The 252,945-nt window shown below is 46.6% G+C and overlaps 1 protein-coding gene and 1 pseudogene across 2 annotated transcripts; both read left to right on the forward strand.

The window, feature by feature from the left end:
- Nucleotides 1-123,876: 123,876 nt before the first annotated feature.
- Nucleotides 123,877-171,947, forward strand: LOC144166407 (uncharacterized). Its single transcript, XM_077695931.1, has 7 exons — nucleotides 123,877-124,353; nucleotides 134,785-135,176; nucleotides 140,315-140,416; nucleotides 150,537-150,718; nucleotides 156,552-156,650; nucleotides 161,440-161,535; nucleotides 170,754-171,947. Exons 1-7 carry the CDS (start codon nucleotides 124,163-124,165, stop codon nucleotides 170,916-170,918), a joined length of 1,227 nt encoding a protein of 408 aa, XP_077552057.1. The 5' UTR covers nucleotides 123,877-124,162; the 3' UTR covers nucleotides 170,919-171,947.
- Nucleotides 171,948-191,512: 19,565 nt separating this feature from the next.
- LOC144166435 (uncharacterized) lies at nucleotides 191,513-234,627 on the forward strand (annotated as a pseudogene). Its single transcript, XR_013321676.1, has 4 exons — nucleotides 191,513-191,725; nucleotides 192,268-192,801; nucleotides 222,257-222,352; nucleotides 233,189-234,627. The product of XR_013321676.1 is annotated as an uncharacterized LOC144166435 (transcript).
- Nucleotides 234,628-252,945: the final 18,318 nt, after the last annotated feature.

Raw genomic sequence — 252,945 nt, forward strand, 5'->3', positions numbered from 1 at the left:
TACCTTATTTGAGTAATGTTAGCTTTAAAAGTGCTGCCACTAATATTCTAAAGCAGCAATATTTAAAATTAACCAAATTTTCGATTTGTCTGCATGGCCCCTTGAAAGTGGCTACCGGATGCGTTTATCGCTGCAACTTAAAGGAAGCCGGCCAATGGCCGCTGCACCGCTGTAACGACGCAATTTGAGCGGCGTAATAACAATCCCCTAAAACAGGGAAAAGTATTTCCGGGAAGTTTCTAAGTTATCTGTTTGGCGTAGAGCAGTGCATTTTTACTGTGGTGCTCTGGGACCTTCTAATGTAAAGGCAGGATTTTGTTGGTTGGCTATGTTCTGCAAGCAATTAGGACTCAAAAAAATTGAAAAAGTGTTGCACTGCCAATTTACGCTTTATCCACAACTGCAGGATAGGGAGGATATATATAGTAAAAATTTCTGGAAACTGTAACAAATTTGTAAGAATGTGAAGGAAAAAGCCTAGTTAGAAATTCATTGATATGTTGTAGAACTTAGCAGAGAACTTTGGGACCATTCCCATCACCACCAGACCAGCCACCTTCACAGCACCCTTGGAAGGTTGTTCCTATTTGTCGCCATTGCCAGGAGCTTCCCAAGCAGCCGAGGCCGATTGCCAATGATTGGAAACACCATGGGTCCCCATTGGCTTCCGAGCCGTCGGCCACTCATCGGTAACTTGGCTGAAAGATTCAGTGAGCGCCAAGCAAACGCCGACCGGACGTAACGTCACACGGAAGGCTCATCAGAAGCCGAGCTTCAGCTGACGGATAAAAGCACATTTGACCTTGAGCTTGCCGAACACATGGCGGCGATGGTTAGAGCGGGTGAACAGGCCACAACGCAGCAAAAAGTAGTTACCTAAAGAGCCACAGCACCGGGCCAATAAACAAAGCATACTTGAACTACAGTGCAGCGTATTCAAAAAAGCGTGAGATAGTGTTACACGTTCAGTAGGAATGGGCCATTTGTGTGTCCTAACGCAACTGTGACCATCGAACTACTTCAGCGTTGTGCCTTTGCGCGTTCTTTGAACCCGCGGCGGGGCCGGTGGACGTACGCGTTGCACCGACGGCTCCGTCTCTTTTGTGGCATTGAAACTGCGGTAGTACTCCTGTACGTGTCTGTAAGGTGCAATTTGCTGTCGGTGGCCCTGTGAAGTATACCTGACTGGTGGAATAACATCGTTTGCCTGCTGTGGCCGCCGCTGAAAACGTAAGTCACCATTTGTAAGTCACCGTAAGTGCGGGAGAGCTCGCGCTCGTTCCCGCCAAAACTTCAGCTGTCGTTAATAACAACTGGCGCCCGTGAGTGCTGCTTAGCGTTGTTGGTTCTTGCGAAGAAAAAAGCGGTCACATACATGTGCTTCCATTTGTGTGGCGGCAGTTCTAGCTATCCTCTGTACGGCTTTGTGAGTTTCGAACAAGTGGCCGTGCTCCCACTGCAGGTTTACGACGTTCAGCATGCGTTTAAGCAAGACTCGTGTGCAGTATAAGAGTTGCGGATGTTCTAAGCTTACTTACTTAAACTCTAGCTATAAATGAAGCTTCCGTTTCATTATTTTTTTGAGCAAAGTAAAGATATTGTCGAGTGACAAAGTAATTACACTGCCGCTGGGCTTCTCCGTCGGTTCCGTTCGCATCTGGCGCGTCTGAAAAGGCAGATGTCGAAGCGACTGAAACCTGACTGCAACACCGTACCAATTTAATACTTTATTGGCGGCTTTGTTTTGTTACCCCTCAAAATATAACGCATTCAAAGGTCACAAGGTTTGTATTCAACCTCCAAGTTGGCATAGATGCCTTGCAAAAAAAAAAACCTGGACGTTCGTGCGTTCCGAACTCATTGTGTAGTGCGTTGCCTTGTAGTCTCTGGGTCCCGCATTGTTAGCGAACAAAACTTACGCTAATAAAACGTTGACGGCAGGACATTTCAGTCGCGATTAAATGTTTATGGGGTACAGTAGCCACAACAAAACTTCGCGGAACCGCTGCCGTGTTGCTTTGTGTATTGGACGTTTTAATTACCTTGCGCGACTGCAACAAGAGTGAAGACCATTTTCGGTGAAATTCCGGACTGTTTTCTCAAAAATGAGCCAAGTAACTGCTACCGTAGAACGCAGTATTGAGAAATGAATAGAGCAGTACGTTTTATGTTTCATAGCGAGTTTTAACAAGCTAGAACTTTAGGCACGGACATATTTTTACACGGACATGTGGTAAGGATGGTGCGAAGTGCTGTATTTAGTAAGCAGCGTGCATTTAGCATTGTAGTGAACTATTTTTTTACTTATTACAGACGCTACGACGTAAAGGTGTTCCCGTGGACAAGTGGCGGATGCAGCCGAGACAAGCTTTCCAAGCTAGCCTATTCTACAATAGTGCTGTTGAACAACATATCGTGATCTTGGCAGGTCGGAGAATTGCCGGGGATAATGGTCCTGTTTTCATTTACCTGAAGGCTTCTGTTTTGTAGGCATCTCAAGCAGTTAAACGAAGCATAATCGGTTCGCGCTTCACGAGCAGCGTTTTTTAAAAATTTTTCTCGACTATTGTGTGTGCTTGCTTTCGTGTTTGTGTTCGTATTCTTGCCACTGTTAAGCCAGGTTTCTTGCAAATTTGATATGCATAATAAAAACTACAGAGAGAGACTCGGCGTGTTGTGTTGCTCAATTGTTTTTGACAAGTCACGTAATTGCTTCGCAAAGTTGATGCAGTTTGTTTATTGTGTCTCGCGGTGCCATTTCTGTTCTATACATGTAATTGTACAAAAAAAGGTATTTAACGAGTGCGCTATAAATAAATAATGCGTATCGTTAAATAGTTTCCTGTACAATGGCATGTATAAAGCAGAAATCTGGCCGCGAGGCAACTCATAAAATAGGCATTGGTCATAAGGACTGGCCACAAAGCCAAAAATGTGCATGAAAATAGCCTGGGGTCCACCTATGGGCAATATTCTGGCAATATACTTTGCCAAGCGTTGTTCAATATTGGCCTTCCAGAGCTTGGTCATTTGTTGGCTTGTCACCTTTCCCAAGCGCCAGCCAATGATGGCGGTCGAGCTGTTGCCAAGCTCGGACACATTGGCCACTGATGATTTGCCATGCTTGGTATTGGCAATTTCTGCTGCTTGGGTTGCCGTTCGCCTCCCGCCGATACATTGATCTCTTAAGGCGGCTGTCATCGCCCGTGAGACAGTGGCGTACCCTACCTTTTACGCGCTGTGTCTTCCTTTCTCAGAGCGCCTTCTCCTACAGTAATCTGTTCCTGCTTTTGCTCGTTCCCTGCTCGCATATTTCGACTCGACGCTAGTCGCAATCGACCCACTCGAATCGCGCTCGCTCATACCACGTCAAATTTCGTTGTGACTCCAATTTTCTGTGGCCGACCACGTGCATTGTTCACAGAGTTCTAAGGCCCTCACAGTAAGAAGAAACATCGTGACTTACTGTAGAAAATAGCTACATGGTTTCCAAATCTACCATTGTTACACCCACTGCCATTACAACCAGCACAGAGCAACCTAAGTATTCAACTACAAGGGTTTACCAATGTACAAGCAACATTAACTGTTGTCGGTTTATTTGAAAAAGCGCAAAAACTTTTTTTTACTTTGCTACGAACACTGGTTAAGCAATGGTGTATATAAATATTTTTATTACATTTTTTTTAAAAAACCTGATTTTTTAACGAGATGCACTCTTACATGATGTCGCAAAATACAAGAGATGTTTAGTTGGAATTTTTTTTATGTTTTCGTTTTTGCCTAAATACACGGTGGTACTTATAATTGTATAGTTTTCTTTTTCATGGTACCATAAATAACTACCGCCGACGCGAGAACTATGAAGGACGAGCAGGGGAAAACCCAGTTGGACCTCCTCTATTGATCTGCTGTCAAACGTTCTGTTTACCTTTGCGGCCGCGCCGTTCACTCCATAGCAAACCTCATGGACAGCACCCTCGGAAACCGCTTCCAATACCTAGCTATCACCATTTATCGGAGCGTGCTGCTCCGATCCTGCGCCGACACGGCGAATTCCCTTTCCTGGCAAGCGACCGCTACATCACGCTTCCCGACTAGGCTAACGTCACGTTTTTTAAACCACTTATTTTCTGGACCTCATAAGTTTCGTTCATAAACAAATTCCGGCACTTCAGCCTGCTTCACCAGTTTTAACGTGATCCCGTAGCGACTTTCAGTTTTCTTTACTGCTACATCGTGTGTGAGTCGGGCGTTTTCATTTCGCTCTCGCTTCATTGTAGTTTGACGGGAATTCCTACATCAGGCCCAATTGATGCGGCAGCGTTCCTACAGTCAGAGCAGTACACCGTGCACACTGCTTTTACTCACGTAACGTCACCATCACCTGTCACGGGGCACGCGTCGGGTGAATTCTTGTCCGAATTTAAAGCGTCCTGCTTCACAGTGCAGTTCCCAGGGGGCTGATCTCCTAAGATTGCGACCTGGCTTCGACATCTCACAAACCCCCATGCTCGTTTTATTTATTTATTTATTTAATTATTTATTTATTTATTTATTTCTAGCAGCACCCATATTGGTGTTGCCGACGACAGTCACTACTCGCCTGTGAGGCGACATGTAAGGCTTTCCCCTTGAAGATCTCCACCATAAGAACCACGTAGGTTCTTGACGCTTTGGTCAATGGTTCATTGGTGACAATTTGTATTCTGCCTTGTTTGTATTTGCGGAGAAAAATACCCTGCGGTACAGGGACACAATCATCCACAAACGAAACAATAGAAAATGGACGCGGAAATGTCCCGATGCTACAACAAAAAACGAAACTGACTTCATTGTTAGTGACAGCCCAGGTATTGTGCAGGACGTAGGGGTGCTGAGATAGGTTGGGAGCAGCGATAATGGGATGGTTAGATGCGAGGTAAGCCTGAATCGCATATGAGGAAACATGAAACTCGTGAACGTTACAAACCCATCACGCAGTCAGGCAAAGCCAGGATAGAGGAGTTTAATATACGTCTCCAAAACGAATTCGCGGTTGTGAACACGAATACCGAGGAGAGTAGAGAGGCCCAATGAAAATCTAACCACGGCATTCCTTGAATCTATGCCAGCTGCGGGAGGAGCATCATGTAGGAAAGAAAAAGGTAAACTGACTAATAAAACGAATGAACTCTGTGCGAAACGTAAGAACATGAAGGGGTCAGGTGCGATGGACCAAATTGAGTTAGTAGAGCCGTTTAAATTGATTAACAGAAGTACAACAAACGACCTTCATGCATACAACATGGAAGTGATCCAGCAAAGTCTGCTAATAGAAGTAAGTTTTAAAGCATTTAAAGGAAGCTCGCCATTTGTAGAGACATATTTTACGCACTCAAACACGACCAGGGTAACACTACGCACAACTTCGATGAGACACCTAAGGTAGAAGAACCGTTCTCTAAAAGATTGCACGTCAGAGACGTTACATGAGAGGAATCTACTGAGAGTACAAGCTTATCTTGTGACATCACATTAATTACAAAATATGATGTCGGAAGAATCTTATGACATTAAATAAGAAAAAGCTGCTGGTGACGGCGGCATAGCCGTGGATCTTGTAAAGGAAGGAGGAGATAATAGAGTGAAAAAGCTTGGGATAAACACTTCAGGTATGCTTAAGGAATGAAGAAGTCCATATGGCCTGGAAAAATACCACCAACACACAAAAGACCATCAGAACTGGTGACCCTTCAGGCCACTCTCTGCTGTTTAAAAGTATTTTAACAACGTTATAGTTAACGGCATTCGAGATAATCTGGATTCCCAACTATAAAAGGATCAATTTGGGTTAGGAAAGGGACCATGGAACACATCCATGTTGTCAATGAAGTCATCGAAAAATCCACACAATACACTAACCCCTTTACATCGCATAAAAGACTGTGAGAAAGCGTGACTCTGTAAAGACCGGAGCCGAGTTCAAAGTATTAAAGGACCGTGGAATAGAACAGACCTGCATAGGACTTCCAGACGACATATATAAGAGATGTAGGGGCAGCATGACACTTCACAAGCAAAGCGATGAATTCTCTATCCGAAAGGGAGTGAGACAGGGATTCGCCATCTCGCCAAAAAAAAATGCTCACATCATGTCTCGAGGGGATATTCAGAAAATTTTACAGAGAAAACACCAGTGAAGGATAAGCGCAAAATACGTGAGTTATTTGAGGTTTTCAGAAGATATAGCGTTTCTAAGGGAGACGGTAGAACCCGTGCAGACATGCTCTTGAAGTACAATCAAAGAGCATGTCCGTGGAGCTCAAAATAAATGGGAATAAATCTAATGTAATAAGCAATAAGCATGGCGAAAGTGCCCTCTTCGGCTTTCGAAACGAAGCGCAAGAAGTACAAGAATATAATTACCTCGGAGAAATGGTTAAAGCGGATCCACCCCACCAGAGGAGATTCCGGTGCAGCATAGGTATACGCTAGGGAGCGCTAGGCAAGCTCTCCCAAATAATGAAAGGTAAGCTACCTCTAACCATGCATACTGCCGGTGATGACATACGGAGCTGAAACTTGGCGCCTTACTAAACAACTGGCAAACAGACTCAGGTTAGCTCAATGGGCCAGGGAATGAATAACAATACCAGGGACACTCACGGACAGCAATAGAGCTACTTTGATCAGACAAAAAAACAAAGCAGTTGATGGCATAGTTCAAGTAAAAACAAATTGTTGATCCTATTTGATAGGAATCGGTACAACACGAAAGTGAAATGTGCCTTAAAGGAGCACTTGAATGTATATTGAAAATCGGTGTGAACTTGCACATCGCTATTTATATTTTGTTGTTACGGCACCGTTACACGCATCAGCATTGAACACAAGATAACACGTGCCAGAGCATTTCCCAAATACGACTGAAATATAAGGTGCTCCCATGCCGTGCGAACGAAACAGTACTGGTTGTCAGCGAACCGTTTGGTGAATTCACGGTCTGCTGCTGAGAAAAGAGCATGATTTGCGTGTCGACAGCTGTGTTGGGGGTGTGCCTGGAGACCTAATTCCTCATGGCTGGTCGCTTCGGCAAAGGTGCGACCACGTCGGTCGTACTCCGTGGCGCATAAGGCAGGCGGTTGAGTTCCGAACATCTCGGCTTATGGAACGTGAGAGGCAGAGTTCACGGCCCGCAGCAGTAGCGCCAAGTATCGGCGCTCATTGGCGTCGCAACGCTCTACTTACGCTGTTTGGCGTGTTTGTAGCGCTAAACAGGTTGGAGCCACAGCCCAGTTGGCAGAGCATCACACACCTCCCGTTCCCGCCAAAGTGATAGTGGGCTCAAAACCTAGCGCCGCCGCGTAATTGCAACTTTTTCTGGTGATGTCATTTCCGCGATGGATATGACTTCGATTAGGTGTTCTTATGCCCCGGAATAAAGCACTTTCCTGTTAATAATGGGCCTGGGCTTACCACGTAGTGGCATGAACCGACAACACGTGGACAATTGGGTAAAAGAGTGGGTACCAAGAGATCAGCCTAGAAGAAGGCGAAGGCCAGTAAGCCGATGGAGGGCAGAAATACAGAAATTCTGGGCCTACACTGAACCCGAGCGATGCAGGACAGGAACTATTGAAAGAGAATGCGAGAGCTCTTGCCCGAGACGTGCGTTCCAGGAGGCTGTTGATGATGATGATGAGTACCTCAATCTCGGAAGTGTCTGTAGACATAGTAATACTTCTGCTTTCATTTCAATGTAAGGTAACGATCTCGGTACATCGCGCGAAGTTTTGGTTATACATACTGGCCACCACCTGGACAATTATATCGGCGCCAGCGTCGCTCAAGCCTTCCCCAATGTATGGCTGGCCAATCAACTAGGCCACGCAGTGCCGCCCACTGCTTAGCCAATGATCTGCCGACAGAAAATTTCGCTTTGAGATGGCGTTGAAAATTGTTGCTGCAGTGCAAAAAGCTCACGGGTAGAGTAATGCCAGCTGATCGAAATTGATGTGTTCAAAAATTAAAACAGGAAAGGTAACACCCATGGTAGTATTACCAACACGGCCTTATGCTGTAACGGAAGAGAAAAGCTTTACAAAGAATTGTTTTAAGAGCAACCAATATTTACCGGAAAAGTTCAAATCACCTCTACCTAACGAAGACTATGATTGAAACGCGAAGCTTTCTTGCGCAGCCTAATTCAATTGCGAAGTGCCAGAGTCAAAGCCCGCGTGAAACAAAGTCCGAGGGTTAACTATGGAAATGCAAACTACCTGTAACTCCAAGTGAAAAATTAGACTACGTGAAATGAAACAGTCCTGAGAAAGCTGAGCACCGCCACCTTCACGCCTCCCCCTACATCGTCGTAGTTAGGCTATCGTCGACGTTAGGCGGAGGGCATTTCGACCTTCTTTTATGAGAGAATTCGCGAAAGGGGTAGTGTGCGGTGAACGGGGCATACATCCGCATTAAAAACCTAAATGCTTCCATCGTGTCGGTATGGCACAATCAGATTGACGTCGGCTTCATAACGCGAGGGACCCAGATTTATTCCAGACAAAAAAAAACTTTTTTTCTTGTTTCATCGTCATCGTCTTGAGCCCTCGCAATTTATACAGTTGGTCTTTCCTGCAGTGCATTTTTGTCACGAAAGCGTCACCAGTGAGTCCAAGAAAGATTCGCTTAATAAAAAGGGGTGCGCTGGTAATGCGTGAAGTCACACTGAGGCAGTTTGCACCGTATTTTCGACAGCAGCACCGGTAGTGCTTTGCCTAGCGGGTGACCATCCTACAAGAGATACTGATATGAAGCAGCTCCGCAATAGCTAAAACGTATTTGCACTGTCTACACTTGGAAAGGTTGTAGCGCAAAGTCAACGCTGTCACCTCGAAGTTCTTCGTCGTCAACTTAAATATCCAGCAGTGGTCACATCAGCCTAACCATTTTTACGGAAAGTGTTTGCCCCTCAAGTTTACCAAAGAATTCAAGCCCAAATTTAGACCAATCTGTAGAGATAGTTTGTAACCAAAATATAGCCTTTGCTGTTTTCAACAGCATTCGGCAGTGACCGCGGTGCACAGTAATTCAATTGGAAGTACGAAAATGAATATTTTTAAGAAACTAAGGGTTTTTAGAGATGGTACACGCGGAACTGACAGCAAATGTCTCGGCGCGAAGAGCCGGGGAGGACAAGCTTGCGCGTTTCTGATAACTCATGCCTATAAGAACTGCTTTTGAGCTAGCGCTTGTCGTGTGTGCTGGGGACGGGTGCCTGAGACCCCTATTCAAATATGTCTGGAAACAAAAACCGGAAGGCTTGCTCTTGAGGGCGAAATGCAGGCGTAATCTTCTTCATTGAAACCAATAAGCATTTTACATGCCATAACGAAATCATTTACGTGCCATAATGAAATTATTCCGCTAGCGATATGTAAAGGCTTGAAAAGGCCAGTATGGATGCGCAGTTTCCTGTGTGCAGGGGCTATCGATTTATTTATTCCTCTTATTTATTTACTCCTGTTTTAACAGATAAAGCATCAAATATCAGCGGAAAAAAACACCAAAGGAAAATCAGTAATTATTATACCCGCACACCGGACATAAGTTCGTGTAAAATGACAGAGTTATATTGAGCCTAGCGCTTTGGATCATTATACCAGCTCCTTTGGGCTTTCGAGCCATTACTTGAATACTCACTAGACTAGGAAGGCGGAGCCACTTTCCCCCACCTATTCATTTATTTTAGGTAAAGTACTTCTGAATGCGCAGTGTGATAACGCGTTTGCACACCTACAAGACTGGACTGGTGCTCCTTGGTTTCATTTTTTATGGAAACTCCAGTGACCTGTTATTACGCGACAGTGTTTTACCAAAAAGACTAAGCATAAATAAGCTTCAATCTATTAGAAAGGATGATTGTAGAGGTATTTTATAAATGTAGATAGACAAGTGAAGAACGTGTGACGCTTTAAAATGAAATCTACTGAGCGAACGAATGAAGAAAAGAGGTAGCAAGGGATCCGGAAGTATATTCTTATAAGCTGAGAGCACCAACACCATCCTTTTGCGCAAATTACGAGCATGGTTACGGGTCAGCTACCGACGTCGACGCTAAGAGTATCAAACGTTGACATCCGGCTCACTACAGCTACTTGTTGCAGAATCACTAGTCGTGCGTCTGGTACGCCATCTCTACAGAAGCTGAAACCGGCGCAGGCTGCAAGCATGGTTTCTGATGCCCGCACTTTTCATTGTGTTTTATTGTGCTAGGTTTCTTAGGTATTTTTGGTATGGATTGGGGAGCACTCGCTAAGCACTAGCAAATATTGAGAAGTAACCTACTTCTGTCACTAAAAAGAAAAATCAATGACCAATGCGTACTGTGGAGGATTACATACGGAGCAGACTTGGCCCCTTACTAGAAACTTAGGTAAGCCCACATGGCCATGGCAAGAATAACGTTAGGAATAACACTCGGTGACAGCAAACGGGTCCCTGGCTCATGAACGAACTGGAATAGTTATAACAAGTTTCAAGTAAACAAGAAGAAATCGACTTTGGCTGGCCACGTAGGGAGACGAACCAGCAACCGATGGACAATTAGCGCCACAGAGTGGATACCAGGAGACGGGTTAGAAGAAGGGGAAGGCCATTAAACCGAGGTAGGATGAAATACGTAACATAGGGGGCAAACTGTGGACTTCAGCACCACAGGACAGGAGTGGTTTGAGGTCAATGGGAGAGGCGTTCGTCGTGCGCTGGAAGTAGGCCTGCGATGACAATGATGAGGATGATTTTTTTAGGTACACACACCGCTGCCAACGCCTCTCAGGCAATGGGGAATATAGCTGGGTGAGTGTGTTTTCTGCATTATTTTATCGAAGGTAATTACTTCAGATAAAACCCATTAAAAACCTGGTAATGTCCTTGCTAAACCTGGTAAAAAGCAGGAAACGTAAGGTGTCGCCGAACTATCGGGAGTGACACAGACCATGATTTGGTGTCTGGCAGAGCTGCTTCGCTCTTGCGACGTAAGCGTTACTGGCCGCGCTTCAGTGCAGGCCGATTCAATATTGAAACAGTCCTTGGAAGTGGTCTCTAAACAGCGTTCTGGCCACATATTCGAAGTAAAGGGAGACGAAAATCTTGCTGAGCATTACTAACGCATGCGTCCATCAGAAGGTAATCTCGTGGCCTTGTGAGATCAATGTGCCTGGTTGATCGTCTCAATGAAGGGCTCCAAAAATAACTTCCGGAAAGATGAATTCAGAACGCCGTGAAGCCGCAGCCTCGCTTCAAGTTGATTCTCACCTTTGCGCGCTATTCGTCATTTTGTTTCTCTCATGCACTATATTGAACGCGCCCTGGTTAATGTGCATTAGCGTGGTATGAAAGATTGTTTACAATAAGGCCGCTTACGTGTAGCCTCTATGTTCATCTCGTATTTGAGCTGTGAAATGTCCTCCGAACAGCACACGTTGGCGCCCAGAAATAGAGGCCAGTAGAAACGGCGAAACGCGTCAGCAGTCTCAATGCAGGGGAAGATGGAAAGGCTTGGGCGGTGACGCTGCATTGCAGCTATGGAGATCCCGCGACGTGACACCGGCTGACACCCTGCTGCGGGCAAGATGTGTGGTGTCGAATGCGATACAGCCGCTCCCGGTGCCAGTCATGTCGACAACCACGGCCAGGAAGACGCAAGGTAGCCTCCTAGAGACTGCGCCCTGGTCAATCGTCTTTCGTTTCGGTAATTAGTGCAAACGAACGAAAACAAAGTAGCCGCGCTGGGTAACCCGCCACCGAAGTAAAGGTTTGGTCCCCATTTTCACTTTTATATTTCAGCGTTAGCTTTTTAAGCCCGCACCTACATGCAGTTCTTTACTGAAAAAGGGAATTGAGGGGGTCCCTAGATAGATGACGTCCCCGTTCTTTATTTCGACCTTGCTAGATAACGCTTCGACGTCAAGGCGATCTTGAAAAAATAACGGTGCGTGCGTGTGGGCACGCGAGTTGGAGGGGATGAAGGGTGTGACAGGTGCTATAGATAAATAAATATTGGTCGTTCTTGATTCCACATACGCGTTTAACTAGAATATTGGGCGTATATGTCCCTGCAGCTTTTCAGGAGGATTAAGTCATGTGAATACGAATGCTCTGTGTAGTGCGACGTGGGAGTTCCACGTCAGACTTGGTATCTCTTCTTGTAGCTCATTTGAAATGGTAGGCAACCTTTTTGTACTGGTCCCAAGCGCAGCGGCAGGCGTTGAACATTCCCTACCCATCAGTTCATATTTCGGCATGCTGTAACCCCACTGGTGCCCGTCTCGCCCGCTACTTTATTCCTTCCCCGTGGACTTCTTTTTGAAGGTGATTTTGTCAACCACTCAAGCAATTTGTCCGGACCTTTCCTTATGACAACGTGAGTGAACCAGGTTCTGTCCGCTTCGCGACGTTACATTTTGCATGAGCAGTAATATTATCTCGTATCCGCGTTTATGATAGCAGCAAAACTACACCGGCAAATCCAGGAACCGTATACGTTATATAAAGGAGTTTTTTGTTCTTTTTTGGCTTCGTTGCAGCTGTTAATCCAACAAGATACCTATAGCGGGACATCAGTACAAGAGTTGTGTATGATGCCTGAAGCAGTGCCTCAAAGTTTGTCCTGCGATTTGCCCCACCAGCAATGGGACCTCTACTCACTCTAACCCTACTCCTTTACGATATCTTGACATCCATCTTCTCCTTTCTTCATATAGTACCATTAAAAAAATACGTCCGCCGGGTGACCCCCACGCCGGTCATCTAAGGGAAGAAACCTAGCGTGTACACAATAGCCCACTGCGGGGCGGCGATCCGGGCTTCGGCTGGACACACGGCGCTTGATGCGACTTCCACCACCCACGCCCCTATCAGCTGAAAGGCCGCTTTAATGGCCGGAAGGATGCAGGCGAAGTGACGAAAGCCTCGCGTAACATCTCTGGCTCATTTGGTGGCAAACCCGACGACCCTCTGCACACCATAGTTCTACGAGGAGAAGAACGTTGCAGTACATAGGGGAATCCGAGATGTTTTCGTGAAGCTTCAAAATTTGTGCACTCGGTGTCTCTGGCTTCAGGTACATAGCCTTAGCGAGATCAACCAGATATTTACCTTAGAGTGTGGAAACACGTCCTGTCTATGCTAGTGTGTGCGGTTTAGTTTTCTGCGCTATTGAATTTCATGATTGGTTCGTCACTGACAACCTCGAGGACAGGAAGAAAGGGGACGGGCCCAAACGTGTTTATTAAATCGCGAAGGCGCCGTCAGATTTAAGCAATTACATCATTACGAAAAAATATTTACGTAAAAACAGATCGCATCCATAATGATGTCAATGACTATTAAAATGTTCTTTCTTCCATCAACTTGGTCATTATGGCTGCCCCGGCCAGACACCAACGGCCATCCAATTCGACCACACTCGCAACAACGTACAGGGATGTTGCATGATGAATAACGGCGCAAAAACACGAACAACATGCAAGGAAGGGGAAACACGCACTTGTTTTTGTGTTCTCCCTCTTTACGTTTTTCTGGCGTTAATAATCATGGATCAGTACCAACTTGCCCAGAATACATTTTTCAATGCGCCGGTACGAGGTGAGCGTTTACTTCGACCTCTAAGCACACCCACCCAGCATGACGGGTATGACCTTGTTATTACTTATATTCCCGCACAGAAAACAAGACAAGATAAATTCACATTTTTCGTAAATGATACTCGCTTTTTTAAACCGTGGATCCGGGACGTCATGGTGTGCGCAAAAATAAAACGCTTCATCAATCTTAAGGGATGAATGAATAACCTTCTCAGCATAATCCTGCATAATTTTGTTTCATAAAATTTGTTTCATCTGACTTTATCTTTTCTCCCAGTTTTGGGGATTCTATTCGCCTTTTTATTCGCGAAGCGCATAGCTGCAGTTACGCTCACCGCGGTCTATCGAACGGGGTGACTGTGTAGTTATCACGTCATCGGGACGGGTGTGGGGTTTTCGCTGAGCTCGTGAAGTCGACGTCGGCGTTGAATGGACCAGTCTGGTTGTCATGAAGGGAGCTTCGGAAGAAGATGAAAATAAAGGCCGTGGGGAGTTTGAAATCCAAGCTCCCTTTGCATTATTGCTGCTAACCGCCCACATCAAAACATACTGCAGGAGAGCCAAGTTTATCTGGCGATGATGCTCAACGTGGCTGAAGTAATAGATGGTTGAAACGCGATGCGTTCTCTGGTTGAAAGGGAGCGTATTCCAAGACCAAAGCCACCGTCAAAAATTAAAATTGTTGCGCCCAGAACGAACTACAGGAAAGCCAACTTACAACATGAGTTTCCCGTAAGGCACATCAAGCATGTCAAGTAAAGAAATGGTTCCTGCTTTCATAATCAATTATGGTTCCTCGTGTTATGAAGGCGACGTCTATTCGGTCATTTCATTCTTACATGGTCCAAGAAGCTTGGATTTCAAACTTTGACCTTGACTCAGGTTACATGGATGGAAACATGGCGTTTTTACCACCTTCCTCTCACAAAAGGGCTCTCGTTTTTTTTAATCCGTTGCGAAAGGGCAACCTTTACACACCTGGTACTCTTTGAAGTAAATCGATACAGTATTTGTAAGGTGCGCACACAGGAAGACACTGTATTGGGCTAAATCTTTGCCTTTCACAACCAGCTCTAGAACTCTGCAGAAGCCTATATAGATAAATAAAAATATTCAAATACCTCATGATGACGACAGTTATTGCTCATTGGGCTAATTCGTTCACTAGATAGTTTACATGATATTGCCCATGTGGAAAAAAATGTATTGAAATCCTGCGCTGACACCACTATGCGACTGCCGTGCGAGATTAGCTTCCAGTTGAGCCACATATTCAGCGCGCTTTGCATTCAGTCACAATGACGGAAGCATCATTGAACGACCACTCTAGTATGCGCCATATCGGAAGGCTCGAACACAGCTGTCGTCCAAGCATACTGTCTAAAGAAACACAAAGCTTAAGGAAACTGGGCATATATTCAGAGAGGCAGCTTGGATATCCGCAGAGACACAGATGTGGGAATGTGTGTGTGCATTCTTCTATCACCCCATAGCTTTCAAGCATTCGTGCAACAGTGACAACGGCAAAGATTGCCTACAACAACTGCCCGAGACGTCAGTTAGGTTGCAGACGATTTTTATTTCGAAAAATAAAGCAGTTTGGCGTAATGTGGAAGCTGTCGGGATGTCGGAGGAGTTTTCCGCGAAAGGGACCATGGCGCGGTTCTTCACTGTTTGTTGCGAACACTCACGGTCGTCCATTCTCTCCCTCATTCCTTCCTTGAAGAATAGAACAGAGGTTTGTTCAATGTGTTTCAATTCTCCCGCCTTCACAGGGCTCCGCGCCTTGTCCTTGGACAGCTGGAATCCTTTTCTTTCTCTTTTGTTTCTTGTTTGTCGAAAGATGTTTGTTAATCAGGTAATGCAAGAAATATGTAATAAAGACCGTCAAGTTCTGGGCTTGAGTGAAGTTTTATTCATGACATTCATTTATCTGTCGACAGTGGATCCCACTGTTGGTGCCTTGTTTTACTTTTCGAAACCTTTCCACCGTGTTTCTCGTTACTGGCTCCTCAGAAGTTTCGCGGCTTAACCATACCCTAGTATTTTATTATGTTTAAACGATTTTCCTACTGTTCACGTCTGCTAACACTTCTACCTGTCCTTTGAAACCTGTTACTTCCTGGGTCCCCCAGGGCAGCGTGCTCGGACCTATACTGTTTTTATATATAATTATAGCTCACCAATCTGTGTTTCTAGCAGAATAAGAATGTTTTCGCATGGTAGTGCGATTTAGCGAATAATGTCTTGTGATAATATCCGTAAAGTTTTGCAAACTGATTTTAACGCCATCAATTCATGGTGCTCATGTTGGATAATGACCCTAAACCATCGTTAAACTAAGTATATCTCCTTCACTATACGCGCCACCCGCTTTCCTACTTCCTACCTGCTCCATATTCACATAAAACACACCCTGGCTTCAGCTAATCAATCTTTTGGTCTTCAAAGCGTGATCTTAAGCATGCTCCTTCTGACATTCTTAAACGTGCAGTTACTGCACTAACACGTCCTAAAATGGGATATGCATGACCCATTTGCCATCCCCATCACGCATACATCGTTACAGATATTGAATTACTGCAAAACCGTGCAGCTCGCTTCATGTATTCATACTCTCACCTTATTCTAGCGGCCCATCACGAAGACGCCACGCCGAAATGCCTTTTCTAGCACATCGCCGCCAACTTTCCCATCTATCACTGTTCCAAAAGCTTTATCACCATGCGTCACTTCACGAGGATTGCTGCGCGCCACCTGCCGCCTCACCGAGGCCACTGCTACAAATTTAAACGCATCAATTGCCCCTCATCTGCTTTTTCCCGGCCTTTCATTCCACATAATATAGTCGAATGGAATAATGTACTTTCTGATATCGCCTCTCAAAAGGACATCACAAAATTCCTGGAACTCATTCAAGAACTAACCCAAAACTCTGCACTGCTTTTGGGTTTTTGTTTTCGTCTTTCGAAATTGTGCACTAAACTTTTTTGCTGTTGCTTTGTATTTTCTTTTGTGGTTTGTGGTTCTGACAGGTTGTACATCGTGCCGTGCTCGAATTGGAACAATTTGTATTATAACCCTGCCATTTTCCTTGTTATCATGTATGTAATTTGGCGTCATCACTTTTTTCTGTCGTACAGTGTGTAATTATTTCCGTTTACAGTTTGAGCACTTCTGAATAGTTTTGTTTTATTTTTGGCCTTCCTTTTATTAAGCTAATACAATGCGTGTGCAATGTTACCCGCCTATGTGATGCCTTCTCACTGGGGCCTCTAAGGGTAATGTCAATAAATAAATACATAAATAAATAATAAATAAATAAATTTAAATAACTGAATAAATAAATAAATATGAAAAATAATAAATAAACAAATAAATAAATAAATAAATACATATAAACGCTTATCAGAACAGCACTGTGTTTATATTTTACATTTTGTAGGCAATATAGACGTAATAGAACTTTGTCTGTGTGTACCGCTTCAAAGAAGGAAATATAAGTTAGGGGTGAACCCGGGAAGCGCGCTCGGCGGCGTGAGCTTTGTTCTGCACATTTCTAGGACGTGGTTTCGACCCCGCCAGAGGGACCGTTTTGCAGCGAAGCTGTTAGTGAATAGGTGCCAGGAATTGGCCAGGTTGTTCAGGAACATAGTACGCATTGCGGTTATGCCTAATTAGCAGTAAGATATGTACCTCTCGTTGTGATGCGAATATGTTAAAAAAAGCACATGATCCGCGACCGCTAACACGGGTTTGCAGCTGCGGTGGGTTTCCGTAATTCCTACATAACAGCCAGTTCAATGGGAACTTTGTCAGCTTCTGAGGGGCGGAATCTCCCAGAAAGCAATGGCAACCCGTCTTCTTGAAGTACGTTTTATAACTTATACGACGTTTTACTGCTGAGGCAAGTCTACAATCGTGGGAGTCTTACCTCAGTGGGTAGCATAGATGATGAGCATATACGTTTTATAGAAATTATGTAAAGTGGCCGTTTTCAAAGTCGTCCAAACAGCCTCAAAAGGTTTGGTAAAAGCACTACGACACACCACTAACTGCGGCATGTTTGCCTTGAAAGATAAAACGGCAATACATACTAAATTGTTTTAAAGCAATAAGCTCAAATTTGTTCTCATTTGTGGGCTATGAAGGAATGAAGAAAACTGATATGTTTACCCAAAATTTTAGGTTATTTTCTAATCTTCATTGAAATTAAAAATAGAAAATGTGCCCTAATCTACGGCCCTCGTCATAGCCTGGGTGTAGCGTAAGCATGTAAAACGTACAATTATATATTCTCGTTCGTAAGTCGAAGCAGACTTACATATAAACATGCAAACGGCCCAACTGGATACTGAAAAGATCTTATAAGCACGTGTGGAATATTAAGGTAGCAGTCTAGGTCGAATAATATCACCAAAGCGGTGGAGGAAGAATAAAAGTGCGATATTTGTTGTTTTGAGCGTGTTACTGGTCCGCATGCTTACCGTCATCGGTTTTCCTGCGCTGTTCTGAGAACAAAATTTTGTCAATTTGGAGACGTTCGTTTTCATTACACCCTAGCCCTTTGGAACTGACAAAGGAAATTGTAGCGTGCCCACTCAACAGGTCTAAGTAGCGGTACTACTGCCCAGCCCAAGCGGGAAGTGAGCTCTGAAAAGCGCCCTTGGACTGAGTTTAACTAAAACTTGACGGGCGAAAAATATTCCCACAAAGCATCAGTGATCCTACCTTCTCGAGCAATGCAATCGTCTAGTATAGTGATTAAAGTAGCGACAACGGCACTGCTTGTACTTTTTTTGAGCCGTTGGTGCGGATGCATGTTTTGGCGTGACTGAATTGCGTCACGTCACGCGGGGCTTACTTGACAGAAAAATATGGCGGTATTGTTAGAGACACGTGAGTTTTGCCGGTGATGGCTGGAACCGTTAGGCGGAAAGGTGGCCAGAGATCAACTTCAGTGCGCACCAGTTTGGCGGCCAGAACAGTGGTTTGGCGCTTGGGCGTCGGCGGCGAAGCCGATGTCTCCGTAAGCGAGTGAGCGGACAAAACACCCAAGGAAGAGAAAACAGGCAGGAGGATGTGTGCGAAATGATAAGGGGGAGGATGGCCCCGCTGGAAACCGGAGGCGAAAGTGTGATGGGGGCAGCGGGTGCGGGCACCATAGTTGAGCGTGCCACCCTCCCCCTCACGCGTTTGCACGGCTCTGCTCCTCCTCCGATCTTGGATCATCTAAACAACACGTGACATTTACGCTTGGGGTTCAAACACGATACAAACAGGCTCAAACAGGCTCGGCGTCGACGGCGACATGCTGCGATACAACGCAAGAGCAGCAAGCGCCATGGTACGTACGCTGATTACTCGATCACTTCCTAGGAGGCAGCAGCTACGCGTAGTGGTCGAGAGAACTGCAGTTCGCTCTGCGCACAAATTTCGCCTTACATAATTGTCGGCTCTTTTTAAAGGTTACTAGTCCGGACACTTACCGCGTGCGGGACTTCACTGGATTGCACAATGTATTAGTCAACGCTGATACTTTCCCATAGGCGTACACGCACACGCTTGAAATGATAAATGCCTGGCGCACCAAGGAAGCAATCGCGTGAACACTGGAGGTATGGGCAACTGCTCTAACTACCTCACAAAAGCTTTACGGGAAGGTATCCTAAAAATCACAATTTGTAAGTAACGTTTTCCCTAAAAATAGTGGGGAGCTTGTCCTAATCGTTCAGACCTAATCAAGAGATTAAGCGTTTTATAACATAACACGGGTGGCTATAGTAAACACGGAAATGGTCCCCAGCAATATAGTTGGTTTTCGGTCGCGTATACCGCTCCAACAGATGGCATGAGGATGTCAGCTGAAACAGCCAAAGGAAACGAGGAAACGTCAGTGTCGCTATGTTCTTGGGGGTATTATATGAGACTAAAAGGGAACATCTACTCTTTTAAATACACTATAATATTATAAGAATAATATTATATAATGAGATTCTGCGCTGGCAACGAAGTCTCTTTGGCTTCTCAACCCTCCTCCCAATCATGGCTATTTCACGTGAGTCAGGCACATTAAAAGGTGAGGTCAGGTCAGAAGCACCTTTTTTACAGAGCACATAACGCAATTTCTTACCAATGTAGACAAAAGAAATTTACGTGACAGGGGCTTCAGCCAACATTATTCCTTCCTCGCGAACACTACTTTCAACAAGTAAGCAGGGGTGAAATATCCATCATAAAATATTTCTCTGCCAAAGGACAAGTTCATTTGCAGCTTAACGCAAGATAGGTTATGACGTTTAGCTATTTGAATTTATTACGGACTGATTAACTCATATAAGCAGAGCGTGCACCCCATGGTGGGCGCTAACTCGAGCATTTAAAACGTGGTCGATTTCTTCCCACGAAATATTTTCTTGCTGCTCGCTCTCTCCGTTGTTCTGACCACCAAATTAGCCCAGGAAGGTCGTGAAGTTCATTCCATCCACCTGTTAGTTTTGCGCTTGACATACTATATCTGCCGGTTTGCGGGACGCATTCCGTTTTGCAGTAGAACTTTCAGTCGAAACTATAGCAGCTCAGTTGTTTGACTATGACCCTTTAGTGCAACTATCATCATCTTCATCAGAACCACACTCATCATCATTTTTAACTGACTCTCGGTGAGAACATGATTGGCACATGGCCTGAAGGCATCCCTTCCTATGTCCCTTGTTGTGAACTAGGTACAGCCAGCGCAACCGCAATAAACGGGGGCTCGGGCACACAACCTCCCGTGCTCCCTACAGCATCTATGACGCAGCCGATATTGGCGGATTCCTTCAAAGGCTGCAGCCAATACCGGTTCTTGGTCTGGATGAAGGCTAGGGTGGCACTTTGGCACTGCATATCATAGGGGCGAATGTCAATCGTTGCCATCCCTCACCCGAGCTTAGCTGAGTTTGTTGATAAAGCACGTAGTGTACAAGAGATGAATAACACTGACAAGCACGGATCGCCTTCTGTAGGCAGATCCGCTATGCATGCGGCTGCGGCTACCACCTGCCTTCATGATGTACATGGACTGCGTAGGAATGGGCCAGCCCCACAGCAGCTAAAACTTGTCTCCGCCTGCCCGATCCGCACTGTTGCTGAAAATCAGTTTATAAGCGTGTGAAAGGGGCTGTTAGTGCAACGAAAGATCGGGCTGCGTATCATCGTCGATGATGATGATGATGATGATGACGATGGTTGGATGTTCATGGCTCAAGGCCAATTAGGAGAAAGAGCGCCAAAACAGTGGTTACTTGAGGAATGAAGGTATAAACACTAAAATGTCTCAACAAGAACGCAAGTACAATTATTAAAAGACAAGGACAAATGACTGGTGTAGAAGTCCAGGTTGTGATTATGCGTGGTATAAAATCAGAATAAAAATTTTCCTTCTGTTAAACATTTAAAAACACACTGGACAGAAAATATGGGATCGTCAGAGAGGAAAAGAGCTGGGTGTAACAGGATGTGTAGTATGTATGGTTGTGGGAAGTCTTTGTGTCGCGTGGTGTGAGGAGCTTTGCATTGAATGAGTATGTGAAATACGGATAGGGCGTCTACGCACCTGCCACACAGAGGTCTTGAATATTCCGTGGGAAGATACGTGTGTGTGACATGTGCGTGCCCTATCCGTAACCTAGCAAGGGCAACTTCTGTGAATCTGTTGCGTGTGTCACTGGCGTATTGTCCCAAGCGTGGTTTTATAACGGGTAACATGTTATCTGTCAGTTCACTCTAGTGTGTTTGCCATCTTTTGCGAAGTTGCTGTCTGATGTGTGGCTTCATGTTTGTGTACGCCACTGTTGCTATGTCCAGTGTATTGGAGAGTGTAGAAGCAGTAAACATTCGATCTTCGGTTTCGTTCTTGGCAAGTCCGGAGTGGCCTGGAACCCAACAGGAAGTTATTTGAAAGTTTGATGTATGTGCAGACATGGTAGCCGTAAAAACACGATTTATCACAGTTTTTACAACACTTTCTGGATCCACGTGCACGTACAACGCTAAGAGAGTCTGTGTACACAATGAATTTTAAGATTTGATGTTGGACTATGTGATTTAATACCATTAAAATACCGCATGCTTCCGCTGTGAATATACTGCTAGAATGGTTCAATGTTTTACTGGCATAAACGTTTGGCCCATGCGCTGCAAAAGCCACAGAAGTTGTAGTCTTGGACGTGTCAGTGTAAAACTCTGCATAACGGTAATTATCTTGCACAAACAAGAAATGGTGCCGAATCGCAATTCTTGGTGACCTGTTCATGTAAAATTGCATAAAAGAGAGGTCACATGACACAGGGCGGAGATGCCATGGTGAAATGGACACAATGATAGGTGTTTTGTTCGTGCCTGAGAACGAGACTGCTGCTCAGAAGCTTCTTCTCGCACTCTTAAAGGAAACGGCCGAGACTGATGGACGGTTTAAGGGAGTTACTGTGAATATGCGTCTTGAATGGTAGGAGTAAAGGATGATTTGTCGTATACATGATTTTTAGGCACATAAAACGTCCATATACACCCTCTGGTGATTGAGGGACCATTTATTGCATTCTACATACAGACTTTGGTCTGGGCTAGTGAGAAAAGCGCCTCATGCCAGGTGTAGCCCTAAATGCAGCACCATGTCAAGCATTTTAGTGCCGTTTTTGTTGCGCACCCATGTACGCTACTGCCGTACGCCATGCGAGATCTCCACTAGGGCGCTATCCACGAGATCTCCACTAGGGCGTAGGGACTTTTTTTCCACAGATGTTATGTGTTTCATGAAAGTGTCATGAAAGTTCGGGGCAACTGGAGTGTGTTGATAACGTATCGTCTTTCGTGGCTTGAACTCTCAGAGAATGCTTTTTCGGCCTCTCCACAGGTTTGGACGCCATGACTCGTTCCTGCCGCTGCGACACAAACAGGAATTGTCCCACGTCCATCTGATCATCGGATGTCCTAGTGGTGCCTGATGGACCCGGTCCGTTGGTCGTGGCGCCCTTGGATTTGGCACTTGGTAATATATCGGCTAGGCGTGACAGTGCACACACGGGATTCAAGGTGCGATAATATATTTTTTGTGTCGTCGCCCTCCTAGTCCCACTGGTGTGAGTAACTCACTTATTGGTTCATTGACTGTTTACCAGGCGACACAGAAAGTGTGTCCCAAGACAGGCCCGTCTATGGCCGCTTTCTGGCATGTCCGGCCAGCATCCAGGTTTTGGTAGCCACTGATCATACGATGAACGGCCAACATCCGGCAACCAGCGCTTCGGTATGTCTCCGGCCGCCCGTGTTCAGACGCACAACGGCAGCTGCCCGGCTGCTGATATTCACTTACCTTTCGGCTGCCGATGGTGAGAAAGAAATCGGCCGTATACTACTTTAGGGCATCCGTTTTTCCTTCGGCAAGCGGTGTTCGTCCGAAGCCCGGCAAGTGACTGGTCACAGGATATCCGTGTTGTTGTGGCATTTCGTGTTCGAAAGTAGACCGGCCGTAGCGCGGCTGCCGCGCATCCGCTCTTTCAAAGGTGAACCGCGCGTTCGGTGGCAGAATATTCGTTTTCATCGGGCAGCCCATGTTATAAAGGAGACAGGTCGACGTACGGATTCAGAATGTACGTTTTTCATTTGGTTAGCGGTCCTCGGCCGAATTACGGCAAGCGAACGGCCGCAGAATTTTCGGCAACCGGTGTTCAAGAGGAGACCGGCCTTCCTTAGGTATCAGGTTATACGTCATTATGCGAACCACGGCGCGCGTCTGGGCGCCGAGAATTCATGCACAGACGTGCTTGGAAGAACACCCGCCGATATAGGACCGGTTTTTCCCTGTAGGAAGAAAGTGCTGTTAGGGAGTCGACTGGCGCAGACACGTTTTTCATCCGCTCGGTGTTTATGCGTTTATATGAGCGAACTACGTTTGTCAAACAGTAATGAGTGTTCGAGGTGAACGGGCAAGGTGCAAGGACTCACTCGATATTACCAGGGAAACGTTTAGGCCATTGAACTGTCATTTATTTCAACAAGAAGACTCTGCCACACCGACGGGTGATCGAAGACTCGCCAGTCATAACCGGTACAACGCCTCACCAGTCTGCTTCGTCGACGCATCAGCTCGAGGCTATTCGCCCCCTCAAGAAATGGAGACCATTGGAGACATCGACCCGGCAGCGATGTCCGACCCGAGATGGCGGTGGTTCACCAAAATAAGTGACCTTTAAAGAGTGTCGAGCCAGCGGCCACCACGCAGGAGCTCAACCGGCGCCATATCAAGGAATCCCCACCAAAGAAAGCCAAGGGCGCGCAAAAGCGCAAGTTTCCGGCAATTCTTCTCAGAATAATACTGCGAAAAACAATGTGCACTATATTGTTTGAGATAAAAGTAGAAGAGGCTAAGCTCGTGCATTTTTAGGCCCAACTACGTGCCCTGCACTATGTTACTTCATGGACTTTTATGACTGCCTATTTCGAAACAAGTGTTATTTTGAATTTGCCATAACAACAGAGCCTTGTGAACGACGAAGCCTGGATGTTGGTTTAGTTGCGGTGTTTGAAATTGAGATTAGCTACACTTGGGATATGACTCATTTGGTTAAACATAATCGCCAGAATCCTAGCAAATACAGATTTCATCGCGTTTTTCTTGCTCAACGCAGATTGTTGAGTTCACGCACGATTTGGCTTTAGCCATAGATAAGCTTAAAGTAGCTGACTATTTTCTTGTGCGGCAAAAAAGCATTTGACGGTATTGCATATAACCTTCTTGTTAGTACATTGCGGGCAATAAACTGAATGAATCGGTTATTGCCTGGATAGCCGAGTATATCTCTCTAAGACAGCAGTTGGTCGCTCTCAATGGTTGTTCCTCCGGATATGCTCCCACGACCTGAGGAATTCCCCAAGGCTCAGTTGCGGGCCCTCTTTTGTTAGTGTGGCCTCAAATCTTTGCTAAAAGTGTTCGAGAATGACTGTGTAATTTACAGGAATACAGCGAATGAACGTGATTCCGCATACTTGGTGCATCATTCAAATTAATAACATCCTGGTGTGCTGATTCAGAAAAGTCGTTGACTATTAAAAAGTGTGTTAACGTCAACTTTACAAGAAAACCTTCATTCTAATTTAATGCGTTTACAGTAACTTACACTGCTTCAAGAACGGCCGGGGAATATAAATAACAAGGAGTTCATTTAACGAGTTGTTAGAGAAATAGGCCCGTTCACAACATAAAAGTTTCGGCTGTACGTGTTTTTGTCTTTCCGAGATACAATTTCAGCGAAGCTCCTCCTAACTTAAAAGAACAACCGTATTTCACTCATGTGCGTTCAATGTAGGAGTACGCATGTGTTTTTTGGGATCCCTACAGCAAAGAGCTGGATGATACGCTCGAAAACATACAGAATAATGCAGTGGGATTCGTATTAGGTACTGGCACTGTCAACTTAGGATGAGGGAAAGTAAAAGTAAACTTAAATGGTAAGACGGCAAAGATCATAAACCAAACCTGAGGTTGAAAATTTCTCGTAATATCTATCGTTGGAAACTGGAATAGAAGGGGAGAAGTATATCCGAGCGCCATTCTACATATCCAAAAGTGGGATCGGTAGCTTGAAGCAAATTATTAACTTTTCTTTAAGGTGACGCCCTGCGCGATTCATTTTACTTTACATCAAGAAGACAGTGTAATTATCTTCCACGTAAAATTTTATCCACTGTTTATAATGACGATTTTCAACGAGCTTTGTTGAATTATTTTATTTGGTCTCACAATTCATGATTAGTGTTCTGTATTGCCCTGCTGTATTGCATGCGAGGGCAAGCAGGTATCAAAAAAATAAATAAATAGGTAAATAAATAAATAAATAAATAAATAAATAAATACATAAATACTGGACAAATAAATAAAAAAATATATAATCTTGCAGAGCCGCAAGTTTGCCTCTTACGGGTTGAGAACCCTATCCATTCAAACTTGACGAACGAAATATTTATTGCTTTATTCGTTGTGGTATGCAAGGTTTGCTGTATGAATACTACAATTGCTAAGCTATTTGTTTGAAAGAAAATATGAACCTCTTGTCTTACGCCTTTTCTTGTGTGAACACAGGGATAAAACTGCAGCCATCTGAAGAAGGGCGTCATTCGCAACACGTCTAGAATTTTCTCAACGTAGTAGGACTATAGAGGAAGATTAAGTTCTTTTGGACTTTTAAGGAGTGTACATGTAACTCAGGAAAACAACATAAAAAATATATTGAAACTGAAAGTACTTCTTTGATCTCTTCTAGGATTAGCCCTGTGAAAGAGCATCAGAAAAGTTGATCGAGTAGAAAATTTCTTTGCAAGAAAAATGGGCAAATACTGGATATCCTTTTTGTGCGCAGTAAATTATATTGAATGCTTCTGAGTGTTTTGTGGAGTATCGAACCGGTTCCTAAAGGCATTCGCACCGGTTTTATATACAGAAAAGCGGGTCAAGCAGCTGTTGTAAAAATTTGATTTAGTCAGAGCATGAAAGTATTGTCTTAACAGAAATTGCCTAAAAGCGGCACTTTCATCTTTGTGAAATTGAACCCACTAAAGAACGCGCCTTACGCCTACCCGCATCCTTCCTTGTTTATTACAGGTAAGCCGCCCCACAGAAGATATCAGGACCTGGACAATAAATCTATTCCAGCTCTGCAAAGAAACTAATATTTGCTGTATTCAACAGTAAGAGAGGCACAGCAATTAAAGGAACGACCAGTTGACCATTTGTGAGCACTGTTGAATAAATTAATTTCAGTGTAAACTGTCATCCAAAAATTAACCCAGGCTGCGCTGAAGGATGGATGGCTGGTGGTGTCGCGTGGGCTCACTTTGATGTGGGTGCAATGGACCCAAAATGGTGGGTTTGTGCTGCAGGACAGCGCGATTGAGTCATCTGCTTGCGCTGCATGCAGTGGTCGTCCACCGGCCTCAGGACAGTTAACGTACTGTGGCTGAACGACAATGCCCGTAGCATGGCCGAATTTCCGGCAGCTTTAGTCCGGCTTCAGTCCCACGACCGCATCTCGGCAGTCCTCCAGTGGCCGTACTTCGGCCGCACACGGGTCGCTTTTGGATGGCCGGAGCCCTCCGGCTGGAATATGGCCGTATGAACGTAAGCCGGTCGACTGGCCGACGGACACTGCCCATTGGATAGCCATGGGAGTACGGCCGTATACGGCCAAAAGGCCCACATATAGACACGGGCAGAACATGGTTGCCGGAGAAAGGCCGGGCAGAAAATCACCGCCAAAGTACACCTGCTTGAGTAAGGCCGAACAGTCCTGTGCTGCCTGGGTTCGTACATAGCGCAGCATGCACCGCGGATGACATGTCTAAACATCGTACGCAACATGGCGAATATACGTGAGTGCCGCAGCTCATATCGCAATACAGCTATATGCAACCGTTTTTGTAAAACGATGTCGAATGGACCACTGCGGGGGCGTGCACTACGCTATAGAAACAGGGGAGAGTGTGGGGTTTGACTCTGGGTTAAGGATTTCATGCCAAAAGTTATGCTTCGTGGTATTACCAAGTGCTTGAACTGCAAACTTTCTGTTTTTCAGACAGACAGACATACATACATACAGACAGACAGACAGACATTTCCCGTTTCGGTACCGGAAGAAATATTAACGTCGTTTGAAGTAACCTTTCACTGCAACACCACAAACAGTTTATTGAGGGTGTAGCTCGACGAGAGGATTCTCAAACCCCGCATCCAACCCATGAATATCGCCTTTTCCGGTGGTGGCAACGGCGTCAACAAACTTTGCTCAACGTCACCCGCCAGAGGTCGTGATTCTGGTCGCAAGCACCCTACCATACTCGGTAGCATGGGTACCTCTTGCATTCGGGTCGATAGGGCTGTTTCGTGCGTGCTAATTCATCGCTCACACGCATTAAAAAGACGGGTGCTCGTTTGAAGTGATGCACGTGGGGTACCGAGAACGTTTTGCACGAACGGTTTTCCCAGCTAGACTTTATGATCCACAAATTCTACTATATAAAGTAATGCTGGTTTGTACGACATTGTGTCAACCATGCTGAACCTGTCCTTGCTGTCGATACAGGCAGCCGTGCACGCGCGATTGAATCAGCCAAACAGCGGACATACTCGAGTGACATGACCAGGGGGTCAAACAACCCTCGCTACTTAATATGTGGCTCCATTACATTTATTTATTTACTTTTTGTTTATTTTTTGTTTTTATTTATTTATTTATACTGCAATTCCCTAGAGGCATTTTAACACGGGGGGCTAAAAAGAAATCAAGCATATAACATCACGCAAAAAGATGGAAAAATAGCTCGCAGTTTCAATATTAGACAGCCATTTAACCCAAGGGTAGCAATAAAACATCACTTCAATTTTACAAACGTAAGGAAACGCAACGCAATAATACAGTTGAAACATCACTGGTATTTTACGAAAGGAAAACAAAGCGAATACTCAAGCAAAATTATTTGTCTTTATTCCAGGCCAGCAGCACATGATGCTAGAGATTGTTTTGAGACCTGATTATTTAAACTGTTCTAATCCTGCACGGTTCCAGGGAAACGGGAATATCTGAAGGATTTATTGAGGGCACGGACCGCCGTTATTGTACAATCATGGCATTGTCTGGTGGCGTAAACTGAAGAAAAAGCTGTACTTTTACCAATATACATCTTGTAATGCCCAATAAAGATTTGATATGGAGTATTAATCGTAACGTAGGGTTTCTTTCTGAAAGTAAATGTAAGTTAGCTCTACTCTCAATTCAGGTACTGAGGCTCGTCCATATCGTGTATATGAAGCGAACTCCTCTTATTTGTATCTTTTTCTAATTTATTAGCTTGAATAAGGGGATCCCAGATGACAGCGGCCCAAGATAGCCTAAAAGGTCGTGCAACATTTCGGACGAACGTTTTCACTCTTTCCTTCGCACCTGGGAGCATTATGAAGGGTACAGCTATCATCACCACGCAGCTGCCGAGCGTGATTTGCTTATTGCAGCAGACACGCCTCCTGGTTCTTGCGTTGCTTTTGTGGCTTTTTAAAGTCAGGCTTTAGTGTTCTCACTGGTGTCTGCTGAAGCGCGAACACGGGTTAAGGGAAAGAAATAAGCGCTTACGGCGGCCGGAATCGAAACGGGGTCCCTCGAGTTTGGAAGCCGGTTTCTAGACGATTGCTCCAATTCGACATGCTCTCGGCGGTTTGTATTTGGAGAGGGGGGCATGGATGTGCAAAATAATATAAAAATGGTACACCCCACCGTGCAAAGACGACGATAAACCATCGCCAATGTTAGCTGAGGGGTGTTGTGAAGGGGCCATATTGACAAAATACAAGTTTTTTTTATTCCAAAGACTTGGTGTTTTATCATGCCCCAGCGCTTGCAAGTGAGCAAACGGTGCTCTGTTCACCGAGGGGTTAATGAATTTATGCTACAACTTTGATACTAGAGCCAAATAATTTGTTTCGTGACGTGCGCGACGACGTAAAACCGACAAGTCTTCAAGAGAACCTAAGTGCGCCATTCATTCTGCATCGGACTCCGGGGCGCCTTGGTTAACGTCAGGTCTCCGAGATGGCGCCAACATACCACTCGGGTCCGCTGTCCGCACTCGCTTTTTCCTTACCGTATTTGCACATGACTTGAATTTGTAACAGTTGGAAGTAATCTTTTCGTAATACATTGGGGAGGCTCAAGAAACAGGGTCAAGTAAGACAATGCCGCTTACGCCAATCGGCCCGTGTCCTGCGGGACAACCCAAAAGCGCTGGACTGCTCTGCAGCAATAACAAGCATAGTGCGCGAAATATGAACCGCAGTGCACGCTGGGCTTTTTTGCTTATGTGCGCTTTTGTAACTTCCATAGTTTACTCCACCTTTTTGATTGCTGTAAAATGAATACGCAATACATTTAGACGGGAAAAGTGTTTATCCAAGCTTATAAGTCCTGCCTAACTTGCGTTTACTTTTGCAGGCCTCAGCCAATCGCTGAGCTGTGCACAATAGGGGATAGGTTGTACTGCGGAAATGAGCTTGTGAGTTTTATGGCCATTCCGTTTTTTTCCAATTATATACCTTATTTGAGCAATGTTAGCGTTAAAAGTGGTGCCGGTATTATTCTGAAGCAGCAATATTTCAAATTACCCCATTTTTTTGTTTTATCTTCATGGCCCATTGAAAATTCCTACCGCAAGCATTTATTGCTGCAACTTAAAGGAAGCCGGCCAATGGTCGCTGCACCGTTGTATTGACGCAATTTGAGCGGCGTCCTAACAATCCCATAAAAGAGGGAAAAATATTTCCTGGAAATTTCTAAGTTATCTGTTTGGCGTAGAGCAGTGCATTTTTACTGAGTGCTTTGGGACCCCCTATTTTAAAGGCCGGATTTGTTTGTTGGCAATGTTCTGCAAGCATTCAGGACTTCGAAAAAAATTGAAAAAGTGTTCCTGGGCCCAGTTACGCTTTATCCACAACTGGGGACTGAAGAGTGCATATGTGTATAAAATTTTTGGAAACTAACACATTTGTAAGAATGTGAAGGAAAAAGCCTTGTTCGAACTTCATTCATATGTTGTTGAACTTTCCGAAGAACTCTGGTACCCACGCCCATCACCACCTGACCAGCCACCTTCACAGCACCCTTATACGATTGTTCCTATTTCTCGCAATCGCCAGGAGCTTCCCGTTCACCCCGCCGTTACCTTGAACTCCCAACGCGGCTCTCATTCCCCGTGGTGCAGTGGCGTGCCCTCTCTTTTACGCGCTGTGTCAACATTTCAGAGCGCCTTCTCCTACCATGCTCTCTCCCTGCTTTTGCTCGTTGCCTGCACGCATAACTCGATACGACGCTAGTCGCAATAGCTCGACTCGAGTCGCGCTCGCTCATACCGCGTCAAATTTTGTTGTGACTCCAATTTTCTGTGGCCTACCACATGCATTTTTCACAGAGTTCTAAGGGGCTTACACTAAAAACAAGTATCATGACTCGCTGTAGAAAATAGCTACATGGATCCCATATCTACCTTTGTTACACCCACTACCATTATAACCCGCATAAAATAACCTCAGTTTAACACTTTAGTACGAAAATTTGAGTGGTAGAGTCTTGGCAAACCGTTGACCATTTTGGAGTAAAAGCGGTGAGGTTTTGCTTACTTGCTTATAAACACTGGTTAAATACTAGTAAAAGTAAATATTTTATTTAACACTGTTCTGAAAAACCTGATTTTTTAATTTTTTTCTTAAATTTTGTTGCAAAGTTAATAAAATTGCTAGTTGCGAAATATATTTTTTGAATTTTCTATTTTGCTTAATTACATGATGCTAGCAAAAAATTTTACAGTTTTGAAAAATTGTGTTACTATAAACAACAACTGCGAACTTTAAAACTATCAAGGACGAGCAGGTGAAAGCCTAGTTGGACTTCATCTATTAATCGGCTGTTAAACATTGTTTACCTTTGCGGCCGCGCCATTTACCCAAAAGCAAGCCTCATTGACTGTACCCTGGGAAGCCGCTTCCAATACCTAGCTTTCACCGTTTATCGGCGCGTGCTGCTCCGATCCTGCACTGACACGGCTATTTCCCTTTTCTGGCACGCTACCGCTACATCACGCTTCCCGACTAGGCTAACTTCAAGATTTTTCAACTACTTATTTTCTGGACCTCAGAACGCTCGTTCATAAATTCCGGCACTTCAGCCTGCTTCAGCAGTTTTAACGTGACAGCGTAGCGACTCTCAGTCTTCTTCACTGCGACATCGTGTGTGCGTCGGACGTTTTCATTTACCTCTCGCTTCATTGTAGTTTGACGGGAATTCCTACATCAGGCCCAATTGATGCGGCAGCGTTCCTACAGTCAGAGCAGTACACCGTGTACACTGCTTTTACTCATGTAACGTTACCTTCACCTGTCAGGGGTCAGGTGAATTCTTGTCCGAATTTAGCAGGATTCTGCTTCGCAGTGGAGTTCCCAGGGTGCTGATCTCCTAAGCTTGCGTACTGGCTTCAACACCTCCCAAACCACAATTTTTGTTTTATTTATTTATTTATTTATTTATTTATTTATTTATTTATTTATTTATTTATTTATTTATTTATTTATTTATTTATTTATTTATTTTTAGCGGCGCCAATATTGGTGTTGCCGACAGCAGTCCCAACTCACGTGTGAGGCGACATGTAAGGCTTTCCCCTCACATAGGTTCTTCACGCTTTGCTCAATGGTTCTTTGGCGACACTTTGTATTTTGCCTGATTTGTATTTGCGGAGAGAAATACCCTGCGGTTTATGGACACATTCGTCCACAGACGAAAGAATAGAAACTGGATGCGGAAATGTCCCGATGGACAACAAAAAACGAAATTGTCTTCATTGTTAATGACAGCCCAGGTATTGTGCAGGACGTAGAGGTGCAGAGAAAGGTAGGGATCAGCGGTTATGGGATGGTTAGATGCGAGGTAAGCCTCAATCTCAGAAGAGAAAATATGAAACTCGTGAGAAGTTAGAAACCCACCAAGCAGTCAGGCAAAGCCCGGACTGAGGAGTTTAATATATGTCTCCAAAACGAATTCGCGGTTCGGAACGAGAAAAATGAGGAGCATAAAGAGGCCGAATAACAACCTAACCACGGCATTCCCATTATCTATACCAGCTGCGGGAGGAGCAGCATGTAGAAAAGAAAGAGTAAAACTGACAAAGAAAACACAGGAACTATTTGCGAAACATAAGAACATGTAGGAGTCAGGTGCGATGGACCAAATTGAGTTAGCAGAGCCGTTTAAATTGATTAGAAGAAGTAAAACAAACTACCTTCGTGCATATAACATGGAAGTGATCCAGCAAATGCTCTTAATTGGAGGAAGTTTTAAAGCATCTAACAGGAACTCGCCATTTATAGACAAAATTTACGCACTCAAACACGAGCAGGTTAACATTACGCACAACTTGGATGAGACACCTAAGGTAGCAGAACGGTTCTCTGAAAGGCTGCACGTCAGAGACGTTAGATCAAGGAAGCTACTGAGAGTACAAGCTTATCTCGTGATGTCACATTAGTTACCACGGGGAACTGACCTCCCCAGTGGGCTGTCTCGCTGGGAGGAGGTGCTGCGGCGGATGCTTCGAGTTGGGGTGGCCTTAATCCCAGCAGTGACCCACGCTTGGCCGCCCGCTATCAATCACCGTTTGCGGACACCTGTCCCTTTTGTACGGTCCCTGCGTCCGAAGCCGACACGAGCCACCTTCTATGGGCCTGCCCTGCCCTGCAAACCTCTCGCCTGCAACACCTTCGAGGCACAGGGCTCCATCCTGGGAGCCCCCTGATCTACAGCAGTGGATCTGGGGCCCCCAGTACCAGTTTCTGCTTACGTTTCTGCGTGACACAAATGTGATGTTGTATATATAACTGTTATGCCGTAAGGCAAACTCTCGCCAAAAAAAGTTACAAAAGATGAAGTCGGAAGAATCTGAGGAAATAAAATAATGAAACGGCGCTGGTGGTGATCTTATAAAGGAAGGAGACGAAATTATAGTGAAAAAGCTTGCTACAAAAGCTTCAGGAATGCTTAAAGAATCAAAAAGTCCCTATAGCCTGGAAAAACGCCACCGACATACAAAGGACCATAAGAAATGGAGACCCTTCAGCCCACTCTCTGCTGTTTACATGTTGTTTACCAAAGTTATAGAAAACGGCATTCGATATAATCTAGCTTCCCAACAACCCAAGGATCAATCTAGGTTTAAGAAAGTGACCATGAAACACATCCATGTTGTCAATCAAGTCATCACAAAACACACACAATACACTCAACCCCTTTACATCGCATTAATAGACTGTGAGAAAGCGTGACTCCGTACAAACCGCAGCCAAGTTTAGAGTAATAAAGGACCTTGGAATAGAACAGACATTCACGGGACTTCTAGACGACATATATAGGGATGTACGGACAGCAAAGCACTTCACAAGCAAAGCGATGAATTCTCTAGCCAACATGGAGTGAGACAGGGAGACGCCATCTCGTCAAACATTTATTACAACATATCTCGAGGGGGTATTCCGAACGTTTGATTGGGAAAACACCGGTTAGGGATAACCGCACACAACTTGAGTTATTCGAGGTTTGCAGACGCTATAGCATTGCTAAGGGAGACTGTAGAACCCGTGCAGACATGCTCTGGAAGTACAATCACAAAGCGTGGCCATGGAGCTAAAAATAAGTGAGAATAACTCTAACGTATTAAGGAATAAGCAAGGCGTAAGCACCCTCTTCAGCTTTCGAAATGAAGCGCAAGAAGTACTACAATATAACTACCTCAGGCAAATGGTTACACGGAACCTACTCCACGAGGGAAGCTTCTGGTGTAGCTTAGGTATAGGCTAGGGAGCGCTCGGCAAGCTCTCATAAACAATGAAAACTAAGCTACCTCTAACCATGCTTACTGCCTTTGATGACATACGGAGCTGAAACTTGGCGCCTTACTAAACATCTAGAAAACAAACTTAGGTGGGCTAAACGAACCAGGGAATAAATAACGGTAACAGCAACACTAACGTACAGTAAACGAGATACCTCGATCAAAGAACAAACTAAAGCAGTTGATGTCCTAGTTCAAGTAAACAAAAAAATGTTGTTGATCCTCTTTCATAGGAATTGGTAAACACGAAAGTGAAATGAGCCTTGAAAGGAGCACCAATATGTTTGCTGAGAATCGGTGTAAACTTGCACATTGCTATTTATACTTAGTCAGTACAGCCCCGTTAGACGCATCAACATTCAACACAGGATATCACACGTGGGAGCATTTCCCAAATCCGGCGGAAACCACAGGCGCTCGCATGCCGTGCGAAAGAAACCGTACCGGTTGTCAGCGAACCGTTTGGTAAATTCACGGTCCGCTGCAGCGAAAAGGGCGTGATATGCGCGTCGGCCGCTGTGTTGTGGGTGTTCTTGGAGACCTAATTCCTGCTGGGTGGTCGCTTCCGCAAAGGTGAGACCACTTCGGTCGTACTCGATGGCGCCTAAAGCAGACGATTGAGTGGCGAACAGCTCAGCTTGTGGAACGTGAGACGCAGAGTTCGTGGCCCGCCGCACTAGCCCCAACTATGGGCGCTCATTGGAGTCGCAAAGCACTACTTACTCTTCACGTCTCGTAGACGACAGCACAATCTGAATAGAAATTTATATATGGAAGGATATAAGGCGTGTTCGTAGCGCTAAACGGGCGAGAGCCATAGTCCAGTTGGCAGAGCATCACACACCTCCCATTCCCTCAGAAGTGATAGTGGACTCGATACCTAGCGCGGCCGCGTCATTGCAAGTTTTTATGGCGATGTCATTTCCGCGACGGATCTGACGTCGGTGAGGTCTTCTTATGCCCCGGAATAAAGCATTTTCGTGTTAATAATGGACCTGGGCTGACAACGTAGTGACACAAACCGAGTACACGTGGACAATTAGGGTAAAAAAGTGGATTCCAAGAGATGGTCCGAGCGACGCAGGACAGGAGCTGTTGAAAGAGAATGCGAGATCTTCCCCGAGCCGTGCGCTGCAGGAGGCTGTTGATGTTGATGATGAGTACCGCAACCTCGTAGGTGACTGTAGAAGTTTCCAAAAAGGCAGAGTAATGGGCCTGCTTTCCTTTCAATGTAAGATAACGATAATGCCGGTACATCGCCCGAAGCTTTGGTTATACATACTGGCCATCCGCTCGACAATTAAATCGGCGCCAATGTCGGTCAAGCCTTCACCAATGTATGGCTGGCAAATCGAGTAGGCCACGGAGGGCCGCCCCTTGCTTTGCCAATATTCTGCCGACCGAAAGTTTCGCTTTTAAATGGCGTTGAAAATCGTTAGTGCAGTGCAAAAAGCTCGCGGGTAGAGTGATGTCAGCTGATCGAAATTGATTTGTTTATAAATTAAAACAGGGAATGTAACACCCATGGTAGTATTACCAACATGGCCTTCAGTGTTAACGGAAACGGAAAATTTCGACAAAGAGTTGCTTTAAGACCAACCAATAATTTCCAGAAAAGTTCCAGGATGATGCAATTGCGAAATGCCAGAGTCAAAGCCCGCTTGAAACAAAGTCCGAGAGTAAGCGATGGAAATGCACACTACCTGCAACTCCAAGTGAAAATTGAGACTACGTGAAACGAAACCCTCCTGAGAAATCTGAGCACCGCCTTCTTCCCGCCTCCCCCTACATATTCGTAGTTAGACAATCGTCAACGTTAGGCGAAGGGGATTTCGACCTTCTTTTATGAGAGAATTCGCGAAAAGGGTAGGGGGCGGAGAACGGGGCATACATCCGCTTTAAGATGTAAAGGCTGAAAAGTCCAGTATTGGGTCGCAACTTTTTTGTGCGGGGGCTATTGAAGCGTACTCCAGGTTAGGAGGTGTGAGCAGGACAATTTCTGATAACAATATTAATTATATAGTTAATGATAAAGTTGCTGATATTGATCGTGGTGGTGGTGGTAATGGTGTGTTTTTAACCTTAAGGACGCTGTACTTTATTCCAATTGATCTGCTAGATTTTATTCCATCAACCTATAGTTCATAAAGTGTAGTTTTAAAGTAGAGAAAACGGACAAAGAGGTCGTCGTGATACAAAAAAAAATCAAAATGCGTACCAGAAAAATGGAAATTTCGCGAGGAGCACATGGTTTATGGACTCCTACCACGACGGGTAATGGAAAGCGATTAGTCTATACAGCTTTTTTTTCCGATGAGAGCTTTGGACCTTTACGTTTAAAGCACGCGTGTTGGGAGGTGGCGCAAATAATTCTTGTGTGGTGCATAGATTCGCCGATAAAATTGGAGCGCATGACGTGAAATGGAAGCAACAGAGCCGGAGGTGGGTTTTGAGAAATAAAATCGGATCACCGAAGATACTGTAAGCGCGTTGTAGCCGTCGCCACGTGGTTTGAGATTTTAATTCATTATCGCTATAAGTGTCGACTTACTACGCCCTAGTAGTGGGCAGTGAAGGACGAGAAACTACGCCCCTACGGCAAAGGCTGGAACAGCTCTAAATGACGCTCGTCTTAAACCCCCTCTGTGGGTGAAGCTGCGGCCGTGGCGCCATCAGTCTAATATGGGAAAGCGGAACAGGACGTTCAAGAGCACATCTGCTGCATGTTTGGCTAGTATTTCACGTTTTAATTACGGAACGATGCAAGCACCCCCTTAGAATTTATTTTTCTTGTTGTGTAAACTATAGTGCGTTTTCTATGGAAGAGAGAGAGAGAGAAAGAGGCCCAACAGCGAATTTTTGGCTGAAAATTTTAAAGTACAGTACTACCTTTTGGCAAGAATGTTTGTGAAGTTCGAACACTTTACATAACGTAATACGTCTATTACTTTGGGGCGAGGGACGAGTGATTGTACCTAGTGTAGAGGAGTGGAAATGCCCTAGCATGAACCCCGAGACGCGATACAATAAACATCAAGCTTAAAAGTATAGGAAAAAATATATTTACCCTTCTTTTAATAGATAAAGGAACAATAATCAGAGGATACAACACCAAAGGGAAATAAGTAATTATTAGCCCCGCAGACCGGACAGGAGTTCGTGTAAATAGACAGAGCCTTATTGAGCGTTATACCAGCTCCTTTGTTTGAACAAGATTTATTTGAACAAGATAAGTTCAAATTTTTCGCTAGGTAATACTCGCTTTTTTTAACCATGGCTCCGGGAATTTAGGGTGTGCGCAAAGATAACACGCTTCATCACTCTTAGGGGATGACTGAATAACCTCTCTAAGCATCAAACCAGCATAATTTTATTTCATAAAATTTGTTTTCTTTGACTTTACCTTTTCCGCCAGATTTGGGGATTATTTTAACCTTTTGATTCGCGAAGCGCCTAGCTGCAGTTACGCCCACCGCGGTCTATCAAACGCGGCTACACTATAGTTATCGCGTCATCGGGACGGGTGTGGGGTTTTCCCTAAGCTTCTGAACTGGATGTTTGCGTGTGACATGACCAGTCTGGTTGTCATGAAGGGAGCTTCGGAAAAAGATAAAAATAAAGACGGTGGAGAGTTTGAAAGCCAAACTCCCTAGCCTTATTGCTGTCGACCGCCCATATCAAAACGTACTGCAAAGGAGACAAGTTTATCTGGCGATGATGACGAACGTGGGTGAAGTAAAAGATGTTTCAAACGTGATGCTTTCTCTGGTTCAAAGGCAGCGTCTTCCAAGACCAAAGCCAACGTCATAAGTTCAAATTGTAACGCCCAGAAGGCACTGCAGGAAAGTCAACTTACAACATGAGTTTCCCCTAAGGCACATCAAGCATGTCAAGAAAAGAAATGGCGCCCGTTGCCATAATAAATCCTGGATCCCTCGCGTTATGAAGGCGAGGTCTATTCGGTCGTATCATTCTTACATGGTCTAAGAAGCTTGGATTTCAACCTTTGACATTGACACAGGTTACATGGATGGAAACATGGCGTTTTTACCACCTTCCTCTCGAAAAGGCTCTCGATTTTTTTATTCCGTTGCGAAAGGACAACCATTACACACCTGGTACTTTTAAGAAATCGATACAGTATTTGTATTGTGCGCACACAAGATGACACTGTGTTTTGCTAAACGTTTTCCTTTCACAACCCCCTCTAGAACTTTGGAGAAGCCTAATTAGATAAATAAAAATATTCAAATACCTTATGAAGACGACAGTTATTGCTCCTTGGATTAATCCGTTCACTAGATATTTTACATGACATCGCCCATGTTGAAAAAAGCATTAAAATCCTGCGCTTACACCGTTACGCGACTGCCATGCGAGATTAGCTTCCACTTGAGGCAGATATTCAACGCGCCTTGCATTGAGTCAAAATCACGGAAGCATCATCGAACGAGCACTATAGTATACGCCATATCGGAAGGCTGGAACACAGCTATCGCCCATGCATACTGCCATAAGTCTAAAGTGGAGCAAAGCTTTAGGAAACTGGGCAAGTCTTCAGAGCTGCAGCTTGGATATCCGCAGAGACAGCAGATGAGGGATGGTGTCTGCGCATTCTTTCATCACCCCATAGCTTTCAAGCACTGCTTCAACAGTGATAACGACAAAAATTTCCTACAGCAACCGCCCGAGACGTCAGTATTGTTGCAGACGATTTTGATTTGGGAAAATAAAGCAGTTGCACTCAATGTGAAAGCTGTCGGGAGGTCGGAATAGGGATCCGCGAAAGGGACTGTGGTGCCGTTCTTCGCTGTTATTTACGAACGCTCACGGTCGTCCCTTCTCTGTCGCAATCCTTCCTCGAAGAATCGCACACAGGTTTGTTCAATGTGTTTCAATTCTCCCGCCTTCGCATTGCTCCGCACCTTCTCCTTGCACAGCTCGCATGCTTTCCTTTCTCTTTTGTTTCTTGTTTGTAGACCAACTATACTTCGGACCTGCCCAGCGAGCGCAGCCCCAGCACCGCCGTCGCAGGGATAATTATCGCCGCTGCTAGTGCAGTGGCGCTACTTACGCCCTGTCGTTCCTCGCCACTGCGGCTGCCGCACGCGTGGGCGCAGCCATACAGAACGCGCTATTGCAGACGCGGCGGTGAGGGTAAGTTGCGTCTGCTGTATGTAAAGCACGAAGTTTCAGACTTGTAAAATACAGCTTATTCAGTCCTCTGAGTCCCAAGTACCGCGCGAGTAGCTCAACGTTCTCTGCCCATCACACCCAATTTCGCCGTGCCGGAACTATCGTGCTTCCCGTCTCGCCAGCTACTGCAATCTTTCCTGATATACTTCTTTTTTGGCGGTCCTTTATTGCAAACCATTAAACCGCTTCATGCGCATCTAAGGTCCGCATGGTGAATTTTCCAGGACCTTACAGTACCATCACCGGCATTAGATTGTGCAGGAGCTCCCCCAAGCTCTTGTAAACAAGTTCTAGATAAATGCTAAAGTATAGTAGCGAAACCAGGTTCCGCATACAAAAACCAGAAGGGTCGTTCATTTTTTTTGTCCTTGTTGCGAATTTTCCCGAAACAAGCTAACTATCAGGAGCATCCAGAACATGAGACCAGAGGTTCGTAAGATGCCTGAAGCATAATCTCAGTGTTTGTGCAGTAGATCGCCCCCACCAGTATTTTGAACTGATGTCGCTGGACGTCCACTCATAACGGTGTTAGGACACCCATCTTCGCCATTCTTCATATACTACCACCCAAGGATTTCGTCCACCTGGTGCTCCCCGCCTCATTAAAAGGAAACAACCTAGCGTGTATACAATTCCGCACTGCGTGGCGGTGATCCGTGCTTCTGCTGGACATACGACGCTTACTGCCACTTCCACCACCCATGCCCCCATCGGCCGAATGCGAACCTAATGACCGGAAACGGGAAGTCATCGCGACAAGAGCTTAACACAGCGTCTCCCTCTAATTTGATGGTGCACCCGACAACGCGCTGGACACCGTTGTTCAACAAGCCGCCGAACGTAGGAGTACAAAAAAGCATCCTAGATGTCTTCCCAAGGTTTCGACATTGGAGATTCCAACCACTTTGACCCCAGGCAGGTTGCCTCAGTGAGACCAACCAGACGTTTACCTGTGAGTGAAAAAATATGCCCAGTCTGTGCGAGTGTGTCCACATCCGTTTTCAGCGCTATGGTCTTTCCTGATTGTTGCGTCACAGACAAAAGCCGGGAAAAGGAGAAAGGGAACCGACCCAAAACGGTTTAATTATTCTCGAGGCCGCAGTGCGCTTTCGAGTTTAAAGTATTTATGCCATTATGTTTTTAATGCGAGATACTGCCTTATGACATAAGAGGAAGTTATCAAAGTACAACATTGCACCCGTTTAAAGATAAAATGCAATAAGACACGGTGCTGTGGTCCCCATGTCCAAAACTTAAGGTCTTAATTTCTTCCAGGATGGAGCGCTGCGCCTTGTAGTTGTTGCATTCGGGCGTTTGTAAGACCTGAGCAAGTCCTCAGCAGGTGTTCAAGGTCAGCTTCTGACGCAGGAGTCACACAGAAGGGGCAGGTGTCCGAGCACCGGACGTGATATCGCGCAGGCAAAGCGTGTAACTGCTGCGGATAACGCCCCGCCCCAACTGGAAGCCTGCACAGCAGGACTTCCTTCCAGCGAGCGAACACACTAGAGAGCTCAATTCGAAGCCGTGAAAGTAAAGCACGCGGGCACGGCAGATATTCCCTTTTGCCATTTACATTTATTCAGTTGCGGTTCCTAGAAGAAGTACTGGCTGTAGGACGTGTTTTCGGTGGCAGTCGCGATCTGCCGTATGTGTGCAGGATACCAGTATGGCGAATCTACAAAACACGGCCAGGGCATGGGTGAATGTAGGCAGCCAGGCTTCTACAGCGCACAAGTTGACGTAAATGCCGAAACGCTCCCGTTGAGTATGTGAAAATGTGGAAAATTTCTCTCTTTACCCATTGCTTAGTGTCAATGCAAGCATGCGCGACAATCCCGAAACGCAGTAAGTTCTCCTATCAGGCTATCAGAGCACAGAACATCTCTACACGCAGCTTTTGTTCAAAGCAGGGTTAGTGCGACACTTCAAGGTGGTGGTGATGATGCAATCGCATGCCCCGGCATCCACGAAAGCCTGGACAACCGGTTGTGTTGCAAGCGCCCAGTATGGGGCCTGAAGAATCCGGGGGCTGATGAAGGGCAGAGGTACGGACATGTTGACTTGTGAGAGGCCCGTTTTTGGTCACCTGATGGTAGAAACAGCGGTAGAAAAGGCTGGCATCGTATCCGGCAGATGGTTCATGCAAGCGGCGAGAGCTGCTGCCTCTGAAAAAAGTCCACACTTTAGCAGGCGGACAGAACAATACTGATGAAAAACTACATCGAGCATGTTTATTTGGGCTTCTGCTTGTAGCTCCGGAATTCGGAAAGCATTCAAGTCATAATCAATCGGATCGATAATGGCGTAAATACTTTTATATTGCTTTGTTTGTTCCATCCTTTCGATCTGATGGTTTCCCTACACAACACCAACCTCCGTCCACATCAACCACGGTACCTCTAGTCGAAACAAGGTACACGGATGTTTCATGATGAATAACGGCCCAAAACAGCACGACTAACGGGAGGAGAAAGAAGCACTTGTTTGTATCTTCCTCTTGGGTGTTCTTTTAGTTTTCGTGCAATTTTTAATCATGAATCAGCACTAGCACAGCTTACAACATTCCCGCATATGCTTCCACGAGGTGACCGTTCATCCTACCTTTAACCACACCCGCCCAGTACACTCTACACTTTTTTTCCACCCATATACTCGCTAGAGGTTCTTTTTCGCCTGTCCTCTAGTGGTCCTCCTTGTTTACTACATGGAACAGGGAGGTTTTGTTCACCTCCTCAAAACAGGGCGTTTTTAGGTTATAGAAAGGAGGTATTTAGGGAGTGTTAAGAAATGTTCGGGAGAATTTAAGGAGGTCAAAATGGAGTATTCTTTACTCCCTGAAGGGCGTTTTTAAGTGATGTCTATGGAATTTTTAGGCAGTTGAACAGGAGCCTATTATGGCTCCCTTTGGGAGTACTTACGTTAGTTTAGGGGCGTTTTTAGAAGGTTCAAGGGAAGCATTTACTTCTTTCGAATGGAGTTTGACGAAAGCTTGGGGAGTTTTGTAGGCCTTCCGAGAGGAGGTTTTCAAGGCCACAAGGGAGAATTTCTAGTTCCCCGCGGGAGTACTGATTTCACACGGTTTTTCTCGGTTTCAGGTTTATTTCAAACGAACTTTCGCAGACAAGTTTACATGGTACATGGTGTACACAAGGAGGTTCCGAAATAAATACTTATGGCGACCTCATATTGGAAATCACAAATGGTACATTGCTAAATAACACGCCAGTTAGGAATTGAAGACAGCAATACGATGCTAGTTGAACAAACCGTAGAAACAATATTACTACAAGAACTGGACATACGCGAAAAACAAAGATAGGCACAAACACAACAGCATGGTAAGTGAAATTATTATAGAATACTAGCGGATCGAGAACGCGTCAGTACTTATCAGAACTTATCAGTACGCATCAGCGCTCAGTACACAGTGAAAAAAATGGTTGCAGTGGTTTACAACAACAAAAAAAAATTGAGTAGGTGGGGAAATGAGCGAGAGCTGTGTGCTAGTTGAACAAATTGTAGAAACAATAATAATACAAGAACTGGAAATACTTGAAAAACAGATAGGCACAAACACAACCGCATGGTAAGTGAAATCATTATAGGATCGGGAATGCGTCAGTATTTATCAGAACTTATCAGTACGCATGAGTACTAAGTACACAAAGTGAAGAAAAAATGGTTGCAGTGGTTTACAACAACAAAACAATTTTTAAATTTGTGGTAAAATGAGCGAGAGCTGTGCAACGATTTGATATTGAAAGATAACAAGCATTTTGTAGGTGGTGAAGGTACAAGAGATAAATGATGTAGGAGACAGACTGCAGTGAGATGGCTATGGATAAATGAGTAATATAAAGAACGAAAAATATGCTGCGGAAAATACCAGTGCGTTTTGATAAAGACACAAATGCGCCAAGAAAAGTGACCGAGTCTTACGGGTTAATTGCAATGATATAGAACAGAATGGGTGGTATCGCGACAGCTTCTTTAGAGTGAGAACAAAAAGCCATGAAATTCGTGTTTTCGTATAATTTTTAGTTGATTCATTTCGCACCAGTTGCCAATATTATTTAGATAATTGTTTCAAGTTAAATTAGTTTGTTCATATTATTGCTTCATTGAAAGATAGCTGTGTTATTAGCATACAGAACGGCCCATCAAATATCCCCTTTTCATTAAAAAAAGAAAAAGTCAGAAATATAATACGGAATTCTTTTTGACTACAGGATTGAAAACAAATATTAGTGAGCCATATTGATGCGATAAAAGTTAATTAGTTCTAAATCCTTCACACGTCGTTTGGTGATGGCAAGGTCCAAAAGGCATGTTCCACAAACGTTAGAGCTCTGTGTGCCTTCTTGGGATATTGATTGTTGAAAACCCAGAACGATGCAAACAGACTACACAGTCCTCCCAGTAAAGAAGATGCAGTCAAGACACGCTGGCCATCGATGTGGAGGCTAACTTCCCCGTTCACGGAATGCAGGCAGGGAGTCAGAGGAACATCTGCCTGAAAAAGAAAAAAAAATGCCCCACACGTAAAATTCAAAACAGTCCCTATGGTTAAATGAACTTAATAATTCGGTACAGTAATAAAATTGTAAGGCCAGGTTCCCTGCGAATTCCAGTACCTAAATTAGGAATGCAAAGGCTTCATAAAACCAAGTACCAGTAAATTAACCGTCGTGGCTTTGGCAGCAATAAAAAGATATTACTTCCATACAATATACTCGAGCACAACTTAAAATGACAGTGAAGATAAAATGCAAGTTTCTGTAGGTTGATAGATTAGTTTTTGTTTTTGACTGAGAACACTTTGGTATTGCATGATTTTGTTAACTGCTGTCTCTTGCTTTAAGATGCCAGCTTGCATCTATTCAAGTGAATGGGCGCACAGTTAAAGATGCAAACCCTTACACTGCCTCTTCCTACCATGGTAGCTCACTTTCATAGAAAAAGTGCAGCTTTTTCGAGCTGGACGGCTGTTGCAAGCCGTGGCAATACTAACTTCTGCTGGAGGGGCCAACTTGGTTTCCGAATGCAGCCTTGCCTTGTACAGCACTGCCTATCCTGCCTTAAGATCTATGAAGTCATTCAACTCGATCATGTATCAGGATCTGCAGAAGAAAATCGTGTCAGCAAATAATGAATTCATGCCGGACAGGCACCCACTGTTTCAGTTATACTTGCAGATACCTCCACCTTTCCCTCCTGGTGTTTCATCCAAAGCTAATTTGTTACGGCTTGTCTCATCAAGTATGGTCACCTGTCATAACACAGCTAGTCATACAGGAAAGGCCTTCACTGGGTCAGAAAACACTTTCTTTTTTTACAGTAGTGATAAACTAGGCGACTCAGTCATGCGTATTCTGACAACTTAATATTCTGTGTCACCGAGCTGACAAGCATGATTGGTGCATAAGGTCATTTGTAGCCGCAACCGTCACTACAGCCTTGTTAGCTAACGTAAACCTCGTTCATGGCACCAAATTACTTGTGATTGCATGGCAACCAAAAAACAACAGCTGAAATGGAAACGCTATTCTCGCAAACTTACCAACGCTGCATGCCACACACACCTGCCTTAGTTAATTTACCGTGATTGTAGAAGTTTCCGTCACGCAAAACCACAGTGCACTTTTTGGAGCTGCAAGCTCCGCGTCAAAATCTAGTGTCAGATGAATCGAGTAATTTTTGTGTATGATCTAACTATTGATTATGACAAAGTTATTACCAACAAAAGAAGAGTGTGTGCATTGTTCTTCTAAAAAAATGATATACTTTTTATGCCCGGCAGACTTGTGTCATGCTACGGCAAACTCGGTTCTCTTCCATAAGGGCATGAATTTGTGTTTTTAATTACGTGGCCTTAGCTGGCGACTGACGGGCCCCGATTGTATACAGACCCCTCATTATCATCCGAAAGGGAATAAAAACATTTCCGTTTCGAACCACGTCGTTCGATAGGCTCATAGCATCTTTTCCGCATGTTGAAGTAAAAAACCAACAGCAGGCAACCACACTTCTTGGTCAGACGAAAATGGTCGATCTGGACATCAGGGTCACACCCCACCGCAGCCTGAATAGCTCGCAGGGTGTGATCTCTGAGGCAGATCTTCTTAACGAGACAGATGCCGACATTCTTGAAGGTCTAAAGGATCAGGGTGTCACAGCCGTGCGCCGCATCACGATGCGTAGAGATAATAAGATAATCCCCACGAAACATATTATCCTGGCCTTCAACTGTTCCTCACTTCCTGACCATATCAACGCAGGGTTCATCCGATGCTCCATTCGTCCTTACATTCCAAACCCGCGCCGCTGCTTTAAGTGCCAGCGGTTCGGGCACGGAACCAACTCCTGCCGTGGTCGTCTGACCTGCGCAAAGTGCGCTCAGCATGATCATCCTTCTGATAATTGTCCATCGTCAACCCTCACCTGCGCCAACTGCCAGGTGCCCCATGCCGCCTACTCTCGAACGTGCGAGAAGTTTAAGCAGGAGAAGGCGACCATTAATGTGAAGGTAACTGAGAACATCACCTTCCCAGAGGCGCGGAAGAGGTTCGCCTCTTTCCCTCTGGGGAGGTACGCCGACGCAGCTCGCCGGGGGGCGGAGCGGCGTCTGGTTTCCACAGGGACCCAGTTCAGCGAGTCTGACCTGGTCCCTCCGCCACCCCCCTCTGGGTTGCCTCTGGCAGCCCAACCCGCCACCACGCCGCTTGCTGAGGCAGCAGCGGTTGTGGTGGCAACCTCTTCCGTCGGGACCGGTGCCGCTCCCGCCTCTGTCTCCCCGTCCTCCAGTGCGTTGGAGGGTACCGAGGTGATGGACACCATGGGCCCCGCACCGGTTCCCACCGCCACCGCACCGCCCGTGCCACCTCTGGCGCCCCGGACGCCCTCGGCGGTGGCGGCTCAAACGAAGGGCTCCCGAGGGGGGGCCAAGTCCGGGGGGCCCGGTCCGTCGGGCACCCCTCGGACATCCGACGACGACATGGATGTCGGGCCGTTCCTGCCTGCAACGCAGCGCAAGGAACGCGTCCCGACGCCAAAGCCTCCCGACAAGCCAAAAAAGGCGAGAGTCACAGCCCCGAAAGACGACACATAAACAAACAAACACACACACTCCAGTAGCTCTCACACTAAATAATGGGAAGAGAAAACATAATTCAATGGAACTGTAGAGGTCTTCTTAAAAATCTTGACGATGTATACGAACTACTGCATGCTAATCAGCCAAGAATCATGTGTCTCCAGGAAACCCACCTCAATTCTAAACAAACAAATTTCTTAGATAGGTGCATGGTATTCAGAAAGGACAGGGTTGGCTGCACACACTCTTCAGGAGGTGTGGCAATTGTCGCCCTGAAATCCTTAGCCTGCCACCCTGTCACTCTGAACACTGTCCTTGAGGCTGTAGCAATCCGTACAATAATATTTAATAGGTTGATAACGGTATGCTCCATTTACATTTCTCCTGATCATGCACTTTCGAGCTCTGATTTCGAGGCGCTTGTCGACCAGCTGCCCGAACCATACATCCTAACAGGCGACCTTATGCGCACAACTCTCTTTGGGGCTCCTCTAGAAAGGATGCCCGAGGTCGCCTCATAGAGAAGTTTCTTACATCCTCCGGAGCATGCCTTTTCAACAAAAAACAGCCTACATACCATAACTTAGGACACAATACATACTCGCATCTTGACTTGGCTATTGGTTAGCAGTTCTCTTTCCATGTCTTGAGTGGGGTGTGGGCACGGACCCATATGGTAGTGACCATTTCCCCACTTCATTAACGTATATAGGTATAGGCCCGAGCAGTCCATCTTCCCATGAAAGGTTTAATGAATCAAAAGCAAACTAGAGCACATTCACACAAACATCTCAACTACACCACACATCCATAAAACAACTACACGTGGAGGAAGCCGCCCAACTCGTCACGGCGCACATCCTCGACGCTGCCGAAAAGTCCATTCCCCAGGCCTCCAGTGGGTCCCGCACCCCAAGGAGGCCCTGGTGGAACGAGGACTGCAGGCGGGCGCGAGAGGCCCAGAACAAGGCGTGGGGTGTCCTTCGCCGGTACCCCGTGTCACATAACCTCATTTCTTTTAAACGGGCAAAGGCTTTTGGGAAGCGAGTGCGTCGTGAGGCGAAAAGGGAGAGTTGGCGCACCTTCCTCACTTCCATCAACTCATACACTGACACACACAAAGTCTGGACACGAATACGAAAACTAAAAGGACAACAGACACACAGCCTGCCCCTGGTTAGTACAACAGGGGACACACTGGAAGACCAGGCTAACACACTTGCACAACACTTCGAACACGTGTCCAGTTCAGCACACTACACCAACACTTTCATTAAACACAAAGCATCATGTGAGAAGAAGTCCTTGCGAGACACTAATAAGTAGAACTCATCCTATAACACCCCCTTTTCACTTCATGAGCTGAAGGTCGCACTCGGTACTTGTAAACCTTCAGCTCCAGGTGCAGACAGGATTTCATACACAATGATACAACACTTACATGCAGACACACTTGAAACACTTCTTCACCTCTACAATAAAATATTTCTTTCGGGGCACTTCCCACGCTCTTGGAGGGAGGCCATAGTAGTGGCTTTCCTAAACGAAGGGAAGGACCCTTCCTCTCCCGCCAGTTATCGCCCCATTGCCCTGACAAGCTGCCTGTGTAAGCTCTTCGAGAAGATGATAAACAGGAGACTCGTGTACTTCTTAGAGTACAACGGTCTTCTCGAGAGCTGTCAGGCAGGCTTTAGGGCGGGGCGATCTACGAACGATCAACTCGTTGCGTTAGAGTCATATATTAAAGATGCTTACCTCCATAAGCAGTACTGTATGACAGTATTCTTTGATCTTGAAAAGGCGTACGACACTGCTTGGCGGTACGGCATCCTCAGCGATTTGAAGTCCTTTGGTATGTCGGGTAACATGTGGAACACGCTTGCCAGTTACCTCTCTGAAAGAACGTTTCCCGTGCGAGTTGGAACTGCACTCTCTAGAGTTCATGTGCAGGAAAACGGTGTTCCGCAAGGTGGAGTTTTGAGTTGCACGTTGTTTATAGTAAAAATGAACTCTCTTCGGAAGGCTCTGCCACCAACCATTTCCTGCTCAATCTATGTAGACGACGTGCAATTATCCTTTAAGTCTTGTAACCTGTCTATCTGCGAGCGCCAAGTCCAGCTTGGTGTTAACAAGCTAGCTGGCTGGGCAGATAGCAACGGTTTTAAATTTAATCCAGTGAAGTGTACTTGTGTTTTGTTTTCGAAAAGGCGCGGCATTCGGCCGGATCCAGACATCAAACTCAATGGTGTCTCAATTCCAGTCAGAAATGAACACAAGTTTTTAGGTGCAGTCCTTGATGAAAAGCTCTCGTTCATTCCCCACATAAAACAACTTAAACATAAGTGCTTAAAGGCCATGAATATACTCAAGGTTCTCTCCCACTCTTCATATGGGGCTGACAAACAACTTCTGTTGCGTGTTTTTACCAGCCTGATAGGTTCACGATTAGACTATGGAAGCGTTGTTTATGGGTCAGCAAGTAAGACATCCCTCAAAATGCTGGACCCAGTGCTTCATCTGGGGCTCCGGTTGGCATGTGGCGCCTTCCGGACTAGCCCGGTCGAAAGCCTCTATGTGGAGTGTAATAAGTGGAACCTACAACGTCAGCGAGCATATACAGATCTTCTTTTTGCTTTTAAAATTTCATCTATGCCACACCATCCTTTTAAATCAGCTTTTTATGATACGTCTCAGACTGCACTACTCCTAAACCGACCATCGTTCTCTGCGCCCTTCTCTTACAGAGTTAGAGAGGAAGCGTCAGAGCTTTCTGTCTCCTTTTTAGACACCATACAAAGTTCTCAAACAGATTTTATAGCACCATGGCATCTCCGCCCTGTATCATGCGACACATCCTTCACACATGTAGACAAAAGCCGAGCTCCCACATGTGCAATTCTGCAGCACTTCTTGTATTTGCAGCAGAAGTATCAATTTTCTGAATTTTATACGGACGCCTCTAAAACTGCCACCTCTGTGTCCTGCGCGGCGCATGGGCCCGGCCTTAATGTCACTAGAACTCTTAACAGTAATACCAGTATCTTTACGGCAGAGGCTTATGGTGTACTTCTTGTTGTTAATCATATCCTTCAAAGTCACATCCCACAATCCATTATATATACAGACTCCCTCAGTGTCGTGCGGGCGTTGTCGTCAAAAAAGTCTTCAAAAAATCACGTTGTAAATCTAATAGTCAAGGGTATTATGTCGGTGTATGTACGCAAATTTGAACTGGTACTTTGCTGGGTCCCTGGTCACAGTGGTATAGCCGGGAACGAAGCAGCGGACCGAATGGCTGCTGCTGCTACACTCTTGAATAAAGTAGACATAACCACATTACCCTACACCGACGTGAAACCACACATCAGACAACTTCGCAAAACATGGCAAACACACTGGAGTGAACAAACAGACAACAAGTTACACGTAATAAAACCACACTTGGGACCATACACCACCGACACACGTAATAGATACACTGAAGTCGCCTTGGCTAGATTACGGATAGGGCACACTCATGCAACGCACTCGCACCTTCTCACGGGGTCTCCAAGACCTCTGTGCAGCAGGTGCGGAGAGGCCCTATCCGTGATCCACATCCTCATACAATGTAAGGCACTCGACATTACACGACGAAAACACTTCCCACAACTACACACACGACATATTCCACCACACCCGTCATACTTCTTAGGAGATGAAGGCATGTTCTCTGTTCAGCGAACCTTAAGGTTCCTATCTGAAGTTCATTTCTTACAACTCATCTCTTATCACCCATAGTTTTACCCCTGGTCCTATACACCAGTCACCGTGTTTATCTTTTAACCACTCACGTTCTTCACCCTGGCCCTTTACACCAGACGTGCTCATAGTATTTAACTGATTTTATCCGATTTCCCTCCGTATCAAATAACTTTGTATTTGGCGCTCTTTTCCCATGTCGGCCTTGCGCCAATAAACTTAAACCATCATCATCATCATCTTTTCCGCATGTCACCGTTTCCTTAATAGGGTACGCTGTTAGATGTGAAGAGTCGACTCAAGCGAGCAAACAACCCCACCGAATCTACAGGGCACAGTTTTCGAAGGGGGTGGCCGTCTGATCTGCGGCTTTCGCCGACCAGAGCGCTAAGAATGAGTCCGAGCCTTGAACGAAAACAACACAAAGACTTACATTTGGACAGAAAAGCCATCAGGAGCGCTAACAAATAGATATTACAAAGTAGAGCAGTTAACTAAAAAGAACACGAGCAGTTCGATGCATATGAGAGACAGAGTCCCACAATATTCACCGACCGGGCCAGACGATGCACCGCTGTCGGAGGCGATTCGGCTATGAGTAACCGCCGCGTTGCTTTGAAACGACTCCGAGCGCGACAACCGATTTCATCTCGAATGCCCTGTTACAAACTGGCCTACAAAAGAGTGCGAATGCATACCCCAAAAGCCACAAACAAGTACAATACAAAGATTGTGCGCTTTTTTCTTTGCCCGTGCTTGTACGTGCTGTGTGCGGCACGGGTACTTCGCAGTTAACCCTATCCAAACGTTTGACAAACGCATCGACTGATAACAGACCACTTACCAGCGAGCTGTCCACAGCTGTCGCTGTATCCAAATGCTGTTAGCGGCCGTTCCTCGAGTGACAGGGGCACATAAAAATCTTTCCACCAAATGGCACTACTACTCCTTCTCAAATAAGAAAAAACGATGGCCCAAGGCGAGGCTTGAAGCTCCGGCCGCACCGAGTCACCGGCCGCGCTGCGTTGATTAAACGGAGGTTGTTAACATCCGGGCAGCAAGACGTGCCGCCAGCGCAAGTTGAGTCGCTGCAGTCGGGTGCGTTGGCGCGCTAGCACGAGAATTTCAATCGTCTATATATGCGCAAGCAAGCGAAGCAGATGAGCATTGCAATTGTTTGCAACGGCAAGAACTGTCTCTTTGTTATCAGCTGAGTTTGACACCACCTATCGCCAAAATAAAAAGATTGAAACGACATGGCCGCGCTGTCTGCCTGTGATCGCGCTGGCTGAAGCATCTATACGGGTATACGTACGGTATGGGGTTTGTAGCTGCATGCAACCGTCGTGTAATGCTTACTCGTTCTAATTAGCATTAGGCCACGGTTGAAGTGCTGAAACATGGAAACAACACAAAACTAACATGGCAACCACCCGCTTGAGATGATAATCCCAGATGGGGAGTTTATTTTGGACGTGGTACTGTACAAGGAACCGAACGCCATCTCACAAATGGTGTTAAGTGGTTTTAAATCCTCCCTTTTGCTACACGGATGGGCAACGGTACTACCATGGAGGTTCGTCCACATTTTTAGACCATGCCTAGGGAGTACATTTTTTGCTATAAGTACTTTTCAGGGCACATTACTTGATTAAAACTCCATTTCCGGCGAGTTTGCGTTTACAGTGTATGACCGGATGTATTTTTTTATCTCTGGTCTCGGCGCACGAAACAACAAGATCAGTTCAAATTTCTCGTCTAGTGATACTCGTTTGTTTTCTCTTCAGCTTGGCTAGGGGAAGTTACCAGTATGCGCAGGGATAACAGGCTTCATCTGTCTTAGCAGTGCACAAGAATATCCAAGCTTGCCGTCTGTCATGATTAAGGGGGCAATCCCCACGTGGGAATAAAGATGGCGTGTCATAGCGGAGCAAGAGGCCGACGAAGATGAAGATGAAGAAACAGAATCCAAATTTCCTGTGAAGAGGGCGGACGAATGACAAGGTGACGCCATGGAGGCACGTGGAGAAATAACCTATGTGGTGGTGACCCATGCGGCGGACACGGGCACAGCGAATGCAAGAGTGCCGCGCAGTCCGGGCAAAGGTTATTTAATCCCGGGGCACAGGCCGAGAGAGAGGGAGATCAGAATAGCGCAACAGCAGGAAGGTGAGGTGGCACGAGTCCGAGGAACAAGCCGGGGGTACGAGGCCACGCCATCGACCAGAGGCAGTTCAGCCTGGGCCGGAGTGGACCGACGTGGCATCGGCTCCTACTTCCGCGTCGTACCACCAACATGTGCTTTGGTGGCCCCAGCGGTGACGGTCGGGCGCCTGCGTACAGCGAGCACGCACCGTCCACTAACGCCTTGGCGGTCCCCACGCGGCGACGTTCCCAGACCTTCCTGATACTACCGGCTACCACGGCGACGGCCCCGAGGCCAGGGGTTGCTTCCTGCTACGAGGGCTACCACGAGGGGTAGCTGAAAAGCGGTCCACCATGGGACTACCACGCACATTACGTCGGTACCACCACCACCACCGGCACTGCGGCAGCGGACAACTACGACTACTAGCGTGTCACGGCCACGCTACGGGTACGACACGTCAGCGCCGGAGACAGCGGTAGGCCCATCCGCCAGGGACTTGCTATTATATGGCCATTGTTGTTAGTATTGTTAGCATGGACGTCGCATAGACTGGAACTAGGACGGGTTTCCTTAGTAAGAGACTTCATTTTAGTGACTTTTGGGTTGGTTTTTTTTGTTAGGAATTAGTATTTAGGAATTTCTTTGGTTGAGTTCTTTGTTTGCTTTGTTGTTTATTTTGCTTACGGGTTTGAGTTGTGCTTAATAAATGTGTGCTGTGGCCGACGTGTCAACGATTCTCCGGTGTCCATTCTTCTGAGCTGGTGGATACGTGCCACAAAATGTGACAAATACTTGGCGAGCCTGCCAGGACAGATTTATCCTCACCAAGAATATTTCTGTCGGGCCTAGTCACGTGTCGGACCAGCTGCGAGAATGGTTCTGGAAAAGCTGCTGTTGTTGTGCAGCTCATTAGAATTAAATAAGGAGGAGGCGATGGCGATGTTGGACAAATTCTCGCGTGACGAAAACGAGAGACTGGAGAAGGAGGGAGAATTGATGCCTGAGGAAAACGCGAGTCTGGAAAAGGAAACCGCGAAGCTTGATAAGGAGAAGGAGGTGCTGGAAATGAAGTTACGCATGGCTGAAACAAGTTCCAGCGTATTTGCACTGCTTTGAAAGAATATTCTTAGGGCAGGGATGAAAACGGAGTGAGTGTGCCACAGCTCTGAACATGTGCTTGGTTGGCGAAGCATTGAGTGTGTTTGGTAGGATGTCCACGGATGAGTCTATGGACTATGATAAGTTGAAAGTAGCGTTGCTGCAGAGGTTCCGCCTTACCACGAATGGCTTCCGTGAAAAGTTTCGAGCTTCCAAACCGATAGACGCTGAGACAGCCAAGCAGTTTGTCACCCCTCTGGAATTATTTTGTCCGATGGATAGAGCTGACCGGCACGGCCAAATCGTTCGAGGGACTTAGACAACTCATAAATGCCGACCAATTCTACGAGAGCTTCAGCCCGGATCTGATGGTTTTCTTGAAAGAAAGGAAACAGAGAGGGCTGGCGGAAACCGTGGAGGTTGCGGACAGGTTCGTGGAGGCTCAGGGCCTAAAGAATTTAGCGAAACTGAAGCAAGAACCAGTCAAGGTAGGAGATTATCAGAGACAAACAAACTCGAGGGGCAGTGTCTGGAGCACCCCAGAAGTGGTTTCTGTGTGGTCTGGTAGGGCATAAGGCCACACAGTGCAGGGTGGAAACCCGTCGGGCCTCCGCGACTCCTGTATGTCAAACGTGCAATAACGAAGGACACCGCCCAGAGGACTGCTGGGCGCTATGCCCCAGAGTGAGTCCCCCAAAGTGCACCCAGCGGAAAGGCGAGGAGGGCCAGGTAGATGCTAAGGCAGACGCAGAGAGTCTGGCCGATGATGTTGAACCGAAAATGCCTATCGTATATGGGGAGATGAGCGGCCGTCGAGTGTCAGTGTTAAAAGACAGCGCTTCAAATACACTGCTTGTCAGCAGGGGCTTGGCCAGAGACAAGGATTTAACTGGATATAAGGCCGTCATCATCATGGCGTATAACACTAAGAGGTTGCTGCCAAGAGGCAATAATCGTAGTGCACACCCCATACTACTCGGGAAGAATAAAAGCTAAGTGTATGGAAAACCCACTGTATGATATCATCTTAGGAAATATAACTGGTGTAAGGAGAGTGGATGATCCAGGTTACAGTTGGAGGTACAAGTTAAAGTTGAGCGGAAAGCGAGATGTCCGGGCGGGTACCCAGCCTGTAGATGAAACAGCGGAATCGACAGTGGGAGTAATAGCAGCAGTGCACGCAAGCGTGAAATGCGAAGAGGACAGACAGATGACAACAGTAGGGGCTAAACCCGCCGCGGTGGCTCAGTGGCTAAGGCGTTGCGCTGCTGAGCACGAGGTCGCGGATTCGATTCCCGGCCGCGGCGGCCGCTTTTCTGATGGAGGCGAAAAGCAAAAACGCCCGTGTGTACGAGATTTCGGCGCACGTTAGAGATCCCCAGGTGGTCTAAATTAATCCGGAGCCCTCCACTACGGCGCGCCTCATCGCATGCGTTGCGTCGCCGCGTAAAACCCTACAATCAGAATCAGAACAGTAGGGGCTACAGTGTCGCAAGGTTTGGGGGTAACACTAAGCGAATTAGCGTATCAGCAAAAGAAAGATACCTCACTGAAAGAGTGCGCCCGAAAGGTTGGTGAGGAGTTAAGGCGAACGTGCAAACCCATCGTATACAAGTTTAAGATAGTGGAGGGAGTTTTGGTTCGCCATTCCACCTTTCGTGGGGGTAGACAAGTGAATCAAGTAGTAGTGCCAAAGGGTCTCCGAGGTTTCGTTTTAAGGCGTGGACATGTCAGGACTAGAGATGGATATCTACGAGCCCGGCAGACGGCTGCCAAAATCAATAAAAAATTCTTTTTGGCCGTGTCTACACAGTGTCGTCCGGAGATACGTCAGATCATCGGAGCATGTCGGAGGGGCGTTGATAAAGGGAGAATTGCTGGTGAGATGCAAAGGCAGCCTGTCCTAAACGACCACCAGAATGAGACATCGTACAAAGGCAGTTGGCGTGGGCATAAGGGAAACGGAATGCACCGTCAACCACTAAACAACTGTAAAGGCAATATGGCCGAGGGGTGTGGTTGCGGAAGAGTGAAGAAAAAGTAAAAAAAACATCTGGTCGAAATCATGGAGTTTACGTGGACAGGAATAGTACCCCTAATGAGGACGAAGAAGTTGTGAATTGTGGTGAAACAAATCTTTGAGTAGGGGGCAAAACAAGGGTGGTGTAAATGGATGTAATGAGCGATCAATGAGTTGGTGTGGAGTGAGGTTTGAAAAATTGGTGTCAAATGTTGGATTTATAGAAGTGTTTGATTTTTGTGATGTTAGGGCAGACTGTATGAGTAGGTTGGTGTAAGTGTGTAAACTGTCGATGTAGAAGTAGTGGTTGCAAAGTGCGGATTGGGGAGCAGAAGGAGGAAAAACGTTGATTTGTGTGGATTGGGGAGGAATGTTGTTGAATAAGAGATCATTGATGTGTTATATTTTTTTATGTGTTAGAGCCGAGTGTATGAGTAGATAGGTGGTTGAGAAAGTGATGTACTGGGGATAGAACGGGAACGTGGTGTGCACCAATGTGTGTGTCCTGTAGACATGAGTAAACTATAGATAATGGTTGAGAAAGTGTGGTTTTGACAATGGAAGTGGTGAAATTTGTGTTAACACAAGACAAGTGTAAGGAAATGAAAGTGAAGTGTCTAGTGAAAAGTACGAATAAAGAAGTGAGTAGCGTGGTGAACAGCGGACTGCGTGGGTAGATTTGTGTGAGACATGATTACTTGGGGGTTTGTAAAGGGAAGAAGGTTGTGCGGACGAAATGTATATTATGGTGTGTCGAAAGAAGTGAACTGCAGAGGGATGAACACGTGAACGGTGGTGTGTAATGAGGTGTGTTGAATGTGAGTAGTGAAGAGTGGTGGGGATCAAAAGATACATCGGCGACAAGTGAGCAGTTTTTTGGGAAAAAACTCTTGAAGAGGGGCCCATTGTTCTGATTAGGGGCAATCCCCCCGTAGGAATAAAGATGACGTGTCATAGCGGAGCCAGAGGCCGACGAAGATGAAGACGAAGAAAGAATGCAAATTTCCCGCGGAGAGGGCGGACGAATGACGAGGTGACGCGATGGAGGCACGTGGAGAAATAACCAATGCGGTGGTGACCCATGCGGTGCACATGGGCACAGCGAATGGAAGAGTTGCGCGACGGCCAGGCAAAGGCTATTTAATCCCGGGGCACAGGCCGAGAGACAGGGAGATCAGAAAAACGCCACAGCAGGGAGGTCAGGTGGCACGAGTCCGAGGAACAAGCTGGTGGTACGAGGCCACGCCATCGACCAGAGCCATGCCAGCATGGGCCGGAGTGGACCGACGTGGCATCGGCTCCTATTTCACGTCGTACCGCCAACCTGTGCTTTGGTGGCCCCAGCTTCGAAGGTCGGGCGCCTGCGTACAGCGAGCACGCACCGTCAACTAACGCCTTGGCGGTCCCCACGCGGCGAGGTTCCCGGAGCTTCCCGATGCTACCAGCTACCAGGGCGATTGCCCCGAGGTCAGGGGTTGCTTCCTGCTACGAGGGCTACCACGAGGGGTAGGTACAAAGCGGTCCACCGTGTGACTACCATGCACAACTACGTCGGTACCGTTACCACCGGTTCCGCGGCAGCGGACAATACGACTACCAGCGTGTCACGGCCACGCAACGGGTGCGACATGTCAGCGCCGGAGACAGCAGTAGGCCCGTCCGCTAGAGACTTGGTATTATATGACCACTGATGTTAGGATTGTTAACATGAACGTTGTATAGACTGGAACTAGGACGGGTTGCTTTAGTAAGAGACTTCATTGTTGTGACTTTTCGTTTGTTTTTTTTTTGTTAGGGATTAGTATTTAGAAATTTCTTTGGTTGAGTTCTTTGTTTGCTTTGTTGTTTATTTTGCCTAGGGGTTGGAGTTGCGCATAATAAATGTGTGCTGTGGTAGACGTGCCACCGATTCTCCCGTGTCCATTTTTCTGAGCTTGTCGAAACGTCCCAAAAAACGTGACACCGTCAAACCAGCAGAACAATATTTTATGATATATGTGGTAGTTGATTTTTTATTTTCCACCAGTTTCACGTATCGTTTGTCTTTTGATTCGGGAAGGGCATCGTTGTACGTCCTCGCACCTCGGTCTGTCAAACGGAGCGATATCTAGTTATGTTGTCTTTGCACTGGTGTGATTTTTTCTTTTATCTCTTCAGCTCGAGTTCTGCGCTGTTCATGTGGGAGGTTGTCATGCTGGGAGTTTGCAAATATTTAAAAATATAGGCGGCTGAAATTTTTAAAGCGAATTTTTATTATTGCCGTATGGATGGCGACCATCCACATCAACTCCCACTTTTTCTGACGAAGATGATGAATGTTGGTGAAGTGAAATAAGGTTCAATTCGCGAAGCTTTGTTTGGTCGAAAGCCACTGTCATCAAAGACCAAAGTGTAAGTACGACATCCATATTGCTATGAAATGAGCGCATTGCGGCAGTGCCAACTTAAAAAATGAGTTTCCGCAAAGGCACATCAAGAACGTCAAGAAAAAATCGGTTCTCATTGTCACCATGTAACCTGGATGCCTCGCGTTATGTAGTCGACGTCTTTCCAATCTCGTCATTCTGACGTGGCCTAAGCAGTTTGGATTTCGGACTTTGACTTTATTACGGGTTACATGGAGGGAATCCTCCCGTTTTCACCCCCTTCATCTTCAGAACCGGCCCTTGATTTGTTTACTCTTTCTTGCCAATAGGCAACCTTTGCACATGTGTTGGCCTTTGAACAAATCGATACAGTAATATTAAGGTGTATGTACTAGAGGACACGGTGTTCCTGCTAAACTTTTTCCTTCCACAGTCAGCTCTAGCCCTTATGAGGAGCATACTAAGATAAATGAATCTATTCAGATAGCTGATGATGATGACAGTTATTTCATAATGGAATATTTCGTTCCCCAGAAATTTTACACGATGTCACCCAAGTTAAAAAACACATTAAAATCCTGCGGATACACCTTCTTGCTCACTACCGTGCGAGATTAGCTACATCTTGTGCCGTATATTCAGCACGCCTTGAAATGAACTCTAATCGCGGATGTATCGTCGAATAAAGGCTCTTACATACGCCGCGTGGGAAGATGGAATGCAGCTGTCGTTCATGCATCATGCCGTATATCTGCAGTTGAGCAAATCCTAAAGAAAATGGGCAAGTCTGTGGAGTGTTTGATTGGATAATCGCAGAGCTAGCAGATGTAGGAAGGGGTCTCTACATACCTGACCCCCCTATAGCTTTCGATAAGAACCAAGATTGTCTACAAAAACCGCTGATGGTGAGCGGGGCAACAGTAATGTTGCAGAAGATTTTGAGTGGCAAAAATAAAGCAGGTGCACTCAACGTGAAACATGTCTGAGGGCAGAACGGTAAATCGCCAGAGGGGCTGGGGCACCGTTCTTCGCTCTTTTTAGCACCCCTCACGTTCTTCCCCTCTGTCTCACTCCTACCTTTGTTGAAGTAGCTCAATTCGAACACATTCTCGCGTCTTCGCAGTGCTTACGCCCCTTCTCTTAGGGCAGGTCGCCCCTTTTTCTTTGACTTCTGTTTCGTGTTCTTCCTAGAACAGCCCCAGTTCGAGTTCTTTTCACTTTGTGCTTGCTTTGATGTTGCACGTGCTGGAGCCTTTCTGCGCCACTAAGGCGCGTCATTTAAACAGCTGATCTTTTGCTGCTGGCCGTAATGTGGGAGGAGTTATCAGAAAATTTAGCGTCAACCTTACTCCCGCCAGTTGCCCCCTCGTGACCACGTGCCTTACGGTGAACGTGCGGCATCGTCTCGGCTTGCACATAGCGCTCGCAACAAATGTACCACATATACAGCTCCCACACCGTCTGCACCTCAAGCGGAAGCTCAAGAAAGCTGGCTTCACAGTCGCCCAGATTGCAAACCTGATTGCCACCGGTTCTAGATCGTGCCGACGTGTTCACATTGGGAGAATTGTGAAAGCCCGCTGAAAAAACGATCCTGTCTTGCTAGTCATGCAAGAGGATAACGATGACATAGATGGATATGACGATGACTACAACTACAACAGTGAAAAGCAATGAAGGAACATGTATTTAAACAACTTCACACCTAATGTCATGCGTGGTGGTGCGGTCTTAAAAAGCTTACATTGAAGGAAATCTTCCAACTTCGCTATGGTCAAGGCTTGTGACTTAGTGCAAGTTTCGCCAATTCTTTTTGTTTTTTGAGCCCACTTTTTTGGCTCAAGCAAACAAACCCAATGAGGATTCCTAACTAAATGGACGCGGGGGCTGCCTGTATATAACATCAATTTTGCCGCAAATGTACCGGCAGTTTTGTTTCCGCTCACAATGGGGGTATGGAGGACAAGGGCCACGGGGTCTAGGAGGTTCAAACTGTTCTCGCGATCTAAACCTCTTGTTCAGGTATCCTCTTACCTTGTGGCTGGAGGGTTGAATCGGGGGACAAGCGGGTATATTTTCGAAGCAGATTTTCGGATGCATGACGTCGCGTGACTGCGAAGGTTGTATATTTTGATCGCCAACCAGCTACGACGATAAGCCGAGCTTGTAATGGCTCTGCACATATTAAAATTTACTTCCACCTGTCTGGGAATGACCCTAAGCTCCATACTCCCTGCCTTCACCATCCCATGGGGAGTGGGCGCGTGATCTGGAAAACTCACGCTGCAAGGAGCCGGAGAGCTTCATTACTCGCTCCCAGACTGCTGAACTGGCTCGCGGCTCTCTGGACTAAGAAAGCCAATTCTAATTTAGTGTTATCCATCTTCCCGCTCGATGGATGAACAATAGCTTAGCTGCAGGGTTCTTTTCAATGTGAGCACTAAAGGACAGATTCTTTTCCCAACAATAACTTTATTCCCATTAGTAAATATGGTTACATGTTACATAAAAGCACGATATATTTTCTGCAAAAGCACGAAAGTAAATCCAAGGGTTACTAGTTTAAATATTGACACATGAACATGCTCACACATGAACATACGCTAAACATATCCCGATTTCTGACAAAAAACGTGCAGCATGACGTTATGTCTCTATGAGCATGAGGTAACAAAAAGACAAAAACAAGCGGAGTACAAAGAGATATTCCATTGCAAGAAAACGGCCAGACAAAAAGGACCTATACTAAAGCAAAAACCAAAAGCAAGCAATGGGAAGGTAGCAGGGGAATGTAAACACGCCGTATTCGGCGTTTATACCACCAACGCCAACATCTTCCCTATAGCACGGCTGCTACAGCGGATGGTTTCCTTGGATCTTCGTCAGATTCGGGTCCATCAAGCGCACTTGTGGTCCAGTTGAGTTTGTTAAAAGAGTGACCACAGCAGGTTTTCGTCTCACAGCGCACTCAGCCGTGTCGACGCGTGCCCTCCAGAGGTGATAGGAGCCCAGGAAGAGATCACATTCGCGAAGGAAGGGACATTCCGCATCACCACTTAGCTTCCTCATGCTCGACCAGGTTATTGCCATCGTGTGCCAAGGAAAGTGCATTTCGTTCCAAAAGTTGTGGACAGTATTGCCTCCCAGGAAGATGTGCTCAGGCGTCTGCGTTTTACTGCACAGGATGCATCCAGCACCGTAAGCTATAAATAATCCAAGAGACTCCTGCCGTGCCATCACCGACAGCACTCAGGCGTGACAACGAAAGAAGAAACCTTTAGACCCGGTGGGTACAGGCAGGCTCGCACACGTCTGAATACATTCGTGCCTAGCATGCCCTCCGAAGGTTACTAATATAGAATAGGTGGAAGAACTTTAGCAGGGCGTTCCCAGTAAAGCCTTCGTGGCGTAGCGGTGAGAAAGTACTCCTACAAAAACTGTTCCTCCAAGGTTACCAGTGCAACGGCAACTTCTTTGTGGGAACCGGTGTTACCGACACCGTGGTTAAACTCACTCTGATGTCATCTAGCCACCTGGATAGCTGTAGACAACCACGGCACTTTAAACCCGCGCGAAAGAAAGAGTCCGGCTCGTCGTGAAAGTAGAAGTGCTCTACGATCAGTTTGTGCGGTACGTTCACCAGGCCCACAACTGATTTCTCGAAACTCCAAAATAGGTTGCAACGCGCATGGGTTCATATGTTGCACGCCAGTGGAACACGGCCCCATAACCGGTGAAGTTATGGAAGAATCAGCCAACGGTTCTGTCGTGGCGCGCGGGGCAACAAACTACCAACGTGGTGGAGCCGGCAGAGGGGCGAGAGATGGGCGTCGGAGCGTTTAACTGACGGAGCACACTGCATATGGCATGGCGAATATGCCCAGCGTTGCCCGTGCGGAAGCGCCTGCTCGCTGGTGGCGGCGTCGGCGGTACGGCTTTCTCGTCTGCCTCAGCGGGGGCTGTTTGGGGCTGTTTTGGCGCAGCTTCGCATATGGGTTGATTAATTTGTTCCAAAACACCTGCAGGGTAATCCGAACAAGACGACATCAACGGGTCGTGCGGCGAACATACTTAAAGGATTTGTTTGCATAGCGGGGAAACAAAATGTACATTCCACACACACACACATCTGGCCGATTGAGAAACACTACCTTTTGCGCACAGCTGACACGAATAGGGCTTCACTTTCTACTTCGATGAATCAAATACGGTTGTGTTTTAAGAGGGATTACAAAAGGCGAAACTAGCAACTTGTTCTGAAAAATAGCCTTTATAAAAGTTCCCCAGCTTTTTTGCAGTTCTCACCATACTAAGAAAACTAGTTTAAATCGGTATAAATGGGAATCCCTAAGCCTAAATGCCGAATTGTTTTGATGCCTGCACTTGTGTTGCGCAGTGGTGTAGCCCCAAGCTAGAACATCAAGATGGTTAGGTTCGGGTGTCTTACCCTTCGAAAGACGCTCCTCTCCGCTTTCTTGCTCCCTACTCACGGCCGCCTAAAGCGGTGGCGTCAGCTGCTCTATCCTTGACTTGGGCGACGCTGCTGCTGCGTTCGCGACGCCACCCCCGCTAATTTGAGGTAACGGCTGGCAGAATATTTGTTTAACTCTTTGTAGCGCCAATTGTGTGAATTAAGTGACGTCGCATGGGCAATTGTTGTGGGTTTTATTTAAAGCTTTTCTTACCAACAACCTTCACAGAGTGGATCGGAGCGAATATTTTTAAAGTGGCGTCGATCGTAGTGATGCGGGCTCCGTACAACATGGCAGGTTTCACGTGTGCGTTGCAACCGTGTACCCTCAAACGAGGCGGTGTGCCTCGTCATCTTTAGCTGGAGTTTTCTCTCCGCCGCCGACAGTTTCCCCCGCCATCTTGGCACACCCACCTTCTCGCGGCCAAGATTTATGCTGAGGTAATTCCAGACGCTCTCCTTCCTCCTTCCAATCAATGCCGAACAGGTGCAGGGTTTACGGCATCTCTACTGAGGGAGCTCACAGCCATCTGGGATGACCTAGGGGCACTAACACCAGCCCTACAGCGCACCCCAGTGGGTTCCGTCCTGCATCTTTATACGGACCCTAAGGTCGGCGATACGGGATTTCCGACGAGTGCCTAACACTCGCACTATTTCTACGAACATCCACACTTTACTAGACGTGTACCCCTGCCCTATTCCGCGATTGTAAGTTCGGCGGAATAGACTCCCCGCTCACAGATCAGCAGATAGGGCTTGTCACACTAGGTCTAATCCTTCACAGTTGCCAATGATAACAATCGGGTCATTCAAAGTTTTCTCTATTGGAAGGACGATCTGTACCACGCAGCACCTCCGAACACCTACCACGCAACACCTGGGACCACCCCAGTAAACTTGCTCTCTGAAAAGGGGTTTTGCTACGCAGACTCTGCGTTGGAGTGGCGCTTTCACCGGCTACGACCCGGGCGTGGCCACCACGCTACCATGCCCCGTTCGAAGACACCTGCCCCTTCTGCACGCTCTTGCCAAACTAGGTGATGCGCGTCCCACAATACGGGCTTGTCCTTCGCTGGACTACTACAGCATTTGACAGCTGAGAGGCCCAGGTCTCCATCCTAGAAGACCCCCTGACCGCGAGCTTTGGCTCTTTGGAACCTACCGATCTTTTTCTTACCATTCTGCGAAAGACGTGTGCCCATCCCTATCTGTACATAATCTACTTATACGCGAACGGGTAAAAGAAAAGCTGTCGGGTGTTGCGAACATCATAGCCTGGCCAAGGTCCTTCTGACTTGGTCATGTTTATTTCTTCCCCCAAGAAGCGACAGAAGCGACCGGCCAGCTCAACTATCTCACTTGCCTACGCCAATGATGTGCAAAAGTAGGCCAATTCGTCTGCATAGGCCAGGACTCGCCATTTCGTCCTCCTGAGAACGAGGCCTCTCGTTGTGTGGCACGCGGCCATCAGCCATCAGAGTGGCTCGATGTGCAGGGTGGAAAGCACTGGTTACATCAATTATCCCGTATACACTGATCTGTGTGCTAAAAAGGAGACTCCAGGCCGAAGGTTTAAGACAAGGCTCATGGTAATGTCGTCGTAACAAGTGTCCGTCTGTTCGAGCGTTACGTCCCCAATCCCTAACTGACGCAGAAGCGCAAATCTGTTGGGGTGGCTTATGTGGTCGAATGATTGGCTTAAATCCAGTTTTAGCGCTGCTTACGGAATAAAGCCCAACGCCACTGCCTCGCACGCACTCCCGATCGCGTGTAACTTAATAACGATAGTGCGGTCCTTGAAGCCCTCGGTCTGATAAGTCTCTGCCTTGCCTCCCAGTGCCGTCTCCAGTTGCTTGGCCAGGATCTTTAAGAGTATTTTGTGCTCAGTGGTTAGTACTGTGAAAGGGCGGTCGTCATTCACGTGTGGTGTGGATTGATTTAACATTTTTTGCTTCCTCACATGAATAACGGGAGGCGTTTTTATAGCTGTATGCCTTCAAAGACACTTGCGAAGATGGGGCTAATTTCTTTGCGCGAAGTTGAGTGTAACTCTGCGGCAGTTTTTGCTTTTCAGCTTTCTTTGCAGCCAGGGATTTGCTTTGTAGCTTTCTTGAACCCGGCGGGTTCAAGTTCTTCGATGCTGAATAGCCAGAATAAGTAGTCTGCGAAGGCGGAAGCCTCCTCCTCCCTTTCGGAGGCAAAAACGATGTTGTGTACAATCTCGGTAATTTTTTTTAAGTTACGCTCTCCCTCTCGAAGTCCCGACAGTTATTACGGTTGTGCCTCGTACTCAAACTGCATTTCTCGACTGCAGACGATGGCTCCATTGTAGCGCCGCTCTGTTCTTTAACTATTTCTTGTTTTGCAAATTTCATGTCCTTCTGCAATTCTCCTGGTGGTTCCTCCGCGACCTCGATCAGCCCGAGAGGGGTTTCCGAAAGGTTGCGCTCCCTGTCTCTACTTTCAGCAGCCTCCATTTCGCACTAAAGGACAAATCAGGACGCATTTGTATTATTTTGAAATTGCATTTTCTCGGCACTTTGTTTCGTGGTACTAGGAGTCATCCTCATATCCATCGATATTGTCGTGGTTGTCATGCCAGGCATATGCGTGGTAGCACTTGACGATAGCGCGGGAATTTTTTTGCTAAAGGCACTGCTCGTGCCGTGGATGCTGGGCGATCTCCGCGAGTGTGTTGATACCAGGGATAGACGACGAACAAGTGGACAAACAAGGCCAACCCCGCGAACGCGGGTATTCTCCGTAGAGCAAAAATAGCATGGAGGAGGAAGACGAAGACGGTTGAACAGGGAACGCAAAACCGGCTGGAGTTCGGGTGCCCTGCAAAGGTGATATTCACCCGAGGGCGACGGCCATGCGGCAGCGCTGGGACGTCGCCAGTTCTGCCGGCACAGCGAGGGCCGCGCCGTAGGGCCAGACACCCGTTTATCTCCAGGCACTCGAGTTTTGCGCCAGGTAGCCTGTTCACCGTTCCCTCCTGCTGGGCCCGCCCCGTCTTCGGGCGGACCACCTGCTCTTCCCGCAAATAGCGGCACCCGTGCGTTGGCCGGGGAACTTCGGCTCGCGCCAAGTCTTCGGTGCCACCACAGTTCATGGTGGATCTACCGTTCCTGCCACTCAAGGCAGCGGCGTCAAAGACCCGACCGCTACTCAATGGCCACTGGGCACCCCAGAACGTGAAGACGTCGGGGAAGCCTACCTGTCTGCTAGGGATGCGCCTTACGACGCACCTGACGAAGAACTGTGAGCTCGTTCTTTTACTTGCCCAGCTCGGTAACTGTTATTACTGTTAGAAATATTGTGACTAGGACCTTAGTCCTACGCTTTACTGCCCACAGTTTTCACGTCCTCCATCTGTCTGTTAAACAAGTTGTTCTTCCGTGTTCTGATTTCTCTCGAGGCCCGTGTTGCCTCTCGTTCTTAGCTCGTCACGTGCGCAAGTCTTGTGGTTCCCACCACCAAACACTGAGTTGATCACAGCAAGGCAAACGCTCACGCGCGCTCCGAATATTCTGAGTATTTTTTTCTGCAACCCCGAACTTGCAGATTGTACAACAGCTCCGCTGTTGAAGCGGGGGCGTCGAGCTGGTCGGAAAGTGTTGTCTGGGTGAAGGCGCACCAGGAAAGAGAAATGAACGTGTGGAAAGAGAGTCGCAGACAGGCTTCGAGGAAGGCCGATGCGGCACGGTACGGGAAAAGGTGATAGCTCTAGCTATCGGAACGAGATTCCGAGGGCGCTGTCAAAAGCCTTAACTAAAATGGAGATGGGAGCAGCCACCAGGGTTAACCAAACATCAAGAGTAGCTCAACACGTGGACCAACAAGTCTTTCGCGTACTGATGGTTGATAGTTCCGAGCATCCGCCTTTATTTTTGCGGAACAATGGATCAGCACAATCGCTGAGCACGAGGTCGCGGGTTCGATTCCCGGCCGCGGCGGCCGCTTTTCTGATGGAGGCGAAAAGCAAAAACGCCCGTGTGTACGAGATTTCGGCGCACGTTAAAGATCCCCAGGTGGTCAAAATTAATCCGGAGCCCTCCACTACGGCGCGCCTCATCGCCTGCGTTGCGTCGGCGCGTTAAACCCCCACAATCAATCAATCAATCAGCACAACCTAGCAAGTGGAACGTGCCAGATGCCCCTCACAATGAATTTATTCGTTTTACGGAATTATTTTTTTTTTCTGCCAAAACAAATTGCTATTTTAACACAAAATGTATATATAAACACATTTTGCTTTTTAATAGGCAAGTCAGCGCATGCTCGAAAAATACCGCGCTTTGTTTTTTAAATGCAGATTAGTACATTTGTTTAGACGTTTACGAACATAGCCGGTAGAGCAACCGACTTAATTTAGCCATCGATGTCATGAGTCGTGTATACTTCACCAAGAAATTATGTAGCTGAATTTCAAAGGTGTCATATATATGACTATGTTTCGCGCTAATCCTTCGTCCTATGGTCGATTGGGAAAATGGCGCAGCGATACTTGATTCAAACGTGAACGTCGAGATCCTTGTTTTGGGAACTCGCGTTTTGGGCCGGAGAAACTCGCCGGAGAAAACATTTTACGTTCTGGTACCAGTGAGCGCAAATCCTGTATCGCGTGCTCTGAAACAGAAAGAGAAGGTCCAGGGGTGCTTGTAGAGGGCGCTCTGGAAAAGGATGACACCAGGCGCATCTGGATAGAAACAGCAGGGGATAATGCGGGCTGGATCCAGCCGCCCGTGCAATAGGAGTAGCCTTGAGAGGTGAGGGAACCGGTGGGGGTGAAAAGGAGGATCGTGGCAATGCCGAGCGAGCGATATTAGCTGTCGAGGGTGGTGTCAAAGAGGGTGGTCAATTCGTGACGGGCGTCGTCACAAAGGTCCACAAAGAGTTCAATAGCACATTAGAAGAATGTCCAAGTAGGCCTTCCAGTTCACATTCTTACGAAGTCTCATAGTTGACCGTATTTTTTTCTCCTGTTCTTGTGTCAATATTAATCATGGATGAGTACCAATTGCCCAGCTTTCAATATTTCTGGACACGCATGGGTAAGCCTTTACTTCTACCTCTAAACACGTCCGCCCAGCGTCATAGATTAGAAACTATCTCTTATATCTGCGCACAACAAACAAGATCAGTTCAAATTTTTTGCCTGGTGACACTCCTCTTAAGGCCGAAGCACCTTAGGACCTCGCTCGGTGCGGGGCTTGACGTACGTGTACACAGTTTCGCCCATGGGCGTGGAACTTTGGATTGGATTGGATTGGATTGAATTGAAATGGGTTGGATTGGATTTGGAATGGATTCGAATGAATTGAACTGGATTGGATTGGATAAAAATTGAATTGTACCGGATTCGATTGCACTGGAATTGTATATACTGTTCACACGCGTTCTCACTTATTTCTATGCGCGAGTGGGCAATGGCACGTGAGATTTACGGTAAGAACGACCCTAGTACTTCGCCCACTAGTCATGATTTACTTCGTGGAGATGCGTGATTTTTTGTCTCTTCACCCTGTCGCGAGGAAGTTAGTGCCTGCGCAAGGATAACAAGATTCACCACTCTTAGTGGCGGACTGGAATATCCTACCTTGGTGTCAAACCAGGATACCGTGATTTCTTGAAATTTGTTTTATTGACTTTTTCTTTTCGGCCCGTTTTAAGTGCGGAGTACCTAGGACCGCACAAAGTCCGTCGGCGTCCCTGCGCATAGCATTTACAATCAATGGCAAAAAATCCCACAGGCACCGGCAAAATTCGAGAGCCTGTTTCTGGTAGACCTAACAGAGTTAGTGGCAGTAGCCTTACCTATTGGGCCACGACCGTGAGTTAGTACCTGAGAGTCAAACGGCTTACTCCCTCGCCTGTAACGGTTAGGAGTACCTAAGGACCTCCCAATGTCTGTCCCCATTCATATGCGCGCACACCACCATCGAGCGAAAATGAAACAAAGTTTGATGTGAGCCGTGAGTCGCAGTTTCATTTAGGGAATAATCGAGGTGCCACTCATGGCTGGAATCGAATCATAATCGGGGCGCAAATCGGATGTCACTCGGGGCGCAACTTGGATGTCATTTCGAATCGCCGTTCTCCGCCCCTCGCCATCATCCACGGAGTTGGAATGCTGCCATTTTTAGGAATTATTTCAGCTTTTCGATTCGCAAAGTGCATCGCTGTAATTATGGCACCTCGGCCTTTCAATTGGGGGATGTCGGCGTTACCATTTATTGCCAAGGGTGTGATATTCTGGATAAGCTCCTGAAGTCAATTTACGCATCATCTTTATCTTTTTCCAAAGCTCCCGTGCAGGGCTCCTTTGAAAGCGATGAAAATAATTGGGCTGGAGTTCTTAAAGCCAATCCTTGTTGCATCATTGCTGGCGACCGCCCACATGAAAACGCTCTGCAGGAAACCAACTTGCTCCTGCGATGATGACGAACGTGGGTGAAGTAAAAGAAGGTTGAAACGCGACACTTTTTATGTTTGAAAGCCTGCGTCTTCAAAGACAAAGTCGAAGACCAAAATTCAAATTGTTACGCCCACAATGTACTGCAGGAAAGACAAATTGCAAAATGAGTATTTCATAAGGCACTTCAAGCACGGCAAGAAAAAACAACGGTTCCCGTTTTCACAATCGATCCTTGGTCCCTCGTGTTATGAAGCCGACGTCTATCCGGTCGGGTCATTCCGATATGGTCTACGCAGCTTGACCCGCCGCGGTGGCGTGGTTAAAGTTAATAAGGCATTGTGCTGCTGAGCACGAGGACGCGGGTTCCATTTCAGGCCGCGGCGGCTGCATTTCTGATTGAGACGAAAAGCGGAAAAGCCCGTATGTACGAGATTTCGGCGCACGTTACATACCCCAGCTGGTCAAAATTACTCTAGATCCGGCCACTGCGTCGGCGCGTTAAACCTTACAACCAATCAAATCAATCTAAGCAGTTTGGGTTTTGTTCTTTGACTTTGAAACATGTTACAAGGAAGGAAGCTTCGTGCTTTTACCTCGTTCTTCTTATGAAAAGGCATTTGATTTCTTTTACTCGATTGTAAAAAAAGGCACCGTTTACACACCTGAGGCCACTTGAACAGTTCGCTACAATATTTGTAAGGCATGGGTACTAGGGGACACAGTATTTCTGCACAACCTTTTGCTTTCACAACCAACTCTAACACTTTTGGGAAATGTATGAATATAAATGAATACATGCATAACTGATGATGATAGCACTTATTGCTTTAGAACTCTTCGTGTTCTAGAAATTTCTCATTAGTTCTCCCAAGTTTTAAAAACAAAAGACGTAAAAATCCTTCGCAGACACGATTATGTAGGCTACCATGCAAGATTAGCTACCGGCGATGCCGCATATCCAGCCTAGTTGAAAAATAACCCAATGAGCATTCCTAACTTAATGGATGCGGGGATTGCATGGAAATTACATATATTTTATCCTGAAGGTACCTGCAATTTTAGATGCAGAGCATCTTATAGCGGCGGCCTGTCACGCGTCGTCGGCGCGCGCCGTCCGTCCGCACCCGCCAGCAGTGCGATAACGCGCGCTCGTACCCTCCTCTCCCCTTCTCCTCTCCGCGCCGTCTGTGCGCCGACGCGCTTCTCCCTCCGTGTCTTCACCCCGCCAGCTGTGTGATAGCGCACATGCGCGCCTCTCTCTCCTCCTCCTCTCCACGGCAGCTGCTACCGCGCGCTCGTACCCTCCTCTCCCCTCCTCTCCACGCTGTCTGTGCGCTACGCGCTTTCCCTCCGTGTCTCATCCGCAAGCTGTGTGATAAGCGCGCATGCACGGCTCTCTCTCATCGTCCTCTCCACGGCAGTTGCTTTATATACCCCGTGCGTGCGCCGCTGGATCAGTTGCTTCTTCGGTTGATTTGCGCAGCGCCGTCTCGATGTGCTGAATGGACGCCAACGAATCTGCCAACGAACTGTCTGGCGCACCTTCAAACAGCGCCAGTCAATCCGTTATGCTCTGCATCCTCACAATCCCCCTCGGGGAGGTGCGGGTATTTTTTTTGTTTCCGCGCTTAATGGGGGTATGTAGTACATGGACCAGCGGCTATTGAAGTTTCAAACGGTTCTTCCAATATAAAACTCTTGTATAGGTATCCTCATATTTTTTATCTGGAATGCTGAATGGAAGGAGGAGCAGTTATATTCTTGAAGCCTGTGTCTGAGTGCGTGACCCCGCGTGATTTGGGTAGGTAGATACATGACCGCAGACGAGATACAAGCACAAGCCGGAAACCTAACGTGCTGTTGATGTAATAAAAATATGCTTCCAACAGTCTGGGAACGCTACACGTCACACTTCCTCCATTCCACATTCCCCCAGACATGGGAACTCGAGCTGACCAACCCACGATACGAGTCCCAGGAATGCCACACCGTTTGCGCAAAGGCTGCTGCGAAGGCTAACGGCTATCTGGAATAGGAACGTTTATTACAATTCCATTCCCCCCTTCCCCCTTAGCGAGCAAGGCTTCACACAGTAGCGAAGGTGCACAATTTTTATTCCGCGTGAGCAATGAAAGACACATCACAACAAATTTGCACAAGTTTGAAATCGTTTATTGACACATTCTCTCGTAGCGTTGCGCTGTGCTAGTAGGAGTAATCGTCATATGCATCGATATCGTCGGGTTCCTTATGCCGAGCATTATATGCGCGGGAGCAATTGACGAGAGCACTGGAGTTCTTTTTTAAGGGCTCAGCCCCTTAGGGAGTCGGGCTGTCGGTGTCTCTTGTTGTCGCCGATGTTGCGTTTAGCCATGGTACTAACATAACGGGAGACTTGATTTTCAACGCCTAACGCTAGAACGGTTTATCTCCGTCGGCAAGAGCATCCGTTAAAAAACACACTCGGGCACGTGTTTTTCAATTCCGCGCGATAGATTGGTTCGTGCTTTAAACACACGGTAGTTTTACAGCAAAGCTGTATGCCTGAACCCTTATTTATTTCTTCTCCGTAAGCAAAAAACCCAATTGCGCCAAGAACGCACTAATACGCTGCATGCTTCGCCCCTTCCCATTTTTAGGTTAGTGAAGATGGCCCGGGATTTTTTTAAAAGCATTGAATCTTGTAGTAGTAAATGCATAAAACGTATATACGCATACGTGATTTCGGCTCCGCAAAATATTAACAGCAAACTAGCTTCGGAATTACATTGAATGAATTCACATAAAAATTATTGCTGGTCTTCAATGGAATAAGCAGGTGTAACTTGTCATGCATAATAAAACATTATCACTCGTGAAAACTTTGGGACAAAGAACAGCTTCGTTAGGAATTTTTAAAGCAAAGCTTTTTACCTCTACCCCCAAGGGTTCTCTCGCGACCATTGGTGTCAACAGAAAACTCCCGCGAGCAAATTAAAGAATTTACTGGCACCTCCCGGAATCGAACCTGGAACTAATAGAGTAACAAAGACAAAGCCCGTTATCTTACCTATTTAGCTACAAGCCCATGCGGAGACAGGGAAGACAAGTGGTGCACTACGGGTTTAACCCCTGCATTCTCGCTGAATGCCACGCGATAACGATTCAAGGAAGCTTACACCAACCCATTGCATATCACTTCTAGTACGCCAATGTGCTAAAGCCTCTGGCTTCCTGTGTCCACGTAAAAAAATCTCAGCTCCTTGTCGTCCGCCTTCACGCCAAACAACACCTCAAGGAACACATTCAAATACTCCTTGATGGCCAGTCCATCTGTCCAAGCCCCAGCATCAAGATCCTGGTCCTACATCTTCAAGCCAACACCAAGAGGGACGTATCCTTGCCAAGAAACGAGGCCTCAAGGAACGCGATACCTTTCGATTAGTTCCTTATCCTCTCGAGAATCACTTTTTGTCCTCTCGAGGATCACTTACGTCAATACCCTGTTTTCTTCTCGGCAAGGAGGACATAAAGATGATTTATATAATAATTACAAAGTACAAAGGCGGTTGAACAAACCAATTGTCTTCCTATGAGGGTGTCCACAGAGATGCTGCTTAGCACGGGACTCTACAGCATGGTGGAATAGCTGATAGAGGGCCATCTTTGTATCCAGAAACTTCGAATGAGCAGAACTGCGACGGGTCGCCGCATCCTTCACCAGATGGGCTGGGCAGCACAGAATGTCACTCCGTTTGATGAACTCCAGGACTTTTGGCCACAAGAACTAAAGATGCTGCCTTTGCTTAGAAATGGAAACCCCTCGCACTACGAAATCGCCCTCAAGCATGGGCTCAAGCGCTCAACACCACCCTCGGTGGCGATCATGCAGTTATCTACACAGACGCCTCCCAACATCGGGGGGCAGCAGTACGCCATCATCGTGGCTACCTGCAAAACCAACCTCCTTGCTTGTGCCTTACTCAAGACCGAAGATATGACGGCCGCCGAAGAGGCAGTCGTCGCCTTGGCTCTCACTGAACCACGGGTTCGTAAGGTAGTCACAGATTTTCAACCAGCCTACCGGAATTACCAATCGGGTTTGGTGTCCCGACCTGCACTGCGTGTGCTAAAAAGCACTCCTAAATGCTTCCATTCAGCGTATCTGGACACCCGCTCACGCTTCTATGGAGGGAAACAAATACGCCCACCAAGCCTGCACGTTTACCCCCGTGCTATGGAGCTGCACGAGGACAGTCACCCGCTTGTCTCGTTCAGGGACATACCCCAACATATTCGCCTTGGGAGACAGACCCTACCTTCGCTTTACTCTGACCTTTCCATAGAACAACAAACTACCCTACAGCTCATACAATCCGGCTCTTTCGCACACCCGACGCGTTTGCGCCTAAGGCACCCAAATCGCTACGACGCTGAATGTAAGTTTTTCTTAGAAGTAGGAACACTCTGCCACATAATCGGGGTGTGCGACTTTAGCCCTGAGCACCCTCCTCTCTTTCCGTCAACTACCGAACAAGAGCAACGGGAGATGCTGCTGTCCAGCCCCTTTGTGCCTAACCAGCTTCAGCTGGTGGACAGAGCACAGGCGGCGCGGACTTAATATGGGCTACAGTGAAGAAGGAACTACTCTATTGGGCCGCACTCTGGGCCGTTCAAAAATCTAATTAGAAGTATTTCCTCGTTATCCTCCTTGTCCTCTCATCCTCCTTCTGTGCCGCCGTTCTCGTCGCCTGTGTACGGGACGGCAGAGACGGAGAAGTAAGATCGTCTGACACCCTATTTGAGCTTTAATTTTATAACAAAAGAGTTTCCACTGATATTCTGCACCAATACAACTCAACCAACCACCGTTCCTGCATCATGCATTAATTTAACCTTACCAGGATTATCTTTTTGAAGTAATAGAGGGTGTGGTTAAGGGCATTTCACTTCTCCCTTGTTGCACTATTTGTAGAGTGACGTTAGTAAATATAAGTGACGTCACATGGGTAATTATTGTGGGTGCGTTTACAGCTTTGCTTTGCAACCACATTCACAGGGTGATTGGCGCTATTTTTTTTTTTTTTTTTTGCTAAAGCTACTGCCCGTGCTGGGGAAGCTGGGCGGTTGGCACGAGTCACTCATTCATGAGCCTTCCGCATTTTCTTGGTATTTTTAAATACAAAACCGAACTTAAGGCTTGCACAGCAGCATTCTGTTAAAACGTTTCCGTTGAGCTAGGCGGGAAGCGTGATCAGGGGGATCGCACCTCAGGAATAGGAAATGGTCATGTAGAGGAACGGTCGGAGAACGGCGTTGAGGAATGTCGACGCAGCATGCGCCGTGGAAGTATGATAGCTCTAGATAACGAAACGAGATGCCGACGGCGCTGTCCTTGCCGGCGCTGTCAGTGATGGCTGTCATTTGCTGATCAGGGGGGGGGGGGGGGGGGGGGGGCAGCCCAAAGTGTTTTATAGGGGGTCAGTAGATGGGCCAGCTCGACTTTCGCCTACAAATCCATCACTGTTCTGAGCATCCACCGCTTTTTGTGGTATCACGGATCAGAATAACTTTGCCATTGTAACAAGCCACACGCCAGGTAAATTGCATTTTATGGTAGTACTGGCATCACTTTATTCTTTGAAAGTAAACGCTATTAACAAAAAATTCTGGAATTAAATTGCATTTGCACTTCATTACGACAGGTAAGCGTCAAGCTTTAGAAAATAGATTTTTTTTTTAATTGGTGCGAAACTAATAATGTTGACGTTTACATAGCCAACGTCATAAAGTTTGAAGGGTTCTTACCAATGCGTTAACACTCCCACCTCCCTCTTCTGAAGGTATCACCCTCCACACATTTAAAATGCGGGTGAGTTTGTTTTGTAGTGGGGGTTCATTGGGGGCCTATATAGTTATACGTGTTTTAAGCGACACCAGAAATCGGTGGGACAACAAAATTTCACGCTGTCGTCCGAGCAATCGCGAACCGTGAATCGCGTGCACGGAAAGAAAAACAGCAGGATGAGAAGAGGGTTGCAGAAGGGTCTCCGAGAAACAACAACGCAGCGCGCATCGGGAAGAAAAAAAACACCGGTTATAATGAGTGTTGGCCCCTACCACTGGTGCAATAGTGGTGGCCTTCAGAGGTGAAGGAACCGGCGGGGGTGATCAGGAGCCTCCTGGCGATGGCGGGCGGGCGGAACTAGCTTGAGAGGGTGCTGTCATGGAGTCTGGACAGGTGGTGACAGGCGGGGCCAAAACGTTTTCCACGAAGTTCAGCAGCAGATTAATTGACTCCACAACTAGGCTTTCCCCTTCATATTCGTATGAAACTATAAACGTTTATTGCATACAACAGTATATTCTTAAGCTTGCGGCTGTGCCAAAAAAAGCTAAAGGGACACTGCAATACCTTTTCAACTTGTTTGTCAGTCTAAAATGCTCTAAGAACGTAGTCCACTAATAAATGCAGTGCTTAGTGCACCGGGTCACAAACTACAGAAGCAAAAATTTAGTGCTCTACGCCCACTCTACCACTTAGATAAATGTCACGCCCCAGTTTTCTCTCTGTCCCGGTCTTGGCATAATTCTGCACCTCGAAATCCCTCATAACAGCGGTGTAACGCCTATTGGCCCGCTTTCATTCAGTTTCAGCAATGAACGCAGCCGACCGCTATTACAGAAAAGCAACAAAAGCAGAGCAGAAATAGAAGGTGATAGTTCTGCTGCGACAAGAAAATCACGCAGAGCCGCTACGTGGTCCCAATAACTTTAGCCTTCACAATGCTTCCAGACACGAAGGAAAGATTGAAAGTATGAGTGATGTGAAGTATGAGTGACGTGTAAGTGAAGCGAAGTGTAAGTGTAAGTGTAAGTGTAAGTGAGAGTTATACTGCAAGTGTTGCAAAGTCCCTGCAACGGGACTTTCCAGCTCTTCACAAACCTGTAGCGTCACTGGAGTGAAAGGAAATACCTAAGCGACTCCATTTCGGGCGTAGTTAAGAAATTACTCACAGCAATTGACAGTGAGCTAAAGCCAATTTTTGAAACGCAATTACAGTTTTTATAATGATTCCCCAAGCGAAGGAAGCACACTTCATGATCCATCCAAGGAAAGAGTGATAACGTTGGTTCGAAAATTGCAACCTGCTGCTTTCAGACAAACACTTTCACTCTTTTCTTCGATGAAAGAGTGAAAGTGAACTTTATCTTTGTGACCGGGCTAGGTTCTTACCATTTTTACGAACGGAAAGCCGGTCGGGAAGAGGAACGAAAAGTTCTCTATGTGTTTGGCCAACAAACTGGCCTACTATTGTTTATGCTCATAAATATTTCCGAGCAATACGTTTCCGGTCGATGGAGGGTAAAGAGCTACGTGTATAAGCCCACCTGCTAAATTTCAGCACGGTGCACGCTTCCGCAACAAGATGCACTATGAATAAGCGGTCCAAGGCAGAAGTCTTCTACAACTTGCAGAACAAGAACCGAAGTAATTGCCTATAAGAATTGCCTATTTTTGGAAAAAGCAAACGTTCTCGAGCTGGCAAATTGCCAGGGGTTCAAAATCTTGATAATGCCGACTTTCCTGAACCGCGCTGCATGTATCCAAGCAGTTGTGGTGGTAAGCACAGTAATGTAGCTTACTAAGGCTAAAAAGCATTCGTCTGTACAGTTTTTTTTAAAGCGCAATAAATCAGATACCACGATGCGCCAATACCGCCGTATATGTTGACTAACTAGCCAGCGCTACCGGAAGCACTCACCTTTTCCACGCTTTAAATGAATAAAATAATGCCGTGGCTGTACTCCGCAGGCTTAAGTGCGGCACACTTTTGAAGCATTATTAAATTGTTATATTGTTAAGTGCCGGGAGGACAGACGACATGAACCGTGAGCCACTCGAACGGTGTATTTACAGCTTATTCATATGGAAGCCAAGCTGCGCGCACTCAAATAGCTCTTTCATCGTCGGAGGCTAAGATGAAAAAGCCATGGTGCGTTGTCCTCTTTGCCTTCTTCTCGTAATGTGCCCCCCTCTGTTGAAAGCGAACGTCCCGGTAGACGCAGCGGTAGTAGGTTTTGGGGTGAGGGCAAAAGATGAGATGACAATGTACAGTTATGTACTTGTGCCACATAGCATGATGATGTCGGATGTGATGCCTGGTCCCGCGACACGATCTCGTCAAGGCACCGACGAAACGTCTCAGGTAGACGGAACCATGTCGACTCCGCTGGGGACACGTAATCTTGGGCTGGTCACGCCTCATCTCGTCTGTTCTTAGAAGGTCTGGATGGGCTGGTCAACGGCTGGCGACACGGAGCGGGGGACGTGGTCGATTTCGGGTCGCGTAGGGGCTGCGGCTGTCCGGCGCGGCCCGCTTACCATCGACAAGTGTGCTTGTGCCGAGACGTTGCGAATCGATGACCAGAGTGGCCATGAATTTACCCGCACACTCCACCAAAATGTTACCTGCCGGCAGGACAGACGAAATGAACGATGAGACAGTCGAACGATGTATTTACAGCTTATTTTTATGGCGGCCAAGCCGCGCGCACCCAAAGAGCTTCTTTGTCGTCGGACGCTGGGATGACAAATCCACGCTGCATTGTACTCTTCATAGTCTTCTCGTAACATTATTTTTAAGAGTCTTGCTTGACACTCAGCTTGATTTAACAGAAACTGCGTTCCAGAGAAACAAAGCATTCATAAAGAAAATTTCGGCAGGCAGTCTTTTTATTTAGTCTGACCACTGAGCGAGGGCTGGTAACTGCACGCAGATGGTTAAAGAAGTAACCGCTTTTTGAATTTTTTGAAACAGTGGTTCGAGTTTGCGTTTAACAGATTACCACAAGGGTGAGTCTATCTGCATATATCAAATGTTCCAGGTCACACATGCCCCACTATGCAACCCCCTATTTTGCTCATAAACGTTTTTCACTCCATTCTACCAAATGTCGCTAAGCGCCCATTTTGTAGTCGTTGAGACACCACGCAAAATGCCGTGCACACAGCGATTGTGACCATTACACGACATATTCTGTTGGGTTTCTTCCTTAATTTTAGGTATCAACAGTAACTACAACGGCAATGACCATGATTTGTTTGTTGCTTTGGGTCGAATAGGCAAGGAAGACGACGCAGAGAATTTTTATGACAACAGGTAGGCATCTTGGTCAACTGTTTTTCTCAACAGACACAACAACCATGATGGACACTGACTGCAGTTACGGTGGAGTATATGTGTCTCCTTGTTCCATTACCGGTGCCTAAGTACATGGCTTTGTCAATGCCAGTAACTGTTTTGCGACTGGACTGAACGACTGAGTGTGCGACTCATCTTGCTGCCCCGTAATAACCCGAGAAGCCATTCTAAACAGATGTGCTTGGAAGCTCCTGTTGTAACAAAAGAGCAAACGGGTAATTTCGTCATGTTGAAGCTATAGTCGTAATCCAGAGAAAATACAACTTCGTTCAATTTGAGAGGCCTAGCTTCCGGTACCTCACTCAGGTGCAGAAACGGAAGATGTTGATTAAAAAGAAAATACAGGATATATATATATATATATATATATATATATATATATATATATATATATATATATATATATATATATATATATATATATATATATATATATATATATATATATATATATATGTAAATATATATATATATATATATATAACACAGAAACAAGAGTTCGCAGCCAAAAAAACCTCGGAAAGCAAAGGGAAGGGCGGGGTAGGTCACCGAAACAGATAAATATTTTGGAAAGATAGAAAGAAAGTAGAGAAAAAATGCCCGCCAGGCGGTATCCCAACCCACGGCCTCCAGGTTCGGATTTTTAACGCGATGCCCTTTCTTTGCTTTAGTGGTGGTTACCGGGAACATCAAAACAGCCTGCAGGAAACCAACTTTCTCTGACGATGACGACGATCATGGATGAAGAGAAAGATGGTTGATAGGCGACGCTTTCTCTAGTTAAAAGCCAGCGTCTCCAACGATCAAAGTCGAAGAACAAACGAAGGTAGAAGACCAAAATCGAAGTTTGTACGCCCAAAATGCCCTGCAGGAAAGCCAACCTACAACACGAGTTTTTCCTGAATCACATCAAGCACGTCAAGAAAAAAAATGGTTCCCGCTGTCATAATCGATCCTGGGTCCCTCGTGTTATGAAGCCTACATCTATCTGGTCGAATAATTCTGACATGGTTTAAGCAGTTCGACCCACCCCGGTAGCGCAGTGGTTAAGACGCTGTGCTGATGAGCACGAGGACGCGGGTTAGATTTCAGGGCATGGCTGCCGCTTTCCTAAAGGAGACGAAAACCAGAAACGCCTGTATGTACGAGATTTCGGCGCACGTTCAATATCCCCAGTGGGTCAAAATTAATCTGGAGCTGATACTACGGTGCGCCTTATCGCCGGCCCTGGGTCGGCGCGTTAAACCTTACCATTAAAGATTAAAGATAAAATAATCGACCACATGGAACAGAAACTACACACAATAGGTGTCTTCATTATATTAAGGAAAGCGTTTGACTCCATAAAGCACCACATTTTACTGCATTAGGTAGGTATGAAATTAGAGTGATGATTTGCCTGTATATTATACTACGTATGTAACCGTTTTCAATACACAGAAATTGAGCACGGAAAATCCGAACAAATAAAACTGAATTTTTGACTAAAACGCATCCATACTCGTCCGCTGTTATTCTTGTTATACATAAATGACATCGTACATATTTCTTCCACAGCAGATTTAATCTTATACGCCGACGACACTAATATATTCTTTTCCGGCAATGATCTTGCTCCACTCCAGACATTAAGAAATGCCTGGCTTGAAAAAATTATCGGTATGGCTACAGGCAAACCAGCATTCATTGAACACAAATAAAACTAAGTTTGTCGTTTTTTGTCCTAAGAATAAGGGTGTAAGCCACCAAATTTTCATCATATTTCGGGGTGCGACCATCGAACAAATCCCTTCACACCAAATTCTTGATGGACGTTCAATGAAAATATAAATGGGTAGGCTCACATAAATAGAATTCCATCCGATGTGTCAGGCTTTATTGGCGTCATCTATAAACTGAAGAAGCTTCTGCCCACGTGTTTGAAAAATCAGCTGTATTTCGCGTTAATACACTCTCGGCTCAGTTATTGCTCACGTGTGTATAGACAACTGGCAAAGTAAATTGAGATAATCTACAAGTACATCAAAAGAAAGTAGTACGCTTGGTAGAAAATTAATCACCTAGAACCCATACTGCCCCACTCTTCCTCAAGCATAGCATACTGATTGTTCAAAACAGCATAAACAACAAAATGGCTTTGTTCATTTATTCAACAGTTCAAAAAGTAATTCTGATGCCTTGATGTGTGCAATATGCATCGAAGAACCCTGAATACAATGTACGGCATGCGAGCTGCAACAAAGAAAGAATCTGCACTGAGTATGGGTCACACAAGACAACCGACATAATTCCCGTCATTTTGAACAAACACCCTGTTATTCTAACATTGATACAGTATTCTCTTTCTGTACAATCTTTCAAAAAGAAAGTTGATGTGTTTTTGTTGTAGATATATTAAATGAGCTATGATATAGACATGCGTAATATTACCGTTGAATATCGCTCTGAATTTCTACGTGGTGATCTTGTTTATACTCCCAATGCCATTTCTTAATACAACCACAAGTAATACAACCCACAAATTCTACCTCTACTTCTGTTAATTAAACTTAGTATCAAATGGAGTTGATTTTCGGGATTTTATTTTCTGTGCTCGAAAATTATGTACTTTTCCACGTTGGTGCTCAGTTGTTTGGGAAGGGGGAAGGATAGGGGATGGGTGGCGGGGGAGGTCGCTTTGTCAGGTAATTCGTTCGCCTTTTCCGCATCCACCGAAGATAACCGCTTCCGAGGTGTTTGTTATGTGTTCATTACGATGTTTACTCGGTAATATCTCTGCTGTAATTTTTTTAGATTGTCTGAAATAAACCATCAAATCGATCTAAGCAGTTTGGATTTTGTTCTTTGACTTTGAATCAGGTTAAAAGGAAGCAAACTTCGCGCTTTCACCTTTTTCTTGTTGTCAAAAGGCCTTTGATTTCATTTACTCGGTTGCGGAAAGGGCAACCTTTAATCTGGTGACACTTGAACAGTTCAATACAATATTCGGAAGGCATGGGTCGTAGAGGACGCTGTATTTCTGATCAACCTTTTCCTTTCACAACCAACTGTAACACTTTTGGGCAGTGTATTAAAATAACTGAATCAATGAATAACAGATGATGAGGGCACTTAGTGCTCATTACAACAGTTTGTTTTCTATGAATTTCCCATAATTTCGCCCAAGTTTTAAAAACAAGGGACGTATAATCCTTCACAGACACAATTTTGTAGGCTACCATGCAAGATTACGTACCCCTGTGCCGCGTATTCAGCATAATTGACAAATAACCCTATGAGCATTCCTTAATAAATGGATACGGGGACTGCATGTAAATTACATATATTTTATCTCAAATGCACGTACAGTTAGGTTTCTGCTCATAATGTGGGTATGCAGTACAAGGGCCAGCGGTTAAAGGAGTTTCAAACGGTTCTCCCTATATAAACCTCTTGTTCGGGTATTCTCTTATTTCTTGGCTGGAAGGCTAAATGGAGGAAGAAGCCGGAAGCTTTTCGAAGCAGCTTTTTGGGTGCATGACACCCCGGGAACTTTTTTGGTGCGTCACGCCGCATGACTGCGATGGCTAGATAGCCTGATTGCTGACGAGCTACGACAAAAAGGTGAGCTCCCAAAGTGCTCTGCACGTAAGAAAATTTACTTCTAACTGTCTAAGAACTTCCACATTTGCTCCCTTCTCCATCCCCTGAGCAGTGGCAGCATGATCTGGAAAACTCACGGCGCGAGAACGCACTCGCTCCCGGGCTTACGCATCAGGGGGCGGGTGTTTGGCCTAAGAAGGCCAATTCCAATTCAACGCTCCTCCCCCTCTCCCACGCAAGGGTTGAACAATGCCTAAGCTGCAATGTTCGTTTCCACGTGAGGAGTGAAGGAGACAATTTTTTTCCAAAAATAACTTTATTTGCATAAGGAACTATGGTTACCAGTTACATGAAATGACGATATATGCTCTGGAAAGGCAGGAAAGTACTTCCAAGGTTTACTAACTTACTACAATATATATTCACACATGAACATGCCCACGCATAAATATATAATGACAAATATCCCGATTACCGAGAAAAGAGCTTGTAGCATGATGACATGTCTGCCTGAGCGTCAGGAAAAGAAATCTGAGATCAGTTCACTGAGATAATAAAAGCCTTGAAAACGGTCTAACAAAAAGATCACTAGTAAAGCAGAAGCCAAAAACAAGCAATGGGGATGATATGATTTCCGCAGGCTGTATTTGGCGTTTACGCCTTCAACGGAAACTCCTTTTGTATAGCATGGCTGCTTCCGTGGATGGCCTCCTGTGCAGTTGAAGCAGATCGCCGGTTGACAACCCTGCTGCATTGCCTCGCGCAGTTCTTCGTGTGACTAGGGTCCACCTAGCACACTTGTGGTCGAGTTTAGTTTGTTAACAAAGTTACCACGGACGGGTTTTCCTCTCACAGCGCACTCCACCGCGTCCAAGCGTGCCCTCCAGAGGTACTGCAGGCCCAGGACGTGATCACCGTCGCGAAGGACGGGACATTCCGCATCGACATTTAGCTTCCTGATGCCGACTAGGTTTTTTGCCATGGTGGACCAAAGTCTGTATTTGGTCCCAAAAGTAGTAAGCGGTGTTGCCCGCCAGGAAGATGTGCTCAGGCGTGTCCGTTTTACCACACAGGATGCATCCCACACCGTAAGGTATAAATAACCCAAGAGACTCCTGCCGCGCCATCACTTGCAGCACTCGGGTGTGAAAACGAAACAACAATTCTTTAGACCCCGTAGGCGCAGACAGGCTCGCACACGTCTCAATACAGGCGTGCGCGGCGTGAATTCCCGAGGTTGCAGATATAGAAGCGGTGGAAGACCTTTCGCCAGGAGGTTCGTGTAGAACCTTCGTGGCATAGCGGTGAGGAGGTACTCCTACGAAATCTGCTCCTCCAGGGTTACGAGTGCATCGGCAACGTCTTTGTAGAAACAGATGTGAACGAAGCTGTGGTAAACCCACTCTGATGTGATCAAGCCACGTGGATAGCGGCATGGAACCACGGCACTTTAAAGCGGCGTGAAAGAAATAGTCCGACTGGTGGCAAAAGTACAAGAAGCACTGTACGATCAGCTTACGATCGCACCAGACCGGTATTCTGGAGGTCGTGGGTTCGGATCATTTTTTCTGCGCTTTCTTTCTGTCTTTCTAAATTCTTTATCTGTTTCAATGACCTACCACTACCTCCCCTTTGCATTCCGAGGTTTTCTTGGCTGCCAACCCTTATTTCTGTGTTATTTCTACGAGCCCCTCATTTCCTATTCTGATTCGCTACATGCATAGCGAGGGCCTCTGTTCTGGCAGTCTTGATGCCATAGGGAGCTTAAGAGGGTTTAACGCTGGTTGACCACTCTCGACATGTCGTAGACGCTCGAGTCACGGCGCGGGGATTAAAAAGAAGGTCCCCTTCACCCCGAGAAGTCAGAGTGGCGCTGGCTACCACCCCCAAGCACAGGAAAAAATTACATTGACATAAATACCCCAGAAATCGGGGGGGGGGGGGAATCGCCCTGCCGGAAGCGTAGTGGTTATCGCACCAGCTGGAGGTCGTGGGTTCGGATCCCACCGGGCGGGCATTTTTTCTCCGCTTTCTTTCATTTTTTCCAAATTCTTTATCTGTTTCAATAACCTACCACAACCTCCACTTTGCTTTCCGAGGTTTTCTTGGCTGCCAACCCTTATTTCTGTGTTATTTATATATATATATATATATATATATATATATATATATATATATATATATATATATATATATATATATGTATATATATATATATATATATACATATATATATATATATATATATATATATATATATATATATACATATATATATATATATATATATATATATATATATATATATATATATATATATATATATATATATATATATATATATATATATATATATATATATATATTTATTTATATTATATATATATTATTATATATTTATATATTTATATATATATTTATATATATATATATATATATTTATATACAGTAATACCTCGTTAACTCGAAGTCGTAAAAACCAGAGAAAATTTCGAGATAAACGGATTTTCGAGATAAGCAAAGTTGCGCTAATCGCCGGCAAAAATGAGCGCTCTTCAGAAAAATCACTACTACTTACCGGCTCCTCAGCGGCAGTTTCTAATCTGTCTTCTCATGCAGGTTTAAAAGAGAAAAGAAATAACATACAAGAGACTTTAAGCGGCTGGGTTTTGCCGCACTGCCATTTTATTTAGCAGAGAAAAGCTGCCTAATGCTCGTCTGCTTTGCGGTCGTATTCGGACCTAGGAAGGCGTCCTCCAGCTGCTTGTCACACCTCAGAGAAAATCATGTGCACTGCACAAAACTAACGAGACAAACTACGCCAAGCGTGGGCAGAGGGCCTCCCTGCTCAGCGCATGTGTGACATGACGTGCCACAGGGTTGCTTGACAAAGATGATATGTCGCTGGGCTGAGACTTCGCGCACTTCGCGTTCGCGGAAAGCATCGACGTATGGCAGGCGCGGCTAAATAAGAAAAAAAATCGACGGACTTCAGGCGTGGCAGCATCGCGCGAATCTTGTGAAATGGTCCGGCGGCGGTATTTTCGTTCCACCCCCAGTCAAGATTTCGAGTTATCCGCAATCCGACCCAAAAATACTTCGAGATAAAGGGGGAAATACACATGGGACGTATAGGAAAATGGTCGGTGCCGCAAAAAATTTCGACTTAGCCGATTTTTCGAAATATGCGAGTTCGAGTTAACGAGGTATTACTGTAAATATATACATATATATATATATATATATATATATATATATATCTGTATATATTAGAACCCTGCTCTTACGCTTTTACGTTGTGTGCCATCGGCCGTGGCATAGCTCATATATAGCATATAATGTATTGTGAACCCGTTGTAATGTCGCAACTCTTGGCCAGTTTATGTATAATGCGCCGCAACCTGACACTCAAGAGGGGCTTAGGCACCGCCATTTTGGCTTTTGATGATTATCGGCCAGAAGTTTTTACTGAACTGGCTACAAGAAGCTGCAAGAGAATTGGAGAGGCCGTCACTGAACGGCCATTCGTCAAAAGTGCTGTCATGGTCATCACTTAGCTTACAACAGAAGTTTCACTTCGGAACGCCCGAAATGCGTGACGTTAGCGCCACCGAACTGTTGTAATGGCGCCGTGCAGTGTTTTTAGATTGTCTGTTGGAAAAGAGCGCGCCCTGTGAACTTCATTGTTCCTTTCTTCATCGCTGACTCGACCTCATCGTAGAAGCTATCTATGGCTTCATCATCATAGCTGGTTGTTGGCGCATAGGCCTGCAATATCTTACCTGTATTGCTAGTTTTGCTTGATACGATAGCCGCGACCCTCTTGCTAACGCTAAAAAACTGTTACATGTTTCTGGCGATTTCTCTGTGGAAAAAAAATACCAACCCGTGTACTTTCTTCTCTTGAGGTTTTCAATAGCCCAGCATATGCCCGCTAGTGAGCTCCATGAAGCCTTCTCCAGGCCTTCTAACTTCGCTTAACCCTATGGTATCCCACTTAATGTTTGAGAGCTCCTCTAGTAGTACAGCTAACCTTCCCTCGCTGGACAGGGTGCGTGCGTTGAACGTTGCCAGGGTCGAGTTCCGATGGCGGCCTGTCCGGACCCAGCTATTCTTAGCACCATCTGCTGTATCGCAGTTCTGACTGCCGCCGTGGACAGTTGCTGTGCCGCCAGAACAACAGCTCGAGTTTTTAGTTTGCTTTTTACTAGACCCGGATGCTTTTTACTAAACAGCCCGGATGTTTTAGTTTGCTTTTTACTAGAAACGCGTGGCGGCGTCAGAGCTTGAGCGTGGAGCTCGCGAAAATACCAACAAAAGAGTTCACGTGTGTCTGCACCCCAACGGGGCCGCTCAAGACAGCTCTCGCTGCAGATCGCCCTGTTCGGAAAGCCGGTTGCCGCCGGTTCTAGTGCGTGCCGACGCGTTTCCCGTCGGCAAGCATGAAAGCCTGTGGACAAAATATGAAAGCCTGTGGACAAAACGAAACAGGCCTGCCAGTGATGTATCAGAAAGATGATGACAGAGGTGGATATGACGATGGCTACTAATAGTACAGTGAAAAACGACAACGGAGCATGTAAGTAAAGAATTTTTAACCAATGCAAAGCGTGCTGGTGTGGCCTTCAGTGCTTAGATAGAAATAAATCCTCCAGCTTCACTATGGTTCAAGTATTGCCGACTTACTGCAAGTTTCACCAATTTTGTTTCTTCGGCATCCTCTTTTTTCTTTCTAACGTACACATTAACCCAATGGCCATTCCTAAGTAAATGGACATAGGTATTGCATGTTAAGTTCGTACATTTCGCCTCAAATGTACCTGCAGTTTTGTTTGCCGTTATAATCGGGATATGTATGACAATTGCCAGGGGTTCTGGGAGTTTCAAAGGGTTCTCCCTATATAAACCTCTTCTTCAGGTATCCTTTTAACTTCTGGCCGGTCTGCTGCATCGAAGAAGTGGGTAACTTTTTTGAAGCCTCTGTTTGGATTCGTGACCCCACGTGATTGCGGTGGGTAGATACATGACCGCAGACAAGATACGACCACAAGCCGGAATTAGGTGAACCTAAAGTACTGTTCACCTAATAAAAATATACTTTCAACAGTCTGGAAATGCTCGTACGCGTTACACTCCCTCCCTTCCCCATTCCCCCAGCCGTGGTAACGCGAGCTGGACAGCTCACGGTGCGAGTACCAGCAATTCCTTACCGCTGGCACAAACGCTGCTGCGAAGGCTCACGTCTATCTGGAATAAGAAAGCCAATTCCAATCCCATTTCGCCCCTTCCCTCTTCCCGCGCAAGGCTTGGACTATAGCGAAGGTGCACCATTTTGATTCCACGTGAGCAATGAAGGCGACAACACAACAAATTTGTACAAGTTTTAAATCGTTTATTTACATGTTCCCTCATCGCTTTCAGCTGTGCTGGTAGAAGTAATCGTCATATGCATCGATATCGTCGGGTTCCTCAGGCCGAGCATTATATGCGCGGCTAGCGACTGACGACAGCGCTGGAGTTGTTTTTTAATGGGCCAAGTCTCTCAGGGACTCGGGCTGTCAGTGTCTCCTGTCGTCGTCGATGTTGCATGTAGTCATGGTACTAAAACAACGGGAGAGTTGCTTCCCAACGTCTCGCGCTAGAACGTAAATTGCATTAAAAGAACCGACCGGGATACTTGTTTCCCAGCGCCTAACGCCAGAACGTTTTATCTCTATGGGCAAAAGCGCCCATTAAAAGAACACACTGGGGCATTCGTTTTCCAGCGCCGCGCGATAGAATGCTTCCTGCTTTAAAGACACGTACGTTTTACAGCAAAGCTGTATACCTGAATGCCCATTGATTTCATCTCCGCGGCCAAAATCGCCAATGGGCCAAGAACGCACTTATACACTGCACACCTTCCCATTTTTACGTTAGTGTAGATGTCCGGGATTTTTTTAAAAAGCATTGAATCTTCTAGTTGTAAATGCATAAAACATATTTACGCATACGTGATTTTCTCTCCGCAAAATTTTAACAATAAAATAGCCTTACGAATCACATCGAATGAATTCACATGAAAATAATGCTGTCACTCAAATGAAATAAGCAGATGTAACATGCGCTGATCAAACATTACCACTGGTGACGATTTCTGAAAAAAAAACGACTTCGTTCGCACTTTTTTTGTTTTGCTGCAGCCACTGCCCGTGCTGGGGACGCTGGGCTGTTGGCACAAGTCACTCGTTCACGAGCGCTCCGCGTTTTCTTTGTATTGTTTCATTGTAAAACCGAACTTAGAGCTTGTACAACAGCTCCGCTATTAAAATAGTTTACGTTGAGCTAGGCGGGAAGCGTGATCTGGGGATCGCATGCCAGGAATAGGAAATCGCCATCTAGGAGAACGGTTGTAGAACGGCTCTGACGAAGGCCGATGAAGCACGCACCGTGAAAGTGTGATAGCGCTACATAACGAAACAAGATTCCCACGGCGGCGTCACTGTTGCTGATCAAGCGTTGATGGGAGCAGCCGAAAGTGTTAGATCTTTTTATAGCAGGCAGTCGAAGGGGCAACTAGGCTTGTGCCTACACTTTCTTAATAGTTCTGAGTATCCACCCTCTGTCTTTTTTTCTGTGTGTGGTAACACGGGTCAGCATAACTTCGCATGTGTAACGACCTACGTGCCCGGTAAAACAAATTTTATGGTTTCACCTGCAATATTTCAATCTTTGGAATAAAATTTTATTAACAACCAAGTGTGCAACTAAAATGTCTTTCTACTTTATTACGGCAAGACAGCCTTTAGCATAAAAAATATTTCCTTTTAAACTAGATAAATTTGCAACATTGTCGGCGTTTATGTAGCTAACTTTGTACAGCTTTAAAGGTTTCATGGCGAACTCTGAGAGTGCCTTTGACATTCCCGTGCTGTGCATTGACAATGTGTAATGCGGTTACTTTGCAGTGAGTTTTATAGGTGAAACGTGTATGTACTATCTGTAGCTATTATATGTGTTGTAAGTGACACAGCAAATGGGTGACAAAACGAAATTCCACCATGTCGTCCGAGCGATAGCCAATCGCGTGCGCGGAAAGAAAAACAGCAAGCAGGATGGGAAGGGGGTTGGAGAAGGTGCTCCTAGAAACAACAACGCAGCGCGCATCGGGAAAGAGAAACGCAGGTCACAGTGAGTGTTGGCCCCTGCCGCTCTTGCAATAGGAGTGGCCTCGAGAGGTGAAGGAACGGGCGGGGGTGAAGTGGAGGCTCCGGGCGATTGCGGGCAAGCGCAACTAGCTTGAGAGGGTGCTGCCAAAGAGCCTTTGCGGTCACAAAGTTCTACACGAAGTTGAGCACCAGATTAATGGACTGCAAAACTAGGCTTTCCCCTTTATATTCTTATGCAATTATAAACGTTTAAAAAAAAAGTATATTCTTGAGCTTGTGGCTGTGGCAAAAGCTAAAGTGACACTGCAACACTTTTTCAACTTTTTCTTAATCATAGATGCTCTGAGAACTGAGTCTGCTAACAAGTGCAGTGCTTAAAGTAGCGGGTCACAAAGTACCCAAGCAAAAATTTAGTGCTCTGCGCCTACTTGACAACTTCGAAACTTCCACGACAGAGTTTTATCTCTTTCCCGGTCTTGGCATTCTTCTGCCGTTCGAAATCCGTCATTACAGCTGTATAACAGCTATTGGCCCTCTTTCCTTCAGTTCCAGGAATGAACGCTAATTGCCGATATTAAACAAAAGCAACAAAAGCAAAGTAGAAATGCAAGGCGGAGAGTTCTGCTGCGCCGACAAAATCACGCAGTCGTTAGGTGGTCGCTACAACTTTAGCCTTCACCATGCCTCCAGACGCGAAGGGAATGGTGAAAGCGTTTATCGGAAGTGTTGTAGAGTCCCTGTAGCGGGACTTCGCAACTCTTTTCACCAACCTGTGCCGTCATTGGAGAGGAAGAAAAGACGGAAACGGCTCCATTTCGGTCGCAGTTAGAAATAAGTCACATCCATTGACAGTGACCTAAAATCAATTATAAAAATACAAATATAGCTTTTAGTGTGCTTGTATAAGCAAAAGAAGCACAGGTCATGGTCCATCGAAGGAAAAAGTTATAATGTTTGGTTTAAAAGTTGACCACGCTACTCTTCCGACAAACACTTTCACTCTTTCCTTTGATGAACCATTACGTGTGTAACCGGGCTCGGTTCTTCCAATTTTTACGAACGCAAAGGACGTCGAGAAGACAAACAAAATTTTCTGTGTGCTTGCCTAATAAAATTACATACAGTTGCGCTCAAAAGTAGTTCCGAGCAATAACGTTTCTGGTTGATGAAGGATTAAGAGCTACGAGTATAAGCGGAGCTGCTACTGCACCGCACGGATGCACACTTCCGCAAAAAGATGGGACTATGAAAATAAATCCAGGACAGACGTCTTCTAGAACTTGCAGCACAGAAAGACAAGTAATTGCCTAGAAGAGTTGCTTATTTTTTGAAAGAAAGAAATGTTCTCGAGCTGCAAAATTTCCTGGGCCCAAAATCTTGATAATGCCGCTTTTCCTGAATCGACCTGCATGTATTCAGGCAGTTTAGGTGGTGAGCACAGTAATCTAGCTTACTAACGCTAATAAGCATTCATCGGAACAGTTTTTTTTAAATTGCAATAAATCTGATAACAAGATGCACCAATACAGCCCTATATGTCGACTAACTGGCCAGCGGTACCGGAAGCGATACTTTTTACACGCTTTAAATGAATAAAACAATGCCGTGGCTGTAAATGACTGTACTCCGCAGGCTAAAGTGCCACTCACTTTTTAAGAATTAATAAACGCTTATATTTGTACGAGTATTGCTTGTCCAGCAGATCGATTTAAACCGAAGCTGCGTTAAAGAGAAACAAAGCATTCATACAGAAAACTCAGGCAGGCTGTCATTGTATTTACTCTGAGCACTGGGCGAGGGCTGGTAACAGCACACAGATGGATATAAAGGAAACCTTTTTTTGAATTTGTCTTACAAGATTGATTCTAGTTTGGCTTTAACAGATTACCACAACCGTGAGTCATTATTCTTACATCACAGGTTCAAAGTGACACGGTAGCAGGTCCCACCCGGCCACACACTTGTTTCTCATTAAACATTTTCCAAACCATTTTACAAACTGTCGCTAAGCCCCCGCTTTACAGTAATTGAGACGCCATGACAAATGCCCTGCACAAGCCGATACTGACCAGTACACATCATATCCCGTTGGGCTTCTTTAATTTTATGTATCAACGGAAACAACAGCGGCCATGTCGATGATTTATTTTGTTGCTGTAGGGTGAATAAGCAACAAAGACAACGCAGACAATTGTTATTACAACAGGTAGGCATCTTGGTCAACCATTTTTTTTTTATCAAACACAACAACAACGATGGACATTGACTACAGTTACGTCGGAGTATATTTATCTCCTTGTTCAATTTCCGGTGCCGAAGGACACGGCGGATTAAATGGCAGCGATCATTTTGCGCCTGGACAGAACGACTCAGCGTGCGACCCATCTGGCTGCCCAGTAATAACCAGAGAAGCTTAAACCCATTTTCAAGCCCTTTTTCTTAGTTCGAACACCCTAATTTGTAGCTTTACACCCTTCTGGGAAAAAGGAGGTTGAAATAATGAACACCCTTTTTTGAAGGGTGTTGAGGTTGTGGGGAAGATTTCTTTGGTATTAAATTAATTTTATAAATTATGAACGTGAAAACTTCCTCGTGGTTAAAACGTTTTGGCAAATCCCTGTGTTGATTTGTATATTCTCATAAAAAAAATCCATAGGACCAAAATTAGCGCTAAAATATATCTTTTTTGCGACAAGCCCACCGACTCGATCGGTGGGCTTTCCTCTGCTGGATATAAAAGCAAGAAGAACCCATGTATTTCTAAGTAAGCGTGCACTCCCTGTAGCGCTTGCACCCTCTTGGTTTTCTTGCTCAATTATTTGTGTTCCAATTTAACTTGTGCGTATTGACTGTTTCTGTTGAATGCTGCTGGCTCCGCCGATTCACGTTCCCACGCGTAGCTGCTGCACTGGACACACCCTATTTTAGGGTATTGAGCAACCTTACACCCCTTTTTAGATGCGAAGCATCTCATGCTCGAAGCTGTGTCCCTCCCTCCCTTGTCGTTGTCCGCCTTCCGCACCCCCAATGCGCATGCCTTGCCAGGCACCGCTGATCATGATTGTGGCTGGATGCCCCTAGGGATAGGCCAACCAAAGAATCCATCACGAGAAAGCTTCGCGTTCAACCACCGTCGTCATCTTCCCGTAGGGGATACCTGAGTACCACCCCCCCCCCCTGCACATGCCTGGCCAGACACTGCTGATGATGGTTGTGTCAGGATGCCCCTAGAATCAATCACGAGATAGCTTCGCGTTCAACCACCGTCGTCATCTTCCCGTAGGGGAACCCTGAGTATAGTATGCAAGGCATTCCTCCTCTCCTCTCCGAAGCTCCTCTTCTCTTTGGAATTGCTAAACGAATGACAACACCTGCGTATCCGCGCGCGATAATTAGAAGCAGCTCAGTGTTAGAGACGCGACGGTAGCCGCTGCTTACTCCGCTGGGGGTGCCACTGTAGATCCGCGGTATAAATGACGCGCACGCGTGCTCCGCTCTCTTCATTCTCCTTTCGCAACGCCGCGCTCGAACTGAAAACTAATGGGAACTTGAGCCGACCCCATGGCTGCTTCGCATACTACCCAGGGTTCTCCTAGTGGAAGATGGTGAAATTTTTTTAGGGTGTTCACACAACACTTATTGTAATCCGTTACCCCTTTCTTCGCCAAAACACCGTTTAGAGGTGTTCGCCATGGGCAAGATTCTTACTCCCTTTTCTGCCTAAAAGGGTGTAAGATAGTTTATTGTGTTGGAATTTGCACTTAAAAATACCTCGAAAATGCGGAAATGATCGTGAACGAGTGTCTCGTGCCAACCGCCCAGCGTCCCAAGCACGGGCAGTGGCTTTAGCAAAACAAAAATGTGCTAACGAAGCCGTTTTTTGTTCCAAAATTGTCCCCAGTAATAATGTTCGATCATGCATGGCATGTTACATCTGCTTATTACTTTGAAGGCCAGCGTTAATTTTTATGTGAATTCATTCAATCTTATTCGTAAGCTGATTTATTGTTCAAATTTTGAGTTGAGTAGAACTTTGCGACTTTCCGTCTGGGGCTGAAGATTGGTTTTTGGAAGCTTTCTAATTGTCTGTTCTACCTCAGAAGGTGTGATGAACGTGTTTATTGGTTTTCTAATATTCTCTACCACTTTCGAGATGCGTTGCAGTATTTTCTCTCGGAGAGGTGCGGGCTCTTTGAAGGTGCAGAATAGTCGGGGAAAGTAGTCGGCGAAGGCGGAAGCTACTTCAGCACTGTCGGAGGCAAGAACGCCGTTTTGGTCAACCTCGCTAATGTTGTTTGAGCAATGCGCTCCCTCGCTCGAAGGCCGGAAATAATTTAACGGTTGTGCCTCGTACTCCACCTGCATTCCGCGACTGCGGACGAGTGCTCCCAACTATTGCCCCTTTATTTCTTTCCGTAATTCTTATTTCGCCCATTGGATGGGCCTCTGAATTTCTCCTGGCTGTTCGTCCATGACGACCTCGATGAGCCCCTCAAGGGTTTCCAAAAGGCTGCGCTCCTTGGTTCTACTTTCAGCAGGCTTCATTCTGCACTGGATGACGCATCAGCAGGCATTTGTAGTAGTATCTTTATTTACATATTCCGTCGTTGCTTTGTGGCGTGCTAGTAGGAGTCATCCTCATATACATCGACATCGTCGTGGTCATCTTGTCACGCATTTTATTCGTGGTAGCGCTTGGCCACGCACTGGAGTTATTTTTTGCTAAAGCAACTGCATGTGCCGGGGACGCTTGTCGGTCACCGCGAGGCGCACGCCCATGCGTGCTCCGCCTTTTCTCCGTATTTGTTTCTGCAACACGGAGCTTAGGGCTTGTTCCACAGGTCCGCCTTTAAAACGCGGACATTAAGCTGGGCCTAAGCGTGATCTCGGCGATGGCGCGCCAAGAACGCGAAATGACCGTGTGGAAGCAGGGTTGGATAAATATTTGAGGGCGGCGGACGGAGCGCGCGCTAGGAAAGGTTGATAGCTCTAGCTAGCGGAACAAGATTTCGTGAGTACTGTCAAAAGGGCTGGTCAAAGGAAGGTGGGCGCAGTCTCAATGTTAAACCCAACTTTCAACAGCAGGTCAGTAAGTCTTCCAAGTACGCATCTGCCTACACATCCTTTATAGTTCTGACCGTTGGGTATTATTTTTGCCGTACAATGGGTAAAGCGCAAGTTTAAAATTGTAATGAAACACATGCCACATAAATCAAACTTTTTTTTACGGAGATATTTTTAACCTGGCGAAAATAAAGGTAAAAGAAAAACAGTTGTTCGAAAAAAACTATTTTTGCACTTTTGTAATAATTTACGAATTATGGTAAAACTATATTGTAATTAAAAACACAAAAATACAAAATACAGTATTTCAAACTTTTTTGTTGTCAAAGTAAACCGCTAACTTGGTAAGTTATCCAGTTTACGTTTTTGTACGTGTCCTGTATGTCATAGATGCGTATTAATGTCGCTAATGGATTTGCGCGTTGTTTATATTCAATGAGTTAATGTCTGGTGGTTCTTCCAAGCTCATGACCGGTTTAGGCTTCATGTAGCTATTATCTACAAGGGCCACTGATACTTGTTATAAGCGTGAACGTCTCAAATCTCTGCTTGAAGAACCCGCGTTTGGCGCCACAGAAAATCGGTGGCAAACCAAACTTCCATGTTGTGGGCCGAACGATCGCGAAGCGGGAATCACGTTAGGGGAAAGAGAAGCAGTAGGGTGAGGGGAGGGTTGGGAAGGCGCTGCGAGAAAGAATTACGCAGTGCGCATTGAAAAAAATTAGCAGTGGCTGAGCTCGGCTATGCCAGGATATACGTAGCGTGAGCTGAGGTTCAGCTGGTTATTCTTAGCTTTCCTGGTTGTCTAGGATTAGCTTGATTATCATGCTTACTGCTGCTTTAATGACACACACACGGTATACGCTTTGTGTGACACATATATTTATCAAGCGGATCTAGTGCAGCGTCACCAATCTTCCCAAAGCTAAGCTGGTTCCCCAGGCGCACGCCGGTGTTGCTGCGACGCACGAGCCATCGGTTCCACACCCGGCCACCCCTCGCGTGATCATCAAGTGGACACGGCCGCCGCGTGCGGAACGGAGGTCGGCGAAGACGCTGGGCGCGTGTGGTGGGTGAGATACGTCGGGCAGCGAGCAACGCTCCGTGCGCCATGGGACGTCACTGCTCCTCGCGCGTGCACAGCACGGCTGTCCATGGGAGCCGCGCGAAACTGCTCAAACTCGGCCAGTGTAGCTCACGCTACAAAAGACAAAACGTCCGGTCACAATTAGTGCTGGCCCTTGCTACACGTGCCGTAGGAGTAGCCTTGACAGGTGAAGGATCTGGTAGGGGTGAACAGTTGGCTCGTGGCGATGATGAGCGAGTGCAACAATCTGGCGAGGGAGGCGGAGAAGTGGTGCTGGTCAATTCGTGATGGGCGTCTCCACAACGGTGCACAGAACGTTCAACAGCCCTGCTTGCAAAACCGTGCCGAATTTCCTGCTGCTGGTGTGTGTCACTACGCTATAAAAACAGCGGACAAAGTGCGGTTTGTGCCTGGGTTAAGGAGTGTAGGCCAAAAGTTCGCTTGGAGGTATTACGAAGTGCTTGAAGTGCAATCTCTCCGTTTCTCAGACACACAGACAGCCCAACAGATAGACAGACAGACAGACAGACAGAGAGAAAGATATTTCCCAATTGGGTAGCTCAAAAAATGTTAACGCCGTTAGAAGTAAGCTTCTAGTGCATCCTCATTGAGATCGCCGAGCGGACCACACACCACAAAACAGTTTCGCGATATAGTAGCTCGTCGGGAGGATTCTGAAACCACGAATCCAGCCCATGCCTCTGACGTTTTCTGGTAGTGTCAATGGCATCAACAACCTATGCCCAACGTCGCCAGCCAGAGGCCGTAATTCTGGCGTCAAGCACCTTACCAATCTTCCTAGCATCGGCAACTCTTACATTCGGGTTGAGAAGGCTCAGTTTCGTGCATGATAATGCTTGGCTCACACGCATACCAAAGACGGGCGCTGTGATGGCGAAAGGCCTGTCAACACGCGCATTTGAAGTCATGCACGCGTTGTACCGAGGACGTTTTGCTGGAGCGATTTTCCCAGCTAGTCTTCATGATCTACAAACACCAATACGCGGCACGCTGGACATTGTATCTAGCAGGCTGAGCCTGTCGTTCTTGCGGACTATGCAGGCAGCTAAGCACGCGCGATTGACTCAGCCAAACAGCGCACGTACTCGAAAGACATGACCGAATGGTCAAACAACCCTCGCTACTCAATATGTGATGGTAATGCATTTTTATTAATTTATTTTTATTTATTTATTTATTTATTTATTTATTTATTTATTTATTTATTTATTTATTTATTTATTTATTTATTTATTTATTTATTTATTTATTTATTTATTTATTTATTTTTACTGGAATTCCCTGGAGGCATTTTAATATGTGGGTTCAAAAGAAACGAAAAGCATATAACATCAGGCAAAAGATGCAACAATCGCTAGCATTTCGCATATTAGGCAGCTATATGACCCAAGGGAAGCAATGAAGCATCACTTGAGTGTTACAAACGTAAATAAACGCAACGCAATCAAACAGTTGAAACATTACTCGCATTTTATGAAAAGAAAACAAAGCGAGTACTTAAGCAAGGTTACTGCTCTTTTATTCGCGGCCAGCAGCAAAGGACGCTAAAGAGTGTTTGTTTACGTGTACTTTCGCAACTTAAATTGTTTACCCTACCATTCTTAATGCTGGAAAATGAATACCCAATATATTTAGGCGAAAACAGGTCCTTCTGCATTTCATAAGCGCTGGCTATCTTGCATTCGCTTTTGCCGGCTTCAGCCGATCGCGGATATGAGCATGGTACGTCGTCGGTTCTAGTGCGGGAAATGAGCTGGCTAGCCGCATGACCATTCTCTTTTTCCTAGTTACGTAGCTTACTTGAGCGCAGTTTCTTTTAACAGTGGCATCAGTATGAATGTAACGAATATATTGCGGGAATGAACCGAACGCGTGGTTAATCTGCATGGTCACTTTAAAGTGCCTACCGAATCCGTTTATTGCTGCAACTGAGAGTAAGCCGACCAATGAGCGCTGCACCACTAAATACATGCATGCTGTGGCAGCAGACAAAAGCATTTTAGTCGGTGGACTGGTTTTCAGTAGTCTTCTTCTTCACCATGTTAAAATTGTTCCCCTACAATTATTAAATACGTTTTGAGAGGAATGTAGCCAGTTACAATTTCCAAGTTCTAAGCAGTTCGATTTTGAACTGTGACTTTGACTGGGGTTCATTGGAAGGAAGGTTAGCGTAGTTACCACCTTCCTCATAAGAAAAGGGCCTTGATTGTTTTACTCGGTTACGGAGACGGCAACTTTTACTCACCTGGTGGCATCTGAAGAAATCGACATTTTATTTGGAAGGGGTGGGTACTAGAGAACACTGTATCTCTGCTAAACTTTTTCCGTTCACAACCAACTCTAGCAGTTTACAGCAGAGTATCAGGATAGATAAAAATATTGTAAACTCTGATAATGATGGCTGTTTTTTCTCATTGCGACAATTCGTTTCCTAGAAGTTGATTTCCCCCAAGTTTTTAAATATAAAATGACGTTAACATCCTACGGAGACACCGTTATGGTGACTACAGTATTGATTATTATTAGCTGTGTCCTGTTCTGCATATTCTGTGCGCCCTTGAATTAAGGCCCAATCGCGGAAGTGCCCTTGACTAAGGACTCTTACATACGCCGTATCGGAAAGATGGAACACAGCTATCGTCCACGCGTCATGTCGTGCAGCAAAGCTTGAAGAAACTGGGCAATTCTGCAGAGAGGTAGGTTGGATAATCTCAGAGATTGTACATTTGGGAAGGTGTCTGTGCATTATTTGACCACCCGATAGCTTTCGCATACGCATGCAAGAGTGATAATGACGAAGATTGGCTACAACAACCACTGATGGTGTGCCAGGACCTCAGTAATGTTGCAGACTACGTTAATTTACAACAATTAAAACTGTCCCACTCAACATGAAAGCTGTCCGAAGTGCAGTGCAGTGAAATCGTAACGGAAGTGAACTTCTAGTTAAAGACATTTGCCACGACATGGCAGAAGATGAATTACACATCTACTCTGATCCAGCTGTCCATGAAAACGCAGCGGCTATCGCCTGGAGATGCTCCGATGTGCCTCTACAACTCCTCGCCTCCCACGCCCTCTCAAGTGATGTGCAAGAACACACTAAGAGTTCGGAGTGCCACCACCGCACTTGAAGAAATTGTGTGGTTTTCACTATATAATCGTCTCTATAAGGTTGTCTGATACGTGAACGACGATCCCTTCTTCAGAGTGCCCTTTGGAAGATCTCTAACTATTGTCCAGTTCGTGCACATTCACAGTAGTGCCCTTCAGTGTGTTTTTTTTTTCTTTCAAACTCAATCATCTACGTGAACGGCGGTTCCTTCTTCAGTGCATCCTCTGCAATATCCGCAACTGTTGCCCAGTTTGTGCACATTCACTGTCCTTCAATATGTTTTTGAAACTACCACTTTCTTTAATACTACCACTTTTCAATAATCTGAAAGCCCTCTCCACGCCCCCACTCCTTTATTTCCTTTTTCCCCAGCAGGGCTTCGTGCCTCTTTCTCATTAAAGCATATCAATCAATCAACCGATTCGCCACAGGGTCTGTGTCGCCGTCCCTCACATTTTTCCCTCTCTGTCTCACACCTACACTTGCTGAATTAAACAGAGGTTCGTTCAACTCAAATACATTCTCCCGCCTTCGCAGTGCTTGCGCGCCTTCTCCTGGAACAGCTCCAATCCTTTTTGTTAACATTTGTTTCCTGTTCTGCCTGGAACATAACCAGCGCGAGTTCTGTTCACTTTGCGCTTGCTTTGGTCGCACGCGTGCTGGAGCATTTCTGTGCCTTTCTGAAGCGTTGTTTTAAAAGAGGAGCTCTTGTTGATGGCCGTTATGTGTGGCATCATCAGAAAACCGCGAGTAAAAGTTACTCCTGCCGTATACCGGACTCTTCAGCATGCGTCTTACGAGGAGCGCCCTGCTTCGCCCAGGCTTTCGCGTGGGCCTCGCAAAAAAATTCCAAGGAAACGGTTCGCATGCGTCCGCGCTTCACGAGGGCAGCTCAAGACAGCTTGCTCAACAGTCGCGGTACACATATGAAGGCCAATTTTTTTCCGAATTAGAACTTTATTTATATGAATAAATATCGTTACAAGTTACATGAAAAGACGATATATGATATGCAAAGCTGATTGCCGCCTGTTCTAGCGCGTGCCGACGCGTTCTACAAGAGAGAAATGTGAAGGCCTGCGGACAAAACAATCCACGCTCGCCAGTCATGCATGACGAAAACGAAGACATAGAAGGATATGGGGATGACTACTACTACTATAGTGGAAACGATGGAACATCTAAATAAACAATTTCAAACATAATGCCATGCGTGGTGGTGCTTACAGAGAAATAAATCCTCCATATTCGCTATGGTTCAAGCAGTGCGCGACTTGGTGCAAGCTGCGCCAATATTTTCCTTCAGCGGCCATTTTTTCTCGCTTGCTATCGTACAAACCAACCCAATTATTATTTTTAACTAAGTGGACGCGGGAACTGCCGGTTAATTATTTATATTTTGCCTCAAATGTACCTGCACTTACGTTTCCGCTCATACTGCGGATATGTACAAGTGCCATCGGTTAGAGTTTCAAGCCCTTCTCCATATTTAAACCTCTCATTCAGGTATCCTCTTCATTTTTGGCCGGACGGATGAATCGCCGGACAAGTGGGCATCTTTTCGAAGCAGCTGTTTGGGTGCACGACGCCGGGGGACTCTCTTTTGATGCGTGACGCAGTGGGACTGCAGTGGCTAGATAGCGTGATGGCGAACGAGCTACGACGACAAGGCAGGACCCTAAAGTGCTCTGCACACAATAAAAATTCACGTCCTACTGTCTGGGATTGACCCTACGCGCTACACTACCTGCCTTCCCCATCCCTTCAGGTTTGGGAGCGTGTTCTGGCCAGCTCACGGTGCGAGGACCCGGAGTGCCTCATCGCTCGCGTCCAGGCTGCTTCGCTGGCTCGGGGCTCTCTGAACTAATAAAACCAATTCCGATTCCATGCCCTCCCTTCCCGTGGAAGGGTTGAACCATAGCGAAACCACAGTATTCCTTTCCATGTAAGCACTCAAGGCAAATTTTTTCCGAATGATAACTTCACTTGGATGAAAAAATATCGTTACAAGTTACATGAAAAGACGATATATGATATTCAAGTGCACGACAGGGCACCGAAAGGTTACTGCTCACACGTAAATATACAGTAAAAAATATTTTGATCGACGACGAAAAAACTTGTAGCGGGACGACATATCTCACAGTACATTAGGAAACGAAAATCCAGTAACAACTGGCGGACACTCATATATTCAAAGCCTAGAAAACGGCCTGACAAAAAGGACATCAATAGTAAAGAAGAAGCCAAGAAACAAAAAAAAATGGCGATGGTAGAAACTACCGCATGCGCTATTTGGCGTTTACTCCTGCAATGCCTACTCCTTTCCTATAGCATGGCTGCCTAGGCAGATGGCGATGGCCTCCTTTGTCTTGAAGGAGATCGCCGCCTGACAACACTGCTCCAACGCCTCGCGCAGTTCTTGCTCAGATTACCGTCCCTCTAGCTCACTTGTGGTCCTGTTGAGCTTGTTAACAAGGTGACGCCAGGCAGGTTTCGGGCTCACAGCGCCCTCAACCGCGTCGACGCGTGCCCTACAGAAGGAGTGAAAAAACAGGACGAGATCGAAGTCACGATAGACGGAAATATCCGCATCAGCACTTCGCGTCCTGAGGCTCCATCACGTTACTTGCCAGCGTGTGCCAAGTCTGTATTTCGTCCCAAACGTACTGGGCAGTGTTGCAAGCCAGGAAGACGTGTTCAGGCGTCTCCGTTTCACCGCACAGGGCGCATCCTACGCAGTAAGGCATAAACATTCTCCGAGCGTCCTGCCGCGCCATAACTGGCAGGAGTGCCACGTGAAAACGAAAGAAGAAATGTTTAGACCCGGTGAGCACAGGCAGGGCTCGCACACGTCTCAATTCATGCGTCCCTGGCGTGCTATCGGAAGGTTGCCGATATAGAATCGCTGGAAGGTCTTGCGTAAGGAGCTCCCAGAAAAGCCTTCGTAATTTAGGGGTGAGGAGGTACTGATATAAAAGCTGCAGCTCCAAGGTTACGAGTGCAGCGGCGACCTCTTGTTAGAAACCGGTGTGACTCATACCGTGGTTAAGGCCATCTGACGTGGATACCCAGCTGGTTAGGTGTACGGAACCACGGCACTTTAAAGCCGAGCGATGGACACAGTCTGGCTGGTCGAGGAAGTAAGAGAAGCACTGTACAATCAGTTAGAGCTGTACGTTCACTAGGCCCACACCTCGTTGCTCCAGACTCCAAAATAGGTTGGAGCGACGCATGGCTTCATGTTAAACGTCAAAAGAGGGCGGCCCATAACCGGCGAAGTTTGTTTATTAAGTGTCATCGATTGTAGTGATGCCTGCTATACCACAGGGCAGGGTATGCACATGTGTGCACTTGAAAAATGACGACGTACTTACTTTGTTCTCCATGGCTGGCAGCCGCCAGTTTCCCCCGCCAACTCAGCTCACACGCATTCCCTAGGTCGACATTCACGCCGAGGTAATTGCCGACAGCCTCCTTCCAACCCATGCCGAGAAGGTGGGGGGGTCTCTGCCATCTCTGCAGGTGGAGCTCACAGCTATCCGGGATAGCCTACAGGCACTAACTCCGGCCCTATAGAGCCCCAGTGGGTTCCATCCTGGAACCTTATACGCACTCTGAGGCGGTGGTACGGGATTTACCCCCAGTGTCCAACAATCGCACTATTTCAAGCGACATCCACACCCTACAAGACATATTGAATTACTTTGACATTGAATTACTTTAAAGGCTGAGTTGCTACAGTATGATGTATTTATTGCATGGACCCGCTATTAACTCGAGAAGACCCGACGCCGCGGTACCATTCGCAACACATTCTACTTTAATTTCCCCTTCCGATTCAGCACGAGCGCGCGTACAAACCCCCGCGCTTCTTTCTTCTCTTCTGCTAAGTGACCGCGCACGCGCACTTCGCGCGATCGAGAATCAACATCCTCCCGCGGCCGCGGTTGACTCCAAAGGGCAGAGTCGCTAAATGGCGCGTCGGATTCGCTGTCCGTTAGGTAGGAGAATCTCGTGAGAGCGCTGGACGCCATCTCTTCCCGGAAATGACTGGACCACACGGCCGATCTTCCAGCTCAGTGGGTCCGCGTTGTCATCCTGAACCACGACCAGGTCCATGACCAAGTTTTGGCGGGTACGTTGACGTGCCTTGATGCGCTGATCGAAGCAGCAGCAGATAATTTTTTTAAATGCAGAGCATTTCAGTAACTCACGATGTCACCCGCGTTAACGTCCGTAGTCCGCATCGCTCCCCCTACACTATATAAAAAAATAATACTTACCGGCGCCAGGTTTCGATCCCACGACTCTTCGGGCGGAACGCAAGGTACATGGTGCTGTACCCACTGCGCCACAAAGCCGACACAGAACGGAAGGTTACGAACGCGCCTTATATCCTTGACTCATTCAACCGTCGGCCACAGGTGCGCCCTCTCCCCCGCGTCCTCCTCGCCTTCTCTCCGCTCGCAACACCCTCTCTCGCCGCGTTCGGTTCGGGCGCACAACAGGTGGAGACGTGCGCAACACCCTCTCTCGCCGCGTTGGGTTCGCCCTGAGCAAGTCGGTTCGCGCGCAAGAACAGGTGGGGGCGCTCGCATCGCGCTCTCTCGCCGCGGTCGGTTCGCGCTTAAAGCGCTGGACACATGTACGACTGGTACACGCGATTCGCATGCGACTGATCGTTACGATTGATCGTTAGGACCCGTTTTGGCGTCGATCGCTGGTCGGAGGAGGCTCACGACGTGCGTCTGGCAAGCCAGTTGCAGTCGTGCCATCGTTGCAATCGTCGTGACGCCACAACCAATGAGAGCCCGCTGAGCCCCAACCCCCCGCAACCGGCGTGCGTTGCTCTGGTCGGCTCGGGTGTTGGAAACTTTAGGCTTAGCATCCTGGCGGATATTTGATTGCCGCTATCTGTGTAACTGCGAATGACAATCCGTAACACAACTTTTCACCACACTATCATCCCTTTTCTCGCATAAGCTACTTCTTTTTAGCGATCAGATTGATTCAGAAGAGCAGCGACACGCGCGGTTGCTACCGTGGTCTGCGCCGGTTCGAGCCGCTGAGTGTGCCGAGCTGGCAGGCGCGACCGGCGTGTGCGCGGACTGTTTCCGAAGGCAGAAAACACTTCGCGATTGCCTGCTTTATCAATTTCTTGCGAACAAACGCACGGAATCTACAAATTCAGCTCAGCGATCGTCGTAGTTGAACATCTGCGTAGCCCGTTTCGGTGTTTCCGCGCAGGTATTGCATTCTCTCGACCGGTCGGCGCACCGTCCGCCGCGCGCCGCGGGGGCCGGTCAGCGTATACGCTTGCATCGCGGCAGATATCTGATCGCCGCTTTTAAAATGAGCCCTGACAACAATCCCAACCACAATTTTTCACCACACTAACACCTACTTTCTCGCATGTGGAACTTTTTAGCGATCAGATTGATTCAGAAGAGCAGCGACAAGCGCGGTTGCTACCGTGGTCTGCGCCGGTTCGAGCCGCTGAGTGTGCCGAGCTGGCAGGCGCGACCGGCGTGTGCGCGGACTGTTTCCGGAGGCAGAAAACACTTCGCGATTGCCTGCTTTATCAATTTCTTGCGAACAAACGCGCGGAATCTACAAATTCAGCTCAGCGATCGTCGTAGTTGAACATCTGCGTAGCCTGTTTCGATGTTTCCGCGCAGGTATTGCCATCTCTCGACCGGTCGGCGCACCGCCCGCCGCGCGCCGCGGGGGCCGGTCAGCGTATACGCTTGCATCGCGGCAGATATCTGATCGCCGCTTTTAAAATAAGCCCTGATAACAATCCCAAGCACAATTTTTCACCACACTAACACCTACTTTCTCGCATGTGGAACTTCATTTTAACGATCAGATTGATTCAGAAGAGCAGCGACAAGCGGTTGCTACCGTGGTCTGCGCCGGTTCGAGCCGCTGAGTGTCCGAGCTGGCAGGCGCGGCCGGCGTGTGCGCGAACTGTTTCCGAAGGCAGGAAACGCTTCACGATTGCCTGCTTTATCCATTTTTTGCGATTAAACGCGCGGAATCTACAAATTCAGCTCAGCGATAGTCGTAGTTGACCATGGAGCAAAAACGGTGGGCGGAGCGACGCCGACGACGCATCGCATGCACGCATCGGGTCATGTGTCTCAAATTCACGCGTACGACTAGTCGTGGTGACAGTCGTAACGATCAGTCGCATGCGAATCGCGTGTACAAATCGTACATGTGTCCAGCGCTTAAACCACATATGTCGTTCGCGCGCCCTCCGGTCGCTAACATGTGTGGCGTGATCGTGACGTCAACATCACGCATTCGTGTGGTGGCGCGATTTCGGCGCTATTCGCCGCGAGCTCGACATGTAGGTGGCGACAGCGTCGCGCTGCTAGTGTGGATGCTCCGCTGAGCGGCCCGTAAGAATGCACACTGTGGGCGCGCTTCGTGCCTTTTTCCCGCCGTATCTGCGCACGAAAGGTGCAAACAAGAGTGGTATGCTGTATTTCGGTTCCTCAACGTTCAATGTATGGCATGGAAGCGGCAGTCAGTTTTCATTATTACGCCAAAAAAAGCGACGACTCATCGGGAATCTCAGAATGGCCGTAATTGTGACAATGAACTTGTACGCTGTGGCTCGTAGCAAGCTCGACCTTTCCAGACTACGGCTTTGAGCCTTCAATAAAAGCATAAATAGAAACAAATTAGGAAGCCTCGATCTCTAAAATTCAGTTTACAACGGCAATCTCAATCGGTTTCACTGGTAGCATGACGCATTCTTGCATTTGTGGGATGCCCTAAAATGGTAACACTGCTTAGCTGCCCCGAAATTCTTTCTAAGAGCTTACGATATTTTTTGTGTGTTCAAAAGGCAACATAAAATTGCTGAATTTTGATCAGCGCAGAGATATAAATGTAACCGCTTTAACGGGGTTTTTTTAAATGAAATTTTAGCGACTCTGAAGGAAGGTTTGATGAATAACGGTTTCGGATCACTTATTTACGGCTTTCGTCGCAAGTGAACTTGCGAATTGAATTGTCAACGCACGCAGAACAATCAACATCTCATGTTTAGCCAGGTTTTCGCAAAGTGACAAGCAGGTTTACAGTGTGCAAACCAAGCTTCTGGGACTTCACAGTTAGCACAAATTTTCTGTTACGGCTGCTCTGTTGACCATTTGCGTTCCTTTTAAAATCTAACAGGTGCCTGAAACAGCGAGATGTGTTTGCATTCCTGCGTATAAGGTCGCTTACGAACCCAAGATAGCAATAAATGAAGTTGCGCTGTTGCATATATGTAGTAAAACATTTCCTTTTTATTTCTCTTTGCGAATCAGCGCAACGGGTTCCCGGTAACTACTTTGTTTTGTAAACTGAATATCGCCTTTGTCTTGCCATTTAATTCTTGAGGATTGGTTAAAACAATGAAATTCTGTGCATTTAGTTTTTTTTCCGGGAAGGGGGGGGGGAGGGGGGGAGGGGGGGTCCTGCCAACGTTGCAAGAGCAGCGAGAAGAGAACGCATGTAACGCGAAAAGCCAAACTATGGTTATCAGTATTACTTACAATCGAAACTACACTAGGCGTCGTGTTCTGTAGCGGTGAAAAAGCAGTACGTATTTTCAGAACTGATTAACCCCGCTTTGGTCCGGATTGTCCAGGAATTGTGGATCGCCTTTTTCAAAATTGTATTGAAAGCAAACATTGTTGGAAAAATTAAAAAAAAAAAACAGCGAGTCATGGCACACACCCCTCACACATGTGGGCAACAACGTGCATTATATTACGCGTTTTCTCCTCTTTCTTTAAACTTAGGTCCACCTTAAGAGGTTAAGACATGACAATATTAGGCATTTGGTTATGCTGAGTGAGGCACGTTTCTGGACAAGGTGATTCATGTCCGAATTGAAAATGATATATATGAAAATGACACACGAAATGCCACATGACAGACGCAAACTCACAACTGCTTAATTTTACCGAAATATCCCCCCTAAATACTCTTGCGCATCCATCGAAACGTATTTTAAATAATACGTAAAATTAGCAACTCGATACAGTAGAATAAATGTTTATTCCTCCTCCTCAATATAAACAACGACTGTCCAAAAATGGTATTTATTTTAGAAAATGTACGGGAAGGACACGATCACACAGGCGCTTGCGGGTAAAATACGTGTCCGGTAATGTATGGGCGATAGCGCACGGGTCGTGTGCAGTGTAAATGTTTTTGTTTGTTTCTTCTTTCTATAAGGACACAGCGCAATTTTACAAGGGTGTGGAATTTGCACGCGTATGCACAGGTCTTGTCACTTCTTACCCGTTTCGCGTACTAAACTTTTATCCTTTCAATAATCACCACGCCACCTTCAAAAAGCACCCTTCGACGTTCCCGAAACGGCAGACGACTGCACTCAACAATAAGAAAAGTGCAATGTGTGGAAGCAATGTTTATAACACGTTTCACACTCAAGCGGTGACCACGGCGAAGATGTTTCGTGGAATTAAACCGCCGCATTCACCCGCAACGGCCGCTGATTATTGCGTTTCTAGAGGAAATGCGCAAGCAGAGGTAACTATGTCATTGCTTACTGCCAAACGAGCACACATATTGGTTGTTTTGTCGTGTGCAGCACGCGTCTTGCGCCGCACGCAACGTGAAAAAGCAGACGACGCGAGTGCGCCATCCACACTAGGAGCGGTTCGTCCCGCCGCCGCCAGGGGCCGACTGTGTTCGCGCTCGGGGCGAATAACACTCTCTCGCGAGGGGCATTGGATTGGATTCGATGGGATTGGCTTGGATTGGGTTGGCTTGGCTTGGATTGGATTGGTTTAGATTTGGATTGGATTGGAATAAAGTGGATTGTGTTGGATTGTGTTGCGTCATAGCCGCGCCACGTTGCGTCATAGCCGGGGCAGGGGCTTCACGGTACGTTTCACGTTTCACCATCGACTTCATCGACAATGTCTACGCTGGAAGACAACAATTACAACAACAACAACCAATACGTAATCCATACGACTTGCAGGTGCGCCCCCCGCGGAAATGCTCTGGATTTGATCGTGCCCCTCACGAGAGGGATGTTTTCTTTGCGCCATAACAAGTATGGTATTTTAGATGTTTATACCTTTACACCACATCTACCCCGGCCTTATCCCTGCCTTTGATGCCTGTCTTTATTTCCACCTGCCCCATAGTCGACGTACCGCTTCCTCTCTGTGCTTACTCTTAGCACGTCGGCGTACATCGGGTGCAGCGGACGTTGACATGGTGCACTCTGTCTCCCGTTTGACGACTGTGTGTTCAGGGAGGAAATAAGCTGTGTCCCCGGAAACCGTGGGTTGCAGCACACGCTCTACATGATCTTCCTGGCAGTACTCGCCGATGGCGCCGTCGTACTCTCCCTGAAGATTCGGGTGATGTTCACAGTTTTGTAGCTGCCGTCCAAGTCTTCCCTTCGCTACAACCTGGTTAGTGCTGGACGTAAGGCCTGGTGCTTCGATAATAAGCAGCAATACGTGCTGGCCGTCTTCTTTGTGGAGTCCACTCCGAAACTTCCCAAACGCAGCGTCGTCTTCGACTTCAGTCTTCTCAGGCGTGTCAGTTATCCCTCTGGCTTCCAACCCCAACATTTCTGAGGGATCGCTCGCTACTGGTCCTGGGCAACTTTCGCCTTGTCTTTCAATGCAGGCCAAAAACAGGGCCATTGTGCTGCGGCTCCTGACCAGGGTGTAATCGGTACCTGAGTATTGTCCTTGCAGAACCCAGCCGAATACTGTATCAACGGTGCAAAGGCTGTCACTGAAGCGCTCGATGCGCCCACTCACGAGTTTCCAATAGTTGTCCGAACCCACTAACACGCCTATAGTCGGCGTTTGTGTTCTCTTCTTCGGGTTCATCGGCAACGAGTAAATTGCGGTCGCGAAGCAGATTTCCGAGTTCAGTTTTCAAGGGTGGACCGTCTACCGTGCAGACCTCTGGCACCTCAAGAGCATTGAGGGTGACGGGACATGAATGGAAGCGGCTGCGTAAGGTGATCGCCACCTCCCGGCACTGGTACAATGTCGGGCGGTGCGAGCTGCCAAACGTAAATACGGCGAAGCCTTCCATTTCAGAACCAGGTAGGGCCAGCTGACGACATAGATCACTGCGCACGAAAGTTCGTTGGCTCCCAGTATCGAGGAGTAACCGGACCAACCCCGGCTGACCGCATTCTTCGTATGCCCACACTGTGGCCGTTTGGAGCAGCACCGACGAGGAGAATGCTGCTGGCAGGAGCGGTTGTCACGTTACGATCTCGTTCTGCAAGTTGTTCACGATCGGCGTCTCTATCACGGCGAGAAGCAGACTGGCGGGTGGTCCCCAATCGCTCCCAAAGGTCGCAAAGGACGGTTACGTGCCATCTCGAACAATTCTCACACTTGAGTTTCGCGCTAGTACGGCAGTTGCGCGCCACGTGCCCTTGCCTCCCGCATCTAAAACAGCAGCGGTTTCTTGAAAGGCGGCGTCGCTTTTCCGCCACTGTTAAGACAGCCCGGCAGTCCCTTGCCTTGTGGCCCTGACTGCGGCACAGGTAGCACGTCAGTTTTCCTCCCGGCGACAAATTTGTTGAACCCGATGCAGAGCCTGCTGACAAGGCCAATGCGGACGTCAAGTGAGGAGAGGAGGTTCTCGGCTGCTGTGGAATTGAAGACATCTTCGAGTCAGAGTTCGATCTAAAAGCTCAACTTTCCTCCCTGCTCTCCACTTGAACTTCCAAGAACGCCATAATGGCCTTGACTTGTTCTTCTCGAGACGTTGGCTCTACGTTGTCGTTGGCGGTCTCCTTCATGCGCTGACGGTAGAGAATGGCAAGGTCTTCAGGTAACGAGCGCATGAGGACTCGGTTCAGGATCACCGCGTACTCGGAAGCTAGAACGCCAAGGCTCTCGAGACAGCCAGTCCTGAATTGTACCTGCTCGTACAGGTCTCGGAGGCGGGCCACTTGCGTTGACGATTCAATCGGTGCGATGGCGAGCAGGCTATCTACGTGGTCGTCCACGAGAAGTTCTGTTCGTCCAAACCGGTCGGTGAGGATCTTCACAGCCTGACGATAATTGGCGTCGTTTAGGCGAATCCATTCAACGGCACGTTTTGCGTCACCGACAAGGTAAGACCTTAAATACCAGAATTTCTCAATGTCGGGTAGGTCGGGGTTGTTATGAACGGCCGCTTCAAAATGGTCCCAAAAGCCCTGCCATTCGCGTGGCTCGCCAGAAATGTAGGGGACTTGCAGCGTCGGCAGGACAACCCGCGATGTCAATGGACGAGAGCCGACGTGCGACGGCGGGTTCGGATCTGCTGCAGGGCGAACGCCTTCGAGCACCATGCTGTGTGTTTGAATGGGTTGTGGTTCCCCTTCAGTTCCTCCACCGGAAGCTCTTATGCCAGGTGGCCGCAGCTCATTCAAGGCCGAGCGCAGCCGACTGATCGCATGGCATATGTTTTCTTGGTATTCTATCACGCCGGCAATATCCTGGTCGAACTCATCGCCTTCGAGTGCTTCCCCGATCTTGTCATCAAGTTCTTTAAGTGCGCGTTCTTTACTTGCCAGCTGGTCTATGGCCTCTTGCAGGTCATGCCGAAACGGTGAGGGGCTTTCGTAGAGCTCGGTGGCTGCCTTGAGCAGTCTCGTGATGGCTCCAGGGAGAGCGCCTCGCTTACGGCGGAGCTTGTCCATCGGTCAGGACACGATGCCGGTCTTCTCCCGGGTTTCACGGCACCAGAAATATTAACTCGAGAAGACCCGACGCCGCGCAACCGTTCGCAACACATTATTGTTGTTGTGGTTGTTCCTTGATACTATTGGCGCATACCCAATCAGGGGATCGGCCAAACATTAGTCGTTAATTCGTATGAGATTCAAAGAGAATTAGAAAATTAGAATGATTCAAAGAAAATTATAAAAATTTGGAAGCTTTTTTTTTTCTTGTGTTGGAGGAATTGAGTTTGGAATTTGGTCAATATTGAAACCAAAAAAAAGGAAATAAATAAATAAATAATTAAATAAAGAAAAATAAGAAGAGGAGGAGGATGAGGAAGAAGAAGAAGAAGAAGAAGAAGGGAGAGGAGGAGGAGAATAATTAAAAAATATTCAGAAATGGATGCTTTTGGAGGGCTCAGGTGAGGAGCCAGAACAAGATACGAATTAGGTTGTAAATCTTTTGGAATTTTCTGGGAAGCGCAGAAGAGCAGAACAAACATCCAGGCGGCAATATCCCGTTTCCGAAGCCCCAAATGATAAAAGAGCCGGCACTGATAATACCAACCCCAGGCGATGAAGCGGCACTTCAAGGAGCTGACGTCTGAGGCTTGAAAATCGTCGACATGACAAAAGGAAATGGTCGACAGACTCTTCTTCATTACAATAACTGTACATGGCAGTCTGCGCCAGACGAGACCTGTGGAGGTATCTGTTCAACTGGGGCACACGACATCAAAGGCTCGTTACAATCGCCTCCAGGTCGCGTGAGGGGCACCAATTCGGATTCCAGGAGAATTTTAGATGAGAAAAATCTCGCAATGACAATAAGACTGATTCGTGCTGCCCTTGCAGCTTCAACAGTCTACGGAATCTTACGGCGGCTAATAAAGGCGTTGTCTCAATGACATCGACAACAGGCCCGAAGAGTGCTACCCTTGCCAGTGAATCTGCGGTTTCATTACAGGTGATTCCCGCATGCCCAGGGACCCAAAGAAGGTCAATTTCATTAATATGAGGTGGCAGAAGGGATCGAAACGTCCGTAGAAGAGGTGAGTCCTTAGGAGACGAAAGGGCTAAACCTACGGATAGGGAATCTGTAATTATAAGTGGAGACGACACCGATATGTCAAGCTTTTGTAGTGCCAAGACAATTGCCAAGAATTCCGCATAGAATATAGGGAAAAACTCCACCAGACGAACCGAAAAGTGCCAATTCAGGGAAGGGGAAACTATACCTATTCCGGATTTTTCATCTCGTTGAGAAGCATCTGTATATATGATAGTACCTTGCTGAAGTGAGGTCAAATGATCTTGTAGGATACTATTGAGCAGTCGGGCAGGTAGCATTTTAGCATTTTGGGGAAAGATGTTCCGGAAGTTGACCGTTATCGTATGACCCCTATCAAGAGATGGAAGTACGTTATTGAGCGCAACCCCTAATGGAGACACCAAGCTTTGTGTTAGAGTAACTTGCGGTCGATAGGACCTGGGCCACTGGGCCGCCAAAAACACAACTGGCTCAGCTACAAAGATAAATTGTGCTCTGTTAACCCCCGCGCCATAGGCTCTCAGGAAAGTATCCACAGTTAATATTCTAAATCGGTGTATCAGAGGGGGAACTCGGGCTTCCAAATAAAGTAACGCATTAGATGCATTTTTAGGTAGCCCTAAAAAGCAGCGCAGAGCCTGGCGTTCCAGAAGAACTAGGCGATGGATCTTATACGTAGCAGCACCCGAGAATAGAACACACCCGAACTCTAAAATAGGCCGCACGTACATACGGTATATCATCAGAAGAGATTCACAGCGCATTCCCCTCTTTCTGTGGCTGAGGCGCCTCAACATGCCAACAGCACGTGCTCCTTAGGTAGCTATACGCTCTATATGTGGACTCCAGTCAAGTTGGCTGGTGTATACTACCCCAAGGTATTTTAAAGAATCAACCTGGGCTATGATGTGCTGACGGTAACAGAGAGTGATATTAAAGGAAAAAGTGGACTGAAAACACACTAAAGCGCTGAAAAGCTAGCACAGAGCATTTGCTGGCCTTTATTGTGAGAGAGATGCTGTCTAACCAGGAATCTAAAGAATTCAGATATCACTGCAATAATACATACAGTTCGTGTATGTCAGAAGCTGACGCGAAAAACGCGGTATGTTCCACTTTTATTTCATCTTCCGATTCAGCACGAGCGCGCGTACAAACCCCCGCGCTTCGTTCTTCTCTTCTGCTAAGTGACCGCGCACGCGCACTTCCCGCGATCGAGAATCAATTGGCCCAGATGATGTATTGCAAATCAAAATGTACTCCCTTCTTGGTAAATAAAGTTGAATTGAATATACTCCCCGGCCCTCTCAGGCTGTTTTGGGTTCGCCGGAATAAGCTCCCCGCTCACACTGCAGCGGATAGGGCTTGTCACCCTAAGTCTATTCCTTGGCCGCTGCCAATGCTAACAACCCGTCCACTCGAAAACTTTCTCCAACGGAAGGACGATCTGCGTCGCGGTACACCTGCCCTCATCCCACCGCTTGGAAGGGACCTCCTTAGTAGACTTGCTCGCTACGAAGAGATTTTGCCAAGCAGACTTCACGTTGGAGTGGCGCTTTCACCTGTGGCGACCCGGGCGTGGCCACCATGGTACCATGCCCCGTTCGATGACACCTGCCCTTCTGCACAGCTCCTGCCGAACAAGCTGATGCGGATCGTTTATTATGGGCTTGTCCTTAACTGGACTCAACCAGACGTCGATACCTGAGAGGCACAGACCTCCATCACGGAGCACCCTCCCGAGCTACAGCTGTGGCTCTTGAGATACCACCACCACTCCCTTCTTCCCTTTCTCCCAGACACGGATGCCCGTCTCTGTCTACAGATAGGCCATCTTTATGTCAACGAGCGTTCTATCGCAAAAGAAAATGTGTCGAGCTTTGCAAACAAACTAGCCAAGTCAAGCTCTTTCTGACTTGCCCATGTTTATTTCTGCCCCCGAGAAGTGGCAGAAACGGCCAGCCAGCTCAACTACCTCAATCGCCTGCGCCGATGATGCGCAAAAGAAGGCCACATCGTCCGCAAAGGCCAGGACTTGCAATTCCTCCTCCCCGAGGGCAAGGCCTCTCATTGTATCTGACGCGGCGATCATTCGGCAGACTGACTCGATGTACAGGGCGAAAAGCCCTGGCGACATGCGCCATCCCTGACGTACTGATCTGGGCACTGAAATGAGGACTCTAGGCGGACCGTTTAAGACAAGGCTGGTGGTAATGTCTTTGTAACAAGTCTCCATCTATTCAAGGTTTACGTCCCCAATCCCTAAGTGACGCAGGAGCGTAAGCAGGCAGGGGTGGTTTACTTGGTCCATCTTTAATTAATCCAATTAATCCACGCGATCCTCATCCGGTGTAAGTTATTGATAGAGCGGCTCTTGAAGCCACATGTCTGATGACTCTACGCCTCCCAGTGCCGCCGCAAGTCGCTTGCCCACAATCTTTGCGAGTATTTTGTAGTCAGCTGACAGTAGCGCGATGTATATTATTCCAATTATTCCACGCGATCCTCATCCGGTGTGTTGATGATAGAGCAGCCCTTGAAGCCACAGGTCTGATGATTCCCTATCACGCCTCGCAGTGCCGCCGCAACGCGCTTGCCCATAATATTTGCGGGTATTTTGTAGGGTGGGGGCAGAAGCCATTCACGTCTAGGAAGGTTCTCTTAACGATTTTGTTTGCTAATAGGACCAGATGACCCCCCGCATGTATGGCGGAAGAAATGTTTCCTCCTGCATAACTTCAAAGACACACGCGAGGATGGGGCTAAGTTCTTTGCGAAAAGTCGAGTACGACTCTGCGGCAGTTCCGTCTACTCCCGTGATTTGTTTTCTGCATCTTAGTAATTGTCTGATATACTTCAAAGAGGTTATGGGTGTGTTTATTGCTTTCCGCATATCCTCTGACGTTTTAAGGATGTGTGGCAGTATTTCCTCTGCTAAGAGTTCGGGCTCTTTGTCGGTGCTCAATAGTGTTGAAAAGTAGTTGGCGAAGGCTTAATCTATTTCCCCACTCCCGGAGGAAAGTACGCCATTGTGTTCAACGTCGGTGACGTTTTTTTCTTTCTTTTTTGAGTAACGTGGTCACTCTCGAAGGCCCGCAAACGCTTTGATGGTTGTGTCTCGTACTTAACCTGCATTTCCCGACTGCAGAAAAAGGTTCCCCAGTATGGCCACCCCAGTTCTTTCCTTAATTCTTGTTTTGCGAATTGGATGTCCCTCTGCAATTCTTCCGGCTGTTGGAGTAAGGGTTGGAGAATAATTTGAGAGTGGCACACGCTTCACGCTCCCTGAAAGGGTGATAGCTCTAGCTAGCGGACCAAGATTCCGAGCGTGCTGTGTTGGCGCCTGGTCAACTGGTGATGGGAGCAGCCACAAAGGAAAACACAACTCTCAACTGCAGGTCAAGAGGTGGGTCAACTAGGCTTTCGCCTGCACAGCTTTGGTATTTCTTGTGGTACTGCCTGTATTTTTGTAGCGTAAGCTACACTGGCCAAGGTTGACCAGTTTCGCGTGCACCGTGAAGGTCCGTTCTGCGTAAGCGCGAGGAGCATTGTATTGGTTTGGATCGGATCGCATTGGCTTGGATTGGATTAAATTGGATTGTGTTGGAATTGTAATCCGATCCAATCGGAGTACGGGTGTGTAGAGAATTGGGTCTGCACATTCGCCGGTCTGCGCATTTCAGAGGATTGACGTCATAGCCGCGGCAGACGCACTGGCTCCGGCGCGTGCCTAGCTGTGCGCCTCCGTTGCGCAGTAGCTAAGTCTGACGCTGCGCAGGAGCCGCTTGATAGCCGTTTCGCGTGGCTCCTGTAGGAAGAGGAGGAGCAAACTTTATTAACAGTGAAGTCGAGCGGGATCATGGGCGGGGTCCTCAGTCCAGGTGCGGCCTGCCAGTCAGTCCAGACCTCAGTCCAGGTGCGGCCTCAGTCCAGGTGCGGCCTGCCGTCTTCGCCCTTTCAGCGAGCCAAAGCTGCTTACTCAGCTCTGAGCTGGCAAGCTCACTGTCTCACTGCTCGTGAATTGCATTGGGGATTAAATCAATGTCTGGTTTTAACTGGCAGGCCCAAACCATGTGGTAGACCGTAGCTGGGCTGCCGCAGTGTTTGCACAGGGGGTAGTATAACGTGGGGTGGATGGTTTGTAGCCGCGTGGGATGTGGAAATGTGTTAGTTTGAAGCCATCGAAGGGTGACTTGTTCTTTTGTTAGTTTGTCGGCCGGCAGTGGGAAGGTGCGTCGTGTGAGCGTGCAGTGTTGGGTGATGTCGTTGTGTGTGATGAGTGAGTAACGGGTCCCCTCATCATCCTCTTGCGGTGCCCGGCGAGCAAGTTCTCGGGCGTAAGTGTGCGCCGCTTGATTACCGCGAAGAGACGAGTGAGAAGGTGTACAGGTAATCTTGACGGTTCTCTTGGGGCGGTTTGGGGTTATAATTCGTGCGGCTACCTTTGACATTCTTCCAGCCGTGTACGTTCGACACGCCGCTTGCGAGTCCGTAATGATGGCCATGGCTTGGGTCTGCGTTATGGCTTGTGCAAGGGCCACTTCTTCTGCGTCGAGGATGGTGGACTTGCGAAGGGTGAGACTTGTAATGAGAGCAGGGGGGTGGCGACGACCGCTGTTTTGGTGTTTTCACGCGCGTAGTCCGCCGTGTCCGTGAAGACTGTCGTACTCGAGTCGCTGTATTGTCTTTCGAGGGCCAGCGCCCTGGCTGTTCTTCTGCCTTCGTGATGCTGGGCCTCATGTTTCTTGGCAGTAAGGGAACGTTTAGCTTGGATCTTATATCCCATGGTATTTCTACCGCTGTATCTCTTTCCGTTGGCGACATGAACCCCACGTTCGAGAGTACTTGGCGTCCTGTGGGCGTAGTACTTAGTCACACTTTTTGGGCATTCAGGTGCGCCTTCATAAGTTCGTCTAGGGTGTTATGTACTCCCAAAGCCATCAGGCGAGCGGTAGAAGTGCTGGTGGGAAGGGCGAGGGCTAGTTTGTAGGCCCTGCGTATGATGGTGTCAATCTTCCGTCGTTCTGTTGCCAGGAGGGTGGCGTAGGGAGTGACGTACGTTATTCTCGAAATTATGAAGTCTTGGACCAGACGCAGCATGTCCTGTTCCTTCAGGCCATGATTTTGGCTGGCAATGCGGCTAAGCATCCTGACAATTTAGGCGGTGGACGAGTCGAGTTTTTTAATTAGTTGGGTGTTTTTGCAATCTGCCTGATATATCATGCCGAGTATTTTGATGGTTGGGGTGGGATGGATTTTGGTCCCACCCAAAGTGATATAGATGTCCGTGGTTGTATCTTGGCGGCATTTTTGCACCATGATAAGCTCCGATTTCTCAGGCGCACAGGTGAGACCACAGGCTTTGGCGTAGGCATTCACCACGTCTGCAGCCTGTTGAAGGCGGTCCTGCATGGTTCCTTCCGACCCTCTGCTTACCCAGATAGTGATATCGTCGGCGTAAATTCCGTGCTTAATGTCCGAGATTTTGTTCAACTCTTTTGGCAGGTTTATCATGGCTATATCGAAAAGTATTGGAGACAGAACGGCCCCTTGCGGTGTACCCCTACTTCCGCATGTCAAGGGGTCGGATGGCAGGTCGCCCAGCTTGATGACAGCTTGCCGGTCCGTAAAAACGTTTCGGACGTAACCGTACATTTTTTCGCCGCGGCCGAGGTAGCTGAGGTTCGTTAAGATGGCTGCATGAGCCACGTTGTCAAAGGTCCCTTGAGGTCTAACGTGAGGATGGCCTTCGGCGTGGTCTTCGAAGATGTCGGTTTTCAGTTGCAGTAGGATGTCTTGTGTTGAAAGGTGCGGACGAAACCCGAACACCGTATGTGGAATTTGTTCAGTTCTTTCTAAATATCTTTGCAGCCGGCCTAGAACAACGTGCTCCAGAACCTTCCCGACACGGGAGGTGAAGGAAATCGGGCGCAGGTTGTCGACGCATGGCGTCTTGCCCGGTTTTGGTAGAAATCTCACCTCTGCCTCCTTCCATGAGCCGTGCTGCCCATGCGCGAGGAGCAGTGACTGGACTGGACTGGACTGGACTGGACTGGACTGGACCGGACTGTACTGAATTGCATTGGATTGGATTGGATTGGACTGGACTGGACTGGACTGTATTGAATTGTATTAGATTGGAAATCGTCCTAGCAGCAGTAAGCATAATCAGCTAATGTTAGTCAACCAGGAGGAGCAGGAGGAGGAATAAATTTTATTTATGCGAGCCTGGAAACCTAAGAATAACCAGCTGAACCTTAGCTCACGCTACGTATACCCTGGCATAGCCGAGCTAAGCCACTGCTAATTTTTTGTGGTACTGTACCACGGATCAGCACAACTTTGCAATTGTAACGTGCCACCTTCCTTTTAAAAGAAATTTAATATTTTTCAAATTAAAATTTAAACAAAACCAATTCTTTGAATAAAACTTTATTTCTTGCTTATTAAGACATGTACGTTTCTAATTTAAAAAATCAAGTTATTTTAGCAAAACAAAGCAAACTGCATATATTTTGACTTTTATTTAAGCACCGGTTCACCTAATCCGATAAAGTTTCAACGTTATTTACTTGCTGAGTACAACCGTATGTTTGGGCGTACCGCCAGTTTCTATGCCTAAAGGTGTGTGCACGTGGGTTACTTTTGCGTTGAGATAGTGGTTCGTAGAGTGTTTAGTGAGGGGCTCACGGAGCAAATATCTATAAAAAGTAGGGATACTTTATGTATGCGGGAACGTCTTTGATCTCTATGTTCGAAGGTTCCGCGCTTGGCGACACATAAAATCGGTGCCACAAAAAACTTCCACGTTGCTCGGAAACAAACAGCAGGGTGATGAGATGCTTGTAGAAGGCGTTTTGAGAAAGCATGACAGAGCGCGCATTGAGAAAGAGGAACAGCGGATCATAATGACGGCTGGCCCCTGGAGCACGTGCAATAGGAGTAGCCTTGAGAGATGAAGGAACGGTCGGGGGTGAACAGGTGGCTCAGAAAGCCAGCGAGCATGACTAACTGCCGAGGGTGCTGTCAAGGGGGCTAGTCAATTTGCGATGGGCGTCGCCACAAAGGTACACAGAAGGTTCCACAGCAGATTAATAGAATATGAAACTAGGTATTCCACTTCACATTTTTACTAAGTTACCAGCGTTTCTTGTAGTTTCTTTTTTAAATATGTGTGTTCTTGAGCCTGTAGCTGTGGCGAAAACCTGAAGGGTCAGTGCAGCACTTTTTCAACTTTTTAACACGAAAGTGCTTTATGACCGGATACACCAAGATCACGCTCACGTCATAGCCGTCACGAAGTGACGTCGCCAGAAAAAGTGCTATTGACGCTGCGGGGCCCATGCCCTCTCGAGCCATCTCGCCGCAACGGAAGGTACGTGGCGCTCTACCGACTGCGCTATGAGCAGCAACGTGAGCAGCTCTTTATGATTCATACAGATGTTGCTGCGGTCTAGGAGAGGGGAAGCGAAGTATGACATTATGACGCTAATGAGCGCCGACAGTTGGCGCCCCGATGCTAGCGCCTTCGTGTTCGTGGGACACGCCTGAATTGAGGCAAGGCCCCTCTTTGGCGTTGTTCCCATGGCCGTTATGTTTGAAGCTGTTTCTGTGCATATCATTTTGATTTTGTTGTCCCGATATAAACCGTTTTTTTTTTTTTGTCCAGTGAAGGCACCTTTCACTTTCGTGTTTACTGATTCCTATCAAAGAGGGATCAACCACAGTTTTTTTTTTCTAAACATTTAATGCTTTCAAAACGTAGTGACCTAACAAATATAGTACTTAGAATAGGGGGTCACAGAGTACCCAAGCCAACTTTTACGCGGTTCACTTTGGGAAAGATGTGCGGCGGCGTACAAAACGATGTGGGCCTGCCAGTCATGGAGAACTTTCACCGGATAGTTTGGAGATCCATGTGATGTGCAAAAGCCGGGCCATCCGACCAAGGGAGAGGGGCCGCCAGCTCTCCTGTTTCTCCATCCTCGCACCACTAGGACAGACTGCGGCAGTTTTTTCTTGTTGTTTCTGTTGCAGAGTTTGTTCGGAATTGTCCGGTCCGTTCACGGGGACGATTATCACCCTAGAAAAATCAACATCAACCAATTTTTACTGGCCGCTTCCCCCAGGCCTGTAGACAGTTAGGCGGACTTCTGGGCAAGTCGGTATTGCATTGTAGACGTTAGACGTGTGAAGCGAGCAAAGACGTGTAAATGTAGACGTCCTTCGTCTACATTTTGCACTTTACACGTCTGTGGCGCAGCCAGAAACTATTTGCGGGGGCGGGGTTAAGGAGCATGGGGAGGTAGGAGCTTGGCAAAAAGAAACTCCCGCACTCGCTGACACACTACCTGCCCCCCCCCCCCCCCCTCGCTCACGGAGCGCACTGTAGATGGCGCGGCGAATTTACCCAGCGCTCCTCGCACGGAGGTCCTGCTCGTCGGCGGTACGGCTTTGTCGTCTGCTTTAGCGACGGTTGTTTTGGGCATGTTTTGGCGCAGCTTCGCGTCCATTGCCCGCTTCCTTCGCGCGACTTGATTAACTTGTTCGACAGCAGCTCCCGCGTAACCCGCACCCGACGGAATTAAGAGGTCGTATGGCAAAGATACATTGAGTAATGGTTTGAAGGGCGGGAAAACAAAATGTAGAAATCGCATACAGACATCTGGCCCCTAGAAAAACGCTGCCTTTTGCGCTCTGCTTGCCGCGAATGGGACTCCGTTTTCTAAATTGGCGCTACCATTTCTGTTGTGTTTGAAGAGGTATTACGAAAGGCGGAAGGAGCAACTGGTGCTGATAAATAGCGTTTATAAAAGTTCCCTCAGCTTTCTCGCAATTCTGAAACTTACTTAACTAACTATTTTAAATCGGTATAAATGGGAATCACTAAGCACACATGCCGAATCGTTTCGGTGTCTACGCTTGTGTCGCGCCATGGTTTAGCCCCAACCTAGCACATCAGGATGGCCTGGTTCCTCTCCCTCACCCTTCGAAAGACGCTCCCCTCCGTTTTCTTTCTCCCTATGCATGGCCGGGCACCAGCGGCGGCGTCCAGCGCTCTAGCCTGGCCGTGGCCGACATGCTGCGCTCGGGACGCCTTCACTTCGGGACTTCGGGAGAGGTGAAGGCGTCCCGGGAGAAGTGAAGAAGTGAGAATTCAAGTGACGTCGCATGGGCAATTCTTGTAAGGGTGTAAGGGTCGTTTAAAGCCTTGCTTTCCAACCACCTTCACAACGTGGACTGGAGCCACTTTAATTTTCTCAGTAATGCCAATATTTAAAAACAGATATTCGCTGTCGCTGTATGGGGAAAAGGAACAAAACCCAAGGTTAAACTGGGGCATCAGTTTGGTAAACGACGCACGACTATGTGACATTAAAAACGAGCAATGTATTTTTACTTTTGTTGTATGTAGGTTTTCATTAAAAGATTTTCGCTGAATTACTAGCTGCCACAAGATACGTACGCGACCGGCTATACTTAAGACCACTCTCCTGAGCTAGGCGTTTCATTAGCTGGTAGTGGGGACGTCAGATGTAGATTCAACCCACAGCAGGTTAATTCCGTTTTATGAAAACGGCCGCAACAATTGAATGCGCGGCTGCGCAGGCACTGGTGGCTTGGCACAAAACTGTGCTGCGAGCAAGCGAAACGTATTTAAATGCGACTTGCAGCACTGTAGCTGAACACCGCGTTTGCTTCGGCCTGAGCAGACGACGCCCGCAGTATGGAGCTGATGATGATGATAGTGGTGGTGATGGTGGCTGTTGGTTGCCCCTTTGTAGGGGGGGGGGGAGAATGACGTGTCATCACACCCCAAAAAACCTAATATACTTGTGTTTTATACTCTGCCTTTAATACTACCGCTGCTTTTAGGGCAGGCACAAAAAACTTATTACGCATAAACTACCTATTTTTTATGTTATAGGCGATATTCCCCTCTCTGCTTTTCGTCCGCCAGCATTCTACTCTTCTTTTCATCGCCTCGATGGCCTTGGAGTTAACTCCATCTGTGCTACCCTTAAATATCCGGCTTCTGGAAGTCGGATATTTCTTTCTTGTAGATTTTGATGGATACCCTCGCATTCTAACACTATGTGCCGCATAATTTGTTTCTTTTCCGCACACCACGCATACCCCGTAATTTTGTGAATGCTTCCCCACAAAGCACTTAGTTCGCAAGCAACCTGCTCTAGTCTCAAACGGCAAAGCACTGCCCTGGGAATTATCCTTGCAATTTTCCTTTCTGATGTTCAATTTCTCAGCCCTGTACATCTCTGACGACATTTTAGCTGCCATTTTTTTCTCCATTTATTCGTTTCAATCTGCCTTGCCTCTTTTTTGGTTACCTTTGCTGTTATGGATCTCCCCTGTTCTTTCCGTATTTCACCGTTAACCTTCTAGTCTTCCTTAACCACTGCGTGTCCACGCTTTTTAAGTATAGGTACCTAAAAACCTTAGCTGCCCACCTTTGTTTATCCATTGCCCTCAACCTTCTCTCAAAACACATTTTACTCTGCGTTTCTCGAACTTCAAACGACACCCAGCCCATATCTCTCTGCACTGCTTCGTTAGTTGTTTTTCCATGCGCTGATAAGGCCGAACGGCCTACCGTTCTCTGGTTCACTTCAAGGCCTGCTAGGAACGTCTGATTTTTAAGCACCGCACTGCATTCGCAAATGTGCGACCCGGAACCATTACCATTACAAACTCAATCGTCTACGTGAACGGCGGTCCCTTCTTCAGTGCCTCTGTAAGATCTACAACTTGTTGCCCAGTTTGTGCAGATTCACTGTACCACCCTTCAATGTGTCATTTTTACTCAAGGCCACTACACAAGAACTGTATACTATCACCTTTCAATAATATGTAATCCCTCTTCCCAGCCAGGGCTTCTTGCCTCTTTCTCATTAAACCCTATCAATCAATCAATCTCCGTTCCACATTCCCCTCACTACTTCATATTTGTTATCCCGCCACATATCTCTATGCTCCATTATAGCTGCGTTTCACTTTCCCTTCATCGTGAATTCTTAAGTAGTTATCCCTTTCATTTATCCACACTCCCAAATATTTATTCACTCTCGGTAATTCGCCATGCTAGATTGGCACTGCGTCAGTGCTAGTGTGATTGAAAATCGTTATTCGTGAATTTTGTGCGCTAAAATTTAAACCGAGGTCGGTACGGCTTCGTGACCGCTAATATTTATGAGCCGTTGCATATGGGCCTCGTTATCAGCTAAAAGAACAATGTCGTCTGCGTATAACATTCCCGGAATACGCTGTTGTACCAATATGCGTTAGGTTGAAACCTAATTGAGTTTCTTTTCTAACCCTGCCATGTAAAGTATAAACAGTATTGGGCTCAAAAGACACCCCTGTTTCAGTCCACGATGGGTGTTGATCGACTGGGCAAATTTCTGTCCTTCCCAACTCAGGGGCACTCAATTATCTATTATATTATAAGGAAAGGTATGAACTCGTCATCTAATTCCTGGATCGAGTTTCAGCATTCTAGGCAGCAGTTGTCTTTTTACGTTATCATATGCCCCTTTTAATGTCCAACGACATAATCCATAATGGTCTGAACAAGTGAACTGAAACGGGATAGTCCATAATAAGTATAATATTATACTTATAATATTATGGACTATTTTGAAAGTTCAGAATAGACCATATGGTCTATTCTGCACTTTCGAAATTTCAATGCATTGTGTTATCGCAAACAAATTGTCATCCAAGCGCCTGTCTTGTCTAAATCCATTCTGTTGTTCCACAACGATTTCATTTTCTTCCACCCATGCTTGAATTTCTGATTTTATTGCCTGCAGTACGTACGAATTAGTGGTCTGTATGAATCAATTACTGGCTTTCTTGGCTCTGCCTTTATATCATTAAATTCATCCTACTTTCTAACGAGTCCTCTGATATTTGTTTGGTTTTACCGCCTGATCTATTGCCCTCATAAACGATGCGAATTATTTTCAGGTCCAAGCAAGTTTATCAGTGCATTGGTATTCCATACGGGCCCACTGTTATTTGAGGGGAAACCTTTTGCTCTGTTTTTTCCGATCGAGTTTGCTCAAACATTTCCCTTTCCGCAGTCTTCTGTGGTGCCTATGTTATCGGAGCAGTCTTCCCTACCTCTATTTCCCTTAACTTCTCACTAATCACTCGATGAATAGGCGCCAACGCGTGCTCTCCTTTAAATGTTTATCCCTCCTCATCAATCAAGAATTTTTGATGGATATTGTTTTTTTGAGCTTAGCAATTTTACATGACTCCAAATCTTCTTGGATGCGCTTTTGTCCTTCTTCCGTATTTCGGCCATCCATTGTTCGTTTTTCTGCTTGATCTTTGATTGCACCATTTTCTGCACGTCAAATTTTTCCTTCACTACCTCCAGTTCCATATACCAGTTCTTCTTGCCTCTGTTTTTTCTACGCCTTTCTTCGCTGGTCTATAGCCTGTTTTATTTCCGTAACCCACCAGCTTCTCGGCTTAATTTTTCTTTCCTCTCCATCGGTTTCGTTGCTTTTCTTCATTCAACTTACCCTTAATGAACGCAATCATTTCGCCGCAATCTCAGTTTTTGGCGGGGTATTTATTGATTTCTTCTTCCATCATATAAGCGATAATCTTTACCTGTTAATTGTTCAAATTAGTTCCTCCGGTCGTACCGATTTCTAATTTGTCCGGGTTGCGCTTCCAAAGTGCAAGGTAATCCGATTGTGCTCAGCTGCCAAAGCTTACATGTGTGCGTGTGCGTGTTTGTGTGTGCTTGCATGCTTGTCGGTTCAGTTTTCATCTAAGGCGTGACTACAGCCTTAGAGTTTCTTACAATTTACACTTACTCTATGACTACAGCGCCCCTGGCGCCCGCGACACGCTGTGTGGCCACGGCCTCGCTGGAGTGGTTTGTTCAAACATAGAGTTAACACTGAACCACTCTGTGTTGTAGTTCACTGCAGCCTCGCCGGACAGTGGGCGCCCATAGGGAGCTGTGAAAATTGTGTACTAGAAGCTTGCAACACTACTCAGATCGGTGCCGAAAAACCGAAACCGAATCCTGTTCGAATGAATCGTGCGATAATCTTATAATATGTAAAAATAAGAGCATGTACTTGCTTTTTAAAGCAATATAAAATTATAAAACGTTTGCAACAAGCGGTAAATTTGATGTCGCAAAACTGTTCTTCTTTTGCTCACGACCAAAACCGAAACCGTACTTGTAACTCTCAACTACGAAGATCTATCGTCATCACTCGCAATTCTCAAAGCAAAATGGCGCGCCGCATCGCATATTTTTCTTAGCTCGCATCACTCGCGCCAGGTGCGTCGTAATGATGCGCATCGCCACTTCGAGCCCGAAACATGTGGCTGTCACGGCTAAAACATGTGTTCAACAGTCGCCCACCAAACCGTCAGAGTCACTGGGTCGTTATGACAGGAGCATCAGGGCACTCCGAACGTAGGCCCCTACCGCCAGCACTGAGCAGCTGACGTGGTCAGCCGCTGTCGTGTGAGCAAAAACAATGTTGACCGTCAGCATATTTCAAGTGTCCCCACTACTTGTCGGGGCGATTGTCGCCTTTTCGGCACCTGCCTACCCGGCGTTCGCTGTGAGTCAACCCGATTACAGCGTCTACCACAACCTGTCCGCCGTCTACACCGAAGTCGCCGCTCTGGCAGAAGCGTACCCATCCTATGTTCAAGTCGACCACAGGTACGATGCGTACGTTTTTTGTATTTTGCGAAACAAGAATTTGAATGCATTGCAAACGTGTGGGGGACACTCTAAACGCGCGTTTTCGCCGCTCACGCGATCAAAATGATTCTGCTGAACGGCTCGGTCGCTCGGTAGTTTCAGAGGCAGGCAGCGCTCGTTAAAGATCCCCAGGTGCGGTCAAAGTTAATCCGGAGCCCTCCACTTCTGCAATCCCCATGGCGCAAGTGTAGCTCCGGCGCGTTAAACCAGACAAATTTTGAGAACGGCTCGGCCGCGGCACCCGGCAACGTAGTCATTTTGTGACGGTCATAAGCTCGGTTTTCAGTCCTGAAAGAGAATGAGAGAACGTATTCTTGAACTAGTGGTTGTCCCTGACAGTTATCGAGTTTTAACTGCTCGGTGTTTCTTCGTGGCGTACATACGTTAACATTTTCGTTTGCATCGTGATTGTATTGATTGAACTGACGTCAGGAGTGCATCTAGGGTGATGAACCCGCTGGATGCTACTTTAGAGCCTCTTGGGTCCTTTCTATCAGCGGCCACGCGTGCCTCAGCGAACGGCGCCACATTTTTGCCTTGTAAGTGCATGCCAGAGCTTAGCCAACGTCTACTTCAAAATAAGTTGTCACCTCTTCACTTTTCTCTATCTTTCAATAACATTTCTGTGGGAAAGCTCGCCATTATGCACAGTTTGCAAAAATCTGTTGCCTGTTTGCGTAATCTCTGTAGTAGACTGGTGGAGGAAAGTTGCAGTGATGATCACTAAAGAGTAATGGGCTTTGTTGTCGTTGCTGTTTATGTAATGTACGAATTGAAACTGAACATGACTGATGCCGTAAATGTAAGCAACTGCTGTTCGGGGCACTATTCAAAGAGAGAGCACCCGTAAAAATTCATGGGTTATATGGTTTCAGAGCTTATTTTGTTTGCGAGCTTGTCGATGGAGGCTTTTGTGGTCTTTGAGGGTAACTCGAAAATTTGTGTGTGATGTCCCCAACTTTTTGCAACTCAGTGATATCGTAAAATATACTTGTATGTGTCTCTGGGCACTTGAAGCAACCATGTAGAGTGTTTATTGCGAAAGAGGGCATGGTATCTGCAATTTTAGCTGCCATTTTCGTTGGTATGTTCTGTCACTTCACACTTTAATACGAGCAGCAGATCACGTGCCTTTCAAAACATGTTGTGCGTCCTGGCCACAAGCTACATATGCATGTTTGGAATAAATTATGGGAGTTCATGTCCAGCCTTGGTATTGAAAGACCATTGTCAAGTGTGAGCATCTTGACTTGGCCCATTGCTGCATTTGGCACACATTCATGCTGACACTATCCAGCTTCATCGCAGCATTATGTGAAAACAGTGCAAGTCACTGTTTTTTTTAATGTAATTTCTTCCCCACGACCTGACAAAAAAGTATCTCAGAATGTTCACGAGTTTTCCAGTGCAAGCAATGCTATCGCGTTGTTTTGGTGGTGAAGTTAGATAACTGTACTGTTAATGGGTGCCTAATGCAGTGGTCGACCATACCGAAAGCTCACACACCAAAACATGGTCTTACCGTTCCACGTTTGAACAGGAGCTCTTGTAACTTAATACTACTGTTTGTAAACCCTTGTTGCCAGGATGCACAGCAGTTATAGAAAGCCGTGCTCTGTGCTGTTGATATTTCAATGTATCCTCACAGTACCTTACCAAGCACCATGTTCACTGGGGGAAATAAATTCGTATGCGGAAACTTCAACCATGTCACTGATTTTCTTAAGTTGCAATGTGTTTATGGCTGTACATTACACGTAGCGCACAACTTCATGTTGTAGACAGCCTAGTTAACGAAAGCTAGGAGCAAGAAAAACACAAGCTATTGGCAGGAGAGAAAGTGATCAAATCCTGACTTGCATCATTTGACGTTGTATTTCTGCTTTCGCGTTTCGGTGCGTCCTGCTAAAAGTAAAAATAGCTTTTAATTTGACATCAGCCTTGTGTTTTTGCTACCAGCGATTCCATGTAAACGTCATGCAGTGCTAGGGTAAGCTAAGCTGAGCTCGTTTAGAGTTGAACATGTACGCATCCGGCACCACTTTCTTCTGTACGTTCTTGCCTAATTGAATTGACACTAAATTGTGTGAGCTAGTTGGCTTTAGGGTTGCCACCTTTCTCCAAAGAAAAAATGTGCCCTTCGGGGTGGGGAGGGAGGCGGTTGTGCTATATAGAAGGTTGAATTTGTGGTGAAAAAGAAGCACCAAGTTTTTTTTTTTCATGCAGTGCCATTTATTGTGGCATTTTCCTAGAGAAATCCACATAATGTTTGTACTGCAAGTGATTGAGGTTTTGGTTATTGCTCTGAATGTGCTGCACTGATACACTACCGCACTTGCTGACCGCGCCGGCGGCATTTCGATGCGTTGCTCCTCCCTTTCGTCCCCTTCCATCTCAAGAATCGCTCTCGGCCATGTATTTTCCAGGCTCACGTGTCTTTGCACAGCTTGTCGACACATACTTATCGTTGTAGTTGCTGTATTGACACTTACAAAAGGCCAAAAAGGAAATACCCGCTGTACGATGGCCAAAGAACCGGCCAGTGTCGGCCGGTTTTAGGTACAGGCTGACAACCGGCACGCTGTCTGAAAAACCGGTCGGGCTGGTCCAAAACAGGTCAGGTGGCAACCCTAGTTGGCTTGTATTGGTTGGTGAGAGCGCCGAAAAAAGTTTGCCACCCTGGGTAGCGGAAATTGTTTAATGACAACATTAGACACCATAAGAGTGGGAATGGGTGTTGCTGTTCTGTTGAGTTTTGCGGACTATATCTTGCCAGGGGGGACCATGAAAGGTGCTTAGTGAAGCTTGCAGAAACATTTTTTTCTAGAGGATAATGGGTGATTGCCCTAAATAGTGAAATAAACATATCTTGCAACTATTATTTGGCACATCGTTTTAAACATGACATGACTTAAACGTCATTTGAAACAAGGCTAACGGCAAGCGTTGTCTAAGTTTTGGTTTTCATTGTGTCTTTCGCCTTGGTGTGCGAGTTCTGTCTGTAATATTTATGAGAGCCGATGCATCTTTCTGCCGCAACATGAAATATTTACCTCTTCCTAGAGCCGATGGGTAAAGTTCAAGTTTATTTCTGCAGCCAACCAAGCGGCCAAACCTGCTGTCTTCTTTTCCGCATGGGGTGAAATTCTGGCTGTAATTTTCTCGAAACGACAAAGAGTGGTTTGTTGTTGATCTGAAGCCTGAAGACGTTAAAAGTCCATAAACAGGAAGTTTCTCACCCTTTGGTGTTCCTTTGTGTGCCAGGGTATGAAAAAATGAACCACGCAATGTGGGCAAATATTGCTGCTAGTATGAACAGAAATGAGCTATTATGTCTTTCTTTTGTGATAGTAGTGTATCTTGGGCAAACAGGGTGCAGTCTGAGGCAAGAAGGAAGCACCGGGATTTTGACTACTTTGGAAACTTAAAAAGAAAAGCGTAAAGTGCCTTATTTATTAGAAGAGAATTTACAATGCATGCTGCGGGGAGGGGGGCTGAAAAAAAAAAAAAAAAGCAGGAACCCTTTTTTCTGGGAGTGTCACTGACGCAGCTTAGCTTTTGGCCTGGCATTAAGTTTCCCAAAAACCTAACCCTTTCAGCCCTGAATTTTTTCTTTCTACTGAAAAGGTTTTTTCTATGTGTTTTCTTTAATATCTGTACCCTATTAGTTTACAAACAAAAACTGAGCTTTTGATGCATGTAATTAGCGATCTACAGGCATGACAACTAATTAGGTCATTAGGCAATTAAAATTTTAATGTCGAGCAGAAAAAATATTTTTGCTTGTTTTCCTAAATTTTGGAAAGAACTTAACCCACATACAAAAATTGAAACTGCTAGTGCAAATATTTTTCGATTGACAGCCATGTAATCTAACTATGACTTCAGTTCTTGGAGTCACCCTGACGTCAATCTTGGTCTTCACTGCAATGCCTTCCTCTTTCATGTGTTCAGGTGTAGCAAAAAACGAACAATAGTTATATCAATCGGAAGGGGCATCCTTAAAGAACTATTTCCCAGAAAACTATCTCTTTTCGTTTTGTTCTCAAATTGCTAGAAGACTTTTGGTTAATGTCCTAAATATAGGACACCAGGGTTAATAGGGGCCATTTGTAAACCTCTGTCTGCTGTCTGTAGTTTGGCTTTTGTGACCTCTTATTTCACTGTTGGGCAGAAATATGAATTGTTGGTGTATAAGCAATTCTTCAGCATTGTTGGTGCATCAGCAGGAAAATCAAGAATGCTATCCATCTTAATTGGCTGTCTTGCAAGTTTCTGTATTGGTATTTCACTACTGTCACTTTATCTTGTTCTTTGAACTTTCGATGTTAAATTATTTTTAGGCAAATGTGCTCTGTTTGTTCACACACAGGCTGGATAAGTACATGTGCTCACAACCCGCCAAGTTTTACTCTGCCTTCAAATTAGGGTTGCAAAAAAATGGTGCAGGACAAGCGGCGCTTTTGAATGGCTTTCCCTGAAAAAAAAAAAAAGCGTGTAAATCGGTTGAAATAAGTTTGAAAAAGGTGATAAGGGATGGAGTTGGTGGTAAAAAATGAGAGAAGTTGTTAAAATGCTGCGAGTAAGAGTATTGCTGGCCCAAAGAAATGCAGTTTACTATTTTTCAACTGTCGTGGAAATTCTCACTTGTGTAAAAGTGGAAAAAATTGTCACGTACTTCTCAGCATCATTTCCTTTGTTAAGAGCTTCTTTTACAGGTGTGCATGTCGTGCGCAAGGTTTCTCATCTTGTTATGTGGCTGCTTTTTTTTTTCTTTTTTTGCCTTCCCATCAGTTGGAAACATGAAATTTAGTTTTTGCTGCTAGTCTCTCAGGGTGTAACCGCCCAGTAAGCCCCATTTTTTTCTTCTGCCAGGTCATTCAATGCAATCTTTTAGTCGTATTGAAGAACGCAAAATCAACATTGTTCAATTCCATTCTATTCTATTGTGACAAAAAATTCACCGACAATCATGACACCCCTTAGCGGAAAATTAGGGCACAGCTGTTCAGGCGCTCCAATTTTGCGACACATTAAAGGCGCTATGAAGACAAAAGGCAACTTGGAACGAACTGGGCGTCAGTACCTCACTTAGCTCCATTCAAGCCACGCAAAGGTTTTTTTTTTAATCGAAAAAACACAGGTACAGTCGAATCTCGTTATAACGAAGTTGTAAGGAGGCAGCAAATTAGTTCGTTATATCCTATATTCGTTTTAACTGTAGAGGCAAAAATTAGCTCTAATGAATCGGCAATCCGGTGCGCGTAACAATCCCAGATAAAAAAAGCGCATTGTTCTAAGCTTCGAACCCACTATAAGCGAGGTAGTCCTTATCTGTCTCCTTGTGGTATTTCTGTCTCCTTGTGGTATTTCAAACTAAACGTGAGAACGTGAAATTACAACAGAACAAAGTTCATTCAGGAAAACAGGCTGGCGTTCTTATTTACTTGGAGGAGGATGTGGCCTTCACCTGGTGACTTTTCACAGACTGAGCGGAACGAAGTTTTCCGCAGTGTTCACGCAATAAAGGGCCTTAAGCTACTAAAAAAATGGTTGTTTCGTCTCACATTTTAAAAAATTTGCTTGTAATATTCTAGCTGCCGAGTTTTGAGCCTCGCTGGAACCAAATATTTCTTCGTTATAGCCGATATTGCGCTGCTCTGGAGGTTTTGGATTTGTTATAAAAAGAATAGGTGTTATTGAAATGAAGCGCGACCAAGAAAACTTCATATTTAGTTTGGTATATCCGATGATTCGCTATATCAGTGGTCGCTATGACGAGGTTCGACGGTATTGGAAAACTTTCAAATTTCGCGCTACAGTGGCATGTTATGGGCAGGTGGGACGTCAGGTGGACCAGCACTGAAAACATTTCTGTCAGTGGGTTAACCGCACTATAGCATTCAAGTGATATGGTCAAACAGAGCTACAGGCCTCGCTACAATTGCTCACTCACGAGGACGCGGGTTCGATTCCCGGCCGATTTTCTTGTGGAGGCGAAAAGTAAAGATGCCCGTGTGGTCGAGATTGTGGCGCACGTTAAAGATCCCCAGGTGGTCAAAATTAATCCAGAGCCCTCCACCACAGCACGCCTCATCCCCTGAGTAGTGTTGGCATGTTAAACCCCACAATCAGTCAGTCAGTCGAACAATTGCCCACTCATAATTGCACAAACAAGATTCTTCAAGGTCGGAGAAAAGTTTCTACAAAGTGGCCAGGGAGTTGGCTCTGCTTCGCATGTTTTCTTTAATACCTCCATTATTAGTTTGAAGCTTGCGATAAGAGTAGTACCGTTGTTACCAGCACAGAGCAGCCCTTTTAATAACCCAAGTTGTATCTTGTTTCCATGGCCCCTTCAAAGGAGCCATGAAGATAATATACAAGTTGGGTTTATTGGAAAGACTGCCTAGTCCCGATAACAATGATACCAATATCATCGCAATCTTCGAAAAAATAATGGAGATATGAAAGAAAACGTGTGAAGCAGTCGCGACCCCCTAGCCAATTTCCCGCAACTTTTCTATGACGTCACGGAACCTTGTTTGTGAGATTGGCGGCCGCTTAACTCACCTGTTGCGACGACCCGTGACTGGACGTCTGTAATGGGGCCTCTAGTTCCATTTGACCGCATCACTTGAATGCTAACGTGCAGTTAACGCACTGAAAATTATGTTTCATTGTTGGCCCGTATGACGTCATTCTTACTCTTAACACGTCACTGTGACGGAAACTTTAAAAGTTTTTATATACTTCTTGCTTTTTTTTTTGTTAAAAATAGTACATCTTTTGTGACTGTAATGGAGCTGAGTGAGATACTGAATCCTAGTTCTTTCAAATTAAACGAAGTTGTATTTTCTCTTCATGGCTCCTTTAAGGCAAATTAAGCATGTATGTGTCATACAGGCAACTCTGCTGTCATCTTTTAGCCACTGCGTGCAGACCTTCACTCGTTCAGAGTCCTGTTTCCAGTTAAAGATTTGTGGGTGTGTGCACTGCGCAACTTAACTGTGATGTTGACGGCACCCAATGCACAAATGAGGATGAAAGAGCTGCGTTCTAAACTGTTCTTGCCAAACTCCCCCCTCAAATTTCTTCACTATCGCCAGCATTCATTCTCAGCATATTGTCAGTGTAGCCGCTGGTGAACATGTTTTCTTTAATATTTCGATTATTTGTTTTAAGTTGGAAATAAAATTGCTATCGTTATTATTGGGGAAAAAAAAACAGCCTTTTTAACGAACTGAACTTCTGCTTTGTCTACGTGACCCCTTTAAGGCCTGCACTCTTCAATAAAGAAACAAGGGGCAAAATGTTAAGCCACAGTGAATTTCTAGTCCCAATGCCGCTGAGCATAAGCTGTGTGGTTTTGAACTTTTGCACCAAAGGCCTATTTGTGATGCGGTCAGGCCATAGTGGACTGACGGGCTAGTTCCTCTGCCTAATGGTTCTTTTTGGTGCAGGATGGCATACGGACCAATCATCATCATCAACAGCCTGCTTGTGTCGTCCACTGCTGTATGAATGCCTCTGACAGAGAATTTTGATCATTTAAGAGTTCCTCCTTTTCTGATGAGGGAGTCCCGTTTGCGCTCCAAGGAGCCTTGCTAGTGTATTTGTACAGTCATCCGCCGTCTTAGCTGGAACAACGGTTTACTCACTGATAGTCTTCTCCAGCGTTGGTGTGAGGTAATTTAGTCGCAACTGCTGTATTTTTCAACAGAGCGTGTTGCTGGGTGTGTTGGTTTAGGTCTACAAACGCCTGTCCGTGTCTTCTTTCTTGTGTGTTGTGTATTTGCGCCACTCAGAATGTTTGCTGTATTTTTCTCAAGTTTCAGGGGTCACTTAAGGCTTCCACATTTGTCTGAACGGTTTTTCAGCAGAATTATTGGGATATTCTTGACTAAAGTCAAATCTGATGTTCGAGCTAAGCTCGTGGATGACCATACCTATCTAGTGTAGCCTCACGGCTATTGTTACTGGCCACTTTAGTGAGTGGTTGCGGGGTGCTGCTGCACATCCAGATTGTGCCATGACTGGCTTCAATGAGCCCCGTCACCATTTGAGGGGTGTCAACTTAGAGAAATGGTTTGTTAACTCTGCTGGTTGCTATACTCCATTTTATACATAATGCGCAATGCTACCAAAGTGAGATAGCGCAATAGGGTGCGTCTTGTGAAGAGAAAAGTAGTATGTAAGGCTACTCGGAGCGATTAAACTGCAAATAGTTGGTACTCGATTATTGTACTCAAGATTTCGTTATTGTTATCTCAACCAAGTAATCTTTTGAATGCTCACTGCTGCAATATTCATTCGTATGTTGCTTTCAGTGCATGCTACAACAGCATCTCAGAGATGGCGCCACGGTTCCAAGTGGTGTGTGAAGACAAACGCACCTGAACGTTGAGCAGACAGCTCTTGTTTCACCACCCCCGTTCTGCCTTTCCCTTCAGCCGTGCAGGAGGCATTGTTTTGCCGGCGCCTATTATATTGTCACGAAGCCAAAGACGACGCGGCTGTCTTGAAGGAAAACCAGTTTATTGGAGCGAACTTGTGCTCCCCTAACAGCTCAAAGAATACACCAGCAGCGAAGCAGCTGTCAACAAAGTGACATGCGAAAGCAAGCGTCGACGATTCGAATGCCGTGGTATCTGCTCTGCGGGAATTTATCACTCGGCGCGAGGGCTTCTTGAATAGTCGAATTGCATCCAGAACACTGTAGATCAACGGAAATTATTCTAGGCTGGTGACGCAGTTCGAAGAACTCTCCCTATGAAAGGAGATAACACGTGCGGCGTAAAGAATAGAACATGCGCTTCACTTGACCTACGGATAACACAGACAACATAGCCCGGCGCAGCCGGTCGGCAAAAACAAAACATAAAAAAAAACCCAAAACATGGTTCGTGGTAATATTTTCTTACCTTTTGTTATTGGTTTAAAAGGAATCTCAACATGCAGTTTGAACTTGTGGTGCTTGGAACGTGCTCAATTTTCTGGCGCGCTCCTCGCCACAGTGTGAGACGAAGTGATACAGTTTGTTTATTTTTTGCTGCGGACTATTTCCGCAGCTTCTACAAAGTTGCACGTTATGTATGAAATGGAGTATAGTGAATAGAAAATGTCATCGTTGGAAGTGAGTGCCAACAAAACAAACCTTCCGCTTTGCCAATCATCAGGAAACGGTGGTGGCGGCCTGACACTCAGCTTTTTCCAGCAGTAGCCGAGGGAATGATTCAGAGCCTTGAATTTGAAGACAAAACCGAGAGGTTTATGTAGTGCATCATTTAGTCAGCATTGACCTGTAATGTCCTAGGCCACTTCCCATTAATGAAAAAAGTGCTGTACATGTGAGTTTGAAAAAGTCCTCGAACCTAATAGAGTTTGCCAAATGCTGTATAAATAGTCAAGGGCCATTAGGCTGCTTGCTGAAAGCCTTGCTTTCACTGAGAAATTAAACAGTAAGTGAAATGTAAGCCAAAGAGAACTTAAACAACTCAGAAAAGGTGTTCAAAATCTAAAATGGCAAGCTGTTTTGTGGGTGACTAAATATATATATTCTTTTATACTAGCTGGCTGGACTAGCAGTAGCAGTGTTGCCTGAAATGATATTGTTTAAAGCAGGTTGTGTGAGGATTTGAAGTAGGTAATTTCGCATGATATTGCTCCAAGTCATTACACAAATATGAAGAAAATTTGTCTTACTGTTCTATTTTTACTTTTTATAACTCTCTACTTTTCGTGTTTTCCTTGGAACATGTGCCACATGTTGTGTACAAACTAAGGTTCTTAAAGTGCCCATGTCACATTATGTACCTTCATTGAAATTGCTGCCCTCAGAAAATTGAAGTAATCGTTCCAAATCGCTGTCTGCTAGCAGTATGATTTGCGTCAAAAACGGGATTTACGTCTGATTGACGTATATCATTCTGAGAATTATTTACGTGATGAACGAAATATGATTGAAAACTAAAAACAGACAGTTTCAGGTGGTCTGAAATGGGTCTTTTTTTGGCTTCCTCCATTTACATTTAACTGTCATGTTTATATGCTAAAGCAATGGCTAAATTGGGCTTAATGCGTAGCTTTGTCTTAGTACAACCCTTACAGCCTAGGGGCTCTGGAGCTGTTTCAAATTCAGTTCAAGTTTATTTATATAAATACAAAAGTGAGTTTACATCAGGTAGATTATACAGAAGGAGATGATGTGTTTGCTGGTGTGTTTGTCTACCCATACTTCATGCTTACAAAAAATAACGAGCTACACTGTAATTGCCAGTTAGACCAAGATAGTGTCGAACCGCAATAGAAAAAAAAAAACCCTCTCGCATGCCAGGCCACTAGTCGCTAGCCAACACTGACACCACTCGTACCGGAACTGTTACCATCCAGGTTCAAGTCGCGCAACGGTCTGTCCCAGCTGCTCGTGCGGCTCACCAACTTCTCTGACGGTGCGTCGCACATGCAACCGGAGCTCCAGCGGTCCCTCAAGGTCCGTGCACTACTTGTGTTCGGTCTACGCGGCGGTGAGCTGGTGACTGTGGAGAGCGCGCTGCACTTGCTGCAGCGGCTGCTCGCGGGCCTCACGGCGCCCGTGCACACGGTCGACGGGGCGCTTGGTCGGACCATCCTGGCCAAGACCGACCTGCACTTGGTCGTCCTGGCAAACCCCGACGGCCGGAACCACGCCGAACGGTCGGGCGACTACTGCTTCGAGGGGACCGCGTCCGGCGCCAAGATGGACTCCCTCTTCGCCTGGGACTTGGACCGACGTCAGAGCGCAGGTACGGTCGCGTGTCAGGTTCGGGGGACTATAATAAATTAGAGAAGAAACTCTTGAGACGGGACTATATTTGTGTAACCCGAACCCACATCAAAATGCACACAATGAACAGATACAAACGAAAGAGCAATAGGGGGCTGCGAGGACGCGGTATAGAAAACGGCAATTAGTTCAAATTTCGGAAGAGTCACAGTCGGAGAACTAAGGAATGAGGCACGGTATGTAGTGGCTACCGGCACACTTCGAAGTAGCGTTGAAATGTCCTGGTGGAGTGTCGTGGCTGCGGTGGCCAAGTGCGCTCCCAGCTCCCGTTGCCAAGTAGTGAACGCAGCTGTCTTGGGGCATCGCGTTGTTTCACCATTGCACGGCGGGACGCCTTGTTTGCAGAGATGTCCTGGAAGCTGCAGTTGTGGAGGCCCTTTTGGGGCACGGCAGGGGTCCGGTCGCCTGACCGCCGCGCATCCCTGTCACGCTCCACACTCCTGAGTATCTCTTCTTCCTTGGTCTTCTTCACGGGATCTCTTCCTCCGCAGGCCGCTTTTGCTCGTAGCTTTTGATTGGCCGGCTCGTGTGTGGGGGTGAATGACCCCACAAGATGCTGATGGTGCTCCAGGCGTTGCCCCACCGCGTGCGTCTTGGTTATCGTCGGCGTCCTCTTTTTATTGGCGCTTGTTTTTGTCCTTGCGATTTCTTCGCATGACACGCGACAGCAGTGATCCTACTGGGTGCCTGGAAAGTTCCGGTGGGTTTAATTTCTCGTGCGTTCTCACGTGATTGGGTTGCCGGGGCTGTTTTTTTGTGACCTTTTGGCACGTGCAGCCAATCACGTGAGACCCAGCGAGAAATTCAGAATTGTGAAGAGCTCACTTCATTCACATTCATATAAGAGCCAGAAATTCTTCAGTAAGTCTTCAAAAAGTCTTCAGAAGGATTCGGGCATCCACTTGGATTTCGGAATTCTGAGTTGCGTCCGCTCCAGAAAGTGTCCGTTTCAGTTGTGACGCAGTTTCACCTGCGTGGCCTCTGACCGGTGACGTGCCGAGGAACCGACACTCTGCCTTGCTTGCGCTGCTTCACATTTCAGTCATCTGCTTCCAGCCAATCGGGGCTTACTCGAAATGGACACTTTGAAAAGGGCATGAAATGTACGAAACTGGGATTCTGCCCCATTTCCAAGGTTTTACTGTAAACAACATGGAGGAGGGTGTTGCGCATTGTTTGGTTGGTTACAGTTGTTGGTGTTGCCGCATCATAGAGTGAAGGAGGTGTGTGCGGCGGATTGCCTTTGGTATGTAGGGCCATAGTTTAGGGTGTCTAAATTAGCTAATACCCCTGCTACACTAGTGTCCCAATGTCAGTCGAACCGAATGTCATTTGACTCAAATGAGGGGCTTCAAATGCCATTCAGAATCCACCGTGCTACACAATTTCGATGGCATTTGAAAGCTTTAACAATTTGCTCGTCGTACTGTGTGGCGCTGCCGCCGTGGAGTTGTGTTTTTGCACAATGATGCATCAATCAAGTTTAGCAGAAGTCTTTGACATTCAAATGATATCTAATTATAAATAACATAAGCTTCGACACGGTTTTTGCTTAATTCTGAATCGTAATCAAGGTTTTGTGCTGTCTGGGCACACTGGTTTGTCGCTTGCTTGCTCGGACTGGTGCTGAAAGTATGGAATTATTACATCTTTGTATCATGATTGAAGTGAATAGAAAATAAACACAGTCCCACAATCAAGAATATTTTGTTTGTTTTAAGTACGCCAGTCATGTATTCGTTCTTGCTGACTTGGAACGCTGTGTGCGAGAGTGCAAGAAATGGCATTCGAGAGCCCCAAATGTCTCTCTGGGTGCTCATTTGGCCTCAGTGTCGTTGGAGCCGAATGGCATTTCAAAACCCAGTGGAGCAGCACAACTTCGCATTTGAGTCAAATGACATTTCTTTCAAATGACATTCGGACGCTGGTGCAGCAGGGGTATAAGGCTGTGTGCTCCCAACCAAGTCACATGATTTGCACGTACAGTCTAATTCACTTGTAACAATACTGGTTATAACAATACATTGGATAAAACAATGAGCTGTCATGGCACCGTCAACATTGCTATATGTTATATGGTAAAATAAACTGCTTGTAACAATGGCCATTTTCCTTATTATTGGTTACTATAACAATGGAGGCTGACAGTGTGAACCTGCATAAATTATAGTATCTGGAGATCTGTGAGAGATCATGGGTGCATTTTGTGTGACCAAGCACGACCTTTTAAGCATGAAATAGGTTGCAGCATTTTCTATCTTTCCAACCCTCAGGAAAAGTTGGTGCCTTTTATGTAGCCACATTATCCCTGAAGGAAGAGACGTCCTGAGAGCCCCCCTTATCTCCTGCTGCCAGCTGGCCCAAGAGATAAGAGAGGCAGGGGACAACTCTTCAACAGTGTCCAGATTAAAATAGAGCTACAGGGGGGTAAAGGCTACTGTTGATTACCGACGTTAAAAACGGCAGAAAACGACGCTTTAGTAACATGCAATGTACAATTTGGTAAAAAAGAGACAATCGAGGATTTGATGCGGACACTTCCTCCTATGTTAAATACGGTGGTTTTTCCTAGGGGCCCTGTGGAGTCAGTTGGTACACAATTGGCTAAGCCTGAGTGGTCGGCTGTGCAGTTGTACATTTTCGTTCTGTAAATACTGGGTGAAAACCACCAAATGCTTACAAGAGTAACTTTTTCTGCCTAACCTTGTTATAACAATTACTGGCTATAACACTGGCTTTTTTGTGCTGCATCAATATTGTTATAAGTGGGTTAGACTGTATCATGTTGCTGAACAGAAGGGAAGGCCGTAATGCTTGGTCTATTCGAACCTGGAGGGAGGAGGTGGGAGATGTTAGTCCCGTTGAATCATCCGCCGTGGTGGCGAAGGCGTTGTCCTGCTGAGCATGAGGTCGCGGGTTTGGTTCCCGGCCGCGGTGGCCGCTTTCCTGATGGAGGCTAGAAGCGAAAAAGCCCGTGTGTGCGAGATTTCAGCGCACGTTGAAGATCCCCAGGTGGTCAAAATTAATCCGGAGCCCTCCACTACGGCGCGCCTCATCGCCTGCGTTGCATGGGCACGTTAAACACCACAATCAATCAATCGCCCCGTTGAAACGCAAGGCAGCCATCCACATAAGTTAAATGCACCTGAACGTGTTTTTGGGCTACTGAGTGGTGAAAAGCAGTGCAAGTTGAAGGGTAGGCTGTGGGTCAGCATTACACGAGTATGCGTGCAACATTATTGGGGACTTTGTCTGCTTTAGCACTGAAACCCGAATTCTGTTTTAGGGGCGAAGCTCCTGAAGCCATGGGTCTGTCCATCCCTTGTGTCTCGCGGTACGTGACCGCCGCATGCTTTCGGAGATGTCGCAAAGTGGGCCGCGTTGCACGCGCAAGAACCGGCTGCAACCGGCAGCGCAAACTCGGCACCGGGAGCGCGAGCTTGTCTGTGTTCGCCAACGGAGGTGCGAGCGCACGTGCACTGCGAGGGGGAGATCACGCAAGAGATCACGCCACGAACGCAGGCAGTCGTTCTCGGAGATCGAACGAGACGCAAGGACCTTTGCTCGTTTCCTCTCGTCCTGTTCGGGCACAAGTTCGCCCTAAATAAAAGTTCTTTCTTTACCGTTGTGTCCCATCCTACGTGACAAATTGTGGTGGAGGTGCGGGGTAGTCCTCGATGGCGCGGGGTCTTTCACCAGGTCTGGGCCTGGGAGCATTGACTCCGAAAATAAAAGTTGATTTGTACAATGTACGCACACAGTCTTACGTCTTTCTTAATGACGTAATGGGCGAACTTTCACGGGAGAGTTACGGTTACCGATGATCTCCCCCTCTCGAGCTTCGCCCCACTTATCATCATTCATTCCGTGTGTACGGCGTGATTTTTTTGGACCTCCTTTGGATTTGAATCAGCAGACCAGTCATCTGATGAGCTCTGTTCAGAGACGCTTTATCAACATTCCGCTCGTGGTTAGGTTTTGCCATGTAAAAGTCAAGTGGGTCATTTAGGGTGAGTAGCACAGCGACTCTTTCCTTGTTAAGAGGAGTGGGAGTGATTGCATCGTGGCTAGCACCTAAAATATGGGAGAGGAAGAATGCTTACAAATATTATGCCTCAAAGGGTACTCTGTCTGCCTTTCGATGGGCAAAGAAAAACAAGAAATAGAAACATTATTCGCTCTCACTTTTTGTGGACTACTTTTAAGGTCTGTTTCCCCGAGTTCTCTACCAAATATTGGCTTTTCTCTTTTTTGTTTTTGTAGCGTAGGATTAGAACTACAGTTAGACCTCGTTATAACGAACACTGATATGGCGAATTATCAGCTATAGCAAACTGAATACGAACTTTGGTTGGTCGTACTTCATTTCAGTGACACTTATTCTTTTATAACGAAAGTGAAACTGGGAGAGCCGTGCGCGCTGTCAGGTACTGTAATGAAGAAATATGTGACCAATCGGCTGAGAAGCTACTTGAAAAAACTCCCGGCGTCCGAAACTGCAGATGTCGAAAAGGCCTCTTTCCTTGTAGACACTTTGGAAAACTTCTTCCTGCTCAGTGCTGTGAATAGTCACCAGACAAAGGTCCCATCCTTCCTAAAAAAAAAAAAAAAAAAAGGAATGCAGGCTTGTTTTGCCAAATAAACTTTGTTGCGCTGCAATTTCCTGTTTCATGTTCTGGTTCATTGAGCTTGAAACGCCGCAAGAACGAAGGAAAGGGTTACCTTGTTTGTAGTAGGTTCGAGGATTCAATTAGTGTTTTTTGCTATCAAGGATTTTTGCGGTAGCCAGATTGCAGAGATTACCGATCGGCTTGAACTGATTTTTACCTCTGCTGTTACAACGAATACCGGATATAACAAATAAATTGCTTCCCCATACTACTTCATTGTAATGAGGTTCGACTGTATATGAAAATAGAATGTGGCAGAAGCCCCAGGGCAATAACCCGCATGATTTTTTTCCCTCCAAGCCAGGCATGCTTCAGGTTCTCTGATAAAACAAGTCGGTCATACCAGGCTCCACGGCGAACGGCTCATTAAAAATCTGTTAGGTTTTTGCACCATCCTCAAGTCTGTTTTTTCCCTTTCTGAGCGCAGAGCTGGAGACCCACATCTTGCGGAACCTGAGCCGAGTGCACGCATTCGACGTCTTCGTTGCCTTCCGGTCTGGCATCAGAGAGATTCACCTCCCCTTTGCAGGTAAGTCCTTTTCAAAAAAAGAAAGAAATAGGCAGATACGTTCCTTCTGATAGAGCATATTTCATTACCCCACAGCAATTATGTGCGACTTGATAACTACCGTATTTACACTATTGCAAGTCGACTCGAATGTAGGTCGACTGCTTCTGCATCTCTCTCTCTCTCTCAAAAAAAAAAAAAAAAAACGCGAATGCTGAAAGAACTTTATTTAAACGCTGCGTGAATGAGTGCCGACAGAGTGCTTCGGTCCCAAGGCACTCATGACAGACGGGATAATTCAGCACAACACAGAAGTGACACAAGCACACGGCCGCCTAGAAAGCTCTTCCGTCAGCTACCAATGCCCCCCATATGGCGGCTCTTCCATCAATGATCGATGCTCCTCCAAGAGCCGTACACTCGTGCGCGCAGTAGATGCTAAAAAAAAAAAGCTTTTGTATAAGCACGCGGAATAGCCATGTGCTGTGGGTTGAGCGGGAAACTTTATTTTTAATCATGAGAACACATTCGCTGTGAGATGACAACCATCGAAGCTACCGGCAGTGGCCACTGCCACGCGACATCAAAACAAACAACATGGTGGCTGACAGATGCGGCCGCTCACAATGTCCTTTAGTTCATGAATACGTTATTTGCATTCAAGAAGCATTTTGTTCGTCTCTAATAAACAAAATGAGTATTACCGAATCCCTTGAATCAATGCACGGCGCTGATGTAGGCACAATCGTATCACGTTGGGCAGTGCACTTCCGAACGGGCTGGTGGAAAGTTAGCCACTCTAGGCACGGTGGACAAGAGGCACAGAATGGGAACGCCAACTTTCAAAGTCGCCATCACCTTTATTGACACCAGAATGTATGAAATGGTAAACGCTACGCTTCGACTGTAACCATAGAAACGAGGGTGTTATGCTTTCCCCAGCTCGTAGCACCTCTGATTTCTGATTTCTCTTGCCGTAACAAGTGGCACAGAGTTCGATTTCGAAATGATTCTGAGTCGACCCTCCAACATTGGATTGTCAAACTTAAAAAAAAAAAAAAAACGGCCGACCTACAATTGTGTAAATACGGTACTTGCTGCGGCTGCATTGGAAGTAAGGTGTCCAAGTTTCCTGTGTGCACGTGTTTCTAGGTGGTCTGAACCGCACAGTTATACAGGCAAACCCTGGCATAAAGAAGCTGACTTCTACTGAATTTCCACTTCTATGAGATATTTTTATTCTCCGTCAACGTCCCTAAAATTCCCTCCAAAGCAGACTACCTCACCGGCTATTTTCACTTCAACGAAGTATTTAGGAAGCAATCCTGAGCAAAATCACGTAAATTTCAGGATTTAAATGCCGACAACTTTATCTGGGCAGTTTGGACACACGAACAATTCATAAATCTCCTAAATAATATACAAAATAATATGAAATATGAGCTTTGTGGGCCGGTAAAGCTGCGTAGCAAAAAAGAATAGATGACGCTTTTGCGAGATACTCGCAGCAGTGAAGCACCCTTTAATGAAAGAGCTTTTTAGCTTCGATACACTGTTTCATGCTGCTTCCAACAGATGGCACTTCCATCTGCCCTCTGAACCTTGCAGAGCTCACTTGTTACGAAGGGACATGACTGTAGTATCCATCCAGGAAATGGCCCCGACAATCCAATCCAAAGATGCCACCGAACGAGCTGTTGACTCGCCAGTATCTTCTGAACAAGCGACATGTCACCGTTAGCAAGCAAAAGTTCCTAACGCTTTAGGATAACTAGGGTTGTTCGTTTTTGGGGTAAAATTGGGATTCTTACACCCTGAACATGTTTCAGGAGAATTGGCTTAAACTTGATTTCTCCCCCGAATGCACCTTTTCAAAGCGGCGATCCGCCCAGTTGTGCGCTTACGGGCCGTTGCTCGCAACCAGTACTTGCTGGAAGCAAGCCCCGCAAACACAGATGTGGAACTCGTTGAGTATTGACGTGACTCTACCGCTCCTTACCGCAGGCTGGAAAATTCTGCACTGACGTTGTTGTGCCTAGCTAATGAAAGCTGTGATGTCGAGAGAACTTGCTCCCGGCTGAGATAGGCTCAGTGATGGGACAGTTCCCGAATGAAGACGAGCATGTTGTGGAAGCAGATGATAATGTGTGTAAACAGGGATGAGTGAAAAATGGATCACCAGCTCTTTGTGAATGAAATGTTTCATTTCTTAGAAGTTATCAGCACTCTTCACTTTCATCATTACTGATTCATTTCCAAACAAGCACCACATTTCGGAGAGCGTTTTTTTTTTCGAAAACCCTGATGTCCCCCCCGATTACCAGTTTAAAATAAGTACCAGTTTTAACGCATTAGAGGTAAGAAGCTCGTGATACCGTATAAAATAAACTGCGTGTAGGACTTAACCAAAGAAAAAACCCGAATGTCGGTGTAGTTTTACAAAAACTCGCGATTTCTCCCCGATTATCAGTTTCAAAAATAGCACCCGATTTTTACCCCCCCCCCCCCCCCCCCCGATTTTAAACAAATATAGAACCCGAAAATTAACAACCCTAAGGATAAGTTGTTGGAGAAGGCAAGAAGAAAAACGCGTATCACTGAAGAGTTTAGAAGTGCCGCAAGTTTACTTTCAACAATACTAAATAGAAAATGCGCCAAATACCGTATTTACTCGTAATGAACGAACTCGCATGATGAACGCACCCCCAACTTCAGTCGGCAAAATTAGGTTTCTTTTTTTTCCCGTGTAATAAACGCATCCCGAACTTTTTAACCCTGCAGTTCCACGAATGGCCGTTCTGTAGCTTTCCGTCTTCACTCGCTCCCGCTGATGATGATCGCGCGTGTAACCTAGAGCCATCTCTCGAAGTAAGAGCAAACAAACGCTTCGGCATGTCGTCGTGGGACAGCCACTCACAACGACGCACAGCTGGCTTAGTCCGCTGAGCGTATAGCCCTACTTTTTTTAATGATAGTGTTCTATCTTACTTGCTTTTCTGCTCAGCTTGCACCTTCCCATCGGAGATGGGCCGGAATGGCACTTACACTGCCAGTTTTAACTTATTCTGGAGTACGCAGTTGAGAATGCGAACCATCTTGCCGGTATAGACATTTGGGAATTGACGAAGTGAAGCCTTGACAAATGAAGACGAGTGTAGTTCAATAAAAACGCTGTTTGTTTGCCAATTGTGTACACGTATATTTAATGCGAAAGGTAGGTTATCTAATGCATTATTTTTTTCGTTGCGGCCTTGTTTCGTCACTTCAAAAAAGTTTCCTGAAAATTACTCCGCATAATACACGCACCCCCAACTTAGCTTCTGTTTTACGCCAAAAAAGTGCATTCATTACGCGAGTAAATACGATACAGCCGCACCTGCTTCAGAAGAGCTGGCTGGCGAAGTGTGAGAAGATGATGCAGCGGGTGCACGAAGAATGGGGAAAAAAATCATTCGGCTCTCCATCTACCGACGGGGATGGTTGAAATGCGAAGCGTTTCTGCATGCGAAAATCAAATGGCGAAGTGCCAAAGCCAAAGCAAGAATGTAGCAGAGTACTTAAAGGGGCCGTGCAGACAAAACACAAGTTTGGTTCATTCGAGAGATTGCCTCGTTAGAATCGTGCTGACACCACTTTTAACGTAAACTTCACTCAAATAAGCTTGGTAAGTAGGAAAAAAGGGGATGGCCATGCGACCCACTCTCTCATTTCCCGCAACAGAACCTATGATGTCATACCAGCCAGCTCTGCGATTGGCGGAGGGCGGCAAAAGCAAACGCAAATTAGGCAGAGCTTATAAGCTCGCCGAACAAGCTATTTGCGCTTAAATTTAGGCCACACTCTTTTTAAAGCCGTACAAATGGTGGGACAAACAGTGGAAGTTACGAAAGCACACGTAAACATATAAGTACCGATGTGTACTGCTGTTGGTACTGCACGCACTATGCTTGGTTTAGCTGCACAGGACTGCAAGGCTTTGGGCTTGTCTCAGACGACACTGGCCGATTGACGCAAGCAGCGGTGTCTTACGTGACCATATTTGTCAAGCGAGCACTATATTTCACGAAACGATTGTTTTCTCCGTGAGCAAAAACAAGCCAGGTTTAAATACAGTCAAATACAAACCAAAGGCAGAAAACGGCTTGCCACAGTATGGTGGCGCCATCCAGGTTCACTAACGGTAAACAAGGCCTCCCAATCGGCTGCAGAGCTACGGTCCCTAGAAATAACTTTCTATGGACCATAGCAGAGGAGTCGGTTGCTGTGATGTCATTGCAGACCACGAAAACGCACGATTTAGTGGGAAAATAAAAATTTTAACTTAAAGTAATTAATTTCTCAGCGAATAAAGCATCGTTTGCATTTGGAAAAGTGCTGGGGGCACTATAAAACAAGAAATCTTTCGAATAACACAAACTTGTATTTTGTCTTTATGGCTCCTTTAAGGATGATGATGATGATGTGTCCACACCAGCAGACATATCATCACCAGCAAATCTACGCCCACTGCAGGGCAAAGGCCTCTCCCGTAGATTTCCAATGATCTCGATCCTGTGCTAACTGCAACCAATTCATCCCCGCAAACTTCTTGATCTCATCTGCCCATCTAACTTTCTGCCGCCCCCTGCTATGCTTGCCTTGTCTAGGGACCCACTCTGCTACCCTTAATGACCAACGGTTATCTTGCCTTCGCATTACATGCCCTGCCCACGTCCATTTCTTTTTAATTTCTACTAATATGTCCTTAACACGCGTTTGTTCCCTTTTTCAGTCCGCTCTCTTCATGACCCTTAACGTTACAGCCATCATTTTCCGGTCCATTGCTCGCTGAGTCGTTCTCAATTTAAGTTGAACCCTCTTAGTGAGCCTCCAGGTGTCTGCCCCGTAGGTGAGTACCGGTAAGATGCAGCCGTCATCCACTTTCTTCTTCAGGGAAAATGGTAGGCTGCCATTGATCATCTGAGAATGCCTGCCGTATGCCCATTCTTATCCTTCTAATTGTCTCAGCCTCATGGATTGGGGTTAATTGTCATATTCACAACCTCCCATGAATGCGCCAATTAACCCTGAGCATACATATATCATGCTTACAATACTGGCCTGTTCTACGAAGCACTGCCTGTGTGAACCCCGGGCTTCAAAGGTCTGCCCTGCCAAGGAGGCAGGCAAAGTAAGAAAAGAATAAGGGTCCTGTTGTGCACGAACATGGACAGTTCTGAGAAACAGCCAATTCCGGTCGTTGGAAAAAGTGCGAAACCATGCTGCTTCAAAGGAAAACGGGCCCTCTTTGTCAAGTATGTAGCCAATAGCCGCGCTTGGATGACCCGAGCTATCTTTGGCAAGTGGTTTTGAGGGCCTTCGACCAAGACATGGGCAGGCAAGGCTGCAAGGTTTCTCTCCTTTTGGACAACTGCACCGCCCGCAATGCCTAGGATGTCGAGTTGGAAAATGTGCAGCTGAAGTTTTTCCCTTCAAACTGCCCTTCCATCGTCTAACCCCTCGATCAGTCATCATCATCATCATCAGGTCCACTGCAGGACGAGGGCCTCTCCCATTGACCTCCAACTGGTCCTGTGCTGCGCCGGTCGAGTCCACAGTTTACCCACGAAGTTTTGTATTTCATCTCTCCATCGTGTTATTGGCCTTCCCCTTCTTCTAGACTCGTCTCTTGGTATCTACTCCGTCGCCCTAATCGTGCACCGGTTGTCGGTCCGTCTCACTACATGGCCAGCCCAAGTCCATTCCTTTTTCTTTACTTGAACTATGATATCTTCTACCCTAGTTTTTGTCTCTGATCCAGGTAGCTCGTTTCTTGTCCCTGGGTACTATATTCCTAACGTTATTCGTTCCATGGCCCGTTGAGTCGACCTAAGTTTGCTTTCCATTTATGTAGTAAGGCACCAAGTTTCAGTTGCGTATGTCGTCACTGACAGTATGCACTGGTTGTAGGTTTTTCTTTTGAGCTACAGAGATAGTTTACTTTGCATTATTCGGGAGTGCTTGCCGAGTGCTCCCCAGCCCATACCTATCCTTCGCCGGGTTTCTCTCTCGTGGTTCGGGTCAGCACTAACCATTTGTCCAAGGTAGTTGTATTCTTTTACTTCCTCCAGCGTTTCGTTTCCTAAGCTGAAGAGGACATTTTTTGCATGCTTATTTCTCACTACTTCAGATTTATTCGTATTTATTTTAGCCCCACTGACGTGCTTTCTGCCCTCGATCAAGGGGTCATTGAAAGCGTGAGGTGCGCCCTAAGTGTAACGTTGCAGGTCATGGAAGCCTTTGATAATGGCACGGTGGCCTTGTTAACTGAGTGCGAGATCCACAATGCGCCAGTGCTTGCTGCCAAGTGATAGCAGGGAAGAATCCGATTTTTGGAGACCAGGTGAAAGAGTGAAACAGACATTGTCTCTTTCACCAAGGTGAAAGGGACAATGCCTTAAGCATTGCCTCTTTGATCTTTGAAACGATCAGAGCTCGTTATGAAAGTGTGGTGGCATTGCTGGAAAAGTGCGAGAACTGCATTACTGTAGAGTGGGTGCAGGTAAAAATCAGGTATTTGACATTGGAATTTTATTTTTCGGGAATATGGGTCATGTGTCACGCATTTGTTTTAGTTATTATACACCAAGACGCCTCTAGCTAAGGCATTGTGCTCTTGTGCACACGGATGCGGGTTCAGTCACGGCCATTTCTCTGACTAAGCATAAAACATAGAGTCCGTGAGTGCGCAATTTTGGAGCACGGTAAAAGTTCTTCCTTAGCCGTACTTTACGAAGCATTTCATAGCAAGCTTATTTTTGATGCAAAATCTGCCTTCACCCCCACCCCGCCCTGAAAAAAAATTCACAATGAATTTTTGGAACATCTAAACACCAAAGAAAACATTCAAGGAGCCATGAAGACAAAATACAAGTTTGTGTTATTCGAAAGATTTCATGTTTTGTAGTGCCCCCAGCGCTTTTCCGAATACAAACAATTCTTTATTCACTGAGAAATAATTAACTTATGTTAAAATTTTGATTTTCCCTCTAAATCAAGCGTTTTCATGGTCTGCAATGACATCGCAGGAACCGACCACTCTGCAGCTGGTTGGGAAGCCTTGTTTACCGTTAGTGAACCTAGATGGTGCCACCATACCGTGGCTAGCCGCTTTCTGCTTTTGGTTTGTTTTTGACCGCATTTAAACGTGGCTTGTTTTTGTTCAGGGAGAAAATAATCGTTTCGTGAAACATAGTGCCCGCTCTACAAATAGGGTCACGTAAGACACCGTTGCTTGCGTCAGTTGGTCAGTGTTTTCTGAGACAACCCTAAAGCCCCGCAGTCCTGTGCAGCTAAACCAAGCATAGTGCTCGCAGTACCAACAGCAGTACGCATCGGTACTTCTATGTTTACGTGTGCTTTCGTAACTTCCACTGCTTGTCCCACCATCCTTAGGGCTAAAAAAGAGTGTGCCCTAAATTTAAGTGCAAATAGCTCGTTGGGCAAGCTTATAATAAGCTCTGCCTAATTTGCGTTTGCTTTTGCCGGCCTCCGCCAATCGCAGCGCTGTCACATATGACACCGTAAATTCTGTTGCAGAAAATGAGCTAGTGGGTCGCAGGGCCATTCCCTTTTGTCGTAATTGTGTAGCTTATTTGAGCGAAGTGTTTGCTAAAAGTGGTGTCAGTATGATTCTAACGAGGCAATTTTTTGGATGAACCAAACTTGTGTTTTCTCTTCACGGCTCCTTTAAGTGCCAGCCACTGTAGACCAAAGCCACCATTAAGAATACTGGCTTGGTTACTGTGGTGGGGGCACTAGCTCTATTTGATCACACGTAAAGTGCAGTTAACACATTAGTAACTCTACTTTTTCTGTTCTTCCTATTACATGACTGCCGGCATTGTGTACAGCAGAATATGAAAGTTTCAAACCTCTCATCTTTTTCTTGGTTAGAAAATGCCTTTGGGGCTGTAATTGAGTCAAGTAAATTAACATAAGCTACTTCTTTTCAAATTGCACAACTTTGTATTTTGTTTAATGTCCACCTTTAAACCAGTCTGGCAACGCCTCTTATGGATGCTCTCAGACTTTAGCATATGATACTTCAGATTCCAAAGAGCAGAATCACTTTGTTTTTGTATTTTGGCGTCACCTGTTGTTGCCTTGTTCTTGTTCTTTTTGTTCTGCACTGTAGTTTGACCCTTGCTTGCATTCGAAGCTGCTGACACTGAAGTCGCTGCATCCTCTTGGCCAGTGACATTCCGTTCTGCCAATAAAAATTCTTATTTCTCGATTGAGAAATTCCCTAATTTAAGCCCTCTTCCCTGTGGGTTTGTCAGCACAACGGCGCCTGTATAATCATTGCCTAACGCGTGAGCAAAAAATGGCCAAACAACCACTCTCCTGTTGCTCTCTCCTACCCTTTCCCACTCTGTAGCCTTCCTGCATGCTCTCATGTCCGCGAGCCAACGCCGCTTCTCGCAAACTATGCAAAATAATTGACAGTTTGCCTAGCGTTCCCCAGGCGGCGCTCCTACGCCTTCTTGTTTATCACTATGCCTGTCTGTCTCGGTCTGTCGCTGATAAAACCGCCTGCGCCATGCTGGACGCAAAACCACTTGTGGTGCTATAGGCTGATGCCGGCTTTGCACACTTACCTACTGGGATCATGGGCCCTGAAATTTTCGGAGTGCGGCATCCCCCCTCTGTCCCCTCCACATTTCGGCCTTGTTTTGTCCACGCTGTTCGCACTCTGCATCGGTGCACACAGTTTCAAAATCGAGCGCTGTACTGTACCAGCGCCCTCACAGCGTGGCTGGACGGTCAACTGCTTATACTTTTGTTTTCTATTATCTTCTGATATTTACAAGCACGCGATATTCTTTGGAAAGTAATGGTAGAAGTGCGCGCTTAAACAGAAAATGTGCACGCGCTTTTTTCTTCCCTAATTTCTCCAGGGAGTAATATATCGCTAAAATAATGGCTGTACCGTCCGAAAATATCGTTTCTATGTTTGCTATTTGTCTACCTGACAATTAATATGTTCTTACACTAGTATTTCACTTCGGCCTCCGGCAGTCATCTTTCGAAAAATGCAGCAGGTATGAAGCGAGCGACACGTTGAGCAAGATCCCCAGTACGCCTTCGAACTAGCGCCCCGTCGTGGCTAAGATGTGAGCGAAACGGCTCTTGAAACACAACAGGCAAGCTGACAGACACACGTCGTAAAAGTGGGTGCAGCGTTCGTGACTCGCGAGCAGTGGCGTAAGGCGGGACGTCTGCCGGCGCGCGGCACATAGCGGACGACTGCCTGAACTAAGTGTCCCTGCTATTTCTATTGGAAAGTGGGTGATGTGTTAGACAATGTTTATACTGGCGGTGTTGGTCAGCAAGTCCCTGTACGTTTCCCTGTGCATGCTTTTTTTTTTTGCTGCTGATTGATGTTTTACATGGATTACTGTTCAGTTTAGGGTGTTAGGAAGCGCCACCTGTGTCTACCTTACATAGCCTTTGGAACGCAGACACCAGTTTTAAAGTTTTGGCGTGAACCAAATTTCACTATCTCTGGTGGTTAGCAGCATTTTACGAATTTTTGTGGGGCAGTAATGTGATAACATGCATTAGACTCATCGTTGTTACTCATCTTTCTTCACACATCGTTGTTCCATTCATTGCTTGGATCAAACCAAATAACAGTAACAATGACACATGGTCCTTGTTCTCACTCAAGCTGAAATTAGCAGTCAGTATGAACGAACTCCCCCAGTCCTAAGCAATTCTGTGCTCTGTGTTTTGTAGCAAACAGCATACTCCCTTTGCATGCTAATGCTTCAATTTGAACTGCCTGTAAAGAAAGAGAGAAAGATACTTGAGGGCAATTCAGCCTTTCTGTTCATGTCATGCCCTGATGTGCAGTGTTATTAACAAATCATGCGGGGTCTAGTTTTTGATCTTTTTCGTTTTTACTCCACGACGCTTGAAATTTCTTGCATCTAGCTAAAATTTCCTTCTTCCCTTTTAGACAAAATTACAGCAGAAAATTCTCCCCAAAAAGGAAATTTCCTGCCCGAAACATGACTGCCCTTGTCTTCCTCTGTTCATTATTTTCGTCATTGTTGCCATCAAAGTGTTCTGAAATGTGCGCCTTACGGTGTCCCAGGTGCGGTGCAGTCCTCTTTCGGCTGGTCGGCCAGCCAGCCTGCAAACCTGGATGCCATGACGGCCCTTGCCAAAGAACTGTCGGCGGCCATGAAGCCGCGGCCCTTGTACGGCCAGGCCCGGCACCTTTCCTCGGCTCCGGTCAACGGGACGGCCCTCGACTTCATGGCGGGCGTTCGCAAGGTGAGAGGCATAGCATTCTTCCGTTTTCTCGTCCAGTTTGCTTGTTGCCATTACGGTTGCAACAATATGAGGGGACATGCTGGTTTCATACCAAAAACGTTTATTTTTACCATTATGAATATAAAAATTGGAGGACCTGTGTACTTTTTCATCCTGGTTGTAGGTATAAAATTTGTTTTTGTGTAAAACGACTAGGTACATTCAAATTTGTTGGGATTTTTATATCTGATTTTTCGACGGCATTTGTAAGAAAACTGCTCGAATGATGATGCAGCTGAAAAAGGTGCCAGTGAACTGTGCACAAGTCAAGGGGTGCAATAAGACTGACATCATCATTCTATCTGGTCTGTAGCAGAAGTTACGACCGTTTGAAGTTTGGCTTTGGGTGGCAAAACCGTTTTTTCTGGTTCCCACCTTCTAGCGAGTGTCCCGTTTACTTCTTTCTAGGTCCCTGTCCGTTTTTCGCCGGTAAAATGGTTCTAAGTCAACACCAACTAGCCCAACTTTCAGCCTTAACTCTTAAGCACCTGGTTGTATGAGAAACTGACGTCACCGCCGTTGTTGCAGTCGCCCAATACAGAAAATGGCTGCTGCTGTAAAGACCAGAAACACATTTGAGTTTGCATAGGAACCAAGCCTTTGCATTGGAACCTAGCGTACTGCCACGCTAGCTCGACACATTGCGAGGTGCAGAATGAGAGTGTGCCTAGTACCGTATTCTCGCGCATATAACCCGCACCAAAAATGCAAAAATTCCAGTGGCAAAGCAGGAGTGCGGATAATGCGCGGGGGTGTTCCTTTAGTGCAGCTTCAAGGCAATGCGCGTTCTGCCGTGAAGCTCCTACGCAGTAACACTGACTGAGCATTCCATGGCAGCGATTGCGCAAAACATACGTGAACAAGGAAGAAAAAACAAGGACGAGCGCACTCTAACAACTGAATTTTACTTGTGCATTGTGACTTTCGCCTTGCAGTCAGTGTATTCTACTTGCTGCATATACGCTTATTCTGTCTACATAGTGTGCCATCTGTTGCTGGAGCAGTAGCTTTGGTGTTGCCTTTCCTGCACGAAATGTGCGGGCAATACGCGATAATTTTTTTTTATTTTCCAGCGGGCTGAAAGGGGGTGGCACGGATTATATGCAGGGGCAGGTTATACACACGAAAATACGGTACATGTAGCACTGACGTCACGTTGCGTGACAGGTTAACGTGAAAGCACGTGAGTAGAGCACGTGTGGAGCCAGTAGAGCCAAAAGACAAAGAAACGAAAGCAATGAAAGAGAGGCTGGCACGATGCAGCAGCCAAGGAGTCCTTGGTAAGTATCACGGGGCAAAGCTGTACTGCTGCTGCCTTTAAAGCACGTAAGCAGACTTAAGGGGCGGACACTGCTCTTATAACAGCTTCCTTTCATTTTGAAGTAAACACTGCAAAACTTGTCTTTCTTGCTGCTTTTTTTCCCCACTGATTTCAAATATGCTGTTATTTTTTCAGTTGGTCAATTAGTTCCCAAGATAGTTGGAGATAATTGGTGATTCTTGGAGGAACAATAGACAGAACAGTGTTCGCCATAAAACTGTAATCTTTATATTTTCCAGTACTATGAACCCTGGCGAGTGGAATAAGAGAATCGGTTTTTTGGTGCACCACTTGGAACTCATTTTACAGCTCATTAAGCTTTGGCGGCACCAGTGGCAAGAAACCATTTCGAATGCCAATTTCAAACACAAAAGACAAAACGCAAAACACAAAAAAAAATGAGCTGTAAAATTAGTTCCAAGCGGTGCATCAAAAAACCGATTCTATTATTGCACTCGCCAGGGTTCATAGTATTGGAATATGTAAAGATTACAGTTTTATGGCGAACACTGTTCTGTCTATTGTTCCTCCAAGAATTGTTAATTATCTGTTACTATCTTTGTAGCTAATGGACTTACTCAAAAATAATAGAATATTTCAAATCAGTGGGTAAAAAAGCAGAAACACTGACAAGTTTCGCCGAGTTTACGTCAAAATCAAAAGAATTTTTTTTGCCTCGTTGGCCTCGTAAGCCTCATCTGGTAAGGGGTCAGCTGCGTTAGCGCAACGAATGCAACATCACAGTTCCTGTTTCAGTCGTTCGGTCTCTATTCAAGACGCCGAGGTTACAGGGCTCAGCTCCTGCCGTCTCGTTCGTGCCATCGTGGTGCTATCCATGATTCATTACCACATTGCCGTCTTCTAAATTCAATGGCTCATAAGCACTCGTGAAGTTGAGGCCTTTAGCCTCCGTGAAGGTGCAGCTGCAAGGACTCAAACAGAAATAATTGATGCATTTTGTAGTGCACAGCAACTCATTGTTGCCAAATCAGCTTTGTGAATGCTGTTCCCAAACCTCATGTAGTTCTCTTGCTTTCTGAAAAACTATCAGCTAAATTCACCTCCTAGTGCTTACAGTTCCATGATAGGGTATTAAGAGAGTGTATGCACATAAATTTGCACTTCCATGCATCTATCCCAGTAAACGGAACTCCTGTTAAGGGGGCACGTGGCAAGTGAAACGACTTTTTTATTTATGGACCAAATTGAATCAAATTAGGAGCATTTATGTAGCTAACCATTCTAACAAAAATACCGAAGTTAGATTAGAGATACCTTCTATACTTTTTAAGTTAGAAGACTAATTACCTGAAGCTTGCAATCAGCGTAATTAACTCATTTGGCCAGAAGTCAACGAGATTTTTATGTCAAGTGGGATCAGAAATGTCTGTGGCAAAGCAAGACTTTATTGCTTCCACTACAGAAAACATTCAACAACTGCTCTCCTTTCGGAGCGCGCACAGAATTATCTCTTTAGTTGGCGAGAGTGTTCCTATCTTCGCATGTACCCACGCTCAATTTTCAGAGGCACCGGCGAGGCGTGCAGGCGCAGAAGGGGGCTGTCCTGAGACGCGCGGCAGTGGTGGCGATAACGTTCCACCAAATGTCTATTCTATGCGAGGAAGCTATTAGATTATTGCATTATATCCTCGAGGCATAAAAAAAAAAAAGAAAAGTTTCACCTTCCTTTCGAAATCAGAAATAGTCTCATGTCAAAAAGAAAGTGAAACTTCTCTCTTTCTTTTTGGATACCTTGAGGAAACAAAGCAATAATCAAATAGCTTCCTTGCACAGAATGGACCTTCCGGGTCATGCTGACATAAAAATATTGTTGAGTTCTTGCCTAATTAGTTAATTAATCTTGTGACAGCTCTGTGAAGGTAATTATTAGTCTGGTAACTCCAAAAGTATAGAAGATATCTTTAACCTGATTTAAGTTTTGTTATTAGGCTCAGCACGCGATAATTATTTACATTGAACGGCCTCAAAATCGTTCGTTTCATTTTCTCGCTCTTTCAGCCCGAAAGGCGCATATGACAGAATCCCGGCATGACCTCACCGCTTTGTGCGGATGTCAAAACACTGCGGAGGTCAGTTGGGGCGTTGTTTCGACCGCGCCGCCGCCGGAGCTGAACGGCTGAGCTACCTGAATGTGCTAGGCCTACCATTGCGGCGGGAATTCGATGAACGCTTTCAATAAAAGTCTTTATGGCGACTTCTATTGCAATTCCGGGCTATATTATCGCTTGATTTGCCAAATGTGGAACTTTATTTTTGCCAACAGTGCCTTTCTGGGCACCGGTTATGCCTGTTGCTCTGGCTACGTGCACCCGTTTGTTAATGCGCTGGCGCCCAGTCAAGTCGTTGCTCGTGGGGCCGCGTGCGTGAATTGATGTCACGAGTTTTTGACGAGTGCTGTCCCCGTCACTTCTTTTGACTACCACGGGATGATGTCACGCTGATGTCCATTTGCTGAGTGCCGCTCTGCATGCTGTTCCTTCGGCGGGAAAAATGAGATCCAGAGTATGTTCTTCGTGTTGCAGGCCGCTCATATTTCATCCAGGGTATTCTGTTGATCAAAGGAAGCGAACTGTGCAATACTATTAACGCCGGAAATTGGTGTCAGTACTCCTTTAAGCTTCAATGCCCCTTTTGGGTTGGCTTTTCTGCATGATGCTGAAGCTATGCACAAAAGCATAGCACGTCTAAGCCTTGTGTGAAACAGTGTACTCTAACCCTGGTGCATGTCAAGTGGAATGCCCCTTAAATATAATTTGTAGGCAAAAATTAAGTTTCTTTTCAATACAGTGGCGTGAGTAAGGAATCAAACATTACTGTGTGCTGGTAATGCTTGCAGTAAGTTACTGATTCAAACCATCGTCTCTTTATGCCTGGAGGGACTGCGGCCAGTGAAACCTGCTGCTTTCTTCACAGCTTATTGGGGATCCCGCATTTCTTTATGGGAATGCATGCAAGATTTTTTTGTTCTACTGCTTTTCTATCTTGTCTTAATATATCTTTTATTTTTTTCTACAATTTCTTTATCAAGCACTCAATTTGTTATGTCCTGATTGCCTATTACCTACATTTTAGAAGCTCTATGTGCAGATTGCAGCAATGATATTCATATTCTAAAATATTCGATTTCATCCGCACTCGGTTTTTACTTTTTACGTGGAATTCGCAATCCTTGATATAACATTCGCACATTTCTAACATAAACAGGTTGTGACATTGGCTTGAATAATTTCCGAATAACTAGCATTTTTTTCTGCTCTGAGACCCGCCTCAAAATGTGAAAACGTGCTTCCGTTCCCGAATCGGTTAGTTTTTCTGTAATTTTTTTCTGCCTGTGAGGCCACCATTATGGTCATGAGCGCGAGAGCTGCAAATTTTGTCGAACTTTAAAGGGACAGCCATTTTTTTGTACTGCACATTGTACTTTTGAAATGAAGGTTAAGGTTGCTTTTAGGGATGGGCGAATATTCGGTATTGTCGAATATTCGATCGAATAGCTCTCTATTCGTTATTCGCTTCAATCCGAATGCGGGTATTCGATATTTTCGAATTATTCGATGCTCCCGAATAGGCAGCTAAAAGCCAAGCTTTTTGGTCAAGCTTTCCGAGAGTTACCCCAGGCTTGGCTCAAGACCTACTGACGCGGACATTTCTATTATCAGTGCCGGCACTGCCGAGTTGCTGCCTTGCCTAGAGGTTCGACGAAGCTCTCGGCCGCCAGCACACTTAAGTTAAAAAAAAAAGGCGCAACTGAAACGACACCGCTCCGAACATAGCGGCACCAAGCCAGCAGACTTGTACAGGCCGCCATTTTGAATAGGCATGCCGCCATTTTGTATAGGCTCGCACAGCGCGGCAGTACGCCGCACTAAGCGAGCCTATTCAAAATGGCGGCCAGCCACTTGCGCTTTGCTTGGCTGCGGCCGAGGATACTAGTGGCTACAATACTTCTTTTTTTAGCGGAGCTTCTAGGCGGCGCTTAACTCTGCTAGTTTCTAGGCGGCGCTTAAACTTGTGAATGAGCAGCCGGCAGAAACTGCTGCACCTAGAGCATGTGGCGCAACAGGCATTTCTTCATGAAAACTTGTGAATACAGCAAAGAAAAGCTGTGTGTAAGATTTTGCAATAAATGTTCAACTGGTAATAGTTTTACACAATGCTGTGCCTACGTGAGTTCTAATTATTAGAAAAAATTGTGTACATTAGTCAGGTCACAAGTTGCTCATTTGTCTTTGTGATTTGCAATGTGTACTATTCGAACTATTCGATTAGAAATTATTCGACCAAATCACTATTCGCTTCGAATTCGCTTCGAACCTCGAAATCTATATTCGCCCATCCCTAGTTGCTTTACGTTATTAGTAACTCAGATAAAGGTGGTAAACGCGTGAATGAGTAAATAGTGGTAATTCTGTTATTGCATAAAGGCAACCCTGCCTCCCCATCTCACTGCAGGTCCCCTTCTCGCTGTCCATCGGACTCTTTGACGGCGGCAGCAGTGTCCTTCGGTCCGACTGCTTCCGCCAGCTTAACCCTGACAGCACTCTGCTTCAGGTGAGTATGACTGCATGGACCTAACATTACTCCCACGCACAACGCTAATATTTCATAAATTAAAAGGCCCCGACCTTCGCAATTGCACAAAAGGTACACAGTGCTAGATTGCCGACATGTCTCTTCGTGTATCCAGACACGTCTCACGCGAAACGAGGTTCACAGTTCGGCAAAATGGATGTCTGCGTAGTAGCTGCAGTCTCTTGTACGTTGTGTTGCAAGGTGTGGGGAGGGCCTATTTGTGATACACATCCTCATTCAGTGCAAGGCACTGGACATTACACGACGCAGACACTTCAGAGAACTCTACAGACAACATATCCCGTTACATCCGTCATACTTTTTAGGAGACGATGCCATGTTTTCTGTTCGGCGCACCTTTGAGTTCCTGACAGAGGTTCACTTCTTGCAGCTCATCTCATACCACCGATAGTTTTACCCCTGGTCCTTTACACCAGCCGCCTTATTTATCTCTTAACCACTCCTGGTCTTCATCCTGGCCCTGTACACCAGCCGTCCTCATCGTCTGTAATTGATTTTATTCGTGTCCACTCTAACAAATTTTAGTAGTCACCTATTCATCAAAACACTTTCGTGGCGCTCTTTACCCTAGTTGGCCTCGCACCATTAACATTCAAACATCATCATCATCATCATCTTGTACATTGCAAGCATACGCTGTGAGGACTTGTACATCCATGCAAAGGCAACAACTCCGTCACTTCCCTTCCACCGGTAAGGGGAGAACGGAAATCTGTGAGGTTATGGCTGTGGTGAGACTTCTCTGCCGCAGCTGTAGATCAACCGTATTTACTCGATTTTAACGTGCGCCCTTTTGTTTTGGAAAAGTGGGCTTGAAAATTGCATGCATGTTGGAATCAAATGCAGATTGAAGCTGCACTTAAAAGAGTGCCTCTCATTGAAGACAGTGCAGAGCAACTGTGCCCACAAGTTCAAACAAGCAGAGTGCTGAAATTCCTTGTTCTGCGGCGCAACGCACTCACACAAATAAAAAGAAAAACAAAGTTGTGACGAAGGATGTTTCTGTGGGGAGCAGATGCAGCTACTTCATGAGACGACTACTTTTTCCGTGGTCTGCAACAGCGCAAACACCAAAGTGCAAGAAAGAAGAAAGAAGATGTGCCTAACGGGAGAAACTATCTTTTTGCTCAAAGTGAGGGAAGCAGTTGCACGAAACCCACGGTTCCAGTTTTTTTTTTTTTTTTGCTTCGTGTTATCTTTGGGCTGATTAAAAAGTACTTGCTTGCAGATAGGAAATGCCTCTGCTTTACCTCAGCACGGGATGAAGAGCTGTTAGCATAATGCTGTGCAGTGCGTGCACCTCTACGCAAACGAGAAACAAAAAATGCTGCATAACAGCCACTCACTTCCCTTCACTTTTTTTGTGTGTGTCTGTGTGTGAACTTTTTGGGCACATGTACGCGTGGTGGAACTTGTGAGCGATGAAGAGGCGTTTTTTTTTATCTACTTATTTATTTACCCTCAAGGATGGAGGCATTGTAGAGGAGGGGGGAGGGTGCAAAACATTGCAGTATAGTCTGAACTGTCACAGTAAGGAAACATACAACGATAATCACGTTTTGCCACGATAATCTGTAAAGAGCTTGTCTCGTGCCGGAAAGATTTAATGCGAAAGAGTTTGGCAACTCAGTAGATCGAAAATCCAGCATTCCTGCCACATGAACAACACACAGAATGGGTAGCAGCTCAGACAAAAAACAGGGTAATTGGGTTGAAAAGGAATTATTGCTTACAGTGCGAACAGCAAGATGAAGGACAAAGAGAGTGGCTACACGGACAAACGCTGACTTCCAACCAATAGTTTATTTCGGAAGACACAAATTTAAGTATGCACTTAATTAAGGGCTGTGCGAACAAGCCTGGAAACCAGCGGGCACTGCACATAATAAAGATGACCACCATATCTATAGAAAAACACCCACACCGGACACTTGAGTGCCCATTGCAAAGGGTGTGCCCTTCCTAACGATTGGGCCCCTGTTTACAATGAGTGTGTGGTTGTTTTAGGAGCAACAATCAATCAACGCAAGAGATTCTAGAAGCTGCCGAAATGGCATGTCTTGGCAACGCATGCATCAGCACACCGCCATTGAGCCTTTCAGAAACAGAACTGAGTTATCTGTTCTCTGCAACAGTGCTCCTTACACGATAAATTGCGCCTTTCTTGTGTGCTGTTTTTTTTAATAGATATGGTGCTTATCTTCATTATGTGCAGTGCCCGCTGGTTTCCAGGCTTGTTCGCGCAGCCCTTAATTAAGTGCATGCTTAAATTTGTGTTTTCCGAAATAAACTATTAGTTGGAAGTCAGTGTAGAGGGTGGTGATACTGAGAGGACATGTTTGGCAATTGGACATGCGTGCTCTCACAATCACTGCGTCATAAGGGGTGTCTAGGGTTCGTCGTAGTTTTTGCAAATCTTCCCTTTTCAAATCACGGAAATGAGGTGTATACATTCCAGAATAAGGTAAATACTGTACATCATTACTGCTGGGAGGACTCTTACCTGCAGTTCAGAGTGGCTGTATGCGAAGGAAAGTTTGACGTCCACCTAAATGCAGCCGTACGACTACAAAGGAAGGCTATACAGCTTTCCTCAGAAACTTCGCAGATGAAGAAAAATTCGTCCTGGTCCAGGATTCGAACCCAAAACCACCGCTTAACCGGAGCAGTCGCTCTACCAACTGAGCTAACCAGGAGGCTAGTCGTTTGTAGCGCGAGAGCGAATTGATGAACAACTCGAAGTGAAGTACAGGTGTTAATCGACCAGATTTAGGGGAAAACCCCAAGGTGGAGTAAGTTTCTGCGAAGGAAAGTTTAACATCCACCTAAATGGAGCCATACGGCTACAAAGGAAAGCTGGCTGAGCTTTCCTTTGTAGCCGTATGGCTGCATTGAGGTGGATGTCCAAATTTCCTTTGCAGAAACTTACTCCACCTTGGGGATTTCCCCTAAATCTGGTCAATTAGAGTGGCTGTATCTTAAAGAATTGCCGAGCTCTTCCACGCATATGCGTAGCTGCATTGCCACTGTAGCAAATGCTGCGGAGTATGAGGAATGCAGTGTAACGTCCCATTGATTGAGGCAGGAATTCGGGAAGTGGACAAACAGGCTGTTATCCCCTCTGTGTTGAACACTGTTTATTCTGTCAATTTTTGGCCAGTCTCTCCCACAAGTGTGCGTGGGTGTACTCCTGGGGAGAAATCTAGGCTTCAGTGCAAACGTGCCTTGAGGAATTGTGCCGCTAAGCATGTGATGCTGTAAATATCAAAGTAGGGTTCAAGTTCAGTGTGCTTTTTATTTACTAAATTATATATTTGCATTACTCTCGAGGCCAGAAGCATTGAAGAGTGTGGGTGGTGGATACAAAGTGTACAAAGAAAATGCAAGAATTGATTACATGGTTACAGCCTTGTTACGCACCTGAGTATACAACACAAAAAACTACTTAGTACGGAGTGAAGAGGTTAGTGTTCAGTAATGTTCGCAGTTGGTCCTAAAAGATTGTCACATTCATTTGAAGTGTGTGCGATTAAGGACTGAAGGATGAAGGCTCTCGTTCTCTAGCGCAGAATTCCAAGGTACTCAAAAGAAACCGTAGATTGCTTGAAGTCATCTTATGATTTTTTTTTTTTTTTGCTTGTAACTCATTTGTTTGTTCTCGTGGGAAACAATGCACTAAAGATGGTCCTTTTTGCCGACATGAACAAAACTGTGGGCTTTAGGCAGGCCGTAGATGTTTTCTTTTCTTTTTTTTTTCTGGGGTGTTATTCACGTTGACGGCAATAACGGGAATGCTGTATTGAAAAGTTCAAGCATATTACGCAGCCTTAACGTTAATGAAAAGCCTGTCGTCCTGGTGGTGTAATGACAATTGTTGTATTCAGGAGTGTAGGGTGCTCTCAGTGCCAGTTAGGGGCTTTGTCTTAGTTCAAAACAATGTTTTCAATGGGGACAGTGCACACATTGCTGTTCTTCCCATACGTGGTATACTGGTCAGAGGCTTAAAATTGTTAAGCCAGCCACAATTCAGTCTGGGGCGGCACGGTGAAATTCTGATTGCAGTAGCTGCCTCGACAGACGACGTGCCTAGCCTTATAGGAGTTTTCAGGTATTGCGCAGCTTAGAACTCCACCTTGCCTTACCAAGAGAGTTCATTTTAATTATGAACAGAGTGCAGCTTAGAACTCCACCTTGCGGCATGCCGTTTTCTTGCACGCGAATCGGGGTTGAATTCAGAATGAAATGACCTGCATGCGGAGGCGATTTTTAATGGTGGAGCATGCACCAAATAATTGTAATGAGCAATAGTGTGACCTCGTTAGGCTTTGTGAACAACATACTGATCATAATGAGCCTAATCTTATCCGATTAACCGTTTTTACAGATATATAACTAGCATCAGCATGCATGGCACGTGGTAGGCTAGAATTCCGCACGACTTATTTTAAGAAATTTTGATTAAAAATTTCCTTAAGAGTTTCATAAGAAATGACCTAATTAGGCTTCAGTATTTTCTTTGAGGCTCAGAAATTTAATTTTTGAGCCGCACTCGGGGGGGCTTCAGCGCATGCGCCCAGCCTGGCTTAGCAACCCGAGCGCTATCGTAAGCTGTCGCTCTGTGCACACGCTGGCACGTCGTTCTTTGTTGTTGTTAACAGTTTTGACGACTGTACTCCTCACCTAAAGGAAAAGTGCACGGCGAAATGGGGACTCACTCTGTGCTTTGTCGTGTTCTGCTCCTTTCCAGAAAACCTTGGACGAGCTGCACCCCATGTACCAGGCGCTGTTCCTGCACCTGATCAGGTGGAAAGAGGAGCGGGCTCGCTCGGCCTTCACCATCAAGGTCAGTGGCTGTCACGTGCGCTGTTGGAAGGAAAAGAAAGCAGGCGCCGGCCTGCCGCATTGGCTGAAGTGGCTGATGTGGTGGGCTGCTGAGCTCCGAGGGCGCGCGTTTGAGACCAGCTGTGGTGGCTTTTTTTCTGGTGGAGGTGAAAAGTGAACGCACTCATGTGTAAATGTGCCACATGGGTCTTGGGTCTTTGACCAAAAAACTTTACACTTATGACGATGAAAATTGGGGGACATGTGTAGTTTTTTATTCTGATTGTGGACAGACATTAAATTTGGTTTTTGTGTAAAACGGCTGCGTTAATACTTGTTAGGATTTTTATATGATTTTTTGGCAGCTTTTGTAAAGGAACCACTAGAGTGAAGCAGCTGAACAAGGTACCAGTGAACTGCGCACAAGTCAAGGGGTGCAATAAGACTAATGGCAAATTCCATAGGGAGAGCAGGAGCACTCAAAAGCACTCTGAAAGTGCTCTCTCCTGAGCAGGCGTGTTTCAGTGGTCGAACAGGAGTAGGAGCGCTGTCATCCAGTGGTAGAGCGAGGTCACTTTCGCTGCTCCGAGAGCAGCCGGGAGCCGTTCGATCTACTCCCGCTTGAAAAGCGGAGTAAGCACAGTACGAAGGAGGTCACACGACCTTAAACGCCATATCCTCCCCTTTTTTGTGGGTCTTTTTTTTTTTTTTTTTTTTTTGCTCCTGCGCATTGTCGTGGCTCGGCGAGCGCGGCCTGGAGAGCGCGGCGGTATCGATCATACATTTGCAACTTTGCGGAATGGGCAGCAAGCCTTACGAGCATGCGAGCGCTTCGTTACTGCCACACCTGCTTTGCCTGGCATTGCTCACACATGCTTTTCCGCGGAGATTGCTGGGATGCTTAACTCTTTCAGGACCGCCGGAAAAAGTGATGAAAAATTGAGGTCTTGGCACAAATTTTTTATTACACAAAGCAAAGGCACCATCCTGCCTTAGCATATACCAAAATGCAGCTAATTATATGTTCTTTGACATACAATACCAAGTTTTACTTCAACAGTAACGATAGAACCATGAAAACATCTGAAAGTAAGAACTTCGTAAAAAAACTAAAGACAAATATGGAAAAAAGCGTAAATATAAAAACATTAAAAAAGAATAAAATTCTTTCAGGATATACGAAATCTAACACAATGCTTTGTTTCTTTATAGCAAAAGTTTGATGCGGCTAGGTGTAACTGGTTTTCTGTTTTGTGTGTGATCTCTTTGGCACTAAGGCCATGGCTACGGCGTCGCCCAGGTACACGCCTGGCTCTCGTCTCGGCGAAAACTTGATCTGTTTCTGCGCTGGTGGCAGGAGATCACCACCATAGGTAGTTAACACCCTAGCGAATAAATATAAACCAGCCAGAACATATTTCGAGCGCACAAAGCTACTCCAGAACCAATTGAAACCGAAACCAACACCCACCTTTGAGCGCGATTTGATGTTCCAGGCTGATCGACACCCGAATCCTCACTCGAGCTGAAATCCGTTCTCTAAAGCCGCATTCCGACTTTTCACTGCCACTCTCATCGTTAAAATCAACAGTAGAAGGCGAAGATATGCGAGATGAGACGAGGCGGATTTCTTATCGCGCTCGCGCGAGTATGACGCCATGTTTGTTTACATTCGAAACCACTGCCCGTCAGAATAAAATATCTGATGCGTTGCCACCTGGCGACAAAAAAAGGAACTTCACAGAAGAGAAAACTCCAGTTTTCAAACTATCTCCTCGATGTCGCTAGGTGTGCCATCGAGCGAAAATTTGTATTCTGCAGGCTCGCGAAACCATCGATCATATGTGATCGATAGCCTATGGAGCGGTCCCGAAAGAGTTAAAGGCGAGAATACGTGGAGCGAACTTTCAAAACCAAGTTCGCGTGGTGGGAAATCTCCCGTGGCAGGACACCGTATGTTCGTTGGGCTGAGCTACATGGAGCGATGACACGGCGCGCGCCGCTGCATTGCTCTCAGTGACCTCCATGCGCAGAATCAACGGTGCCATTCAGTAAATAGACCCAGTGAAAGAGGTTACCACTTTGGTTGTACGTCATTTAATGATTCTGCGTGGGGTGAGGGCGTTTCTTCTACTGAAATATTCGTTCTCAGTTCTCACAAACGGCAGAAGTAGAAAAAAAAATGAACGAACGGCGCTGGGGAGATTCGAACCAGTGACTCCAAGAATAAGTAGCCGGCATTCTAACCTCCACTCCACCCCGAGAAATGACGCATACAGTAGAATCTCGATGATACGATTCTGGGTGATACGAATTTCGGGATGATACGAATTTCTGAAAAGTCCCGGCAAAATTGCATTGTTTGCAATGGGAAAAATTTTGGCTGTTACGAACGGACCTGCGCGGCCCGGCGGATGATACGAACGAGCCGGCGAGGCGCCCGAGTGCCGAACAAGCAAGTGACGGCTCTCTCTCCCCATTTGTCACTCTTCTTTCTCCAGAAACGGCCGGGCTGTTGTTTTCTGCTCGCGAAAACGCGCCCCGCACGCCCCATGCGCGCCGCGAAACCTCTCGCACGCTGCGCGCGCCGCGGCCGGCGGCGGCAACATGGCGGCGGCTTCGGCCGTGAAGTGGCACGGCCGCTTGAGCGACTGCTTCTAGCCGCTCTTTAAAATGCCTCTCAAGGCAGACACGAAGTTTCTTGTACAGTAAAGGAGCTAATAACGTTGGCGAAAACGGTACTACAAAACACCATCCGCGCCGCTAGTGAAAGTGCCCATAAAATATCTGCCGGAGTGCTAAGCCTAAACATCTCGGGCGGAGCCAGCGGGCTGTCTCGATCGTATCGCAAGTCGTCAGCGTCTTTTTCTGACCGAGGTAGGAGATACCGCGGGCGCGAAATTGTCAATGCGGCCGTGAAAATACAGCGCGCGCAAAGCCGAGGCGTGCGAATCGCGTGCAAAAACGCACCATGCGGTTCACGCTTGACTGTTGCGGCGTGTAGCGAGCTTGGACACCGGGAGTGAGGAGACAAGCGCGAAGCTAGGCGAAGCGTTACGCGCTCCAGAAAGGACTGCTTTGTGACGTGGGGGTTTAAAAAAAGCAGAAAAAATCACGGATTTGTTCACCCGAAAGTAAGAAAAGAAATAAACAAAAACTTTTTTCAGCGCTCAATTTTTTGGTCTGTGTTGGTTCATACGAATTTCGGATGATACGAATATTTTTCGCGGTCCCGCGAGATTCGTATCATCGAGATTCTACTGTATGTGCAAAATACAGCCTCTTAAACTAAGCACTCAATGCATTTGGCTGGCTGTTACTGGTTTTTTGTCGTATTTAAGAGGCCCTGGTAGCGATACCGCCTGTTCCTCACTTGCCGATCTTGCAGACGGGCCTCATATTACTACTACTACTACTACTACAAGTTATGTGGCTGGATCACCTTTATGTAACCTGATAAATGCTATTGCGCATGCCCATCTCGGCAACACAAGCCACGACAGTCGGGCCGGGACCGTGTTTTTCCCTCATCATTTTTCCCCTCTCTCACCTGCTCTCCGGGTGCGTGCCGCATTCCAATGGCAGGTGCAGTGGCCCTGCTCCCGCATACCCCCAAGTGTTCTGTCCCCTACTCCTCACTGCACGACACCACTGCTCCTGTTCTCTCAATGGAATTCACCGTAACATCATCATTGTATCTGGCGTGTAGCAGAAGTTACACTCGTTAGGTTACCTCGCTTGAAGTTTTGCCTTGGAAGGTGGGACCACACTTCAAACGAGTGTAACTTCTGCTACAGACCAGGTACAATGATGGTGTTAGTCATATTGCGCCCCTTGACTTGTGCTCAGTTCACTGGTTTCTTGTCCAGCTGCATCCCTCCAGTGGTTCCTTTACAAAGGCTGTCAAAAAGGAGCGGATATAAAAATCCAAATAAATTTGAACGTAGTCGTTTTACACAAAAACAAATTTAATGTCCTAGGCCAATTGGAACACTAGGCATGTGTTCCAATTTTCATCATCATAACTGTAAAAATAAGGCTTTTTGGTCTAAAACCCGTGTGGCCCCTTAAGGTTTTAGTGCACATTAACTCTTTCGGGACCGCCGGAAAAAGTGATGAAAAAGGGAGGTCGCGGTACAAATTTTTTATTACATAAAGCAAAGGCACCATCCTGCCTTAGCCTATACCAAAATGCAGCTAATTATATGCTCTTTGACATACAATACCAAGTTTTACTTCAACACTGACGATAGAACCATGAAAAAATCTGAAAGTAAGAACTTCGTAGAAAAACTACAGAAAAAGATAGAAAAAAGCGTAAATATAAAAATATTAAAACATAATAAAATTATTTCAGGATATACAAAATCTAACACAATGCTTTGTTTCTTCATCGCAAAAGTTTGATGCGGCTAGGTGTAACTGGTTTTTTGTTTTGTGTGTGATCTTTTTGGCACTAAGGCCATGGCTACGTCGTCGCCCAGGTACACGGCGGCCTCTCATCTCGGCGAAAACTTCATCCGTTTCTGCACTGGTGGCAGGAGATCACCACCATAGGTAGTTAAGACCCTAGCGAACAAATATAAACCAGCCAGAACATATTTCGAGCGCACATATTTACTCCAGAGCCAATTGAAACCGAAACCAACACCCACCTTTGAGCGCGATTTGATGTTCCAGGCTGATCGACACCCGAATCCTCACTCGAGCTGAAATCCAATCTCTAAAGCCACATTCCGACTCTTCACTGCCTCTCTCATCGTTAAAATCCACAGTAGAAGGCGAAGATATGCGAGACGAGACGAGGCGGATTTCTTATCGCGCTCGCGCGAGTATGACGCCATGTTTGTTTACATTTGAAACCACTGCCCGTCAGAATAAAACATCTGACGCGTTGCCACCTGGCGATAAAAAAAGAAACTTCACAAAAGAGAAAACTCCAGTTTTCAAACTATCTCCTAGATGTCACTAGGTGTTCCATCGAGCGAAAATTTGTATTCTGCAGGCTCGCGAAACCATCGATCATATGTGATCGAAGGCCTATGGAGCGGTCCCGAAAGAGTTAATGCATCCCCAGGTGGTCAAAGTTAGCCCAAGGGCCTCCACTATGGCACAGCTCACAGCACAGGTGTGGCTTCGGCGCATGGAACCCTATAATCTGAAAACAGATGCCAACCAGTTAAAAAAAGACGTTCTTGGAAATTTTGTTTTTTCAGCACGGAAGGTTTCCTTTGCAATGAATGCGTCACGTAAAGTGGTTCGTTTAATGGGCTGAAGTAACTCCGGCCAAGAGTTCACGTAGATCGGGTGGAGGGGAAGGGGGATCGCTGATCATGCAAGCCACACCTATCTAACACGGTACTAAATGGTAACGACGGAAACCTAGCTCAATTTTTTTTGCCTCAGGGGTTGTACTTTCTGTCTGTTTCTCGCGCTGATTTTGCTACTACACTGAGCAGGCAGCAGTGTTGGTGCTGAGTGCTAGCATCTTCTGGATCAAGAAAAGTGTGCGTAATTGAAGCAGTATTTACCGAGGGAGTCGTGAAGCCAAACGTAGAAGAAGATAGTATGTTTTAGTTGCGGCCAGGGCACTTTTATTTTTGTGAACCCGAAGAAACAAAAAAAAAAAAGAAATATCTGAAGAAAAGCTGTGGGCTTGACGTACAAACTTGCAGATTGACGGGCAATTCAAATTTTTTATTTTTTTTGATAGGCTTCCAAAATGACCTGCAGATATATATATCTCTCACAAAAAGTTAGCAAAGGAGTTATAACAAGGAGGGTTGACATGGTTGGTGGGGACAAAAACGGAGAGTTAAAAGTGTTTTTGGCCTAGTGCAGCCAGCGTTTGCATTTCTTGCTCTATGGAACGGTGCTGCCATATTGTGAATGCCGCGCCTTTAGCATCATCCAATGCTTTACCAAAACGAGAGAGCAAGATGAACGCTTGGTGTTCTGCGGCGCGTCAAGTAGGCGTTCTTGGTGTTACCTTTTCTGTCTAGTTTAAAACATATTTTAATGCAAAGCTGAAGCTGTCACGTTAATATATAAGGGCTACAGATCACAATAATGTGAATAGGTTTTCTATTGTAGCAATAGTTAGGAAACAGTGGTCATGTCTACAATGGCGTGTTTACGATTACAGGGGTGAGACAGCTGCGCATATTGCGCCTTTTTGATACAATTCCATTTTCCTGCGCCAAGCTGCTCCAAAAGCATGAAAATTGCGAAAATTGCGCCAAACTGCTCCAGAAGAGCCTGAAAGGCACGGATTTTGATGCTCATGTCAGTTCCGGCGGGGACGAAAGCCTCCCGCATCCCGGTGACCGCTTTTATTGTCGGTCAACAGAAATGGCAAACATAAAAAGACTGAAATGAAGCAAACGATAGCTTCTAAAACACGATTTGCTTTCTGTCCGGGTTCGCTGAAACGGCCTTCCCGATTAGGCATCGCTGTGGCTACAAACATGGCCGCCGCCTGATCTGCCTGCTACTGCCTACTTCACGCGCTCACTGCGCATCGCCGATATTTACCCTGGTTTATTTTACGCTATCAGCTGGGTTCCAGTCTATTCATTCTATCAATTGTGGCTCTGAACAGTGACGTTAACGCGGGGATATGGTTTGAGATTGGTGCGAGATTAGAGAAGTTGCGCGGCTCGTAAAAAAAGTTTTGAAATGTGGGGCCTACGACTTCGGCGTGGTTTGTCCTTGAGTGTGAAATGCGGTGCGTGCGTCTATAATCGGGTTCGTCAATTGAACTTTTTGGCTCGTTGTGGTGTTATAAAATGCTGAGGTGTTGCTGTGCTTCGAAGCGTGATCGCGAGCCTCGGCCCGGGAGGGAACGGTCGGCACGAAAGTTGCGGGCTGTGCTGCGGCGCCGCAACCTGTCCAGCAGGACTGCATGGTTGCCATAGCACGCGACTAATAACACTTGAGGTATGCGAAGTGAAATTTAATGCCAAAATCTAGGTGGCTAAACAGTAACGCTAATCAAATGATCATCGGGTGGACGTGCGCCCCACGGACTGCAACGGGTAGGCTGGGCTATGCAACCGTTATTTCGAAGTTGCTCAACTGTTGCCGTGACTACACACGTTCATACAACGCAGCCTGGGATTACAAAAATAATAATTTTAGCATTAAAATGGCAAGAAAACATGCCACAATTGCAGAACCCTTAAATTTCATAATGTTAACGGCAATTTTGTTGTCAGGGTTGCGTACATCCGCAACACAATATCACTAGTTAGGAAAAAGGTAGTGCAGTTAGAACTTTGTGATACTCTTAAAAAATTATTTCGCTTAATGCTGTTCCAGTGTTCTGGGTATTCAAAACTGATTGGAATGTGTACTTGACCCTCCAAATTGCTGAAATTATGATTTTTTAAGCTCACAAGACGATGTATTAAATGTCCCTACTTGCTCCAAATCAAGATTCTTCTGCTCCAAAATCGAAATTTTGCTGCTCCGAAAACTGCTCCCAAATCTCTTTGGGCTGTCTCACCCCTGCGATTAGGACACGACCTAGTTGATTAACTACTTATGAGATCGAGTTGTTTATGGTTTTTAAGTGAAATTTTGGTTATCAAAAACATACACAGGCAGTTACAAATTTTTCTGACAGCTACATCCTAATGCGTGTTGCAAAGGGATGAAATGGCTGCCACGGTGTAGAGTAAATGAATAAAAAACACGTGTGTGACCTAATGGGATTTGAACTAGGGTCTGCACAATAACAGCTCAGTGCTCCACCAGCTGGGCTATCCCAGCATGTTGCCAGTGCACTAGAAAAGTTGTCATTGTTGTTCCTTTCTTCACGGCATGTAGGCATTTGTGGGGATTGGGCAGGAATTGGGAGCTTTGAGAGGTGCCCACTTCACATAATTCACAAAACTATGAATTGGAAATGTAAAAGTTGTAGAATAGTGTGTGCCACATGACACCTAAATGTGAAAGCACGTGAATGCAACATGTGAACACCAGCTGCACAGAACCTTGGATCTAGGAAAGCTGCGGCGTGTGCCAGTCTGCTTGCTACCGTAATTCGTGCCATAAGGGAAAGACACGAAAGCAAAGAGAGACACGCGTACAGGGTGCAGCAGAACAGAAGGTCTATTAGTTAATCTGTGCCAAAAGACAAAGAAACAAAAGTGAACAAAGTCATGCAAATGCAACATTGCAGTGAAGTTGTTAAGTACCACCAGGCCTTTTTTGCCTTCAGAGCACGTAAGCAGAGTTAAGTGCCCAAGGATCTTTTTTTACAGCGAGCCTAATACCATATTTTCGCGATTCTGTGCACCCCCCCCTCCCCCCCATACTTTGTCAAAAAAAAAAAACTTGGAAAAAAAGGTTTGCTGTGTATCCAAGCACGCCTTGCCCAGGCTATAGAAGTAATACGGCCCAGGCTGCCAACCGCGCTTTCCCAATCTGTTTTGAGCCTTTCACTGCACTTGAGTCGTTTAAAAAGAAACGTTTGGTGGAACGAAAGACAACATGCTGTGGGATACTGAGAGCAGCGGCTCAAGCGGTGCTACACACTCAAGTGGTATTGAGAGTGACTGAGTATCAGATGTCAATGGCGAGTTCGCTGCTTCTGCCTACTTTGTTAAATGTTTGCTGTATAAAATAATTATTCCTTGCGCCAGTCTCATCTTGCTACTGCCGCGAAAAGTGTATGTGTATGTGGGGAGGGGTGGGAAGTCATTTTAGGTTGTTCAAATCTAAGCCCCCCCCCCCCTTGACTTTGGGCATCGCAATCTTGGAAAAAAGGGGGTGCGTAGAATCGAGTAAATACGGTATATGCAGACTGAAATTCGAAACAGTGCTAAAAGTCGGGACAAGGAAACGACGACACAAGGCGCTGTCGTCAGTATGCACCACCAACTAGCCAAAACCACCGTTCTAACGCAGGTATATGCAGTTTCAGGCCTGCAGGCTTAGCAATGTTAACGTGCGTGGGCATGGGCAGGGCATGTGATGCGAAGCCAAGATAACCACTGGTCATTAAGGGTAACAGAGTGGATCGCTAGAGAAGGCAAGCGTGGCAGGGGGCGGCAGAAAGTTAGATGGGCAGATGAGATCAAGAAGTTTGCGGGGATAAATTGGTCGCAGTTAGCACAGGACCCGGATGATTGAAGATCTATGGCAAAGGCCTTTGGCCTGCAGTGGGCGTAAACAAGCTGATGATGATGATGATGATGATGAACGTGCGAATGGTTTTCTCTCATTTCCCCACAGAGCAATGGCCCCCCTCTGCTCCTGTGCGCCTTCGTGCTGTCCATGGGGGCATTGGTGATGGTGCTTCTGCGCTGCCAGCGACGGCTGCCTGACTCGATGCGCTTCTACCCTAGGCGCCGCATCGTCAGCCTCAAGACCCTGAGCTCCTCGCTGCACGCCAGCTGACGGAGGCCGCGTCCTCAGCCTCCTCTCTTCTGGTGACGAGATGTGGACGCGTCTTATTCGGGGATCGCTACGTCTTGTCGCCCTCGACACTCCTTGGAGCACACCAGACGTTCCTTCTTCCGCGGTCTCACCGGTGTCTTCTTTCTTGACTCTGAGAGAAGATGGCGAGGCTTCGACCTCAGCTGGTCATTTGTGCATAAGATTAGTGCTCTGGACGTTTCCCCAGATTTGGTGACGTTTGTTGGCGGTTCCTGCAGAAGAAGTGCCGCGCTCTTGAAGTTTTCTTCAGATTGCGTGACCTGAGGAAATCTGGGTGCCATGTGGAACGTGGTTGTTTCTAGCTTCCAGAGGAACTGTACTAATGATGTTGAGTGTGCGTTGTTACCTAATCGCAGCAGAGGCGTGAGATTCCGATCACGCCCAAACCGCGATGGGTTAGACTGCACTCGCGTTGAGTGAGCGTTCTGGTGACATTATTTTTTGGTGGCGTCTAGATGGCCTCCTTTATGGGTGGTTTTTGTGGAACGAGTGTCATCGTGCTTTTGACATTTCCCTAGATTTCCCCAGATTTTGGACTGAGGAACTCTGAGCGCTGTGCGAAACGCAGTCGTGCTGTAGCTTCCGGTGGAACGGTGTTAACTGTGTTGATTGCGTGTTGTTGCCTAGTATGAACCGTGGCTGTTCAGCCGAAGCTAGGGATTACCAGACCATAATTGGTTAGATTATCCACTTGTTGACTGAGCGTTTTGGTGGCATTATTTTTGGGAGTGTCCAGACGACCTTTGTTGGTGGTTTGTGGGAAAGAAATGTTGCGCTCTTGACATCTCCCCAGATTTTGAGACCTGAGGAAATCTGTACACTGTTCCAGTGGAACTGTACTAACTATGTTGATCGCGTGTTGTTGCCTAGTCTCAATTGTGGCTGTTCAGGGGTCAATCTGATGCCCAGACCTTCACAGGTTATGCTGTTCACTCATCGAGTAACCATTCCAGTGACATTATTTTTTAGCAGCATCCAGACAATTCTGCTGACCGTTTTTTGAACTTTACCCGGTGATGTTTCTGTGATTGCGGGAAGAAATGTTCACTGTTAATGTCTCCTTGTGATACGAATACACGCGTAGGAGTGGGGCTACTTAGATGTTGCTGCACAGAGGTGCCTTTGTGTCGTTCATATCAGAGAGGGTTGCTGATGTGGAAAGTCGTTCCCAGTTCTTGCATGTTTCTGTCTTGGTTGTTTGCGAGGCTGTCATCACACTAGGTTCGTTCCTTTCTTTTTTTCCTGACATGCCCTACATGTTATGTAAGTCTAATTAGCAATTAGCGACATCAGTAGTAGCTTACGGAATGTTTCTCCAGCAGCTCTGTGTTATCTGTTAGTAGTACATAAAAAAGAAACTGCTGTTAGTAGTAATACATCTATGTTTGAGGTTTTTTGGCGTCATTTTCACGTGCCATTTTTTTTTCCCTCCAATGTGGCACATGACTCCTAGTCATTCTGAACATTGTTCACAAGTGCACTTTTTTTTTTTGCGTGTTCAGAAGTGCTCTATTCTCATTCCCATGTCATTCAGTCGGCATTCTTAATTGTAATTGTGATCTCTGCCCCGACGCTTTGTTTGTTTAGGGCTTGAATGTTGACAGCATCTAGCTGTTGTAACTGTCGATACCTGCGACATTTCACTGAGTAGCCATTCTTGAACTGCTCTTCTTCTTGCTGTTTGTTATGCAGTCGCTAACATTTAGGGTTTTCTCGACAATTTGTATGTACTGTGACATACCATTTTCAATGCTGTTTGTTGCTGACCGGTTAATGCAACACGTGGAATGTCAGTTATGAGGCCGTCGTGGAGGTATTTAAAACTACTCTCTCTCTCTTGTTGTCAAGCTACTAGAATACAACAATTACAACCATATATGTTTCAGTCAGAGCACGAATCCACTTGCCATTGCTTGTTGAAAGTTCCTTCTGTGATCGGTAAGTGTTGGCCAATTTTTACTGGAGTACTTTCTCGCTCGCTCATAATGAGCTAAGGGACCACAAAGAAAATGGGCAGCTTTATTTTATTCAAATGATTCAGCACTTCATGTGTTGCTGTACTCTAGCTCAATAAAAAAAAAAAAACCATGCTGCTGTCAGTGAGGAACTTGAAACTAAAGGAGGGATCTTCCAATTCCCTGCTCTCTTCTCAGTATTGGCGATGTGATTGTTGTTTCGATTGTGGCAAACTGTGCGCACAGGCGAATCCTGCTTGTGTAATCTGTTTTAAGTTTGTTTTTGTAACATTACATTGACAGCTCACCAAATAGTGACATTAATTCATTGGCCTAAAACATGCTTAGGAAACAACAAAATGAGCGTAAACTTGTTAAAAATGAACTTTATTTTTTTTTTTTGACCAATTAATCTCACTATTTAGCAAGCTGTCAGTGTAATGTTTTAAGTTTGTTTTTGTAACACTACATTGACAGCTTGCGAAATAGCGACATTAATTGGCCGAAAAAAATAATAAAGTTCATGTTTAACAAGCTTGGGCTCATTTTGTTGTTTCCTAAGCATTCTGATAGCTTTAGTAAATAGCAATATAACTTTATTTTCTGCCATTAACATTCAAACATTACCATCATCATCAACTTTATTTCGAGCGGTGTAAGAGACGTGGCACGTTCTGGTGATCCTTGAGACACTATTTTTGTGACTTTTCAGGAAGCAACTTTCTGAGGGAAAATGTTACGGAAAACATTAAGGGGTCAGTTTAAGTTGCAAGGGTTCATGTCTGAAAGTGGCACCACACATCCTGCACAAAATGCTTAGCTGAGTGCACCACCTTCAGTTGAATCCGGGAATCTTTCGTGCACATTATTTTTCTGATGTCCTCCCAGATTCATGTGACTGCATTTGATATTTGAAAAATCACTCAATGTGGCAATTAATTCAAGCTATTGTTTAGCTTACTCTTGCATTTACTTGAACTCTTTAACATCGAACATCTGGAAAAAAATCTTTTTTGTGTGTGTGCAGTTCTTTCAAACAGTGCTGTAACCATCCATGACTTTGAGGCATTTTTGCACTCAAATTTGTTTTTTGTTAGCGGAGACACATTAAGATTTACGCAGAGTTGTGAATATGCGTTATCTTTTACGCTTCACATATTATGTATACTGTTGAACCTTATTTTATCAATCAAGGTGTTACACTTATCGAGCAAAATTGGTTAATATTTTGGCACTATTATCTGTTCTTGTGCTGCTCAAAATTTGTGTCAGGGGTCACTTAAATCTGTACAAAGTTGACTGCATTCAACACTAGTAGACACAATACCATTAGCTGTTAGTTGTACTAGAATAGCCAACCATTGGGTTTACGTTTATGACCTCCATGATAACGCGTGGTGTCTACAGTAAAAGAAATAGTGAGTAAAATTTTCAGAAAATCCTACAGAAAAACCACAATTTTTGACCAGTGGTTGGCCTGCCTACAACTATAATAAAGGTTAGGCAGCGATACGGAAAGATATTCAGAATTCTGGGAAATAATGACAAGCTAACCTGAAAGTAAACTCGTGCAAAGTTAATCCTGATTAGCTCGTTGACCGCATAAACTAATAGACACTACAGCTTAAAAGCAAGCAGGCCTACATCGGTAAACTGAAGAGCTGAGAACAGAAAAATGCCACTCGGGGGAGTAGTAGTTGTTCAGTAAGGGAGGAATCAGTTTTTCGTGCTTCAATTATATAATGTCGCAAACTACATGTGGCGTTAAAGGGCAATTAGTGGAGCTTGTTGATGTGGTGGCGTAAAAACAAAACAGTGAGATAAGAAATCATCTCTCTCAACTTTTGTTCAGCACATTTTCCGAAAAAAAAAAAAATACAAACTTCAGGTTGTCAGTGAAACTGAATAGGCTGCCTCGTGTGCTACAAGGATGCACTATTCTTTTGACTTCATAGTGGTATATGCGTTCGCTCTAGGGTACAAGTGCAGGTCAGGAGATTAAATTAGGCTGACTGCACGGGCTGTAAATACTGCAACTGTTAGTGCAGTTGACGTGACCAAACCATTCCGCGACTTTCGTGCGCACAATGGTAGGAAATTAAATTATGCCTTCTACGCATTTTTCTCAATCGCAGTTCCTGTTTTTCTTGTTTGTTTTTTTTTCTATCTGAATCGTGACTTGCGATATCTTCTTTTGCATCGCAAAAGGAAAACAAAAGCATTGGCAAAACAGCAGCCAGGGCTAATTATTTACGCCCAAACTGGCTAATAGCCATTTCTTGTTAAACAAGAACAAAAACACCAATTAATTAGTTTGAGGCTGAGAACATTATTTTGAACTAAAAATTATTTGGCCAATAAAAAATCTCCGCAACCTGTTTTTCAGCCCCTTGAAGGTAAACATGACACCAAATGAATGGTCAGAGTGAGCTTTGGGAACGGGCATCATCATTTTAAATATTATAAACTCCGAGCTTCGTAAGCAGTTGTAAGTTTGATGTGTGAGTGGTTGTGGAAATGAGGCTGCCCTAGAATTTCTCATCTGGATATCTACGCAAGAAAAATTGGTGTTAAAACCACATGGTATGCATTTTTTCTGCGGGGGGGGGGGAGGAATTTTCACACGACGGTAGAGCTGTGTAAGTAAGCCTGATTGATATGTAGAGGTGTGCAAATATTCAAAACTTGGTTTGCTTCGCGATTAGTGTCGCCTATTATATTCGATTCTCAGAACAGTGTCAGCATTGAAAGGGTTTGAAGCCGTAGAATATTTGAAATTTGCAAGCAATAAAGCATTAAAAGCTGGCTCTGCCACATGACATGGAAACTCGAAATTTTTAGCCCGACGCCGAAACCGTGCAAAACAGCCTAACACGTGTAAGCCTTGCCAAATTCGAGTGTGCCCTAATTCTGGTGCATGCTAACTGAAGAGGAACTCTACCTGTGTAAAGTTTCTTTATTCCACACCAACCATCCTCATTGTCTGTCACTGATTTTACTTTTGTTCTTTTAACCGATCTTAGTGTTTACCTCTTCATCTCTCATATATAAACTGTTTTGGCGCTCTTTGCCCTAAGTCGGCCTTGCGCCATAAAAATCCAAACGTCATCATTATAAGCACAAACCGCATTCTTAATTACCGTGTTGTGGCTTCGAAAAAACATTCGGCAAGTAGTGCTATTACAGCCATACACACCTAGTTGCCTCACAAGCATTTTTGTACGAGTATTTACTGATACATCCTCTTTTGCGCACCTCGAAATACCTGCACTCAATTCCAGCGAGCATTCGCCGATTTCTGCGGTGTAGTTTCTGGTCGCCGGTGACGCAGCTTCATGGATGCTTAATAAGCATGTTTGATAGTGATCGGGTAGGGCTCAGGGAAAATCTCGTGAACCTAGTAACTTTGTCAATAAGAACAGCTTGGCTTCTTGGACAGAGAAGAGAAGGCCATCATCAGGGAGCAATTATAACAGCTTGGCTTTCTAAATAAAGACATTTTTTAGTTCATCTGGCTTCAGCTTAGTGGGATTCAAATGTCTTTATTTATTTAAAAATACCGACAACTCCCGTGAATACAAAGTCTATGAGCACTGCAAAATGGTTCAAATTAACCAAGCATACTATATTACACCAACACAATAATGGCATTGTTATTGCAGTTAAATCTGGATGTAACGAATTCCTGGATTTAACGAAGTTTTTATAATTCCCATGTGTTGGCGACTTCTGTGTAATGAAGGCGTTCAACGGTTAACCTTGACATGACGATTTCACTACGCTGATGAGCCACTGTTTTCAGCGCTTTTTCTGAAAAATCGGCTGGAAAATGCACTACTTTAGTGAATTTAGTACGCATTCACAGATGTCTAGCATTTCGGCTACATTTCTGCTTCATTCACGCGAGTCTCACTCGAAACTTGCATGCAACGAAAAATTGCGAATTTTCGTCAACTTCATTATATCGAGGTTTAACTGTATTCCACAACACGCCTCCCCTTCTTGCCTGTTTCGGAATCTCAACTTTCGTCGCCAAGTCGAGCGTACGACACGGCTTACCACAACAGTTGGCACTTATTGGTAAAATCAAAGCCTGAAGCATCCGCCCCACAAGCTGCTCAGACAGCGCCGTGCGTATCAAAGAAAGTTGGGGACCTCAAAAAAAGAGACATGCATACACTGGTGCAAGTCTCAACTGGTCGCCCTCTTTATCAGCTGCGCGATGTTCAGTTGTGATGCTGCCGAGATCACTACATAACATGGCACCTGTTTTTGCGCTTAAAAATTTTGAATTTTTGCGAGAAGTGACAGTCACATTGATGCTACTTATTCAAATCAACTTCCAATTAACAAGTTCAATGAGTTCCAGACTTAAATTATCGAGCAATTTCTCCCATTGGATTCGTCCATCTATATTTGCCGGGACGTGCACACCACTTATAAGAAAATTACAATTAAGCGCGTCCGGATTATCAAGAGTCCGCGGAACTTCTCCGAGTTCCTGAGACATAGCAGGAATGGGTATAAATGTTCACCACAAAAAACCAACCGGAGAAAAAAAAAGCTCAAACAAAGCCGTTTTCCTCAAATAAGTGTACTAACAATGAGTTTTCCGCAATTTGAGTAAGCAACTCATAGCTGTAAGGCCTCAGTGCACAGGCAGTTTTAGTTATAAGATGAAATGTGCCCTTACAAGTGTTGGAGAAAATGGCCACCAGAGTGTCCTGAACCTTCTGGCCATAACACCTTTGATGAAGAGAATCAATTCAATAAAGTTAAAAGTCTGCAGGGCTGTCATTTTGATGACAGTCAACAGTCCGAATCTTATATCGAGGCTATCAGCATTAAGGCTCCATGCATCCTTGCAATGGACCTGCCATGGAGCTGTAGGATACAAGACCTGTGCTCCGTATGAACTCTGCCAGCTATGTAGGTTCAGCTTTAATTACTCGCGCCGATTTCGAAGACATGGCTTGCACAGGACGTCACCACCGCCATGTCCGATGCACTGCTCTTGGATTTTTTCAGCGCTGTTTGCGATAAGAGCGGCAGATAAGCTCACAGCTTTGCATCGCGCTAGCGCACACCAGCACGGCTGCAAGCTATGTGTAAAGAAAGCTGCCCATCTCTACGTAGAATGCACACGTGAACTTGAGTGCGCGATGAACTCAGGCGAGGACGACTGGTTTAATCTCTTCTTGGGAAAAAAAAGGAAACGGACGAAAACGTCCCGAAGAATACAGGCATGCGCGGGCACGGCACGGAATGAAAGAAAAAGCACTGCAATACAGTCACGTGAATTTGAAAGGTAGACAACGGCCACAGTTTCAGTACAGGGTCACAGAGCAATGATTAGCGCACTAAGGAGCCGTATCACCGGAAACACGCAACCTACCGCGGCCCAGGCCGCCAAAATAGTACAGAGTTCCAAACTTCTCCTTTCGATGGAACACGTTCAATCTTTCGTTGAAATCGACCACGTCAAGGGGTGTGGGGTCACACGATCTTGCGTTTGCCGTCACAGCGGCAGCTCCAGGCGTTGATTGCGTCCGCCGGTCTTCACGGTATTCATCAGCGGAACAGGACACAGGCAGGCTTACTGCTGGAGTCGCACTTTCGCGCGCAGTGGGTTCCCGCTGGCTGCCCTGCCGGTCGTGCGAGGCTCGCAACGCGCACGTCGCCTTGAACTCCTCTAGCTGCGCTTTGTGGAAGTCCCGCCGTTGACGCTTGCTCAGGCCAGGGGGAACGGGTCTGAAAAATATTGCCGAGGGCGCCGGCTGCGCAGCTGCTCCTCTGGTCGCCACTGCGTCGGTGGTGTTCGTATGTGTTGCAAGGGCTTGGTTCCGGCTGCAACCTGCACTTTCGGCGCCTCTGTACTCGGGGTAGTGCGGTCCTGGCGGGGGTACACTTCTTTCGCCGTGCGGACGCGCCATTTCACTGCACGAGACTGCGAGGCATGTGCGCATGCGCAAGAAGTGAACGGGAATTGGCACAGGGTTGCCAGGTAGAAAAAAAAAAAGACGGCCCAGAAAACAGAAACTACTCAGAAATTAGCCGAATTAACCCTACAACGCAAGAAAAAGATATCCGGAAATAGCATGTATGGTCGTGTGAAGCTTGTTCACTCGTGTAAGAGAGCTTCGCAGAATTTCTTGTTCCTGGTCGTTTAACAATTAAGCTCGTGGAACACTTTTTTAAAACGCCTTATTATACAAAGAACACGGTAGTCACTGAGATGATTTCTAGTAAGAGCCTTTTGTTGAAGGTATCAGACTAAGACAAAAACCTTGAAAATAGCTGCTGGGGTTTAAGCATAAATTGTTGATTTCGCCTTCAAAAGATGAGCACGCGAAGAAGTAGAGGTGTACGCTCTTTTTCGGGAGTTTTACAGTGGAGCTATTCACAGATCTAGCCCCTCTACCCAGATAACGCAAAACAAACCTGGGTAAATCCTCAGGATGTCCGACTCCGGACATTTCAGCATCCTCAGGTTGTCCAGATCTTATCCTCAGCCAGTCCAATCGGGGTCCGTTTGTCCGTCCAGCGTACATCCTCAAAACGTCGTCGAAATGATGCCGCTGGACAATTTTCGTACACTTCCAGGATACAAACTAATGTTCTTTTTTCTTAGTCTGAAGTTACGTACAAGCTAAGGCAACAGGCCTCACTACACACTAAACTTTCTTACACCCTTTTCGGCCGAAAAAGGTGTAAGAATCTTGTCCCATGGCGAACACCTTTAAAACGTGTTTTGGCGAAGAAAGGTGTATGGATGAAAAAAGGATGTTCGTGTGAACACCCTAAAAAAAGGTGTAAGGAATTAACACCCTAAAATAGGGTGTGCAGCAGTATATACGCGTGGCAATGTGAATCGGCAGAGCGCTCATCAATCAACACAAACAGTAAATACGCATAAGTCACACTTGGAACACAAATGAATTGAGCAAGAAAACCAAGGGGATGCAAGCGGAACAGGGAGTGAACACTTACCTACTTGCTTTTATATCCAGCATAGGAAAGCCCCCGATCGAGTCGTTTGCTTGTCGCAAAAAACAGACAAGCGGGGGGTGGTCTGTACCTCACTGGTAATAAAATAGCATAATTTATTACTGCACCTGTGTAATATCCACGGTAACAGCAGCGCCACACATCCATATGGATTGTGATCCAGAAGAAGTAATACAACGGATCATTTAGGGATCATTCGCAATCCATTGTGATCCAAAATAAGTTCTAGGATGGACCATTGAGGGATCATTTACAATATCTAATCCTGTGGATGTCCCCCGGAAGCCCAGAATAAGATGCAGGACGTTTGGATAATTTGACGACGTCCTCAGGACGTTTTGCGTTATCTGGGTATGCTCTATGCATTCTACACATGAATTTGCTAGAACTGTACTCGAGACGGGAAATGCCCGCGAACAGGTCGACATAACGGGTCCTTCTACAAAAAAAAAAAAAAAAACAGGCAGGGAGAGAGGGTGTCACGTGAACGGATGGTGGGGTGGTCTTTACCAGCTCGGAACAATGGACACCGGGAAGCCGTTGACGAGTTGGACAAAACACCCATTTAATGCACAATTAAAAACCCTAACGCAAAGCACTCAATAATTAAACCACACACAAACGATAAACACTCACATCTCTAACTAAAAATCCCAACCTACAACTCAACTCTAACCCAAAAGTCTCTACAATAACGTTCTACACTATTATTTCAAATACACTCCTCAATCAAGTTCTAGTTAATTTCTCTTGTACCACAACTCCCTCTGGCCACAGCCGTCACCTATCGAAATCTGCCGGTCACCTCAGCCGAAGTGCTTGCCATCGCCAATGCAACTACCACACACCAGCATCAACCATACTTGACCATCATTACGGACTCCCAACAAGCCTGTCGGCTGTATCAAGCTGGCCTTGCACCACCCCAGGACCTCCCTGTGCTCCAACACCTTCCCGAACACATTGAAATTTCTATCGTCTGGACCCCAGGCCATGCTGGCCTTGCCGGGAATGAGGCGGCTCATGCCGCAGCCCGCGATCTCCTTACCCGGGCACTCCCAACCGCAAGGACCGACACCGCCGGGCGCCTCATCTCTGACCATGAAATCCTAACTCCGCTGGACTCTACCTACAGCTCCCTCCTCGCGCACTACACACACATCAGAAGAACATACCCTCCTCCACACCACAGTCTCTCCAACCACCAAGCTCACATATATCGGCGTCTACAAACAGAAACCTTCTACAACCACACTATCCTCTCCCACATATCTCCGTCCATTTTCCCCCACAACTGCCCACAATGTGACATCCCTCTCACAACCTACCACCTTGTGTATTCATGTCCCCACCAACCCCACCCCATTCACTCCCCCTCCCTTGAGCAGTGGGAGTCTGCGCTGACCAGCTTGGCGCCGGAGCATCAAATCGCCCTGGTGCTACGAGCCCTGGATTCGGCGCAGCCTCGCGGCCTCCTGGACGTAGGAGGCTGACCACGTCCCTTTCCAGCTCCCTTGGCTGCTCAATAAAAAAAATGTTTTTTACCACCACCACCACAACTCCCTAGTTGTGTCCTTTACAACTGCGTCCCTACTGGACTTGCCTACCCCGGTCGTCGGCGCTGACGTGTCGCACCCTTGCGTGGCCGCGACTCGGTAGTAGCCGTCCTCGTCTCGCTTCTTCGGTGCCGGCGTTCGATGCGCGCGGTCACTCCTTGGACGGCGTGGGCTCCGCGCGTCCTCACTTCTTTCCTCTGTGGCTACCCCCTGGTAGCCGCTCTCGCTGGAGGTCCTTGATGCCGGCGTTCGACGCGCGCGGTCATCCCTTCGGCGGCGTGCTTCCTCGGTGGCTACCTCCTGGTAGACGCTGCCACTGGAGGTTCCAGGTAGGCTTGGCACGAACGTCGCCTTTCGGGGCCGTCGAGACGAACGTCGACGGAGCGTGGACGATGGCCGCTGGGGCCACGAAGACACGGGTTCGTGGTGCACCTAAGATGACAGTGCCGATGCGAAGTCGGCCCGCTCCCGCCCAGGCTCGGATGGCGTGGTCGATGGGAGGCTCGGCAGGCTCGGCTGCGCCCTAGTGGCTGCATTGAACACTTCAGATGCTGAGCTACAAGCTTCCCTGTCTAACAGCGTCGCACTAGCCGTTTCGAGGGTGAGGCTACTCTCACTACTCATGCGCACCTCTAACGAACCCGAACTAAAACCTTCTGTAGGAATGGTATCCCTTCCCGCGGACTGAGTGGCGGGCACCTGAGTCTCAACCATTATTTGTTCGGGTACCTTGAAATCAACTGAGTTGTCAGAGCTATAATGCGGCAGAAAGCTGTCCTCGACTCGCGTGTTCTCGGTGGCTCATTGCCAAGCGCCTGGCCTGCGGTCGAACCACTCCCGCCCAGTTCACTGTCTCGCGCTTCGAACGCGACTTTCTCCTCAGCAGGTTGTCCGAACAAACAAACGTTTTCTTTGTGTTTATTTTTACTCGCGGCCTCATCGTGATCCGCGACCTGCGTTCTATCAAACGCACGTGCTCCTTCGCTGCCGCCGATCTGCGTGCTTTCTTCCTCACGTGCCTCGTAGAGGTCAGCGCCGCGGAATCCTTCTGTCTCACGTGCAGCGCGTTTCTTTTTGCGTTCTTTTTCTTCGAGGCACCGCGTCAATTCTGCATGTTACCTTTCCAGCTCTACCATATGAATCTGCAACTCTCTTTCCTCGGCCTCAAGCCGTTCCCTTGCTTTGCGAGATTCTTCAATCTTTGCATCCAATGTCTGATTGACTTTGCGGCTCTCTTCATTGTACAATTCGACAAACTGTTCTTTGCTCAAACCTCGCGTCTGAACCAACGTCAACAACCTTTCCCAATCCATTCTCCCAGCTGGTAAGACACGTGACAGGGCCCGATGGAAATATCCTGGGTGAGGATAAATCAATCCTGGCAGGCTCGCCAATTATTTGTCACGTGAACGGGTGGTGGGGTGGTCTTTACCAGCTCGGAGCAATGGACACCGGGAAGCCGTTGACGAGTTGACAAAACACCCATAAAAAACCGCACAATAAAAAAAAACCCTAACGCAAAGCACTCAATAATTAAACCACACACAAACGATAAACACTCACATCTCTAACTAACGATCCCAACCTACAGCTCAACTCTAACCCAAAAGTCTCTACAATAACGTTCTACACTATTATTTCAAATACACTCCTCAATCAAGTTCTAGTTAATTTCTCTTGTACCGAAACTCCCTAGTTGTGTCCTTTACAACTGCGTCCCTACTGGACTGGCCTACCCCGATCGTCGGCGCTGACGTGTCGCACCCTTGCGTGGCCGCGACTCGGTGGTAGCCGTCCTCGTCTCGCTTCTTCGGTGCCGGCGTTCGATGCGCGCGGTCACTCCTTGGACGGCGTGGGCTCCGCGCGTCCTCACTTCTTTCCTCTGTGGTTACCCCCTGGTAGCCGCTCTCGCTGGAGGTCCTTGATGCCGGCGTTCGACGCGCGCGGTCATCCCTTCGGCGGCGTGTTTCCTCGGTGGCTACCTCCTGGTAGCCACTGCCACTGGAGGTTCCAGGTAGGCTTGGCACGAACGTCGCCTTTCGGGGCCGTCGAGACGAACGTCGACGGAGCGTGGACGCTGGCCGCTGGTGCCCGACCGATGCCGCTGGGGCCACGAAGACACGGGTTCGTGGTGCACCTAGGATGACAGTGCCGATGCGAAGTCGGCCCGCTCCCGCCCAGGCTCGGATTTCGTGGTCGATGGCCTGGCCGCGTCCCCCTGGCTCGTTTGTTGAAGCGCACGTGCTCCGGCCGCCTCCTGGTTTCTTCGGTTCCTTGCCTCCCCCTTCTCTTTCTGCGTCCCGCTTTTATACCCTCTGGGCTCTCTCGTGGCGCACTCCCATTGGCTTCTTGCATCTTCCCTGTCCTTATATGGTAATCTCGCCAATTGTCCCATGCGTGGCCTTCCCTGATTGGCCAACCAGTGCGCTGCCACTTTTGCCCATGATTCCTCGGTGCGTCGGCGCTGGCGCTTGCTGATTGGCGCGCTCCTGGCGCGCACTTCAAATGGCCGTTCCTTTGTTCGTTTCTTTCCTGTTTTCGGGGGTTTGATGCGTCCCCCTCTCAGGGGGTGCCCTTGACACATGACAATTACCCCCTGCTTTAAGAGTTTTTTCTCAAAAAAACTGCTTCATCTTGGCTACAGATGTCTTGTTTTTCGACCAGCGTTGCTGACTTCTCATAAGTCCACTGTTCACCAGCGCAGATCACTTAGCACATAACACTTTTCAGTCACACTTCACCACCTCACCAATACGTCAATCTACTCAACCACTCTGCTCTAGCACATCATAAAAAATCAAATATCAACGATCTCTTATTCCCCAACACTCCTCCCCAATCCACACAAATTAACGTTTTTCCTCCTCCTGCTCCTCAATCCGCACTTTGCAACCACTACTTCTACATCGACAGTTCATTCACTTACACCAACCTACTCATACAGTCTGCCCTAGCATCACAAAAAATCAAACACTTCAATAACTATCAAGCTAGCAAACACTCCTTATCTATATACACTTCTAAACGACCTCATTTCCATGTACACGTCATACCCCTACAACGCCTTTTCATCCGCATGATACTACAACACTTGTGCTTTACTTTAATACACAACCTACTTCTCAAATACAAACTTCGTCCCTCAATCATTCATATCTCTATTACATACCTCTACACCAAGCTTGCCTTTTCACTATACTACAACATGTATGCTCTACCACAACACACCACTTATTCGTCACCGTTATGGGTCCTATTCTGTCCAAGTCGACTCCATGATTTCCATCAGGTTTGTTGACCTATGGCTTCATCTTCACCTTCTTCCGCCTTAACCACTCAGCAACTTTCGCTACACAATCCAATCGGTTATCACAACTATCTTCCTTCATATTGCTCGTGTGTCGGTGGCACAAAGCCTGGTTCGATGGTCGCGCTAGAAACCAACGCTTTACTATTCCACCTGCCACTCTGCTCTTGCGCGCTGTTTTTTGCCCCCTACGAGCTCGCAAGCTCCTTAGCGCGTCACCTGTTTTTCGTGAGGTACCCGTCTCGTGGTCACTGTGGGCGTTTTTCTCACCCTGTCTCATCTTGGCGCCTCGTCTGTTCATTCGCCCTTCTCCGCGCCTTGTCTGGGCAAATTTTCGAGACCGACCGCCTTTCAATCTGGCATACCCCTCGCATTTCGCAACCGGACTACTGCTGACCGACTGTGCTTTCTTGCACAGCTTTCTCTTTTGCTTATTTGTAGGCTTTTCATTGCAGCAGTGTACCTGCGCTTGCTTATTCGAAGCTCCCAACGTCCTTTTGCCTGGGATCACTGGCCCCTGCACTGCCTCCTTGTCACACTTCTCTAGATCTAGCTCTTCATCGACGTCACAGAACTTGGACTGAGGTCGCTGTTCTAGTTGGTCGGAAATCCCGGTGCTCGGCTGCGCCCTAGTGGCTGCATTGAACACTTCAGATGCTGAGCTACAAGCTTCCCTGTCTAACAGCGTCGCACTAGCCGTTTCGAGGGTGAGGCTACTCTCACTACTCATGCGCACCTCTAACGAACCCGAACTAAAACCTTCTGTAGGAATGGTATCCCTTCCCGCGGACTGAGTGGCGGGCACCTGAGTCTCAACCATTATTTGTTCGGGTACCTTGAAATCAACTGAGTTGTCAGAGCTATAATGCGGCAGAAAGCTGTCCTCGACTCGCGTGTTCTCGGTGGCTCATTGCCAAGCGCCTGGCCTGCGGTCGAACCACTCCCGCCCAGTTCACTGTCTCGCGCTTCGAACGCGACTTTCTCCTCAGCAGGTTGTCCGAACAAACAAACGTTTTCTTTGTGTTTATTTTTACTCGCGGCCTCATCGTGATCCGCGACCTGCGTTCTATCAAACGCACGTGCTCCTTCGCTGCCGCCGATCTGCGTGCTTTCTTCCTCACGTGCCTCGTAGAGGTCAGCGCCGCGGAATCCTTCTGTCTCACGTGCAGCGCGTTCACGGTTCTTTTTGCGTTCTTTTTCTTCGAGGCACCGCGTCAATTCTGCATGTTACCTTTCCAGCTCTACCATATGAATCTGCAACTCTCTTTCCTCGGCCTCAAGCCGTTCCCTTGCTTTGCGAGATTCTTCAATCTTTGCATCCAATGTCTGATTGACTTTGCGGCTCTCTTCATTGTACAATTCGACAAACTGTTCTTTGCTCAAACCTCGCGTCTGAACCAACGTCAACAACCTTTCCCAATCCATTCTCCCAGCTGGTAAGACACGTGACAGGGCCCGATGGAAATATCCTGGGTGAGGATAAATCAATCCTGGCAGGCTCGCCAATTATTTGTCACGTGAACGGATGGTGGGGTGGTCTTTACCAGCTCGGAGCAATGGACACCGGGAAGCCGTTGACGAGTTGACAAAACACCCATAAAAAACCGCACAATAAAAAAAAAACCCTAACGCAAAGCACTCAATAATTAAACCACACACAAACGATAAACACTCACATCTCTAACTAACGATCCCAACCTACAGCTCAACTCTAACCCAAAAGTCTCTACAATAACGTTCTACACTATTATTTCAAATACACTCCTCAATCAAGTTCTAGTTAATTTCTCTTGTACCACAACTCCCTAGTTGTGTCCTTTACAACTGCGTCCCTACTGGACTGGCCTACCCCGATCGTCGGCGCTGACGTGTCGCACCCTTGCGTGGCCGCGACTCGGTGGTAGCCGTCCTCGTCTCGCTTCTTCGGTGCCGGCGTTCGATGCGCGCGGTCACTCCTTGGACGGCGTGGGCTCCGCGCGTCCTCACTTCTTTCCTCTGTGGTTACCCCCTGGTAGCCGCTCTCGCTGGAGGTCCTTGATTTGATGCCGGCGTTCGACGCGCGCGGTCATCCCTTCGGCGGCGTGTTTCCTCGGTGGCTACCTCCTGGTAGCCGCTGCCACTGGAGGTTCCGGTAGGCTTGGCACGAACGTCGCCTTTCGGGGCCGTCGAGACGAACGTCGACGGAGCGTGGACGCTGGCCGCTGGTGCCCGACCGATGCCGCTGGGGCCACGAAGACACGGGTTCGTGGTGCACCTAGGATGACAGTGCCGATGCGAAGTCGGCCCGCTCCCGCCCAGGCTCGGATGGCGTGGTCGATGGCCTGGCCGCGTCCCCCTGGCTCGTTTGTTGAAGCGCACGTGCTCCGGCCGCCTCCTGGTTTCTTAGGTTTCTTGCCTCCCCCTTCTCTTTCTGCGTCCCGCTTTTATACCCTCTGGGCTCTCTCGTGGCGCACTCCCATTGGCTTCTTGCTTCTTCCCTGTCCTTATATGGTAATCTCGCCAATTGTCCCATGCGTGGCCTTCCCTGATTGGCCAACCATTGCGCTGCCACCTTTGCCCATGATTCCTCGGTGCGTCGGCGCTGGCGCTTGCTGATTGGCGCGCTCCTGGCGCGCACTTCAAATGGCCATTCCTTTGTTCGTTTCTTTCTTGTTTACGGGGGTTTGATTCGTCCCCCTCTCAGGGGGTGCCCTTGACACATGACAGAGGGCATAGCGAGGTACAGGTTAGAGATAGTGTGGCGTCGGCCATAGAGTTTACCCATATATTCTAGTGAGAAAATCTATGGCCTCAGCCTTTTCTTTCCTCCATGGCAGAGTTACTCAATATTGAGTAACTCTGGGCTCTATGCTCATGATAGTGATGCCTCGGCTCTCGGCTCATGATGGCGACGATGATTTATTAGTCATGACCTTTGCAACGGGTCGGCCCTGTGAGCCCCCTGGACAATTAAAAGGAACGAAAAACCAAAAACGTTAGCGTTATAATGACGCCCCCTAAAAAAGGTTTTTGTCACTGGGGTTGATTAGATGCGCCGAAAGGGTGTGAGGACGTGGCGCAGCAGCACCGGGAACGCGGGGAGCAGGAGGGAGTGGGGCGTCGGACGCCACACAGCCGTTCTTACCGGCAACACGCATCAGTTTCGTGCACTGCGCCCCGTTCCGTTCAGACGTGATTTTTTTCCGTGAGTGTGTGTAGTCCAGCGAAACTGAAAGAGCTTCGCTGGGTCATCCGCCATCATATGAATTGGTCGATCTACCAGATTTTTTTGTCTGCATATATCAGAAATAATAATTAAGCTCCCCCTTGGGCTTCTATTTTATTGCGATTCCCCTCTTGGTGCTTTGTTACTCTTGGCGCAAACACTTTAAGGAATTTTGCCGGATCAGCTTACATTGTTCTTCCCATGCAATTTTCGCAGCCGGGCCTCCGGCAGTACTGAGAAAGCCGGTGTGGGAATTTTCCTCTCGTTGAAATTGGGCCTTTTGCTTCCGAAACTTATTTCATTCAGAACTGTTTCCTGGCCCTTCGTGAGATAGATTGCAACCAATTGCAATATTACTCCTTTATTATCTTTGCTCGTGGTACTGTCGTCTCGAACCACATCGGCCCTATCAGGCGCGTAGCCAGGATTTTAAGTGCGAATGCACTTCTTGAGCGAGCCTGAATCGTCCGCCGCCGTCGTCCGCATAGCAACAGCTGCGGGTGCGCGCGCTCCTCGTCTTCCCTAGCAACGGGGGGAGATGGGCGCTCGCTGCCTGGCCGCGTTCCTGCTGACATGGCACATACCCACGTGGGGGATTGGCCAGGAATCAGGCGTGAGAAGGGCTAATGCACCGGCAATTAAGCAATCGGGCGTGAGAAGGGCTAATGCACCGGCAATCAAGCAATCAAGTACAACGACAACACAAATAGGTGTCTGTGAATAAATGCAAGCAATCGGGCAAGCCAATCAAATCGGGCAAGCAAATCGGGCAAGCAAATGCAAGCAAATCAAGCAATCGGGCGTGAGAAGGGCTAATGCACCGGCAATCAAGAAATCAAGTACAACGACAACACAAATAGGTGTCTGTGAATAAATGCATCTTTCTTTCTTTGTAGTTGTGTGTGTGTGATCTCTCTTTCGCGAACATTACCGAACCGCGCAAATTCAACTCGTGCATTCGCACTTTCACATTCTTCCCCTCGGGGAAATGCGGGGTATTTGTTCGGGGGTTATTCTCCGCCCCCCCCCCCCCCGCGCCCCGAAAGAAAAAAAAAACGCGGTAGTTTGCAAGCGCCATTAAAGGCCATGAAGATAAAATACATGTTTGGTTTGTCTAGACTGTCTTGTCCCGATAACAATGATACCAGTTTTACAGCAAACTTCAAAGGAATTATCGATATATTAAATTAAACATTTGAAGCAATGGCGAATCCCCGCCCACTCTCCGTCGGCGATTTCACTATGACAGCACAGGGTCTTGTTGGACGATTGGTGCCCAACGACCTAAGTCACCGCCAAGGAACATGATTGCGCGATTGTAGAGGGGCCTCCATTGATCTAATCATTTGAATTCCAACGTGCAGTTAACACACTCACAACTAGGTTTTAGTGGTAGCACATATATATATATATATACATATATATATATATATATATATATATATATATATATATATATATATATATATATATATATATATATATATATATATATATATATATATATATATATATATATATATATATATATATATATATACAGTCAAACCTCGATATATCGAACACGGGTATATCGAATTATTGCCTATATAGAACACTTTCTATATCACGCGGGAAATCACATGCATTTTTAATTTTTTATTTCGAACTGGGACGGACATGAAATGGGTATATCGAACTCCGCCACCACAGACTGGCCAGGCCGCTCGCGCTCTGTTGACAGGCGGCGAGCTATCCCGCAGCACCCTCGAGGATAGCGGTGGCGCGATGGGCGTTCCCGACTGCTGCGCATCGGTTGCACCGAAGCTGAATTAGACGGTGCAAAAGAAGAATGCGAGCTTGAAGAAACCTGGGCCAGCTGGAGCGCTTTGTTGGGGCTGAGCCACGAAGCATGTGCATTGATGACTTTGTTGGCGGTGACGACTACACCGGAACGACGGCGGAGCTGACGGATGTGGAGATCCTGGCGGGGGTTACTACTGAGCGCACAAACGAAGACGCTACCGAGGTTGTACCCGCAAGCGCAGATAGTGCCCCGCTCCCGACTTCGACCGAGGCTTCAGCGGTTTTGGCCCTACCGCACCGCTACTGCATCGCTATAGAAGGCACCGGCCTGTCGCTTGTGGAACGTTTAGACTACGTTGAGGAAGTCGTGTATAACAGACCAGGCTACCCTGCTGCAGTACTTTAAGCCAAAATATTAAATACTTCGAAGCACCAAGTCAGTATTTACTGCACAATTCGTTCATTTATTGATTTGTACCAGTTTATGACGCGTTTTCTACGTGATTATATATATCGAAGTCTGGTTATATCGAACTATTTCGCGGGCACCGTGCTGTTCGATATATCGAGGTTTCACTGTATATATATATATATATATATATATATATATATATATATATATATATATAAGAGAAGAAAAACTTCGAACAAGGTAATAGCACGATTGTGGCCTACGTTTCAGCAAAGAGAACTTGCTTTTCTCAAGGCAATCTCTCGCCTGGCAGGCACGGTTTATATGGGGGTAGGGCCCCAGGTGAAAGGAGAGGGAAAGATGGAACGGAAATTGAGCAAGCTGGTTGGTTAGAGAGTATATCGGGGGAGATGTTGAGGGGGAAAGAAGGTTGTATAGTTTGAGCTGCGAGGTAGGTCACAGGAAAGTCAGGCGGAAGGGGGGGGGGTTAAAGGGACACTGAAGTGATATGTAAACATTGCGGGATTACTTGCGCAAATTGTAGTCCGGAGTCCCCAGGCCATATTACGACCACTCTGGGCGCGTTTACGCGATTTTATTTAGTAGAAAAATTAATTCGAAAATGCTGTCCTCCTCTCTTTACGCTCGCCCATTTTCTGCGGCGTTTTCGTGTGACGTCGAGAGGAGCCGAGCTCGCAATTGGCTGCGCTACTGCACTGCTCCCCGGCCTGCAGACAGATTCAGTCGGCCCAGCGTTTCGTCCGCCGGCCGCCGACGGGTCGTCGCAATTCGTTCGCTCAGTTGAAACGAACCCAGGACACGTTTGTGAATGGAAGAATGGGCCTTTCTTTACTTGGTTAGTTTGTACACTGTATCTAGCTCCAAGTCAAGGTCGCTTTACACAAGCGCTGCACAAGCGCACATGCGACGCTTCGCTGACTGGTACGCCAGTAGGAAAATATAAGGCCTCTTGAAGGCGGGAGAAGAGTCAGCGAAGTCAATACTATAGGTACTAAGGAAATAAAATCAACTGATATTTTTCAGCGTAAAAATAGGGTGCGGGAAGCACTTTCTTGCGCTGGGCGAACAAGCACAGCGGTCAGCAGCACGACTACGCATCTGCGAACGCTTTTCCGACTACGAAATGCAATTGCTAGACGTGAGCTATTGTGGAAACTCGGGGGACGCTTACTACACGAGCGCAATACAACAAATAGTCACCTAAGCTGCTTGAAATGCCAAAACTAAATAAAAGTGTAAACTTGTTGTACAATATATACCATATTTTACCAAAGTCGGCGTAGTTGCCGATAGGAGCGGACGCAGAATGGTGGGCTCCGAGCGAGCTGCGTCAGCGGCCAACGCAGGCCGTTGTAACTCGTTTTATGCCGTTCCCAAGGACTACAGGATTATTCTGCCGCAAATACCTTCAGGAGAAGAAATGAACCGCACAGTTGTGCTGCATTGTGACACCAAGGGACGACCGTACAGAATTGAAGATTTTCGGCAGCCGCTCAAGGACTTAGGAGTCGTTCAGGAGGTGAGTGGCATTGGCGCGTTCCAAATGTCACACGTGTGGCTTGTGAAGTTTCGCACGGACGACGCGAAGAAGAAGATTGTGGACGCAGGGCAGCTAGACGTGAAAAAATTCCCCCGCATTTCCCCGAGGGGGAGAATGTGAAAGTGCGAATGCACGGTTGTCGGCCCGCTTGCGGCGCTTGCGCTCGGCCCCCGCAGCCCACCGCCTCGCCGCCTTCTCTTCCATCTCTTCCATCGGGTTTGTAGTATCACGTGTACACCACGCAGTTATCAAGCCGCTATAACGCCGCTGAGTCGCCAACGCACGCAGCTGACGACGTAGTTTGAATGCGTTAAAGATATAAGGCGCGTCACTAACACTGATATCACCGTCGCGTCCGTGGCTTGGTCGGTAGAGCGTCGCGCTGCGGCCGCAAAGTCCTCGGGTCGAAACCTGGCGCCGGATGCTGTTTCTTTTTTAAATATAGAGGAGCACTGCGGACGCCGCCGCCGCCGGCGGTGGATGGTTTGGGGTCGCTTATAAAGTGCATTCGCACTTAAAAGCGGGTGTGTCTGGTGGTTGACCCCAACAGACAGGAAATTCGCGTGAAACTCCATTGGGTGTCATTTGATGTGACGAATGACACTATCCGACGTATATTCGGCGCGTACGGCGAAGTGAAGGACGTGACCAGTGAACGCTGGAGAGTAGAGGACTTTGAAAACGCCGACTCGACGACTCGGTTCGTACGTTTGGTTCTTCGAGAGGGCGTGACCTTGGACTGCCTCCCACACCAGCTACGGCTGGGCAAAGGTACGGCTCTTGTGGTCGTGCCTGGAAGAGCGCCCATGTGCCTACGCTGTAACACCGCGGGACACATTCGCAGGGAATGCCGGGTCCCGAAATGCGGCGAGTGTCACGGTTTCGGACATGAGCAAGCTGAATGTACGCGTTCGTACGCGGGCGCAGCAAGACGCGGCACCGACGACGAACACACCGACTTGGTGATGGACGAAGAAGAAGCATAGAACGCTGCCTCAGCTTTTTCGAACGAGGTCAAGGAGGACGCCGACGTGAAAGCTACAACGCAGTCTGTCGTAAGCGAAGTGGCAGAAACAGACGCAAAGGAGCTACCGGCGGACGCCACATCCACAGGTGATAACGCGTCCAGCGAGACGCAGCAAGAAGCAACGGCAAACGCAACCCAAGACCGCAACGCGGAAAATATGGAACACCAAGAAGGCTCGTCAAAGCGACGAGCGGACGCCACATCCACAGGTGATAACGCGTCCAGCGAGACGCAGCAAGAACCAACGGCAAACGCAACCCAAGACAGCAACGCGGAAAATATGGAACACCAAGAAGGCTCGTCAAAGCGACGAAGGGAGCAAACTACGGATATGACAGATGAGCAACGGCTGCGACACCTAGAGCAGAAGTGGAAAGTCGTCGTCGGGAAGAAGAGAAATGTAAACAAACAATGGTCGTCCTCGCTTTCACGCGACGGAAAGTGATCTGGTTCAGTGTCATTGACTCACATGCAGTAATTAGAAAGGTAAGCGCAGTGCTCTTTGCCTCGTTTCGCTAATCAATTATGCCAGTAGAAGTAGCTAAACCGTTGCGATTTGCTACGCTTAATGTGAGAGGACTGGCGACGAAAAAGAGGCAAAACCAGATATATCGATTAGCCACGGACAAGGACATCGATGTCTTTGCTGTTCAAGAGACTAAAATTGACCGCGAAAACCAGACAGAGAGCATGGCGCGACGGTTCGAAAATCAGTATAACGTTTGTGTCAGCCACGCTGTTGGAAATTCGGCAGGGTGTCTTCTTTTTATTCGAAAGAGTATTGGCGCTGTGATAGAAAGTGTTACTGCATGTGTCAATGGAAGATTTATTGTGTGTGACTTTACACTGTCAAATCAGGAATGGATAGTTATATGTTTATATGCGTCAACTAAAGTTCAAGCGCGAAAGGAGGATTTCCAATCGGTGGGAAACTATTGCAAATCGGATCGTTTCCTAGTGTTATTGGGAGACTTCAACTGTGTTTGTTCTTCGCGCGATAAAACGAGTGCAACGCCGTTTCGGGATGCAAGTACAGTTATTTTGAGTGATGTAATTAATGAAAGTGGTCTAGAAGATGTTGGAGCGACTTTTAACAATGGCCCCGTGTTCTTTACACAATTCCAAGGTACTAGCCACGCTAGACTGGACAGAGCGTATCTATCCTTAGAATGGATTCCAGATTGTCGAGAATATGAAGTTTGTCCGGTGACTTTCAGTGATCACTGCTTGGTTTTGTTTTGCATTGGCAGGAAAACAAAAAATAAGAATGCCTTTAGTTGGGAAGGGTGGAAACTAAATGGGAAGCTTTTAGAAGATGACGTGTTCGTAGCTAATACGCTTACGTTGCTAGAAAGTTTGAAAAATGAGGGCAGCTGCCATTGCGAAGGATGGGAACTCTTCAAACAGAGTGTAAAAATCAAAGCAATTGAAAGATCGAGCCTACTAAAACATGAGGCGACAAAGCAAGAAGCCTTATTGCGGGCAAACTTAGAAGCCTTGTTAGCCGAAGAATGCATGAAACCTGGCGAGTACAAAAATGACATACGAACAGTAAAGCAAAAACTTGAAGCGATAGACACAGAGCGTTACCGTGACGCGCTTGTAAGGGCAAGGGCTGAAAAGATAACTGCGGGCGAGATGCCGTCCAAACGAGCCTTAGGCCTTGAAAAATGGCATGCGCGGCGCAATGAAATCGTGGAAATAGAAAATAATGGAACAATTACTCGTGATACAAACATTATAGACGCTGTCTTTTTTGAGTACTATAGTGAGCTCTTCGGAAAACATGAAGTTAATTATGAAATATTTAAGCGAGATTTTCTGACGTTAATGCCCAGATTAGATGAAGAAACAAAAGAATACTTGGAAATCCCCATTTCTCTTGATGAAGTCATGAAAGCTATAGAGAATCTAAATCCCGGAAAATCTCCTGGACCGGATGGCTTAACGGCTGCTTTTTATAAGAAATTTAAGAATGAAATTGCGCCGGTGTTGCAAATGATTTTTAATGAGGCATACGATCTCGATGTACTACCCCCATCCTTCTCTACGTCATACACTGTACTGATCCCCAAAACGGATGATGCCATCAAACTCAGAGATGTGAAATCTTATCGGCCTTTATGCTTAACAAATGCAGACTATAAAATTTTAATGAAAGTATTAGCTAGTAGGCTCCAAACAGTAATGCAAGATATTGTAGGTTCACACCAGACTTGTGGTATCAGAGGGCGGACTATACGCCTCGAGCTTCGCGATCGCTGCGCCGCCTGCCGCCGCTTCTCCGCGGCGTTGACGGGATTTGCGCTGCGTGGCTCATAGGGGCTCGTGCAGTGTTTGGGCTCTGTTTCGCTTCTTTTCGCCTTTCCGCGCCCTAAAACAAACTTGTTATGGTGACGTCTATAGGCAAAGAGTACGTTAGGTCACTTAAAAAGCAGCTGCGTCTTCGTAGAGTACGCGATCGCCTCCAAGAGCTACCCGGGGACGCGGTTCTGCGCGCTTCGTCGCCGCTCTTCCGTGCGTCGGCGGCGGCAGCAACATATCACCCATGTCTCCTCCAGAACATCAGGCACAAGTGAATTCTACTGTCGCCTCATTTAGATTTGATGCTGGCACAATGAGAGGTTGGCTTCATTTTGCAGCGTAGACAACGAATGCGGCTTCGTTTAAAATATATACGTCGCAGAAAAATATGCTTCGGGGATGTGATTACCCATTGTTGGACAATAACTTATGCCTTTTATAAGAATATAAACCATGGGAAAATGTTAAGTATATTCCAAGCCTGTGCGTAGTTAAATATCTGCCCCCACAAGTGCGGAATTAAGAAACATAATAGCTCTAACGGAAATAAAAAAAAAAAAGAAACAGTGCAGCTTCTGACATGATAAATACGTTCGTCGAAACTTAAGCCAGGTAGGGTTCACTAGACCAACTATACGCGAAATGCACTGCTATTTTGCGAGACATCAGGGGGGGGGGCGGAGGGGAGGGGGACGTTGTGTACAAATGCGGAGCGGAATCCAGCAATGAACGTTTTAGTAATCCCACACACAAATCTCGCGTTCACTTACCTTTCGTTTTTTATACTTCAACGAAGAGCTGATCGTACGGCGCACGCATTTTTGGAAGTATACAGGGTAGGCTGGTCAAAAAGCGATGAAAGGTGTCGTTGGAAGAGTGTGGTACGTGATAAGGCCCTCTGATTTCAGTTTCTGCTTCATTCTGTAGGCTTCCTGTGCCATATGATGATATTTTGAAGAAGCATTTAGTCGCGGACACGGATTATATTCTAAGCCAGTCTCCGCGCTGCTAGCAGAGGATATATGTAGCAGATGAATGTTTGCGGGCGCTCACTTCACGACAAGACGACTCTATCGTGTGCTGATCCCCGAGTATTATTATGCATTGTCCATCGTACTTTTGTTGAATATTCCCGAAATTAACACAGACTGGCTTGTAAATGGTGGTGATCAATATCACAGGTATAATATTGGCAAACGTAACGTAAGTGGCGTGCTGTCAGGTATGAGTGCTCCGCTGATTATGTAAGCGCGCAAAACCGATTTAAATCGTAGTGTATAGCCGTAGCATAAACACCTGAGTAAGCGGTGGTTACGGAGACACGGGTAGTAAATTCAGGTCAGTGTAACAACAATCGGCCCCATCATACGCCGGTTCCGCGACGCTGGCCTGTGACACACACCTGGCGCTTATACAGACCGAATATACCACACTTAGATCGCGCCAGAAACATTTACACTGTCGTAAACATACCCCATTTGCGAACAGAGTGACTGCTCCACATAAACAAGGATTTCAAACGCCTGCAAACGGTAAATCTCAGTCGTGAAGGTGCCGCTAAAGCAGCGGCGGCACTGGGGAGCGGGGCGCGGACTCCCACGGCTGTTTTCAAAACGGGCCGCTAGGGGGATTTCAGTGGCGCCCCTACAGGCCGCGCTCGAGGCGTATATTCACGAATGTACATAAGGCGCGTTGTATTCTGGAGTGTTGTGATGCCACACAATCTGGAGTCGCAATGCTCCAGATTGACTTGGAGAAGGCTTTCGATCGTGTGCCGCACGATATCTTATTTCAAATTTTAGAGTACATTAATGTCGGCAAAGTTATTCGAAATGGAGTGCGTATGGCGTACAGTAAATGCACAACCCGTCTTATAGTTAATAAGGCAGTTGGAAAAAGAGTTCAGGTGCAGCGATCGGTGAGGCAAGGATGCCCGATATCCCCACTCCTTTTCTGCATATATATTGAGACGTTTTGCTTAAGTGTCATCAAAAGCAGTAACATTCAAGGTTTTCGGTTGCAAATGACGGAAGTTCGACTACTAGCGTACGCAGATGACATTGCAGTATTCTGCACTACTAAAGAAAGCATTCTCGAGGTAGTAAAAACCGTGAAACACTTTCGCTTAGCTAGCGGTAGTGCAGTAAACTGGTCTAAATGCTTAGGCTTTTGGCATGGCGAATGGCAATCCACGCCAAGCGTTTTCGCCAACATCCAGTGGGTCACGGGTCCTGTTAAGCACCTGGGGGTGCCACTAGACAGTTATCAAGACAGTGACCCTTACTGGACCAAGCAACTCAAGGAACTTCGAGAAAACACAGAGAAGTGGAAAGGGTGGGGTTTATGAATGTTTGCGAGAGCCACAGTTTGCAATTTGTTTTTTATAAGCAAGCTGTGGTATGTAATGCAAGTTTTGCATTGTTCAAGGGCTAATATTCAGAAACTTCATCGTGTGTTCACCGTGTTTATCTGGAGTTCATCATGGGAAAGAACGAACAGAACGAACCTCTTTTTGAAAGTGCGTGAAGGCGGACTTGGTTTATCGCACTTATTTTTAAGGCAAGTGGTCAATAGATTTCTGTTTCTTCTTGATGTTGAAGACGCGTTTCTTAGGACGGTTTGTCAGCGGCGACTTGGAAGACTTTTGCCTGAATTTGTTGTAAGCTCTGAGTACATGAGGGGAACTGTACGTGGATTTTTTAAGGAGGTGGTGTGGTCATACCGTTTTCTTTCTGTGCGTTTTTCTTTAGAGTACCTAAGCGGGGTGAGTCGGAAGAAACTGTACAAAGATATCGTCGAGAGTGTATTGCCAGTGACAATATACCGCAGCAAGTGTAAGGCCTGAGAGAGATGTACTTAAGCGAGTGAAAAGAATGACGGTCCCAGGTGGAGTGAAATCTTTCTTTTTTAAACTCCATACTGGAACACTGGAAGTTAAGACCTGGATGGAGGAAAAGGGATGGTTTGTGCCATGGGGTGTGCACTGTTTTCTGTGTCGAAAGCCAGAAACAATTGAGCACGTGTTCTTGGACTGTTGGGGAGCGGTGTTCTTTTGGGACATCCTACAGCGAACACTAAAAAAAGATTTGCCTGTCGATGCTTACGGTATTAGGTTTTTGAATGTTGAGAATGAGGACGGTGTGCCGCTTGACACAATTATGCTGTATGGACTACATAGCATCTGGAGAAACAGGATGGCGGTACGCTACTCCGAACCAGATGCCTGGCACATCCGACACTACTTCAAAGAGTCAATAGGTTCTTTTGTACAGATACAAAAACTTCAGCCCTCTAAACCAGAGTGGCTACCCACAATTGAAGCATTGTTGGTAATGAAAGAGTATTGAAATCACCCCGCTGGCCCAAGAAGGGCTGCAGTTCTAGAGTTTCTATTGAGTATTGAGTGTACAGATTATCAGTTACATGTGTCTTTGTTTTGTCTTCCTGTCAAAGAAGGCAATAAAGAAAAAAAAAAGAAAAAAGCCCCGTGGCCGAGTTGTCTGGGGCGCTGGGTATGTCGTCGCAAGTGTTTTGCAAGTCGCGAGTTCGAGTCCCCACGGGTACGTGCTTTTTTTTTGTTCGTTTTCTGTCCGATGTTTTCTACATTGAGCTCACCTTTTTTTGGGCCGCAACGTTCATGGCTCCACGAACTAGTTCACAGAACGCGCGCAGGCTGGCACTGGCGCGCTGGCGAGTTCTCGTTGGCGTGCTGTTGCTACTGGTTCACAGAACGCGCGCAGGCCGGCACTGGCGCGCTAGCGAGTTCTCGTTGGCGTGCTGTTGCCATAAGCACCGACTGCTTGCGGGCAGTGGGCACAGGCCAGAATGAACAGACCCTTGGCCTGGTGCGAACACGCTTTTTACGGTACAGGCTTGAGTGAGGCAAGCTCCAAATATGGGGGAAAAGCGCATGACATTTGGGCGTCTGCGGGTACGCGGAGGGCGTCCATGCACTGCGTAGGCCTCGGCTAGTGAATGCTACGATTCCAAGCCGTCCTGGGAGGCTTATCTTTATGCATTTTTACAGCTGACAACATGATTACTGAGTTAATCGAGAGTTTTAACTGACTGTTTCTGACGGTCCGCTCCGCTCCGATAGCAAGCGGGAGCGCCATTGCGCATGCGTGGCACGCTAGCCCGCTACCGGCGATAGCGGAGCGGGGCCACGCTCCGCTAACCGAGGCCTCTTAGCGGACCGTCGCGGCAGCTTACGCTACTGTGCGGAATAACAACATGGCTGTCCCCGCGATGCGAGCGCGCTACGGCGAACTTCGTTTCTTCAATTGAAACACGACCGACGAAGCCGGGAAAGCGCTTCCGAATAGGCAATGGTGCCACACACCTCAAAGATCTTTAAAACGGAAGCGAAAAACGTCGACCGAAGCGCGATGCTGCTTCTATGCAGTGCCGAGAAAGACAGCCTTGGCTTGGCTATTCCAAAGTTTATCGGCTTGTTTATTGATATTTAGAAAAATTATACCATGTCAGCGACTACATTATACCAAAAAAGGTTCAATGAGGCCAAGAACACGCTATTTGCTTTGTTTGGGTAACCAAATACAAATTCCTATGCTTCCTTTAAGGTGAAGTTTCGGTTTACACGTGCGCGCGAAACGACCAGTCACGCAAAATCATTCCCCGTCGAGGGAGATACGGTTATCGCTTAGCTAAAAGCCTTCCGGTTGCTGACGCTCCGGTTGTGCTGAGAGGCACGTCAGGAGCATAGCGGAGCGTCAAAAACGGTCAGCTGAAACTCTCTATTGAGAATGCCCATCCAACAACGCCACCGGTTGTGTTTTACAGAACCGAAAGCGAAACTTGTTTGGTTGCTCACCTTGGGCATCGTCCAATCACGGTGCCCGCTCCTCCCAACGTCACAGCTTTAGTTGGTGCGGCCGCCGCAAACCGCGCATGGTAGTTTTTCTTCTTTCGCACTTTGTAAAATAATTACCGATTTGTCAACCGGATAAACAATGAAAAGTGTGCTAATTTGAGCCAGTCTACGCAGTGCAAGCAAAAACGGGAGCTTGACAAATTCACTTCAGTGTCCATTTAATTCCGGGATTTTTTGGAGAGAACAGATGAGAGGGTGTTTGTTGACGCGCTGCAGGTGCATGCGGAAAGGTTCCCAGAACCGCTGGAAACAGGCCAGGGGGTGAGAGTTGGGTCCTTATGAGAAACTATCTGCAAGCCTCAGGACAAAAGAGAAAGTAGAGAAGGGGGGGGGGAATGACCAGGTATGGGAAAAAAGAAAAAGAAAGAGAGAGAGAGAAACAACATCCTTATTGCCTGCGAGAGGTTACCTACTGTCGCCGGCCTCCTGGGGGGGGAGGCAGCGTGTTCGGCCGCTGGCGTTCAAGGGCCGCCAGCGCAAGCTGAACGGCCTCCCGCTGTAGGTTGCAGTCTGTGCTCGCCACCGCACTGGCAAGGCGTGGTGGCAGCGTGTCCATGAGTGGGTCTGTCTCTTGGCACTCCCATAACACGTGCACCATGGTGGCTCGATCCCTGCCGCACACAGAGAAAAAAAGGAAAAGAAAGAGAAAAACAGGGAGGCAAAGTACACAAACCCACACCCAAAAGAAACAGCGATAGCCCGACTATTGAAAAGGCACGTGTCGCCTAGGGCGACTTTACTGGAAGAGGCTTGTCCTGAAACTCAAAAACGAAAAGATAAAGTTAGACTGACGTCAGGGCCAAAAGACAAAGCGAAGAAAAAAAATTAGAGAAATAAAATGAAATTCCAAAAGCAAAGGTTGGGGATGCGGGCGCGTATTACCTGGAAGCGAAAGAATCAAAACAAAAGGAATCAGGTGACCAGGTACAGAGCAGAGTGAACGGTCAGTCTTTGGATGAGGTATATGCACGAAAATGCCTAATGCTGTATTCCCGGTGAATATCGCAAGGATTCCCAGTTGCCCTTAGACGCATTAATTCCAGCAGGTTCCATGGAGTTGAATTTGTGAATTAAGTAGGATTCTCGGTATTTCCTGTCCCTAGGAGACTTAAAATTTGACTGAAGTATATATAACTTAAGGTCATCAAAATTGTGGCCTGGTTGGTTGAAATGCTGCGCTACAGCTATGGAGGATTTGCTAAGAGTATCTGCCCGGTTACCATGAAGCCGTAGGCTCATAGGTTGACTCGTTTCGCCTATATACTGTTTGTGGCACATTGAGCATTCCAACATATACACAATGTTGGATGAAGTGCGCGTAAAACTTGAATTAATCTTGTGGACATAATTACTGGCTGTGCTTTTTACAACGCAGTCTGTTTGCAGGTGCTTACAAGTCTTGCATCTGGGGCGGGAGCAGCAGCTGGCTATGACTGGTTGCTTTGAAGGCCCTGTTTTAGCATGCACTAAAATATCTTTTAGATTCCTGTTTCTCCGGTAGGTAACCCTTGGTGCTTCCGGGAAAGTCTTTTTAAGTCGGTCGTTACTGGCTAAAATGGGGTAGTACTTCCGCAGTATATTGTTTACGTTTGGGAGGGCGTTTGAAAATTTAGTTATTAGGGCAGGTGGCCTGGCGCTTTCGTTTTGCCGCTGTTTGTTGAGAACGTCATCCCTTTTGAGATTAGACACACGTTGGTACGCCTGATCGAGCGAGCTTTTGGGGTGGTTCCTGTTCATAAGGGTGGCCTTGAGTTCGTCTTGGTGCTTTACGTAGTCACTGTCATCACTGCATACTCTTCTAAACCTGGTGGCTTGTCCACCAGGCTTGTCCACCAGGACAAGCCACCAGGCTCAAACTATACAACCTTCTTTCCCCCTCAACATCTCCCCCGATATACTCTCTAACCAACCACCGTGGCCACGGACCTTGCGCTGAGCACCAGGGACCTGCCCCCGGAGTCCCCGGACGCACGCCGCAGCCTGCCACCCGTACGTGCTCCTAAGGCCACGGCCACGGAGCACCGACGCATCGCCTGCAGCCCAACCCCGAGAGTTCGCCGCGCCCAGAGCCTGCCGCGCCCGCCCTCGAGATCGACAGAAGCCACCGGAGCCCCAACCACAACCGAGCCACGGGAAACCACCAGCAGCGAATCCGCACTGCCGTCGGCCGCCCCGAAGCCAGCCCATTCCCCGTACAACCTCCGAAAGAAAGTGTCGTCTGCGCCGACCAACTGATTAGAACTCAGAAAACCCGGTAATGCAGCCTCCTACCCAGTGTAAAAACAGTTCTTAAAATTAAGAAAGGTTACTAAAAAACACATACGTTCCCAAATGCACGTTTTCGCACTTTCACAGTATTTGTCTGCCGAGGTAGCTACCATGGGTTTGAGGGTTAGGCTGAGACCGGCAACTGCCCAACTCTCCCCATCTAACATGAGGAAGTGGCAACAGGTACTAGACAACGCATCCTTGCAATTAACGCAGATAATTCTAAATCACTACGAAACTATGTTCCATTCTTTTTTTTTTCGCATTTTGCCATGCGGCATATAAACAAAAGATGAGACATTAGGTAGAATTAAAATACCGGGTACAAAAGCACAGGTAGTCAGGAAATTGATGACCCTGTACAAGTATAAAGGTAGGCATGGAGTCCGGTCTCGTGTAAAAAGTTCAGCAGCGACCTGCAGTAGCGGTCTTCGTGCACCCACCGGTTGAAGTCCCCCGGTTTATCCCACCGAAGACTAGCCACTCTTAGCGCACTGTCCCGAGCTGTTCTGGTTCCTGTGCACGTCCACAAGAGATGATTGACATCAGCTTCAGCCGCCGAAGCCGGACACTTGGGACATGTTCCTGGGTCTTCTAGTGCGTGTCTCCAAGTCCAAGTGACTGAAGGCGTGAGAGCCACCCCACCCCGAAGCCTCCTCAGAGAAACTTCCTCCACCCGGTAAAGATTAGGGGGCAGGGAGCAGACACACGGGGGAATTAGGGCACGTGTGTCCCTTCTCAGAAGAGATTTCATGGCTAAAAGGCGGGAGCGTGGATCTGAATCCGACCCTAGCCCTTTTCCTATGTTCCATTCCCTCCGCCAGGAAGAGGAAATTCTTAGTAAGGAGCTAAGCGAAAGAGAGTCAGGCCTTCTACGCAGCTACGAATCCAAAAAGGCATCCGCTATATCCGAAACAAAAGTCCGTAAATTTTCCCGAGATAATATCCCTAGCAATGACTACATCCGCAAGAATATAGTTTGCCCCATTACTAATGGCGTCCATTATCTGGGAATGCACATGAAAATCGCCCCTTAAACGCGCCAAATACTAACAATTCACAAGCTCTCATTAGTGCCAGTACTAGTGAGTCTGCCAACGCAAACCCAAATTTTTATTCCCCTTCTGTAACCTCTCCCCAGGCTACTAAAACTTACAAAAATCTCACAGGAAATGTGATGAACCTCTCTAGTATTATCCTGTCACCAGATCAGATGAGCGCCTTGTCAAAAGGTGTGAATTTTTTCCCGGCAACCGGCGGTTTCAACGAATTTCAACTTTTTAAGGACTTAGACAACTTCGCCAGAAATATGAGACTGCGAGAGTACTTCCATGACCGTCCTCCAACCGACGAAGCCCGAACCGCATGCCTAGCCATAAGCACTGGACCCCTCCCACGCAGCGCGATACATGCCTCGACATGTGCATTAAAGCCGTTCATCGCGATGTATGAGCAGCATACCAAAAGCAAATCCCCTTCCGCTGTAACATCACAAACGAGGAAAAGAAAGCCCTGGAGGAACTCGCAGGTTGCACCGAAATAGTAATCAAACCGGCCGATAAAGGAGGCGCCATCGTGATCCTCGACAAAGCTGACTATGTCAACGAGGCTCATAGACAACTATCAGAATCTGCGTTCTACAAAGTACTTCCTAGCGATCCCACTAATGATTATAAGCTAATAGTCAAAGAAAAACTCACTGAGCTTGTTCAAAATCAGGAAATAACTGAAACAACTGCTCGTTCTCTTATCCCTTTAAGCCCAGTAGCCGGTAGATTCTACCTTCTTCCTAAGATTCATAAAAATAACAACCCAGGTCGCCCCATTGTCTCTGGCATTGGTACTGTCACCGAGAACCTCTCGCGAAATGTCGACTCTCTCATTCGCGACATTCCCCCCAGCTTTCCATCCTTCATTAAGGATACAAATGATTTTCTCGCGGATATCATAAAGATGGAAATTTATAACAACTGTTTACTTGTTACCCTAGATGTCGTGTCGCTATACACTAACATTCCGCATGCCGATGGGATCACCGCTGTATCATGTGCGTATAAGGGGTCGGCGGGTGACAAACCTATCGATTCTCTCACCCTTGAAACTTTGTGTGTGACTGTAGGGTTTAACGCGCCAACCCAACGCAGGCGATGAGGCGCGCCGTAGTGGAGGGCTCCGGATTAATTTTGACCACCTGGGGATCTTTAATGTGCGCCGAAATCTCGTACACACGGGCGTTTTTGCTTTTCGCCTCCATCAGAAAAGCGGCCGCCGCGGCCGGGAATCGAACCCGCGACCTCGTGCTCCCCTTGAAACTTTCCTTCACCTTATCCTTGAACTTAACAATTTTGAGTTTGATGATGTCAATTACGTGCAAGTCAGCGGAACGTCAATGGGAACCAAAATCGGGCCCAACTACGCGAACATCTTTATGGGATGTCTAGAGTCAAACTTCCTCGCAACCCAAAATTTGAAGCCATTGTACTACAAAAGGTATATAGATGATATATTCATGATTTGGCAGCACGGTGAAATGGTACTTCTTGCGTTTATTGAGGCTTTTAACCTTGCGCATCCTACCATCTCCCTCTCTCATTCCTACTCTACGCACAGCATAAATTTCCTGGATGTTACTGCCACAGTTTCTCAGGGCAGACTTCAGCCATGTCAGGCACTGCAAGACTGCAATACCCTATAGCCAATCTCACCGTTTTAGGCAAATCTGCACAAGCCAGGCGGATTTCGATTCTAACTGCAGATAACTTAAAACCGCGCTCTTGAATAAAAAATACCCAGAGCAGGTGATCGATGACGCGATTACACGAGCTAACCAGTTGAACATCACCGACATTCTCCGAAAAAAAACTCCAAAACCCAATCAACAAACAAACCTCGTTTTGACCCATTCGGCCTCTTCTCCGAAAGTTGCATCCATACTAAGGAAACATCACAATATCTTTGCTCAAAGTGAACGCCTAAAGAGAATATTCCCCGAGCCGCCACGTGTTGTTTATAGACGCAGCAAAAATTTGGGCGACGTTCTCACTAAATCCAGCATCAGCCGACCACAGACTACTGGTTGCATGCCCTGTAACAAACCACAGTGCAAGGTATGCCCACAAATGACCACCACATAGCGCGCCGCCAGCACAGCTTCAAACTACTATGTTAATGTAAAAGGGAACTTTAACTGCGATTCCGCCAACGTCGTATACCTGCTGGAATGCACCCTCTGCGGCAAACAATACATCGGCCAGACTGAAACACCCTTTCGTTTGAGGTTTAACAATCACCGCTCTCATGCAAAACCTGTCCTTCTTTGCCTCTATCAAAGCATGTTAACACTCCTGGTCATTCTTTTGAACAACTGAAGGACACAATTCTTGAATGTAGTTTTAAAACGCATCACGATCGCGAGGTTCGTGAGTCCTACCTTATCTATAAGTTTAAATCAGCGTCGTTGGGCATAAATGAAAGTTATGGGAAATTAACGTGTCTTTCCTCCGATTAAAATTTCGGCTGCATTTCTCAGGCTAGTGTTATGCCTGTTCATTTCTTTACCTCAATAATATTCTCCCATGAGTTGGCGAGCTCCCGTAGTTGGGTATAGTTTCGGGCTAGCGCGACGTTTTTTAGTACGTCTAGATGCTTTAGGTAGTGCCTGTCATCACTACAGACTGTTCTAACCCTGGTGGCTTGTCCTACAAAGATTCCTTGCTTGCAGTGTCTCGGGTGATGGCTTTTATAGTCTAGGTACGGCTGCCTATGGCTTCACTGAACCAAATTTGACGAACAAGTCTGGACATTGTGTTCTGGGTAGAAGGCTGCAGTACCATTGTTAGCTTTGATATTCTCACCTTGTAATTAATTTGTGAACTGTTCCTGTTTATGAGGGTGGACCTAGCTGAGTACGTCTAGATGCTTTAGGTAGTGCCTGTCATCACTACAGACTGTTCTAACCCTGGTGGCTTGTCCTACAAAGATTCCTTGCTTGCAGTGTCTCGGGTGATGGCTTTTATAGTCTAGGTACGGCTGCCTATCTGTTGGTTTTCTAAAAAGCGTGGTTTTAGTGTTACTGTTGTCTAGAATGACGGCAGTATCCAGAAAGTTCACCTATTTTTAAAATACTGACTGGAGAATTTAATAGTTCGATGCGAAGAATTGAGATGAGATACAAATGTTTCTAGAATCGCGAGACCGTGTTCCCAAATCATGAACATGTCATCTATGTTGCGGAGGAAAACCTCAGGTTTAAGCGGAAAAGAGCTTGCATATACTTTATACAAGGACTATGACCCCTCCATATGCTCCTTACTTGGTAACCTAATTTCGTTTGTTTTCATTCCTTAGCTTCCAGTTTACTACGCGCCCGCATCCCTCCAACCTTTTCTGTGGAATTCCATTTTATTTCGATTTTTTTTTGCTCCGCTTTGCCTCGTGCCCCATACGTTACTCTAACATTATCTTTTCGTTTCTAAGTTTCAGGAAGGCCTGTTCTAGGAATGTTGCGGTCGGCGACACGCGCCATTTCAGTTGTGGGGTTATTGCTTTTTTTGTGTGTGTTTGTGTGATTTCCTCCCTGTTTTCTTTATTTTTTCCTGGACCTAGTTATTCCCCTTTCTCTACCTTTTCTTTTGACGTGAGGCTTGCAGATAGTTTCTGATAAGGACTTCTGTCAACGCCTGTTCTGCTTCCGGCGTTTCTGAGAACCTTTTGGTATGCCGCGCGGCGGTGCAAGAAAAACCCCCTCATCCTTTCTCTCCAAGAATTTCGCCGAATATCAACCCCCTGGCTGACTTCCCTCTGACATACTTCGTGGCTCAAACTATACAACCTCCTTTCCCTCTCAATATCTCCTCCGACATACTCCCAAAACAAAGCGCTTTCTCAATTCCACTTCCTTGTTTCCTTCTCTCCTCTCACCTGGGGACCTACCCCTATATAAAGCGTGCCAGCCAGCCGAGAGGTTGCCCTTGTGAAGCCAAGTCTCTTTGCTGAAACGCTGCAACAATCGTGGTTTCTACCTTGTTTGAAGTTTTCTTTTCTTGTGTTCTGTACGATCTTCAAAGTTTTACTTCTACCTGGATTTCGTGTACGGTGATAAGGGAACAAGGTGAGCCCCCTCTCCTCTCCCTGGCACACTTAGCGCTGATCGTTCATACCCACTTTAAGTACATTCACGGCGACTTCTCTTCCGGAACACATTCACCATACACCAGCTTTCAAAGTGGAGCCAGAACCCATGACATCAGTAAACTCAATTAAGCCGCCCCACGCAACATCACTCACTTCATTCTTCACTTTGGCACTAACGATTTAAAGAACAACACCGCTAAAAGCACCATCGCGGCCATGAAAATTCTTTTTCACGACGTTCAGACCAACAGGCCCAACGCAAAGATAACCCTCACAAAAGTACTTCCCAGGATAGAAAACAAACACAAGCCCGACCTATCCAGGACACACATACTTCAAGCTCACTCACAATGGTCAGCTAAGCTAAACGATTTCCTCGTGTACCTTGAACACAACATAGAAAACGTTGACGTCATCCACCACCAAAAAATTCAACACGACCCCCTAGGGTACTTGGCCAAGGACGGACTACACCCTAAATTTCGAGGCGTCTCACTGATTTCCGAAAACATCAAGTACAGGCTAGGAACTCATTTAAGGTGACGCTCCCAACTTCACGCATCAGCCTCCCACCTTCGGCCAGCACAGAACAATAGAACCAACCCAACACCCCCAACAGTAGCGAGATGTCATGTCCACCTAAGAGCAGCACCTTCGACGCGAGCACACGAACCGTAGACGTGGCCGCAACACCAGCTGTACCGCACGCAAGCGAACAACAACGCGACCCACCAAAGACATCACGCTCATGAATCACGCAGACCCCAACACGCAGTATAACGCAAGCAAGCACCCAAACAGGCATCGATGGGAAACTCACCCTACCAGCCCCCCCCCCTCCCCCCTCTCCCCCCCCCAAACAACTGACTCCAAGCAAAAAAGTGTCACTCCGGAGGTCTGCTCGAAACAAACACAAATGGCTGCCACAGTGTAGACCGGATGCTCGAACCCCTCAATTCCGCTCTTTCTTTAAAGCTCAAAAACTAGCCGGCAAACAAACCAACTACAGAGTTCAGAAAAAAAGGTACACCCGGAATCTCCAAAGCAAAAAAAAAGACTCCGCCTAAAAGCTAGTTGTTACCTTGGTGTGCTCCCTCCTGAACTAGTTGCCAGGTTTCAAGGTATTTTGAATATTGCTTTGCTTTCCCTCCTAGAAACTTTTAGAGAGCACTGTACTAGCCAACTCAGCCTCTTCAACGCTTAGGTTGAAGCTCTTCCACTGACTGAGCAGGAGAAACTAGATCTCAATATTTTTATGAAACACAATGAAAATGATCTTAGCAATAATAAAGCGCTTACGTTTCAACGTGACAAGCTTCCCTCGCGAAATATAGCTTGCACTGTAGAACATCTGCCTCTCAATAACCCTGACTACGGAGTATTAGGCCATGTAACGTTCCCCCTCGATACAGAGATTCCTTTAGTAGAACCTCTTTCCCCAGCCAATAATCCCATAGAAGAAACGAGCTCCCTCTGTACCTGCCCCAGCAACGTTATTGACATTTCCAAAACACTAACGGTCCACGAAAAAGTTATCCTAGAACGACGTCTAACTTTCTGCCCCACAAATACCCGTGTGAATGAAGGCGAGATACATAAAGATACCACTGAATTTCCTCGGTGAATGATACTAAGTGAGTTTTTTTTTTCGGTAAAAAATTACGTCATCTTCCCGAGGGGAACCCTGAGGACCTACAAAGCAAAGCATCGCGGAGTTCCCTTTATTTTTACTTGCATTGGTTACCCACATCGCGCGAACGTTGTTGGAAACTCCACGATGCTTCGCATCACCTTAGGGTTCCCCTCTGACAAACGGCTCTGTTAAATGGTTGGCTAATGCTGGCTGAACTTGTGTCAGCCAATCCGCTAGCAGGACTGTCGGTTCTCATCAGACGCCGGAGCGAGACCTGCCCCCGGCTCACCCATGCCTAACCCCTCGGAGGAACGGCTTTGGCGCCTCCTCCAAACGGAATCATTCCCCAACCGAGCCCTCCTTCATCACATTTACCCATCCGCCTACCCGTCTCCGCTCTTCCCGCATTGTGGCGCTAAATCCACAGTGCAACACCACATGTGGGCCTGACCCTCACCCCACCATAACTTCCCCTGACCACTGGACAGAGGCCCTGGGCCGCTCGGACGAAGACTCCCAGCGCCCACTGGTCACCCGAACACAAGCCGTGGTGGCGGCCCCTTAGGCCAGTGGCGTTAATAAAAGTTTTTATCTCTCTCTCTCCTTCATCCGACGAAGCAACTGAGGCAGCGGCGCGTGCACGCGGTTACATATAGCGCTGGCGTGGAGAGGAGGACGGAGGGAGTATCGCGCTATCGCGCAGCTGGCGTGGCGAGGAGGATGGAGGGAGAAGCGCATTATCGCACTTCTGGTGGAGGCTGGTGGAATAAGGAAATAAAAGAGGCTATTGACCAGCGATGGAAGGCGTCGAGAGAACATAGAGAAGCAAAAAGAACTGGTGTGGAACCGGAGGTAGTGAAGGAGAAGTGGGATATCTACCGTGGGAAAAACCTAGAAGTGCAGAAAATGGTGCAAGCAAAGATCAAGCAGAAAAGCGAACAATGGATGGCAGAAATACGGAAGAAGGACAAAAGCGCATCCAAGAAGTTTTGGAACCATGTAAAATCACTAAGCTCAAAAAACGATAACCATCAAAAATTCTTGATGAACGAGGAGGGGGAACATTTAGAAGGAGAGCACGCGTTGGCGCATATTCATCCAGTGATTAGAGAGAAGTTTAGGACAATAGTGGTAGGGAAACCGGCACCGATAACATCAGCGCCACAAAAGACTGCGGAAAGGGAAATAAGTTTGAGCAACCTTGATTGGAAAAAAAGCAGAGAAAAAGGTTTCCCCCAGACAGCAGTGGGCCCGGACGGAATACAAATGCAACTGATAAACCTACTTGGACCAAAAAGTAAGGAATCGTTTATGAGGGCAATAGATAAGGTCATAGAAACCAAACAAATACCAGAGGACTGGTTAGAAAGTAGGATGAATATAATATATAAAGGCAGAGGAGACAAAGCCAGTATTCATTCATACAGACAACTCACAGTAACGTCAGTGGTGTATAGATTCGTAATGCAGGCGATAAAATCAGAAATTCAAGCATGGATAGAAGAAAATGAAATACTTGGGGAACTGCAGAATGGATTTAGACAAGACAGGCGACTGGATGACAATCTGTTCGGGATAACGCAATGCATTGAAATTGCGAAAGCACAGAATAGACCACTATGGATTACGTTCTTCGACATTAAAGGAGCATATGACAACGTAAACAGAGAACGGCTGTGGAGAATGCTGAAACTCCAGGGATTAGATGACGAGTTAGTACAGTTCCTTATAGCAATCTATAATGACAATAGAGTGCACCCTACTTGGGAAGGACAGAAATGCGCCCAGCAGGTCAACATCCATTGGGGACTGAAACAGATATGCCCTTTGAGCCCAATACTGTTCATGCTTTACATGGCAGGGTTAGAAATAAAACTGGAAGGAAGTCAAGTAGGGTTTAGCCCAACCCATATGCTGCAAGGCGAAGTGGTACAACAGCATATTCCGGGAATGTTATACGCAGGCGACATTGTTCTTTTAGCTGATAACCAAAGCGATATGCAGCGGCTAATGAATATTAGCGGCCAGGAAGCCACTGACCTCGGGTTAAATTTCAGTGCAGAAAAATCAGGAATAATGGTTTTCAATGACGCTGCCACCGACGTAGTGTCTATTCAGCAAGGCAATTTACCTAGAGTGAAGGAATATAAATATTTGGGAGTGTGGATAAACGAAGAGGATAACTACTTAAGTACTCACGAAGAGCAACTTAAGGTTAAGGGAAAGCGAAACGCAGCTATAATGATAGAGCTCTGTGGGGGTATAACAAATATGAAGTAGTTAGAGGAATGTGGAAAGGAGTTGTCACGATTTAGACCCGCGTTCGTGAACCTGTGAGGGTAGGGGTACCCTCCAGCCGAGAGACGACATGCAGCGTGCTGGTGGTGATGGTGACTGACCCCCGAGCAGCCGTGCTCGGCGGTGTTTATTGCCCGGCCCCACACAAGGTTGCCCACCGAGCCTGGTGGGGCCACTGAACTTAGCGGCCAACGAATATCAGGGATGGGGGGCGCCACACACTTGTCACACCCCTCACCCCCAAGTTTGTTTGTCCTACACAAACACAAAACAACACCTGTCCCCCCGGCGAGTACCGGTCCGGAGGTCTCCGCAGTCTCGCACTCCGCCTGGGCACAGGTGTCGATGCAGGTGTGGCAGCATTGGGTGCCACCTGTGTCACACTCGCACCAGCTGTCAGCCTTCCCGGTGTCGAAGGACTTGCGCGTGGCGCCGCAGTGGCGCGAGTAGCACCAGCCCCTGGTGCTCTGCTGGCAGCGGTCGGTGAAGCTGGCTCCCCTTGAAGGAGTCCAGGCTGAGGCAGTGCAGCGGGCCCGTGGCCAGGCAGCCCGGCTGCGCCAGCAGGGGCGCCAGCACCTACTCGGGCGCGTACGGGTCCCCGCACAGCATGCACAGCATCAGCCGCATGTCCAGCCGGGGCCCCGCGACCGCGGACAGCGCCTGGTAGATGTGCAGCCGCTCGATGCTCTCCACCATCGCGCACAGCGCCTGCTCCAGCCGCACGGGGTCCAGGCTGCCGCCGTCGTCCATGAAGGGGCACTGCAGGCTCTTGGCCCGGTTGACGACCTCATCGCGCAGGAAGTCCCCCTGGCCCGCAAACACCATGACCAGGGGCAGGCCGTGGAAGGGCAGCCGGTCCTCCTGCTCCAGGTTGGCCAGCAGGGTCTTCTAGAGGCTCCCGCGGATGTACTCCAGCCCCGGCTGGCTGGCGTACACGCACAGGCAGCCGTGGGGCAGGGGCTCCGTGCGGAACGAGTTTTGCGGCAGGCCCACGTCGCCGTCGATGATCCTGAAGTCCAGCGCGTACTGGGCCTTGTTATCGAGCCGGAAACCCTGCGGGAGCACCTGCCGCATAGCCTGCGCCACCTGCTGGGCGCTGCCCCCGGCACCCAGCACCACCAGGTGCAGCAGGCGGTCGTTGGCGCCCAGCACCCCGCCGCCGTTGGTGCCGGCCTCTCGCCGGTGCAGCAGCTGCTCAATGACGCCGTCCATGCAGTCAGGCTGGACGGGGCAGTGCTCCCTCTGGCACCTCAATGCTTGCCGCCGTGCCGGTGAATGTCCCCACCTAGGGCTGGAACAGGGCCTCGAACGTGGCCAGGAGGCTCGGACCGTCTGCCACTGCATGCACTGCTTCCTGGTACTCCGGCAGCCTCACGCCCAACGCCTGGATCCAGTTCCGGCCCAGCAGCGTCGGTGACGGCCCCTTGGTCAGGTACAGGGGAAGGGTGGCCTCCTTGTCGCCAAGGCGGACGCTGACCTGGGCTTGACCCTCGACTTGGGCGAGCTGTCCGGAGTAGCTGCGCAGCATGACGCGCGACGCCTCGACGGCCACGCCAGGGAAGGTGCGCTTGAAGGCTTTCCCGGCCATGACCGACACACTGGCCCCTGTGTCCAGCTCCATGGAGATGGGGTGCCCGCAGACTTCGACGGTCAGCCAGTATGGTGGCACCGGCGGCTGCACTCGTCGCCATCCTCGTCGCCAGTGTCACGTTTAGACCCGCGTTTGTGAACCTGTGAGGGTAGGGGTACCCTCCAGCCGAGAGACGACATGCAGCGTGCTGGTGGTGACGGTGACTGACCCCCGAGCAGCCGTGCTCGGCGGTGTTTATTGCCCGGCCACACACAAGGTTGCCCACCGAGCCTGGTGGGGCCACTGAACTTAGCGGCCAACGAATATCAGGGATGGGGGGCGCCACACACTTTTCACAGAGTAATAGTTCCGGGTCTCACGTTTGCGAATGCTGTACTCTGCTTAAAATCAGACGTTCTGTCTGGCCTTGAAGTAAACCAGAGAGCGGATTAGGCGCGCATGGAAAAACAACCAACGAAGCAGTTTAGGGAGATATGGGCTGGGCGTCGTTTGAAGTTAGAGAAGCTCAGAGTAAAATATGCTTTGAGATGAGGTTGAGGGCAATGGATCAACGAAGGTGGGCAGCTAAGGTTTTTAGGTACCTATACTTGAAAAGCGTGGACACGCAGTGGCTAAGGAAGACTAGAAGGCTAACGATGAAATACGGAAAGAACAGTGGAGAATCGAAAACAGCCAAGGTAACCAAAAAAGAGGCAAGGCAGATTGAAACGAATAAATGGAGGGAAAAATGGAAGCTAAAACGTCGTTAGAGATGTAGAGGGCTGAGAAAGTGAACATCAGAAAGGAAAATTTCTACGATAATTCCCAGGGCAGTGCTTTGCTTTTTGAGGCTAGAGTAGGTTGCCTGCGAACTAAGAGTTTTGTGGGGAAGTATTCACAAAATGGTGGGGTATGTGTGGTCTGCGGAAAAGAAACAGAAACTATACGGCACATAGTGTTAGAATGTGAGGGTATCCATCCAAATCTACATGAAGGGAATATTGGGCTTCCAGAAGCCCTAGGATTTAAGGGTATCAGAGAGGAAGGTAACTTTAAGGCTGTCGAGGGGACGAAAAGAAGATTAGAATGCTGGTGGACGAAAAGCAGAGAGGGGAATATTGCCTAGGACAGTTACCACCTGTAACAGGGAAAAGAAAGTATTTCGGGCCTAATAAGCTTTAGTGCCTGCCCTAAGCAGCGCTAGTATTAAACCAAGAGTGTAAAACATGGTTATATTAGTCCTTTTTGGTAAGATGACATGTCATCACCCCGCTTCAAAGGGGAAACCAATAGCAATCATCATCATCAGCACAGCTGGCGTAGAGAGGGGGATGAGGAGGAGAGGTGCGGACGCCAACAGACAATGGACATAGCCCCGAGCAAAAGATGCTTTGCATCTAAAACAGGACCAACCTGACATTAACGAACCCACCCTCCACCCTCCTAGCACTTTGACTATAGATATAGATCAATCTCCAGAATTTGATCTGCACTTAAAATCAGTATCAAGGTGAAATATTGACAACAACTAAGCGATCAGACAAGCGGAAGAGCCTAACTCCATCGGAAGAATTTACCCTGAATAGCCTATCAGCCAGAACCGACGTGGTCATCAAGCCAGCCAACAAAGGTGGTAGCGTAGTTGCCTTCCCTATGGAAAAATGCACAGATGAAGCTTATAGGCAGCTCAACCCCCTTGCCACTACAAACCCTTAGATAACCATCCGAGCCAGGAGTACAGCCTGAAAATTCTTCTGTGCCTCACAGATATGCGATCTAGAGAATTAATATTGACCACTGACTTAAATTTTATGAAACCGAATAATAAGCATGAAGGACGGTTCTAGCTCCCTCCCAAAAGTCCACAAATTTCCCGTAGAATTTTTGTTTACTGCCGACATTCCTGGCAGACCCACGTGAGCGTTGTATTTTGTTTCCTGTCAACGCTGGAAAGTGGAACTAGTATTATCCTCGATATCTCTGCTGCTAAAGGGGCCCTGCAGAGATGAAGCATTACCTTATCGCCACTGTAGCGCACTGACGCTTCACTGTACTTAATCAGAGCAATTTCACCGGAATAAGTTGCGTTCTCGGGGCGACTATGAGTCGACTCCGTAATAGCAACAATGGGTCCTACACCTGACCCTGCTCCTTCGTGGCACGCAGATGTGGCTTCGCGCAGCCTCGGCCAATAACTTTAATGATTAAATACACATTCCGCTTTTCAGTCAGACGGAAAACTTTTACAAAACGTTTATTAGTCTTCTATTGCCTCAGAAATTACTCTGGCACGTAGAAAGCAACCAAAGGCCACCAAAAACAGCCCCAAAGTTATGCTTGGTGGCGATCGTACTTGTCGTTGGCCACTATAATGACACCAAAACTTTTCTTGGTTTGAGAGAAACCGTACGAAACTTGAAGTTCTGCAGGGGTTCAACGGGTATGCTTACTATCGACAATAATCGTCAAAATTTATTTTGAATAAAATTCTAATTATTTATTACGAGTCAAATTGCTAAGGACAAAAAGGCCCAAATTATGGTTTGCGAAAGCTAAAATATGATTGTCCAATTGATGGAAACGAGATTTATAGTCCTGCTCTCCATGAGGTGTGGACTCTTCAAAGGCGTTTTTTTTTGCTGCCTGCTCATGCATTACGCTTTTAAGAAACAAAGATCTTGCGCGTATATCTTTTGGCCACGGTTTTTCCATACTGAGTGTTGTGAGGGGAATTGGCTTCAAGCGTATATTTAGAAGCCTGTCGAGGGGCTCACTAGTGTTCTCCACCTACCTGCATCATCCTCCGAAAAGTCGTGACAAAGTGTTTCCGCTATTTTGGATGAAAGTCTTCGTGCTATAGAACCCTTCCAGAGCACCACACTTCTGACACTGAGGGCAGCAAAAGATTTTAGTTGAATTCCTACTTTTTGCTTTTGCCCAAATAAACAAGACTCGCCCAAGTTGTTGCTGAAGACAGTCTGCCAAGGTCCCGATAAGGAGGAAACAAATTATTTAAAGCCAAAGCCTGTTGTGTTCAAGCGCATAAGACAAAAAAAAACCAAATCAAACTCCTGAAAGGCTTCTGATGAAAAAGGACAGCCAATGACTTGTTTTAATTTCCTCAGATGTCGGTCAAGTGACATGTGTACTCTGCTTAACAAATGCAACGCACATACACTTGCTTCAACTAGCCCTAGTTGAAGCGCAGACTTAGCAGTAATCACCCGTGTCTGCATATAGTCACCGGCTCACCATTCTCGGACTTTCGCTAGTTCATTTCGACATACAATGTGCCACAATTCGCCCGAAACTTGGGAGCTGGGTTCATGTCGATTTTTTAAGCATATACCCCTCCGACAATTGGGACAGTAGGCGAGCCGGTCACCGTTCGACTTCCAACTAAACACCGCAACCGCAGCGGCGAGGAAGATCGACTTTTTCGTTTGCCTCTGGCTTTACAACCATTAGAGGCAAACGTTCATTAAACAGCGCAATTTACCTTTAAATATTAACAGCCTAATGAGTGTTTGCCGTTTAAGTATGCTTGTATTTATATACCTTAATATTTTAACGGCGAAGCCCTTCAGGACCTCGCAATGTCCGTGCGGAAGGGGCTTACGTGCGCATAGAGTTCCTCTATATAGCTCCCGCAGGGAGCTAGGAGTTGAGCGACCGACCGCCATCTTTGTTATCCGGATTGCTGCGGGAAAGCCACCCGTCGCCAGTGAAGAAGCCTCGCCGCCACGCTTCCGACGGCGGCCGACGCGCGGTGGGGGCGCTTCGGTCGGCGGCGCCTTACGGCGGCTATAGTGAACTAGAATACTTGGGTAGTGGAAAAAGCGGCCGCCTCCGAGTGAGGCACTTAGTGTCCACCCCACGAGGTGGCGCTCGCGTGCCCCGCCCGAGCGCTCTTTCGCCTCGGGTAGCGGCGGGCAGGCGTGCGTCGGGCAGTCTCCGAGGAGCTACAGCTCTTTTTTCGTGTCAAAATAGTAGAGAATGCTATTAATGTACCAATGTTTTTTGTGGGAAAGATACCTACGCTGTGTATTTGCTGTTTGCTCCTTTTTTCATCACATTTGGCCAACCGAGCAGACCGCGCACGCCGTGTTCAATCTAGGCTAGCGTGCGGATATTTTTTTTTCGTTGTTTGATGGTTTTTCTATCGTGTTGTGTCAACTGAGGAATGAGCGGGGAGCTTAAGGCTGTCTGCTTAAGATCAATGTTTCTGCTTTTTTTCTGCATTTTTTTTTCTGATTTTTCTATCACGTTCTGCATACCGAGCAAACAGCGTCGTGCGAGCGCAAATGTTTACGTTTTTTTTTAAATTGTACGCACGAAGCACACATGGCAGATGTCTTAAAACTTCAGTCAAGTCAACGGAAAGCGTGTAAATACAGGATTCGCGACCGCAATTCTCACAAAAGCACCAAGCCACACAGCATCATTTTACTGCGCGATCATTTTAAAACTCCATACTGTTTCGCACACTGTACACTGATAAACATAACATAATTACACCTTATTTACATTTAATTGTTTACGTGCACGTTACAAAAAAATCAAAACAAAGAACCAAGAACATTTAAACAAGTGTGATTCCAGCTAGGCTCCTTTTACAATTTCGCAAACCAAGACCATGTGCAACGGCTAGCTGGTGTTGTTTTCCTATAAGGCACCGACTCAAAAGTAGGGAGATAATGTCGTTGTGTCATCAAATTATTGTTCGCTTTCCACACTAAATAATTACCACATGTGTGCGCTCACCCACGTACCCATGTACAACGAACGTGTGGAGTGCTTAACTATAGCAGACTATAGGAACACGAAGGGAAAATCAAAACCGAAACCACATGTGAGTCGAAATGCAAGTGCGAAATAGAAGCTCGGTGCGCTTGAAGCAAGAACAAATACGAATCAGTACCACACGAAAGCGTCAACTCGCCGGAGCGCGCGAGAGACGGCAAACGAGTCCCGGTAATGCGCGCCAACGCAGCGCGTGTGAGAAAACACACAAAACAACGGAGAGCGGAAGCAAATAAATAACGCAACCCGCAGCGTTCATTTTCGACTGTATTCGAGGGGCATCAGTTTTATTGCGGTGTAAATTCATCCCTGGTGCGGCGAATGCGTGTTGCACTAGCTTTGCGAATGCTATTAGTATGGTAGCAAGGTTCTTATGGGTAAAGTACAGCTATGCCGTGCGCATGTACTATTTGTTCGTTTTTAAATATTAGCCCGAGCCCCGTCCGTACCCGGCAAAATTTAATATATTAAACATGAGCCCATTGGACTGTTTTTATATATCAGCCCGCGTTCGAAAGACTATAAACATGAGTTCGAAAAAATTTGGCCTTTTCAACCTGAAAACGTAACCATAGAGTGAGTATGTTGGACTTACAATTTTTATAAACTTGGACAGAGCTTTGTAAATATATATACGGACACAGAAAAATCAATTTTGGAGAATATCGATGAAATATCTTTTTAACAGAGCTCCAGTACCTTCGCGCTTCGATTTTTTTTATTTAACCTAATTCAATGAGCTAACTTTTTGGTATCAACAACAAAGAATTCGCGGCGCTTGATTGCTGGGCTTCAGACACTGCATGCATGCGCCCGGGCCAGCACGGTACGAAAAAAAAAAACATTGTTGAAGGCAAAGCCCCGCTCGGTCCCGAGAAAATGCGTCCCACCTTGCCCCGGCCATTTCAGTGCACTAATCCACACAATACACACGATATGCTTTTAATAACTTCACTCAAGGCAGCGAAAACGATGAACATTCAAAACTGTAATTCTCAGAAAAGCACCATATTGCGCACTTTAGAACGGGATCATTTTAAAACTGTACAGTTCAGTGTTACGCTGGCCATTCATTAACATAAAACAATTACCATATTACAAATGCCCAAGTTCATTAAGAGTGCTGCCCACGTCTTGCAGACGCAAGATATTATGAAACAGTTATGAATTCAACCAATACAAGCAGGGTAAAACAAATCGCAATAAAAATCTTTGCTACCAATCACATAATTTTTTTAGGGCTATAATCCCACAACACGCTATTGCACTATCCTTTCAAACCTCATGGGCCATGGCCCTTCGGAAATAAGAGACCGCCGCAAGCATATGTCCTGTCTAAATTACAAACAAAAAAAGAGCCAAGAACATTTAAAGATCAGTGTAGTGCAAGATAGGCTGCTTGCAAGGAACACTGCAAGGAACACTGTAAATATCCCTTGTGTACTAATTTCCTGTCTTATATTTGCGTAATGTCTTGTTCTTGTTCAACAAAGTTGACAAGTATGAACATATAAACTGGGCTTAGACGTTTACATTTGGCTGCGAGTATATGACTATTGCGCAGTAAGCATTTTACTTTGGCCAGGTGGCTGAATCGAGTTGCAGACAGGCAGACATACAGACAGACCAAAATTTTTCCTAAAATCCAGTTTTAAAGCTGCACGGCAAAATTTCTAGCCCAAGAAAGTCTATCATCTTTAAAAAATTCCTGAGCGAACCGCCGCTCTGTTCACACTTAAACCTCACACGAAGGTCGCATTTTGTGGTCTATTTTGTTTGACACCGGGAACAATGACGGTACTTACCTGTTTATTCTGAAAATAACTAAAAACGATTTTTGCCTATGGCTGATTTGGACGTGCGAGCCAGCGCAAGTGTTGATCTTGGAACGACGGCGCCACCTTGGGTATGCAGAGCGAAACGCACGTTTGGGATTCATGGTAGGAAGGGGCCAAATGGTGCCGCAGACGATCAGAAAATGCACCTAGGAAGGAGTAAAATGAGCTAGCAGACGATCACAAAACCCGCTTTCACATTTTCTGGCGGTTCGCTCAGGAATTTTTTTTAAGTGTTCCAATTATCATAGCACCACCAGTATATATATATATATATATATATATATATATATATATATATATATATATATATATATATATATTTATGTATATATATATATATATATATACTGAGTTTTAAATAGTACAAGGTGGGGTATGACTTTGAGGTGGGGTATGTCATAGAAAGATGATAGTCTTGTGCCACCCTTGCCACTCCCATTCGCTCCACTCTTACCCTACTTGAATGATTCCAACGCGCGCCCTTTTTTGCTAAAATCAGCCTTCAGATGTGCGTGTGCGTTAAAATCAGGCTCGAAACCCAAATCGGCTTTGAAGGAGCCAGCAGCACTGCCATGTGCACGAACTTTTCCCAAAATCCAGTTTTAAAGCTGCACCGCAAAATCAACGTAAAGTCTTTTTTTTTTCAAATTTTTCTACATAAACTTCCCTGCATGTTGTGATTGGGTGTGCGTTAGAATTGAGCAAATACAGTATTCCCCCCAGTACGGATGCAATGGAGGTTCACCGAATTCAATATGATTGTCTGCATTCGCATGGTTCACACGACACCTTTTGGAACACTTTGTTTCTATTGTGCTCACAACAGCTCGAGACAGCACCTTGTTTAGGGTTTGCGCTTATCGCATGTCTTTTTGCCACCAGTTTTAATGTGTTGTTTTCGTTTTCGTTTGCCATTGTAAAAACCAGTTCAACGTTAACGCAACGATGGTATCTTAAAACTAATTGCACATATGAAATCAGGAATACAAGACACACATGCACAGTGATTTTGATGGCCCTAGCTCAAATAATAAGCAAGTTTATTTCAAGACCCTCGTCTCCCCTTAACCTCAGCCTGTGACGCTGCCTGGCCACCCTAGGAAGAGAATTTTCCCTCCTGCTTTGTTGTTACTCCGTTCCCAGCAGTGGATTGGAAAGAAACTGCCTTAACTGCTTTCACTGCGCAGTTGAGAAAAAGAAGGGAAAATGGCAGCATCTCCACTCCGTGGATGATGGCAAGGGCGCGGAGCATGGGGACTCGAAATGACACCCAAGTTGTGCCCCGAGTGACATCCGATTTGTGCCCCGACCGTCACTCGATTTGAGCTGTGAGTTGCAGCTTGATTATTCCCTGAGTGAAACTGCAACTCGCGGCTCAAATCGAATTTCGCTTGATTTTCGATTGATGGTGGTGTGCGCACGGATGGACGTGGACGGACATTGGGAGGTCCTCAGGTACTCTGCACCATTACAGGCAAGGGATTAAGCCGTTCGACTCTCGGGTAGTAACCCACGGTCGCAGTGTTCCTTTGGGATGTCCTCCAATGGACACTTCGGAAACATTTTCCACTCAGCCCATACGGCATACATTTTTTGTGCATTGATAGAGAGGACAGTATGCCATTTGACAGTGTCATACTGTTGGCTCTGCACAGCATTTTGCATTCGCGCATGGCTTGGCTGCATTGTGATGTAGATGCATGACCAACGAGACAGTATTTTAAGGAAAGTCTGTCACAGTTTGTTGAAGTTCAGAGAGCGAAGAACTCTCTACCAGAGTGGTTGTCTAAAATTGAACCCCCAACTACGCTGAGGGAATTTTAAATGACAACACCGGCCCTGGGCGCATGGTGGCATTACTGTGATTTTTTTCTTTGTCACTGTACCTGGTACCTGGTGTTGCTCTTCAAGATTGGCAATAAAGAGAAAAAAAGGGCTTGTAGGCCCAAGGGTGAGACGACTGACACTAACTCTGCCTCGTCTACCAGACACCGGCTCTCGAATCCTGCGGGTGCCTGTGCAATTTTTATAGGCAAAGCATCTCTTAGTCGACCCTCTGTTGTCCGACGTCTGCACCTCTCTTGCTCGTCCCCCTCTCCACGCCAGCTGTGATAACGCCGCTCTCCTCCTCACCGCTCGGCTCGTCTTGTGCCGGCTCAGGAAGACACCAGAACACTGTCACTCCAGGAATCCTAACCAGCTGTGATAACGCCACTCTCCTCCTCGCCGCTCCTCCTTGCCGCTCAGCTCGTCTCGTGCCTTCGAAGACAAAGCTGCACAGAGGACAGCTCGCGACGCCGAACGTAAACGGCAGCGTCGAGCAGCGGATTCCTCTCTTCGAGAACGAGAAGCCACTTTGAAACGCCAGCGGCGAGTAGCTGATCCAGATGGCATTCGGCAACGTGACAACGCTTCGAAACGCCAGCGTCGAACAATAGATTCCTCGCTTAGAGAACGAGAAGCAGCAAAACTTTCCCCACTACTCGACAAATAAAGAAGACATTTAATACGCTACTACACGTGTCTTTACTCTAACAACCAATTAACACGCTACTACTCCACGGCTTTGCATCGCCTCAGGGTTCCCACGTGGGAAGATGGTGTAATTTTTTGCGATTGTAAATGCTATGTGCATGGACGCAAGCAGACATTGTGCGGTCCCAAGGTTCTCCGCAATTAAAAGAACAGCGCTCGGCGAAATGAGGACTCACTCGGTGCTTGTCGTCTTCTGCTCCTTTCCAGAAAACCTTGGACGAGTTGCACCCCCTGTACCAGGCGCTGTTCCTGCATCTGATCAGGTGGAAGGAGGAGCGGGCTCGCTCGGCCTTCACCATCAAGGTCAGTGGCCTGTCGCGTGCGCTGTTGGAAGGAAAAGAAAGCAGGCGCCAGCCCACCGCGGTTCAGTGGCTGAAGTGGTGTGCTGCTGAGCTCCGAGGACGCGCGTTTGATACCAGCCGTGGTGGATTTTTTTTTCTGATGGAGGTGAAAAGTGAAAACAGTCGTGTTTTAAGGGAGCACGCGGGTCTTTGACAAAAAAACTTTATTTTTACAGTTATGATGATGAAAATTGGGGGACATGTGTATTGTGGACATTAAATTTGTTTTTGTGCAAAACGATTACGTTAAAATTTGTGCGGATTTTTATATCTGCTTTTTTTGACAGCCTTTCTAAAGGAACCCACTGGAGGGATGCAGCTAAACAAGGTACCAGTGAACTGTGCACAAGACAAGGGGTGCAAAAAGACCAACATCTTCATGCTATCTGGTCTGGAGCAGAAGTTACACTCGTTTGAAGTGTGGTCCCACCTTCCAAGCCAAAACTTCAAATGAGTGTAACGTCTGCTCCAGACCAGATAGAATGAAGGTGTTGGTCTTTTTGCACCCCTTGTCTTGTGCACAGTTCACTGGTACCTTGTTTAGCTGCATCCCTCCAGTGGGTTCCTTTACAAAGGCTGTCAAAAAAAGCAGATATAAAAGTCCGCACAAACTTTAACGTAATCGTTTTGAACAAAACCAAATTTAATGTCCACAATCAGAATGAAAAACTACACGTGTTCCAACTTTCATCATCATAACTGTAAAAATAAAGTTTTTTTGTCTAAGACCCATGTGCCCCCTTAAGATTTTAGTGCACATTATTGCATCCCCAGGTGGTCAAAGTTTGCCCAAGGCCCTCAACTATGGTGCACCTCATAGCACAGGTATAGCTTCGGTGCATGGAACCCTATCTGTAATCTGAAAAATGATGCCAACCAGTTTAAAAAAGAAAAAAAAGAACATTCTTGGAAATTTTGTTTTTCAGCACGGAAGCTTTCCTTCACAAGGAATACAGCGCGTGAAGTGGTTCGTTTAATGGGTTTAGGTAACTGCTGCCAAGTGTTGACGTAGATTGGGGGAAGGGGAGGGGGATCGCTGATCATGCAAGCCACATCTATCTAACATGGTAATAAATGGTAACGACGGAAACCTAGCTCAATTTTTGTACCTCAGGAGTTGTACTTTGTCGTTTTCTCGCGCTGATTTTGCTGCTAAACTCAGAAGGCTAAGATTAGGGTAGCAGTGTTGGTGCTCAGTGCTAGCATCTTTTAGATCGAGAAAAGGACGCGTAATGTCTCTTAAGTGTCTCTTGTGAGGGAGTTGGAAACCCAAACATAGAAGAAGATGTGTTTTAGTTGCGGCCGGGACACTTGGTTTTGTGAACCTAAAGAAACAGAAAAAGTGAGATCGAAAAATCTGGACAAAAGCTGTGAGCTTGATGAACAAATTTGCAGATTGACATACAAGATAAAAAAAGTTTGTTGAATGTTTTTTTTTTTGGCATAGGCATCCAGAATGACGTGCAGATATAGATCTCGCAACCAGTTAGCAAAGGACTTATTACAAGGAGGGTTGTTGGGGACAAAAACGGAGAGGTAAAAAATGTTTTTTTCCTAGTGCAGGTCCTGGGGGAAAAAAATCACTGCTGAGAGCGCACTGCTGATAAGGCAGCGAGCGTCTGTTTTATCTTACTCCGTGGTCCGTTCCCTGCCGAACGCGCTCTGACCACGCCCCTGGCTGCCCTCCGATCAACACCTGCACCGCGGCGCGGCATCCCTGGGCAGCGTACGAAGCTCTCCCATAGCGTGACGGCGAAGTTTCATGACCAGAAAGGCATTGAAGGACTCTGATTGTACCTTGCGACGTTTTTCTCCACAATCTGTAGTTGATGTTCTGGGCTTGTTTGAGCAAGTTGCCCACATGTCTCTCGTGAGGGAGTTGGAAACCCAAACATAGAAGAAGATGTGTTTTAGTTGCGGCCGGGACATTTGGTTTTGTGAACCTAAAGAAACAGAAAAAGTGAGATCGAAAAATCTGGACAAAAGCTGTGAGCTTGATGAACAAATTTGCAGATTGACATACAAGATATCCCATACAAAAATATTGTATGGTCGGCTGTAGAAAATCCTTTTTATGGTCGGCTTTAGCTATTTGGCCCAATATTCTTTAGACGTTTCTATGGGTGTCTTTAGCGAATCGTATCGCCATTCCTATGGGTGTCTTTAGCTTCTTCTATAGCCAGTTCTGTGGTTGTCTTTAGAGATTCGTATCGCCATTCCTATGGGTGTCTTTAGGTTCTTCTATAGCCGGTTCTGTGGTTGTCTTTAGATATTCGTATCAACATTCCTATGAGTGTCTTTAGGTTCTTCTATAGCCGGTTCTATGGCTTTCTTTAGGTCTTCTTTTGATATCGCTATGGCTATAGAAAAAGCTAAAGACACCCATAGGAATATACATTGAAATGGCTAAAGATAGAAATGTCTAAAGATAATTGAGCCAAATAGCTAAAGACAACCATAAGAAGGATTTTCAATAGCCGACCATACGATATTTTTGCATGGGCTGCAGCCAGAAGAGAATCGCCACTACTTGAAACACAGCGACAGCAGCAGCCTCTGGGAAATTATTAACACGCTGCCATGCCGGAATATAGCCTTGCGAATCTCTAGAACTTCTCCTGTGGCACTTAGGCTTAGGTTGTGTGGCTATCTGCATTCTGTAATATATGCTCCATGAACACTTCAGCGATATAGGGGGAGTGCAAGGTTGCGACTGCAAACACGTCGCCAGTTTTCACTCACAAAAGGCTTAAACAAAGGCAAATAAGAAGAGCAAAACCAAGGGGTTTATTCATCCCATTCATTACATAAAGGGCTACTATCTACGCTACTTCGCCGCCAGTAAACTGTTGTTCACATACGCCGATCGAAACACACAGCACACGCATTCCAACACTTTGGCTCACACTTACGTCATTCGCTCGACAGCCACACTACGCGGCACATTTTCCACGAACGCCCACCGAGACACATATACCTACAGGTTCTGGGTAGTCCACAGAAAATAGAACACTCAGAAGTCGTTCATTTAACTCAGTACTCAATGCACAAAGTTGCAAGTATGGTGGCTAAAATGGAAATGCACTCCTAATTAAACAATGAAGACGGTCGCACATAATGCAATAATAAAAAACGTTTTCCAAGTTCGTTCAATTAGTTCCTTGTACGTTTTCTCAGTTCGCGGAAAAATAATTATATTTGTCTCACCACCGCGGCGAAATCTTCACTTCTGTGTACATTGCAATGCCCATGTGGTGCAGGGTAGCTTGGAAACGTATTCTTGAACACCAAAAAAAGTCCTGCGTTTCTCGCACAATACAGCCTCTTCAGTTCGTAAGATCACTCACCCTGGTGTTTTGCGTACGATGAAATTCCTGTCGCGGTATCGCAGGTATCCATTTTCGCATGACTTCGAGTTGATGTTGAATTAATCGTAACACTGCCACTGTAAACACCGAAATTTCCGACAGCGAAAAGCGGCACATTTGCTTGGCGTCACACCATCAACACGAACACATTGCAGTCGAGTCGTAAATTTCCAACATTAGGCAACACGTGCCATGCCCGCGCACATGAGCAAGGAGACGAGATGTGGCTGACTGAGTACATCCTCGTATAAGCAGGTCCATCGCGCTAGCAAATAGTGCGGAGGTACGTGCCCATCTTTCGACCTTTTTCTAACTTGTTTTCTGGTAGTGATTTTATTTGGCAAATACAACATCGCTTAACGTTTTGTTTTCTTCATCCAAAAAAACTATATCTGTTATCAGTACTCAGGGAAAATTTTCTGCCACTATTATTGCTGCGCGCACGAATACTAACACAGCACGGAACGCCTGACCCTTTTTTCCACGAAAACTTCCCTTCGCACGACCTGGCTACAGCGTCGACGCGCGCGGCACTCACGCCGCACCTCCCCGGCCGGTCGTGGTCCCCTCTACCTTTTCAACGCTTCCCAGAACTTCCTTTCCCTGCCTCCTTCGGTCCAGCTTGGGTTGCTCTTCCCCTTTCTCAATGACTAATTTCAAAGTGAGCTCCGCGGGAGAAGGAATGCGGTTGTTCGCAGATGCCACCATATTTCTGACTGCGCCCGCAGGAACGGGGGCCGCGAAAGTTCTTTCCAATTTGCTTCGACGCTGAGAGGGCCGTTTTCAGAGAAGCCCGCTTTTTCACTTGGCCGCGGCAGCGAAGGGCCGCAGAGGAAGAATTCTCCGAACTTATACCTCTTTCGGTCGACATTCATTGGCAAGCTTTGCCGACGCACAGTATCCAAAGTTGCAACCTGAATTTGAGCGTTAATCTGTCTGTAGCTGCCTTTAATTGTACTTTTCCCGTATTGTTGGTATATTAGGTACCTAACGTTATTGAACAAAAATTTTCATATAACTGGCCGATGAACCTCATCATCGTTATTCAGTCTGTTTTGTAGATGTAGCTAGGTAAATCATGAGTGTATAAATTACGCGTCATAAGTCATATTGAAACCAGCGGAATAGAATTTAATGGTGTGCTCGAATTATACCTTTATAGGCTAACACTTTTTATTAGCGGCTGGAGACTTAGAGGCTTATGTCACTATGTAGTTAGCTAAGGAAGCTTTTATGGATGCAAGCCTCTAAATTCTGCGCCAAACGCTTTCTTAATTCCGGCTAAATGTTGCTTAATTGTCACACGTCTAAAGGTTTACAGTTATATATTGCGCTGTAGCCAGCCGCGGAAACTTTTATGGGTGCCTCTCTTTAGCTTTAGGGCAGATTCTCTCTAATAGCTGGCAGAAGACAGCTGAATGGTTCCAATTATGTATACTTAGAGCTAGACAAGGGCCTATATCCAGCCAAATTAGCTTTTATGGCTTTCTCTCTTTAGCTTTAGGACGAATTCTTTCCAAAACCTGGCAAAAGACAGCTCAATGGTTTTGAGTCTGTAGAGTTAGAGCTAAAAAACGGCCTATAGCCAGCCAAATGAGCTTTTATGACTTTCTCTCTTTAGCTTTACCACGAACTCTTTTCAATAGCTGGTAAAAGACAGCTAAATGGTTTCAAGTCTGTAGACTTAAAGCTAAACAATGGTCTATTGCCAGCCAAAAGAGCTTTGTTGCGGCTGGCCTATAGAACTAAAGCCATGGATTTTTCTTTAGCTGGCTACAGTAGCCTGAATAGCTGTAACTCTATAGACTAAACACACTAGGATGTTCCATAGTAGTCTAAAGAGAATTGTATGGTTTACATTCTTTAGTGCAGGATGCATAAAAACTTCAATAGCTGGCTATAGCCTAATTTATGCATTTTTATGGAGGACCATAGGGACCCATAGGCGGCCATAGCTCGCCATACATTTTTCTATAGACGCCCATAAGGCATTTTTGTATGGGAAAAAGTTTGTTGAATTTTTTTTTCGCATAGGCATCCAGAATGACGTGCAGATATAGATCTCGCAACCAGTTAGCAAAGGACTTATTACAAGGAGGGTTGTTGGGGACAAAAACGGAGAGGTAAAAAATGTTTTTTTCCTAGTGCAGGTCCTGGGGGAAAAAATCACCAGGAAATTAGTGGGCAACGTTACACGAACATTGAAAACAGCTGTAAACATTTGCTTAATTGTACCAGAGTCTTTCAATGCTTCTCCGGTCATGAAACTCCCGGCCAAGTTTTGTACGGGGACAAAGGCTACCGCGAGGGGCGCCACTGCAGATCGGAGGGCATCGGGCGGCCGCCGCTGCTCTGTAGCCAGGCCGGCAGGCAGGAACGCAGTAGCAGCATGCCCGTTCGCACCAAATTTTTTCGACACTCACGAAATGATAAGTCGATTTGAGCGGCCCGAAACACGTAAAGCGAGAGCGCACTGCTGATAAGGCAGCGAGCGTCTGTTTTATCTTACTCCGTGGTCCGTTCCCTGTCGAACGCGCTCTGACCACGCCCCCGGCTGCCCTCCGATCAACACCAGCACCGCGGCGCGGCATCCCTGGGCAGCGTACGAAGCTCTCCCATAGCGTGACGGCGAAGTTTCATGACCAGAAAGGCATTGAAGGACTCTGATTGTACCTTGCGACGTTTTTCTCCACAATCTGTAGTTGATGTTCTGGGCTTGTTTGAGCAAGTTGCCCACATTTTCTTTTATGAGAAAATTGTATCTTAGGGAGTGTCGTTGTCCTCGCATCATCTTCTGCACCAACTTGGTGGCCTTGGTTAAGGATGGCGACACACTGGGAAGTTCGCGGGCTAAATTCCATGGATGGCTAGAATGTTTAGCCCCTAAAGCCTGCATGTGAGGGAACACAATGTCAGTAGTATTTTGCCCGAAATGGATGAAAATCAATTGAAGGCTGAGGTGGTGTGAAAACAGACTGTGAGCTTGTGTTAGCCTCACTTCGTGGCAGTTGTGAATGGCACATGCTGGTTTCTCTTCTGATGCCAATTATAGGTATGCTGCCATGAATAGTAACATAGATGGCATGAACTCAACTGCACAGCAAAGCCACAAATAATATTGCGTCGAATGCTCTAACTAGTCTCTCTTTCAGACAACAAGGTGAGAAACGACAAATGCTCAGCAGCACATATGTGGGTTTTAATGACACAAAAACACCACAGGCTATGACAGCTCCAAGAGGGTGTCATACGGACAACTTGCATGTTTTGACAGTACAACTAGAATGCGGGTGGAATGCGAAAAATACTGTTCACCCATACCTTGCCTCAGTTGGCTGTGGGTGCGTGTATGTACGTCAATTATATGCTACGTAAATACAGTAAAACCTCGTTACACGAGACGCCCAAGGGACCCGGGAAACATGTCTCTTGTAACCAAGGTTTCTGGTATGCGAAGTTGCTATCAAGGTGAACATAGGGAAACCAACCAAACTGTTTTCATTCAAATGTCTCTTAAGTGTCTCTCGTGACAGGGTCTCAGGTAACGAGGTTTTACTGTATTAAGAAAAAGGAGCCGTAACTCATGGCACTATTGGGTGTACTGCTGCATCTTAGGATCTCAATGCACACTGGTCAGAAAGTTTCTGCTCCTGCTGCACACGTCTTCCTTGCAAGGCAAATCACGCCTTGCAAAAAAAAAAGTGTGTGGGGGGGTCTAAACACTCTCACCAGGAGTCCTTTAGAAGTCCAAAAGTTCTCTTGCCAGACATGAAAGCTTTAAGTGCCCCGTTCGACGAATAACCACTGTTTTTATTTTCGTTGTCGTAGTTGTCCGGTTAGTAACCCGTTTGCGACACGGCGTGTACAAGTGTACACGCGCCTGTTAAGAGCATTTTTGTGAGTTACAATCGTCGTCAGGAGGGACACTGGTCTTGAGGACCGAAAATTTGCCAAAAAATCAATTTTCTGTACAGTTGAACCCCTTTATAAGAGACACGTACCGGGGAGCAGTTTCTGTCTCTTATACGAGATGTCTCTTATAAGCAGGGTACCATGTTTTCACTTACTAATCAGACCCTAGTTCAATGTGGGCACCCTAGGACTAAAACAAGCTCAAAAGAATGCTACAGCATGTTTCAAAAGATTCATTCTAATTTATGTTTGGCCCTCAGAATTTATGAAACAGTTCTGAATCTTTGTTTGCTTCATGACTGCATTTACACTGGATATTTTACAACCGATTCTGCAAGCTTTTTTTTCATTCCTCGTTTGTGGAAGATGAATCGTACATGTTGAGTTCACAAGCCTGATGAATAGGCGGAGCGCACAGCTTCTTCCGCTGTGTGCTCAGGCTATTCATTATGCTTGCAGGACTCAACATCTGCGATGCTTTTTGATTGGGAGCTATGCCAGTAAGAGAACCCGCATGTGCGATCGTGCTCAATCCAATGGATGGCAGTAAGCTTCAACCACTTCTGTAAGTTGCATTTCCTTTGGCAGGGCTTCTCATCGTCATTTCATAGCTGACTGAACCACTGTGTGTTTGCTGAAGTTATAATAAATAGCGACTGCAGGCATCTGTCATCCACCTGTGCTTCCAGGATGGCAGCAGCTGCAATTAGTGACTGGTGGCACTGCGTCTGAAGTTAAAATGTCTATTACAAGCGAGATTATTGATTAAAGTTCAAGGATGACTTGTCCCTTATAACCAATCTTCTATATCCGATGTCTGTTATAAAAGAGGTCGATTTAATGGGAAAGATAGGGCAGCCAACCATGTGGGTGAATAGTGTCTCTTATACCCATTTGTCTCTTACATCAGTGTCTCTTATAACGAGGTTCAGCTGTATTAATTTTATTTGCAGTCTACAGGTCCCAAAGAATGTACCTGCAAAATATCATAGCTGTATCATAAGTGTTCACAAAGCTATCGCCCTTTGAAGTCGCCTAAATGACCATTTTTGCCTATGTTTGCAAACTTTGCGCCCTGTTTTCTCAGAACCATTTTTTTACCCCATGGTCAGCTGTTGGGTAGAATATCTTGGGATGTACTAGTTCGATTTGCATCATTTTTGCTGCATTCGAAAGCTTATGAACTGAACAGTGCAATAAAACCGCAAAAGTACAAAATTTCGTTTTGCTGGCACAAGATTTTATGCAGTTAGCTTTACAAAAATATTGTAAATTGATGACCTGACATTTACGAATTTTACAGCGTTTGCAGAAACCATGCTAAAAGTTACTGCAGTGGTATAGTTGCACTCCCTGGTCCTTCCAGAGCACAAAGGGATAAAAGCTATTTGAGTATTTCATAGGTACATAATGAAAAAATTGCCCGAAACGGAGTGAAATAACATGTTGCACAACTCTAAACTTCCACCCCATAGATGAAAACTGGCTGCATATTTGTGCTCAGGATGTTGAAGTACACTCAGTGTGTAAATCTAAAGCACATAGGTTAAAAAATAACAAAAATGTCCTCAAGACCAGTGTCCCCCCTTAAGTGGGTTAAACAGCTCAGCCAGCATTTGCATTTCCCGCTTTATGGAGTGGTGCTGCTATATCGTGAATGCCGCGCCTTTACCAACCACCAATGCTTTACCAAAACGAGAGAGCAAGATGAACGCTTGGTGTTCTACGGCGCGTCAAATAGGCGTTCTTGGTGTTACCTTTTCTGTCTAGTTAAAACGTTTAATAATGCAAAGCTGAAGCTGTCACGGTTAATATATAAGGGCTACAGATCACAATAGTGTGAATAGGTTTTCTATTGTAGCAATGGTTAGGAAACAGTGGTCACGTCTACAATGGCGCGTTTATGATTAGGACGCGACCTAATTGATTAACTACTTACGAGATCGAGTTGTTTATGGTTTTTAAGTGAAATTTTGGTTATCAAAAACACACACAGGCAGTTACAAATTTTTCTGACGGCTACATCCTAATGCGTGTCGCAAAGGGATGAAATGGCTGTCACAGTGTAGAGTAAATGAATAAAAAACAGGTGTGACCCAATGGGATTTGAACTAGGGTCTACACAATAACAGCTCAGTGCTCCGCCAGCTGGGCTATCCCAGCATGTTGCGAGTGCACTAGAAAAGTTGTCATTATTGTTCCTTTCTTCACGGCATGTAGGCATTTGTGGGGATTGGGCAGGAATTGGGAGCTTTGAGAGGTGCCCACTTCACATAATTCACAAAACTATGAATTGGAAATGTAAAAGTTGTAGAATAGTGTGTGCCACATGACACCTAAATGTGAAAGCACGTGAATGCAACATGTGAACACCAGCTGCACAGAACCTTGGATCTAGGAAAGCTGCGGCGTGTGCCAGTATGCTTGCTACCGTAATTCCTGCTGTAAGAGAAAGACACGAAACCAAAGAGAGAGACGCGTTTACGGTGCAGCAGAACGTAATAAGGTGGATGAAGTAATTTGTGGCAGAAGATAAAGAAACAAAAGTGAACAAAATGACGCAAATGCAGCATTGCAGCGAAGTTGTTAAGTACCACCAGGCTTTTGCCTTCCTTCAAAGCACGTAAGCAGAGTTAAGTGTCCCAAGGATCTTTTTTTACACCGAGCCTAATACTATATTTTCGCGATTCTGTGCACCCCCCCCCCCTTATACTATGTAAAAAAAAAAAAAACTTGGAAAAAAAGGTTTGCTGTGAATCCAAGCACGCCTTGCCCAGGCTATAGAGGTAATACGGCCCAGGCTGCCAACCGCACTTTCCCGATCTGTTTTGAGCCTTTCACTGCACTTGAGTCGTTTAAAAAGAAACGTTTGGTGGAACGAAAGACAACACACTGTGGGATACTGAGAGCAGTGGCTCAAGCGGTGCTACACACTCAAGTGGTATTGAGAGTGACTGAGTATCAGATGTCAATGGCGAGTTCACTGCTTCTGCTTACTTTTATAAATGTTTGCTGTATAAAAACATTATTCCTTGCGCCCGTCTCATCTTGCTACTGCCCCGTGAAAAGTGTGTGTGTATGCGGGGAGGGGTGGGAAGTCATTTGAGGTTGTTCGAATCTAAGCCCCCTCCCCCCCAACTTTGGGCATCGCAATCTTGGAAAAAAGGGGGTGCTTAGAATCGAGTAAATACGGTATATGCAGTTTCAGGCCTGCAGGCTTAGCAATGTTGTGAGCGTGCTGGGCATGGGCAGGGCATGGAATGCGAAGGCAAGATAACCGTTGGTCATCAAGGATAACAGAGTGGATCCCTAGAGAAGGCAAGCGTGGGAGGAGGCGGCAGAAAGTTAGATGGGCAGATGAGATCAAGAAGTTTGCGGGGATAAATTGGTCGCAGTTAGCACCGGACCAGGGTAATTGGAGATTCATGGGAGAGGCCTTTGCCCTGCAGTGGGCGTAGATAGGCTGGTGATGATGATGATGATGAACGTGCGAATGTTTTTTTCTCATTTCCCCACAGAGCAATGGCCCCCCTCTGCTCCTGTGCGCATTCGTGCTGTCCATGGGGGCGTTGGTGATGGTGCTTCTGCGCTGCCAGCGACGGCTGCCCGACTCGATGCGCTTCTACCCGAGGCGCCGCATCGTCAGTCTCAAGACCCTCAGCTCCTCGCTGCACGCCAGCTGACGGAGGCCGCGTCCTCAGCCTCCTCTCTTCTGGTGACGAGATGTGGACGCGTCTTATTCGGGGATCGCTACATCTTGTCCCTCTCGACACTGTTTGGAGCACACCAGACGTTCCTTCTTCGCGGTCTCGCCGGTGTCTTCTTTCTTGACTCGGAGAGAAGATGGCAAGCCTTCGACCTCAATCAGAGGTTTTTGAAGAAGTTTTGCGCGCTGAACGTTTCCCCAGACAGATTTGGTGACGTTTGTTGGTGGTTCCTGCAGAAGAAGTGCCGTGCTCGTTACTTTTTCTTCAGATTTCATGACCTGAGGAAATCTGGGTGTCGTGTGGAACGTGGTTGTTTCTAGCTTCCAGAGGAACTGTACTAATGATGTTGAGTGTGCGTTGTTACCTAATCGCAACAGAGGCGTGAGATTCCGATCACGCCCAAACCGCGATGGGTTAGATTGCACTCGCGTTGAGTGAGCGTTCTGGTGACATTATTTTTTGGTGGCGTCTAGATGGCCTCCTTTCTGGGTGGTTTTTGTGAAACGAGTGTCGTCGTGCTCTTGACATTTCCCCAGATTTCCCCAGATTTTCGAAATCGGGGGAAATCTAAGTGGTGTGCGAAACGCAGCTGTGTTCTAGCTTCCGGTGGAACGGTGTTAACTGTGTTGATTGCGTGTTGTTGCCTAGTATGAACTGTGGCTGTCCATCCGAAGCTAGGGATTATTCTCACACTCCAGACCATAATTGGCTAGACTTTGACTGAGCGCTTTCGTGGCATTATTTTTGGGAGTGTCCAGACGACCTTTGTTGGTGGTTTGTGGGAAAGAAATGTTGCGCTCTTGACATCTCCCCAGATTTTGAGACCTGGGGAACTCTGGACGCTGTTCCGGTGGAACTGTGCTAACTATGTTGATCGCGTGTTGTTGCCTAGTCTCAATTGTGGCTGTTCAGGGGCCATTCTGATGCCCAGACTTACACAGATTATACTGTTCACTCATCGAGTGAGCATTCCAGTGACATTATTTTTTGGCAGCATCCAGACAATTCTGCTGACCGTTTTTGAACTTTACCCGGTGATGTTTCTGTGATTGCGGGAAGAAATGTTGGCTGTTAACGTCTCCTTGTGATACGAATACACGCGTATAAGTGGGGCTACTTAGATGTTGCTGCACAAAGGTGCCTTTGTGTCGTTCATATCAGTGAGGGTTGCTGTGTGGAAAGTCGTTCCCAGTTCTTGCACGTTTCTGTCTTGGTTGTTTGCGAGGCTGTCATCACGCCATGGTCTGTTTTTTTTTGCTGACATGCTTTACATGTTATGTAAGTCTAATTAGCAATTAGCGACATCAATAGTAGCTTACGGAATGTTTCTCCAGCAGCTCTGTGTTATCTCTTAGTAGTACATAAAAAAGAAACTGCTGTTAGTAGTAATACATCTATGCTTGAGGTTTGTTGACGTCATTTCACATGCCATTTATTTTTCCCTCCAATGTGGCATGATTCCTAGTCATTCTGAACATTGTTCACATGTGCATTTTTTTTATTTTGCATGTTCGGAAGTGCTCTATTCTCATTCCAATGCCATTCAGTGAGCGATTGTGATCTCTGCCCCGACGTTTCGTTTGTTTAGGGCTGGAATGCTGACAGCATCTGGCTTGTAACTGTCGATACCTGCGACATTTCACTGAGTAGCCATTCTTGAACTGCTCTTCTTCTTGCTGTTTGTTATGCAGTCGCTAACATTTAGGGTTTTTTCGACAATTTGTATGCAGTGTGACATACCATTTTCAATGCTGTTTGTTGCTGACCGGTTAATGCAACACGTGGAATGTCAGTTATGAGGCCGTCGTGGAGGTATTTAAAACTACTCTCTCTCTTGTTGTCAAGCTACTAGAATACAATTACAACCATATATGTTTCAGTTAGAGCACGATCCTACTTTCCGTTGCTTGTTGAAAGTTCCTTCTGCGATCGGTAAGTGTTTGCCAATTTTTACTGGAATACTTTCTCGCTCGCTCGTAATGAGCTAAGGGACCACAAAGAAAATGGGCAGCTTTATTTTATTCAAATAGTTCAGCACTTAACGTGTTGTTGTACTCTGCTAGCTCAATAAAAAAAACCATGCTGCTGTCAGTGAGGAACTTGAAACTAAAGGAGGGAACTTCCAATTCCCGGCTCCCTTCTCAATATTGGCGATGTGATTGTTGTTTCGATTGTGGCAAACTGTGCGCACAGGCGAATCCTGCTTGCGTAACCTGTTTTAAGTTTGTTTTTGTGGCGTTACATTGACAGCTTGCCAAATAGTGACATTAATTCATTGGCCTAAAACATGCTTAGGAAACAACAAAATGAGCCTAAACTTGTTAAAAATGAACTTTATTTTTTTTTACCAATTAATGTCACTATTTAGCAAGCTGTCAATGTAATGTTTTAAGTTTGTTTTTGTAACACTACATTGACACCTTGTGAAATAGCGACATTAATTGGCCTAAAAAAATAATAAAGTTCATGTTTAACAAGCTTGGGCTCATTTTGTTGTTTCCAAAGCATTCTGATAGCTTTAGTAAATTGCAATATAACTTTATTTACTGCCATTAACATTTAAACATAATCATCATCATCAACTTAATTTCGAGCGGTGTAAGAGATGTGGCACATTCTGGTAATCCTTGAGACACTATTTTTTGCGACTTTTCAGGAGGCAACTTTCTGAGGGGAAATGTTACGGAAAACATTAAGGGGTCAGTTTAAGTTGCAAGGGTTCATGTCTGAAAGTGGCACCACACATCCTGCATAAAATGCTTAGCTGAGAAACAGCAAGTGCACCACCTTCAGTTGAATCGCGGGGATCTCTCGTACACATTATTTTGCTGATTTTTTCCCAGATTATTCTGATTGCATTTCGTATTTGAAAACTAACTCAATGTGGCAATTAATTCAAGCTATTGTTTAGCTTATTCTTGCATTTACTTGAACTCTTTAACATCGAACAGCTGGGGAAAAAATCATTTTTTTGTGCAGTTCTTTCAAACAGTTCTGTAACCATCCATGACTTTGAGGAATTTTTGCACTCAAATTTGTTTTTTGTTAGGGGAGACACATTAAAATTTACTCAGAGTTGGGAATATGCGTTATCTTTTACACTTCACATATTATGTACACTATTGAACCTTATTTTATGAATCAAGGTGTTGCACTTATCGAGCAAAATTTGTTAATATTTTGGCACGTTTTTATCTGTTCTTGTGCTGCTCAAAATTTGTGTCAGGGGTCACTTAAATCTGTACAAAGTTGACTGCATTCAACACTAGTAGACACAATACCATTAGCTGTTAGTTGTACTGGAATAGCCAACCATTGGGTTTGCGTTTATGACCTCCATGATAACGCATGGTGTCTACAGTAAAAGAAATAGTGAGTAAAATTTTCAGAAAATCCGACAGAAAAACCACAATTTTTGACTAGTGGTAGGCCTGCCTACAACTACAATAAAAGTTGGGCAGCGATACGGAAAGATATTCAGAATTCTGGGAAATAATGATAAGCTAACCTGAAAGTAAACTCGTGCAAAGTTAATCCTGATTAGCTCGTTGACCGCATAAACTAATAGACACTACAGCTTAAAAGCAAGCAGGCCTACATTGGTAAACTGAAGAGCTGAGAACAGAAAAATGCCACTCGGGGGACCAGTAGTTGTTCAGTAAGGGAGGATACCTTAAATCCATGTCAGTTTTTCGTGCTTCAATTATATGATGTCTCAAACTGTGTGTGGTGTTAAAGGGCAATTAGTGGAGCTTGTTGATGTGGCGTAAAAACAAAACAGTGAGATAAGAAATCATCTCTCTCGACTTTTGCTCAGCACATTTTCCGAAAAAAAAGATACAAACTTCAGGTTATCAGCGAAACTGAATAGGATGCCTCATGTGCTACAAGGATGCGCTATTCTTTTGACTTCAGAGTGGATTATGCGTTCGCTCTGGGGTACAAGTGCAGGTCAGGAGATCAAATTAGGCTGACTGCAGGGGCAGTAATTACAGGAACTGTACGTGCTGTTGACATGACCAAACCATTCCGCGACTTTCGTACGCACAATGGTAGGAAATTAAATTATGCCTTCTACGCATTTTGCTCAATCGCAGTTCCTGTTTTTCTTGTTTTGTTTTTCTATTTGAATCGTGACTTGCGATATCCTCTCTTGCGTTGAAAAAGGAAAACAGAGAAAAACATTAATGAGACAACAGCCAGGGCTAATTATTTACTCCCAAACTTGCTAACAGCCATTTCTCGTTCAACAAAAGCTGAAAAACCAATTAGTTTGAGTTTGAGAACATTATTCTGAACTAAAAATTATTTGAACCCCACCATCTCCAAAACCTGTTTTTGAGCGCATTGAAGGTAAACATGACACCAAATGGATGGGCAGAGTGAGCTTTGGGAACGGGTGTCGTCATTTAAAATATTAGAAGTTCCAAGCTTTGTAAGCAGTTGTAAGTTTGATGTGTGAGTGATTGCGGAATTGAGGCTGCCCTAGAATTTCTCGTCTGGATATCTACGCAAGAAAAATTGGTATTGCTAGATAGTGTGCTGTGATGGCATCTCAACATAATCATCTTTTCGAAACCAGCAAAGTATGCCAATTAAAAATGCATTGCAGACAAAATAAAAACCCAAGATGTAATCTAAATACCAGGTGAATGCTACAGGTGCAGGAATACTGCAGGTGGGCTGATTAAATCATTAAGTAGCATTCACTATTTTATTTGATGCTTAGCACACTTTTATTATTGAAAGTTTTCTCGTTCTTTTATATTTGAAAATTAAGTATTATAGTAGAACCACACGGGATGCGCTTTTTCCAGGGGGAGGGGAGGAATTTTCACATTTTCACACGACGGTAGAGCTGTGTAAGAAAGCCTGATTGATATGTAGAGGTGTGCAAATATTCAAAACTTGGTTTGCTTCGCGATTAGTGTCAACTATTATATTCGATTCTCAGAACAGTGTCAGCATTGAAAGGGTTTGAAGCCGTAGAATATTCCAAATTTGCAAGCAATCAAGCATTAAAAGCTGGCTCTGCCACATGACATGGAAACTCCAAATTTTTAGCCCGACGCTGAATCCGTGCAAAACAGCCTAACACGTGTAAGCCTTGCCGAAATCGAGTGTGCTCTAATTCTGGTGCGTGTTAACTGAAGTGGAACTCTACCTGTGTAAAGTTTCTTTATTCCACACCAACCATCCTCATTTTCTGTCACTGATTTTACTTTCGTTCTTCTAACCGATTTTAGTGTTTATACCTCTTCATCTCTCATATAAGCAACTGTTTTGCCGTTCTTTGCCCTAAGTCGGCCTTGCGCCATAAAATTGCAAACGTCATCATTATAAGCACAAACCGCATTCTTAATTACCGTGTTGTGGCTTCTAAAAAGGTTCGCCAAGTAGTGCTGTTGCAGCCATACATACCTAGTTGCCTCGCAAGCATTTTTGTACGACTATTTACTGATACATCCTCTTTTGCGCAACTCGAAATACCTGCACTCAATTCCAGCGAGCATTCGCCGATTTCTGCGTTGTAGTTTCTGGTCGCCGGTGACGCAGCTTCATGGATGCTTAAATTAAGCATGTTTGATAGTGAACGGGTAGGGCTCAGGGAAAATCTCTCGTGAACCTAGTAACTTTGTCAATAAGAAGAACAGCTTGGCTTCCTGGACAGAGAAGAGAGGGCCATCATCAGGGAGCAATTATAACAGCTCGGATTTCTAAATAAAGACATTTTTTAGTTCGTCTGGCTTCAGCTTAGTGGGATTCAAATGTGCTTTTTAATTTAAAAATACCGTCAACTCCTGTTAATACAAAGTCTATGAGCACTGCAAAATGGTTCGAATTGACCAAATTTACTATTACGCCGACACAATAATGGCATTGTTATTGCAGCTAAATATGGATGTAACAAATTCCTGGATTTAATTAACGAAGTTTTCTAATTAACCACTGCCACCCACATTAAAGCCCATGTGTTGGCGACTTTTACGCAATGAAGGCGTTGAACTTAACCTTGCCATAACGATTTCACTACGCTGATGAGCCACTGTTTTCAGCGCTTTTTCTGAAAAATTGGCTGGGAAATGCACTACTTTAGTGAATTTAGTACGCCTTCACTGATGTCTAGCATTTTGGCTACATTTCTGCTTCATTCACGTGAGTCTCACTCGAAACCTGCATGCAACGAAAAATTGCGAATTTTCGTCAACTTCGTTATTCGAGGTTTAACTGTATTCCACAACACGCCTCCCCTTCTTGCCTGTTTCGGAATCTCAACTTTCGTCGCCAAGTCGAGCGTACGACACGGCTTACCACAACAGTTGACACTTATTGGTAAAATCAAAGCCTGAAGCATCCGCCCCACAAGCTGCTCGCACAGTGCCGTGCGTATCAAAGAAAGTTGGGGACCTCAAAAAAAGAGATATGCATACACTGGTGCAAGTCTCAACTGGTCGCCCTCTTTATCAGCTGCGCGATGTTCAGTTGTGATGCTGCTGAGATCACTACATAACATGGCCCCTGTTTTTGCGCTTAAAAATTTTGAATTTTTGCGAGAAGTGACAGTCACATTGATGCTACTTATTCAAATCAACTTCCAGTTAACAAATTCAATGAGTTCCAGACTTAAATTATCGAGCAATTTCTTCCATTGGATTCTTCCATCTATATTTGCCGGGACGTGCACACCACTTATAAGAAAATTACAATTAAGCGCGTCCGGATTATCAAGAGTCCGCTGAACTTCTCCGAGCTCCTGAGACATAGCTGGAATGGGTATAAATGTTCACCACAAAAAACCAACAGAAGAAAAAAAAAGCTCAAACAAAGCCGTTTTCCTCAAATAAGTGTACTAACACTGAGTTTTCAGCAATTTGAGTAAGCAACTCGTAGCTGTGAGGCCTCGGTGCACAAGCAGTTCTAGTTATAAGATGAAATGTGCCCTCACAAGTGTTGGGGAAAATGGCCACCAGAGTGTCCTGAACCTTCTGGCCATGACAACTTTGATGAAGCGAATCAATTCAACAAGGTTAAAAAGCTGGAGGGCCACCATTTTGATGACAGTCAACAGTCCCAATCTTATATTGAGGCTATCAGCATTAAGGCTCCATGCATCCTTGCAATGGACCTGCAATACAGTCACGTGAATTTGAAAGGTAGACAACGGCCACAGTTTCAGTACAGGGTCACAGAGCAATGATTAGCGCACTAAGGAGCCGTATCACCGGAAACACGCAACCTACCGCGGCCCAGGCCGGCAAAATAGTACAGAGTTCCAAACTCCTCCTTCCGATGGAACACGTTCAATGTTTCGTTGAAATCGACCACGTCAAGGGGTGTGGGGTCACACGATCTTGCGTTTGCCGTCACAGCGGCAGCTCCAGGCGTTGATTGCGTCCGCCGGTCTTCACGGTATTCATCAGCGGAACAGGACACGGGCAGGCTTATTGCTGGAGTCGCACTTTCGCGCGCAGTGGGTTCCCGCTGGCTGCCCTGCCGGTCGTGCGAGGCTCGCAACGCGCACGTCGCCTTGAACTCCTCTAGCTGCGCTTTGTGGAAGTCCCGCCGTTGACGCTTGCTCAGGCCAGGGGGAACGGGTCTGAAAAATATTGCCGAGGGCGCCGGCTGCGCAGCTGCTCCTCTGGTCGCCACTGCGTCGGTGGTGTTCGTATGTGTTGCAAGGGCTTGGTTCCGGCTGCAACCTGCACTTTCGGCGCCTCTGTACTCGGGGCAGTGCGGTCCTGGCGGGGGTACACTTCTTTCGCCGTGCGGACGCGCCATTTCACTGCACGAGACTGCGAGGCATGTGCGCATGCGCGAGAAATGAACGGGAATTGGCACAGGGTTGCCAGGTAGAAAAAAAAGACGGCCCAGAAAACAGAAACTACTCAGAAATTAGCCGAATTAACCCTACAACGCAAGAAAAAGATATCCGGAAATAGCATGTATGGTCGTGTGAAGCTTGTTCACTCGTGTAAGAGAGCTTCGCAGAATTTCTTGTTCCTGGTCGTTTAACAATTAAGCTCGTGGAACACTTTTTTAAAACGCCTTATTATACAAAGAACACGGTAGTCACTGAGATGATTTCTAGTAAGAGCCTTTTGTTGAAGGTATCAGACTAAGACAAAAACCTTGAAAATAGCTGCTGGGGTTTAAGCATAAATTGTTGATTTCGCCTTCAAAAGATGAGCACGCGAAGTAGAGGTGTACGCTCTTTTTCGGGAGTTTTACAGTGGAGCTATTCACAGATCTAGCCCCTCTACCCAGATAACGCAAAACAAACCTGGGTAAATCCTCAGGATGTCCGACTCCGGACATTTCAGCATCCTCAGGTTGTCCAGATCTTATCCTCAGCCAGTCCAATCGGGGTCCGTTTGTCCGTCCAGCGTACATCCTCAAAACGTCGTCAAAATGATGCCGCTGGACAATTTTCGTACACTTCCAGGATACAAAAAACTAATGTTCTTTTCTCTTAGTCTGAAGTTACGTACAAGCTAAGGCAACAGGCCTCACTACACACTAAACTTTCTTACACCCTTTTCGTCCGAAAAAGGGGTAAGAATCTTGTCCCATGGCGAACACCTTTAAAACGTGTTTTGGCGAAAAAAGGTGTATGGATGAAAAAAGGATGTTCGTGTGAACACCCTAAAAAAAGGTGTAAGGAATTAACACCCTAAAATGGGGTGTGCAGCAGCTACGCGTGGCAATGTGAATCGGCAGAGCGCGCAGCAATCAACACAAACAGTAAATACGCATAAGTCACACTTGGAACACAAATGAATTGAGCAAGAAAACCAAGGGGATGCAAGCGGAACAGGGAGTGAATACTTACCTACTTAGTAATACAAGCGCTCTTGCTTTTATATGCAGCATAGGAAAGCCCCCGATCGAGTCGTTTGCTTGTCGCAAAAAAACAGACAAGCGGGGGGTGTTCTGTACCTCACTGGTAATAAAATAGCATAATTTATTACTGCAATAACCTGTGTAATATCCACGGTAACAGCAGCGCCACACATCCATATGGATTGTGATCCAGAAGAAGTAATACAACGGATCATTTAGGGATCATTCGCAATCCATTGTGATCCAAAATAAGTTCTAGGATGGACCATTGAGGGATCATTTACAATATCTAATCCTGTGGATGTCCCCCGGAAGCCCAGAATAGGATGCAGGACGTTTGGATAATTTGACGACGTCCTCAGGACGTTTTGCGTTATCTGGGTATGCTCTATGCATTCTACACATGAATTTGCTAGAACTGTACTCGAGACGGGAAATGCCCGCGAACAGGTCGACATAACGGGTCCTTCTACAAAAAAAAAACGAGTTGGACAAAACACCCATTTAATGCACAATTAAAAACCCTAACGCAAAGCACTCAATAATTAAACCACACACAAACGATAAACACTCACATCTCTAACTAAAAATCCCAACCTACAACTCAACTCTAACCCAAAAGTCTCTACAATAACGTTCTACACTATTATTTCAAATACACTCCTCAATCAAGTTCTAGTTAATTTCTCTTGTACCACAACTCCCTCTGGCCACAGCCGTCACCTATCGAAATCTGCCGGTCACCTCAGCCGAAGTGCTTGCCATCGCCAATGCAACTACCACACACCAGCATCAACCATACTTGACCATCATTACGGACTCCCAACAAGCCTGTCGGCTGTATCAAGCTGGCCTTGCACCACCCCAGGCCCTCCCTGTGCTCCAACACCTTCCCGAACACATTGAAATTTATATCGTCTGGACCCCAGGCCATGCTGGCCTTGCCGGGAATGAGGCGGCTCATGCCGCAGCCCGCGATCTCCTTACCCGGGCACTCCCAACCGCAAGGACCGACACCGCCGGGCGCCTCATCTCTGACCATGAAATCCTGACTCCGCTGAACTCTACCTACAGCTCCCTCCTCGCGCACTACACACACATCAGAAGAACATACCCTCCTCCACACCACAGTCTCTCCAACCACCAAGCTCACATATATCGGCGTCTACAAACAGAAACCTTCTATAACCACACTATCCTCTCCCACATATCTCCGTCCATTTTCCCCCACAACTGCCCATAATGTGACATCCCTCTCACAACCTACCACCTTGTGTATTCATGTCCCCACCACCCCCACCCCATTCACTCCCCCTCCCTTGAGCAGTGGGAGTCTGCGCTGACCAGCTTGGCGCCGGAGCATCAAATCGCCCTGGTGCTACGAGCCCTGGATTCGGCGCAGGCTCGTGGCCTCCTGGACGTAGGAGGCTGACCACGTCCCTTTCCAGCTTCCTTGGCTGCTCAATAAAAAAAAATGTTTTTTACCACCACCACCACAACTCCCTAGTTGTGTCCTTTACAACTGCGTCCCTACTGGACTTGCCTACCCCGGTCGTCGGCGCTGACGTGTCGCACCCTTGCGTGGCCGCGACTCGGTAGTAGCCGTCCTCGTCTCGCTTCTTCGGTGCCGGCGTTCGATGCGCGCGGTCACTCCTTGGACGGCGTGGGCTCCGCGCGTCCTCACTTCTTTCCTCTGTGGCTACCCCCTGGTAGCCGCTCTCGCTGGAGGTCCTTGATGCCGGCGTTCGACGCGCGCGGTCATCCCTTCGGCGGCGTGCTTCCTCGGTGGCTACCTCCTGGTAGCCGCTGCCACTGGAGGTTCCAGGTAGGCTTGGCACGAACGTCGCCTTTCGGGGCCGTCGAGACGAACGTCGACGGAGCGTGGACGCTGGCCGCTGGGGCCCGACCGATGCCGCTGGGGCCACGAAGACACGGGTTCGTGGTGCACCTAGGATGACAGTGCCGATGCGAAGTCGGCCCGCTCCCGCCCAGGCTCGGATGGCGTGGTCGATGGCCTGGCCGCGTCCCCCTGGCTCGTTCGTTGAAGCGCACGTGCTCCGGCCGCCTCCTGGTTTCTTCGGTTCCTTGCCTCCACCTTCTCTTTCTGCGTCCCGCTTTTATACCCTCTGGGCTCTCTCGTGGCGCACTCCCATTGGCTTCTTGCTTCTTCCCTGTCCTTATATGGTAATCTCGCCAATTGTCCCATGCGTGGCCTTCCCTGATTGGCCAACCAGTGCGCTGCCACCTTTGCCCATGATTCCTCGGTGCGTCGGCGCTGGCGCTTGCTGATTGGCGCGCTCCTGGCGGGCACTTCAAATGGCCGTTCCTTTGTTCGTTTCTTTCCTGTTTTCGGGGGTTTGATGCGTCCCCCTCTCAGGGGGTGCCCTTGACACATGACAATTACCCCCTGCTTTAAGAGTTTTTTCTCAAAAAAACTGCTTCATCTTAGCTACAGATGTCTTGTTTTTCGACCAGCGTTGCTGACTTTTCATAAGTCCACTGTTCACCAGCACAGATCACTTAGCACATAACACTTTTCAGTCACACTTCACCACCTCACCAATACGTCAATCTACTCAACCACTCTGCTCTAGCACACCATAAAAAATCAAATATCAACGATCTCTTATTCCCCAACACTCCTCCCCAATCCACACAAATTAACGTTTTTCCTCCTCCTGCTCCTCAATCCGCACTTTGCAACCACTACTTCTACATCGACAGTTCATACACTTACACCAACCTACTCATACAGTCTGCCCTAGCATCACAAAAAATCAAACACTTCAATAAATCTCAAGCTAGCAAACACTCCTTATCTATATACACTTCTAAACGACCTCATTTCCATGTACACGTCATACCCCTACAACGCCTTTTCATCCGCATGATACTACAACACTTGTGCTTTACTTTAATACACAACCTACTTCTCAAATACAAACTTCGTCCCTCAATCATTCATATCTCTATTACATACCTCTACACCAAGCTTGCCTTTTCACTATACTACAACATGTATGCTCTACCACAACACACCACTTATTCGTCACCGTTATGGGTCCTATTCTGTCCAAGTCGACTCCATGATTTCCATCAGGTCTGTTGACCTATGGCTTCATTTTCACCTTCTTCCGCCTCAACCATTTAGTACCTTTCGCTACACAATCCAATCGGTTATCACAACTATCTTCCTTCATATTGCTCGTGTGTCGGTGGCACAAAGCCTGGTTCGATGGTCGCACTAGAAACCAACAACTTTACCATTCCACCTGCCACTCTGCTCTTGCGCGCTGTTTTTTGCCCCGTACGAGCTCGCAAGCTCCTTAGCGCGTCACCTGTTTTTCGTGAGGTACCCGTCTCGTGGTCACTGTGGGCGTTTTTCTCACCCTGTCTCATCTTGGCGCCTCGTCTGTTCATTCGCCCTTCTCCGCGCCTTGTCTGGGCAAATTTTCGAGACCGACCGCCTTTCAATCTGGTATTCCCCTCGCATTTCGCAACCGGACTACTGCTGACCGACTGTGCTTTCTTGCACCGCTTTCTCTTTTGCTTATTTGTAGGCTTTTCATTACAGCAGTGTGCCTGCGCTTGCTTATTCGAAGCTCCCAACGTCCTTTTGCCTGGGATCACTCACCCCTGCACTGCCTCCTTGTCACACTTCTCTAGATCTAGCTCTTCATCGACGTCACAGAACTTGGACTGAGGTCGCTGTTCTAGTTGGTCGGAAATCCCGGTGCTCGGCTGCGCCCTAGTGGCTGCATTGAACACTTCAGATGCTGAGCTACAAGCTTCCCTGTCTAACAGCGTCGCACTAGCCGTTGCGAGGGTGAGGCTACTCTCACTACTCATGCGCACCTCTAACGAACCCGAACTAAAACCTTCTGTAGGAATGTTATCCCTTCCCGCGCACTGAGTGGCGGGCACCTGAGTCTCAACCATTATTTGTTGGGGTACCTTGAAATCAACTGAGTTGTCAGAGCTATAAGGCGGCAGAAAGCTGTCCTCGACTCGCGTGTTCTCGGTGGCTCATTGCCAAGCGCCTGGCCTGCGGTCGAACCACTCCCGCCCAGTTCACTGTCTCGCGCTTCGAACGCGACTTTCTCCTCAGCAGGTTGTCCGAACAAACAAACGTTTTCTTTGTGTTCATTTTTACTCGCGGCCTCATCGTGATCCGCGACCTGCGTTCTATCAAACGCACGTGCTCCTTCGCTGCCGCCGATCTGCGTGCTTTCTTCCTCACGTGCCTCGTAGAGGTCAGCGACGCGGAATCCTGTCTCACGTGCAGCGCGTTCACGGTTCTTTTTGCGTTCTTTTTCTTCGAGGCACCGCGTCAATTCTGCATGTTCCCTTTCCATTTGAATCTGCAACTCTCTTTCCTCGGCCTCAAGCCTTTCCCTTGCTTTGCGAGATTCTTCAATCTTTGCATCCAATGTCTGATTGACTTTGCGGCTCTCTTCATTGTACAATTCGACAAACTGTTCTTTGCTCAAACCTCGCGTCTGAACCAACGTCAACAACCTTTCCCAATCCATTCTCCCAGCTGGTAAGACACGTGACAGGGCCCGATGGAAATATCCTGGGTGAGGATAAATCAATCCTGGCAGGCTCACCAATTATTTGTCACGTGAACGGATGGTGGGGTGGTCTTTACCAGCTCGGAGCAATGGACACCGGGAAGCCGTTGACGAGTTGGACAAAACACCCATTTAATGCACAATAAAAAAAAACCCTAACGCAAAGCACTCAATAATTAAACCACACACAAACGATAAACACTCACATCTCTAACTAACAATCCCAACCTACAACTCAACTTAACCCAAAAGTCTCTACAATAACGTTCTACACTATTATTTCAAATACACTCCTCAATCAAGTTCTAGTTAATTTCTCTTGTACCACAACTCCCTAGTTGTGTCCTTTACAACTGCGTCCCTACTGGACTGGCCTACCCCGATCGTCGGCGCTGACGTGTCGCACCCTTGCGTGGCCGCGACTCGGTGGTAGCCGTCCTCGTCTCGCTTCTTCGGTGCCGGCGTTCGATGCGCGCGGTCACTCCTTGGACGGCGTGGGCTCCGCGCGTCCTCACTTCTTTCCTCTGTGGCTACCCCCTGGTAGCCGCTCTCGCTGGAGGTCCTTGATGCCGGCGTTCGACGCGCGCGGTCATCCCTTCGGCGGCATGTTTCCTCGGTGGCTACCTCCTGGTAGCCGCTGCCACTGGAGGTTCCAGGTAGGCTTGGCACGAACGTCGCCTTTCGGGGCCGTCGAGACGAACGTCGACGGAGCGTGGACGCTGGCCGCTGGTGCCCGACCGATGCCGCTGGGGCCACGAAGACACGGGTTCGTGGTGCACCTAGGATGACAGTGCCGATGCGAAGTCGGCCCGCTCCCGCCCAGGCTCGGATGGCGTGGTCGATGGCCTGGTCGCGTCCCCCTGGCTCGTTTGTTGAAGCGCACGTGCTCCGGCCGCCTCCTGGTTTCTTCGGTTCCTTGCCCCCCCCTTCTCTTTCTGCGTCCCGCTTTTATACCCTCTGGGCTCTCTCGTGGCGCACTCCCATTGGCTTCTTGCTTCTTCCCTGTCCTTATATGGTAATCTCGCCAATTGTCCCATGCGTGGCCTTCCCTGATTGGCCAACCATTGCGCTGCCACCTTTGCCCATGATTCCTCGGTGCGTCGGCGCTGGCGCTTGCTGATTGGCGCGCTCCTGGCGCGCACTTCAAATGGCCGTTCCTTTGTTCGTTTCTTTCTTGTTTTCGGGGGTTTGATGCGTCCCCCTCTCAGGGGGTGCCCTTGACACATGACAGAGGGCATAGCCAGGTACAGGTTAGAGATAGTGTGGCGTCGGCCATAGAGTTTACCCATATATTCTAGTGAGAAAATCTATGGCCTCAGCCTTTTCTTTCCTCCATGGCAGAGTTACTCAATATTGAGTAACTCTGGGCTCTATGCTCATGATAGTGATGCCTCGGCTCTCGGCTCATGATGGCGACGATGATTTATTAGTCATGACCTTTGCAACGGGTCGGCCCTGTGAGCCCCCTGGACAATTAAAAGGAACGAAAAACCAAAAACGTTAGCGTTATAATGACGCCCCCTAAAAAAGGTTTTTGTCACTGGGGTTGATTAGATGCGCCGAAAGGGTGTGAGGACGTGGCGCAGCAGCACCGGAAACGCGGGGAGCGGGAGGGAGTGGGGCGTCGGACGCGACACAGCCGTTCTTACCGGCAACACGCATCAGTTTCGTGCACTGCGCCCCGTTCCGTTCAGGCGTGTTTTTTTTTCCGTGAGTGTGTGTAGTCCAGTGAAACTGAAATAGCTTCGCTGGGTCATCCGCCATCATATGAATTGGTCGATCTACCAGATTTTTGTGTCTGCATATATCAGAAATAATCATTAAGCTCCCCCTTGGGCTTCTATTTTATTGCGATTCCCCTCTTGGTGCTTTGTTACTCTTGGCGCAAACACTTTAAGGAATTTTGCCGGATCAGCTTACATGGAATTCTTCCCATGCAATTTTCGCAGCCGGGCCTCCGGCAGTACTGAGAAAGCCGGTGTGGGAATTTTCCTCTCGATGAAATTGGGCCTTTTGCTTCCGAAACTTATTTCATTCAGAACTGTTTCCTGGCCCTTCGTGAGATAGATTGCAACCAATTGCAATATTACTCCTTTATTATCTTTGCTCGTGGTACTGTCGTCTCGAACCACATCGGCCCTATCAGGCGCGTAGCCAGGATTTTAAGTGCGAATGCACTTCTTGAGCGAGCCTGAATCGTCCGCCGCCGTCGTCCGCATAGCAACAGCTGCGGGTGCGCGTGCTCCTCGTCTTCCCTAGCAACGGGGGGAGATGGGCGCGCGCTGCCTGGCCGCGTTCCTGCTGACATGGCACATACCCACGTGGGGGATTGGCCAGGAATCAGGCGTGAGAAGGGCTAATGCACCGGCAATCGGGCGTGAGCAGGGCTAATGCACCGGCAATCAAGCAATCAAGTACAACGACAACACAAATAGGTGTCTGTGAATAAATGCAAGCAATCGGGCAAGCAAATCAAATCGGGCAAGCAAATCGGGCAAGCAAATGCAAGCAAATCAAGCAATCGGGCGTGAGAAGGGCTAATGCACCGGCAATCAAGAAATCAAGTACAACGACAACACAAATAGGTGTCTGTGAATAAATGCATCTTGCTTTCTTTGTAGTTGTGTGTGTGTGTGTGATCTCTCTTTCGCGAACATTACCGAACCGCGCAAATTCAACTCGTGCATTCGCACTTTCACATTCTTCCCCTCGGGGAAGTGCGGGGTATTTGTTCGGGGGTTATTCTCCGCCCCCCCCCCCGCGCCCCGAAAGAAAAAAAAACGCGGTAGTTTGCAAGCGCCATTAAAGGCCATGAAGATAAAATACATGTTTGGTTTGTCTAGACTGTCTTGTCCCGATAACAATGATACCAGTTTTACAGCAAACTTCAAAGGAATTATCGATATATTAAATTAAACATTTGAAGCAATGGCGAATCCCCGCCCACTCTCCGTCGGCGATTTCACTATGACAGCACAGGGTCTTGTTGGACGATTGGTGCCCAACGACCTAAGTCACCGCCAAGGAACATGATTGCGCGATTGTAGAGGGGCCTCCATTGATCTAATCATTTGAATTCCAACGTGCAGTTAACACACTCACAACTACGTTTTAGTGCGAGCACATATATATATATATATATATATATATATATATATATATATATATATATATATATAGAAATAAGGGTTGGCAGTCGAGAAAACCTCGGAAAGCTAAGGGGAGGATGTGGTAGATCATTGAAACAGATTAAGAATTTGGAAAGAAAGAAAGAAAGTGAAGAAAAAATGCCCGCCAGGTGGGATCCGAACCCACGACCTCCAGAATACCGGTCTGGTGCGATAACCACTACGCTACCGGCGGGGCGATTTTCCCATTCACTTTCTGGGGTATTTATGTTAGGTATGTTTGTTTCCTGTGCTTGGGGGTGGTAGCCAGCGCCATTCGGACTAATCGGGGTGAAGGGGACCTTCTTTTTAACCCCCGGGTCGTGACTCGAGTGTCTACGACATGTCCAGAGTGGTCGACCAGCTTTGAACCCTCTTAAGCTCCCTTTGGCAACAAGACTGCCAGAACCGAGGCCCTCGCTATGCATGTAGCGAATCAGAATAGGAAATGAGGGGCTCGTTGAAAATAACACAGAAATAAGGGTTGGCAGTCGAGAAAACCTCGGAAAGCTAAGGGGAGGATGTGGTAGATCATTGAAACAGATTAAGAATTTGGAAAGAAAGAAAGAAAGTGAAGAAAAAATGCCCGCCAGGTGGGATCCGAACCCACGACCTCCAGAATACCGGTCTGGTGCGATAACCACTACGCTACCGGCGGGGCGATTTTCCCATTCACTTTCTGGGGTATTTATGTTAGGTATGTTTGTTTCCTGTGCTTGGGGGTGGTAGCCAGCGCCATTCGGACTAATCGGGGTGAAGGGGACCTTCTTTTTAACCCCCGGGTCGTGACTCGAGTGTCTACGACATGTCCAGAGTGGTCGAACAGCTTTGAACCCTCTTAAGCTCCCTTTGGCAACAAGACTGCCAGAACCGAGGCCCTCGCTATGCATGTAGCGAATCAGAATAGGAAATGAGGGGCTCGTTGAAAATAACACAGAAATAAGGGTTGGCAGTCGAGAAAACCTCGGAAAGCTAAGGGGAGGATGTGGTAGATCATTGAAACAGATTAAGAATTTGGAAAGAAAGAAAGAAAGTGAAGAAAAAATGCCCGCCAGGTGGGATCCGAACCCACGACCTCCAGAATACCGGTCTGGTGCGATAACCACTACGCTACCGGCGGGGCGATTTTCCCATTCACTTTCTGGGGTATTTATGTTAGGTATGTTTGTTTCCTGTGCTTGGGGGTGGTAGCCAGCGCCATTCGGACTAATCGGGGTGAAGGGGACCTTCTTTTTAACCCCCGGGTCGTGACTCGAGTGTCTACGACATGTCCAGAGTGGTCGACCAGCTTCGGGTTCGGATCCCACCTGGCGGGCATTTTTTCTTCACTTTCTTTCTTTCTTTCCAAATTCTTAATCTGTTTCAATGATCTACCACATCCTCCCCTTAGCTTTCCGAGGTTTTCTCGACTGCCAACCCTTATTTCTGTGTTATTTTCAACGAGCCCCTCATTTCCTATTCTGATTCGCTACATGCATAGCGAGGGCCTCGGTTCTGGCAGTCTTGTTGCCAAAGGGAGCTTAAGAGGGTTCAAAGCTGGTCGACCACTCTGGACATGTCGTAGACACTCGAGTCACGACCCGGGGGTTAAAAAGAAGGTCCCCTTCACCCCGATTAGTCCGAATGGCGCTGGCTACCACCCCCAAGCACAGGAAACAAACATACCTAACATAAATACCCCAGAAAGTGAATGGGAAAATCGCCCCGCCGGTAGCGTAGTGGTTATCGCACCAGACCGGTATTCTGGAGGTCGTGGGTTCGGATCCCACCTGGCGGGCATTTTTTCTTCACTTTCTTTCTTTCTTTCCAAATTCTTAATCTGTTTCAATGATCTACCACATCCTCCCCTTAGCTTTCCGAGGTTTTCTCGACTGCCAACCCTTATTTCTGTGTTATTTTCAACGAGCCCCTCATTTCCTATTCTGATTCGCTACATGCATAGCGAGGGCCTCGGTTCTGGCAGTCTTGTTGCCAAAGGGAGCTTAAGAGGGTTCAAAGCTGGTCGACCACTCTGGACATGTCGTAGACACTCGAGTCACGACCCGGGGGTTAAAAAGAAGGTCCCCTTCACCCCGATTAGTCCGAATGGCGCTGGCTACCACCCCCAAGCACAGGAAACAAACATACCTAACATAAATACCCCAGAAAGTGAATGGGAAAATCGCCCCGCCGGTAGCGTAGTGGTTATCGCACCAGACCGGTATTCTGGAGGTCGTGGGTTCGGATCCCACCTGGCGGGCATTTTTTCTTCACTTTCTTTCTTTCTTTCCAAATTCTTAATCTGTTTCAATGATCTACCACATCCTCCCCTTAGCTTTCCGAGGTTTTCTCGACTGCCAACCCTTATTTCTGTGTTATTTTCAACGAGCCCCTCATTTCCTATTCTGATTATATATATATATATATATATATATATATATATATATATATATATATAAGAGAAGAAAAACTTCGAACAAGGTAAAAGCACGATTGTGGCCTACGTTTCAGCAAAGAGAACTTGCTTTTCTCAGGGCAATCTCTCGCCTGGCAGGCACGGTTTATATGGGGGTAGGGCCCCAGGTGAAAGGAGAGGGAAAGATGGAAGGGAAATTGAGCAAGCTGGTTGGTTAGAGAGTATATCGGGGGAGATGTTGAGGGGGAAAGGGGAAAGAAGGTTGTATAGTTTGAGCTGCGAGGTAGGTCACAGGAAAGTCAGGCGGAAGGGGGGGGGGGTTAAAGGGACACTGAAGTGATATGTAAACATTGCGGGATTACTTGCGCAAATTGTAGTCCGGAGTCCCCAGACCATGTTTCGACCACCCTGGGCGCGTTTACGCGATTTTATTTAGTAGAAAAATTAATTCGAAAATGCTGTCCTCCTCTCTTTACGCTCGCCCATTTTCTGCGGCGTTTTCGTGTGACGTCGAGAGGAGCCGAGCTCGCAATTGGCTGCGCTACTGCACTGCTCCGCGGCCTTCAGACAGAGTCAGTCGGCCCAGCGTTT

The sequence above is a fragment of the Haemaphysalis longicornis genome, unplaced genomic scaffold (genome assembly GCF_048455015.1).
Source record: "Haemaphysalis longicornis isolate Haplotype H1 unplaced genomic scaffold, Haemaphysalis longicornis Haplotype H1 scaffold_17, whole genome shotgun sequence".
Lineage (NCBI taxonomy): Eukaryota > Metazoa > Arthropoda > Arachnida > Ixodida > Ixodidae > Haemaphysalis > Haemaphysalis longicornis.

Excerpts from the sequence above, each read along its gene's own strand:
- LOC144166407 (XM_077695931.1), top strand. The coding sequence starts at position 124,163 with ATGTTGACCGTCAGCATATTTCAAGTGTCCCCACTACTTGTCGGGGCG. Across the intron at positions 124,354-134,784 it reads TATGTTCAAGTCGACCACAG|GTTCAAGTCGCGCAACGGTC; the intron begins GTACGATGCGTA and ends GTTACCATCCAG. Across the intron at positions 150,719-156,551 it reads TCATGGCGGGCGTTCGCAAG|GTCCCCTTCTCGCTGTCCAT; the intron begins GTGAGAGGCATA and ends ATCTCACTGCAG.